The 288,358-nt window shown below is 38.4% G+C and overlaps 1 protein-coding gene and 5 long non-coding RNA genes across 15 annotated transcripts; 3 read left to right on the forward strand and 3 right to left on the reverse strand.

The window, feature by feature from the left end:
* Positions 1 to 1,375: 1,375 nt before the first annotated feature.
* On the reverse strand, positions 1,376 to 152,488 carry LOC149081348 (uncharacterized). Its single transcript, XR_016193443.1, has 3 exons — positions 152,341 to 152,488; positions 4,342 to 4,489; positions 1,376 to 1,452 (listed from the first exon to the last, which is right to left on the reverse strand). It is a non-coding gene; the product is annotated as an uncharacterized LOC149081348 (long non-coding RNA).
* On the reverse strand, positions 74,596 to 136,406 carry LOC149081349 (uncharacterized). 10 transcript variants are annotated; one of them, XR_016193438.1, is made up of 4 exons: positions 136,266 to 136,394; positions 90,312 to 91,006; positions 90,033 to 90,170; positions 74,596 to 76,396 (listed from the first exon to the last, which is right to left on the reverse strand). It is a non-coding gene; the product is annotated as an uncharacterized LOC149081349 (long non-coding RNA). The 10 variants fall into 10 exon arrangements; XR_016193437.1 differs by lacking the exon at positions 74,596 to 76,396 and adding an exon at positions 86,973 to 87,211; XR_016193441.1 differs by lacking the exons at positions 90,033 to 90,170; positions 90,312 to 91,006 and adding an exon at positions 81,006 to 81,084 and having other exon boundaries at positions 136,266 to 136,406.
* A 45,795-nt stretch (positions 152,489 to 198,283) lies between the features above and the next one.
* Positions 198,284 to 203,665, reverse strand: LOC149081350 (uncharacterized). Its single transcript, XM_089238324.1, has 2 exons — positions 200,505 to 203,665; positions 198,284 to 198,365 (listed from the first exon to the last, which is right to left on the reverse strand). Exons 1-2 carry the CDS (start codon positions 203,663 to 203,665, stop codon positions 198,284 to 198,286), a joined length of 3,243 nt encoding a protein of 1,080 aa, XP_089094450.1.
* Positions 203,666 to 224,421: 20,756 nt separating this feature from the next.
* Positions 224,422 to 227,610, forward strand: LOC149081351 (uncharacterized). The gene is made up of 3 exons (XR_016193444.1): positions 224,422 to 226,104; positions 227,316 to 227,336; positions 227,574 to 227,610. It is a non-coding gene; the product is annotated as an uncharacterized LOC149081351 (long non-coding RNA).
* A 3,779-nt stretch (positions 227,611 to 231,389) lies between these two features.
* LOC149081352 (uncharacterized) lies at positions 231,390 to 234,341 on the forward strand. Its single transcript, XR_016193445.1, has 2 exons — positions 231,390 to 233,822; positions 233,998 to 234,341. It is a non-coding gene; the product is annotated as an uncharacterized LOC149081352 (long non-coding RNA).
* Positions 234,342 to 237,503: 3,162 nt separating this feature from the next.
* On the forward strand, positions 237,504 to 239,182 carry LOC149081353 (uncharacterized). The gene is made up of 3 exons (XR_016193446.1): positions 237,504 to 237,518; positions 237,605 to 237,761; positions 239,036 to 239,182. It is a non-coding gene; the product is annotated as an uncharacterized LOC149081353 (long non-coding RNA).
* The last annotated feature ends 49,176 nt before the right edge of the window (positions 239,183 to 288,358 follow it).

Genomic DNA, 288,358 nt, shown 5'->3' on the forward strand with positions numbered 1-288,358 from the left:
ATTTATGTGATCCCACGCAGCAGCTGTTATAAAACCTAGAACCATTCACGGAGATCTTATTTCTCAATATGTTTGCTGTCACAATGACGATTAAGTTTACCAGATCGCGCTTAATTAGTCAAATTGTTCTACCAAAACAGCAATTCCGCAGTTGCAACCGCTCTACGGAAACATCGGATTCGAAACAAGAGGATTCGAAAAGGTCAAATGAATGTTAAAACCCTTCTTAATATGAAACCACAGGTTCGTCGGCTGTTCGTCCTGGAAGAGGAAGAAAGCCCGTTTCTATATACACCATACAGGATGTTTCGCTTCAGGTGGATGAGGACAGAGCTTCAAATTCTGGTGGTAGCACTAGTGTCAGGCGTGTAGCACAGGCCTTGAATAGGCCACGTTCAACTGTCCATACTATCATACGGTATTATCCATACAAACTTTCACTTGTGCAGTGGTTGCTTCCACATGATTATGACGCTCGACTCCGGTTCTCACTGCAGTTTCTAGTTCCCGTTGAGGTCGATTCAGAATGGCTCTGGAATATCCTCTTTACATACGAAGCGCATTTTCACAATCTTTATGCAAGACGGAGCTTCTCCACACATTGCAGTATGTGTTAAGAATGTTCTTAAAACAGATTTTACAGAATAACTTGTCATCAGCCGGCACTTCCCTAATCTATGGCCTCCCCGATGCCCGGACCTTAATCCATGTGATTTTTGGTTTTGGGGCATTCGAAACGTCTGGTGAAGTCGTGACAATCCAAGAATTTTACCTGACCTTAAAAGGCAGCATTTCACGGCACGTGCTGAACATTTCTCCGCACACACTTCGGTCAGTTGTGGAGCATGCCATCTTGCGATTTCACATGTTATCTGAAAATGCGGCCATGATCTAGAACATGTTTTGTTGCAGTAACAATCGTAAAAGTGTTTAACAATTGTTAAAATTGTAAATGTTTTCCTAAAGGTGTCATTTCTTAATAAATCGCCCTCTGGTGGCGACAATTTGTGCAACTCTAATTCCCCCCCCCCCCCGAAACAAATTCCCATCACAACTTCATGAATTCCTCCACAAAATTTCACAATTTTCTGATGACTGGTTTCGCTTGTAGTCTATTTTGATATCGGGTCTTTAAATTATGGACCCCTGTATATTCGTATATCTCTATAATATTCTGCATATCATCATCATCATCGACCATTTTGAATCTACTGCTGGATGAAGGTCTCTAAATTTTTACATTTTTATCTGTCTGATGCTTTTAGCCCTCCAGTTGACTCCAAATTCTGATCTCGTTGATCCATCTTGCGTGGGGACGCCTTTTCGGACGTTTACCAGTTAACTAGGTTTAAATTATTAACTAGGCGAAGACCCTTCAATTGCTTCAAGGAATCGACTAGGAGTAGAAGTCCAACCCCGCACTGTCCAGCGTGGAGGATTACGGCCAAAACCCTTTAAAAAGAAAGGAAAATAAATTCTGCATATATTCTTGTATATACATTATATGTCTATAATACTCTTCATAATATTCTAAGTTTCTTTTTCTTCGCTTATCTTCATTTATATGTGTAATATTCTCGTTCATCTAAATAACATCCTGCATAATATTATGGCATGACTTCATTAATTCCACGTAATATCCTCGCATGTTTTTTTTTTTTCTTTCTGCATAATATTCTCGTATCTGGTACAATATCACTCATAATAAATTCTCGCATATCTTGATAATATTCTGCGTAATATTCTTACGGATACTAGCGCATCAGAGCAAAATACATTGACTGATGAGTTATTAAAAAGTGAGTAATTTTTTTTTAAATTTTTCTGGAAATCAGTTCGTGAGTATTGCTTATCAATTCCTCTTACTTCCATTATCCACGCCGCTTTGATTTTGCTCTTAACATTTCTAGTTTGATAAGCTATTTTTTGTGATAATGCCAATTGAAACTCGTGCTATGATTCATGTTGAGAAGCAGTTTTACTAACAGCATTGTTTTTCCCCCGTGTATCCAGCATGTGAGTATATCGATTCCAGTAATCCATTCCAATATCGTTTTCAAAATCTTAAGAGAAAAAAAACTACCAATGAGCTTATCGGTTACACTCGCTCCTATCTAACCGAAACACTTATTGGCTGCATTTTTCAAGTTTTATGAAAGAACTCTTAGAAAAATTTTACAGTGTAATTAATCCCAGTCTTAGTGAAACTAAGTTATGTCAAAAGTGTGTGTGTCCTCATCTGACATCTTTTGTGTACAAGATTTAAAAACAAAATCCGAAATTTATCTGAATTTTTTAATTGTGTCGGATATACCCGATGTGTTCTGTACTTTGGTATATTAGAAAAAAACAAAATTACCGACAGAGATAGAGGACAACTCATGTAACGTAAAGATCGCACCCCGACAGACACCGCCAAATTTGCCGTTGAATGCTATACCAGCTCAGTCAGAGCTAACAACATCTACAGCAGAAGGCCTACGCGCGAAACTTGTTACGTCACTGAAGAAGTTCATCTTACCTATTATACTACAAAAAAGGGGTAAAGATGGCCTATGTGTCGGCTTGCTATATCCAATGGCTATTGGTGAGATGGCCTTCTTTCCTTCTTCAGTGACGTCACGAGTTTCGCGCGGAGGCCTTTGCGCTATAGAGCTCTCAGAACCCTCTTACCATACCAAACTCTAGGTTGAAAAGACTCTCTTTAAGCATGAATGAGTAAAATGAAGAATCCAATGCGGAATTTATTCCTCAAACCGCTCAGTTATCTAATATAGTGAGCACAGGCCAACAATCGTTTTTTTGACGATTTACACTGCAAAAAACATTTTAAATGTCTGAAAATGATGTCTAGATGGCGTGTGAAAAGGGTTTTATTCTTCTTTCCTTGCCCCCCCCCCCCACCCTTCCTTCCCAATATTATATCATCTTTCGCTATGTGCCGGGTTCAGAAAATTGGGCTTTTATGTTATGTAATGTGACTCAATATGTATTTTAATCTGAATATAACTTGCAATGGAAAAATCCCTCGCTGACATTTACTTTATGTAACTTCATTGCAGCACGTAAGTAGTATTAGGATTTTCTTATCTGCAAACTTGACAGAGATCGGAACGAATGGAGTTTTAATAGTGCAAGATTTTTTTAGGCCGAACCAGTGACAAAACAAAAAAAAGGCTGCCCTGCGATTTTTGTGTGTTATTCAAAGATAGAGCAGAAAAGTGAGTAGTCTGCAGGCAGACATAATACAAAATACCGTTTACTCAGTGTAATGTGCCATGTAATGAGTGTTTCTACTGTTAATGATATAACAAATCTTCATCTATCATCTGAAAATCTAGAAATTTTGATCTGAGGAATATCAAATATTCATCACTATTTTTCAAAATTTTATCCGGAAAATTTTTCAGTCCTGCAAAATTATGATAAGGAGCTTCCATTTCGTGAATCACGGTTGCATTTAGCTGCCATTGGCAGCAATATAGAAAAACATGTACTTGGGGCAATGTGAAAGCACAAACAATAGTGAATCCTTTCATCAACCGTATGGACTGATTAATAAAGTTGATGAAAGGATTCACTATTGTTTGTGCTTTCACATTGCCCCAAGTACAATTTAATGCACTGAAAGATGTCCGATTTTTTTCTATAACCTGTTTTGAAATGATTGCGTTTAACCGTTTCGCTTACAAGCGAATTGGCATGAAATTCGGATGGTCTCTATTTGACGAATCGGCAATAAACATAGCAAACTTGTGTCCTAACCTAACCGCACGGTAGAAAGAGGGAAGAAAAAAAAAATCACACAAAAAAAAGAGTAAGACAATATAGAAGATAAGGTGATAAGAATGTAGGTACAAAGTTAGATTTCTTTTCACCCTCACCCTACCTGTTCTCTTTCACTCTTATAAGAAAGATACATCATATGTGAGGGAAAAAATCACTTATCGGGGTGTACAAAAAAACAAAACGGGGGAAAAAAATTGTAAGGTTGCAACAAAGCTTCGGAATGATTAGGAGAAAGGAAAGAAAACAGAAAACAACAAACGCCTGTTTGAATTCATTTCTTTGGAGTTTGATCGCAATATTACGTCCTTTGATCGTAAAGTGGTTAATATGTGAGGAAATAATTCCTGGAGAGCAATTGAGAGCAATTGAGCAATGAGAGCAATTGAGCAATGGAGAGCAAACATTGAGAGCAATAGGTATGGGCCAGAAAATTGCCGAATTGATAGAACAAAATGCTTCTATGTAAATTTACAGATTTGCTCTTCCTGCGCTCTGAAACTGATGGAAAAATTGACATATTGATCCACACGTAAAATCAATTTCAATACTCACACACATTTATTTCTATTACAGTTGGTAAGTATACTCCAATTCAAATACGAAAACGTCTTGCATCTATTCAATCATGAAAATCAGGAATTCATAATTCATTCACACATTCATAAGTTCTTGGATTGAAATTCAATGTTGGTCACTCGTCCTATAAAAAGAGTTCATTGAAGAAAATAATTTCTATAATTTTTCATTTTAAAAAAATCAATAACACCACTTCTTTAAACCAGTGATAGAACTCAATCTGCTTCACTATCTAATTTGTGGCATCTATTTCAGAAAAAATGCTACAAATATAGATGTTTTTCCTGCTCAATTCAATTATATTAATAGGAAAATTAGATAATGACTATTTCGTAAAAATCAAAAATTTTAGATTGAATGTAATATTGGATACATTTTATTTATTAATGCATATCAATTTTTATTTATTAATTTATAGATTAATTATTTGTTAATGAATTAATAAAGAATGGATAACTAACTTCACAATAATTTATTATAAAATATTTATTAATGAATGGAATAATCACTAGCCATTCATTATGAAAAAATACTATTTATTACAATCACAAAAAAATACAACATAACTATATATTTTTTAAAATATAAATACTTCCAATATATAATATAATAAAGTTATTAAGACGATCGTTAAGTATGCATAGTAACGAGTTATAATATATGATAACCGATTTATCGTAATATATATATACATATATAACAATCGTCTTGGCAACTTTGATTATCACTTTTACCTATAAATATGCATAATAACCAAGTGTCAATCATAAATTTGATAAATACTTGAAAGTTACCGCCTTTATCTGTGATTATACATAATACTCAAGTGCAGTTGGTGATTTTGATATATATATATATATGGAAAAAATAATTCGAACGAGTCAAGTATGTGTAATGTATATAATCAGACCCCGATATAATGATAACAAAGTTTGCGATCGGAGCCTGATGTAATGATACAATACATGTATGAATTATCCTGTGCAGTATATCATATAGTACGATTTAACATGTATAATAACGGGGCGACGCTTGGGTATTATGCATAATCACCTGCACAAGTTAAATATTAATTTAGGGAAACATATCAAATTTTCCAACGACGATTCTGTAGTATGGGATAATCACCTGTAAAAAAGTCATAAATTTAGGAAAATTTATCAAACTTACCAAAATGCTTGGTAAGTATGCATAATAACTGTATTTATCACATTTACCGTGACGTATTTAGTCGTTGTAAATTTAGTTGTTTTTGAGATAGTTAACATTTTTTTTTTCTCAGCAGCCTCACAACAAAAATGTCAATAATCTCATTCACTAAATGTCAACTCATTACTCATTTCGTTAATTCCCTCGTGGAAGATGAAATACGGGACTCCAGGGATGCACGTTGAATATCATATAAAAATGAAACTCATTCCGGCATATGCATGATTACTGATTAGAAATTTATCGAGGAATGTTTAGGGGGGGAGTACATATACTATTATTAGCTCATCTAGTGTCTAGTTTTCGGGATATATATCTTTGAATATTTGAACAAATCCAGCTTCTAGACGTGCAGCAATATGTGAACATAACATCGAATACGTGAACGTAACATTTCGTAACATACGTGAACGTAACATTTCGTAACATACGTGAACGTAACATTTCGTAACATACGTGAACGTAACATTTCGTAACATACGTGAACGTAACATTTCGTAACATACGTGAACGTAACATTTCGTAACATACGTGAACGTAAGACATGAAATGATGAAATTTCGACAAACAAAATCCTTCAAGAAAAAAATGACCATCACTTCTTACAATATATGTATGCTCAATGAATGTGTGATGAATGCCCCTCAAAACATATTGATTGATTGCATTACTGATTCATTTTTCCAGACTTCTGGCATCGGAAACACTCTCGGCGGGATGGTGAGTTGCTAATTTTATAAACCATGAGTTCCAACTTTGTATCTATTGCCCCATGATCTGTATATAACATCAAAACAACCATTTTGATATTTAGCAAGGAGATAATGAGAAGGGACCTCTGAAAATAGCATCATAGTCTATATAGCAGGTGTGGTAAACCTTCTTCCGAGCCGTACCACAATCAAGATTATTTTCGATGCGCGTGCCACTCTTTGAATTTCAATAATTAGACCACACATCCCGTTTTTACGGGACGAGATTATTCTCTCCGTTCTTACAAAATATTGTCGACTGTTCTCTTATTCCCTTAAAAACATTTAGCTTGCCACTTTTTCGAGTTCTAAAGGCTCCTCCCCAATAAACTTTGTGAGAGGCTTAACCCCCCCCCCCCCAGGAATACATGGATATACAATGCAATTGTATTATACAAATTCATATCCCCCATTTGGACGATCTTGAATCTCGTACACATGGGACTATGTCCAAAGATGAAAAACCGAATAAAAACGCATTGAATAGAATGTCATCATGTAATTAATGTTTTGAGAGTGCCTACCATACCAAATATAGGTTTGGCAGCCTACAAAAACATCATTCATAAGAAAAGGATTGTTAGAAAGTTGGAAAGAATCTCTTAGATTGAAAAGTGGTGTAGAATTTCTTTAATATTTGAAAAGCGTTCACGTTCCATTCCTGATACCATGACGTGCCGCGAGCTGGCCACCCGTTATCTATTGATTATCGCGGCCATAATTAGACTATTGAGCTATTTTCAACGATCCCGCTTCTAACATAGCATACCGAAATGACCATTTCGATTATCTCTACCTTAAAAGTTCACTCGTACATTGGGGTGCCGTAGATGAGACTAACAGCTCATACCCCTTTTTTTTATTAGTCGACTCGTCTGCGCATGCCACAATGATGCGTATCATTTTACAAATGTTCTTGATTTTGTGTATTTTATCTCTGTATATTTATGCTATTTGGAATTCGAGAGAATGAATACAATTTTTTCGACACAACCACGCCCTCAGGGGCAACGTGCTTAAATTGCTCAGGCGGCAGAGCCTGGCCATGTTCGGTAAGAAAGTAAGTAAGCCCGTACCCTTCTTCTTCCTCGCTCTGCCAATTAAATACAGTAGTGCATTGAAGCCAGGATTGGTATAAGATAATAATGATGATGATAATTTAAGAATCGCGTCGTACCATGTCTAAGATGGCGGAAAATTTAGAAATGTGGCTGGAAATACATCTTTAGCCCGGGAGTTACCACCCATCTCAATAGGAAATAATGGATATCACATATTAATGATAATTGATGCTAACTAATTATACGTGACAATATGATTTATTATGAATAAATGATAATAAAGTAAGATGAGTAAGATGCTGAAGATGCAGCATCTTAATAGTGATGTCGCATATGAATATGATAATGAAGATATGTCAATAACGATGGATAATATTTTACTGGAGGTAAATAGGAAGTATGTGTGCTGTCATGAATTTACAGTGACGTATGTAGTGTATCAATTCTGGCAGTACCAGAATGGAGAGAATTGGCCACATAATACAGGTACATGCCAAAGACCCGGAGCATTGGGTCTGGACATCCCAAGAAAATTTTCAGGCTTTTTAAGTGTAAAAGTATATATCATAATTGGAGATTTCACGAAGATGTTCATAGTCAGAGTTGTGTAGAGAGAGAATCTCAAAGCAGTTTCTGGTGAGAATTTTGGCATAATCCATGATTATTACAATCTTGGTATTGCCTATTTCCGATGAACCAGAGGGACCTGGTGAAACTTCGAAGTGTTACGTTTCGGAAACGTTCAAGAGCAATAATATTACGATTTCTAGCATACATCCAGGCAGGAGTTTCGTAAAGTAATGTAGAGCATACGATCAAGTTATACAAAATTATCTCTACCCGAATCTGCAAAAGTCTGACTATGCAGTATGTATTTTGAAAAACAAAACAAAAACACTTGACACAAAATGATGTAAAGGTTGATAGAGAATTATGAATTATTGTATTTTAATCTTTAATTTAATTTAGGTATTAATTCAACTTGTGGGACTTGCTTTTCGCGTCCAGCTACAACCAGGGTATATTCCTCATAAGATTAGGCCCCCGGGAAAATATTAATTTTCGGCAGCCCTTTATGTAGAGGCGTACGCAGGGAAAAGAGGAGTATTCGGGCTGCACCTAAAGTACAAAAGGCAGCCATTTTTAAGCCTTGGACACGTGCTCATTTTCTCCCATGCGAGAAATAGGCCCTGGCTACATATTGTATTCTTGTCTCGTTTTTTTTTACCCCAATTTCCTCTTTATTTCTTTTTTTTCCGTAATATAAAATGAAATTATTAATTTCCAACTACTTCTATTCCTCAGGCTAGTAATATTGCTGATGGCGTCAAGCATCTCGTAAGTGGATGTTTCTTATCCGATGAACATGCGAATCTTGTCATGTCTTTGATATTATAAATTTGCAGTATTTTTCTGAACGGTAATGCCATGTGGGCAATTTTGACAAAAAAAAAAGTCCCAGTTAATGTAATTGTTGATATTTTTATTAACAATTGTAGGGAGTAAGTACAATGTATTTAATGACAAAAGTAATGTACTGTGAATGGTACATACTCTGCACACATTATTGCTTTCTTGGTTTCACTGTTTTCTTATACACGTTAAGCAACAACTATTCCCCTCTCCGCCTATAAAGGCAAAACGCTAACGTTGCGCGCGTACGGTGATAAAATACTAGGATTATAAATCGTCCAGGCTATATTATCATACGGGAAATTGATGAAAACATTCTTAGAAGTAAATTGAGTAAATTTGTCCCATCCAAAAATCGAGGTAATTTGTCTATGTAATCATCCCCATCACCCATGTTTACTCAGCAGACAAAAAAAACATACATTCCTATGTAAAAAATCCTTAACTAATAGGTATTTACCATTTGAACATTGATGTAAAGTTATGCAAGTCCCTATGTAAGTCACATATTTATCCACGTATCGTCCATCTGGGGGGGGGGGGGGTCGTGATTCACTGCACGCGAATCTAAGAATCAATCTCCATCTCGTGAGGATCTGATTCTCATGGCCGCAATTTCCATGCCGATTAACACCTTAAGCGGCACAGAAGAAGTCCTCCTTTTTACGCTTTCAGAAAACGGTGCCACAAATGTGGGGTTGCTTTTCCTCACTGTAGAAATGTTTTTTTCTTCTAAGCGCCGTTAAAAAGCCCTGACTTAATTAAAAGATTGTATACGTTTTGTGTTAGATAAATGGTAAATATGAACTTTTTGGAGGCTTTCATCAGAGGGCAGCACTTCAAGTTAAACTTTCAAGGGGTCTTAATAAGGATGGCTTTGAGGGCAAAATTCCTCCGGGAAAAGTTCGATTTATTAAATGGAATTTATCGATAAAATTCTGGAAAAAATTGTATGGGAAGATGAATATACCCTGCATCATCTTGGTTGGAAAAAATTTTAAGGAAGTGAATTATTCCTTGACAAAATAAAATAAATAAATAAAAATAAATAAATTGAAACTTTTTGGGAAAATAAAGATTTGCTGACATTTGGATGTTTTTAATGCAGTTTTTGGGCATCAAAAATGCAAAAAAACATTCTGAAAATTCCAAAAAATAAATGAATGCTCGGGATCTGAAAGCGATAAAATGTCATGTTATTTTTAATGAAGTATGGTTACCATCCGAATTTCAAAAGGTTCAAAGTATAAAAGGGTGTAGGGAAAATTATTCCTTTGGGAAACACACTGTCAATTCTAAAATAACAGGCTTTTTTTTAAGGAGGCGCGATATGCCATCAGTGACTATTGAAGGTTCAATCTCTACTGCAGGTTATATTCACTTCACAACTAACTACCTCAACACATGAAAACAGATTTATCAGACATCATCATCCACCAAACTTCATTAATAATTGCATTACAGTCCTAACATTTGTTACTGAGATGATCCAATTTATTGTCTTTGTTGTGTAGCCTGGTCTAAATTTTTGTTTCATATTTAGGAAGGAAATCTGAAGGGAGTTTGGAATGACGCGGTAAGTTTCTATCTAAATTTACTCGTACATGCATACATTTATTTCCCCTTTTAAAATAAATATTGCAGTCCATCTGAAAATTAATATCCATAATATCTTGATAATCTATCTTGATAATCTATCTTGATAATCTATCTTGATAACATTGATAATCTATCTTGATAATCTTGATAATCTATCTTGATAATCTTGATAATCTATCTTGATAATCTTGGCTTCTCATACTTTCCTACGGGAAAAATCTCCTTCCTTTAAGAAACATTAAAAATTTTTCTATTCACTCTTTAAGCACTCAATTTTTTTCCTCAAATACAATGGATATTTTTATACAATTTAACACTGGCATTTAGGATTGTGATTGTTGGTTTTTTTTTTATCGAATTTTTAATTTCAACAACACTTCAACTTTTACAAAAATTACCAAAAATACTTAAAATTTTGTTAGATAGTTTTAATTAAAAAAAAATCCTCGCGTTAAAGTATGTAACATCATAGTGTTGAGAGGCGCACACACAGTTTCAAGACATTTGAATGAGTGATGTTTGGAAAAATGCTCCTTATTTAACAAAAAGACTTAGTTTTGAGGAAAGAAAATTTTAGTGTGAAAAACATTAGCATGTGTGTAATACATGCCAGCAGTTTATATTTAAAAAAGAAAAATTTCAAAATATTTTAGTACAGGTAGAAGAAAAACTTGAAACACTGACGCAAAAAAATTTCATAGGCATTGAAAATCGAAAAATTTTAAAATGTGGTTTTTTTTTTTTGGAAAATTTTCGTGCACAAAATTTCCCGCTTAAGACACTGTACGTTTTCTTTTTTAAAACTGAAGACCATTTGCTGAGCAATCGTTTGAACTAACGCGTGTTGCCTAAAATTTAACTTTTAATAAATGACTGAAAATTACTTCATTTGGATGCAAATTAAATGTATTAAAAATTCTGTATCAATCCGTCAACTTCTCGTCAAAAATCGAAAGGGAATAGTATAAATAGTGTAAATATCATAGTGTAAATGTATAATAGGGGAAGAAAAAAATTTGTCCCTATACAAGGTGTTCTATTAATAGACGGACAAACTCAGAGGGTCGTTAGTAGGCATCAATAAGGAACAAAAATTGCAATGGAACATGGTGTCGCAAACCATGTTGAGAGGGTGAAAATCGCATGCAGGCTCTGAGTCCAGCGGAGACGAAGGATGTCAGTTGATCGCTGAATGCGTTCGTGGGGTCGCTCACAATATCTGACGTAAGGAGCGTCGCCAAACGCGTGCGCTGGGGTAGGATCACGCGCTGCGGACGACGTAAATTAGCGCTATTGCGGTAGTAAGCACGTGTAGTTTAGTTCTTTGTTTCAATGAATATTCGCGATGACTGACTACAAGATCGAGGAATACGCTGATATGCATCTGATTTACGGTCTAGCAGATGGCCGTCGGCAGTGCAGCGAGGCATGTGGCTCATGCACGATACCATCATGCATGGTGCCATTGCACATTTTTGCCCACATACATACCCAAGGAGGTGGATTGGACGCGTGGGACCCGTTGCTTGGCCCCCACGTTCGCCAGATCACAATCCGTGTGACTTTTTCCTATGGGGTCCTGGGTATCAGGCCACCTTAAATCACTCGTTTACGCGATGCCTGTGAACACACCGCGCTATGAGCACCGGAGGATCTCATAGCGCGGATTGTCGTCGCTGAAACTGGCATCAAAAGCATACCTGACATCTTCGAGTGCGTCCGGGAATCGTTTTTACGTCGCTGTAGACTGTGCATTGACGTCAGCGGCCGCCACTTTCAACAACTGTTGTAATAATTAATCAAATAAATCTTTTTGTAGTTATTATTGTACTTTCTGTCGTTCCAGCGCGACGTCGAAACCTGCATGCATCTTTGGCGATTTTCACCCTATCAACGTGGTTTACGACACCCGTGTTCCAATGCAATTTTTGTTCGTCTTGGTGCCTCCTAACAACCCTTTGAGTTTGTCGGTCCATTAACATACTACCCTGTATGTAAGAAATACAAAACAACTGTACTAAACGTTCTGAAATTCGCAGTGTATTTATTCAACACATATTAGTAAATTGAATCTGGAATGTGGATATCTGACCATTCGTGAGATTTCTTTTAATTTTTATTTCAAAAGTTCGACGGAAAAAAAGTAAATTGCAAAAATATATAAATTCAACATTTCTCTTTAAATGCCTCCCATTTGTCCATTACTAAATCGGTGATTCATTTCACTAACACATGCCGAATGAACATTCCTACAAAATATCAAAATTTTTGGAGCAATAGGGTTTGTTTTTTATCTTATTTGATAGGCAATTGAATGAAATACATATTAACGACTCTTTAGTCGTTTTCTTTTTACCAACATAATCGATATTTCGGAGCCTAAGAGGTCGTTAACGAGCCCCTTAACGTAGCATATACTTCAATATGCTCTTTCTATGCTCTTCGCTTATTGCCTTCACATACATATATGCCGAGGGTGCACAACCTACTGCCCTCCAAGGAGTTCCATCCGCCCCGCGAAAGTTGTTCCGGTATAAAAGTATGGATGTGAAATACAAATACCATATAAAGTGCCCGCAAACTGAAAGGTTGTGCATCCCTGATTTATATGCTGTTTAGTGTACATTGTACAATAATGTTTTCATTTCATTTATATCCTTATGCAGTTCGGAACTGACGGCGACAAAGAACAAGCAGTAAGTACAAGTATTTCTGAAAATCAATTTTTTTTTCACAAATATTCTTCATTTTATTGATCTTTTTGGAAGATAAAAACTAATACATCCACAACAGTGACGCCGTACGTCAACATAAATGCAAACAATCCGAGAGGCATACAGCATAACTAAATTCCATAAACCGTATTTCTTGGAATAAAGCACTGCAGGTTTCCAGGATGGAATTCATTCCCCCCCCCCTTCATGTATATGTTCCGGCAAATCGGATAAATTGGTTATTATTATGCATAATGTACATAATAACCGGTAATTATACATACTTACCGATCGTCTTGATAAGTTTGACGAATTTATCATTTTTACCGGAGATTATGCATAATACCAGGGTGAATTTGATAAATATGAGTAAAAAAAATCTAAATGAGTCTAGTATGTGTGATGAATATAGTCGGACCCCGATATAACGATAAAAAATTTTACGATCGCTACCCGATATAATGCTACAATACATGTATGAATTATCTTGTATAGTAGATTTATCTCATGTTCGTTATCATTTATCAACGACGTGACGTTTGGGTATTATGCATAATACGGGTTATTACGTAATGTTAAATTTAATTGAATTAATTGATATTTGAAAATTTGACGACGATGCTATTTTGTCAATTTGTTTGATACTGTGTGATGCAGTATAGTCAATGTTACGGTAAATGTGATAAATCGATTATTATGCATATTCGCCGTTTATCATGCGAAATCGCCAATCGTCTCGGTTAAGTATGATAAATTTATCTCTTTTACCGGTGATTATGAATAATATTCAGCGTAAATTGTGAATAAATATAAAAATACATTCCCCCAAATATGTCTAGTATGTTTGATAAATATAGCCAGACTCCGATATAACGAACTGAAATTGATTTAATATCATGATTTAACAATTAAAATCGTTATTTCATGATTAAAAATTCGTTAAATCGAAGAATTCTTTTTAAATAAGAGTTCGTTGAATCAAATATTTTTTGTTAAATAACTGCGTTATATCGGGGTACGGTTCTAAACTTAGGAATCATGGTGCTATCGAAAAATTTGTTAAACAGAAGTCCGTTATATCGAGGTCCGATTTCAGAGATGTTCGATGGAGGGAGTTGTTTCAGAGATGTTCAAAACATTCGTTAAATCAGATTCCGTTATATCCGGTTCAGACTCTGGCTCACAAGTACGGTTCATCTAAATCAGGGGCTTCAAACGTAGAGTTTCTCGCGGAAACCTTGATAATTATAATGCTGTTCAGTGGAACTGTTGATGATAATGAGGCTATTTCACGTAATTTAAACAAATTCCTAAGTATTTATCCAAAAAAAAAAGTTTTTTCCTACTGCCGTCTCAACAGCATCATAGCCCCAGGGCAAAAGGGAAGAGGTCTTCAGTACCACCTCTTAATCAGGGCCGTACGCACGATCGACCTTTGGGCAACCACCGATGTGGATGGAGTTTTCATTTCCCAGCCAACTTCACTGGTTGGAAATTGCTGTATGGCGATATATGACCGGAGTTGGTGTGCGGTAAAGTATTTCAGGGCCAGGATTGTCCTCATAATTTTTATTTTCCACACTGTAAGTGTTCACAATAGAGGGAGAGCCCGTTAGGGGTCTTACCTGGGAGCCCACTAAAGATATTAGCTTAGGGCCCTACTGCAAGATGGGAAGAGGGCTCCGTGCGATGCCCGATTGAGCTCATTGTTGGGACTCAAGAGATTGAAGCCACGTCATCCTATTAGAGGCATATTCACGAATAAAGAGTTTTTATTATAACGATCACATCAGAGCTCCTGTGCAGGAACTCTGGCATGTGCTTTAAATAATCATGAAAATGCTTGAAATGATCATGATGCTGATCATTGAATCATAGGGTGTTTATCTGAGTTGTCGGTTTTTTGCACTATAACTCAATATTGAGGAGTACACTCTAAAGATCTGAGTCTAGGGAGCCTGGATCTATGATGTTGGGTGGGGGTATGATCAGGGCCACAACTGGGGGTGGAGACCCGGGCTAGAGGGGGCGCAAATCACTCTTCAATTGACTCAATTCAATCACTATCTGATTGATCTCAATTCACTCTTTAACCTCTTCTTCAACATTATGGGGGGCGCAAAAATGCGTGCTTGCTCCGGCTGACCAAACATCTAGTTGCGGCCCAGGGTATGATGAGCACAGAGATGCTCGCGGGGAAAGGAAAAATTTTATTCCCACACGAAATGTGCCGTCTAATTTTTTTTTTTTTCCTGATGGGGGAATTGTCTTCTATTTCTGCACTGACCTGTTTCTCTGCGCATAGTTTCGATAACTACGCAGAATTTCAAAATAACATATGTGTTACCTTATACAGTATAAGGGAAGGAAAAAAAAATTCTTTCTGCATAGAAAAAATTCTCTACATATGTACACGGAAGTATAATTCTCGTTCATAACCATGCCCAGACTCTAAACGTCCATATTCTGTAAACTTATTAACCATGGAAGAAATGATGCCATTCTTAGCTACTTTTGTCCATAACCAACAAACGGGTAAAACTAAAATTTTATCAGCCACAAAATATGCCACAACAACTATACAACATAGAATGTATATTGATAAACATCATTAAAGTGAATGCCCTTCTGCCACCTATCAAATAAAAAACACAACTGGTTGAGGAATTCTTCAAGATAGAATTAATGAAAAATTAATTGCGCATAAATTGCAATGTATTATGATAATAATCTATATATTTTGAGCAATAATATTAATTGAAATTTCAAATTTACTTCAAAATTTTAGCAGTTGATGTTTGCATAAAGTAAATTGACATGAGTAACACTCAAAAAGTATGCCCTCCTTCGTTTCTTATAATTATAATCGATAAATTAATGAAGAACGAACTGTTTTTCGGTTATGATCGACAGACAGACAGAATTTAATTTTTCTCGTCGCTGCCCAGCCCAAAGGGGCTGCCTGGCGACTTACAGACTGCTCTTGCTAGCTATGAAGAGGGTTATAGACAAGTTTGTGCGTGTTTGTGTAGATGTGAAGTGCTTGTAAGTTAATAGAGAGAGAGAGAAAAAAAAACAAACACATACAGTCCGATAAATGCTACCATCAGAATAGTAAAATACACAAAGATCAGCCAAACTTCACCAAAATGCCACTCTATGCAATAGAGCAGATGATCAGTAAAATCAATAGTAGTAAAAAAAAATATATATATATATATATATATATATATATATATATATAAATATACACATATACACACATATATATACACATAAATATTATGCGATAAATGTATATTATAATGGACACAAAAATGAAATTACTTATGTACAATTCACCAAAACGCTACATAATGCACTAATGAGAAAATAATAATAAAAAATAAATCTAACATACAAAAGAAGTCATAGAAAAACAAGTGTGTTAGCCGAAATTATACAAATTGATGCAGTGCAAGATCAGTCATGTGCATCAAACCACAATGCCACTCTATGCAATACAGTTGATCGATTATTTCGATAGTAAATTAAAAGTACAAAAATATTATGATAGATCGACAAAGATTATACAGCTCGGTAGTTCAGACCCTAGCGCACCGACCATGGCACGTGCAGCACGTTTTGAGGTCTAAGAAATTTTAGTCTTTGACGTGGGTTGTAATCGACCAGCTCTCTCAGATGCTCGTATTCTGAGTTCCTCATCCTTTCAAAGTGATCCTCTGAGATTTGTTGGATGTAGCTGAGGATGGTTGGAATCTTCAGGTCTTTTCTAATGTCAGCTCCTCTGATGTACTTTGGTGCACGCACAAGAGTTCGCAGTATTTTATTCTGTTGACTTTGCAGACGCTGCATGTTGGTTTTTGAAACATGAGCCCATACTGGGGCGGCGTAGGTCATGATAGGTCTAATGATTGATTTAAACAATATGACTTTGTTTTTAAGAGTTAGTCTTGCACTTGGAAATGTAATGCGTGACATCATTCCCATGGTTTGGGTAGCCTTAGTTCTTACGTGATTTATTTGCGGAACGAAGGATAATGATTGGTTTAGAATACATCCCAAATATTTCACTTCCTTCACAGGTCTTATGGCTTCTCTGCCCAGGTAGATTGGTGCTCTAGTGAATTTGGTTCTTCTTGTTAACCAGATGAACTGACACTTGGCATGATTAAGCTCGACAGCATTATCCTCACACCAGTCTTCAACCTCCTCTAGAGTCTCCTGAAGATTTTCTCTGCATTTATCAGATTTTCTGTTGTTGGTGATAATAATTGCATCATCCGCAAAGAGACCCAGTATGCCCACTTGGGGGGCAGGGAAGTCATTGATGTAGATGGAGAAGAGCTGAGGTCCAAGAACTGATCCTTGGGGAACCGAGGCTCTTATTGGACGAACAGAAGAACAAGCATTTCCATTTTTTACCAGAAAATGTCTGTCTTTAAGATAGCTGTTGAAGAACAACACGTAGTGGTCAGGAAAACCGTATTCAACAAGCTTGGCCAACAGAGTTACGTGATTCGTTTTGTCAAACGCCTTGCTAATGTCCAAGCACATTGCGCAGGTGAAATCCTTGTGGTTGAAGGCTTGTATTGCGAATTCTACGACTCGATGCAGCTGTGTGACACAGGAATGGTTTCTTCTGAATCCATGCTGCTCAGGACGAAGAAAATTAGAAGATTCGAGATAGTTATTGAATCGTATAAGAAGAATACGTTCAAACAGCTTAGATATATTGCTCAGAAGGCTGATCGGTCGGAAATTTTTCGCTATGAGAGGGTTAGAGCCAGATTTGTGGATAGGTTTGATTACTGAAAGCTTCCATACCTTCGGGAAGTGACAAGTTTTTAACAAGCTATTAAAAATATTGGTGAGAGTCATTAGGGCAGATAGGGGCAGATTTTTGAGAGCGAGATTGGAGATTTCATCCAGTCCAGAGGCTTTCTTGATCGAGAGCTTGTTAATAAGTTCTCTAACCTCCTCCATAGTTGTTAGCTCTGAATCTTGAAACCCACTAAGACTCTGATGACGTGGTCTGTTGAGAAATTCCTCAATTTTATGCAAGTGTTGCCGCTGAGTGCCAATCGGTTGATTCGTGTTAGGTTTGAATTGACCCTCATAAGTTTCGGCAAGCACTTCCGCTATATCAGCATCAGTGAAAACCAGTTCACCTCGTTCGTTTTGAATTTTGGTAATTTTCTTGGTTTTCTTTTTACAGATCTTCCAAACTTTCCAAAGGGAACCTTCACTCGCAGTGGCCTCTTCAACGAAGTTCGAAAAGCGCTCGTTGACGAATCCTTTGATTTCTTTCCTGATTTCCTTTTCCAGTCGATTGAGTGCAACTTTATCCAAAGGGCGACGAAATCTTTGCCAGGATTTTCTTATTTTATTTTTGAGTCTAATTTTTTCCTTTAGCTCAAGAGAGATTCCAAATTTGTTTCCCGGATATTTGATTTTTCTAGTTGAATTGTGTAATGCGGCTTTAATACTGTCCGAAAAGATGACCGTTGCTGCATCAACTTCCTCCTTGTTTGCATGCCGAAGCTCGAGAACTTCGTCAACATCTAGCAGATCCCTGAATTTATTCCAGTCAGTGGCAAGGCAGAAAGGAACATCTTGAGGTCTTGTTAGATCAATCGTGAATATGATTGGATTATGTGTTGAGTTGAGGCCAGTGAACGATTCTAAGTCAACATTATTCCGAAAGTTTTTAGAAAGACCATAGTCAAGTACATCCGGTGAACCCCGCCCTCCAGGGTGATGGGTTGGTGTGGAACTGGAGTGTATTTGTAGGCATTTGTTTCTACACCATCTTTCCAGAATTCTACCACAGGAATTTGATCTGTTACTGCAGAAGGCAGGACTTTTGCAATTCCAGTCCCCAGCCAGTAGAATTGGATTGTTGGTGTTGATCAGAAAGTTAAGTAGATTCAGGTCAAGTCTGTTTCTAGGTGGCTTGTATATCGCACATAGAGATATCGGATGCCTGTTAATAAAGATGGTAACTGCCAGTTTTTCCATGGAGTCGGAGTCTGGTGTATCAAGTTCTTGAAATGGTATATCATTTTTGATGAAGACTGCTATTCCACCTCCTCTTTCGTTTAGTCTATCTTTTCTGAGGCAGGTGTAGTTAAATATGTTAGTGGAGTGTGAAGGCTTCAGCCATGTTTCGCATATGAGGGCTACATCAATTTCCATGTCGTAGAGTGCCTGCCCAAACTCTCTAAGGTCATTTCTCAGACTTGTGGCATTCCATGCCATAATACGCAGCGGTTTGCTGCTGGCAAGTCTTGGCGTGCTAATTGTTGGAGTGTGAGATTATAGTTATCAAAAATTGCAGTATGAATTCAATTTTGTCCCTGGATAGACCCAGTTCCCTCAAGAACGGTTCTAAGAGGTTCAGGAATTGTTCAATATTTTGAGCAGGGGAATGAGTTGCTGCTGTTGGATGGACTAAAACTTTATTTTGTGAGTTGTCATTATTTGGTAAGTCTCTGTCTATATTATCTTCTATACTTTCGACTATGATGTAGGTTTGATCACATTTGTTGTCATAATAGTTCCGGAAAAGTGAAGGCCGTAGAAGGGAGAGGTTTGTTGAAGACACACCCTTATCCTGATTCGTCACTTCCAACTCCAGTTCAAGTTTGTCCTGTACAGCATGATGGGTCATGAAATCTTCTAAGACTTCTTTATATCTCATTCCTGTTTCGCTGGCTTTGAATTTAGTAAGTTTTTCACGCTCTGCCTCTAAAAATTTGTTGTGCAGCTCCGCTGATAATTCTTCCATGGAAAGCTGTGGCTTGCCTTGCCCCAAAATGTGTAATCCTTTCCTCGTTATTTCCACAGGGGGTTCTTGGTCTTGAGTCGGCTGCTTGTCATTATTGTTAGCCCCTATGTTCCAAGGATTTATTCGAGGTCTAGACGGTAGCCCACTTGTGGACGAAGGACTGAAGATGTGAAGGGGTTGACTTGTTTCAGACTTGTTAGAACTTTTTTCGAAAGAGGGAAAGTTCATTAAGCTGGGAGGTAGCTTGGGAAGAAAAGTTCTTGCCCCGTCACTTCTACTGGAAGGTCTTTGTGACAGCCTGTGAAAGTTCCAGTGTGTGGACCACCACACATAATACATTTCATTTTAGATTGATTCCCTTTTGAGGGACAATCTCTGGTGCTGTGTCCAAGGGCACAAAAAGCACAGTTTGGTGAATTAAAACAGTAGTATGATGAATGTCCGAATAATAAACAATTTCTACATTGTAGAGGGAATTTATTACCTCTGTAACGGTCTATTTCAATTGGTACGTCTTGAATATCAACTAAGTTGGCAATTTCTTTGCTGCTGATAGGTACTTCTATCAAGAAGAGTGGTAGAATACGTCCAGTGGAATAATTTCTCATATTGGAGATTTTTTTGATCTCAAAACCCTTGTTTAGCAAATCTGATTTAATGTCCTCAAAGCTGGTGTTCGCCGGAAGGCCTCTGATGACGAATTTTAGAGATCTCTCACTGTCTAGTTGGTATGTGTGGTATTCCAGATTCTTTTCATTTAAATACTTAGTAGCCGTTCTATGATCTTTTTCAGAAAAGACATTTAATAATATATTTCTCGATGTTGGTTTGGCTACCGGAGGGAATTCGCACATTCCCCTAATTCTTTTGAAGTCATTAATCCAGTTTTCACCCCATTTGGTGATAACTATTTGGGGAATACCCGATTTCTTTCTTCTGTGGTTCACTTGCGTGAAGTAATCATTGTTGTGGTCACTGTCATGCTCTGATTCGTCAGAAAGTTCCCCATCCTCTTTAGCTACATCCGCAGGAACACCAGTATCCGTAGGGGGTCTTTGAGGACCAGGTTTGTTAATGAGCGCAGCCTTGGTAGCAAGCTGTGTTCTATCTTTGTCAAGCTGATGGGTCGCAGACACAACCTGTTTTTTGGAAGACTTAACCCGAGAGAGCTGGGTTGAGCTTGTCAGTTTATTCTTATTGTCATCTTTTTTATAATTTTTAAGTTCCATCTGTCCTTTCCTCTCTGCTGCTTTTAGCTCAGCTGTAGAAAGTCCACTAGTACCAGGGACCGCAGCATCATGAGTAAGGATCTTTTTCTTTTTATTCTTCCCTTTTTTCTTTTTATTTGCTTTGAATGTCGCATTATCACCAACAAGGTCAGCGTTTACATCTTCACTGTTCATAAAATCAATAACGGATTCATTATCTAGATTTTTATCACAATAATTATTTTTCGTTTTCTTCCTAGATTTCTTATTTTTTCTAGTTATACTCGTTTTATTTTTTAACACACTATTTTGCATCTCCGATAAGGAGTCAGATTTATACTCAACATCACTTATGATATTATTGACATTAGCATCAGAATTTTTTGGAGTGCCCATCATGTCATCATCGTTCTCTGTAGCATTCATGGGATCAGAAGTACTCAAAGGAGCATAAACATTAGAAATTCTAATACCATAGGTTAAACAGTCCAAACCACAATCACTGCTCAGGGAATCAGAAGCATTAAGGTCATTAGATACATTGAGAACGTCCATGACAGAGTGGTCACCCCTTTTCACAGAAGCTAACCTGTCATTAGCGCACGTATTCTCGCTCAAGAAACAGTTTGAAGTAGTAGACTCATTTGGGGCTTTGCTATAGCCACTAATTCCCGAGTCAGCTGACAGTTGTGTACTATCAACACGAGTTTTCCCTTCCAAAAGAACATTACATTCAGTCTGGGAGTTACAAACAATGTGAGAAAAAGTTTTATGAATTTTAGCATGATCAGCACCTCCTACGTTAGGAACGCAGTGCTTTAGAGCATTAGTGTGCGCAGTATCACGTTTATCATGTGCACAAGCATTACATTTCAACAAATATTTATTAGAAAGCACAGAATCATTAACAACATCAGTTTTATCGTGCAAAGTGATACCACCATTAAGAATAATTTCATTGGTTTGAGCATTACACTCTGAGAGACAATCATTAGTTGTGCAACTATACATATCAGTACCATTAGTAGTAAAGACACAATTTACATCCAAAATTTTTTTGTCATTCAGAGTGACACTATTATTAGGAACATCTTCTAAAGTTCGAGCATCACACATTAAATTGTAATCATTTGTGCCACTATATTTGTCAGAATTATCACCATTCGGAACACTATTTTCATCAAAAAATGTTGTGACATTTAAGGTGTTACCATCACTAATTACACCTTCTGATATATGAGCATTACACACTACATGACAATCCTTAGCATCACTATATTTATCGGTGTCATTAACAGAAGAATTATCATGTTTATCCAAAGATTTAGTATCCTCCACAGAGGTACAACCGTTAGTAAATACTGAGGTTTGAGCATGACATACCAAATGGCAACCATTAGTATCACTATTTGAATTTGGTACAAAGGAAACACTATTTTCATCTAAAAAATTTTGACCTTCCTTAATACATTTTGCCTTATGTGTAGGCCTAACATTTTTACTAATTACTGGCACTTTACCATCTATTTCAAAGCGAAAGCTTTTTTTGAAAGCACTAGCCAGTTTATGTATACAATCAAAACCATCCAAATTGTTAAAAAATCTGACAGCTTCAATTACTAGTTTACGGCATATATCTCCATTCGATGGCTCTACCAGATACTCGACATACACTGAAATTACGTCCAATAACTCTCTAATCACTTCACAGTCATCAACAAAACCATCATTGCCTGCATCGTATTGAGCTCGAATCCAGGGAAAGAAACTTCCCGCAAAGGTTTCGAGATCTCTCCCTTTGTCATCGTGAGCATTTTCCGCAAGCCTTCGAAGCCCCAAAATTTGGGCCCTGTCAACGGGATTTCTATAGATACAGCAGAGTGGCATGACGCAGTCGAAAAAGTCGAGAACTTACCCCTGACGAGCCACATCTATGGTCAGGGCCAGGTTTTTACCCTGGGCAAGACCGTACGACCAAAACAAACCACGGCAAAAAGTTTCGGAAACTTGGAAAACAATCGATGTCCGTTGAAATATCAAGACCGTTGATCCGTGTCGATAGGCAAAATCACACGTCATTATACTGACGATTCGAAATAACGCTATTTCAGAGAGCAAAAACCGTTGCGACTAGTCGATCCGATGGCCAACATAGATCTCGTCAAGTTTTTCAATGCCGCAGGACGTAATTTTACCGTCGATCGCAAAGATGTTTGTTTTACTAATCTTATTTTATTTCATTAAAACATCAACTAATAAACATTTTACAACAAGTTTGTTAATTTAATTTACATTATTATTTAGAAAGTAATTATCGATATCAAACCGTATTGGTTTTTGAAAAATACACATTATTACTCAACAATTTATTTTGAAGCATCATTTACGGTTGCAATTTTAGTTCATAGATGGCAGATAAAATTGATAAGTGATATATTTTGGCTGTTTTTCTTTTTACCCGTTTGTTGGCTATGAACTAAGAAATGTTATATTATGTTTTTGTTATGGTTAATCAGCACACAAAACATAGACATTTAGAGTCTCAGAAATGACTGAGAATGAAAGTACAGTTGAATCCCGTTATAATGAACTCCAAGAGACCGGGGAAATCACTTTCTTTCAAGAGAAAGGAATTTCAGGTTGTTTGCATTGTTCTTATGCAAACTTATTTGAGGGATTAGAAAAGTGTTCGTTAAAAGGAGATTTTCGCTATAACGGTATTCATTAAAACGAGATTCCACTGTACTTCCGTGTACACAGAGATTGTGCTTCGTAGAAAAAAAAGGACTGTGCAGGTGAAATTAAAGACCGACTACCTGGAGAATAAAAAGGACCCTTGGTCCCACCGAAATAAACAATTTTATTCAGCTCAGAAGGTTTTTTCCTCTTTTCAGCCCCATTTTCTCACGAAATTCGAGCAATTTACTACGACCACATAGTTTTAGGCCCTCTGATGTCCCCCCCCCCCAGATGAAGATTCAGCGTTTTGTGGCCCCGTGGGGTTCACAAATTTTGCCACAATCCATTCATCCATTCCGATCTATTTGTCTCTTGACATGACAATTCATTCCTCGAAACCAGCAGCCCCGGACTATAAGCCTTCTTTACCCCCACCTCCCATACCGTAAATGTCTGTGTGTCATTATCTTTCGGTTGTTCACATGCTTTCACACCCTCTAGATCGCAGTTTTCGTCCCTCGCTCAGCAGGTCACTGTTTTGGTCACTCCACATTCTCTTGGTTAGTCATCCAAGTGGTCTGGATTTTTTTAAACCCGACACTACCTCGTTAAAATTAAAAACAAAGATCGCTTTGCGAATATCAGCTACAAGAAAGTTTTCTTCTTCGACGGCTCGCCGGTATCCGAGATATTTAAGGATTCCGTGGTGTTTGATCATGCGAAAACCCAAAAAAACTTTCGCGGAACACCAGTTGGGAAACCCGTGATCTAAATAATAATAAATATTATCAAGGCAATGGGACTAATTGTCATATTTGCCAATTCGAAATGGTGATTATGCATAAAACCAACAACTGTTCTGAATTTAGTACGCTTTATCGTGTTTACCAACGATACTTGGGTATTATGTATAATATGTATAATCGCTAGTAAAAGCGATAAATATAGGTGATATTTATCAAGCTTACCAATATCGTTAGTGACTATACAAAATAACGATTCATCTCACATTTGCCGCTATATGAACCATATATATATTCTTTTTGGCCCTGCGGGTTCAGATGAGAAGTTTTTTCTTAAAAAGGGAACATTTCATTTTTTTTCAACGGTTTTTGAATCTTGGGTTGAGCTCCATTGCGTTAATGATTTATTCCAATGAAAATATTTTGGGTAAAAATTGCAATATAAAGTTAGTGGTTTTTCTACCAAAAGGGAGCATATCAAGCTCATTCATTCGTTTTGGTATTTTTTGGTAGAACCTCTGTATAATGGTCAGCCACGGGAACTAAAATTTTGTTCGCAAACGAAACAGTGTCCGTTGATTGATTGTAAAATGCATCGAGTCCCGTCGACATAACTAAAAAAAGTGTCCTTTAGTGGAGGTGTCCGTAAACGGGAGTGTCTGTTATCGGAGGTTCAACTATAGAATGATCGTGTTTCTTATATTAATGACGAGATGGCAGTAAGGGTACCTTCCTGGTCTAGGTAAAAACTTCTGGAATCAACGGGTGACATAGAAATTTCCAGTTTTTCCAGGTTTGACCAGCTCTAGTTTTAATCAAAAGGTAACATTTCCACTGAATTCCCTTCAAAACCGAGCATTTATAAAATTTAAATGCAGATAACTTTCTTGAATGTTCATAAAGAAACATAATATTTATATAGTATTCCACCATTCCTATATTCTGACTGTTGGACTATTTTCTACTTTTGTAAAGCAGTCCATTCTGGAAATTTTTTTTTTGAATTTCTTAATTCAAAAAAAGTTGATTAAGCTGAATTAATTGTAATCTGTTGTGTTAAGCTGAATTAATTCAGCAAAAGTGGAAACTTTCCCCCCCCTCTGAAAATATGCTCCCCAAATATACCCGATTAGTCACAAGATCCTTTGACGAAACAGAAATCTATTTTAAACAGTTTAAAATAGAATAAGAAAGTGTGGAAAGAAAATTACTCATGGGGACTTGTGTAATCCGAGTTCCTGCATTTGGCACGCCCATAATTGGAGCAAATTTATGCATACACCGCGTGCCATTGCTGCATATTTCAAATGAAGATGATGAAACCATTTATAAATCCCATACTCATTTCTCCCCACTCATAAATTTTACAGCCGCCTGTAAGTACAACAAAATTCTAACTTCACACACAAACAGAAAGATATATACGTTTAGGACGAAGCGATAGACATCGTGGCTGGGAAGAGACTAGGCCAGTGGTCTTCAACCTTTTTCTAGTCGCGAGCACTGCCTATACCCATCATCAAAAGAAGAGCACCCTTACGGCAACTTTGAAGTACGAATGCATGAAATCAGGATTATTTCAATCCTTCAGTGCAATTTGTGCAAGGTGTACACTTGGGACGTTGACGTTGGGACGCTCGCAAGCACGAAATCGGACATAAGCACCGAGCACTCTAAGTGCTTCAGGGAGCATCGTGGTGCTCACGAGTAACGGGGTGAAGATGCCTGGACTAGACCTTAATGACAAAAAAAGACTCTTCTCCGCTGACCAATCAGCCCATAACATTCAGGAAAAAGAGCTCCGCTAACCAATCAGCGGAGCTCTTTTTCTTGATTGTTATGGTAACCTTGTTTAAGATGGGCTACCATCTTTTCATCTAAATCAGTGGTTCCCAACATGGGCGTTAACGCCACCTTGGGGGCGATGGGATGATCCAGGGGACGGTAGAAGCTACGGGCATAGCATAGGATCCTATGGGTTAGATTGCGTTGGGGGCGATGGTAGAGAAATATTTCTGAAGAAGGGGACGATGGGACAAAAAAGGTTGGGAAACTATGATCTAAACCAGCGGTTCTCAATCTTTATTGACTCGCGGACCCCTTTTCAGTGTATAATTTCTATGGCGGAGCCCTGTTTAACTCGAGGAGCCCTTTTTAGTATATTATTTATATGGCGGTACCCTTTAGGCCTCTTTTTTTGTTTGTTTATAAAATTTATTGATTTATTTTATTTTCCTCGAGTGGCAGCGGAACCCCCGGGAAGTGCACACGGAGCACCAGTTGAGAAACGTTGATCTAAACCCTTGGAGATTCAAAACAATAGTTTGTTAACAATACTCCACCTAATCATATCATGGTCCACTGCTCTGTGTGAATGAAGAGCATGTGGTCGAAGAAGACCTGGGGCATGCTGTAAATGATTATGCGTGTATGTGTTGCGAACCTTAAGTGGAGTTTGTTTCTGTGTCATGCTTGTTATATTGTTGCCATCTGCGATCAAATTTTCCAACTATGAGTGAAGTGTAATGATTGAATATATGTACCATTTTAGGCCTGTTGTCATTTGTGGTTCGAACCCGGTGCCTCGTCACTATTAACATTCGACCATCACAGCGGCTGGCAACAATACTGATTTTTTCATTGTTGATTGGGCAAAATATTTCATTGATTCGCCAACCGGGCCAATCAACAATCACGCCAAAAAAACAGTAGCTTACAAAGACTCCCTTCTCTCCTTAAGGTCTTGAGCTAGGGAAGCACATTGAACCATGAACAAGGAGAAGAACATTTTCACCAAGGCTATTTACAATTCGTACTGTTAGTGGTCTTCCTACAATCCTCCCCCCACCAAATGAGACAACCCTATCCTCTGGTTTTCTCTTCTGAGACGACCTTCGGAGAATAGACGAGAAATGCCTGGGAACCGTTGTAGAGCGTTCGGACTGTTCAACAGAAACATTGACAATAACAGCAGAACCACCATCAGTAGGTTACGGGTACCGAGAATCCTCGCTGTAGGAGGCAGCAAGAACTGGAAGTCCACACAGCACTCGGATGATACCTCTCCAAAGAATGATATTTTCTCATTTGGTTCTGTGATGACGTTTCCATACTCCACGGTTCCTATGAGCTAAATTAAATACATCATTTAACCAAGATATTTGAGGATTTAATTTAAAGACTAATACACTTAGGACCAGTTGGATAGTTCTTACGAAACACTCTGCTGTTGATACAAAATCTGTTGGTAGTACTGTCTTGTGGGAGTGCAATGTTATTATCCTTTGTAGAGGATAATATAGATAAGTTTCTAAGCTGCGCCTGCCGTACAAGAGTTCATCAGGAGACACCAGGTTTGGGTGTTAACATGCATATTATGAAGTTCTTCTGACTTGACCGATCTCCCCGTTAAAAAGTCTCGCCACAGAGCAACAGGCCTACAACGATACATTTATTCGATCATCACACTTCAGAAAAATTGATAGCAGATGACAGCACTGTACACAACAAGCATAACAGAAGTAAACATTCACGTTAGGTTCACAACACGTACGCGCACATTCCAACATGTGCCAGTTCTTTAGAAGTTCCATAGAGGAATATGGGCGAGGTGCGTGTGTGTGTGGTTTACTAGTATTTTGAGGGGGGGGGGAAGCAAAGTGATAGAACAATAAATTAACCATGTTATTCCATAAAAATCAGTTATTTTCTAACATTTAGCGGGAGGGGGAGGGGGCTGAGCCTCCCCCTCTAGCTACGGTCTCAGTGGTGTGTGTGTGTCTAATGCCCTACTTATTTAATCTACAATGATCTAGATTTTAGAAGGTACCTTGACGTCGTGCATATTTCAAATAAAAATGAAGAAACTATTTACAAATCTTGTGCTAATTTTACTCATTCATGAATTTTATAGCCCGCTGTAAGTACAAGGAAATCTTGCTTTGATTTTAATCAAAGTTGTTTTATTAGTAGTTTTTAGAAAGTGTGTAAAGGGTAAAAATTTTGTGAATCAAACAATAAAAACATAGACCGCAAAATAATCATTGCAAACATTTCTATGTTAAAGCCTGTAAGTATAACCGAAGCTAAATAATTTGCATCAATAGTCCTTTAATAATTAAAGGGATTCTCAATCTCATATCGCCTTTGCTATCGGTTCATAAATTATCAAGCTTTATTTTAAAATTTACGCATATTGATTTGTAGAAATTTATGCATTAGGAGTTTTAAAAACTTTATTTAATGGTATTTTTTGTGTGTTATTTGAAACTTAAAATAACTTATTTGATGCAGTAACATTGAAATTCAAACTGATCCGATTTTAAGCTATCATTGATCGACTATTACATCTAAATTATCATCAACTATTTTTATTGATCTTCTCTCACTAATGAGTGAATGATTTTCATAGTTATTAACTGAAATGAATGCATATTTTCTATTCTGAAACGCAGCAAGTAAGTATTCCTGGCACATAAATGCAAATCGAGAGCATTTATGGCCGTATTCACCGACAGAGTTTAAACTACAATCGCTGGTTAAAGGCTTAGCGATCGACACGGATTGGTTGAAATCCTCAATTTAACCAATCCGTTTTGATCTTCAATCCTTTCACCTGCGATTGCAGTTAAAACTGTGTAGGTGAATACGGCGGTTAATCATCACATTCCTTGCGCACAGCGCATCGCAGTAGTAGCACGAGCATAACAGCTCGATCTAATTGTATCAAGATTTTAAAGTAGCGTAAATTAATTTCTAAATTTTTGCCTTCGTTCGTCTAGCATGTAAGTACGATGATGTTAGCAAATTTTGATAATTAAGAAGTCTCGTTGATTAAAAATACTTTCTTTCATAGAGATTACCCACGCTTTGTATTTTACAAATGAACTTGTTCCTAATATTTTGTTCAAAATTTAACGTATTCATGTGCAATCAATACTTAGTCCGAGTCGTTAGAGTTGAAATTTGTATCGTATGGATACATTTGTTAGTCTACGGTGAGTTTTACTACCTTCTCGCAAGTGTATGTAATGCATTTGCAACCAATCAAATCTATTTTCGAAAAAGAAAAGCACAGAAACTGTGTCAAAAAGTTTATTTGTACTTCGCACAGAAACTGCGTATGGAAATAATATGATCGTTTTTTGAAAATGCAGCAAGTAAGTGAGCTCTTTCGATTGGTTACACTTGATTTAATTTGAATCCATAAACCGTATTAATCGTTGTATTACCTTTAGTTTTGCATGCATATATTTAGTTAGCTTTGATCAATTTAAATCTCAATACATACAATTTTGTTTTTTTGTTTTTTTACTGTAAATGATTCTTAGGCCCAGGGACAATAAAAACATTTAATTTCATAATCTAATACCGTGTTACCCAAAAATGAGACCCGGTCTTACATTAATTTCTGCCCCAAAAGATGCATTAGGCTATATTTACAGGTCATGTCCTATTTTTTCCGATGCATAAAAATCTACATTAATTATCAACAAAGAACGAATTTCGGATTGAATTTCTTACGACTTCATTTGCTTCATATCCATTGGCTTTGATCGCTCATGTCCAGCGCAATAGAGTCCTTACTCATAAAATTTAAATTTCTTTTCCATGTAGCCTTCTCGTAGTGCATTGGCAATACAGCTGATAATGATTTTATCCCTGGGTAAGCTTCATGTCGGCGCTCTGCCTTGAATAGCTTGCTTTTTTACGCCTACAATATCCCGAATCTCGAGATAGGCGGTCATTCTTGTGAGAATGCTCACTCTAGAGACGTTTACCTCTCGTCTAACCTCTATGAACTTGAGCATTTAAAAGCATTTTAACCTTTAAAAAGAACGGAAATTGGGGTAGGCTGTGTCTTAGACACGGCCGCAAAGTTTGACGTGAATACTTATTTTGTGCCTTGAATCGCGTGGTTGGTACTGACAAATTTATATTGTGTCATTATCATCGGCTTTGTCTTTGGAATACCTAAAAAACAATAACAATGTCGTCCATTTTCATTGTGAACTGTTCGAGATATAGCGTAAAACAATTTGCTACGAATCAAGACAGCAGCCGTGGTGCGCAGAGACGGGAAAATATATTCAAACTGGAATGATTTCATTGGATTTGTCTTTGCAATGCGCATCTGACGATACCATTGCTTCTGACGTTCTGCTTTCTCTCTGCGGACAGACGTTCCGAAATGGGATCCCGGCTAGTATTCGGACCGTGAAGCTACTACTGCTACTAAACCATACAAGTATTTCGTCCATATTCCTCTGCGGAACCTCTAACGAATTGGTACATGTTGGAATGTGTACATGTAGTAAAACCTGACATGAATTTTTTTTTTGTGTGTAATGCTTATGTGTAGTGCTGCCATCTGCCATCAGTTTTTCTAACTATGAGTGAAGTGTAATGATTGAATAATTGTAACATTGCTTTCTGTGGCGAGACATTTCAATGGGGAGATCGGCTCTCATTTGCGCCTCTAAGTTGGGAACCACAGGAAACCACCTTCAGCCGACAACCACTGCGGCGACGGCGGGGTTCGAACCCGGATCCTCGCGATGCGAGTCCGTCACTATGGTCACTCGACCACACTATGACCAGCCGTGAATTTGGGAAACCGCAGAAAAAAACCTTTAGCCGGCGGCCACTGTGGTGGCTGAACACCAGCGTTAACCGCACGTGCGGAATTTTTGACGTGGACTTCCCAGGGATGAGGAATAAAAGAGTGGTCAGACGACCGCGGACGGCAAAAAATCGCGCAGCACTTGCCAGATATACGAGCGGTATATAAAACCGGTAAATGATGTATCATAAAACCGGTTCTCCTCGGGTAAAAGAAGTGCTTCTCCGAATACCAGTTGGACATTCTGTCAACTCTGGCGAAAAGCGATATATTAGCGCTCGTATGGCATCTGCCTAACTTCTGTAAATGAGTCGATAACGCTAGAAATCGCCTCTTTTAAGGTAACGGAAGTAAGGTGCTTTGTATCAGTCCGGGATTCTGAGCGGTTCTATCTATCTATCTATGCTAGAAATATGAGGAAAAAATACGTCACAATGTAAGGTACAGTCGGCGGATATCAGATTAAACGGATATCAAAGTTCCGGTGCACACACATTATTTGGTTAAGCGGAGGTATTCGATTATGCAAGTGAACAATTGAATTCGGGGTTTCACACTGTAAGTACAGGTTGTATATTGGAAAGTGATGAAGTGTTAATACTGATAGCGGTAGTGATAGGAACCGAGAGACGCGCAGGCTCAGTCACACTGAAGAGTTAATTCTAATAAAGCTTCTGAAATAAATCAAACACATTAAAATGAAATGAAAATTATTCAATTTTATTTTTAGAGATAAAAATAATGAACTTTAACTTTCATCAGCGCAAGCAGCTTGAGGTTTCAACAGTTTCTGTATTTCCATTTCCGTTTAAATTGGTGTAATCCAGAATCTAATTTTTGCGTTGTTTGAAGTTATTGTGAATCTTCCACTTGAATTTCTTCTAGTCTATAAAGAATAGTTTCTATATCCCAAGACCTCAGTTATACTCGGAGTTAGCATAATTCGAGATAAACGAGGCTGTTTCATCGCAATTGATTAACACTCACCAAGAACCATATAAGTGAACATTTATAAAAAATTATATCATTTACCGAACCCGATTGTCTGTGCAAGGTCTTGAATGTAAATTTTCTCTTTTGTGCTGATCTGTGGAAGTAACCATCTTGAAGCTGGAAAAAGCTTGTTTTCAGAATCTTTGGTGATTTCCTCTGTTTTTAGGCCTAATCATGGCGCCGTTTGATTACAGACTATTTGGTTCTTTGAGGATGAACCATGGAGTGTGGCCGACCCCACGCATCGAAATAGGATTTTTTCCTCCGTTTCCTGATGAAGGCTTCCCCCGATATCTTTCGCCAATCCTCTCGATTTTATAAGACTCAAATCATTTCGTTTCGCGTTTATTTGCTTTTCTAATTCCAAGGGGCGCTGTAGCCCAGGTCGATAAGATGCTCGTCTAAAGTACCGAACGATGTTTAAAGGTGTCGCGAGCTCGATACCCGGTTCGTCCTTGTCAGAAAACTTTCCTGACATAGGGGTACAACAGAAACGGCGACATGACCGCAGAAAAAATTGCTGCCACAGGGAGTTCCCCCCCCCCCAACCTCACGATGAGTATAAAAAAAAACCCGCAGTTCGAAATCAGCAATAAATTGTAGGTCCCGGTCTTATGTGCAGAAAATGACCGTTGTGCGACAAAAAAGATCAAATGATTGTAATTTCTTTCAATCCATCCTCTTTTGTGTAGATTTGTTTTAAATTCTTTTTTCTCACCAACCCCTTCGCTTATAAGCGAATGCGCAAGAAATTCGGATGCTCTCTATTTAACGAATCGACAATATAAATATAGTATACTTTTGTCCTAACCTAACCTCACGTTAGAAAAAGGGATGGAAAAAGCACAAAAAATTAAAGTCAGTATAAAATATAAGGTGATAAGAATGTGTGTGTGTACCTAAAAGTTAGATTTCTTTGCACCCACACCCTAACTTTTCTTTCACTTTTATAAGAAAAATACATCATATGTGAGGAAAAATCACAATCTGGGTATAGAAATTACACACAAAAAAAAAAAGCAAGGTTGCAACAAATCTTCGGGATGATCAGGAGAGGGGGGGGGGGCAAACCAGTAAACCCCCACACTCTTGTTTGATTTCGTTACGCTGGCGTTTGGGCGCAATATTACGTCCTTTGATTGTAAAGAGGTTAAGGAAACAGTACCCTTTGTGGGTTACACAGAAATTTGAATAAAATAATTTAATGTATTCATGAGACAGCTTAGACCAGTGTTTCCCAACTGCCGGTCTCTGACATCAGTCTAACCGGGCCCCGTCAGTGGTTCAGTTTCATTTTTAGCAGTTTATTTCTTATTAGTCGCGTGTATAACCTGCCCTTCCACTCCAAAAATAGAAATAAACCGGGGCGGGGGCTTCCAAAAGTAGAGAACCATTGTCTTAGGCAGTTTAAAGTCTCGAGACTAACCTCGAAGTCGAGATTTTTTGTCTTAAATTGCAAAATATTTAGCATAATTTTTAAATGATTTATCTAGCGAAAATGTTATGTACATAGTGGTTTATATATGAGGGGTGATTATAAAAAAACTATCCCGGCATATGGGCCCCTAACTATCATACCATTCACAGAAACTGAATGAAATTTTGGCATAAGGTATTTTGATGTATGCGCTCAAGAATGATATGGAAAACAACGGTGTCACTCGAACAGTTACGGTTACAGTGAGAAAATTTCGAAACTATCAAATGGGAACACCAAGCTTTTTGTATTAGAATGTGATCTCCATTGTGAAAACCCCTAAATAGCGTTTGAACGGCAACTGTAGCATGAAAATCACCGACGGTAGATAGGCTAAAAGTGAGGACAACCAATAAGGACAGAGAAGCAGCATAAAATAAAGCATTTTATTGTGTTTCACAAATTTTCCACATGACCTCCTTCACACACGATGACACTTTGCATGCGGCAGATGGTGGATAGCACTGCAGCACGTACCATGGCAATAGGAATCTCTTGAATCGCAGTTCTGATGGCATCTTTCAAATCAGATGCAGTTTGCGGACGAAACTGATACACTTTGGATTTCAGATATCCCCACATCCAGAAATCCATCGGTGTGAGATCAGGAGACCTTGGTGGCCACGGAAACGGGAAATGACGGGAGATAACTCTGTCACTATACTGTTGACTTAAGACACGTTTGACTGAAGACCCTACATGTGGAGGAGCGCCATCTTGCATCCACACAACTTCAGATAGAGCATTTTGCCGTTGCAATGCGGGAATCGCGTAACGAGTTAACATGTCCAGATAGCGAGCACTCGTTACTGTACATGTTTGCAGATCACCGGCAGCAACCTCTTCAAAAAAGTAAGGGCCGAGGATGAACGTACTCGTTATACCACACCACACAGTCACTTTTTCCTCGTGTAATGGACGTGCAAGCACATCATGTGGATTATTGTCTGCCCAGTGCACACAATTTTTCGAATTCACGTTACCAGTTAACGAGAAATGCGCCTCATCTGTCCACAGAATGCGTAAAGGCCAGTTGCTATCTTCATCGTACCGGATAAGGAATTGATTCGCAAAATCCAGCCGTAATTGATAGTCTCCCGCTTCCAACATCTGGACACGCTGGAATCGATACGGAAACATGTTTAGAACAGAGCGCAGAATTTTGCGGACAGTTGAATTCGGCAGATTCAGAACACGTGAAACACCGCGTGCACTTGCGGGACGAACTGTGCTTATCGTCTGATGAACTTCTGCAACAGCTTCCACGGGAACGGAAGGTCGTCCAGACCGAGGTCGATCGCATGTGCAACCAGTTTCTTCAAATTTATGAATCAAGTCCCGTACAGCTTTGACAGTGCACAGGCCTCGCCGTAATCCATGGTTTCTGCGGTAAATACGCAATGTCTTTGCGGCATTTTGTCCATTCAGGTAATAAATCTTTACGATTTCCCCACGTTCTTTCCCTGAAAGCAGAATCTTGTTCGGAATGGCAGAAAGCAACATGCGTGGCTCGCATTTCGCAGTGCCTTTTCTTTCACCTAGCGTGACGACGTCAGTCATGACTGTGTCTTACGTAGAACCCGAAACTTGCATTTCTTGGTTTCTTCTTCTCGTTTTGTGGAGGACTAATCAGGCTGGGATCTCGGCCGAAGAAACGGTGTGACGAATGAAACGAACATTAATGCACGGCAAAGTCCTTTTTACTTTTTCCTTGCCTAGCTCCGGGGATTTTCGTGCTACAGGTGCCATTCCAACGCTATTTAGTGTTTTTCAGTATGGAGATCGCATTCCAATACAAAAAACTTGGTGTTGCCATTTGATATTTTCGAAATTTTCTCGCTGTAACCGTAACTGTTTGAGTGACACTGTTGTTTTCCATATCATTCTTGAGCGCATACCTGAAAATACCTTATGCCAAAATTTCATTCAGTTTCTGTGAATGGTATGATAGTTAGGGGCCCATATGTCGGGATAGTTTTTTTATAATCACCCCGTATTTGTAGTTGTCGTGTGAATTCCAATGGTCGATAAAATGCAGTGTACGTACTTTAACATTGTCTCTATGGGTGATATTTTGGTTCCGGAGGATTTTATCCCAATTCGACCAAAAATGAGAAAAAAAAATATTTTTTTTGGTAAAACAAATAAATTTTTCAAACAGAAAATATCCAATCTTTTAATATCCAATAACTTTTATAACCAATTTCAGTTAATTCAAATGCTCTTAAAAAGGTGGTAACTCGAAATTTCTTAGGAAGAAAATCTTTGTGCCCCATCCAAAGGTCGATCCTGCGTACGCTCCCGATAAGCAGGGGTATCTGTTTACCAGATTAAGCTGAGCTGACTGTATATCCGATTGAATCGAGTAAATATATTTTTCTTGATAACTCACTCTCATGCTCTGGTATTCAGGTCAGTAAGTACCATTCTTTTTCGTAAGTAATTAGTCCTGGTCTGATATTTTCTTACTAATGCAATAAAATATTTAATGTACTGAATCTCAAAGGGAAATATATATATAACCTAGAATTAAGATACTTAAAATTAATAAATGATTCAAAAAATCATTTCGATCAATAGCGCTAAGAGATCGAAAATTCATGAGTTGGATAAATTAAAAAATCAGTATTATACAAAAACTACAAACACAAATAATATAACGATGGTCACTAGAGGAAAAGTTGTGGGGGCACCGACACCAAGGGCAGTCTGAGAATCAAACTCGACAATGTAGTTACCATACTAGGTTACGAAAAATGTTGAAAGGAAACATTAATTAAATTAATAAAAAAAATAGTACCACTGTTGCAATTCTAGAGCATTCTGTGTTGATTCATTGTTTGTGGCTGTTATTCTAAACCCGGACTCATAAGGCCGCCATGCGGTCCTGGATAATTTCAAAAGGACCACGGGTCCTTTAACTTAACCACCTGTCATGACCCCCCCCCCCTTTAAGGGCCCACAAAGATGTGTAAAAACTTCAGAAGCAAATAAAGCTTTTATCTACACTGGTGAAATAAATTAAGAGAATTTGCATATTTTATCGAATTTCATGAAAAGAACTGAACTGAATGTAAAACCATTGCTTCTAGACAAAAATGCAAATCTTGTACGTCAAGTACGTAAGCGTACACGTGTGTGTAGGCGGAGCCAGTAGAGAAACAGGCTTTATAAGCGCGCGTAAGTTAAGACGCATTTCGTTCGCTAGCACGCCTCGGCGAATTTCTTGGTGTTATTTTGCAGCAATCGGTTTAGATGATGGAATGGGGTGGCGAATTGTGGGGAGGCTAGAAGCAGGCCAATCTCAGGTCCAGATTTGTAGAGAGTTCAATTTAACGCCCAGCGTCGTGTGTAACTTATGGAAACAGTTCCAGGATACCGGATCCATCGAGAGAAAGCCTGGGCAAGGTCGTCCAAGAGCCACGACGGCCAGAGAAGATCACAATTTGTCGATTATAGCGAGGCGTAACAGGAGTGCTACAGCTTCACAGCTCTCTCGTGACTTGTATGCAGCCACAGGAACCCGTGTATCAAGGGTGACTGTTTCCAAAAGTTTTCATGAGAGAGGGTGTGAGCATGTCTGGCGTTCTGGGGAGGGCAATTGCAACTCGCAACCCCCCTCCGGGAATGAAAACAGCGTTGCTGAACGAGTGGGACCAATTGCCACAGGAAATGATAAACTGCCTTATTTCAAGTATGAAATCACGCTGCGAGACATGTATATCTGTAAGAGGGGACCATACCCCCTATTAACCCATTTTTTTGGTTATTCTGCAACCGCTGTTTCATACCTTCCGCCTCCAACGAGTGTTACGCACGATCATGCGTGTGTATTACAATTATTGAATGGTTATTTGTTTTGTATTGTATCAATGTATGTACATATCAAATTTCATTAAAATCGGTACAGTAGTTCTAGAAATGATCGACCAAGTCTGCAAATTCTCTTAATTTCTTACACCAGTGGAGGGAGTAAAATGTGGGGGGAAAACGTACGACGACTGTACTTTCACTGTCCAGTAGAACTTCCAGTTCTATCATAATGCGTGAATTCATCTAGGCATGGCCTAGGGGATTTATAGGAGTGCTACGTGTTGAGATCTGGTACGGTATCACTATCGAGTTTGTGAACATGTAAATTGTTGCACTTACAGATAAGTACTGGGCCCGAAAAAAACATCACTTTGCTCCGAGAGGGAGGGCATGATGTTGCGACAGCTCTACATACAAGAAGGAAGCTAACTGATAGATTAATTAAGCCATGGGTGTTTCGGAGATTTATCTCATCTAAGAAGTTTTTGTTCACTTGAAAAAATCATTCAAAAAAATAATAATAATTCAATAAAGGAGAAGAATAGCACTCCTGGATGAGGTAAAGGAGTCTGTGGATAATTCCTGGTTTAAAGGGGGACCATGGGCGAAATAAGGTCAAGAAACACTGCTCCATGGTACTCCATGCTTCATAGTACCATGGAGCAGTTTCACATAAGCCGGGCTCTGATGAAGCTACGTGTTATAATATTCGTAGTGACCAATTGTATAAATCAAAAACAACCATCATTGAATTTCATTATAGGATCTTTTTTTTTGCAGTCTACAGGTACCACAACAACGAGAAATAAATGCAGGCCGAAACACGAGCCTTGTGATACTCCTGATGACGATGATGGCTACAGGTTACCTGTTTGTGCGAAAAATGAAAAACGTGACGAAATTAAAGATGTTAGTTTCTGTACTGAAAGTCTCATTTTTTTTCTCTCTCAATCAAATATATTCATTCGCCCTGTTTCCTTTAATCTTTTTGGGGGAATTTATAATCAGGCTATTTTAAAAACGTTTTCGCATTAACCAGCAGAATGTTATTCTGCAGTCACATGGTCATGGAAAATTCGATTCGATGATGCTAAGAACGTTAATAATATTACGTAGTCAGAGGACGAATTGCTTACCCCTGCCCAGTGAATATGATTCGCCATACGGGGGTTCCCCGAAGGGAGCATTTATTTTCTCAATGTAAAAAGAATACATCCTACCCCAGGAGCATCATTAACATCTCGCGAGCAGCACTTTGTTGCCCCTGGGGCTTATACACTAGGTAGTTTACATTAAAAAACATTATGGCCATGATCAAGTAGGCCATGATCTGGTTAAAGAGATGTCTAATGAGCGTCCGTTAACTAGAAGTTGCACTTTAGTGAATCAGACGAGTAGGTGAATAATACAGCAAGGAATCTATCTCTGTGCTCCATCATGCAATTACATTGCTGCTGTGGGAAATTTAACTCTTACGTCTTGGATAATGATTAATTTTGTATCATCAGCACACCTCGTAGATAGCAAAACAGCGTTAATTCCAAGTATTTTTTGTTCAATGAAAAATATTCAATTGTGAAAGATGACTAAAGTATGTAAGTACCTGGTAAAACCTTTGGTGCTGGTTGTAACAGCGCGGAAACTTTGTTGCCATCATCCATCGATGCCAAATATGATCGTTTCCGATTTCACTTATCATTATTAAATACCAATTAAAGGCTTGATGGGGTCACATACCACTTAACATGGGGGAAAAGTTAAAATATCATTAAAAATACTATATAACCATTGATTTATTATAATTTTTTTTTTTACATATTTTTGATTGAATATGCTATTCTATGCTGGTATAAAATTTTACATATCTTTAGTACTTAAGTTTTTACAAAATTTTCAAAAAAAGTACATTAAAAACAGCTTGCGTGAATGATAAAATGACGTGACATCAATGTAACCGCATGATCTTGGAATTAAAATGAAGAAAACTGTTCATTTTATAAAATGAACTGAAATATTTCAGATCCATTCATAAATATTTGATTTATAAAAAAAATAAATTTATTTTTTTGAATTTTTTTTGAAAGTTAAAATTTTAAATAAGAATGAGTCAATGCAATTTCAATATTTTAGTTCATTTTATGAAAAATTAACCGTTTTCTTCATTTTAATTCCATGATTGTGTGGATACATTGATGCCATTTTATCATGCGCGCAAGCTGTTTTGAAAATGTACTTTTTTGAAAATGTAAAAAAAACTCAAGTGTTGAAGATATGTGAAATTTTATACCAGCATAGGATAGCATGTTTAATCAAAAATATGTAAAAAAAAAATCTAATAAATCAATGGTTAAATAGTATTTTTAATGATGTTTTAACTTTTCCTCATGTTAAGAGGTATGTGCCCTTTTAAGACGATATACCATATTGAAGACGGCTCAGGTATGTTTTCCCACCGTCACAGTAAGAGTCCGATAAGTGAGTATACAGGGTTGGGTTATTATGATTGAAGTTCCCGTGTACTCCGTGAGTAGTTTTTCTCAAAAAAATACTCTTATCCGAATACAGCCAAGTTTTTAGAATTTCTTCATGAGACCAGGGAAGCGAGATTTATGAATCGAAAAAAAGGGGAGTAGTTCTATTTTCGACCACCAGGTGAAAAAGTTGTGCTTTTTTACTGTTTTATATTTTCCCACAAGGTCCACATAGAATATATATAACAAGTTTCACACACACACACACAGTGGAGTACGTCGACCAGAACGCGCTATATAGGTCTGAGTAGTTTGAGCATACTCTGACCGGCTCCGACATATGTAGCGCCCGTTCTGGAGGACACATTCCATTGAATACGTATATGGAGCATAGGAAAATGTAAAATGCAATAAAAATACCCCTTTTTCACCTGGTGGTCAAAAACTGAAATATTTTTTTAACTTTGAACTATTTATTGAACTTTTTTTCAAAAATCTCTCTCATTATGATATCCTAAAAATTTGGCTGTATTCAAATAAGCAATTTTAGAGAAAAACTACTCAGAGTATGGAAACTTAAATTATAATCCTCCCGTATATCAAGCGTATTTCCACCTGCAACGAAACCCATTACTTTAATTATTTGAATAAGTAAGCAAATAGATGTAAGATAATCATTGTTATTCGCATCAGAGACGTTGCACGCATACTTACAATATACTGTGTATACACAGCCTTCATTGTAATTTTCCTAACGAAAATGCTGAAAGTATGTCTTTCATTAATTCTGGAATTGTCTTTAATTACTCTCATGAAGGGAATGCGACTCATGAAAGGAGCAAATCTAAATTAAATAGACGTAGAAATGAATCGTTCTGCCTGTTTTTGCTTCAAAAAATGCTTGATTAAAGCTGCAAAATTTATTAAATGTAATTTATATGGGCTCATAATTAATTTCAAAACATCCTAAACTATATGGATTGATGCAATCGGATAATATAAGACAATACGGAGACATTAATTCTCATTTAGTGCTTGAGAAGATATAAATAAAAAGCTGAAATTAATGTTATTGCATGGAAATCCTCCTCAAAAGTGGGTCTGGCTCATTATTTTATATTTAATTTTCTAGGCTTCGTATTTCTAAGCGCACTCGATGTTTCGAAAAGAAAAAATTCAATTCAATTTTTAAAATTGTTTATGTGGCCGAAAACCTTATTAAATTTCCGCATTTCTATGCTAAAACCGGCAATTTTAACATTGATCTCTATGGGGATCGGGTTCGTTTGGGATCGAGTCACGTGATCTTTCGATGGAGATGTTCTCAGCACTGCCAAGGCGGAGCCCGCTGACGTCATACTTCCTCCAGTAATATAAGCTCGATGGTTCAAAATCAAACTTGATTTAGAGTTCAGTTCTTTGGCCAGCAAAATAAGGAGGCCTCGAAAAAAACGAAAAAAAAAGGTTAACAAGGAAAATGTGTCAGATTTTATCGCTGACCATATTTGCTTGAGAGAAATACGGGAAAATTACGATCCCAGAGACGGAAAACCAGCATTCGGCGCCAAAACTCATTCCAAAGGTGAGCAAAATTGTGAATTATCTAGAAAATCTCTGAAAAGATGAAGCCGCGAGCGAATTGAGTGAACTTTCAATGTGTTGTGTGTCACCTGAATGATGTGGAACTGTACCTTGGTTCACTTAATCGATCTATAAATGTGAAGGGTGTCATTCAAGTTGTCTGGAAATGTGTCGCGTTCAGCGTAATTGCTTTCTAAAATAGTGACGTGGGTCACTCAGGTGATCTGGAAGTGTGCCGCGGGCCCCTTGAATGACGTGGAACTGTGGCACGAACCACTGAAGTGCTCTGCGAATGTGCCGCGTGTAACTTGAGTAATTAGTAAATGTGCCGCATTTCATTAAAAAAAACCTATGTTTCAATTCAATGACATGTAGTCGACTGTCTTTCGAAGAGGTCGTGTTGTCTCTTTGCTTGCCATAATTTCACCGATTATTTCCATTGCAGTAGTGAAAGAAACGTCTGCGGATCAAAAAACCGCAAACACGGCAAAACAGCCCGAAAAAGTTTTATATTACATAACTTAATTTATATTTCAGTCATTAAAAAAAACGTACGTACTCTATTCACTGAATTGATTGTTTTTTCATATAAAGCTCACAGACCCCCCCCCCCCCACCACTCCAAAGTTTCTCCAAGGATCCCTAGTTAAGAACCTACTTCACAACACGCCAACTCTGGCCATATCGCTATACTGCAATTTACTGTCGGTAACAAGTTGGGTTGGAAATGAAGGTGCCATCTATCGATGGTTGCCTCAAGCTTGTTAGAAAAAAAATATATCTTTTTAACTATATTTTTCCCCTGGCTCGAACCTGGGACCAACCTTCACGGTGGTAGACGAGTATCATACCAAAACCCAACTTGGGTGACCCTGGTTAAGAACCACTGCTTTTAAAACTGATCTTTTTATCTGCTTCAATTATGAATAGGGGGTTTCCTTGTTGAATATCAAGAATTACAAGTCACAGAGCAAAGAGAAGTAACAGGGAAATGTGGAGGTTCCCAGATGGCAAGATTAAAGGGTTGCAAAGCAGAGAATGTTGTTTTTATTGTGAGAAAATAAAAGAAAATCTTACTTTTTTACGGACTATGATGGTTTGGGGGAAAGATCCCTCTTTAACTTACAAAAATTCGAGTTGTGGGGGACACACACAGCAAGATTTCAGAGACTCTTTGCTGGGTATGGCCTATGTAGGCTGAGTTCTTTTTTGATAATGGCAGTAACGGATGAAACGGAATTTAACAGTAGAGAGTTAATACATGATCCAAAATTTAAGTTATAAATACAGTTATACACAATTATATTAGTTAAATATAGTTATATTAATGAATCATACGGACAATCACGAACTTGGACACTCATACGGTCACTCACTTGGTCACTCATGTGATCAATCACTCAGTCACTCACTTGATGACACATACGCTCACTTAACACTTATACGGTCAGTCACTAGGTCACTCATCTGACCAGTCACATAATTACTAGCTTGACCGATCATATGAATGACTATGAGTGAACATATGAATGATAATATGATGGTCACTACTGTGGTGAATCACTCGGTCAATCACCTGCTCACTCATACCGGCACTCAATCAATCACTCAATTTGAGACTCATATGGTCACTCACTCAGTAAATCACTTGGTCACTCATATGGTCAATCACTGAGTACCTCATGTGGTCAATCACTCAGTACCTCATGTGGTCAATCACTCAATACCTCATGTGGTCAATCACTCAGTCACTCACTTGATCACTCATATGGTCATTAATTTGTCACTCACTTAGTTAATCATATGAATGACTGTATGAGAAAACATATGAATGATAACATGATGGTCACTCATATCATCAATCACTCAGTCACTCACTTCGTCACGCTTATGGTCAATCACTCAGTCACTCACTTCGTCACGCTTATGGTCAATCACTCAGTCACTCACTTCGTCACGCTTATGGTCAATCGCTTTCTTGGTAACACATACAGGCAATCACTCGGTGACCTTCATTCCTCATTGAGACCACTCACTCTCTCCTCACTCGATCATCAGCATGCTCAAGCATTCAACTGCTCACCAGCTGAATCACTCACTTGCTCACTCGATTAGGCACCCATTGCCAACTAATGTGGCTTACTCATTTACTGAATCACTCGTTCACTCAGTTGTTCACTAACACGTTAGCTCACTTGCTCAGTACCGCGACCATCACAAACTTCCTCACTCGCTCACTCAGGGCATATTATAAGAAATTCAAACTGGTGGGACACTGGAAAAAAAAGGGTACTCGAAGCGGGGAATAAGCTCCAGTGTGATCGTACAAATGACATAGCAGACGAAAATTTCAAATTTTAATAAAAATATTAATTAATAAAAATATTAATCAATAAAAATAGTAATAGTAATTATGTCAGTTAATAGTAATTATAATAGTAATTATGTATTAATAAAAATATCGACTAACAAAATTATTAATCATTAAAATCATTAATTAATTATAACTCTCTCTGTATGTGGATTGTTGTGTTAAAGGTTGCTAATAGATTCAATTTCCTAAATTAATACTGTATTAATGTTATTAATTATTAAAATTATTAAGTAATCTAAATTACTAAATTTATTTCATGCTGATATCCAAAGAAACAAAAAAAAAAACTAAGCTCATGATTCACCATCGGTAGCAAGTAGAACAGAACAAACTAGGTTCAGTCACTACGGCTATATAAGCTCCATACCACAAGGGGTGTGGTCCAGTGCCGTCTTAAGGCATGGGCTTTCCCGAGCCCCCCCCCCCCTTTCTTGAGGACCCCGGGGGCCTCAGAGATGTACAAACTTGGAAAAAAAAGCATAGCAAGGAATCTATCAGAAGTTTATAGAGCGTGCTGCAATCGAAAATTATGCACACTGGGGGTAATAGCACATTGTGCTGGCATTGATTCAAGACAATATAAAAAACATATGCGAGGTAGAAAATTATTGCATGTACAAAATGAAGCAAGGTGAAATTGTACAGCATGTACAGAACGTTGCAGCGATTAGATCAACCCAGCAGCAGATTGACAGCTTTCATTGATGTGATAGTTACTGATTCAATGAAAATCCCTGAAGAGAATCAAATCAGATTTTATCAAGAATTATTCTCGATTATTATGAAGATTTCGTGATTTATAACCTGTGATTTATAATTGCGATTTTGTGATTTATTTACATGAATCACCATTTTTTCGATCATAAACTTTATACTTGTTTACTGGCGATGTGAGTAATGGCACCTGCCCATGTATGTAATACAATATATCTTTCTCAAGCTCCATAAACGGTTAGGTTCTCCGGAGGCACACGAGTCCCCAGGGACAATGTGCTTATATCACCGAGTGTGACAGACCTGGGTGTCTTTCTGTTCCTATCACTATCACGATATTGCAGTGCACCACAATAAGCAAAACAGCACAATTAGCAGTAAGCACATTATAAAAAGCAATACGGCACACGACGTACTACAATACGTAATGCACCACAATACGCAATACGTACTACATTATGATGAGCGATAAAGCACGCGATACACTACAACACGTAATGCATAACAATACGCAACACGCATCACAATAAGAAATACAGCTCAATACGCAATAGCGTATATAGCACTATACATCGCAATTAGCACTATACATCGCAATTAGAACTATAAATCGCAATTAGCACTACAATATGCCATAACCACTGAAATACGTTAAGAAAGCGATGCGCTATAATCAGCGATGCACAATTATTTGCAGTGCACCCACAATAAGCAATACAGCCCAATACGCAATGCACCACAATTCGCAATAAGCACTGCATTGCAATGAGAAATACAGCATGTGATGCATTATAATGGATAACAATACCCAACACCACAATACGCACTGCATTATAATAAGCAATACGGAGCACGCGATGCACCACAATAAGGGATGCATCACACAATAAGCAAAGCACCATAATATACGTAAAAAGCACTGCATTATTGCATTACAATAAGCAATACATCACATGATGCGTTGCAATGCGCAATGCTACACAATCAGCAATGCACTACACCAAGCAATACAGCATAATACGCAATGCACCACCATCGGCGATTCAGTACAATAAGCAATGCACCATCATAGGCAATACAGCACAATAAGTAGTGCACCCTTATATTCAGGGCACACCAAGAAAAGCAATGCACCCTTATATTCAGGGCACACCAAGAAAAGCAATGCACCCTTATATTCAGGGCACACCAAGAAAAGCAATGCACCCTTATATTCAGGGCACACCAAGAAAAGCAATGCACCACTATATTCAGGGCACCACATTCAGCAATACAGCACAATACTTAATGCACCACCACAGCACAATAATTAGTACACCACCATATTCAAACACCGCAATAAGCAATGCACCCTTATATTCAGGGCACACCAAGAAAAGCAATGCACAACTATATTCAGGGCACCACATTCAGCAATACAGCACAATACTTAATGCACCACCACAGCACAATAATTAGTACACCACCATATTCAAACACCGCAATAAGCAATGCACCACTATATTCAGTTCACCACAATGAGCAAGTATTGGCAAAGGCGGAAGGGTGAAGGTGAAAATTCACCCCTCCCGTCCACAATAAGCATTCCGGGGCTAACGAGAAAGCCCCGTACTCTCTTTCTCGTTAGCCCCGTACACACTCTTATTGATTCGCCCTCCCCACTTCTGTTCAAAGAATCTATATCCGCTTATGGCGCTACCCGTCAAGCAATACACCACTATCTGCAATACATCACAGTAACCAAAACAACACAATGCGTATTACCACGTCTGGTAATACACAACAATAAGAAATACATCGCCACCATAGGCATTACAGCACAATAAGCAATGCACCACAATATCCAGTGCACCGCAATACGCAATGAACCACAATACACCGTAAGAAATGCAGAATAAGCAATACGGCACGTGATAAAATAAAATATGTAATGCGTTAAAATATAATTCAATACGCGCAGATACAGAAAAATATTCACAGTGCACCACACAATAAGCAATGCAGCCGATTCCCTCATACCGAAATACAGCACAATACGCGAAGCATCGCAATAAGCAAAGCTCTATAGTACACAATGCATCACAATACGATGAATCGTCGATGTATACACGCACCTAAAAATGCAAAAATATGCATTAAAAAAATACCATGGAAAAAATAAGCAGACGTATTTCTAAAATGCATCTTTTCTATTTCTTCGTGCATATGCATTTCATTTACCAGAAAAATATCACCTAATATGTATATATATACCGCATATGCAAATAACTTCTGTGCATATTTTTTATTCAGGCATTTATTAATTTCTAGTTTGTTGTAGCTGCTCAACAACGAAAATACCAGTAACAAAATAATTTCGACACTATTTGTAAAAAAAATTTAACACTTTGATATATCTCTAGAAATAGCCTTACAATAAAACGGTTAATATTCGTAAAATACTTCATAAATATATATTAATTAAAAAAATTTCACTGCGGGAAAAAAAACCGATACTTTGGAAATATTATGAACAATATTTATTTGAAAAATTAAAAAAAAAAATTAAGTGAGCTTGAAAAAATAAACCTTCACAAATATGCACTTATAACTGAAAATTCTTTAATTTTATGCATTTAAATGCATTAAAGTTAAAAAAAGGACAAAATATGCAAATGCACCACAATAAGCAATACAGCCTAATACGCAATGTACCACAATAAGCAATACAGCCTAATACGCAATGTACCACAATAAGCAATACAGCCTAATACGCAATGTACCACAATAAGCAATACAGCCTAATACGCAATGTACCACAAAAAGCAATACAGCTTAATACGCAATGTACCACAATGCGCAATAAGCACTGCATTTTGCAATACTTATCTTTATATGCAATATCATAACCTGAGAGAAGTGTATTGGGCTTTTACCACGTTTTAGGTATTCATACAAAGTCGATTTGTTTTATTATATTTGTTACAGACAAGTAACTGTTCGCAGTGACATCTAACGAGTCTTTATATGCTATGACATCATTATGTACTGAGAAAAATGTATTGGGCTTTTACTACGTTTTAGGCATTGGTACAAAGTCGATCTGTTTAATTATATTTGTTACAGACAAGTAACTGTTTGCAGTGACATCTAATGAGTCTTTATATGCAATGGGATCATCATGAGCTGAGAGAAGTGTATTGGGCTTTTACCACGTTTTAGGCATTGGTACAAAGTTGATTTGTTTAATTATATGTGTTACAGACAGTTAACTGTTCGCAGTGACATCTAACGAGTAATGATGTCATAGATGTCTCAGCTAATGATGTCATAGATGCTATGACATCATTAGCTGAGAGAAGTATATTGGGCTTTCACTGTTAGTCGATCTGTTTAATTATATTTGTTACAGACAAGTAACTGTTCGCAGTGACATCTAACGAGTCTTTATATGCTATGCCATCATTATGTACTGAGAGAAGTGTATTGGGCTTTTACTACATTTTAGGCATTGGTACAAAGTTGATTTGTTTACTTATATTTGTTACAGACAAGTAACTGTTTGCAGTGACATCTAACGAGTCTTTATATGCTATGGCATCTATGGTAAGCTGAGAGAAGTGTATTGGGCTTTTATTACATTGTAGGCAATGGTGATAAGTCGATTTGTTTAATTATATTTGTTACAGACAAGTAACTGTTCGCAGTGACATCTAATGAGTCTCTATATAAGTCCTCAATATAAGCTGATGAATGTAAAATGTAAAATGAATACTAATGAAATTTGTGTCCGGGGCCTTCATGGGGATGCCCGATATGCCTCCGAGTCGGGTATCCCGTTTTATTTTAGGGGCCCAGGATGAATCTCATTCTTTTCTGGGTTGGGGTAATTTGTTGGGAGCCCCTGGTTTTTATTTTATTCGTTAGAAAATTAATACAAATGGAAATTTTTCGTGGCACTCCAGCGGGGGATGTCCGACAAGCTTCCAAGTCGAGGGCCCCCATGTGTAAATTGACAGTTTTCATTTTTGGGGCCCTGGATTAATCTCATTTTTTTTCTGTTGTTAACATTGTAGAATTTGCAGTCTGGGTCCCCCACTAAAAATCCGCGTATTGGGTCCCCGCTACTGGATGTGGGGCCCTGGATTTTATTCATCGTAAAAATAATAAAAATGAAAAATTTTCGTGGCTCCTCACAGGAGGGATGTCCGACAAGCCTCCAGCTCAGGGCCGCCCCATGAAAAATTTCAGATTCTAATTCGGGGGCCTCGGATGAATCTCATATATTTTTATTGTATAACATTGTAAAATTTGCAAAATGGGTAGCCCGAGATAAATAAAGTTTGGAGCTCCACTAAAAGTATGCGAATTGGGACCCAGGTAATTGTTTGGGACCCTGGATTTTTTTCGTTGGTAAAATGAATATAAATGAAAATTTTTCGTGGCACTCGCAGCGGGGGGACGTCGGACAAGCTTCCAAGTTGGGGGCCCCCATGTAGAAATTCACAGGTCTCATTTTGGGGCCCTGGATTAATTCTGTGGTTTTCTGTTGTTTAATTTGCAACAGCTGAAGTCCGGATAAATCCACTCCGGGTCCCCACTAAAAGACTGCGTATTGGGTCCCCGCTACTGGATGTGGGGCCCTGGATTTTATTCGTTGTAAAATTAATAAATGTGAAAAATTTTCGTGGCCCCTCTCAGGAGGGATGCCCGACAAGCCTCCAGGTCAGGGTCCCGTGAATAAGTTGACAGATTCCAATTCGGGGCCCCTGGATAATCTCATACATTTTTATTTTTTAACACTGTAAAATTTTCAACATCCAACATCGGTAGCTCGCGATAAAGCCAGTCTGGGGCCCCACTAAAAGTATGCCAATTGGAACCCAGGTTATTTGTTGGGGCCTTAGATTTTTCTGGTTGGTAAAATGAATACAAATAAAACTTTTTCTGGCACTCGCAGCGGGGGACGTCGAACAAACTTCTAAGCCGGGGAGCCCATGCAGAAATTGACAGGTTTCATTTTGGGGGCCCTGGATTAATTCCATTGTTTTCTGTTGCATAAAATTGTGGAATTTGCAACAGCTGAAGCCAGAGATAAATCCAGTCTGAGTCCCCACTAAAAATCTGCGTATTGGGTCCCCGCTACTGGATGTGGGGCCCAGGATTTTAATCGTTGTAAAATTAATAAAAATGAGAAATTTTTCTGGTCCATCACAGGGGGATGTCCGACAAGTGTGCGGGTCGGGACCCCCCCCCCCCATGAAAAATTTGAGATTCCATTTCGGGGCCCCTGGATGAATCTCATATATTTTTATTGTTCAACATTGTAAAATTTGCAACATCGGTACCCTGAGATAAAGCCAGTGTGGGGCCCCACTAAAAGTATGCGAATCGGGACCCAAGTAATTGGTTGACTTTATTCGTCGGTACAATGAATACAAATGAAAATGTTTCGCGGCACTCGCAGTGTGGGACGTCGGACAAGCTTCCAAGTAGGGGGCCTCCATGTGGAAATTGACTGGTTTCATTTTGTGGGCCCTGGATTAATCTCATTGTTTTCTGTTGTTTAAGAATGTGGAATTTGCAACAGCTGAAGCCCGGATAAATGCAATCTGGGTCTCCACTAAAATCTGCGTATTGGGTCCCGCTACTGGATGTGGGCCTTGGATTTTATTTGTTGTAAAATTAATAAAAATCAAAAATTTTCGTGGCCCCTCACAGTAGGGATGTTCGACAAGCCTCCAGGTCAGGGCCGCATGAAAAAGTTGGCAGGTTCCATATTTTGGGGGCCCCTGGATAAATCTCATCCATTTCTATTGTTTAACATTGTAAAATTTGCAACATTGGTAGCCCGAGATAAACTCAGTTTAAGGTCCCACTAAAATTCAGCGAAGAGTCTGGGGACCCTCATGGAGAAGTTTTCTGGAGGTACTTGATGAATCACATTTGTTTTTCGTTGCTTTATTATTTTAAAATTCGCTTCTTCAGTAAAGCTGGTACTTTCACGTGTCCCTTTCCATAGCACTCTGATAAATTGGGACGAAATAAACAAGATATGATGTGAAAAAAGGGGGGGGGGGTTGTCCGCCGAAGGCGGCAGTGGGAAGAGCCCACCTAGTTCTATCATATAAAATCACAAACTGAAAAAGGGAAAGAGAGATTGAATTTTCTGGATGTTGATGCGCCGAAACTGATATTTGGAAAGAAAAGTGTTTTGCCGCTTCCGGAAATCGAACCCGGTTGTCCTTGCATGCCGGGCAGGCAAGTGCGCTACTCAATACACCACAGGCACACTTTTCAATTCCTTTTAACACACATTAGTAGCGTGAAGCACTGAGTAGAGTCAGCAGCCTCCCTTAACTACAGCAATTTTCACCCCAAAAATGGGGTTTTTAAGATAGAAATTCAAAAAGGGGCCTGTTTCTGCGCAAGAAGTTGCACAGAAGTTTGGTGAAATTTTCATTTAACTATCGGGAACCGTTTGACCCATCAGAACCAAATTGTGCGGATGTACCGAGAGGCATTGTGGCGGAGTTTGATTTTAAAAGTGACTCGGCAGATTACGCGCGCCAAGAAACAGAAAAAAGAAAAAAATATACAGTGTATGAATTTGTTTAAATAAAATTAATGTTATTGTTGACAAGTCGTCTTATAATTAGAACGGAGTCAGATATGCTCTATCAAACCAACTCAGTCAACATCCCCAAGCATGTCCCCACATCCTGTAGCAGGGCCCCTACGCGCTGGGATAGTTGGCGGGACCCCCCCCCCCCCCTCTCTGGTCAATTTATACTGTGAAAAATCAAAATGTGGTAAAAATCTTTCCTCCTCATGGGAAAATTGACAAGTTTCATTTTGGGGCCCCTGGATGAATTGCAATCTAAAATCCTGTGAATTGGGACCCGGGTCCCTGATTGGGGGGGGGGGGGCCTTGAAATTTATTTGTTGGTAAATTGAATACAAGTGAAAATTCTTCGTGGCCCTCACAGAGGGGATATCCGACAAGCTTCCTGGTGGGTGGCCCCATGTGGAAGTTGTCAGGTTTCATTTAGGGGCCCTGGTTGAATCTCATTGTTCTTTGTTGTTTAACATTGTCAAATTTGCAACATCGGTAGCCCGAGATAAAGCCAGTCTCATACCCCACTAATATTACGTGGATTGGTTCCCGGGGAAATCGGTTCAGGGTCCTGGATTTTATTCGTTGTTAAAATGAATACAAATGAGCATTTTTCATGGCCCTCACAGAGGGGATGATCGACAAGGTTCCAGGTTGGTGGCCTCATGTGGTAGTTGACAGGTTTCATTTTGGTAGCCCAGAAAATATCGGGTTTTTGATTTTCACCCTATTCATATGTTTATGACTAGCATGACAGACAATTACAAAATACCATATTTAATTTCTTAATGTAAAAATCTTAAAATTATTTATTTATGTCTTTTGAGAAGCTCTTTAGGGTATACTATATATACTTAGGGTATACGAAGTATGTAGCAAAGTACATCAGGATGATAATATATATTATATTGCATCTCTTCTTCGACTGGATTTCATTCTTTCTTTTCCTCCCTGACCTCAAAACTAAGAACTTTATAACTGATGTAGTTGTTTGCGAAATGAGAATCCTGGAACAGATTTAAAAAAATTTAGAACTTCATATAGATCCGGATTGTCTCACGACTATGCTTTAGGAAAGGTGAGTTCGATACCCGGTTCGTACTTGTCAGAAAACATTCCTGGCACAGGGATACGACAGAAACGGCGACATGACCGCAAAAGAAACTGCTACCGCAGGGAGTCCCCCATCGCGGGGTTAGCGCACCAACCTCTCGATGAGTATAAAATTCCGTTCGTAATCGGCAATAAATTGTAGGCCCTGGTCTAATTAGCCCTCGTGTGCAGAAAATGACCGTGGTGCGACAGAAACGATCAATTTGGACACACGTTACAAGATCCACATATCGGTATAGAATAAAAAATCTATTCTCTGTAATATAAAATCACAAACTCGAAAAGGGCCTGTTTCTAAGCAACCGAAATTAGTGTCGATTTTATGTTACGGAAATCTGTTACGTTTTTGTGTTACGGAAGTCGGTTACGATTTTGGGTCGAGTTTTCATTTAACTCCTGAACACATCGGGAACCGCTTGATCTGTAGGGATCAACTTTTGTGCATGTACCCAGAGGTATGTATACATCACCAGTGCTCCCAACACACAGGGTACGGGTACCCAGGGCGGGGCATTGGACAGATCTCTTTATGGGGAAATTGACAGGTTTCATTTTGAGTCGATCACCAGTGCTCCCAACACACAGGGTACGCCCTGGGTACCCGTACCCTGTGTGTTGGGAGCACTGGTGATATGTATATATACCTCTGGGTACATGCACAAAACTTGATCCCATTGTGCTGTATTGCTTATTGCGGCACTGCAAAAATAATGGTGCATTACTGATTGCGGTGCATTGCATATTGTAGTGCACCGCGTGCTGTATTGCTCATTGTAATGCAGCGTTTAATGCGTATTGAGGTGCATTGCGTACTATAGTGCTTTTTATAGTGCTCTGCTTATTGCGATGTGTCGCATACTTGCTGCATTGATTATTTGTGGAGTACAATATTACTGATTACACACATTACTACACGTAATTATTACATTATTACACGTAAAGCATCACAATCAGTAATGTAGTAATGTATTACTGATTGTGATGCTTTACGTGTTGTAGTGCACTGAGTGATGTACTGCTCATTGTAATGCAATTATTGATTAATGATTATTGTGGCTCATTGCGTATTATGGTGCTTTGTTTAGTGCGATGCATCGCATATTATGCGGTATTGCGGTGCATGAGGTATTGTGCTGCATTGCTTATTGTGGTGCACTGTAAATATTGACCAATTGCGCATTGTTATGCATTACGTATTTTAGTGAATCACGTGCCATATTGCTTATTCTAATGCAGTGCTTATGGTGTATTGAGGTGCACTGTAAATATTGACCAATTGCGCATTGTTATGCATTACGTATTTTAGTGAATCACGTGCCATATTGCTTATTCTAATGCAGTGCTTATGGTGTATTGAGGTACATTGCTTATTGTGTTGTATTGCGTACAGTGGTGGTGTATTGGTTATTGTGCTGTATTGCCGATGTGGGTAAATTACGCATTGTGTTGTTTTGCTTATTCTGGTATATTGCGTATTGTGCTTAATGTGATGCACTGAATATAGTGGTGCATTGCTTATTGAGGTACTTTGAATATGTTGGTGCACAAATTGTTGTGCTGTATTGCCTGTGATGGCGCATTACTTATTGTGCTGTATTGCCTGTGATGGCGCATTACTTATTGTGCTGTATTGCCGATGGTGGTGCAAAAAGCACTGTGCTGTGTTGCCGATGGTAGTGCAAAAAGCACTGTGCTGTGTTGCCGATGGTAGTGCAAAAAGCACTGTGCTGTATTGCCGATGGAGGTGCATTAAGTATTGTGCTGTATTGCTTAATGTGGTGCCCTGATATAGTGGTGCATTGTTTTTTGTGGTGCCCTTAATATAAGGCTGCAATAAGGCTGCCTGATATAGTGGTGCATTGTTTTTTGTGGTGCCCTTAATATAAGGCTGCCTGATATAGTGGTGCATTGTTTTTGTGGTGCCCTTAATATAAGGCTGCACTACTTATTGTGCTGCATTGCCTAAAATGGTGCATTGCTTATTGCACCGAATCGCCGGTGGTGTAGCATTGCGTATTATGCTGTATTGCTTATTGTGGTGCATTGCGCATTGCAGCGCATCGCGTGATATATTGCTTACTATAATACAGTACTTTTTGCGTATATTATGGTGCTTCACTTATTGCGATACATCGCGTATTGTGATGCATTACGTTTTAAGCTGTATTGCGGGGCACTGTAAATAGTGGTGCATTGGTATTTTTGGTGCATTGCGTATTGCAATGCATCGCGTGCTGTATTGCTTATTGTGGTGCATTGCTAATTGTGGCGCGTTGCTAATTGTTATGCATTATAGTGTATCGCGTACTGTATTTCTCATTGCAATGCAGTGCTTATTTCGTATTGGACTGTATTGCTTATTGTGGTATACTGAAAATGGTTGTGCATTGCTGATTATAGTGTATCACTTGCTCATTATGTTTCAGTGGTTATGTCGTATTGTGGTGTATTGCGATGTAAAGTGCTTTATTGCGTATTGAGCTGTATTGCTTATTATGGTGAGTATTGCGTATTGAGCTGTATTGCTTATTATGGTGAGTATTGCGTATTGAGCTGTATTGCTTATTATGGTGTGTATTGCGTATTGAGCTGTATTGCTTATTATGGTGTGTATTGCGTATTGAGCTGTATTGCTTATTATGGTGTGTATTGCGTATTGAGCTGTATCGCTTATAATGGTGTGTATTGCGTATTGAGCTGTATCGCTTATTATGGTGTGTATTGCGTATTGAGCTGTATCGCTTATTATGGTGTGTATTGCGTATTGAGCTGTATTGCTTATTATGGTGTGTATTGCGTATTGAGCTGTATTGCTTATTATGGTGTGTATTGCGTATTGTTATGCATTACGTGTTGTAGTGCATCGCGTACTGTATTGCTTACTATAATGCAGTACGTATTGCGGATTGTGGTGTAATGCGTTTTGTGCTACATTGCGTGTTGTAATTGCTTAGTATAATGTCGTGCCTACTGCTTATTTTGGTGCACTGTAATATGGTGAATGTGGTGCATTGCGTATTGTTATGCATCAATGCAGTATGCGCATTGTATGGTACATTACGTATTGTGGTGCACCGCTGATTGTGTTGCATTGCCTATTGTGGTGCACCGCTGATTGTGGTGCATTGCGTAATGTATGCATTACGTAGTACATCGTGTTCCGTATTGCTTATTATAATGCCGTGTCTACTGCTTATAGTGCTGTAGGTCTTATTGTAGTGCACTGCAATATGATGCATTGCTGATTGTCGTGCATTGCGTATTGTTATGCAGTGCTTATTCCGTATTGTAGTACATTGTGTATTGTGCTGTATTGCTTATTTTAATACATTGCGTATTGTGGTGTATTGCTTGTTGTGGTGCACTGTATTGCGTGCTGTGCTGTATTGCTTATTGTGGTGCACTGCCAATACAATGCTGATTTTAGTGCATCGCATGCTGTATTGCTTATTATAATGCAGTCTGCATTGCATATTGTGGTAAATTGCATATTGCGATGTTTCGCTGCTTGCAGTGCATTGCTGATTTTGCTGGTTGTTGATTTGTACTGTTATGCATTACGTACTCTAGTGCATAACGTGCTGTATTGCTTATTGTAATGCAGTTTTTATTGCGTATTTGTTCTTATATGCTGATTTGGTGGTTGTTGATTTGTACTGTTATGCATTACGTACGTGCATAACGTGCTGCATTACTTATTGTAATGCAGTTCTTATTTCGTATTGAGGTGCATTGCGTATTATTCTGCTTTGCTTGATGCGATACATCACGTTTGCGTATTGTAGTGGATTGCATATTATACTGTATTGCTTATTGTGGTGCACTGCAAATGGTGGTGCATTACTGAATGTATTGCATTGCGTATTGTAGTGCATCGCGTGCAATAATATTTGACGGCGAAACGAAAACTGAGAAAATAAAAAAAATAATAAACAATGGAAAGTGAAAACGATAGCGTGAACCTGGTCTTGATACAGTCCTGGTTTAGTTAGACCTAGTCACTTGGGTCCCAGCACTGTTCCCGTGTTAGCTACCTCGCCTGTGACCAAAGGAGGTTACACTATGGTGGGCAAGAACAAAATGATGTCTGTGTTCTCCAGACTAATTTACTCATAAACAATTATTGTCTTTGGATTTTGGATAGATGCTAAGGCTTGAGTGTTACAACCGGTTTGTTGAAATTTGCGTTGAGGGGGGTCAGCGTTTTGCTGACTTTTGTTAACGGGGGGGGGGGGGGTCAAAAATGGCTAAAAATTTGCTTACGTAATACTTGAACGGCCCCTAACTGATTCGTTACGTTGTGTCCATTGGAATTTTTTGTTAAAATTTTCAAATGTTGATAAAGTCTTGCATGTTTTTTATGATGTGATTTACGACATATTTAATAAGTGTATTCCTAAGGTCAGGACTAAGAAAAGTAAATTGCACCATGATTTTTTCAGATTGATCAAAAGAAAGAATAGGTTGTTTAATCCATATCGGAATGGTCACTCTAAACCTATTGGTGTTTCCCTGCATGCAAAAAAATCACACATTTCTATGTGCAATATTCACTGAGATATTTGAATTCGAAAAACGAAGGAAATTTGAGGGAAAAATAACATCTCTAAATGTGGAAAAAATCTCTTCACCCGTTGTTTTTAACGCTGTTTCCCTCTCCCGAATTCCCTAAGATTTTTGAATTCAAACATCTCAGTGAATACTGCACTTAGAAAAGGGGAATTTTTTGTTGTTGACATCAGGAGAAACAGGGCAATAACTTTCTGATTGGGTTTTTGGGCAGACTGGGACCGTATATAAAGCTATTTTTTTTAATTTACTAATTATACAACCCCTTGAGACATGAATGACATATCATGACTTTTACCAAGGACTCATCGGAGTTTTTTGTTTGGTAAAAGTCCGAAATGTATACGTTTACAAGCGTTTTTCGAGCTTTTACCGGATAACATATATATATATATATGCCCGGGTAGTATCACTATACGCACTAACGAGGTTTGACTGTATATATATATATACATAGTCAAACCTCGTTAGTGCGTCACTCGGTTAACACGTCACTCCGCTTACCGGGTCACTTTTTGGAAGTCCCAATTGTCCTCGGGCAGGAATTGGCACAGATAGGGCTTACTCTGTTTAACGAGTCACTCCGCTCACTAAGTCATATTTTTGCTCTCCCAAGAGTGAATCATCAACGAGGTTTGACTATATATATATATATTATTAATAAATAAATATGCAAAACTATCGAAACAAGCTGCAGAGTAGACATGGTTATGACGAGATCGTCGTGATACAGTGCCATCTTGCGAGTTATTATATTTTTCTCCGGCACTTCGCATCTGAAACGTTTTGTCCTCGTTACATTTCGCCTGCTCTGCAAGTATGAGTGACTTTATGAGAAACTTACTGTTTGAGTGACCAAGTGAATAAGTAATTGTCTTCATGAGTGAGTGCGTGACCGTATAAATGACGAAGTGAGTAACTGAATGAGCGAATAACTGATTGGCTGAATGAGTGACCAAGTGAGTGATCATATGTGTTGAGTGTGCACTTGACTCTTTGAGTGAGTCTCCGTATGAATGCCCAAGAGAGTGACCTTATAAATTGTTAAGTGAGTGACCATATGCGTGAGTTTACACTTGACTGTATGGGTGCTTATGTGAGTGATCGTTTGAGTATCCTGGTGAGTGATCATAAGTGATCGAATTTGCACTTGACTGTATGAGTGAGTGTGAGAATATGACTGACCTTATAAATGCTTAAGTGAGTGACCGTATGAATGGCCAAGTTAGACACCAAGTGATTGTATAAATGAGTGATTGACCGTATCAGTGACCAAGTGAGTGTATAAATGAGTGATTGACCTTACCAGCGTCCAAGTGAATGTACATGTGAGTGATTGACCTTACCAGCGTCCAAGTGAGTGTACATGTGAGTGATTGACCTTAAAAATGATCAAGTGAGTGACCGAGGGATTTGCGTATGAGTGAACGAGTGCTTGACTACATGAGTGACCGAGTGATTGCCTGTATGAATGACAAATGAGTAGCTGAGTGATTGATCATATGCGTGATTGAAAGATTAACCGAGTGATTGCCTGTATGAGTTACCAAGTGAGTGATTGAGTGAGTGACCGAGTGATTGCCTGTATGAATTACCAAGTGAGTAATTAAAGTGGTTGACCGTATTAGCGGTCAATTTCTCCACTTGGTTATCCAGGCTTTCGTACTTGGTATGAACAGCGGAGAGAGTGACATCGTTTCTCTCTATAATTAGATTCGTCGCCCCGTCCTCCTGTGGTCTCTCTCTTCACTGCACTTTTTTCATGCGGATCACAAACAAAATTTTAATCCCTCGCGAATTCTATAAATTTTCGCTGCCAACAGTTGGTATGCAATGAACGAATTTATATTGCGTGCTGAAGTGACAAGTGATGACTCGCCGGCCTATTCATGGGCGACAAAAACATGCAAAGACATGCTTTCAGTGCATGCATAAAATATTCTGACCTCGAATGTCGCTCCAACGTGGTACGTATCTGTCTGCGTCTCGGCAGCCATGATAGGATAGATATCTCGTGAATACCACTTGAAGGGTTAAATGATTTTGGTTAAAAGTAATTTTTAAAAAATGGGCACTAAATTTCACGATTATTTAAAAAAGAATTTTAGATTTTTTCGACCCATTTATGATGGAGGACGTAATATTGCGTCGAAACGCTAGCGGAATAAGTTCGAATAAGTTCTCCCCGCCTTCTTTTCTCTGTCCTCATCATCGCGAAGCGTTATTGCAACCCTATGAAAGAAAAGTAGTTCTTCTCACCACCGTGATGTATCCATATACAGGTAAGAGCAAAAGATAACAGGTAAGTGTCTCTCATCTGCAATCCTTATCGATAAGAGAGAGAGAGAGAGAGAGAGTATAGTATATATATACAGTCGAATCCCATTATAACGAACACCAAGAGACCTGAGGGATCACTTCGTTAAAACGAAATTTCGTTATAAAATAATTCCAGGTTACCTAGCATTGTTCCTATGTAAACTTATCCGGGGGATTAGAAAAGTGTTCATTAAAACGAGATTTTCGCTCTAACGGTATTCGTTAAAACGGGATTCGAATGTACACTGCTGGCCACCGTAAATGCAACACCCTGAAGGAAGCATGCAAATAATATGAAATTTACAACATGCATTAGCGGAGGTGAGATATGCAAATGATTAGAATTTCAGCGCAGACGCACATCACGCGCGCCTGTGGCGCCACTTCAAAGCGCTATTTAAGGCTTGGAGATTTCGACGATTTGAAGTACGGCAATTGTGTTTTTCTTGTGGTTTTTTCAGAAAAAACGATCATCTTTTGATCAAGTATCCGAGTTCGACAGAGGAAGGATAGTGGACTACCGAGATTGTGGATTATCTTTCAGGGAAATCGGTAGTCGTGTTGGACGAAACCAAACAACTGTAATGCGGATATGTGATCGTTGGATGCAGGAGGGTACGACGGACCGACGCGTTCGATCGCATCCACCTCAGTGCACCACTTCACGTGATGACAGGCGTATTGTGCGTATGGCAGTGACGGATCGCTCAGCCACATCACGAACCATAGCACAGCACATTCAGTTTGTACCGCATCATCCAGTGTCTGCGCGTACCCTTCGACGCCGTTTACAGCAGAGTGGTCTGTCCGCCGCCAATGGTGCGATGAAAGAAGGATGTGGACGGCACAGAGGAATGAAATTGTCTTTACTGACGAGTCACGCTTCTGTCTGCAACACCACGATGGTCGGATTCGAGTCTGGAGACACCGTGGAGAGAGGATGCTGAACAGCTGCGTTATGCACCGCCACACTGGTCCTGCACCGGGTATTATGGTATGGGGCGGTATTGGATATCACTCTCGCACTCCTCTAGTACGCATTGCCGGTACTTTAAAAAGCCAGCGCTACATCTCCGAGGTGTTGGAGCCAGTTGTCCTTCCTTACCTTCAGGGCTTGCCCACAGCCATATTTCAACAGGATAATGCGCGACCACACGTGGCACGCATTGTCCAAAGGTTCTTCGTCAATCGCCAGATTGAATTGCTTCCCTGGCCAGCTCGCTCTCCGGATCTTTTGCTCAACGATTGACCCAGATTACATCCCCAGCTGCCACACCAGATCAACTTTGGCAACGCGTGGAAGCTGCTTGGTCTGCTGTACCCCAAGAACACATCCAAAGTCTCTTTGAATCAATGCCGAGGCGTGTGGCAGCGGTGATCTCCAACAATGGCGGCTACTCTGGCTACTGATTTTGGCAGGAACCACACTTCACAGAAGTCTATAAATTTAATCATTCGATGCTTGGTCAACATGTAATCCACAAAATAAATATTGTTGCGATATCTCTTGTCTTTCTTGGTGTTGCAATTTGGGTGGCCAGCAGTGTATATATATAATATAGATAAATATATCTCTCTTATTCTTGTCTATTTTGTAGTGTTTTCTTTTTTTATTTGTTTTTTTCTTACTTTCCTGTTTTTTTCCTCCGTTCTCCTTCCTTTTTCTAACATGCGGTTAGGTTAAGGTTACCATATTTATCACTCATTTATCGAATAGAGATCATCGAATTTCTTGCCAATCGCTTGTAAGCGAAGGGGTTAACATAAACTTATTACAAGTTACTTGTTCTTTTTGTTAATGGCAGTAACGGATGAAACGGAATTTAACAGTAGAAAGTTAATACATGATCCAAAATTTACGTTATAAATACAGTTATATCAGTTAAATATAGTTATATTAGTCACTCATACAGACAATCACTAACTGAACACTCATACAGTCACTCATATGGTCATTCATACAGTCGATCACTCAGTAACTCACTTGGTAACTCATGTCGTGAATCACGCAGTCACTCATATGGTCATTTATACAGTCGATCACTCAGTAACTCACTTGGTAACTCATGTCGTGAATCACGCAGTCACTCATATGATCAACAATCACTCAGTCGCTCACTTGATGACTCATACACTCATTCACTTGATCCCTCATACAATGAGTCACTTGATCACTCATATGATCATTCACTACGTCACTCATGTGGCCAATTACATAATCACTAGTTTGGCCAATCATGAATGGCTATGAGTGAACATATGAATGATAATATGATGGTCACTAATGTGGTGAATCACTCGGTCACTCATACCGGCAATCAGTCAATCACTCAATTGGACACTCGTACGGTTACTCACTTGCTCATTCATACGGTTGATCAGTAACTCTCTTGGTCATTCATACAGTTGATCACTCAGTAACTCACTTGGTCACTCATATCGTCAATCAATTGGTCACTCATATGGTCAGTCACTTAGTCACTCACTTGGTTAATCATATGAATGACTGTATGAGTGAACATACGAATGATACATGATGGTCACTCATATCGTCAATCACTCAGTCACTCACCATCAGCATGCTCAAGCATTCAACTTCTTACTCACCAGCTGACTCACTCACTTGCTCACTCGCCAGCAAACTCACTCACTTGCTCACTCGATTATTCACCCACTGGCCAACTAATGTGGCTCACTCACTTAATCACTCGGTTATTTGTTTGCTGACTAATTCACCCACTGACTTGCCGACCAAGTCATTCACTCACTTACTCAGTTGCTCACTAACATGTTAAATCACTTGCTCATTAACGCGATCATCACAAACTTCCTCACTCGCTTGCTTACTAAATGAGTCACTCACTCAGGGCATTTTATAAGAAATTTAAACTGGTGGGGCACTAGAAGAAAAAGGGCAAAAGAAGCGAAGAATAAGCTGCAGTGTGATCGTACAAATGATATAGTAGGCTAAAATTTCAAATTTAATTAAAATTATTAATTAATAAAAATACTAATAATCAATAAAAATAGTAATTAATAAATTATGTATTGATAAAAATATCAATAAAATAATTAAACTCATTAATTAATTATAACTCTCTCTGTGTGTTGATTGTTGAATGTTGCTAATTGATTCAAATTTTTAAATTAATACTCTATTAATGTTATTAAATATTAAAATTATTAAGTTATCTAATCTAAATTGCTACATTTTTATTTCATACTGATATCCAAAGAAACAAAAAAAACGACTTTCATGATTCAAGTAGAAAAGAACAAACTAGGTTCAGTCACTACGGCTATATAAGCTCCATGCCACAAGTGGTGTGGTCCAGTGCCGTCTTAAGGCACAGGCTCTCCAGGCACGGCCCGGGGGCTTCAAGACTAAAGGCGTTTCACGAAAATGATAACTGGTTAAAACTTTCGTCAAATTTCTGGGTATAGCTTCAGAAAAAGCAGGTAGAGCTGCAGTTGTTCCAGGGGCCCGCGATGCTCTTAAGACGGCCCGGGTGCGGCCAATTGAGTAATAAGTACCACTGACTTAAATATTGAGATGATATACTAGAGATAAAAAGAGAAGAAACATTGTGTGAGTGTGTGTGTGTCCGCATAACATAAGCAAACCATGGAAATGTACAAACATAAAAAAAAGCATAGCAAAAAATATATCAGAAGTTTACAGAGCGTGCTGCAATCAAAAATTATGCGCAGTGGGGGTAATAACACATTGTGCTAGCATTGATTCAAGACAATATAAAAAACATATGCGAGGTAGGAAATTGTTGCATGTACAAAATGAATCAAGGTGAAACTGTATAGCATGTGCAGAACAGGAGTGTATAAATATGTGCAAAAATATATACATGAAAGTACACTTGGAGAGGCAAAGAAAATTTCGGCATCACACACAAGGCGTTCAATTAGGCGTGCAAATTCTCGATGCTCTGGCCATCACAGCGGTAAAAAATTCAAAAAGCTCTGGAAATAACCATAGCTCTCCATTCAGTGTTCTAGCGTTTCGTCTGAGTTTTTTTAGGACGGTGAGGGTGGGGTTACGCTGCATTACAAAACGTGCAATTTTTCATTTGTATTATTATGAGAAACATCCATGCTTGTTTGGTTGGTTCAGCGTGTTGTAAACGTTGGGAACCTCTGGCCTAGAATAGGCAATTTGTAACAAAGGTCGACGCATAATAAGATGAAAAGTATTAAAATACGAATTCCCGAATACATTTTCTCAAATTAAAATAAATAATATTTTTTCTTCATTACGATCAAACTACAGAAATAAATATGTGCGATAATGCATGCAAATATGTGGTAAATTTCACTTTACAGGCGATCAGAGGCAGATTTAAGTGGGTGCATCGGGCGTGAGCTTAAATTGAAAGGACAAAGATGAAACGCAATACATACTGCATACAAATTCACATAAAATACAATATAATATACGTAATACATACAATATACGCAAAAAAGATACTCATACATACTACATTGATGCATATCAATACGCAATGCACCACAATCAGCAATTCACCATATTGCAGTGCATCACAATAAGCAAGACAGCACAATAAGCAGTAGGCACATTATAATAAGCAATACGCACACGACGTACTACAATACGTAATGCATAAGAATACGCAATGCACCGCATACATAATGCATCACAATAGGCAATAGCGTATATATAGCACTACACATCGCAATAAGCACTACAATACGCCATAACCACTGAAATACGATAAGAAAGAGATGCACTTTAATCAACGATGCACAACTATTTGCAGTGCACCACAATAAGCAATACAGCCCAATACGCAATACGCCATAATCACTGCATTGCAAAGAGAAGTACAGCACGCGATGCACTATGATGCATAATGTATAACAATACCCAACGCACCACAATACGCACTGCATTATAATAAGCAATACAGAGCACGCGATGCACCACAATAAGGGATGCATCACACAATAAGCAAAGCACCATAATAAGCAATGCATTAAAATAAACAAAGCAGCACACAATGCACTACAATACGCAATGCACCAAAAATAGCAATACACCACTATTTACAGGCCACCGCAGTACAGCATAAAACGTAATGCACGGCATTACGCGACGTATCGCAATAAGCGAAGCACCATAATATACGTAAAAAGCACTGCATTATTGCATTACAATAAGCAATACATCACATGATGCGTTGCAATGCGCAATACTACATAATCAGCAATGCACTACAACAATAAATACAGCATAATACGCAATGCACCATCATCGGTGATTCAGTACAATAAGCAATGCCCCATCATAGGCAATACAGCACAATAAGTAGTGCACCCTTATATTAAGGGCACAGCAAAAAAGCAATGCACCACTATATTCAGGGAATTGCATTCACCAACAGCACAGTACTTAATGCACCACCATCGCAGCACAATACTTAATGCACCTCCATCACAGGGCAATAATTAGTACATCACCATATTCAAACACCGTAATAAGCAATGCACCACTGTATTCAGTGCACCAAAATAAGCAATTATTGGCAAAGGCGAAAGGGTGAATGTGAAAATTCCCTCCCCCCTCCCGTTCACAATACACACTCCGGGGTAACGAGAAAGCCCACCCCACTTTCGTTCGAAGAATCTGCGTATCCGCTTAAGACGCTACCCGTCAAGCAACACACCACCATCTGCAATACATCACAGTAACCAAAACAACACAATGCGTATTACAACGTCTGGTAATACACAACAATAAGAAATACATCGCCACCATAGGCAATACAGCACAATAAGCAATGCACCACAATATGCAGTGCACCGCAATACGCAATGAACCACAATACACCGTAAGCAATGCAGAATAAGCAATACGGCACGTGATGCACTAAAATATGTAATGCGTTAAAATATAAGTCAATATGCGCAGATATAGCAAAATATTTACAGTGCACCACACAATAAGCAATGCAGCACGATTCCCTCATACCGAAATACAGCACAATACGCAATGCATCGCAATAAGCAAAGCACCATAATTCGCAATACGAGCCATAATATACCATAAGCACTGCATTACAGTAAGCAATACAGCACTCAGTGCACTACAGCACGTAAAGCATCACAATCAGTAATGTGTGGAATCAGTAATATAGTGCACAACAACAAGCAATGCAGCATACTACACAATACACAACAATTCGCAATACGGCACATTATGCGATGCACCGCAATAAGAAAAGCATCACAATACCCAATAACGCTGTAAGCAATACAGCACGCGATGCACCGTACAATCAGCAAAGCACCATCATTTTCAGTGCATCACAATAAGCAATGCGCAATGAAAGCAAGGATCCGAACCCTGTGAACACACCGGTGATGTATACCTCTGCAGATACCGCTTGGTACATGCTCAAAACTTGGTCCTTACAGGTCAAGCATTTCTCGATGTATTCAGGAGCGAAATGAAAACTTGTAACACGAAAAACTTGACTTCCGTAACACAAAAACGTAACTGATTTCCGTCACTCAAAAACACGTCACCGACTTCCGTTATAAAAAAAAATCTTCACTAATTTCCGTTGCATAGAAACGGGCCCTTTTTGAGTTTGTGATTTTATATTACAGAGTAGTTATTTTGTCATGGTTTTTTTTATATTCAACTACAATTTGCTCTTCATTTTCCTCGATTGTGACTTTTCTGTGATTTATTACAAGTTGGAGACTTTGTTCGCTGTTCATTGTTTGGCGATTATTGGCAATGTCCAGCATTTTTCCGTATTTCGAAGGAAAATTTCACGTATTTTATTCGAGTGAATATGGTCTGCCTACTTTTTAAGCAATAATGGCAGGTCAGAATTTTGACCACTGGTATTTGTAATAAACATTCATTTCGCAGCCACATCTGGTCAGTCTTTTACATGATCATAAATGATGCTGATCATTAGAGCACGGATTATATCCACTAAAAAAAGGGGCAAAATATGCTCTAAAAATATGCAAGTATGCACTTAAAAATATAAAAATATGGACTTCAAAATGCAAATTTATGCATCAAACACCCTAGAATATGCACTAAAAACCTGCAAAAGTAAAAAAATGAGAAAATATGCATTAAAAAAAATTACCATGCAAAAAAATAAAGACTTGTTTTTAAAATGCATCTTTTCTATTTCTTCGTGCATATGCATTTCATTTACCAGAAAAATATCACCTGATATGTATATATACCGCATACGCAAATAACTTCTGCACATTTTTTATTAATTTCTAGTTTGTTGTAGCTGCTCAACAACGAAAATACCAGTAACAAAATAATTTCGACACTATTTGTAAAAAAAAATTGACACTTTGACATATCTCTAGAAATTGCCTTACAATAAAATAGTCAATATTCGTAAAATACTTTATAAATATATATTAACTTAATTTCACCTGCGGGAAGAAAACCGATACTTTGAAAATGTTTAGAACAATATTTATTTCAAAAATTATAAAATAAATTGAATGAGCTTAAATAAACCTTCAAAAATATGCACTTATACTGAAATTCTTTAATTTTTTATGCGTTTAAATGCATTAAAGCTAAAAATGGCCAAAATATGCAAATGCATATGCACATATGCATTTGTTTATAATCCGAGCTCTACTGATTATAATAGAATAGTATTGGTATTTCACTACTTTTCAGGCATTGACACTTAGGTACATTTGTGACGGACAACTAACTGTTTGTAGTGACACCTAAAGGGTTTTTATATGCAATGATATCATGAGTTGAGAGAAGTATATTGGGCTTTTACTACGTTTCAGGTATTGGTACAAAGCCGATTTGTTTAATTATATTTGTTACAGACAAGTAACTGTTTGCAGTGACATCTAATGAGTCTTTATATGCAATGGGATCATCATGAGCTGAGAGAAGTATATTGGGCTTTTACAACATTCTAGGCGTTGGAAGAAAGTTGATTTGTTTACTTATATTTGTTACAGACAAGTAACTGTTCGCAGTGACATCTAATGAGCCTTTATACTCAATGATATCATAAGCTGAGAGAAGTGTATTGGGCTTTTCTATGTTGTAGGCGTTGGAACAAAGTCGATTTGTTTGCTTATATTTGTTGCAGACAAGTTACTGTTCGCTGTGACATCTAACGAGTCTTTATATGCTATGACATCATTACGAACTGAGAGAAGTGTATTGGGCTTTTACAATGTTCTAGGCTTTGGAACAAAGTCAATTTGTTTACTTATATTTGTTACAGACAAGTAACTGTTCGCAGTGACATCTAATGAGTCTTTATACGCAATGATATCATAAGCTGAGAGAAGTGTATTGGGCTTTTCTATGTTGTAGGCGTTGGTACAAACTCGATTTGTTTAACTATATTTGTTACAGACAAGTAACTGCAGTGACATCTAATGAGTCTTTATATACTAAGTCATCAACATGAGCTGATGAATGTGAAATTAATACTAATGTGAATAATTGTCGGGGCGGTCACGGGGGAGATGTCCGATAAGCTCCGAGTCGCGTACCCCGTTTATTTTAGGAGCCCAGGATGAATCTCTTTTCTGGGTTTGGGGTAATTTGTTGGGGGCCCCTAGATTTTATTCGTTAGTAAAATGAATACAAATGGAAGTTTTTCGTGGCACTCCAGTGGGGGATGCCCGACAAGCTTCCAAGTCGGGGGCCCCCATGTGTAAATTGACAAGTTTAATTGTGGGGGCCCTGGATGAATCTCTTTTTTTTTCTGTTGTTTAACATTGTAGAATTTGCAGTCTGGGTCCGCCACTAAAAATTTGCGTATTGGATGCGGGCCCTGGATTCTATTCGTTGTAAAATTAAAAACCAGCGGGGGACGTCGGACAAGCTTCCAAGTCGGGTCCCCCATGTAGAAATTGACAGGTTTCATTTTGGTTCCCTGGATTAATTCCATTGTCTGTTGTTTAAAATTGTGGAATTTGCAACAGCTAAAACCGGGATAAATCCAATCTGGGTCCGCACTAAAAATCTGCGTATTGGGTCCCCGCTAATGGATGTGGGGCCCATGATTTTATTCGTTGTAAAATTAATAAAAATGGGAAATTTTCGTGGTCCCTCACAGGGGGATGTCCGACAAGCTTCCGGGTCGGGAGCCCCCATGATAAATTTGAGATTCCACTTGGGGCCCCTGGATGAATCTCATATATTTTTATTGTTTAACATTGTAAAATTTGCAACATCGGTAGCCCGAGATAAAGCCAGTCTGATTCCCCACTAAAGGTATTCGAATTGGGATCCGGGTAATTGGTTGGGGCCCTGGATTTTATTCGTTGGTAAAATACATACAAATGAAAATTTTCGTGGCACTCGCAGCGGAGGACGTCGGACAAGCTTCCAAGTGGGGCCCCCATGTATAAATTGACAGGTTTCATTTTTGGGCCCGTGGATGAATCTCATAAATTTTTATTGTTTAACATTGTAAAATTTGCAACATCGGTAACCCGGCATAAATCCAGTCTGGGTCCACACTAAAAATTGACGTATTGGGTCCCCGCTACTGTATGTGGGCCCCTGGATGTTATTCGTTGTGAAATTAATAAAACTGAAACATTTTCGTGGCCCTTCACAGGAGGGATGTTCCACAAGCCTCCAGGTCAGGGCCCCCATTAAAAAGTTGAGAGGTTCCACTTCGGGGGCCCTGGATGAATGTCTTACATTTTTATTGTTTAACATTGTAAAATTTACAACATCGGTAGCCCGAGATGAAGCCAGTTTGTAGCCCGACTGAAAATTTGCGAATTGGGTCCCGGGTAATTGATTGAGGCCCTGGATATATTCGTTGGTAAAATGAATACAAATGAAAATTTTTTGTGGCATTCCAGCAGGGGACGTCGGACAAGCTTCCAAGTGGAGGCCCCATGTAGAAATTGACACAAAAATGCTCTCCCGCACCCCCGGTTGCGAACCACTGGTTTAGTATGTAGCATAAAATTGGCTCAATGATAAATATAGTGGTGTGCTGATGAATGTAGCAGCAACGCACAACTACAAAAAACCGACCGAATAGAGTGGCGCGTGTTGGAAATTATTCTTTCCTTCGAACTTCGACGCTTTCGTCCCTGAGAATTTAGATGAGCGCACCCTGTATAATAATATACATCTGCTTAGTTTTATCTGCTCGATCCAAATGCATCGGACTTCTCGGCTTTGTTTTCCCGTCCTTAATTTTGTTCAGGATTATAATCATGTTTGATATTCCTCCTCTAAATCCCCTCTTGTTTCACCTGTTGCCGTGTCCATATCCTCCTTTTTGTAGTTTCTGATTTGCTTTATATTTTCTTTCCACCGATGTTTCCTATTATTTACTTGTCTTTTGTACATCTTTATTCAGTGATGTATTCTCATCTGCTGAGTTGCACGTTTATTTTATTTTCATTTCCGTTTTGCTATTTCTAATCTCTGTATGCGATGATCTGCAGCTATCTTTACAAGCTTTGTATCTTTTATATTCGATCAAACTCTTTCAATTATCTTTTGCAATCAAGTATCTACACCAAGGCTGCTGCTCAACCTTTGCTAGAGTGGGAGACACTTCATTGGTTTGAAAATGACCTGGCCACTTGAGTGATCAATGAATGTTTCGCAGATTAACTAAATGCCGCGATCCACTTGAGTGATCGGGAACTGTGGCGCAGGTAACTGAAGTGACGTGGAACTACACTACTGCTTAAGTGCTCGGGAACTGAGCCGTAGGTCACTCGAGTGCGGCTGTGGTGGTCGGTTGTTCATAGTGACGGACTCGCATCGCGAGGTCCCGGGTTTGAACACCCACAGTGGTGGTCGGCTGAAGTTGGTTTTCTGTGGTTCCCAACTTCGAAGCAAGAATGCGAGTCGAATCGGATTGATTCGAGTACGATTCAGATACCTGAAGTAACAAAGATAACACGAGAGAAAGTGCAATTTTGTCTGAGTGTAAAACCGATCAAGAGATTCTTCAATTCCGTCCGAAGGTATCTTCGCACACATCAGTGCAATCGACGTACCGTCTTACTTCGGATGCCGATGCATCCAACCCGTTACAGTGTGGGCTATTTACACACACACACACACACACCAGCTCAGTGTCGGTGAGGTTACAGTCGCTCCCACGCAATTTACCAACAATCAATTCAGCGACTATAGCTAGTGTGAGTGGGATCATGAGCATGTCAGTGAGCACCAATTTGCCAACTGATTTGCTCATTCGTTCAATCACGTGTTCCCTTGCTTACTGATTTGATCATTCGATTTTCCTGCTCACTTGCTCATTCACTCATTTCTGTTCTCACTTACTCACTGATTTGTCATTAACCCATTCTTATGCTCACTTGCTCAGTAACTTGCTCATCCACTACTTCTGTGCTCACTTGCTAACATATTTGCTCAATTGCTCACTAACATGCTCATTCACTATTTCTGTGCTCACTTGCTCTTCGCTCACTTTCATGCTCAATTGATATTTCATATGTTCACATTCTCAACAATTTGCTCATATGCTCACTCCCATGCTCATTGCATCTTGCCTATGGTCAATTCGTCACTGATTTGTTCATTCACTCATTCCCACACTCACTCGCGCATTATTTTTGTTATTTGCTCGCTCGTGTGCTCACTTGCTCGCTGATATGGTCACTTAATGACTCACTTGAATGAGCAAATCAGTGAGCAGTGAGCAAGTAAGCGCAGAAGTAATGAATGGAGAGTGAGTAAGTGAGCACAGAATTAGTGAATGAACAATTTGGTGAGTAAGTGAGCACAGAAGTAGTGAATAAGCAAAAATTGGTGATCAAGTGAAAATAGGATATTGAGGAAATAATCGAAATAAATAAATTAAACCCAAAAACTCGAACATTTGAATCCCATGAAAATTTGAGCCTCGGGCGATCGGATTTGCTAAAAATTTTCTCGCAAATTAACCGCAACATGACGGCAATCAGACTGGCGAATCGGATTCCTCACTGCGCCTAAGTGGCCGTTCAAGTGTTACGTAAGCAAATTTTTAGGTAATTTTTGCCCCCCCCCCTTTGTTAGCAAAAAACCAGCCCCCCCCATTGTCGGCAAAATTTCGACATCAGCTTTGCCCCTTTGAATCTTAACGCATATTGGTGGGATCAGAGACACACACGGGCGGGCATAGGGGGGGATGAGCCCCCCGATCAAAAATTTATTTTTTTTAATGCAAAAAAAATACATTTTTTTAATTGAAATTTTTCGGAAGAAAATACCTTTATATGTTATTGTAATCAATTTCTGTTCATTTCAATGCCATTTGAAGGCTATGAACTCAAAATTTATCTTTAATAAATTCATTGCGACCCACCACCTAAGCCATGTAATGATGATTCGCATAAAAGCTCTTCGCCCGCGGACCAAATATGGCCCTGGGGGTTACCTGACGCTGCCTGCCTTCTTCAACCTTAATTTTGTAAAAATGAACTAAACGGCAGATTTACAAATCGCTTAAGTGTCCCGTGGCGTATTTTCAGATCATTTAAGCGTCCCGTGGCACATTTTCAGATACCTTAAATGATACGGAACACAGTTCCAGAACACTTAAGCGATCCGTGACACATTTATGGATTCCTTGAGTGACATTTGACGTAGTTTTAGAGCACTTAAGTTGCCTCCCCCCCTCCCCTCAGTGCGTTTCCGCATCACTCAAGTTACCCGCGGCACATTCTCAGATTATTTAAATGATGCGTGGCACAGTTCCAGAGCACTTAAGCGGCCCGGACACATTTCGAGATCACTTGGATCCACGAAACATTTAGAGATCAATAAAGTAGCTCTGTAGGGCACTTATCAATAGTGTGGGGGAACGTTACTTCAAGTGCCCACAAACTATCGGAAGGTTTTTTTTCGTTTTTGGCGCACTGAGTAAGATGCCATTAAAAATATTTCATACTTTCATTAAGGGTGGTTGATGACGTAAGCATCGTCCAAACCCCCCTTCCCCTTGCCATCAAATGTCAGCAAATCGGAACCCCCCCCCCCCCATCGATGATGACGTAATACTTGAACGGCCCCTAACGACGGTGAAGGTGGCAGAGGCAACGATAACATTTTTTTTTCTTTTCAACTGAGACGAGGCGGCAGTCTCGTGACGAACCGTCACGGACGTGTGCTAATAGACCTTAATAGAGAAAAAAGAAAAAATGAATTACCTGGTAAAAGGAATAAACCTGTGGTCATAGGACTTCAAGACATTCCTGAATTCCCTCGACAATCGTTTCATAAAATTTTGAATTGAAATTAATGACGGTATGTTTTTCTCAAAATTAATGGCTAATAATTGGATCACTTATAAAATATTGTTTCCTCAAGTGAACGCATTCCACCTGCTCTCCCACACATTATTAAAGTTTATTTGCTTGAAGACCACAGTAAGACAATAGTACATTCGGTAATGGTATTTAACCAGGGGCACTAGCGATCACTTCTATAAATATATTTTATAGACACGCACATACGTTGCATTGTTTCAGACAAAATAAAGACTTTTGGACGATTCTTAGTCATGCTGCCATGATGCATTTATTCAGCAGCCAGGTGATTGGTTTGGAACGATCAACGTCAATAGCATTGAAAAAGCGACTTTCACAAAAAAATATTAGTTTTTTCGGAAATTGGTTTTGAGAACCTATTATGAATAAACTTCCTATTGACGCAGGTTTTGACCGAATAATCATCAATAATTGTTTTATGACTATAAATACTCCGTACGGTCATGGGACTGTTCGCACAACGAAGCACCATATCCAAATTGAAGCAACATGCTGTCGAAAAGCACTTTGGTCTTTGGGTTGGTCTTTGTGACCGTATGTCTCATGGGTAGGTAACATTACCTATTACGTGATCTGCTTTAGGTTATGTGCAACGTCCCGTATTATTTAGCGTTAACAATAGTTTGTACTGGTTGAGGATATTAGATCTTTTATAGGCATTATATATTAGATAATAGTTTTATATCAATGCTAATACTTATATTTACATGATTAGTAACCTATACAGCGTGCATAGGTAACAATAGGGCAGCAACTAGATGCTTGGCCACCCGGGGCAAGCGCGCATTTTGACGCCCTCCTTGTAATGTTGAAGGAGAGGTTTCAAAATGAAATTTGCATCCCCTTGAGTCTAGCGGCCGTAGGTAACAGGGCGTGAGGCATTTCACTGGCGAACTGTTTTTCCTAGAGGCATACTTCCAATTAGAAAGAGTATACAAATAACGTGTGGTACTCAGATATGTCATATTGCAAAGGGTTCTCTGTATAGATATTGAAATGTTAACTTTTTATACTGACACCTGTATTGAAAACCCTAATCAGGAAGTTGTTGTTCTGTCTCTCTTGACGCCAACAAAAGAAATTTCACGGTTCTAAATGCGATATTCTTTGAGATATTTAATCTTAAAAAATAGATAAAAATTAAAGGGGAAAAAAAACCCCCACATTAAAAACGGGTAAAACGGTTTGTCCGCATTTAACACTTGTTTTTCCAATCTTTCCTTTGTTTTTCGAATTCGAATATCTTATAGAGAATATTACACTTAGGAACGTAGAGTTCATAAGACTGGCCAACAATTTTCTGATTCGGGTTCTGAGTGCATGGTGACCATATAAAAAAGTTAACATTTTTATATTAATATCCATGCAAAACACTTTGTAATATGAATGGCATATTCCAGTACTACATGTTATTTGGATACTTTCTCTACTTGGAAGTATGCCCGTGGAATCAACGGTTCGTCAATAAAATGCTACACGCTCTGTTACCTATGCACATCCTGCATATGTCACCGTCTATTCTTATTATATGCGTTGCCAATATTTATCACTTTGCAGTTTTTATCTGATAATCAGGGTTTATGCAATGAGAAATTATTATGTGGCCGTAAAAGAGAAGTGACCGCATCTGAGGGGTGTCCGTTAATCAGGGGTTTCTGCAAAGAGTAATTATTACCTGGCTTGTGTGTGAAAGAGGAGTGACCATCTGAAGGGGTGTCCACATCAGGGAGTTTATTCAATGAGAAATGATTATCTGGCGTAAAAGAGGATTGACCGAATCTGGAGGGTGTCCGTTAAACAGGGGGGGGGTGTCCGTTAATCAGGGGTTTCTGCAATAAGGAATTATTACCTGGCCATAAAAGAAGAGTGACCGCCTCTGAGGGGTGTCCGTTAAGAGGAATTTTATTGTATTATGTCTCATTTTTGGAAGCATGAAAGCATGTATAAAATGCATTCAGATAATTCAATGGCATTTCTTGAAATAATATGCACTGTATATTTGTATCCCTTTTTGCTTTCAGTACTATATTTCATATGTGTATGATATATGTATTATTTTCCTCTCTTACAGGAGCATACGCAGGTCAGTAGGAAAAATATGATGGCTATTCTTTCGACATAAGTGTAATTTCTAATCTATTTACGTAACGAGAGACCATTTGTAATGTTCGATAAATAAAAACAATGGCTAGAGTTAGGGTAGCTCATGTATATCATGTTTCCATGTCTACCAGTAGCACTAATTTCCTAAAGAATCGTGGAACTAAAATAACTTTTGACGTGGAATAAGTCATGCATTTTTAAACGTGTAATTTGTGTACAGTGGAACCTCCCCTAACGAACACTGCCCGTTAGCAGATACTTTTCTGATCCCTGGTCCTATGGAATAGGGCTTTATAAGGTGTTTCACTCTCCGTTAGCGGATAATCAAGATAGCGGGCAGTAAAATCAGACAAACTCTGATTCTTTTTTAAAAGTCTAATTTATTGATTTTGTCCCTCAATCGAGAATTTATCATATTCGACGGTGATTATGTATAATCTCAGGCCGGGTATTGGTAGAATATGATAATCCGGAAATCAATGATTTTATTAACGGAACATAACTATGGCCTGGGTGGTAATTCAAAATGGTAATGTTAGTTTTGGTTGCACGTGCTGATACATGAGAAGAAAGCCAACATTACGAGATTGATAATGTTGTTATGAATGTTTTTAACTTCTTCTCACACTTATTTTACATTGATTCACTTTTCATTGCAATTAATGTGCAGTGCACGTATTATGTGCGTGGGCAAAAATAATTAATTGGTTTAATGACGAGAGGAAAGGTTATAAATTTTTCCATTTTTATCACACACTTTTTATTTGGGAATTATGCATAATCGCAGGTGAAAGTTATAAATGTAGTCACACACACACGCATTTTAACATTAACATTTATGGGAACTAATTGCCACCAAACCAAAGTCGAATAAATGTGGAGGTCGTATATATAAGCAAGGTTCCGCTGTACCTCCCCATTAGCGGACAAACTTTTTGGTCCTATGGGTGTCCGTTATCGAGAGGTTATATTGTGCCAAGCTTTATTTGTCGGTCTCAAAAAAAAAAAAACTTAATAACTTGAAAACTATAAATGATATGTGAATGAATGATGCCGCATTCGATAGAGCATTGAGTAAAAAGCATGTTAAAAAACTGATTTTTCACTAACACATCAACTGATGCAACAGTGTTGTGAGTCATTTTGCACTAAAATCGAGATGCGCTGAGGATAGAAATTAGAATAGCTTTGGGTGGACTCTTGCGTGATATCACGTTGTGTAAAGTGTTGTTTGATTGGTGAGTTTTACAAACGGGTAGCAAATATTGGACATGTGTCAAAATCATGTTTCGGAAAAAGCTATTTTATTTCTTACTCGAAGTGTCGAGTAAAATGTGACAATTTGGTACGCGTATGGGGGCGGGGGGAAGAAGCTTAAACAGTACCAAAATGTACTCAAAGAGAGAGAACGTCTCATGAAAATTTCCAATAAGTCTGCATTAAATGTCAAATGATTCAATCGGGAGAATCTGAAATTCAAAGAGCCCGAAAGTCAAGAGGGGATTCCATAATTTCCATGCTACTGGAGTTAAAACAGGACACATTTAATGCCAATTGGTGTGGTCTGGAGTTGGAAAATGATTGTGGAGCTCAGGGTTGTAGATACTGACGAGAGACACCCCGGGCTCTATAACACAAGGGAGTTTCAGCACATTGTTGCATGGGAACCCGGGTGCGTCCAGAGATTTCTTGAAATTTGAAAATGACATCGCAGGCCGTCACTGGCAGCAAATGAACGTTTTCACAGATGAACAGTTGCAATTGTGGTGGACGTTGCCAGTGTATTCCAGCTACTGTAATCAAAATAAAATTTGTCAAATTAAACCAATCACATGTATAACATCCGAAATAAATTATACAAATGGGCAGTAAATGAATAATACTTGATACAGTGGAACCTCCGCTAACAAACACACCCGATTGAAAATAAAATCATTAACTATTCAGCTTTTAATCCGTTTTGATCGAATAATGTATAGGTAGAAAGAGGGAAATCTCGAGTTTCATGCAGTTGTCGACAGCTAGCGCTAACGCTCTTCCTTCGGACGCCACTTCAGTGTTTGTCAAGATGACGACTGCACAACAGAAATCGTTTTGTGTTCTAAGCTTCTGAAGTGTGAGTCCGTAACAACTGTTCATTGTGCTTTTTGTCGACAATACCTTGAACTTACTAACACTCAGAGTATTAGGCGATGGTATAAACAATTCCAACACACGAATTGTATGTGTGAAGGGAAATCCCTGGGCCGGCACCGCATGTCAGACGCAAATGCCGCAGACGCAAGAGCGCATCCGACAAATTTCGCGCGTAGTCCACAGAAATCCACTCGCAGTGGATGCAAACATGCTCGCAAGAGTTTCGGACGAATTTGACTACCGTATAGACAGACATATGCCATGCATCCCAAGGTGGACATATTTAGCACCTTTAATTTGGTTTATAAAAAACTTTATGATTAACCCTGTAATATAAAACTAAGTATCTATGTTCAATATTTTTCGTAATATACGCATTTCAAATCAGGTGATTCTTTCTGAAACACCCTGTATTTCACTCCTCGTTAACGGACACTCTCGATAGCAGGCAACCGCACTGGAGTGTGGTTCTACAGTGCTCCTAAACTGTGCCACATGTCACTCAAGGGGTCTCTAAATGTGCTAAGGATCGTTTAAGTGTTCTGCAACCATGTCGCGGGTTACTTAAGTGACCTTTGAATGAGAAAGTGATCTTTAGGGATCCGAAAATGTGCCACGGGCCACTAAAATGCTCTGGAATTGTGCCACGAGCCATTTAAGCGATCTGTAAATGTGCCGCTTAGTTCATTTTTACAAAATTGGGTTTGAGTGGGCAAGCTACATTAGATAACATTCAGGGCCGCATTTGGTCCGCGGGTCAAGGGTTTACCATATATGGCTTAAAGGGTGGGTCGCAATGAATTTCTTATTGAGAAATTTTGAGTTCTTACCCTTCAAATAGCATTCAAATTAACGGAAATCGATTATAATAGCATATAAAGGTATTTTCTTTTGAAAAAATTTTTCCAAAATGTTTTCCCATTAAAAATTTTTTTTTCGTCTGGGAGGGGGGAGCCGCACGAGCCCCGTATGCTCTCCTCCCACGTACGTTTCTGATCCCAATATGCGTTAGGAGGTAAGGGGCAGTGCTGACGAAATTTTCTACAGGGGGGGGGGGGGGTCAGACTTTTGCTGACGGATCAAAAATGGCTAAAAACTTGCTTACGTAATACTTGAACGGCCCCATACTTGCACAATGTTTTAGTCACTCACATACCTGCACATTGTTTTTGTCACTCACATACCTGCACATTGTTTTTGTCACTCACATATCTGCACACGCTCTAGGTCACTCTTTTGGTTGCTTACTGGTATGGTTCCTTGCTTCATGGGTCAATCTTTTAATCATTTACACGTTTACATATGCTCTAGGTCAGTTTCCCAACTTTTTTTTGTCCCATCGCCCCCTGCTTCAGAATTTTTTTTTCTCCTATCGCCCCCCAATGCAATCTAACCCATAGGATCTTATGTTAAGCCCGTAGAGAGAGGGAGAGAAACAGAGAGAGAGCTTCTACCGCCCCCTGGAACATTCGATCGCCCCCGAGGGGGCGTTAACACCCACGTTGGGAATCACTATGTCATAGTTTCTCAAACTTTTTGTTCAATCACCCCCTTCTTAAGAAATTGTTTCCCCTCATCGCCCTCCCCCCTCCCCAACTCAAGTGTATCCATAGGATCCTATGTTATACTCGTAGCTTCTATCGCCCCCTGGGCAATTCCATCTCCCACTTTGGGAGACACTGCTCTAGGTCATTGTTTTGGTGTTTCACTTGCTTGCTCACGCTCTAAACACTCACGTGCTTGCAAATTCTCTGAGTCGATTTTTTGGTCACCCACTGTTCTAGCCCTTGCTGTCTGGGCAGAGGCTGATTTATTGCGCGTTATACAAATTTTGCTGCCGCCTTCTCCCATTCAACTAATTTTCTTGGCCTCTTATTCCTCAAATTTTCCGCCGAACCGAACTCTCCGCCCCGGTCACTCTCCACAATTATTATTATTGAGAGCGGCGACCCTGATTCCATAATAATGGAGAACGGTGAGCTCCCTAGAAAACTCAAGGTTTCTATATTTGATTCAGATATTTTTGTGACGTTTGTTACCGACTGTGATTTGTGAAGTAGTCTACGGGGAAAAAGTCACACATTTTCCCAAGCTCTAATGCAATATAATGGCTTATGTTTTAAGTTTGAAAATAGTACTGGCAAGATATTTGATAGCGACAATCACACACAATACGCATTGTACACCTATAAAGACTAACGGTTAAACACTTAACATGTTATAATCATGGCTAGCAGCTTTCAGCTCTATGTATATTTTACTAAAACTGAATGAAAAAATTAAACATGAAAAACGGCATTTCTCAAGAACAAAGAGAAACAGTTACGAATGTTGTGTTATACAGGATGTCCTAAAGGAAAAAAGATCGGGATGCGGTAAAAATGCAACTTTTTGTTGCATTTCCTCCAAATTTAGTCAGACAGAATATTAAGAAAAGCTACAATTTTCTACAACAGACGCTGTAGAAGTTACAACGTTACAATCGTGTGTGTGTGGAACACTTTAAAATAACATATGAAGAGATTGATGTCCATGACAATTTAATTATCTTAAAAAAATTACTTATAATGAAAATTTATGTGTGAAAACAATAAAAGACACACTTCATCTATTTACAATATGCATATATCTATGATCTATATTTATAATATCTTAGAAGAAAATTCTCAAAAACCCCAAGCAAACGTCTTGAAAGGAGTGGCAGAATTCAGGCAGAGTTTTGAAATTGGTTATAAATTTCGTTAACAGATGGCAGTGCAGTCTGAAATGTAAAAATACGGTATTTCCCTTGGAAGAGGTTTTTTTTTTTCGAAATTCCGGCTAAGACGTTTGCAGGTCTTTTTGCGAACTTCGTTCTGAGATCACATGCCAGTGCTGCAAAGGGAGGATATTTTCAAACGGTCGTATTTCATTCTGTTCCAGACTTTTATTCTATTCAAGATTGTAGAATACAGAATGAACCGAACACTTCCAGGCTCTATCGCTACTGCAATTCAAGCACAGTGGTCATAAGATCGCGGACGTGCCGGGAAAAACCTACCAGTGTTCCGCACTGGCGAAGCCACCCCAGGGCGTCCCTCGCCAAATCTCTCGACACCATGCCTTCATCCCATTCCCAACCCAACAATAGCCCGGCATCGCCAGGATGTTCGTACCCCCAAATCCCAACTAAACATCCTCAGCCGAGTCCCACAACCGCCACCACCCAAAAACCCCACACCACGCCCCGCGACCGAACTCCCCCGCCCCATTCAAGACTGCAACGTCATCTCTTACAAATACTAAAGCTTGATTTGAAATAGTGACGCTGAAAATTTACTGTTTTCCTAAGCACAATGCAGCAAATGGTGAATTTATATCGTTTGCCATTCTTTTCTGTTCATTTTTTGAATCGGTCCGTCAATTTTGGGACAACCTGTTAAAACAATCATATTTAAAACAAAATTTACTGAATATAGTAATTAAATGGTTTGTGAATTTCAATGTTATCAATTATGCAATCAATATTCTTTACCTTTCCAGATGTAAGTGAAAATATTCAGTTGAACTCATGAAGTTATTAAGATAGTTTTTATGCTATTATTTTGCGGGATGAAGGGTCTATAGTCATGTGGTTTGCAGTTTAGCTTCTTAAACTTTCCAAGTTAGCATCATGAAATGATAATTACGCATCTTGGAAAATGGATCAAATACTCAAACCCGAGTCCAAAGGTTATTTGAGGGGTTCACAACCACAGTGGACCAAGTCCATTTATCTTTATTATGGATAATAACAACTTAAAAAGTCTTTGATAGATAATTAGTTCAGTTTAAGTGCTGTAAAGGAATTAAATGTGTCAAAGTTCAGTTAAAACTAGGACTGCGAATCGATTAAAATTTTTTACTGGTTAACAAAAAGTTTTAATCGATTAATCGAATTTTAATCGAATATTTTTTGTTTCCATATAATGTAAATAGATGCTTATAAATATGTATTTCTTGATTTCCCTCACCTATTCGGTAGATGCAAACAAATATAAGAATAGGTTAATTAATTGAGGCTGCCCGCTTCAAGCAGTTTAATATGCTGAGCATAATTGCCATAACCTGTAATTTTTTTAATTTCGATCTCGTCGTTTTGTTTTTAAAAAGTCAGTTATTTTTAGTTATTATTCATTAATTTGGAAATTACTTCGGATTATATTGTTGCTTGTTTTTTTAGAAACTTCTTCCAAATGGCACTTGTGAGGAGATGAAATAATGCTTCTAAGAATACAAAAAACTAACGTTCACAATGGAGTCTGGTCGTCTTCTAAAACTTCTATCAAACTCAATTTGAAATTGGAATCATCAGTTCTCTTTGAATCTAATTTGATCAAAATATTGATTAAACAATTTTCTGCATAAAACATGATTTATAAGATATCTAATCAATTTCTTCAAAAAAAAAAAATCAAGTCAATTTACAAACTGTTTCAATAACAATTTTAATCAAATTTTAATCGAATCGATCGATTCAATTAACTCAACTAAAATTTAACTGCGATGAGCATTTGATCGATTTACTGACTCAATTAATTGATTGATCGGACCAGCCTTAGTTAAAACTATCATTTTGGACTATCACATGGACTTGGTCTAATGGTTGTGAACCCTTCATTTATGTGGTCAAATACGTTATAATTTGACAAAATAAAAATCGTTCATATCCTGCATTTCGACGCCGTCTTCAGAGGATAATAATATAAAATGTGTTGAAATGCATTAGGGAACTTCGTATTTTTAGGCGTGTTTGCCTTTCCCATTTGTTCTTGTTTTGCGATTATACGTATCAGGCGAAATATTTTATTAACAGTTCTCGAATTCCAAGGTACAATGTGTCGAGGTTTATGCCGTTCCAACGTGCATGATCTTTCATGTACTCTTCCATTTCGATTTAATGGCATAAAGACATGCACATATAAATTTATTATCATGGTTGTAATGTACTGATATGTGTCGCTCACTTGTTACTCACTTGAACATTTCTACTTATGAAAGCTTAATGATTATTTACTCATTTACTGTTTTTCTGCTTTTAGGAGTTGGAAGTAGGTATTATGTTTTACATCAGTGTTTCTTACCCCATTTTTTCGCCCATGCTCCCCCTTTAAAACACATTTTTCCCTCCACACCGTCTTATCAATACCCCCCCCCCCTCCACCCAATCAAAGAATGAGACCCTTCTTACTTGCTGAACTGATTTGAAATTGACAATGAAGAACAATTCCAACAGAAGGTCTTAAGATTTTCTGGTTCGGTGAGGGTTTTCGTGCGGAATCGACAATGCCGTATCACCTCCATGGGCTCTGGGATTAAAAAAGAAAGTTGAGGATGCTCGCCCCCCCCCCCTTCTTTAACTGGAAACAACACCTTACTATCGTAAATCATGGGACTAGGTCTCATCATGTAGAACTCGTGTTGACATCAGGGACATGCTTAGAGGGACCCATGTTTTAATATGACCCTTGTTGTGTGCAAGGCCACTTTGACATCATTCCCCCCCCCCCCCACAATGGCTTGGAGTACCTGTATACAAATTCACGTATTATACTCGAAAAAATAAATAATATGGGGAATATCATTATCGTGGGGTCCAACGCACTCAAAGAACCTAGGCTAAGTGGGCGTATGTAGTAAGACGGCAATGGCGTTATTAGCAGATCGGCTTCATTCTGAAATAGTTACACTTTTTCCCACCATAATTCCACTTAAAGCTTCATTTCTTTATGCATTATCTGAATTTTTTTCACAGGGCTTTTGCCCCCCCCCCCCTTCTTAGTAGCCTCCCACGCATGGGTTCCATTTAACATCGTTTTCACCCGTGGCATGGGTTCCAATCCACCTTGTGTGAGCCATGACGTCAAGTGATGACCTCTTGGGATAGTCATCGGTCAGCTATACATATACCTAATATACCGTCCAATGCCTGAGAGAGACATGATATATGACGCATTGTGGAGAAACAAACATTTATAATTTTCCTCTGCTTTTCTAACATATGGGCTCCGTTCATCTGAAACCAAATTACTCACGTCTATCCAGTCAAACCAAACATCAGATGCAGGGAAACATCAATCTGTCAGATTAATTGTTTGCGTTTAAATGGAGTTAGTTGGATTTGGGGGGGGGGGGAAGGCTTTCGGATAATTTTGTTCTCAATGCTCAAAATATCCAAGTTTTACAGACTATGGCCTGTGAAATTAACTAACTATTAAAACTATGGAAAAATAGGCATTTATGGCAAGATAATTAGATAAAAGGCATTTTTAGCAAAAAAGATTGAAAATAGGCAAAAAAAAGCATTTTCAGCAAAAAGGTTTGAAAATAGGCAAAAAAAAGCCTGAACTTCCAGTCTTTATTCATCATGGTTTATATACGTCCGGCAGTAGTCCATATATCAATGTCAAGACCGCGCCCAACCGGGGCAACTGTCGCGATAGGCGGTCCAATTCGATGCCATGTCATTTGAAAACCATGACCAACGACAGACTTTGTATAATGTATAATGACCGCGCCCACTCTGGGCACCTGTCACGCCGTAAGCGGTCAGAAGGAAATGAGTTCTTTGTATATATTGTATATTTGCAACAATAAAACTTTTTCTGGGGATTTTTTGGATCGGCGTCCGGGGGGTGGTTGGGGACGGCGTCGGCGTCTACTGGGTTTGTGGGGTCCCCCTGTGCTTGCCCTGGATGGGGGGAGCTGCTGGCCGAGGTTGCTCCGGGCAATGGGGGTAAGGGGACCAGGCATCACGGCCTGCTTACGGCCCGGAGCACCAATCCTAGAGTCGAGGGCCGGAGGCGCCGGACCGGGGGGCTTGGATTCCAGGCCCTCCGGTCCGGCGTTGCTGGCCCTCTCCAGCGTGGTCCAACCCTCCCGGGTAAACGGCTTACATCCCACCAGGGACAGAGCCTGGACTACGACTGGCCTTTAAGTCTTTATTCATGATGAATAGGCTCACAGCATTAGAAAAATACGAAAACTTATTTTTCTACAACAACCTTTCTACCGATAATTTCATAGTTTCCATAATCACAGTCATATGAACGTGCAAGGAATTAACATGTATGTGCGTTACGGTAGACGTGATAAATCCGGTTATTTTACATAATTATCGGTTATTATGAATAAGCGCCGAACATTTAGGAAAGTTTGATAAATTTCCTTTTACCAATCGCTTTCAACGGTGATTATGCATAGTAGACAAGCGTCATTGGTAAATTTCATAAGTGCTAAACAGATTTTCACTTTTACCAACAATTACTCATAACACCCAAGCGTCATTCCAATGATGAATCGCATTGGATCATAAACTATTGATGATAATTCGTACATGAAGGTATATTGTATAATTATTTCGGAGTGCGATCGTAAGATTTGTTATCATTATATCGGGGTCGCACTACATATATACACATACTATACTCCTTTGGAATTTTTTTCGTATTTATCAAATTCACAAATTACACTAGGGCACTATGCATAATCACAGATGAGGCCGATAAATTTCAAATATTTATCAAATTTACCGACGGCATTTAGGTATTACGCATATTCACTGGCAATAGTGTCAAATTTGTCATACTTACCAAGAAGATTGCGTAATAACAGATTTGTCAGATTTACCGTAACATATATACTCCTTGTATTTCTCCATATTATAATCTGGCTCACACTTGAAATTTATCAAGAGTAAATGATTTTATCCTATTCCCGGTGATTTATTGTATTTTCGAATTTTTAGGAACCGAAAGAAGATGCAGGTGACGACAAAGAGGGAAAGGTGAGCTGTGGCATTTTGATGTCTATACACTGTTTGGTCATATTTATAAATGTAAGGTAGATGGTTCTCTTTCTATCAACATGAAAATCCGTAATGCAAATCCCACTTCTTTGAGGGGAGAAAAACATTCAATAATCCTCATATGTAAATATCAAACCTATCAAGATTTGGATTGAGTAGATAAGGAATATAAATATACAGGGTGCATATAGGGGGTATGACATTTCACTGGTGAATCGTTGATGATAGAAGTAAACTTCCAATTAGAAAAAAGCTTCCAAATAACGGATAGTACTCAGGTATGTCATTCATGGTTCAAGGGGGTTGTTTAGTTATTAAAACAAAAAAATTAACTTTTCATACAATCCCCATGTGCTCAGAAAACCAATTAGAAAGATGGTGCGCTGTCTCTCTTGATGCCAACAAAAGAAAAAATTCACGTTTCTATTCACCGAGATATTCGAATTTTTGAAAAAAAAAAAGGAAGAAAGTCGAGAGAAAACCAGCTGTAAATGAGTAAAAAAAACTATTTTAACCGCATTTAACGCTGTTTTTTACCCGAAATTTCCATCGTTTTTCCAATTCGAATATCTCCACGAATCACTAAGAAACTTGATATTTTTTTGGCATCAGGGCACAACCACTTTTTATTTGGGGTTTCGCTCACACGGGGACTGTGTAAAAAAAAAATTTTTTTGAATAATTATACATACAATCCCTTTCAAAATCAATGGCATATCTGAGTACTACATGTGATTTGGACGCTTTTTCTGATTGTAAGTATACTTCCAGGATCAACGTTTCGCCAGTAAAACGCGGCAAGGGGAATTACGGAGTCACCCTGTATACCATTTGTTACCTTCAGAAAACGATTTTTACAAAGTATTTGATTTAAACATTCATTTTCATTACGACTCCTCAAAAAAAAAAAAAAAGCAGCACAAAGATATTCTGATTTTGTTTTCTTCAACTTATAATCTGTGTATTGTACGCATGAAATCATAATAATTGGGATGCTTCTATCATTATCAGTACCGTTACTGTTACGGATTTTGTTCCTAACCATTAAGTGAATGAATACGTCAACTGATAAATTTTAAGCTAACTAACAACATGCAAGTTGCTTTAAATCAACGAACTCAATGATAGTGATTTCACAACTCCATATACAGTGAAACCTCGCTGTAACGATGCTCGATGAAACGATATAAATTCCTCTTCAATGATTTTTTTTTCCTTCAAATCTTGGAAAAGCTTTAACTTTCTTTTCAAGTTCTTTTCCAAATCAAATCATCAAATGTCTTTTTTCATCAAATGTTTGGAATTGCCTGTAATCTAATGTTAAACCACTCTCGATATAACGATATACATTTACTACGATAAATCCGATATTTTTTTAAATATGTGAAAACCCCTACAACGATATTTTTTGATAATTTTCTCAAAATCATTTTGAACTTGATTTCAACTTCGTCACTTGTTTTCGTTCTCCCGACTGCTTCTTACTACACCGGTATTTCGCACTACAGAGTCACCGAAAGCGCTGAGGAAGTTATTGGTGTTGCCACTTTCTAGCATATTTTCCAGTGTTACTAGCAATGCCGATTCAGAAAAGATGACAACGACAGCATAAATTTGATGGCATGATTTAATGATTATGGCGCATCTCGATAAAGCGATAATCCCTCTACGACGATATATTTTCTCTTGGTCCGGAGAATATCGTTATATCGAGGTTTCACTGTAACATAGAAATTATAAGTCAACTTAAAAACAGAGGAGAAAAAATTGTCTAAAGGTACCGTATTTAAGAGGAAGGAACCCATGACTGATACATAAAACTGGAAAAATTGGTATTACAATGGAACTCTAACGGACACTCCCGTTGACGGACACTTTTCTGATTCCCGATCCCGTGGAATAGGGCCTTCATGTACTTCACTCTCCATTAGCGGACAGTAAAATCAAATTTTGATTTTTTTTCAAAAAACTAATTTATTGATTTTGTCTCTTAATCGAGAATTCATCATATTCAACGGTGATTATGTATAATCCCAGCTGGGTATTGGTAAATATGGTAATCCGGCAATCGATTACTTATTAACGGAACATAACTATGGCCCAGGATGGTAATTCAAAATGGTAATGTTAGTTTTGTGTGCACATGTTGATACATATGAAGAAAGCCAACATTACGATATTGATAATGTTGTTATAAATGTTTAACTTCTTCGCAATTATTTTACATTAATTTACTTTTCATTGCAGTTAATGTGTAGTGCACGTATCATGCGAGGGAATAATAATTAATTGGTTTAATGAAGAGAGGAAAGGTTATAAAGTTTTCCATATTTATCACACGTTCCATTTTTATTTGGGAATTATGCATAATCGCAGGTGGAAGTGATAAATGCAGTGAAATTTCAAATCAAGCTTTCTTTATTCAGACAATTGGTGATTATTCATAACCACCGCACCGGTGTTCAATTTTACACATACACAGTAACATATGCATTTTAACATTAACATTTATAGGAACTAATTGCGACCGAAACCAAACGTCGTATAAATGTGTAGGTCGTATAAACGAGGTTCCGCTATACATCGCACCTCCCCATTAGCCGACAAAGATTTTGGTCCCATGGGTGTCCGTTATCGAGAGGTTCTACTGTAACAGCAAAGATAATGAATGTTGTTATAAAAATGACAAGAATGCCTCAAGATTTGACATAATTGACGATAAGACGTTACGTGTAAAATATATGACGGGACATAATACTATAAGATTTGCCAAAAAATAAATGTATTCAAAAAAGAATAGATGGATTATGAATTACGCATGTTACGGCAAATGTGATAAATGCGGTTATTATGCGTACTTACCAAGCATTTCGGTATGTTTGATGAATTTCCTTAAATTTTTTCACTTTTACGTGGTTATGCATAGTACCCAAGCATCGTTGGTAAATTTGATCGGATATTGTTCGCAATCGTGATTTCGTATTGGGAAATTTAATAAATCGTTCCCATTGCCGTTATAAAATTTAGATGACCGTAATAATGAGACAAAGTCTGAACCGAATGTAACGAACTCTGATTTAATGAAATTTTACCGAACGTCTCCGGAGTAATTCCTATCGACGATGATAGCGATCTCTCATTTCATAAATTTTACCATCTTGCCCGATATAACGAACTCTCATTCAACAAATTCTTTGATTTTACGATTTTTTTTGGAAGTTTATGTGCGTTTACAATCAGACACAAAAATAACAAACTCCTATTTGACGAATTCTGCAATCGCGGCTCGATATAACGAATTCCTATTTAACAAATTTTGCGATTGTACAGCGATATAATGAACTTAACTTTATTTAACAAATTTCATGATCTTACACTGATATAATAAAGTGTCATCCGACAAATTTCGCGAAGAAGAACCCCGATTAAAAAACTAATCGGAAAAAATCCGATATTTTTATTCCTTAAATCGATAAAAATAAAATCATGATATATCGGTTTGTAATATTTGTTATAGGAGTTCGTTATATCGGGGCCCGATTATATTTATCAAACTTACTAGGTCCATTTGGAAATTTTTTCATGTTTATCAGATTCAATAATTATATCGGTACATTATGCATAATCTCAGCCGCCTGGCAGTCGAGTGGTTAGGGAACTGGCTTCTCACTGTGCAGGTCTGGGTTCGAATCCCGGTTCGGGCATGGATGTTTACTAACACTAACAAATTCCCTGGACGGATCATACTGATCCCTTGGGAATACGTGTGGATCACGTTATAAATAATTTAAAGAAAAAAAAAAAAAAAAAAGGGGGGGGGCGGTAGCCCAGGTCGATAAGATGCTCGCGTAGAGTACCAAAGGATGTTTAGAGGTATCGCGAGTTCTATACCCGGTTCGTCCTTGTCAGAAAACTTTCCTGACACAGGGGTACAACAAAAAACGGCGACTTGACCGCAGCAAAAAATTGCTACCGCAGGGAGTCCCCCCCATCGAGGGGTTAGCGCACCAACCTCGCGATGAGTATGAAAAACAAGCCTGACGTTCGGAATCGGCAATAAATTGTAGGTCCCGGTCTAATTAGCCTTCGAGTGCAGAAAAATGACCGTGGTGCGACAAAAATGATCAAATGAGCATAATCTCTGGTATAAGTGATAAATTTTTTAGTATCCATCAAATTTACCAACAGCCATTTGGTACTATGCATAATCTTCCGTAAAAGTGATAAATTTATCAAACTTGTCAAGATGATTGATAAGTATGCATAATAACCGTTTTATCACACACACACATTTAACATATATATTTTAAAATAATTCATTTATCCAAATTGAGTTTTTTTTTAAAATTAAGTTCATCTTCCTATATTGCAGAAAGTAAGTGTTCATCTCTTTTTTTCATTTCGCAAATTCGTAATTTTTGTGTTGGGGGTCATTTAAGTATTACGTCAGCATCGATGGGGAAAGGGGGGGGTGTTCCGATTTGCTCAGTTTTGATGACAAAGGGGAGGGGGTTCGGATGATGCTTACGTCATCAACCACTCTTTATAAAAATATGAAATATGCTTAATAGTATCTTATTCGGTGCGTGTCGAAAGATAGAAAACCCTTTCCCTAGTTTGTGGGTACGTGAACTAACATTCTCCCTATTGACAAGTCCCCCTAAAGAGCCACTTTAGTGGCACGGATCCAACTCATCTGGAAATGTGTCCGGGCCACTTAAGTGCTCTGGAACTGATCCACGCATCTCTCAAGTGATTCGTAATTATGCCGCGGGTGACTTGAGTGATGTACAACTGTACTGGAGCCGCTTAAATGGTCTAAATCTGTGTCACTCTCAAGAGATCTCTAAATGTGCCACGGATCGCTCAAGTGTTCTGGATTTGTATCGCGGGTTACTTAAGTGATCTGAAAATGAGCGACGTGGCCGCTTAAATGCTCTGGAATTGTGCTAACGGTGACTTAGACGATCCGTAAATGCACCACTTAGTTCAGTTTTACAAAATTAGGTTTGGGAATCAGGCCCCATCAGATAACCCCCAAGGGCTACATTTGGTCTACGGGACAAGCGTTTACCATATTTAACTTGGGGGGGGGGGAGGGTCGAAATAAATTTCTTAAAAATAAATTTTGAGTTCTAAGCCTTCACATGGCATTGGAATTAACAGAAATTCATTATAATGACATATTTTTTGTATTTATATTTATATATATATATATAATATTTATATAAATATTTTTTTCATTAAAATTTGTTGTTGATCGTCTGGTAGGGGTACGAGCCTCCCTTTACTCCCTCCCCGCCGCGTACGTCTCTGATCCCGCAAATATTCGTTAAAAAGTATGGGGAGTGCTGACGAAAATTTGCTGACAAGGGAGGGAGGGAGGGAGGTCAGAGTTTTGTTGACAAGAGGGGGGGGGTCAAAAATGACTAAAAATTTCCTTACGTAATACTTGTACGATCCCTTACCTCATGTATAAAATAAGTTCAGTGATATCTCTGCTTTCGTCGGTAAAACGTCCGCAAACAATCCAAGACCGTCGAAAACTGAGGCAATCATTTCCTTATGAATCTCTCAATGTAAATTCAATTAATTCGTTCTAGACACTCCAAAATAATACCGGAAACACATTTTATAGAGAATAAAATATAGTGTTTAGTACTGAAAGCAATAAGAAATTGATACAAAATGAATACAAAAGACTAATGTAAAGGGCAAATGAACTTTTAATATGTGAATTTGTATACCTTTCTGAAGATTCTTCTTGGTGCATGCAAGACGGAGAGAAGTGCAGATATTATTGTTTGGAAGGGGGAATCCTTTTTCCATAAAGGACCTTAAGGCTCAATTACATTGGGCGAGTAAGTAGCCGGCGAGCGAACCGGTTTCATCTAGCGCAGCGGATTTCAATTACACAGGGCTAGTAAAATCGCTCACTAGATGAGCGAGCAAATCCTTTTCTTTCCCTTCCTTTTTGCGTATTGTCGTCTTTCTCTTTTGTTGCGAGCCAAAGTGAGAGGGAAAAAAAAGTAGTCACGCCCATATTGGACCCGAGAGATAACAAAAACGCCGGCGAGTAGCGAAAAAAGTAGCCTACCCTTCAACTTTTCTCGCACTAGCAGAGCGAGCGGCGATTTTACTGGCTAACGTTATTACATAGAGCGAGTTTAGTTGCAGCGAGTAAAACAGCAAGCGAGTAGCTAGTAAACTCGAACAATGTAATTGAGCTTTTAGGTATCAAAGCACTATCTGTGGTCACTTCCCTTCTTGGTCTTTTGGAACTAGGACCAGCTTCAGAATCGGTGGACTCATTTCGCACAAGAAGGCTGAATGAACGAAGAGCCAGAGCTTCGCCACGGTACTTATCCGTCAAACCGAAAGATACCCAGGCTACATCGCCATATGGCAATATCGGCTCATTGTCCTCACGGACTGGATACCTCTGGAAATTTATTCATAAAAAACATATATCACAAAATATACATTACAATCATAACAACTATAAAATCATAATCTAAATATAAAATAAATCTGAGTATAAAATCAGTTGCGAGATCACAATCTACGTATACAATCGGAAATCAACGGCACTTATCCCTGTTGCCGAAATCTCTTCCAGTCCAGCTTCGTGGTAGAGTCCCGAACACGTACAAGAAGGCTGTGCGAAGAGGTCTGTTTCTTGCCGACTCTTTTAAGATTTGCCCAAAATGGGTCATGGCCTTCTTCTTCGAAGAGCCGCTGGGTCGATCTGGAAATTCTCTTTGGTCCTGTCGAACTGTTTGGCTAGACCTGCGGGGTGACGCTCCCACAACGAGAAACAACGTCACATTGAGCAGGAGAACGGAAATTAGCAGTGATGTCACGTGGGCACACCGACGAAATCCGACGCAGTCGAAGAAAACCGAGAAATTTTTCGCGGAAAAAATCAACGAAAACCGAAACCGACGATAAACGAAGTTAACGAAAAAAAAACCGAGTTATTACTGTATAATATTTATATGTATAACATTTTTTAATCAATTGTTTTGAAACCTGTTTCTCATTTTCCGATGTAGGGAGTAGGTATCTTTTACATCACAAACTCGAGTTTCTTTTATATGAAATGCTTTCTCCACATGCATGTTGCTCTCATTTTTACGCGTATCAATTGAATTTCGATGGTTCGTACTGCACCGCAGAAAACTCTTTCATGTGCTTCAGTAATTCCAAATAGTAGAATGTCTAACGTAGTTTAAGTGATTGGTAATAAGTAGGGTTCGGAATCCTATTTTCTTGCATATTTCTCGATTTTTACGTGATGGAGCTCATTTTCACAATTTTAAGGCATATTTTACATATTTCATAATTTTCGATAAAAATTAAATTTTTTCTTTGGTTTTTTTTTTTTTTTTCAACTGGATTTTTGCGGTCCCAGCCTCTGACGAGAGCTCCTAGCGCTAGGATTTGTATGCATTTTCATTTCATTCCATGCACCGCCCAGGCTCTATCGAACATTGGGGATTTGTAGGCACTAAAAATGAAACGTCGTTGCCGATTGGTAAAAAAATCCTGGTATTTCAACCATGACATTGAACTTTTGGATCATAAAAATACTAGCCCTTCAACGACGCTGGTGTGTGGCTGTAAATAGATTAATCATCTGAATCGGTGGTGTGGTAACTCGTGGGGAAAAATTGGGTAAAAATGGGAGAATTTTTTTAGCGTTTGTGGGAAATTTTGGGAGTTTTTTTTTATCAAATAAAGAGAATAATTTATTTATTTTATTTTGTGCGTTGCTTTTCTAAAGCTAAATACCGTACTTGGCTAGGTATTTTTACCTATAGGTGGCAGCACATTAATTTTGAATTTGTAGGGAAAAACTTACTAAAAAGGGAAATTTTGCCTAGTTAATAAAACGAAGAATTTCTGTTGATACAATACGTAATGGTTCAAAATAGTTTCGACTACATCAACACTTCTCATTCTCATATTATTTTGCTAAAACTAATATTATTTCAGATAGGAATGAAAACTTTCTTAGGACAATATTTTTCGTTTTATAGGGTATATTTACAGTTTTTAACAGCATGAATGCATTTTTTATAGAGCATTTTTTAGAAGATTTTATAGCATAAAACGCCTAGCCCTAGTAATAAGCAATTTTAATAAATTATTATAGTAATCATTATAATAAACTATCCATACTTAGAAGACAACTATAAATATATTTTTTTGTGGCAGTGTATGACATTTAAAATTTTTTTTTTGATTTGTCTAACCCTGTGCTAATGATAAAAACAAATTTTACTGCATATGCAAAAACGTGACTACTTATATTGAATAGTAAATGATAAATTTATGAATTCTATACATATAATGGCAGTAAATACATTATATGCGTCAAGTCGGGATTACACTATTAAAAGTTTGGTAAAAGTTCTTTTAACTAAAGTGGTGCCGATGAGCTTAATGGTTGCATTTGTCATGTTTTTGTAAAATAATTTTATAACTTTTATTAATTAATATTTTTATAGTTTAATACCGGTTTTGCACTACATTTGGATTCATTCGAGAGGATGGTATTCTGGTACATTGAAATTTTACTTCCAAAATGTATAGCAATAATGTTGCTTTTTTCAAACTGCCACAGTTTGTAAGTATATTTAAATGTATTGTATGATATTCATACATCTTCGACCCACGGCCCAAATGTGGAACTGTATCGTACGTCTACACATATTCAGATGACTTAAATGACCCTAAGCATATTTCTAAATCACTTGAGCTACCCATGACACAACTCCATTTGACTCAAGTGCCTCTCGGTACATTTTCAGATTACTTAGGTAAGCTGACAGCACATTTCTAAATCACTTGAGCTACCCATGACACAACTCCATTTGACTCAAGTGCCTCTCGGTACATTTTCAGATTACTTAGGTAAGCTGACAGCACATTTCCAGATCACTTGAGTGGCTCACATCACACTTACAGATCGCTTAAGTGGTCCCCGGCAGTTTGATGGGTCAATGTTGTGACTCTTGACGCATTTCCAGATCACTTAAGTTATCCGCGGCACATTTCCAAATTGCCAACACAACATATTCAGATGAATTAAGTGACCCCAAGTACATTTTCAAGACACGCGGCACGCCACACAGTTTATTCAAGTGGCTCGTGGTACCATTACAGATTGCTTAAGTGGATCGCAGAACACTTACAGGTCGCATTTACACATCGCATCTTGTCTCATTTACAAATCAATTGAATTCTATTCGGCACATTTCCGGACCATGTGATTGGGCCGAGGTACATTCCCATGTAGCTCAAGTAACTCGCGACAAGTTTCCAAACCAATTATGTGACCCGCACTCTCAAACAGGTTGAGCATCGTTTGGCATAACTTACGTTTGGAGCTACTCTCGTAAAAAATTGATCTTCAGCTGTTTTCAAAGTAAAGAAAAAAAAAAAAAAAAAAATTAATAATTTCATTTCAAACTACAGATCGTAAGTAATCAATAGTTAATTTCGTTTTCTGAATATCGGTCAATTAAATTTCCTATCGAGTCGAAACCGTGATATTTGCATGTAATTACGGGGTTGAACTACCACTGATACAAATAGTAATGATAGTTTGTGTTTAAACGCAATTTATGTGTTAGAAAAAGTGACTGCACATGCCTTCAAATGGCAAATTTCACAAAAAAATTTTTTAAATAATTTCATTTATTTATTTAATTTATTAATTAATTTATTTTCATCCGTCCAATACCTATAAACAAAGTTAATGTGAATCAAGTAAAACGAACTTGATTTTTATGATTTTTTTTAAATCACACACACAAATACAAAGGTATGTAGATGTATACAAACGTGCATGTGCAATACACAAACATGCATGTGCAATACACAAACATACACAGGGTGCATAGCAAACAGGGGATATAGCATTTTACTGGCGAACCCTTGAATCTAGAGCAGGCATTTTCAACCTATTGCTCGCGAGCATCATGGTGCTCCCTGAAGCACCCAGAGTTTTGGATGCTCGTGCCAGATTTGGTGCTCGCGAGCACTTGATCAATGTTCCAATTAAACACCTTGCACAAGTTGCATTCAAGGATTGAAACCAATCTGAAGTTATGCATTTGTATGTTAATCATACAGTAAGGGTGCTCTTCTTTTTTTATGATGTGATGGGTACAGGCAGTGACTAGAAAAAGGTGAAGACCTCTGTCCTAGAGGTATACTTACAATGATAAAAGGTTTTCAAAATACTTGTAGTACTCAGATATGTCATTCATGTTTCAAGGGGTTGTATAGTTAATAAAATACTTTTTTATACAGCCCCCTCCCCGTGCGCCCCAAAACCAAATTAGAAAGTTTTTGCCCTGTTTCTCTTGATGCAAACAAAAAAATCTATGTTTCTAAGGGAAATATTCACTCAGATATTCGAATTTAAAAAACGGAGGAAAGGCGGGAAAAACCACCTCTATTTTTCAAAATCCATAAAACACTCCCCGTCCATTGCGAACAGCTCTAGCTGTACGGGAAAGAAAATAACACTTTGTTGCGGAAAATTGTCTTATCCACCAGTTTGTCACACATTTGATGTCCTCGTTCATGACATTGTCTTAAACATTGCTTTAAAAGATGAACTATTGAATGTTTCAATATTTATACATAAACACATGTACACGCAAGAGCACACACATTTTTCGAAATTCGGATACATATTTTGTATGGAGGATGTTTTTAGGCCTTAGATGTTTCAGAAACTCGCGAGCATCATAATTGGAGATCTCTCTCAGTTGTTAGTGAGAGAGACATTTGTTGTTTTTCGAAGTAGTTTCGAGATTGTTCCTTGATGTTGGAATACATGGACGACACCTTCAAATCTTTGTGCACATCGGTGAGGCGGAAAAATTTTGGTGCTCCAGAGTGAAGCGCCGGAGGACGCGATTCTGGAATCGTTGTAGTTTGTACATGTTGCTCTTACATGCGGAAGCCCAAGCTGTGACACAATATCTCAACACTGGACGAATGCTTTGTTCGTACATCAAAACTTTGTTCCTCAAACTGAGTTTGGACTTTGGATAGCAGAATCACAATAGATTCTCTAAGAGTAGTAGTAATAGATTTTTTAAGCAGTAGTTTTTTTCAGACAGACACAATTTAATTTTTCTCGTCGCTCCCCAGCCCGAAGGGACTGCCCTTGCTGTCTATGAAGGGGTTATAGACAAATTTGTGCGTATTTGTGTAGATGTGAAATGCTTGTAAGTTAATAGAAAGAGAAAAAACCACAAACATCCAGTCCGATAAATGCTAGCATCAGAATACTACAGTGCAAAAAGATCAGCAATGTATACTTCATCAAAATGTTACTCTATGCAATAGAGTTGATCAGTAAAATGAGTAATAAGAAAAGAAATATTATGCGATAAATGCGAGTGAAATAATGGACACAGAAATGAAATCACTTATTTGCAATTCAATCAAAATGTTACATAATGCATTAATGAGAAAATTAAAAATTAAATAATAATCATAATATATAAATCTAACATGCAAAAGAAGTAATATAAAAACAAGTGTGTTAGCCGCTAGATTATACTAATTGGTACAATGCAAGATCAGCCATGTACATTTAACCACAATGTCACTCTATGCAATAGAGTTGATCAATAAATTCCATACCAAGATAAAAGTACAAAAATATTATGATAAATAGACAAAGCTTTCAGTAATTCAGACTCTAACGTACTGACCATGTCACGTGCAGCACGTTTTAAGGTCTGAGAAATTTTAACGACCTTTTAAACAAAACGATCCCGAAGAGCTAGGCAGTCAACTTAATTTGTTTAAATTGAAAATTGAATAGTGATTTAATAATGTAATAGTGTAAAATAGTTTGATAGTGAGTATAATAGCGTTTATTATTTTTTTCAATAATTCCACACTATATATATTTACTTATATTTACAGCATGTGAGTATATAACCAGAACAATATAGAAGTTATGCATTAAATTATTTTTATTCGAATAAATCAGAAAACATTTTGATTAAAATTTATAGATTAATGTATACTCAAGTTACGTAAACAATTTGGTTTAGAACGTAAGTAAATATCATTTTAAGCCATTCATAATTTTTTACCGTGCTTGTCGTTATAATAGAACGGTGGCATTAATGCATGGTGTATAATATACGGAGTGCTCACTGTTATACTGTGGAACTCTAATTATTTGAACTTTTACGAACTCCTCTAGAGTTTTCTGTCTAATTTAATGTTAAAATTTCTTGTTGAATTCGAATTTTTTCGAACGTCTTCGGTAACTCGAAGTTGGAGGGGGGGGGGGGAAATCATAGTTTTTGTACGAACAAATATAGCTTGGAAAAATTCCACAAGTCAGGCTTTTCTTTTTTTTTACCAATTTGTTTAACAACAAATCTTTAAAGACAAATTAAAATTTTTGAAGAAAAATTCTGTTTTTCTATTATTTGTTTGATAATTCAATTCCCATTGTAATATTGTTCAGCTGGGGATAGAGATTGTGCACCTCTTGATACTGATTATGCTGTGCAACGTATGAGTCAAGGTGTACCATTCAAAATCCGAATCATTTCATCGTCACTAAAAGTATCGGAAAGTGCTAATTGTAATGCGTTAATGAAAGCATATTTCTTTGACAGCATAAGAACGATAAGCAAAATTCGGGAAGCCCTGTCTTAACTTATTATCTCGAACTTATTCCGCAAATCAGGCTTTGAGCATGGTCGAGAAATTCAGCAATGATGCTGACTCCAGAATAGAGGCAGCTATGATCAACGATTATTATAAATTATTAAAATTTAGGAAACAGTTTCGTAACTGATGACACAGTTTTAATAATTGATAAGATAATTACAACATTATTATTACGAAAGTTGATGATTAGGCTGCAATTTACAGTCATTTTACGGATCGAGGATAACTTAGTTGGATAATTCGAACCTCATTCCAGTGAGTTAATTAAGTTCGAGTGTATTTTTTCGTGATTGAAAAAAATACCTAAACGCATATTTCTGATTTTTGTGATGAGCCATCCAAAAAAATACAAATTGGAATGTATTAAAAAATAAATTATGTTCCAAAACCAATTGAAGCAGTTTACGGAATTGAAAAAAAAAAATGTTTTTATAGGAATATACATCAGTAATTTTACATACAGCTGCTCGTATACAAATTCATTTTACGCAACATTGCATTTCACAGTTGGTAAGTGAAGTAGAAAATAACATTTATGTGAATGATATAATGTAACTTCATTGCGAGTCTTCAAGGAGAATCATCGATGTGAATAATATATTTACTTCTGTACATTTTACACAGTGTGTACTGAAGAGTTATTTTTAATTTATTTTAATTTAATTTATTTTTTTTAAATATTTCTATTATACAATATACAATTTATTCCGATGAGCTCTTCTGATGCCTTTTTTTAGCTTTATTGAGCTTGAGCACTTTGTTTCTCTCTGTGGCCAAGCGCCAGGTCCTGAACCACGTTTTCCCTCATTGGCTTGTTGGCTCGGATGAGCCCTCCGCCGTGGCCAGGCCAGGTCCTGGACCACGCGTCTTTGCTTGTTGGCTCGGGTGAGCCCTCCGCTGTCGCCAGGCCAGGTCCTGGACCACGCGTCTACCCTCGATGGCTTGTTGACTCAGGTGAGCCTCCGCCGTGGCCAGGCCAGGTCCTGGACCACGCGTCTTTCTTTGTTGGCTTGTTGGCTCGGGTGAGCCCTCCTCCGTGGCCAGGCCAGGTCCTGGACCACGCGTCTTTCCTTGTAGGCTATATTATATATTATATGTATATTACCGCATCGTGACTGCGATATGATTTGTATCTTGTGGGAATATAAAGATAACCACGCGCTAAAATAAATATAATCAATATAGTGAGAGCTGTGGCCGATACCTACGGCCGTGGCCATACGGGGGCCCGTACCCCCGTCTCGTCACGTTCGCAGTTAGTGGACGACCCTCTAAATCCCTCTGACTAGTATTAATATACCGCAATTCATAAAAAAAAGAAAAACGAACACGAAAAAATTGATATATACGATGATAAAGCGTGATAATAAGCGGGGGTACTTATAGCCCCGATATTATATATTTTGTCGGGGAGGGTATTGAGCGCCCAAAGGTTCATTCATTATGACAGAAGAAATATACAGAAATGCTGAAACATATCTACTCCCCAAATAAAATTCAGAATTATTAATGAGAGAAATAATGCCAGAATTGATGTGAAAATCTGAACTAATGAAGGAAAATATATCCCAGAATTTTAATACAAATTCAGAGGAAAAAAAAATCTCAAAATTAAAATATATTTGACATATGTATGTGTATATTTTTTTCACTTCTACAAACGTAATTGATGGGGGACCTACAAACCACGAGATCTGGTGCGACCGGACCTGCCGCACACCCCCTAAAAACAGTACTGATTGTATGCTATATAATTTAAGTTCTTTGTTTTATGCAAGTATCATGCATATGTATGCCAATATATCTTCATCTATATACTTATATATATATATATATATATTTTTTTTTTTTTTTTTCAATTTAGACTTCAGGTATCGGAGGCACCCTTGGTGGCATGGTGTGTAATCATTTTTTTCATGTATATATTTATGAATATTATCGATTTGCTATAGCAATTTCAGAAAGTAACTATCTGCAATAGATATGGTTAGCGTTTGAAGATAGTTTTTGCGATATGTTCTGCTGTGAATATCTCATTCCCTACGAACATGTGAGGTAGAATTAACGTCTATACGTAGGTCATCTGCTCCGTATAGGCCATACATACTCAACCAATAGTCCGTGTACATAATGTGACCCTCGAGAATTCTGATGTGGCCTGTGACAAATAGCCAAACCACTCTAGTGGGCCCACGAAAAAAAAAAATCAAATCAGTCAGAGGCTCGCGACACATTTCCATATCGATTAAGATGCCAAAATCACATATCCAGATCACTTGGTTGACCTGCGGCACACCTAAAGGTCACTTGAGTGGCTCGCAGAACACCTACAGATCATTTAATCTGCCCGCAGCATTTTTATAGATCACTTAATTGGCTCTTGACACATTTCCAGATCATTTTAGTGATTTGAAGTGCGTTTCTACGCCACTTTAATTGCCCATGGCAAATTTTCAGATCACTCAAGTGGTCTGCGGCACACTTTTAGTTTACCCCAATTATTCTAGATAACTCAAGTGTCTGCGGCAAGTTTCGAAGCCAATAAAGTGGCCCGTATTCTTCAAAAGGATGAGCGTCCTTGATGTAAGCTATCAACAACCTTCTTAGAGGGTCACGCTGCAATGTTACAGCCAGAAATGGTCACTAAAAAATCATTTCACTTCGTCAAAGCCATGGATTGATGCTTGCACTTATTCTTTTGATCTTCGCAAAACTGTGCTCTTAAAATCCCGTTTGAATTTCTTGTCTAACATGTACAAGTCTTGCATCTTGTAGAAAAAAGAATAATAGAAAAGAAGAAAATAGCTTAATTTTGAAGAATAATGTTCTGTTACGACGCCATAGGTGTGTGTCGCATTAAACCTACCCAGTAAAGTCGTCGAATAAATTCACAAACTCATGAATAAAACACATAATCCAATAACTCGTGTTCGCTCATCGTCATTTATTGGCATCCATCCGCTTGACATTAAGTAATTGCATACGTCGTGTTACATTTACGTTTCGAGCGTGTGAAGATGGTGAGTGAGGAAGGAGGGAGAGGGGGGGAGAAAGCAACTTACGGCAGGTAGGTCTTTCTTCAAGAATCCCTAGAATCAGAATTTTAAGGTGATGCCTGGCCAACTAACACGGGCCATAAGTCACCATACAGGCTGAGGCCCCTTGGGGACCCCCGGTGAAGGGAAAGACACGAGAGTAATGCATGTGTAATAGTGAATGTGTGTATGGAGTTGAGGAAAGGGACAAACTCGGGAATATTTAAAGTTCAAATTGTATCTGGATTTACATTTAAATTTAGTTTTACGACTCGTAAAATGCCGCCACTGCCTCACGTTATTATTATTGAAGAAAGCCTTGTCGCGGGCAACGTCTTGATCTTGTTCCTGCATGTCTCGTATTGGCTGAGACGTGGTTCCCTATGAATGGGACGTGGTTCCGTGGTTCCTATTTGCCGTGGTTCCGTTGTTGTTGCCGGCTTCAACGAGAAATTTGTTGATTACGGCTCGCTTCTCTTTTCTTGTGTTCATTGTCATAATGTTCTCGAAGCATGTTTTCGCGATTTCAAACATCTCATATGTTAAGTTTATGCTAGCGTTAGTCAGCTGGCGGTCTGACCGATGATCCGTCCTCGGTGGCTGCGGATGCTGCCGGAGTTGTTTTGGCATTTGCTGTGGTCGCTTTGTCGGCGAGCGGACTGCTAGCTGCGAGTGGCTTCGACTAGAACCAGACTTGAGATTTTCGGACTGTTGTGGTCGCCGATTTTTCAGTTTTTTCGCAACTCGGTAGATTGGTCGCTTGATCGGAAGTCCGTAGACTTTGGCTCTGATGTCCCATTGCTCTTTTTGTTGCCGTTTGATTTGCCATTTCTTTTCGGTGTTTCGATGCGAATTTTCTGGTACTTGAGAAAATGTTCACGTACTCTTCTTGGAATGAAGGTCTCATCGATATTGGTATTTTTCGATTTTTCGAGTGAAATTGAATCCGGTGGTTGCTGGCGTCTTGAGTGCACCGTTGTGGGATTTTCGGCATTGAGCTTTTTGAGTTCGGTTACGGAAGCACTACATGTTTTGAATGACGCCGGATGGGATAAATTTCAGTTCATGCACTCTGGGGTGTCCATGCCTTCCAACATCAAGGCGCGAATGCGAGCCGATCTCCCCGTCTCGCATAAGAGTGAAAAAAGTCTCGCCACAGAGAGCAACAGGCCTACAACGTAACAAATATTCAATCATTACACTTCACTCACAATTTGAAGTATAGATGGCAGCACTGAAATATCAACCACAACACTAGCTGCATACTCAGACTGTTAGGTGCGCTCACTTTGTTCCAGACTCTGCCACAAAGCTGGGCTGGAAGAGATCTCGGCAATGGGATAAGTCCGGTGGCAGAGCCCCTGGTGTTCATTCATGGGGGATCCATGCCACGTACTTTGGGGCACCTTTGTCCTGGGTGGGAAGCCGTGCATTTGATGCACCTGCCCGGAAAATTGCACTCTGCTGTCTTGTGGGACCATCGTTGGCACCTCGTGCACCTAGATGGCGTTACTTGATTTGTTCGTCTACGAAAGAATTCGACGGCGATATCAACATGGCGAAGTGAGCGATGATCCAGAATTCTGCGGGAAATGTCGTTCTAAAGTCTTTCTTGTTGGTTGCCTTACTTCACAGTTCACACTGACGTTCTCCTGCTGAGAACCGGTTGCTGTACCCAGCATGTCACCAAGTACTTCTGTTTCTCGTCAACAGTATTCTGTAACACGCTGAGACTTGCGGTTCTGGCTCGAATGTCTGCGTGAATATCGAGTCCACATATTATCGCATCAGTTTCTCTAAAGTGCTCTTGCTCGTTCTACAACTTTCAGACATTTTCGGGCCAGGAGTATGCATAATCACTTAGGTAGAAGATGCAATGCACCCCAGGAAAAACAATAAAATTTAATTGAATGCGTGTGAAAATGAATTATTGGACAGTGGATTGCTCAACTGCAGTGTGTCAATCGGCCCTCACATACGTTTCCCGACGATCGAGGGCTATTGACGTCTTGCTATCTTCACTTTTTAGTTAGTCGACGTTATTGATTATTCCGTGATATGAATAAAACGTGCAAGTTAAAAATAATTGACTTTTTATTAAATTAACTTAAGAGTTAAATGTTACGTGCCTGATGATTACAACAACAAACATGCTCTGGAATATTATACAGGTACATAAGAATCTCGGACAGAAACGAGAGCGCGCGAGAAAACTTGACAAACAGAGAGGGCGCTTGCGTCAAAACAGCAATCTCGAGGAGTATTGCGTCCCCAAAACTTCGTAGTAGTGCAGTTGTCTAGTTTTGGTACACTCGAACGACATCAGCAGATTATTTCACAGATCGCTTAAGCCGGGGCCCACACTCGTGTTCAACCCGGCCGAATCCATCCCAAGTTTGGTCATTGGCGAATGGTTACTCGATTTATCATAGTGTGGTTACTCCATTATTGGCAATGACCCTCAAATGTTGGAAGCTGGAAGGTATTGAAAGGATGCTTGAAGAGAAAGGCCAGGAGCTTCGAGCCAAGTCACAGGAGTCTCTTTCCTTCCCGATCTTCTAATTAGCATGGCCACATAGAGGTCGAAAAACTCCTACACTTATAGCATGGAGAGTTCTGTGGAAGCAAATAGTCGTCAAGAAACATTGGACCAGGCTTGGCCAGTGTGTTGCCAGGGGTCTGAGGATGTAAACATTGGAAGCAAATAGTTTCGAATGAATTTTGGGTAGGGCTGAACACGAGTGGGGCCCTTCTTTGGTTTCAGATATACACACTGTGATGCTTAGTAGTGATGCTGTGATGCTGTAGCTGACAATGATTAGCTCTTCAAGTGTGATAAATAATGTTTTCAACCGCACTAAGCCAGCTCGTTTCTTATTTTATTAGCTACACAACTTCGTGAAAAATAGGAGTTGGTTACAAGAGTGGGACTCAAATACTTATTTTCTGATACGATGAAAGCAGCTTATGTGGGAGAATATTTTTAAGAATTGAATGGAATCGTAATGAACGAAATAAGAACTTACAAGTAACGAAGGATTTAATAAACAACTGTTAAGTTTAAAACTACATAGTATAGGCTGATCGGCCCAGCCGATGGAATGTGTCGACACAACAATAGCTTCTCGTATTTATACAAGACTAGCTGATACCCGTCGACGTTGCCCGCCCCGTAAAAAATTAATATATGTATAGCTTATTAATTATTTCTTAATCAAAAAAATTTCTGCATCAAGTAAGAAAAAATTACTTTAATTACTTTAATTAATTTTTAAATATTATAATTAAAAACTTCAGGCAATCGCTTGTGGATAATACACGATATGTTTTGTTTTTCCATCTGGTGTGTAGATACACAAATTTTTGGGATTTCCAACACGCGACGAAAAGCTGTCCGTGAAAAATTCAGGGCTCAAGTAGGTTGATACCTGCCACTGCTAACGACTGGCCTCGCGCTTTGTTGATTGTCATGGCAAAAGCTAAACGAATCGGGAACTGTAATCGCTTGAAAGTGAATGGCATTTCTTCAGTGATAATTGGGATACGTTGGATGAAGACGTCTTTTCCTTTGGCACATCCAGTTCGAATCGTTGCTTCGATGATGTAATTGTGCAATTTCTTCACGCAGTGTCTGGTGCCATTGCAGAGTATCGGTATCTCCAAATTTCTTAAAAGCATTATAGGTGCTCCGACTTTGAGGGTCAAATTGTGTGGTTGCACACCCGGAATATCCAAAGAGTTCAGAAATTCTGCAGGATATACAGAACTGTCTGCGCTGTGTCTGTGACAGTGTCAACCGATTTGTAAGATGTGGAGTCCCGGAATAATTTTTAGGATTTTTTCGATGATCTTGTTCACACTATCATTTTTCGATGCCGGAACGCCACTCACAAAGCCAGTCATGGTTTCGGTGATTTTGTTGAATGTTTGGAAAAACTTTGTCTGCAAGTTCTTGAACTGAATTTAACAACTGGCAAAATCAATTTGGGAAAGTAATCAGTCAAGTGCTTGGGTCTACGGGAATTCTTCCATTGCCAAGTTTGATCAACTGACGTAAAAATGATAGCAGTGCTGAGTCATTTTGCAGTTGAACTCGCATATTTTTGGGTGATAATAATTTTTTAACTTCGTGCCAGAGTGTTGATGATTTGAGGCAAGCATTGAGTTGATCAGCTGGTGTTGAACATTTTTATTCCCAGTTTTGTCGTCGTAGTTGTTGTTCTCTGTTGTTAGCAACGTCATACGTCCAGCTTGTGCAGCGAATATTATTCAAACGTCTTTAAAGCATTTTTTAAATTGAAACTATAACTTTACGATGGGCGGTTGATGAGATAAAGGCCGCATTAGCTTTTACAGGACACCCTGTATATAAGCTAGCAGAAATACTCGGCGCTTCCCGGGTTTTCTTCAATTACTGGGAGGATTGGAAAAGTGACAAACCATTATAAAGGAATAAACTGTTGTAATAACAGAATTAAAGGTGTGACAAACCATTGTAAAAGCATATATACACGTCTGAAACGCATTGTTTGAAACCACGGTAACCAAAGTAAACGTTCCGAAAGTAATTGTTGAGGCCCCAAAACCATTGTTGCCCGACAGTTTTTCACCCATTTCGGGCATTTGCCCAGCTCTGACGAACTTTTAAAGTAGCCTACGATTCAATCCCGGACCTGTTTTGTATATGTGCAAAATCTGGCGATGATCGGTCTAAAACTGTAGATTTGTATAAAGAACATACATACATACATACTTTCACATTTATATATAAGACTAGCTGATACCCGGCGACGTTGCCCGCCCCGTAAAAAATTAATATATGTATAGCTTATTAATTATTTCTTAATCAAAAAAATTTCTGCATCAAGTAAGAAAAAATTACTTTTATTTTTAAATATTGTAATTAAAAACTTCAGGCAATCGCTTGTGGATAATACACGATATGTTTTGTTTTTCCATCTGGTGTGTAGATGTACAAATTTTTTGGATTACCAACACGCGACGAAAAGCTATCCGTGAGAAATTCAGGGCTCAAGTAGGTTGATACCTGCCACTGCTAACGACTGGCCTCGCGCTTTGTTGATTGTCATGGCAAAAACTAAACGAATCGGGAACTGTAATCGCTTGAAAGTGAATGGCATTTCTTCAGTGATAATTGGGATACGTTGGATGAAGACGTCTTCTCCTTTGGCACATCCAGTTCGAATCGTTGCTTCGATGATGTAATTGTGCAATTTCTTCACGCAGTGTCTGGTGCCATTGCAGAGTCTCGGTGCCTCCAAATTTCTTAAAAGCATTATAGGTACTCCGACTTTGAGGGTCAAATTGTGTGGTGGCACACCGGGAATATCCAAAGAGTTCAGAAATTCGGCAGGATACAGAACTGTCTGCGCTGAGTCTGTGTCAACCGATTTGTAGGATGTGGAGTCCCGGAATAATTTTTAGGATTTTTTTCGATGATCTTGTTCACACTGTCATTTTTCGATGCCGGAACGCCACTCACAAAGCCAGTCATGGTTTCGGTGATTTTGTTGAATGTTTGGGAAGACTTTGTCTGCAAGTTCTTGAACTGAATTTAACAACTGGCAAAATCCATTTGGGAAAGTAATCAGTCTCTGTTGTTAGCGACGTCATACGTCCAACTTGTGCAGCGAATATTACAAACGCCTTTTAAGCATTTTTTAAATTCAAACTATATCTCTACGATGGGCGGTTGATGATATAAACGCCGCATTATCACTTACAGGACACCCTGTATACAGGCAAGCAAAAATACCCGGCGCTCTTCCCGGGTTTTCTTCAATTACTGGGAGGATTGGAAAAGTGGCAAACCGTTATAAAGGAATAAACTGTTACAATAACAGAATTAAAGGTGTGACAAACCATTGTAAAGGCATATATATACACGTCTGAAACGCATTGTTGGAAACCACGGTAACCAAAGTAAACGTTCCGAAAGTGATTGTTGAGGTCCCAAAACCATTGTTGCCACACAGTTTTTCGCCCATTTCGGGCATTTTCCCGGCTCTGACGAACTTTTAAAGTAGCCTACGGTTCAATCCCGATCCTGTTTGGTATATATACAAAATCTGGTGACGATCGGCCTAAAACTGTAGATTTGTATAAAGAGCATACATACATACATACTTTCACATTTATATATAAGATGATAGACATGCGCAATAACATATATAATTTACATACAGAATATAGTCCTGACGTCACGGATCATAACACTCCTTCCTCCTTTATCACACTATATCATCGATACCTAGGCGTCTTGGCTTGATTATTTTCACACTTGGCCTAGACGAAGCAATCGACGTTTCTACCGGAAGGTCTGGAACTCTATGTTTTGTAGGAGAAACCGGAACTGACGCCTTCTGTTGAACTGACACAGACTTGTCCAATGGTTTTAGAAGAGAGCTTTCGACAACTGGAACATTTTCGTCCTCGGTGATGAGGCTAGAGGGTTGAAGCGATACTGCTTCAGGAACTCGTTTCCTCATCTGGTCTATGTGGCATCTTCTCACATTACCAGACTCAGTTGTCACTTGATACGAGACAGGGCCCGATGGTTTCAAGACCATTGCGGGAACCCAGCTCGGACCTTGAGAATAATTCTTGACATAGAATGGTCATCAGTAGAGAATCGACGAAGTGTGCAATTATCCTTCTGGAAGGTCAGTTCCTGCTTTTCCCGTTGATCCTTCACGAAGTCTGGATGGAGTCTGTCCAGACACGTACGGAGCTTCCGACCCATTAGTAGCTCAGTTGGACTCAACCCCGTAGTTGTAGATGGCGTGATGTGCTGGTGTAGAAGATATTGAGCCATTCTCTTCTGCCATGGTCCATGCACAATTCTTTTCAGAGCATCTTTGACTGACTGGACAACACGTTCAGCCTGACCATTTCCTGCTGCTCTACGAGGAGAAACTAAAACGATACGAATAGCATTAGTGTCAAGAAATGTTTCATGCTCTGTTGAATTGAAAGGTGGACCATTATCTGATACCACACTGTCAGGAATGCCGTGTGTCGCGAAGACTTCTCGTAAAACATCTATCGTAGAGGAAGCATTCGTTGATGTCATCAACTTCACCTCGACCCATTTGGAGAAGGAATCGACCAATACGAGGAATTTACGTCCTTGGAAAGGTCCTGCGAAATCAATATGCAGTCTTGACCAGGGAACGGTCGTTACCTCCCACGGATGTACTGGTGCACGCGGAGGATCATGTCTACTTTCTTGACACTTCGAACAGGTGGACACAAATTTGTAAATGTCCGAATCCAATCCTGGCCACCACACATAAGAGCGAGCTAATGCTTTCATTCGCTCGATTCCTGGATGAGCAATATGCAGTTCTCGCAAAACGAGTGAACGGCCCGGCTCAGGTATTATTACTCTGCGTGGTTTTATAATCACCACAAAGCCTCACCTTACCAGATGGCTTCAATACGGGTACCACCGGGGTTGCCCACCTGGGATTTTTGATAGGCTCTATTACACCCTTTTCAAGAAGTTCCTTCAATTCCAGCTCAATTTTCGACCTCATAGCAAGTGGCACATTCCTAGCTTTACAACGGATAGGAAGAAACTTACGATCTATAGGCAATTTTAGCTCGGGACCAGCGTAGGCACCCAGGCCCTCTCTAAACACTTCCGAAAATTCTTCAAGAACATATTGGATTGGATCAGAAATCGAATTCACACCACTTAACGAAATTCACAACGGCTCGAACCATGAAAAACCGAGGATGTTGGTGCACTTAGATTTTGCAACCAAGAGTTCCGATTTCGGAGAAAAATCTTTGAATTCAACCTGGACCAAACACCTTCCTACAAGACCGACCTTGTTGTTTTGAAAATCAGAGAGTTCGAGAGTAGTAGGCAGTATTTTTAACTACATTGGATTTAGTAATTTTCTTAAGGTACCTAATGAAATAATAGAATAAAATGACCCCGAATCAACTTCCGTTTCAATATCACTTCCTTCAATTTTGACCGTTACCTGCTGTTTAAGAGAATTGCATTCTAAGGAATTCAAACAATAATCAGAATCAAAGAATTCACAAAGCCCAAATCACGCGAGGGGTACGAGGACTTTTTCTGATCACCTCGTTTTGAGCGACAAACCCTTTGAATGTGTCCTTTTTTCCCGCATAATCTACAAATAGCATTTTTGAATCTACAAGAGGACCGATCATGTTTTCCCCACACCCAAAGCATGAATTGAATCCAGTGAGCCCAATTTTCTCTTTAATTCAGGTTTTTGCTGCACAGTGGAATGAAATTTCTTATTTTTAATTTGATCAACTGCATCAGCACACGAGTTCTTATTTGGACACTGTGAATGCATTTCTTTACCTGAGAAACTGCGGATTCATTAGAAAGAGCCCTGGCTACGGCATCAACAAAAGTCAGATTTGCTTCTGCTAGCAATCGCCGTTGCACACTCTTGTCTCTCATCCCGCATACGAGCTGATCTCGCAGCCTCTATGACAAAGTTTCTCCGAATTCGCATGCCTCTGCTAGTCGTCTCAAATCAGTCACATACGCATTTATTCCCTCACTAGAATTGAGTCTGTGAAATTGAAAACGGGAATAAATCACAGACGATCGGGGATTGAAATGATTCCGGATCCGACATTCAATTACAAAAAATTAAAATTTTCACCTAAAACTTTTTTTTTTTTTTTAAAGACTAACTTAAACGAACATACCCGAGCTTCGGGAACGCCCCTCGCCAGCGAAAAAGGCTTCCCACGCAGTTCGAGAACTCGTCGCCAGTTTTAAGAATTGAATGGAATCGCAATGAACGAAATAAGAACTTACAAGTAACGAAGGATTTAATAAACAATTGTTAAGTTTAAAACTACATAGTATAGGCTGATCGGTCCAGCCGATGGAATGTGTCGACACAACAATAGCTTCTCGTATTTATACAAGATGATAGACATGCGCAATAACATATATAATTTACATACAGAATATAGTCCTGACGTCACGGATAATAACAAATACCGTCATTTTTTTCCTGTCAATTATAATTCCTCAAAATAATTTTGAAAAAAAAACCAAAACATGTGGCATGACATTAGTTTTCATTTTTTACATTTTGTTTCAGGCAGGAAATGTAGCTGACGGATTAAAGAATCTTGTAAGTATAATATTTCAGCACTCACTGATTTTTACCTCAAAATGTCACCGTAATAATTTCGGAATCCGTCAGTTTTTTTAAAGGGTATACAGTACTTCGAAGGTAAAAGCCAGACTTGTTACGTTGAGCTGATATCATTACATGCCTATGTCGTACACTTTTTTTGATGGAAATATATCTTCGACGGAATCAAAAAATAGTCCCTTCATTGATTAATGGCTTTATGTGTGTGCATGTGCAGCATTATGAAATGGAAGCCTGTGTCTAAAATGAAATAATATTTCAGTCTCGACATTCCGTTTGGTATAGGTTTCATGAACACAGGATTTGTGTTCGAACCCACAATCACCAACAAAAGAGAGAGCGGCAGGCAGAAACTCTATCACCACTCAACAATGACCATATTGACCATATAGTACAATCAAACCTGTTATAAAATATAGAAATAATAATAATATATGCATATGCCATCTATACGTAATTTTAAGAACTTCATGGCTAAAATTTTTTTTTGGCCAAAAATAAATCCAGATCATCCTGAGATGATGGTGCACGCTGTAGGTTAAACAGGTGTGCGTTATTTTTCATTGTATATGATTTATAATGCGATTATTAAACAAATGCAGGGCGTAAGTACGATGTTTTATCACATAAATAAAATTACTTGATTGTGATCATAACACCACTTGTCTACGCACGATTTCTTTTTGTCCCACCTTTGGCCGCAAAATTAGGGTTTTACTGCATCTAAATAAACGGTAGTACGGACACCCAATAAAGGTATAATTGACGACCAAGAAGACAAGCGTCAGCTGTTTTTATCGATTACAGGCGGGTGTGAATAAACTGTAGGTGGTGGCCATATGGACGACAAATGATATTTTATTCCGGCGTGATTACTGGAAATCAATGAGATTGATATAGTCTATATAGAGATTGGGCAAATTCAATTCCAGATTCTATCATATGCAAGATAAAGATTAATGCGTGATTATCAACACAAGGGCAATGGTACAATTACGGAGTGATTAACTGCGGACGACATATGATTACGATTTTAATTCCATATTTCTTACTATTTAAATGTTGGTATGAAGAAAACCGTTGTTATTTTCACATAAATGAATAAATTTCCGGATGCACCCATGCTTCTGGGGCGCTTCGATATTTCTCTGAGAAGGGAAGCGAAAGTATGTCAGGTTCTTCAATGTATCTATCAATAATATATTATATTGGTATTCAACAACTATTTTCACACTTATCGGTGACGTTCAGCTCATGCATAATTTATGTTTTAATTTGCAGGAAGGTAATCTGAAAGGCGTTTGGAATAACGCGGTGAGTTTAATTTTCTGCTCATTTAAAATTTCATGTTTGTATTATAGCGTATAGATATCATTAGAAAAAGATTGAAATTTATTATTAAAAATTTTTTAAAAAAATTACTCGTACAAAATAACCAATTAAAATATTACATTTCCACCATTTCATACAGAGTATTATGCTTTTGATAGAATCCATATTTTTCGGACTGTTATGCCGTTATCAAAGCTTTTTTACATACATAAGCTTCGTCCACTACTCGGTGGATATATAATCTTTTTTCACTACTATACAAATGCTACGGTGGCGCAGGCAGGGAGACGAAACGATCTCCTTGGAAGACTGTTGTTAACTACCGACGCTTTGACTGAAGGCGTGGAAGAGTCTATCTCGCCGTTGTAACGGACAGCAAGTGACGAGTCGATGTTGGTGCTTCTGAATGCGGGAGTGGGAATTGGATTCTTCAAATTTGAATGCTGGGATTGGAATTCGTAAGCGTTGGTTTCAGAAACCAACTCTTACGAATTACGATCCCTCATTCAAATTTCTCAAACAAACAAAGAAGAGGCACCACCTCTCGTAGGGGACGGACGCATAATTTTTTGCTCCCAAATGCTAGTTTAACATAGCTTCTACGGCCCGTACTCAGTCGGAGCCCTAACTCTTTCCCAAATATAAATTAAACTTAACTGTCCTTAAACTATAATTGCCTAGTAAGAATGTCTAATAGCAAATTAATTTTCCGATGCTTCCTCCACGATGTACTGATGGATCCAGGAAACTGGAGATGGTGCGAAATCGTCCAGCTGACCCGGGACGACAAGGCTGATGTCTCCACGCTAGCTGAAGCCGCAAGGAAACTGCTAAAGTTTTCCAAGCAGGAATTCGCCTCCTTTCAGAGGATGAAAAAAAGCTCAAACCTCCATAGATCGTGTCGTGGTGACGCGTTATTACGTGACATTTTCGCATACGACAAGAGAAAACTAATTGCTTCAAATCAAATCATCGTTGACGAGGTTCACTGAGAAATATTTGCGGAACTTCTGGACGTCAAAAAATGCGGGCTTGAAAATGTGAAATCTCAAATGAGCCCCGCTGATTCTAGACATATCCAAAATTTCGTTCAAGCACTTGCAAAAACGAAAAAAGTCGCAAGAAAAAAAGGAAAGTCCGGAAAACACAAGAGAAGAGCTTCAGACTTCTCACCAAAGCGTTGCACCTCAAAAGCAACCTGAAGCAGCGACCAATCACAAGCCGTGCGCGTAAGAGAAGCCCCGCCTACTTCTGAACCGAGACAGCCCCAACCATGTGGCCATGGGACGTGCAGGCCGGAGACCGCGGAACGAATACGGGGAAACCCAGGAAAGCCCCGCCCAGCCTCCTTCGAAAATTCAAACCGGCGAATCGCATCTCGACTGCCCTGACGAGGCCACTCCCGCCCAGGAGACGGATGGCAAAAATCCGGATCGACTTTCCATGGAAATCCGGAATGATGGCGGCTGGTTTCGGCTGGCCACCTCACTTGAATATGTATGCGAAAATGATTTTTCGGTGAAACATCATAAAGACAGCTCCAAAATTTTGCTGGAAACACTCACCGACCATCAGTCAACTATGTACTAAGAGGTCTCGAAGTGGACACCAAAACGCAGGACATATGGGATGAACTGTTAAAAGTGGGTTTTAACATTGTCAACATTTTCCAGCTAACATCCAAACGCCGTAAAGTGGCAAAACGACTCGCGATGTGAAAGATAACAGTACCGAACGGTGACAAAAACAAGAAACTTGCTTCTCTCCGTCGTCTTAGACACGTCATTATCGACATCGTGCCATTTAGAAAAAGGCCAAACAACATCGAACCAAAAGGGAAAATTCACCCGGCCTCGTACAGGAAATGTGTTGCCTTCAAAGATGCCGTCAAAAATCTACAAGCTGGAAATAAACGCCCGGCACCAAAGCGCAGTACACAAGTACAAAATGTTACTATCCTCTCCTTAACCGTGTCTAAATCGACAAAAAATTACGGCGACACATCTTTCCTCCCACGTGCAGTATGGGAAAAATTCTACGAGACGAGACGTCTACCATGCATCAGTGACAAGTCCGACAGCTCAGGTCCGCCGGAAAAGACTGCAAACTGCATTAAAACCACGAAAAACTTTGGTGAAATTCGTCCAAAAAAAGTCCAGCCCTACGGACTTCAGCGTACAGTCTACCGAGTTGCGCAAAAACTTCAGGAACAGCCGCCTCGAGTCCAACTCTACTGACTTCCGACCATCTACGGACTTGGGAGAAAACAATTTCTTCGAAGCAGACAACCACGAGCAGCCCGTTGACCGGAAAGGTTGCAGTACCAGAAGCCGAGCCACCCACGGCGTCATCCGCGGACAACACGGCGGAATCATCGGACGCTGATTCAGTGGCGAGCCATAATTCGACATACGAAATGTATGAATTTGCCAAGTCTTGCTTTGAGGACATTATGAAGCAAAGCTCCGGAAAAGATATCATCAACAGATTTCTCGACGAAGCGGGAAACATCTTGGTGAAGGACTGATGATAGCGAGCTCTCGCAAATTATTTTATTTCAGGATTTTTATTTTATTCGGATTTTCTAAACTTTTCTTCATTTCCTTTCACCCAACTTTTTCTATATAAAATTAAAAAAAAACCTTCTCCAAAAAAAAAAAAACATTTCTTAAAATATTCTTAAAAAAAAAACCAACTTTTTTTTGTTTTATTTTGACTTCTACTAATTTCTGAACTTTGAAAAATAACACCATAATTCTATCTCTTTTTTTCCCTTCTTGTTAACTAACTATATCGATTACAGGTCCAGCCAATCATGGAGCAGAACCGCACCGACCAATCCCGTGCGAGCAGCGGCGAAGCCAAAACCTTGTCGCATCCGAGCTTTCTTCACAGCGAAGCGTAATCGTAATAGTACTAACACAAGAAGGTTGCTGCCGGCATTTTGCCTGCAAAATTTAAATTTAAATTTAACTTCTAAATTTAAATGAGACTAAGAGACCATTTACCGATTTAGTTAAAAAAAAAACCTTTCCTTCCACATACACGCACTCTCATTCTTACCCATACATATACGATCTCGTCTTTCCCTTCATACGTAGCCCCCAAGGCTACAATTTGTAAGCTCGCAGATGGCCCTAATGAACCAGGCCCTGGAAGATAACTTTTATTCTGGTCTGGTCTGGTCATTCAAATTTCTTAGACTTCAATCCCACCCACCCAATCAGAAGCAGCCCAACGGCGAGGCCGACTGTTCCGCTTCTTCAACTAAAGCGTTTGTCATTGGACGGTCTTCCAATGAGATCGTTTCGTCTCCTTGCTTGCCACCACCTGCACTGATTATGTCCACTGCATTAATGACCGAAACGTCTGCCTGTTAAAAACTTCGAACAAGGCGTATGAGCCCAAAAACTATGGATTCTATTAAAAATCAAAGGTCGTAACAGCCTGCCTTCTTTTTTATTATTTTATTCATGAATATATACTTACATATTTCTCTTTTTTATACAGTTCGGAACAGATAATAATGATCAGGTAAGTGCAAATGATCCAAACTTGAGTTTTGTAAAATAAGAGAGGAAAATAGAGCTAATTAAACCAAATCAATATTTCTGTGCTTTTGAATTTTTCTCTTCGGGATTTTATGCATAGCTTTTTGCTCTTACATGCCATTCTCGTGTGCGACAGATAATATTAGTCACAAAATTGACTCAGAAACATGAATCGGGAGGGACGTGGTGGTGGGACGTCCTCCATTAAAGACGATCAAAAAGAGTAAATATATATTTTAATATATTTGTAAAATGATTAAGACATACATTTATATGCTGTCCTAATAAATTTCTGTTAATTCAAAATACTTTTTAAGATCGGTACACGAGAGAGAGTGAGTTCTCTGTGGAACAAATTCATTATGCCCCTCGCAAACCCGGCGGGCCACCTGTAAATGTCCATCCTGTGCACGCTCCTGGATTGAATGCGAATCAATCAAAAAATTCAAAAAGTTTATTTTTAAACAAAAAATAACTTATTTGTTTCTTTCAAAAATTGAATCGCAAATGCTAGGAAATTAGATGTAGAATGGCCATTAAAAAGCACTTGGTAAACTGCATATACAGGGCGCTGAAGTGGATAGACGAGAATAATGTATTGTCGGATAATCAGCATGGGTTCAGGAAGGGGAAGTCATGTGTAACTAACCTCCTTTGCTTCTATGATTACGTGACTAAGGCTTTGGGTAAGAGCAAAAATGTCGACGTTGTTTACCTTGATTTCCGGAAGGCATTCGATCGGGTACAACATGGCAAACTCTTGAAGCGTTTACACGAGATTGGAATAGGGGGCAACTTGCTGAATTGGATAGAATCGTGGTTAAGAGATAGGTCGCAACGAGTTATGGTGAACGGGGAATTCTCTGGTTGGACAGACGTCACAAGTGGAGTTCCTCAGGGAAGTGTCCTTGGCCCCATACTTTTTTCACTTTTTATCGACAAACTCGATCAGGGTATCGATGGAATTACTAGCAAATTCGCAGATGATGTGAAGCTAATGGGGGTAATCGGGAATGAAAGCGATAGGGAGTTGCTCCAGACCAACTTAGACAAGATTGCAGCATGGGCAAATGAATGGAGCATGACGTTTAGCGTAGATAAGTGCATGGTCGCTCATTTTGGTTCGAACAACCCACGGTTCTCTTACGAGTTGAATGGTGTCACTATCCCGGATGCAACTAGGGTCACCGATTTGGGAATTCTCATTGACGAGCGGCTTAGGTTTTCTGAACATTGTTCAGCGGTTGTCAAAAAATCGAATAGAATGCTTGGTCTCATTTTCAAAAAGGTCTCTTCGCGTTCTCCTAAAGTCATTCTTCCGCTTTTTCGAGGCTTAGTTCGTCCTGGACTGGAGTATGCGGTAAGGTTTTGGAGACCATACCTACAGAGGGACATAGACTTGATTGAAGGGGTGCAGAGAAGAGCTACACGTGTCCTTATTGGCACACAGGGCTTGAGTTATGAAGAGAGACTTCATTTTTTGAATATGTTTACATTGGATGAACGCAGGTGTCGAGGAGATATGATCGAAGTGTTCAAAATTTTCAATGGGATGGATAGGATGGACCATGAACTTTTAGTACACCGCCAATCAACTGCTTTTACAAGGGGACACCAGTATCGATTGGTGAGGGACAATGCAAGGTTATGGTGTCGCAGGGAATTTTTCTCTAATAGGGTTGTTAATAAATGGAATAGCTTACCCCCGGAGGTAGTAAATTGTAACACAATTGACACGTTTAAAAAGAAATACGATAAACATGTTGGGGTAAATCGAGAAGCTATCCATTCTTAGAATAAGACAACCATAAGTATTCTTTATGGGCATTGTATAATATTTTATCATGTGTATATATTGTTTATAATTTGTGTTAATTGCATTTTTAATGGGGTTGCTGTATTTTTGAAACATATGACATCCATATTTTTATGGGCATCTTTTTATCAGCCACCTCGTTGGGCATTTTGCCTGTTGTGGCGTTGTATTTGTATTTGTATTTGTACTTGGCTAGAAGTATCCATAAGTAATGGCTTATACTGAGCGTGGACCACACATATATGAAAATACTGTTTAACCTTTAAGCGATTTTTAATAATTTTTCCGATTCTCATTACAACTGTCAAAGTTGAAACTACTAAACCTTCTAGAAATTGCCACCTAGTTTCAAGAAGAATATTTTTCTTCTGATTGCGTGAGCTAATAAATACTTTCACCCCACCTGCAATACAAGATGCTAATAATAACAATAATAATAATAATAAACAAAGGGGAGGAAAAACTGTCGTTTGCTGTTATTCATGCTGTGCGCAATAATACTATTCTATCTCGAAAAAAAAAGATCGTTTCCCTCCCCTCTTCAGTTATCAGATTTTGAACAAAAGCTGACTCAGCCCACTGGAAGTTGATTGACAGGACGGGAAGGGGAAGAATAACATATTATCAGGGGAACTTTACAACGGTATCTGGACTCGTGTGCCAATGCCGAATGAGAGACCCAGATATTTCGGGATAGCCGAAACAAAGCTGATCAGTTAGACGAGATATCTCGGGATTTATATACCCTGTAGTTATTAAATCGATTTACATACCAAGGTCACCCATGCCCATAGTTGACAGATGCGTTGAGTCACAGCAGTTGACTGCCATCGTGGAGACCCACCCAGTGGTCGGGGATGGAGATCGTTTTGTGCGGTTTTTCAACTTCAAGGATGTGAATACGAGCCGATCTTCCATTCGGAATAATGTCTTTCAACAGATATTTATCAGGCCAGTAACATATCTGAAATTCAATCATAGTACGTGATACAGATAAAATAAACTGCTGAGCTGTTTGCTGCGGAAGATGGAGGTAGTACTTCTGAGAACGTGATAGGTACTCTACAGGAACAAACGCGACGATGATACGCTAAACATACACGACGCATTCCTACAAGCACCAAGTCATCAGAAGGGATTTTTCAGAGGAACATTTACGAAGCGCATGTGCGGTTAAGTAGAAGTAGTAGCATGTCGGCACTTTTTGGATACCTTTAACAAAGACATCTTGTGTTATGGCAGTTGCTTAGCCTGTGCATATGAATGAATATGAATCGCTCTGAAACAAAAATTTATTACATATATCGATATGTTATGGAATTATAGCCAGTGAGTATAAATCTTTTTTCACATATTAAAATCTCGATACATTATTGTGCTTCATAAATTATTTTGGTTTTATTTCAAGAAATTAAGAACCGATTCATAAATGTTCTAGCCAATTAAACAGGAAGTCAAGTCATCAACGTTTGATATTATTATTATTACAGCAACCAGTGAGTAAATAGTTTTCCCATATTTCTTGGAGATGTGCTTGAATGCTTCGCTAAATACTGTTATTTACATGGAAGTTATTTCTGTATAAGCGGATATAATTGAAAATATGCCAAAATATTAATAATGAATTGATTTAGAGGTACGAACATAGCGCACGCTTGTTTCCGATTCTGCAAGTCGACGCCATTAGAGATTGGTTAAAAAAAATCTTGAAGTTCAGATTTTTAACAAATCCGCATTAGCATATTTTTCATATGAATAACAGAAAAATAGATAATAATTTCATTTCCAAATAATGTTTCTTCCACAGCCTGTAAGCATATACCATATAAGTTGTTACTATCGCTATACAAAACTATCATGCGCGAATATCTGATTTTTAAATGTAAATAAAAAAAATTGAAATTCCCTTAACACCATTTTGTGAATTTCTCAGCCTGCGAGTGTATTTTCATTGCTAAATGGTGGTTTGTGATACTGTATATGGAGTAATTAAATTATATTACGTGTAATCATGAGGAGAGATGGAAATTATCAATCTTATATATGTATCTTTTTTTCCATCTCTGCAGCAAGTAAGCATAACCTTCAGTAATCTCTCACCATCATTAATTTACTTTCCGATATAAGAAACATGTCATTTTAGAATTTTGCGCTCATTATTATGCACGAATAATGATTTTTATTTGCGTCTTCTACCGCATACAGGGCCTAAAATCATATACACCCTCTGTGTGTTCTCAATCGTTGGTGATAAACATACTTTCAATTAAAAAAAAAACATCAAACGAGTCCATTTTAGATTTTTCATTCATTTTACTAGGGGGTGTACCGAGATAACGAAATATGTTTTTTGTATTGTACCTTGTCCCCTCTAATTTTCAATTAGAAAGTTTTGTTACGCTGACTCTCTTGAACCAAAGACCAAATTAAGAACTAATTTTTAGAGGGAAACATATACGTTTTCTTAATACAAGAAGTAAAAACCCTTTTCTCCCCTGGAATGGACTGCTTTACAAATGTAGAAAATAGTCACTTTGATCCCTTTCCTAACTGAAAGTATGTTTTACCACCAATGGTTAGGGATACCTAAATTTCATACATACGAAATAAATTCGAAATTCACGAAATAAATGCGAAAATTTGAATTTTTACTATTTTACACGAAATCTCGGTAATTTACACATTACACTGAGACGTCGCTAATTTTTACGCGTGCGCGCGCGCGTGTTCAAAGGCTATGATTGACACCTTAAACAAATAATAAATTTGTAGCGATACTATTGTATAGCAACCAATAATCCAGCAGATGGCGTTAGTCATCCATGATTGCTGCTGTGAATGCAACGAGTGTATACTTATATATGTATATGTGTACTAACAGAGAGAGTCGAGACTTCTGAATGTCCGGATGTGTTGGTACTCGACTGCGATGTAAATAAATGTATGTAAATAAAACGATGTAGTCATAAATTTATATAATAAAGTATCTTAAAATCAACATGTACAATATAGTGAATTCTTACAATATATTTAGGGTGACCCTTGTTTGAAAACGCACGAAGAAAATATTCTTCATGGAGTCTTCTATACTTAAAGGCTTCCATTGCTAACCGGAACGAAACCCGATACCTCCATCCAAACAGATGTAAAGAAAAAAAAAAAGCAGGGGACGAGCCACCCACGAAAAGAAGAATTTCCCCTGACCTTTCTCATGAAACAGCTCCTTCAGCAGAAAAAAGAAAAAGAAGAAAACCATGAAAGCTACAGCTGTAAAGATCCCGGCCTATAACAGTAATGATCCCATCCTTTGGTTTCATATGGTGGAGGCGAGTTTCAAACAGGGTGTGCCGAAGGAAATTACCAATTCCTCAACCAAATATAATTATGTTGTTTTCGCTCTGCCTCCAAGACTCGTTCGCGATGTCATTCTGAATCCAAACGACGAAAACCCATTTCAACATCTAAAAACCGAACTGATAAAAAGAGCAAGCGACAGTTCGACTCAAGAAATCAGGAAATTACTGGCAGGTGAAGAACTAGGTGACAGACGACAATCTGAGTTACTCCGCTCCATGAAACGCCTTGCGGAGCCGCACAACGTTCCAGATGAACTTTTAGATCCGTTGTTTGTGCAACGAATTCCTTCGCACGTACAATCCATCTTGGCTGCCGTTGTGCCACTCTCCTTGGATGAACGAGCCGAAGTAGCCGATCGTGTGATGGAAGTGAATCAGTACAATGTTGCACCAATAGCCAGTAGCATTCCCTCTGCATCCTCTCAAACGGTAAGTTCCTCGGAAAATTTTTTAATTGAAGAAATTAGGAAGTTATCGGATCGTATTGAAGCTCTAGGCCGAAGGCCTAATTTTCGATAAAGGGGCAGACGTAATTTTAGGTATACAAGTAGAAGTCGCAGTCGGGAAAACAATGAACTTTGTTTCCATCACAGAAAATCTGGCCAAAATGCCCGAAAATGTGAGCAACCGTGCACTTACAATAACTCGGGAAACGCGGAAAGCAAAGTGTAGAGGCGGAATTCACTTTGCTCACAAAATCCCGTCGCCTTTTTGTAACAGATAAAAAGACGAACATAAATTTTCTTATAGATACAGGATCTGACGTTTCGCTTATTCCGGCGAACTCTGTCGATCGCTGAATAACACTGGTTTCATGCAACCAGTGTTATTCACTTTACATGCGGCAAATGCATCTAACACATTAATGTATATCGACAAAAACTTCTCACAATTGATTTGAATTTACGAAGAAAATTCCAATGCCCATTTTTAGTAGCAAATGTGTCCACGCCAATAATAGGCGCAGATTTTCTTTTCAATTTCGGTCTTACTCCTGATCTAAAATTAAGAAAAATATTTGATTCGGTAACCAATTTATCATCTATAGCAAAAATTCAATCAGCATCAATTCACTCAATCAAGCTGATTACAGGCGACACTCACTATCATCAGTTACAGTTACTTAAAGAATTTCCTGAGATAAAACCACCACGTGCAAATGTAGAAATAAAGCATAACATTGTGCACCATATCGAAACAATCGGTCAACCGGTGTTTGCAAAACCACGATGACTGGCACCAGATCGTTTACGTGCCGCAAAAGATGAATTCCAGCAAATGATTAATTTAGGCCATATGCGCCCTTCGAAAAGTCCTTACGCTTCTCCACTACATCTTGTACCAAAAAAAGATTGCACAGACTGGAGACCAGTCGGCGATTATCGTGCACTAAATGCGCAAACAGTGAAAGACAGGTATAGTGTGCCTAATATTATGGATTTCACTGCAGAACTGCATGGAAAAAAAATATTTTCGCATGTTGACTTGATTAAAGCATATCATCAAATACCCATTCATTCAGATGATATTCATAAAACTGCCATAACAACTCCTTTTGGCCTGTACGAAAGCACAAGAATGCAATTTGGGCTATGCAATGCAGCCGCAACATTTCAACGATTCATTGATGAAGTTATTCGCGGTTTGCCTTTTGCCTATGCATTTCTGGATGATATTCTGATTGCTTCAGAATCAGAGGAAGAACATCTCAAACACCTGCGCGAACTTTTCGATAGGCTAAATCATTACGGTTTAAGTCTTAAATCATCGAAATCATCTTTGGTGTTTCTAACATTAATTTCTTAGGCTTTAACGTTTCAGAAAAGGGAATTAAACCACTTTCAGATCACGTTAAAGTAATACAAGATTTTCCTCGTCCAGAAACTGTAACACAATTACGCAGATTTTTAGGCCTATTTAATTTCTATAGGAGATTCGTGCCTAAAGCAGCGGAAATATTATCTCCATTAGTTAAATTTCTTCAAGGTCGACAAAATAGAAAGAAATCAAAACTAACAAAATCATGCAATCAAGCCGACAAACTACAGTGGAACCCTGAGGCTGAAACTGCTTTTCACGATGCAAAACAAGCATTAGCTCAAGCCACTTTGATACAGCATCCAAAGCCAGGTGCACAACTTTGTATCACAGTTGACGCCTCTGATAACGCTGTTGGTAGCACATTAATGCAATATACTGACCACACATGAGTACCAATAGCATTTCTTTCTCAAAAATTATCAGACACCCAAAAGAAATGGTCAACCTATGATAGAGAATTATTTGCAATTTATACTACCATAAGAAAATTTCGTTACATGCTAGAAGGCAGAAAATTTTCAATTTTTTACAGATCAAAAGCCATTAATTTTTGCTTTCAAACAAAAACCAGAAAAATGCTCTCTAAGACAATTTCGCCAACTTGATTTTATATCTCAGTTTTCAACTGATATGAGATATAAAAGGGGAACCGACAATGTTGTAGCTGATGCATTAAGTCGCATTGAGGTAGATTCAGTTTCATCAGCACCAGATTTAGATTTCAGAGAATTTGCTAAAATTCAATCAACTGATCCTGAAATCCAAAATTACCTAAAAGGAAGCACTTCTCTAAAATTAAAAATGATACCATTTCCTCTAGCTGATACAAATATTTATTGCGATATGTCAACAGGTATAGCTAGACCATTCGTGCCTGAATCTCAACGCGAAACAATTTTTAGGCATTTTCATAACCTTTCACATCCAGGAGCTTCAGCCACAAGTAAACTGATATCTGCCCGATATGTATGGCCCAATACGCAGAAATCTGTTAAGCTATTAGTGCAACAGTGTACGCAATGCCAAAGGTCCAAAATTCAACGCCACACAACAGCACAACTAGGAACCTTTGCAATTCCAGATACACGTTTCTCACACCTGCATATCGATATCATAGGAACCCTTCCTATGTCACAAGGAATGCAATATCGTCTCACCATCATAGACAGATACAGTCGATGGCCTGAAGTTGTCCCAATTCCCAACATCAACGCCGAAACAGTGTGCAAAGCACTATTTACGGGGTGGATTAGCAGATTTGGTTGTCCTTCTACGATCACTACGGACCAAGGAAGGCAATTTGAGTCAAATCTATTCAAGGAACTCAATCATTTTCTTGGCACAAATCGAATTCGCTCTTCAGCTTTTCACCCAAGATCCAATGGACTGATTGAGAGATTCCACCGTCATTTAAAATCGGCAATCAAAGCCCACGAGAATCAAAACTGGACTGATACACTACCCATAGTGCTATTAGGTATCAGAACAGCAATAAAACCAGACACTCGGAGCTAGTGCATCAGAACTTGTGTACGGTACTTCATTACGTCTACCAGCTGATATTCTCACAGACTCTTCAAGGCCATTAGCAACATATTCTCCGAATTTCGTGACGGAACTCAAAGAAAAGATGCGTACATTAAAGCCTGTGCTTACATCAGCACATGGTCAAACAGCGATGTATGTCCATCCATCTGTGAAAGATTGCACACACACGTATTCTTGGGAGTAGATACTGTGCGTCCACCACTATCGCAGCCTTACACGGGACCACACAAAGTGATCACCAGAGATGACAAGACAGTGACTATCGAACTTCCGAACCGAACAGTCAAAGTGTCAGTTGATCGCGTAAAACCTGCATTTGTGGAAAAGAAAAATTCAGATGTAACAACAAAACATTCTGAACCTGCAACATCATCAGAACAGTCTGAACCTGCAATAGCAGAACAGTCTGAACAATCAATTACAAAAAGTACAACTCGATATGGACGAAAAGTTCATTTTCCTAAAAGATATGTTGCCACATTTGCAACAGTTGCATCAATGGCAACTATATATAATCAATCTATGTATCAATTTTTTATTATGCATACAACAAAATTTCTTTGTTCTATCTTTATTTTTTTATGTATATGTAATTCTTAGTATATGTATAAATTTTTTTTAGCTTCATATAATGCAAATCATCTTTAGTAACCAATTCAAAAAAAAAAATACTGTATTTCATGTAAAATACTGTATTCTTACTCTCATATGCATATATATTTCGCAGTAATTTCATGTATCGTTCGCCCTGGGCGAACAAACCTTAAACAAATAATAAATTTGTAGCGATACTATTGTATAGCAACCAATAATCCAGCAGATGGCGTTAGTCATCCATGATTGCTGCTGTGAATGCAACGAGTGTATACTTACATATGTATATGTGTACTAACAGCAGAGAGAGTCGAGACTTCTGAATGTCCGGATGTGTTGGTACTCGACTGCGATGTAAATAGTTAAGTTTAACCCATAGTAATTTTAATAGTCATAAATTTATATAATAAAGTATCTTTTAAATCAACATCTACAATATAGTGAACTCTTACACTATAAATTGAATAATCTCAAGTAAAGAGCATAGTATCAGACTCCGCGCGTGATTATGATGAATTATTGCGAGATTGAATTTATTAAAAACAGCGTTTTGCACTACCAATGCTGGGCGCTTAAAGTGAAATTCGTGGGTGACGTATTCATTGCAGAGTTCAAAGAACTGAATTCCGATGTGCCCAAGACAAAAGACAACTCTTTTTTTTTTTTTGCTTTCAAGAAAAAACGAAAAGTGCGTATTCAAGCTGCAAAAATTAAAAGTTTCACAACTGCCAGCAAAACTCTTACAACTTCAAGGTTCAAATGCGAGCCGATCTCTTTCGCTGCAGAGAGCGACAAGCCTACGACGGTATACTATTCAATCATTAATGTTCACGCACAGTTAGAAAAATGGATGGAAGATGGCAGCTTTGCAAATAACAAGCATTACACTGAAACAAACTTCACGAAATGTTTACTACACGTACACACACACATTCCGACATGCACCAATTTGTTAGAATTTCCGCAGAGGAATATGGATGCTGTGCATGTCTGGTCTTAGTAGTAATAGTAGTAGTACCAATACTTTTCCCGTCGGGCCTGTAGAAACCAGGTAGAATTCATGGTTCAAAGCTGTCATTTTTCTGAGCGAACGTATTGTTGTTTTTTTCAATGAATATGAAGACGATAACTCGAACATAAGTTTCTTGAATAAAGTTTTGACAATGAAATTCTAGCTCGTAAAATATGAGTTCAAATGACTTTCGTTTCCGAGTTCTGTACGCAAATTATGAAACTTATCTACGATTTGGAAGAACCAAACTCTCCATTTGCGCACGTTTTGGGGAGTAATTTAGTAGATTTGAAAATTTCAAGAGCGTTTTTCCAAAAAAAGTCAAAAGAATTTTAGATTTTTTTTTTTCTTTGCGAATAGATGCGATGACCTGAATTTTTTTTCTGTGAAATTAACTTATATTTTTTTCCCAATGGTTCAAAACATAAATAGATAAAAGGGGAGTTTAAGAGCATGACTATACATCCTGCATATTTGGAGACGAATAAATACAAATTTTCTCTTCACATGATTTCGCACAGACAAAAATGATAGCATTATTGGTCCTGTATTTAAACTACTACATGTCATATTTAAAACATTATCTTCAATTAATTATCACGGATGTTCCTTGATTCAAAATGTTCCGAATATCTTCCTTTCGTAGCCTTTTCTTGGCTTTACTCGAGCTGAGCTCAGGAACACGTGAACTGCGATCTTGGTCCATTTTGACTGTAAGTTCGGGCAGGGAAGTCTAACGATTTTGATTCGAGTGAATCTCATTCGGGTAATGTTGAAGATAAACATTAATTCTCAGATATATATATATGTTATGGAATAAGATTTTTCCATGATGGAAGTTCTGAATCTATCTCAAAGTACCATTTGTTTGGAAATTCTTAAATGCTGATATAATGGAAAGGAACCGAAGATATCATATAATTTTTAAAATTATTTAACAATAAAAATGCCAAAAAAACGACAGCATAAAACATCATTTCGTATTCCAAATAATGTTTTTCACAGAGTGTAAGTATATAATAAAGTCATAATTAATTATTACCACTGATATGCATCTTCCAGTTCTGAGAGTTTATGTAGTGGGCGAAAATTGCTCACAATTTTCATATACGGGGGTGATTCAAAAATAATCATCGGATTTCAAAGTAATGTATTTCAAAATGTATTACAGGCGGCAAGATGGTTATTGCAGAGGCATTTCAAGTTTTTTCCCCCAGTACTTATAAGTATTCCATGTGCCCTCTTGCCGTCTCACGGCACACATATGCCCGGTAGTGCAATTGATTCCCGATACTTCATGTCAGTAGCTTATTGATGTCCAAAAAAGCGATGGTGATTCCGGTTTTGAGCTCAGCGTACTCAGCGATTTTAATGAAACATCAAAGGAAAAATGTCACAAACAGTAAAAAATCAGGAGACCTTAACTGTTTAAGCGACAATGACGAGATATCTCGGCTCCACAAAAGCCTCTTATTTTTAGCATGGACAAGCCCAGATATTTTGTAAAAAGGATTTCTCAATCGAGAAATACCCTTTAGCTTGCAAATGCTGAAAATCGCAAGAAAGCCCACTTCATTCAAGAAAAAAGCAGTTTCGGGGGGGGGGGGGGGTTATTGATTTCTAATTGCCGCTTAAAAGGTTAAAGGCTCGTCTAATGGAAATGTGCTCCATATTTTCTTCGGTACGCGCATTGCAATGACACAGGTGATGAAGATGTCGCGTATTAAAAAACGCAAAGCACTTTTGCAATATTGAATGTGTGGGAATAAAAATTTAAATTTTGATTCTTCATACCCCATTTGCTATGAAAAAGTACAATTTATATGTTTCAAGTTATATTTTGTTTGAAACCCGACGGTTATTTTTGAATCACCCTGTATGATTACCGATAACTTGAGCGATGATGATTACTGTATGATTACTGGAATTAATAATTTAGAATGTTTATCTTAATAAGCAACACAAATGTCAAATTAATTAACGTTTTGAGGAAACACCACTTAATTGTATCACTTGTGTGGGAACAAAATGCAGTCATTATTTGGATTTCAGGAAATTACGTAAATATACAGGATGAAAATAAAACGTCTTGTAAAACTGCATATATTGGGTTATAAGTTCGTATGTTGCTCGAAAGTTATGGTATATTTTGAATGCGGTTTCCGAAAAAATTTTCTCACGCAGGGGGAAATTTTTCGTGCAGAAAAAAATGTAATATTTCTCGACGGCATTGCACGAAATTAAATCACAGAATCTTGTACCTGGAATTCCGTTGAATCTCCTCTGCCGAAACGTTCGCAAAGCTTCAGCCGGCGATTCGTGACTGAGGTAAAACAACTCCGCCAATTGTGCTCCACCCACCAATGTGAAAACCTTATGTAAGCACCAGCTGTAGGAAAATTCGGAAATGAACTGTTAATCGTGTTCCCTGAATTTGATAGGACTCTGATTTAGTTCTTATTTCTTCCGATATTCCTACTTATTTATTTCCATAGTTCCAGCGATTCGGTTTCGTTCAGCGTCCATCTATCAACAAAAAACTAGAACTAACCCCCTCCCCCCCGCAACTAGTGAGAATAACTATTTCTCGCAAACCGCATTCAAACACGTCAATTTCTTCAACTTTAATCAGTTTTTAAACTATTTACGAATTTATGGGACATCTTGTAAATTTCGACCAAATTCTTTGATAAGTTCAGCATTACGGGGAAAAGAAATTTCACAGGTTAATTTATCTTTGATTAATAAGCGTTCAATTTTTAAAATAACTTTAATGAAAATTCTCATCCCGAATACAGTATCATATTTAAAAAAATTGTTGCTGTCACAATAAACATTAGAAATGTACATAATTCTTTTTATATCCATACCGGAGTATAAAAAAATTCTCGTCCAATCCGGAAGAATTCGAGCCTGGAACAAGTTAACATGCGAGAATATTTATATTCCTTTAAATTCACTTTGCACTGATTCATGATTAACCCTCACATATCTATATATATAAAATTGATTTTCTGTGTGTGTGTGTGTGTGTATGATCTCTATACAAATCTACAATTTTAGATCGATCGTCACCAAATTTTTCATATATACCAAATGGGACCCGACTTGAACGATAGGCTACTTTAAAATTTCGTCAGACCAGGGCAAATGCCCCAAATGGGCAAAAAACTGTCGGGCAACAATGGTTTTTGGGCCTCAACAATCACTTTCCGAACGTTTACTTTGGTTGCCGTGGTTCCCTAGCAATGCGTTTCAGACGTGTATATGCCTTTACAACGGTTTGTCACTTCTTTAATCCTGTTAGTATATGTATAATAGTTTATGCCTTTATAATGGTTTGCCACATTTTCAATATACTCTCAGTAATGAGGCTTTTTGAATAGACGTCATAATCATCATCAGCGTCGCTTTGAAAGTCAGGAAAAGGGTGATCCTCATAGAAATCAGTGCTAAAATTGTCGATTTTACTGTAGAAATGCGGAAATTAGTGGGATTTTCCGCCCCATCAATAATTTTAAAAATTGTATTCAATACTCGATTTTTGAAATATTGAGTTCGCTTAGAGATATACGAAGCCCAGGAGATTAAAAATGAAGTAATTAGCCGGACCTACTTTTGAGTTGGACATTCATGCAATAACATTGATTTCAACTTTTTATTTATATCTTCTCAAGCATGAAAATTAATGTCTCCGTATTGTGTCTTTTGATATTCAACTGCATAAATGGATATAGTTTAGGTTTTTTTGAAATGAATTATGGGCCCGTAAAGTACATCGAAGAAATTCCACAGCTTCAATTAAGCATTTTTGAAAGCTGAAACAGGCAGATGGATAAATTTAAGTTCGGGGGGAGGGGCGATAGAAATACCTAGCGCCCCTTAAAAAAAGGAAAAAAAAATATATTCGTTTCTATGTTTCTTTAAATCTAGATTTGTTTATTTCATGAAGTCGCTCAGGAAGTCGTCATATTGGTTAACTTAGACACGGTTTGCATGTCCCTCATAGAAAGAGGGAGATATCACGTGATCCAAACAGCCTCATGGAAGAAAACCCGGGCAGCGCCGGGTATTATAGCTAGTAAAAGATAAAGGTGATTATAGGGTGTTCAAGAACTTATTTTGGATAGAAAAAGAACCTTTTATGGGAACCCCCCGTCCGATATGCTATAAATAATTTTCAATACATGCACGTATGTTAGATAATTTATTGACGGAAATTATTTGAATTAAAAGTACTTAAAATAAAATAAAAAAATCTCAAGTGAATGATTATTTTTGTATAAATGCAGCAAAATACAGTAAGTAAAATTCTTTTCCTGTTATTTTTCTTTAAATTTGGCGATTGATTTTGAGATGTAAAGTAGGGGTTTTTGTGCACTGTACGTTATTGCTGAGATAATACTTATTAATAATGATCATATGCAGGTTGGTAAGTACTTCATGATGTGTTAACATCGATCCTCCGAGAAATTTGTGTATATTCATCAATTACTGTAGTTTACTATTCCACAAGGATTGTGATTTGATGAATTCGTGATTCGATTGATTCGTGAAGTTCAATGTTCAAATGTATGTAAATACGTATCTCAATAACTTATTGATCTCTTACAATCATTTTTGTTTCCCAGTCTACAGATATCACAAATGATGAGGACCCGCCGACACATGAGTGCCATGAAGCTCCAGGCGGTGGCAACAGGTTACGTGCGGATCATGAAATGTATGCAAAAATTAAAGAAATTTATGGTTTCCGCAATAAAGTCTCATTTTTCTCCATTGATATCTACAATTCAATCAATCGAATAAATTATACAAAATATTATCATCATACAGGGCCTTTATAATTGAAGTTCCACTTTGAAATGGCCATAAAAGGGAAGCTACCGGACAAAATGTTATCAAACTTGGTAATATCAAGGAAACATTTTATTTTCTGGATATTATGCTGAGGTGAACTCAGAAAGAAAACTCATCTTGTCTCCGCCAGGACTCGAACCCAGGCACTCTTACATACCGGGCAAGCATGCTACCATATACACCACTGGAGACACGACCCTGGCTTCTTTATTAGTCCCATCGGAGACGACTTCTTTCTGAGATCACCTCAGCATAATATCCATAAAATAAAATGTTTCCTTGATATCCTGGGCCGAGAAAAAGCCATCTATGTCTCTAAACTTGGCAATAGTTTACAGGAGGTCATGGGATTCAATATTCCGTAAAAATAAAAAGTTCAAAAACTCACCACCAGTGGAGAATGGTGCTGTATGCAATATTTTTAAATGAAATAAGACGTGAAGACATGGGTTTAAAATGCTTTTAATCGTTTCTAAAATGGGTTCGACTCGTTCGTCCGACAGTAGTTCTGAGAATATCAGGAGGAATGTTACGGACATGTCGGTGTGTATCGCATTTTTCCATTCCGCCAAAACCCCACAAACCGCTTCGTTTTAGAAATGCTTAAAAGCATTCAGAAGAGATGTCTTCATGTCTTATTTGGTTTAGCAATATTGCATACAGCACCATTCCCTGCTGGTGGTGAGTTTTTGCACTATTTTATTTTTTAACGGAAAATTGAATTTCATTAAGTAAACTATTACCAAGTTTCATAATATTTTGCCATGTAGTTTTATATGGCCATTTCAAAAGGGAACTTTAATTATGAAGACCATGTATATGGGACTTCGCTTCACAATTTGTTACATCACACGACCACTTGGAACTTAGGTGGACTTATCCGGCAGGCTGATTAAAGGTATTTATATCGAGAGGGTACGAACATAGTACACGGTAGTTTCCAATTCTGCAAACCACCGTTTTGCAGGTTTTCTGAAAGCATCATTACATACGATGCCATTGTTACGAGCAAACAAAGTGATGTTAGCACTCATCGATGGTGAACTTAGTTTTCACCCAATAATCTTTTTCTTCCTCCAGATGAGGCAACATTCCATGTGTCAAACAGTAATAAAAAGCACATTTGGGGCTAAGAAAATCTTCATATAACTTTTAAAACAGAAAGAAATAATGTTGAAATCAGACCATTTTATGGGAAATTGAAACTGGTGGGGCACTAGAGAAAAAAAGGGCACTCACGAAGCGGAGTAAGCTCCAGTGTGTTCGTACAAATGACATAGCAGGCGAAAATTTTAAGTTTTTATAAAATTATTAATAAATAAAATTATCAACTAATGAAATTATTAAAGTATTAACTGATGAAATTATTAATTAAAGTATTAACTGATGAAATTATTAATTAAAGTATTAACTGATGAAATTATTAATTAAAGTATTAACTGATGAAATTATTAATTAAAGTATTAACTGATGAAATTATTAATTAAAGTATTAACTGATGAAATTATTAAACTCATTGATTGATTATAACTTTCTCTCTCTGTGTTAATGCATAACATGCGAAACAGGGAGGGCGGAGATGTACAAACTTGGAAAAAAAAAAACATAGCAAGAAATCTATCAGAAGTTTACAGAGAGTGTTGCAATCAAAAATTATGCACAATGGGGGTAATGACATATTATGTTCGCATTGATTCAATAACAAAACAATATGAAAACATGCGAGGTAGAAAATTATTGCATATACAAAAGGATGCAAGGCGAAATTGTATAGCACATGCAGAACAGGAGTGTATAACATTTGCAAAAATAGAGACATGAAGATACGCAAAATCCTAAACATAGTAAACAGTTTGTCCATTTTAATAACTATAACTCCCATCCGCCCCCGTAATGCCTGGGACCCCTCAAGGACTGGTCTCCTCTCACCGTTATTTTTCTTCATCACTTTAGATCAATCACCTCCCAGAATCCCTCAACTGCACCACTAGATTATTTGCTGATGGCTAATTTACCGTATCATTCACCATGAATCTGATCAAGAATTTCTCCAACATAACCTGGCTTCCATCGCGGACTGGTGTTCTTTATGGCAAACGCCAATCAATATCTCAAAAACGGTTCACACATGAAAGTTACTCGTAAATTACTTCCTCTTGAATACTCGTACTCCATCAATAATTTAACGTTATCCCAAGTTGCTCAAATGGGGTTGCTCAAATACGGGTGTTGCATGGGGTAATAGAACCCTCAACGATATTCAAGTAGAAGACGTGGAGGTCCTAAATCTTCTAAGAAATGTATGTGCAAGCAAAGCACCAGGACCAGATGATATCTATCCCAGGGTTCTCAGGGAAGGTGCTAATGAATTGTTGGGGCCAGTCGCACAGATATACAGGAGTAGTGTTGCTGAGGGTATCGTCCCGAGAGATTGGAAACTGGCTAACGTTGTTCCGATATTTAAGAAGGGTAGTAGAGAAGTGGTGTCTAATTATCGTCCAGTGAGTTTGACGAGCTCCCTCTCGAAAATTTTGGAAATTATCATCAAAAGGCAGTTTGTGAAGTGGATAGACGAGAATAATGTATTGTCGGATAATCAGCATGGGTTCAGGAAGGGGAAGTCATGTGTAACTAACCTCCTTTGCTTCTATGATTACGTGACTAATGCTTTGGGTAAGAGCAAAAATGTCGACGTTGTTTACCTTGATTTCCAGAAGGCATTCGATCGGGTACAACATGGCAAACTCTTGAAGCGTTTACACGAGATTGGAATAGGGGGCAACTTGCTGAATTGGATAGAATCGTGGTTAAGAGATAGGTCGCAACGAGTTATGGTGAACGGGGAATTCTCTGGTTGGACAGACGTCACAAGTGGAGTTCCTCAGGGAAGTGTCCTTGGCCCCATACTTTTTTCACTTTTTATCGACAAACTCGATCAGGGTATCGATGGAATTACTAGCAAATTCGCAGATGATGTGAAGCTAATGGGGGTAATCGGGAATGAAAGCGATAGGGAGTTGCTCCAGACCAACTTAGACAAGATTGCAGCATGGGCAAATGAATGGAGCATGACGTTTAGCGTAGATAAGTGCATGGTCGCTCATTTTGGTTCGAACAACCCACGGTTCTCTTACGAGTTGAATGGTGTCACTATCCCGGATGCAACTAGAGTCACCGATTTGGGAATTCTCATTGACGAGCGACTTAAGTTTTCTGAACATTGTTCAGCGGTTGTCAAAAAAGCGAATAGAATGCTTGGTCTCATTTTCAAAAAGGTCTCTTCGCGGTCTCCTAAAGTCATTCTTCCGCTTTTTCGAGGCTTAGTTCGTCCTGGACTGGAGTATGCGGTAAGGTTTTGGAGACCATACCTACAGAGGGACATAGACTTGATTGAAGGGGTGCAGAGAAGAGCTACGCGTGTCCTTATTGGCACACAGGGCTTGAGTTATGAAGAGAGACTTCATTTTTTGAATATGTTTACATTGGATGAACGCAGGTGTCGAGGAGATATGATCGAAGTGTTCAAAATTTTCAATGGGATGGATAGGATGGACCATGAACTTTTAGTACACCGCCAATCAACCGCTTTTACAAGGGGACACCAGTATCGATTGGTGAGGGACAATGCAAGGTTATGGTGTCGCAGGGAATTTTTCTCTAATAGGGTTGTTAATAAATGGAATAGCTTACCCCCGGAGGTAGTAAATTGTAACACAATTGACACGTTTAAAAAGAAATACGATAAACATGTTGGGGTAAATCGAGAAGCTATCCATTCTTAGAATAAGACAACCATAAGTATTCTTTATGGGCATTGTATAATATTTTATCATGTATATATATATATTGTTTATAATTTGTGTTAATTGCATTTTTAATGGGGTTGCTGTATTTTTGAAACATATGACATCCATATTTTTATGGGCATCTTTTTATCAGCCACCTCGTTGGGCATTTTGCCTGTTGTGGCGTTGTATTTGTATTTGTATTTGTATAAATCAAATACCTCGGTGCCATAATCTCAGCCGACCTACGTTGGAACAAACATGGTGACTACATTTACAAGAAGTGTCTACACAAACTTTTCTCCCTCCGCCGCATCTTTAAAACACTCCACTCGGGATATCAGACTACTTTGTTACCAAACTTATATCTCCCCCGTTCTTTCCTACGCCGCTGAAATTTGGGACCCCTACACATCCAGTAATACAGACAAACTCGAATCAATCCAAACCACCCGATTTCCCCACGACTGCTGGTCATCTTTTGTTTCCGGTTCCGAACTCAAAAACGAACTTCATCTCTCCCTCTCTCTACTCTTCGTCTCATTTCTCGATAAATATTGTTATATAAAATTTTCCATGGTAGCTGGCTACGTGGAATCGGCTCTATTCTTGATTTCTGAAAAAAAGAAAAGCCTCCCTCCCATTCTCTCTTAAACGTAAAATGAAAATTTCGACAAAAATTCTCGATGTATGAAAGACTGAAACTTGTTAAAAAAATAAATATGCCTAGTTACGTTTGAAGACGGTTGCAAAAAAAATATAATAAAAATAAATCTGTAAATATAAACAGTATTAAATGCAGGGGTGCAGAGAAGAGCTACGCGTGTCCTTATTGGCACACAGGGCTTGAGTTATGAAGAGAGACTTCATTTTTTGAATATGTTTACATTGGATGAACGCAGGTGTCGAGGAGATATGATCGAAGTGTTCAAAATTTTCAATGGGATGGATAGGATGGACCATGAACTTTTAGTGCACCGCCAATCAACCGCTTTTACAAGGGGACACCAGTATCGATTGGTGAGGGACAATGCAAGGTTATGGTGTCGCAGGGAATTTTTCTCTAATAGGGTTGTTAATAAATGGAATAGCTTACCCCCGGAGGTAGTAAATTGTAACACAATTGACACGTTTAAAAAGAAATACGATAAACATGTTGGGGTAAATCGAGAAGCTATCCATTCTTAGAATAAGACAACCATAAGTATTCTTTATGGGCATTGTATAATATTTTATCATGTGTATATATTGTTTATAATTTGTGTTAATTTCATTTTTAATGGGGTTGCTGTATTTTTGAAACATATGACATCCATATTTTTATGGGCATCTTTTTATCAGCCACCTCGTTGGGCATTTTGCCTGTTGTGGCGTTGTATTTGTATTTGTATTTGTATAAATAGTTGATAAGGTTTTCGTGGCCATCATTTGATGAAAATTGTTTACTCGGGTTCGAAGACCGTCGTCCGTTTGAGTTACTTCTCAACGTTTCCCCAACACCAGTGGTTGGCATCATCAAGAGAATTGGTAAAACTGGATCAAAAGTCAATTTCGTGCAAGCGAATTGGCAAGAAATTCTGATGCTCTCTATTTGGCGAATCGGCAATAAATATAGTATAATCGTGTGTCCTAACCTAACCGCTGTTGGAAAAAGGGAAGGGAAAAAAAAAGACACACACACAACTAAAAGAATAAGATAGTATAAAAGATAAGGTGATAGGAAATAATGTAGGTGCAAAGTTTTTTATATTTCTTTTCACCCTCACCCTACCTGTTCTCTTTCACTCTTATAACAAGCATACATCATATGTGAGGGAAAATAATTACTGTCAGGGTACACAAAAAGCCAAAAAGGAGAAAAAAATTGTAAGGTTGCTACAAAACTTCAGGATGATCAGTAGAGAGGAAAGAAAACAGAGTGAACTTGTTTGAATTCATTCCACTGGCGTTTGAACGCAATATTACGTCCTTTGATCGTAAAATAGTTAAAGTCACAAAACACGGAATTAGTCTGACATTACAAGCCGCTTTGTCAAAAATCCAGAATGAAAGGTACATGAACAAGGGTTTATTGCAAAAATAAGTCAAAGATACTGAATAGATGCTGTTGTAAGAAGTTTCGTTAAAGAAAAATAATTTATGCTGATTTTTTTTCCTATTGCTGTCAAAATAACCACAACCGTCGTTCTACGCAGTTCGTACTTTCGTAGGTAGTTTGAAATTCTCGTCGTTCTAATAACTGTTATGTCCGCGGAAAATCGATTACCACATTTTTTAGGATTCTCAAGACATTGTCTACATAGACTACTTCCAGAAGGGTCAGGAAATAATTAAAAAAAAAAAAAAAACATTATGCCATACTTGTGGGAAATTCGGAAGAACAGCTGCTGATGAAACAGCCAATATTTGCGCACAAAGAGAAAGGTCTTATCTCAATAAGTCAACACTCCATCTCACAGATACACAATTGAAATGGCAAATTGCATGAATTAGGCTTTGAACCTATCTCTAATCCGCCAAATTCTATAGATTCGTTCCCACAGGACTTTTTCCTGCTTCTGATAATCAGAGTTTGTTTTTAAGAGAATTTTTTCATCAGAAAGGAAACGCCGATATTGCAGCTGTAACTAATTTTTTTTTAACAGAAAAAATTTAATTTTCTGACGAGATGAAGAACCTTTGAAACCAACGCCATTGAAAATACAATGCGTGGAACCTGAAGGAGACTCTGTTGAAAAGTAAAATATAATCTAATAAAAAGGAACAGGTAAACACTGTTGTTTTTTTACCCTTACTGAACTAAACACATGACCGTCGTATTACAACTAAAAATGGGCAATTGGGTCTGATAGGCAATTGCTTCCTCAAGTCTGGATTTTAGCGGATTACAAAATTTAGAAAATTTTCAAATATCAGTAAAATTACTTATTGTTATTATCAGTAAAAAATTTATTATTAAAAATAATTTATTATTCCATATATATATATATGTGTGTGTGTGTGAAAAAGCACAGATATATAAGAAAATTTGACAGATTTTTTCGATCCAGTCCACACGGAAAAATCAAATAAATTACCTGATAAATGGAATAAAACTGTTCATAGGACGTTAAGACATTTCTGAATTCCCCTCCTCAACCGTTTTCATACAACATAGTATTGAATTTCATTGCTTGAGATGTTTTTCTCTGATAATTAATGACTGATAAATAAATGGATAGATTACTTAAAATGTCTTTCTAAAGTAAACGCATTACCCCTTGAAAACAAACACTTTATTTTCTTGAAAACCCATAAAGTTAGGCAATCGTACATGATAATAATATTTTCCCAGGGGCTTGGCGGTCAATTCTTCAAAAACATTTTATAGACACACAAATACATTGAATTTTTTTCCCTGAAGAGATAAAAGCCGTTTGGATAATTCTTAGGCACGCTGCTATGATTGCGTTTACTCAGCCGTCGGGTGATTAGTTTAGAATGATCAAAAACAACAACATGGAGGGAGCAACTTCCACGAAAATATTAGCTTTTGGAAAATTTGGTTTTGAACGTATTACGAATGAACGTTCTTATTGACACAGATCTGGCTGAATAATCAACAATAATTTTTCTATGGCATTATAAATACTCCGTGTGATCATGGGACTGCTCGCACAACGAAGCACCATATCCAAATTGAAGCAACATGCTGTCGAAAAGCACTTTGGTCTTTGGGTTGGTCTTCGTGACCGTATGCCTCATGGGTAGGTAACATTACCTATTACGTGATCTGTGTAATAGTAATTTCCACTGGTTTGAAAATCTAAATCACATAAAACGACATTATTGCATAATAGGTGAAGTCGGTACTAATATTGAAGCATATTTAACATCATTATATGTGAACATTTGTTCTTCATTATATGCGTTGCTAATATCTATCACTATACTTTTTTTCTTTGATATATTGCTGAATTTATTTGCTTAGATGGACAATTGATTTTTGAGTGTAATAACTACTGAGACGTTGTGCATATATCTGTTACTTTTCTCCCATTTTTATTAAGTAAAATAATTCGAATTCTTCGACCTGATAGTAAAATATCATAATTAATATAATAAGATCCTGGATGGCGATGACACTTGCATTTGTTTTGAATTTTTTCACGCTTTTTCTTTTTTAAAGGAATTTTTCTTAGTTTTAGGGCATTCTTGGGGCATTTTTTCGATGGTATTTTTTTTTTTTTCAGAATGAAAAAGGTTAATAAAACTGTATGTATGTCGATTGCATTGAGTTGTTATGAAAACTATGCTGCAATTTAATTAATTTTTGTTTTCTTTAACAAAAAATATACATAATTTCTTTATAACTTAATTTTTATCTTTCTTTATACAGGCAAATCTCAGTACTATAATTACAAGTAAATTTAGCCTTTATTTAAAATTCCAAGAGTTGGTCACTTCACGAAACCGTAAATGAAACTAAATTCTAGTAATTCTGGTCCTGTATAGGAATTTGAGTGAAAACACGTCTTTTTCCGGCTTCGTAAAATGGTTGATTGGGGATATATTAAAAATACTTGCATCGATAATTTCAAATCTTCAAATTCATGTTTGATGATCTCGATTCGTAAGATTTTATTTACATGCATTACGATTTTGCAAGTTTCGTTTACCCAGGGGAATATTAAAGGGCAGATGGAGAACCCAATTTTTGTGAGCGTTTCCACCTATTAATCCTTGCGGAAAGGAAATATGGAGGCTATAAAGGCGGTGAAGTTCTTCAAAGTAAAGTGTGCTAAAGGGATGGGAGTAGTCCAATTTGCTACTAAAGTAGAACCTCTCGATAACGGACACCCTTGGGCCCAAAAAATTTTGTCCGCTAACTGGGAGTGTCCATTAATGGGGAGGCACGGTATACAGTGGAACCTCGTTTATACGCCGTTTGGCTTCGGTCGCAATTGGTTTCTATGTATTTTAATGTTAAAACGTATATGTTCCTGCGTGTGTAAAACTGATACACCGGTAGTTATGCATAGTCATCAATCTTCTCGATAAAGAAAGTTTGATTAAATTTCACTACATTTTATCAGTTCTATATGCGGTTATGCATAGTTCCCAAATAAATACAATATGTGAAAATTTATAACCTTTCATCTCTCCATTAAAGCAATTAATTAGCACTAATTAATTATTTTTACCCGTGCATGATGCGTGCACTGCACATATATATTTTACAGTGAAAATTGAACTAAATTAAAATAAGTGTAAAGACGACAAAAACATTCATAACATTCTCAATCTTGTGATGTTGGCTTTATTCATACACATCAACAAACAAAACCAACACATTACCATTCGAATTCCCCACCTTGGACCATAGTTATATTCCGCTAATTAAATAATTAATTGACGATTTACCATATTCATCTACGAGAGCTTTGGATTAAACATAATCTTGTTTGAATATGATATTTTCATCAGATATTTTTCCCTGAAATTATCCCCATTAATATTTGTAGATTGTTCAGAGACGTTTATCCCAGTATAAAACTTCATACGCAGAAAGCTACATTTTTTCTTTCAGATTTCATAAAATCAAAATTAATTCAAAGTAATTTATTTTTTAATTCATAAATTAAAAACTGTTTATTTAGAAAATTCCATTTGCCAACTTTTGGTGAAATATAATGTTGATAATAAATTTACATGTACTTTTTTTAATGCTATAGAATTTTCTCCCTTCACTTTCAAAAACAATCATTTTTTTTTAAAATAAAATTTTAATTTTAGGACTTTTTTATCCCGTTTTCGTGCCATTTCGCAAGTCTACGGGCCTTAATAATAATAGTTAATTATAGTAAATGGTTCTCTCAAGGATGACAGAATATTGAATTTTGAAATATAAATTTCTTCTGCGTAAAGTGTCAATAATGGCTCGAACTATAAATGTTGAAATAATAGAATATTGGTAATTTTCTGAAATGCAGGGTGTCATGTAAGTGCTGATGCAGCCTTTTTATGTCATCAACCGTCCGCCGTATAGGTATGATGCCAATTCCAAGAAAAAAGAAAATATTTAAAAGACGTTCAAAAATTACCTAGTGCCAGTTTTGAGAGTGAAAATACAGTTAAACACAAAATGAAAAAAAAAATCTAAATTTTTATACCATCTCGCTGTCTTCTAATTTCCGATTCGAAACTGGTAGCGCTATCTCTTCTCAGCTCAACAATGAAAATATTTGAATTGAAAAATCTATTGAAAACTAACGGATCCCTCACACGAATAAAAGTACTAATAAAAAGCGACAACGGGCAAAATAATGGCCAACGAAGTTGCTGAGAAAAAGTTGCCAATAACAAATATGGATGCCATATATTTCAAAATTACAGCAACCCAAATAAAAAGGCAATCGCAAAAACTAGAAATAATATCTATACATGATAAAATATTATACAATGCCCATAAGAATACTTATGGTTGTCTTGTTGTAAGTATGGATAGCTTTGCGATTTACCCCAACATGTTTATCGTATCTCTTTTCAAACGTGTCAATTGTGTTACAATTTACTACCTCCGGGGGTAAGCTATTCCATTTATTAACAAAGCTGTTAGAGAAAAATTCCCTGCGACACCATAACCTTGCATTGCACCTTGGCTGATCTGCCTCCACTAAGATATATCGTGGAGTACGAAGCTAAAATAGGGACACTTCGGAACAAATGCAATACCCAGCTACAAGATTCAACTTACATCAGTCACACTCATTTTCAGAGGAAAATCACCGGATGGACGAGACACCCGGCAGAATATCCTGATGGTAGTCAAATATCTACAGACCCGGCCGACACGGAACTATGTAAATAATCCTATTTCAACATCTTTACCGATGGTTCAAATACCGAAGATGGAGTTGCGGCGGATTTTACTATCCTTCAGAAAGATGACATCTACAGATGGCCTTTTAAATTGAATATCAATAACACGGTATTCCAAGTCGAATATTTTGCTTTACTTATGGCTATTAAGAAATCGGAGTGCTCAGGAAGAGAACATCTATCTTCACAGACTTTCACTCAATTTCACTTTCACTTAATTCACTTTCACTATTCACTCAATTCAATCGGTGATCCTCGCTTTTCTCTGCAACCCTTCAACCAAGTCTATGTCCATCTGTAGGTATGGTCTTCAAAACCTTACAGCATACTCAAGTCCAGGACAAACTAAGCTCGGAAAAGCGGAGGAATGACTTTAGGAGAACGCGGAGACCTTTTTGAAAATGAAATCGAGCATTCTATACGCTTTTTTGACCACCGCTGAATAATGTTCAGACACCTAAGCCGCTCGTCAATGAGAATTCCCAAATCGGTGACCCTAGTTGCATCCGGGATACTACTACTACTAAACCACACATGCACCTCGTCCATATTCCTCTGCGGAACCTTTAACGAATTGGCACATGCGAAAATGTGCGTGTACGTGTAGTGAAACCTGACGTGAAGTTTGTTTCTGTGTAATGCTTGTTATGTGTGTAGTGCTGCCATCTGCCACCATTTTTTCTAACTATGAGTGAACTGTAATGATTGAATAACTTATCGTTGTAGGCCTTTTGCTCTCTGTGGCGAGACTTTTTTAATGAGGAGATCGGCTCGCATTTTCGCCTGCATCCCGGATAGTGACACCATTCAACTCGTAAGAGAAACGTGGGTTGTTCGAACGAAAATGAGTGACTATGCACTTGTCAACACTAAACTTCTAGCTGTGACACACTGTAGTTCCACTCTCAAAACTTGTACATAGTAATTTTTGAACGCCTTTTGAGCATTATAAAAGCTGAAGCTGTATCTCTACGGGGGACGGTTCATTAGATAAAGACATTAGATAAATAAAGTTGCATTAGCATTTACAGAGCACCCTGTATATTCTCGTGGTTGCCATGTGTTGTTATTATTATTATTTTTCTTTACTAGTATGCAACATGAGTTTTTCTGAATACACTTTATATGCTTTCATATAAAGTGTATTCAGATACGTCTACTACTTTTGTTGAAAATAATATGCAATTCACCCATTTTTTTGTGTTTTCAATATTATATTTCCTACATGCAAATGTGTGTGAAAGATCTTTATTATTATTTCTTTTTTCATTTCTTACAGGAGCATACGCAGGTCAGTAGGATAAATATTATTGCCATTTTTCGACATTAATTGTGACTCTTGATCTGTATCGTTAATGGAAGGCAGTTTATAATGTTCGGAAAACAATTGAAACAATGGCCAAATGTAGGGTTGCTTCGTGCAGGCTTACATCCACCAATAGCACTAGTTTCTAAAACAGTGGTTCCCAACTTTTTTTTCCTTCCCGCACCCCCCAGAGCAATGTACCCGTTTTATGAATTGGTTTTATAATAGAAAACTTCCAGATTACACATTTATAATTCAAAATTTTTGCAGAATGAGAAGGCTTCATCCATGTTTCACAGATCAGAGCTATGTCGATTTCTAGGTCAATTACTAATTGTTTAAATTTTTGGAAATCAGGTTTCAAACTAGTGGCATTCCACTGTAGAATTTTGAGTGGCTTGCATCTTGTGCTAATCTGGTGGTAATTATTCGGCGTTGCTTGAAGGATGGCAATCAAAAGTTGAATTATATTACTAATTTTTTCTTCAGGGATGCCCATGCTGCCTAGAACTGTGTCAAAATGTTCACCAAGTTATCCATAGGCAAAGTATTATTTACATGATACACTGGATGAACTCCAATTTTGGGTTTTGATGATCCTATTTCTTCTTCAATTATATACGTGTCACCACATATCTCCGCATTGTCAGTAATTAGAGAGGGTTTCAACAGTTGAACCTCAACTATGTTCGTAAATCCATCTTGCACAATTTCGGTCTCTACTAGTTGCATCTGATGTTCGTGAATTTCTCGGATTACTGCGTTGTATCTCCTTCCCACATCACAATTTTGGAATTCAGTACTTATTATTATTTCAGTCATTATTATTATTTCGGCTTCACAGTTGAGTCTATTTAGTTCGTTTAATAATTCATGCTTGGAGAGCTGTACTTTTCCTGTGTTCATATATTTATGATCTATATATTCATAATATCTTAGAAGAAAATTCTCAAAAACGCAAGCAAATGTCTCAGATGAAGGTGGCAGATTTCAGACAGAGTTTTGAAATTGGTTATAAATTTCGTTAACAGATGGCAATGCAGTCTGTAATGCGAAAATACGGTATTTTCTTTTCAAGAGGTTTTTTTTCCACAATCCCGGCTAAGACGTTTGCAGGTGTTTTTGCGAATTTTGTTCTAAGATCACATGTGTCAGTTCTGCAAATGGAGGATATTTTCAAACGGTCGTATTCCATTCTGTTCCAGACGAGTTTTATTTTATTCAAGAGACTGCAGCGTAATCTCTTACAAATATTAAAGCTTAATTTGAAATAGTGACACTGAAAATTTACTTTTTTTCCTAAGCGCAATGCAGCAAACGGTGAATTTATATCGTTTGCTTTTTTTTCCTGTTCATTTTTTAAATCGGCCCGTCAATTCCATGACAACCTGTTAAAACAGTCATATTTAAAACAAAGTTTACTAAATATATTGATTAAATGGTTTGTGAATTTCAATGTTATCAATCACGCAATCAATATTCTTTACCTTTCCAGATGTAAGTGAAAAATATTCAGTTGAACTAATGAAGTGTTATTAAGTATTATTAAGTGTTATAGTTTTGAGGCTATTATTTTGCGGGATGAAGGGTCTATAGTCATGGTTTTTAGTTTAGCTTCTTAAACTTTCCAAGTTAGCATCATGAAATGATAATTACGCATCTTGGAAAATGGATCAAATACTCAAACCCGAGTCCAAAGGTTATTTGAATGGTTCACAACCATAGTAGATCAAGTCCTTTTATAAACTTTTAACAACTTAAAGTCTTTGATAGGTAATTTATTCAGTTCATGTGCTATAAAGGAATTAAATATTTCAAAGTTCAGTTAATATTTTAATCGGATATTTTTTGTTCCCTTATAATGTTAATAGATGCTGTGTAAATAATATGTATTTCTTCATTTCACTCCCCTATTCGGTAGATATGAACAAATATAGGAATAGGTTAAGAAATTGAGGCTGGCCGCTTCAAGCAATTAAATATGCTGAGAATAATTGCCATAACCTGTAATTTTTTAATTTCTTTTTCCATCATGTTTTCTTTTTAAATCGGTTATTTTTAGTCATTATTCACCGATTTCGAAATTACTTTTGATTACACTGTTGCTTGCTTTTTATAAACTTCTTCCGAATGGTACTTGTGAAGAGATGAACAAAGAATGCAAAAGAATGCCTCTGAGAATGCAAAAAACTAATGTTCACAATGGAGACAATGAATTTTTGTTCAATTGCAATTTACAAACTTTCAATAACAATTTTAATCAAATTTTAATCGAATCGATCGACTCGATTAACTCAACTAAAATTTAACTGCGATTAGCATTTGATCGATTAACCGACCCGATTAATCGTACCAGCCCTAGTTAGAACTGTCTTTTTTACGTCCGGCTTTTATAAAAACTTCAAGATGTTATTAACCATAATACAGATAAATAGACTTGGTCTACTACGGCTGTGAACCCTTCATTTATATGGTCAAAAACGTTACAATTTGGCAAAATAAAAATCGTTCATATCCGCATGTTTCATATATTATTTCATTACATATCGATTGAATATAAAAATCCTAATTGATTTATGACCAATACTTATGGAAATAGTGGACCGAATATAATTATCGAATTCACTTTCACTTTCCAATTGAAACGCAGTTATGAATGTAAATTTCCCTCATATCAAGGGAGCGTCAAATCGATAAGAATTAATCACACACAAAACACGAACAACAAAAAAGACGAATGCGCCGAAATATACTGAATTCCTAATGCATTCCGACGCCGTCTTCAGAGGATAATACATAGTATAAAATGTATCGAAATGCATTAGTGAGGATTTCGTATTTTTCTTTGTATTTGCCTTTCCCGCTGTTGCTTTTTTGTGATTATACGTATCAGGCAAAAGTATTAAAAGTTAGAAATCCAAGGTACGATGTGTCAAGCTTTATGCTGTTCCAACGTGCATGATCTTTCTTGTACTGTTCCATTTCGATTTAATGTCATAAAGACATGCAACACATAAATTTATTATCGTGATTGTAATGTACTGATACGCTGCTCACTTGTTACTCAGTTGAACTTCTACTCATGAAAACTGAATGATTATTGATTATTTAGACTTGGTTATTTACTCATTTGCACTTTTTCTGCTTTTAGGAGGCGGAAGTAGGTATTAAGTTCTACATTAGCGTTTCAAACCACTTTTTAGCTCAAGCCCCCTTTATACCATGTTTTTTTTTTTTTGCGCCCCCTCCCTTAAGAGGATTTATCAACCCTGTTTATCAACCTCCGTCCGCCCTTAAGAGTGAGAGCCTTCTTACGTGTTGAACTGCTTTTTTGGGAAAATTGACAATGAAGAACAATTTCAACACAAGGCCTAATATTTTCTGATTCGAGACATAATATGTAAAGCGTGTGGAGAGAAACAAAAGTTTATAATTTTCCTCTACTTTTTTAACATCGGTTAATCTGAAACCAAATCACTCACGTCTAACACTATCCAGTCAAACCAAATTTAACGATTGGCAACACCAAGCTCTGAGATCAATTATTTGCGTTAAAATTAGGCTAGATCGTTGGGGGGGGGGGGGCTTTCTGATGATTTTTTTTTCTCAATGCTCAAAATATCCAAGTTTTACAGATTATGGCCACTTAAATTCACTAACTATTCAAACTATAGTAAAATAGCCATTGTTTGCAAAGAAATTTGAAAATAGGAAAGAAAAAGCATTTTTAGCAAAAAAGTTTGAAAATATTCAAAAAAAGGTCATTTGCCTCAACTTCCAGTCTCTACTCATGATGAATAGGCCCACAACATAATACAATAACTCTTCTAATCTTACCGGTAATTTCATAGTTTCCATAAACGCAATTATATGAACGTGCAAGGAATTAACATGTATGTGCGTTACGGTAGACGTGATAAATCCGGTTATTTTACATAATTATCAGTTATTATGAATAAACGCTATGCATTTAGGACAGTTTGATAAATTCCCCTTTATTAATCACTTTTAACGGTGATTATGCATAGTAGTCGAACGTCATTGGTTTTACCAACAATTATGCATAACACCCAAGCGTCGTTTCAATGGCAAACATGATGAATCGCATTGGATCATAAACTATAGATGATAATTCATTCATGAAGGGCTGTTGTATAATCATATCGGAGTACGATCGTGAAATTTTTTATCATTATATCGGGGTCCGGCCTATATTCATACACATACTAGACTCATTTGGAATTTTTTTCGTATTTATCAGATTCACAAATTACAGTAGGGTATTATGCATAATCACAGATAAAGCCGATAAGTTTCAAATATTTATCAAATTTACCAACTGCACTTGGTAAATATGCATAGTCACCGATTACCGTGATGATGTTTTTCGGTACTTATCGAATTTATCAGCGACACTCGGGTATTACGCATAATTTCTGCTAAAAGTTATAATATTGTTGCGTCGCGCCGCCGGGTCACTCGTCGAACCTCTTCTCACCAGACCCGTCCCGTCGCGCGGATCTCTCCAGGGTTCTTCGCCGAGGACTTGAACATGGCTAGACAATCACACGAACGAGGATTCGAGAACAAATACTTGCTTTTATTTACATGAGCTGCTAAAACTACTGCTAAACTAGAGCAGCCTTCCGAACGTCTTCTCCCTTCGCGTTCTACTTTTCGAGTTCATTTAGAATCTCGTTCTTCTATTATCACAATCGCATGCCACGCGAACCTTGCATGCGTTAACCAAGCCTCTTCAAATTCTACCCTTCGTAACATTGCCCCCCCCTCCTCGAAAGTTGCACGTCCCGGGCAATTCAGTCCTGAAATCGGTGAATTTCACTTATTCACTGTGATAATAAGCTAGCCTGTTCATATGGACCACCTTGAACTTCGACGATGGTGTCCCTTGAATCCGCACCACGACGTTATTCAGTATCTTCACGACACGATAAGGCCCCTCCCACGAAGTCTGGAGTTTCGGGCACATCCCTTTCCGGCGCCTCGGATTCCAAAGCCAGACGAGGTCTCCTTCCTTAAAGTCACGAGAAGTGGCCTTCGCATCGTAGCGCTCCTTCATCTTCTCGGAGCCGATGTTAATCCTGTCTCTGGCGATTCGATGCACATGTTCAAGGTGCTCTTGTCCAACGTAATCTTCTATATGAAGAGGAGCATCAGGCGGTCGCCCAAACAGCAGGTCACTCGGCAGCCGAAGATCCCTTCCCATGAGCATCTGTGACGGTGAAAATCCGGTGCTCTCGTGGACGGCACTCCTATAGGCGAGCAAGAAAAGTGGTAACTTCGAGTCCCAATCCTGTTGATTCTTTGACACGAACAGCGAAAGGTGATTCAGGATGGTTCTGTTGAATCTCTCCACCATCCCATCGGATTCCGGATGAAGCGGAGTAGTTCGTGTCTTTTTGATTCCCAGAAGTTCGCACATGCCGATGAACACAGCTGACGTAAAGTTTCTTCCTTGATCGGAATGGATTATCATTGGGACTCCGAATCGAGACACCCAATTCTGTACCAAAACTTCGGTCAGCGTCTCGGCTTCCTAATCGGGAACGGGATACGCTTCCGGCCACTTGGTGAAATAGTCCATCACCACAAGTATGTACTTGTTACCATTATGGGTCTTAGGCAACGGTCCTAGGATGTCCAAGGCGATTCTCTCGAACGGTGCACCAACGTTGTAGCGTTGAAGTCGGGCACGAGTCCGCTTCGGAGGTCCTTTTCGGGCTGCACAGGTGTTGCAGGCCTTGCACCATTTCTCCACATCCGCCCTGGACTTGTCCCAATAGAATCGCTCCCGAACTTTCTGCAACGTCTTGGTTATGCCGAAATGTCCACCCGTCGGGCTTCCGTGCAACTCTTCCAAAACTTCTCCCACACGGCCTTTAGGTAGAATGAGTTACAATCGGAAAGTCTTTCCGTCCTCTGACTCCCAACGGCGGTAGAGCACGCCATCTCTAAGGAGTCCCATAGGGCCCAATATCTCTTAGTGGTCGGACTGGAAGAAGCGACGTCTTGCCATGCTGGTCGGTTTCCCGCGGATTCTTTCAAGTGTACAATCACTCGTATGTCGGCATCTTCCATCTGTGCCTTTCGGGTGTTCTCATCACTCCAAGGATCGTCACTTGAGACTTGAGATGTTAGCTGTCTCACTATTGGGTCTTCAGGCCCGTATTTCTCTTCTGCCTTGAGGCAATGACGGCAGTTCAGTGGGCATGGTCTCCTCGACAATGCGTCGGCATTTCCATGCGAGGCTCCCATACGATGCTGGATCTCCATATCATATTCTTGCAGCCGCTGTATCCATCGAGCCACTTGACCCTCGGGGTTCCTAAAGTTCAACAGCCACCTCAATGACGCGTGGTCAGTGCGAAGAAGAAATTTCCGACCGTAGATGTAGTGATGGTAATGTTCGACAGCTTTGACGATTGCAAGCAGCTCCTTCCTCGTGACGCAATAATTCCTCTCGGGCTTAGACAGACTTTTGCTGAAATAGGCAATGACGTGTTCTTTGCCGTCCACTTCTTGTGACAGAACAGCCCCGATACCGTTGTTGCTCGCGTCTGTGTCGAGAATAAATTCCTTCTCTGCTTGTGGGAACGCCAAAATGGGAGCCGATGTTAGCATTTGTTTCAGGGACGTGAAGGCCTTCTCGCACTCATCAGTCCACAAAAACTTCTGTTTGACTTCAGTGAGTCGGTGGAGTGGTCTCGCTATCTTAGAGAAGCCTTGGACGAATTTCCTGTAATAGGTGCACAATCCTAGGAAGCTCCGAAGCTCGTGCACACTCTTTGGTTGCTTCCAGCATCCCACAGCTTTGGTCTTCTCGGGATCCGTCCGTATTCCTTCTCGAGAGATTATATGCCCTAGATAGGTGACTTCACGTCTGAACAGACTGCACTTCGTCGGACTCAGCTTCAGGTTGGCATCTTTCAATTTCTGCAACACTTTGTTCAAATTCTCCAGGTGTTCTGAGAATGTCTTTCCCCCGATGATGATGTCGTCCAAATACACAAGACACGATTCATAGGACAGTCCGTGCAAAACGGTCTCCATCAGTCGTTTGAAAGTAGCGGGTGCATTGCACAACCCGAAAGGCATCACTTTGAACTGCCACAGTCCCTGTCCGGTCGTGAAGGCCGTCTTCTCTCGATCGTCCGGGTGTATTTCTACTTGCCAATATCCACTCTTCAGATCCAGGGTCGAGAACCACTGATGTCCGGAAAGCGTGTCCAGAGTGTCGTCGATTCTTGGCAGCGGATAGCTGTCCTTCTTGGCAACGTCATTCAGCCTTCTGTAGTCGACACAGAAGCGGGTGGAACCATCCTTCTTTCTCACCAGTACGATCGGCGAGGCCCATGGGCTCGTTGACGGTTCTATGACGTCATTGGAGTGCATATCCCTCAGGAGGTTACTGACTTCTTCTCCCTTGGCAAACGGGAGTCGTCTAGGATGTTGCTTGATCGGTGGATGGTTCCCGGTGTCGATACGATGTTGTGTCAAGCTGGTGCGCCCAACATCAGCTGATGACGTAGAGAAGACGTGTCGGAATCTCTCGATAATTGACTGAGCACGTAGTCTTTGATCCGGATTCAGTTGTGTGTCTCCAATCAGACTCTCGAATAGTTCACCAGAACCTTCTGACTGGTTCCCCGTGGAATCCCGAACCACACACGTGACTGGAACACACGTAGCGATCTCCTCGCTTTTCCGAACCTCCCTCGGCTTGTCACTGATGTTGACCAATCTAACAGGGACAACATCCTTCGACGAATCTATCAGAGCAGCAGCAATCAATAAGCCTTTCTTATTGTCATCAGGAAAGTCCACTAATCCCAGTCGAAAGTCCTTGGTCTTCCCAGCTGTTCCGTGAATGATGCATTCCGTTCTTGGCGGGATCACGAAGTCCCGAATGGCCAATATCTTCCGTGGGAGAATCACCTCATTATCGCATCCGAACAGGGTGACGTGCTCTTTTGGCGTGTACAAATGATTACTTTTCAAGTCAAGAGATATCCCGTATCTTCTGAGAAAATCTAGTCCTATAATGCACGGGTCTTGGACATCAGCCACGAAAACAGTATGGCAATAGGTGACCACAGCGAACTTCACTGATACCTCCATCTTCCCATGCACCTTCACCTTCTCCCCGGTAACGGTCTGTAGGGACAATGACGGTGCTACCTCCAAAAGCCTTTGCTGTGATTTTTGAGCCAAATCGGTCAGGACGATGCTCACGTTGGCGCCAGTGTCGATGACCATGCGGCAAGGAAGTCCACCAATCTCACCTTCCACATATATTCCGTGGTCTCCGCCACTCAGCTGTGAGATCTGATAGACAATGGGTGGGGCATCTACACTTCGCAGCGATCTCTGCCCCGCGAGATGGCCGCACTTCAGTTTAACTGCTCGGAGCTTCGAGGGCTGACCCTCCTTTTGGAAACTGTGTGGGGGCATAACCGCCTTGGATGGCCTTCTTCATTGCATCCCCAGCAGGTCAAAGGCTTGGCTTTCCAGTTCCCACGGTCATCCTTGATACTTTTCAATAGTTCCTTCAGTTCCTTGATGATGTCCGAAGCAGAGTCTTCCACGACGGCACCGCGGACCACCCGTCGCTCTCTCCTCGAAGCCTGATTAGCTGCCTCGAACTTCATGGCGTAGACCAGGGCACTTTTCACATCCTGGTATTCCCCCAGACGCAATGCCTGCTGGATGTCCGGATCCCTGACAGAGTCAACGAAGCACTGCAAGGTCAGTCCATTCCTGATGTCTGGTGGGCAATCGGAGTAGGCCAACAGCGAGAGTCTTTCTATGTCCATTGCCAGCTCCTGCAATGTTTCTCCGGTCTTCTGTTGCCTAGTCTTCAGCTGCAGCCGGTGAAAGTCCTTGAGATAATTCTCGCCGAACCTCAATTCGAGGGTGTTAGACAGGACTTCGTAGCTGGACCGGTCTGCTACAGCGAGGGTCTGTAGCACCTCAGCCGCTTCTCCTCGGAGTGCAGCGGCTAGATGGAAGTTCTTGAGTACAGAGTCCCATCCGTTCGCTGAGGCGACCATCTCGAACTGCGTCTTATAAACCGTCCACGAGGTTCTTCCGTCGTACGTCGAGGGCTTGATGTTGACGTTACCTGCAGCCGGTAGAACGTGGTGAGGCTCCCCACAAGGTGCATGCACTTCGATCTTCTTTTCAAGCTCCAGTATCTTCTGTGAGAGCTTCTCGTCGACTGCAGTAACAGTTCCCTCCATAACATTCATCCTCCCGACCATCCCGTCCACTGTACTTTGAAGGGTGGCCATGTCTTCCTTCACACCGGCGAGAGCCGTGGAGATGTCTTGCTTCACACCCTTGACGATATCCTCCTTGACAGCAGCGATGGATGTGTTGACGGCGGCGATATTGGTCTCCATGCTAACTTTCATCTGGGCCATCATCTCCATCAGCTGCTTGAACTGTTCTCCCGTCTCGTTCTTCTCCATACTTCTCGTCTTGACCATTCAAGTCCTTGCAGCGTCGCTCTTCTGACACCAGTTTTGTTGCGTCGCGCCGCCGGGTCACTCGTCGAACCTCTTCTCACCAGACCCGTCCCGTCGCGCGGATCTCTCCAGGGTTCTTCGCCGAGGACTTGAACATGGCTAGACAATCACACGAACGAGGATTCGAGAACAAATACTTGCTTTTATTTACATGAGCTGCTAAAACTACTGCTAAACTAGAGCAGCCTTCCGAACGTCTTCTCCCTTCGCGTTCTACTTTTCGAGTTCATTTAGAATCTCGTTCTTCTATTATCACAATCGCATGCCACGCGAACCTTGCATGCGTTAACCAAGCCTCTTCAAATTCTACCCTTCGTAACATTATGTATATATTAGTGTTCATCAGGTTTACCAACGACATTTAGGTATTATGATGCATATTCGCCGGTAAAAGTGTTAAATTTATCATATTTACCAAGATTTTTAGGTATGCATAACAACAGATTTGTCAGATTTACCGTAACACATGTATTGCTTGTTTTTCTTCCTATTATAATCTGGCTCACACTTGAAATTTATCAAGAGTAAATGATTTTATTCTATTCCTGGTAATTTATTGTATTTACTTTTTCGAATTTTCAGGAGGGGGGTGACGACAAAGAGCCAAAGGTAAGTTTATGTCTATACCATTTGGTCACACTTATAAATGCAATGTAGATGGTTCTCTTTTATCAGCATGCCGTAATATCCTGCCTATAAAATCCGCAATGCAAATCCCATTTTTTTGGGGTGGGGAGAAAAATCCAGATGAGGATTTCTGGATTTTTCTCCCCACCCACCCCAAAAAAATGGGATTTTCATTGCGGATTTTATAGGTAGGATATTACGGCATGCTGATAAAAGAGAACCATCTACATTGCATTTATATTAAATCCTCATATACGCAAATATCAAACCTATCAAGATTTGCATTGAGTAGATAAGGAATATATACAGGGCGCATATAGCAAACAGGGGGTGTGGCATTTTACTGGTGACTCGTTTATCCTAGAGGTGTAAACTTCCAATTAGAAAAAGTTTCTAAATAACGTGTAGTGTTAACGAGTGGTACTTTATTTTTTTTATTGTTAACGGGCAGTACTTTCATTATTGTTTCATTTCACCGACTTACAAAGGTCTTGGTTACCCTACTGCCACATTGAAATCTAATCATCCAACTAATGTAAACATCCCAAATGCCGTGATCGAATTAATTCATAAACTTACTAATTTTATGCTTCATTGTACTAATGCGCTAAGTCAATAACCACAGGCCCGTGTAAATGACAAGTCCAAGGAAACAAGGATAAAACAGTTAATTATTCTTTAATTATTAGGCTACGATAAATAAGGGCATTAAATATACGATTTACAAATAGAAGCTAGGATAGTGCATTACATATTTTCAATTTACATGGAGAGTGATAAATGGTTCGTAAAGTCGGAAGTGTGACTTACCCCTAATCCGGTGAAGATCAACTTCACTCCTTCGTGAGTGCCCATCTCACACTTATCGTGTGGACTTCCACAACCTCACACTTATCGTGTGGACTTCCACAACCTCACACTCTCTGTCTCTCTCTATCTCACTCTCTTAGTCTCTCTCTAACTCTCTGTATCTCCCTCTGTCCCTCTCTATCTCTCAAACTTCATATATATATCTTTTCTTTGGCTATCCGCCTACTCCTACCTATATTCCATAAACTTCCTCTCATTCGCTAATTCCGATTTTCTTTCCTAAATTTTCTTTACCGAACTTCTCTTCACTTTAAATTATTGGATAACATTTTCCTATGGACATGCGTTTCATTGGCTACTGCTATCCCTTTGGTTCGGTTGACGTTCCTGTGGGAACTATTCCCGGAATTCGCAAAACTCCTTTCACCTAAAACCATCTGCTCTAACCCTGGACTTTCTCACGCTTTTACGTGTATACAAAATTCTGACCAGCTGCAAATATCATTGAAATATGAGCGCGGCCGCTGAATTTTATTACCATATTCTTCTTATACAACTTATACCGATTTCTTTCATATTGTCCTGCACCCTTTATACGATTCATTTCAGTCCCCATATTTATAGATCTGTTTATCGCTACTTTTTATACTACTTCTTCGATTCTGTATTCCTTACGTGCTACGCGCCAAATTTATAGGTTTCTTTCATGATCCATATTCTTTGGAACTCTAACTCCTAACACCTGGATAACACCTGGCTGGTATGGCTTTGAAATACATAATTTGAAAGTCCATCCTTTCATACCATTATTCCTCGAACGATACTATTATTTAACTTTGCTAATTCCTTTACAGTATAACAGTAGTACTCAGGTATGTCATTCGTGTCTCAAGGGGTTGTATAATTATTAAAATAAAAAACTTTTCATACAATCCCCGTGTGCTCAGAAATCCAATTAGAAAGATGTTGCGCTGCCTCTCTTGATGCCAACGAAAGAAAAAATTCACGTTTCCAGGTGAATTCGAATATCTCAACGAATATTGCACTTGAAATTATTTATTTTATTTATTCATATTTTTTTTGGCATCAGGAGAAACAGGGCAACTACTTTTTATTTGGGTTTTCGCTGACACGGGACTGCATAAAAAGTTTTTTTTTTTGGATAATTATACAATCCCTTGCAAAACGAATGACATATCAGAGCACTACACGTGAATTGAATGCTTTTTTCTGATTGTAAATACACCTCTAGGATCAATGTTCCGCAGTAAAATGTGGCAAGGGAATTACGGAATCACGCTGTATACCATTCGTTACCTTCTGAAAAAGATTTTTACAAGTTATTTGATTTAAGCATTCATTTTCATTGACTCCTCAAAACAAAAACAAAATAAAACAGCTCCAGAAAACACGCTGTCGTGTATATTCCGCACAAAGATATTCTGATTTTGTTTTGTTTTTTTTCAAATTATAATATGTGTATTGTACGCATGAAATCATGATATTTGCTCCTATCATTATCAGTACCGTTATTATTACGGATTTTGTTCTTAAACGTTAAGTGAATGAATACGTTAGCTGATACGTTTGAAAAGCTAACTTTCATGCAAGTTGCTTAAAATCAACGAACTCAATGGTAAGAAATGATAGCGATTTGGCAGCTCCTTATACAGTGAAACCTCGCTGTAACGATGCTCGATAAAACGATAAATTCCTCTACAACGATTCTTTTTTTGAAATCTTGGAAGCTTGGGTTTCTTTTGAAGTTCTTTGTCAAATCTTGTTTGGTATTGCCGGTACACTGATGTTATATCACTTTCGATGTAACGATATACTTTTACTACGATAAATCCGTCTATAATATATATTTGAAAACACCTCCATCGATATGTTTTGATAATTTTCTCAAAATCATTTTGAATTTGATTTCAACTTCGCCACTTGTTTTCGTTCTCCTGAATGCGTCTTATTACACCGATATTTCGCAACACAGAGTCACCGAAAGCGCTGAGGAACTAATGGTGTTGCCACTTTCTCTGAATGTCACAAAAGTGCAACGCAGTAAACAACTTTACGGGAGAAGCGATGCATGCAACTGAATTTTAATAATCAACTAATCCATTGTTTCCCAAAGTGGGCGATGGAATGGTCCGGGGGGCGATAAAAGCTACAGGTTTAACATAGGATCCTATGGGTTCGCTTGAGTAAGGGGGCGATGAGAGAGAAAAAATTCTAAAGAAGGGGGCGATGGAACGAAATAGTTTGGAAACTATGAACTAATCCATTAAAATGCTTGCGGTGAATTAATTAATAAAAACGCATTTTCTAGTGTTAATTGCAATATCGATTCAGAAAATTTGACAACGACAGCATAAAGTTAATGGCATGATTTAATGATAATGATGCCTCTCGATATAGCGCGAATCTCTACACGACGATATTTTTTCCTTGGTTCGGAGAATATCGTTATAACGAGGTTTCACTGTAATATGGAAATTAAAAGTCGACTGGAAAAGAAAAGAGAAAAATTTGTCAAAATTTGAAAAAATTTAAGAGGAAGGAACACATGACTAATATATAAAGCTAGAAAAATTAGTATTTCCGTGAAACCTCCCCCTAACGGACACTCTCCGTTGACGGGCACCTCCCGTTAGCGGACATACCGATGCATTATAGTATAAAATATAATTTGATTAGCATCCATCAAATTTACCAACATCCATTAGGTATTATTTAACAAACTTACCAAGATGATTGATAAGTATGCATAATAACCGATTGATCACACATTTACCCATATAACATATATATTTTTAAAATAATTCATTTGTGCAAATTGAGTTTTTTTTAAACTATATTCATCTCCCTACATTGCAGAAAGTAAGTACTCATCTCTATTTATCATTTCGCAAACTCGTCATTTTGCATGCTACGGGTCATTCAAGTATTACTCAGCATCGATGGGGGGGGGGGGGGAGGGTTTTTTTCCGATTTGCTCAGTTTTGATGACAAGGGGGTGGGGTTTGGACTGATGCTTGCGTCATAAACCATCCTTTATAAAAATACGAAATATTCTTAATGGCATCTTACTCGGTGCGTCAAAAAGTAGAGAAGAGAAACCTTTCCCTAGTTTGTGGGCACATGAACTAACATTCTCCCTATTGACAAGTCCCCCACAGAGCCACTTTAGTGATCTCTAAATGTTTCGCGACATGCAAGACAGGCGAGAAGGAGGAGAAAGAAATGCAGATATTATTGTTTGGAAGGGGAATCCTTTTTTCCATAAAGGACCTTAGGTATCAAAGCACTATATTTGTGGTCACTTTCCTTCTTGGTCTTTTGGCGCTAGGACCATCTTCATAGTCAGTGGACCCATGCCGCACAAGAAGGCTGAATGAACAAATAGACAGAGCTTTGCCACTTGACTTATTCCGTTGCCGAGGTCTCTTTCAGCCCACCTTCCTAGCAGAGTCCGGATAACGCACACGAAGGCTGTGCGAGGAGGTCTGTTTCCGTCGCCTCTTTAAGATTTGCCCAAAATGGGGTATGGCCTTCTTCTTCGAAGGGCCGCTGGCTCCGGCAACTCTCTTTGATCCCGTGGAACTGTTTGGCTAGAAGTGTGCGGGGTGATGCTCACACAACGGGAAACAACGCCACATTAAGCAGGAGAACGGAAATTAGCCGTGATGTCACGTGGGCACGACGAGATCCAAGGCAATCGACGAAAACCGAGAAATTTTTCGCGGAAAAAAATTCGACGGAAACCAGAATCGACGTTAACCGAAGTTAACGAAAACCGAGTTGTTCCTGTATATTTATATGTTTAACATTTTTAATCAATTGTTTTATAACCTGTTTCTCATTTTCCGATGTAGGGAGTAGGTATATTTTACATCACAAACTCGAGTTTCTTTTATATGAAATGCTTTCTCCACATGCATGTTGCTCTCATTTTTACGCGTATCAATTGAATTTCGATGGTTCGTACTGCACCGCAGAAAACTCTTTCATGTGCTTCAGTAATTCCAAATAGTAGTATTTCTAATGTAGTTTAAGCGATTGGTAGTAAGTAGGGTTCGGAATCCTATGTCCTTGCATATATATAGCAAACTTTACAAAATGAATATTGTGAAAATTTGAAATTTGCCGAAACTCATCAATGCTAGCTTTTGTCAAAGTTATTAAGATACTTTTGACAAAGTTTTAGAACTTCTCAAAACAGATAAAATTAAATCCATTGAGACATTTGATTTTGAAAATATTTTCACTAGCATTCCACATAATGAGATTCTTAATATCTGTGAATTTCTCTACAACAACTTTGAACAAACACAAAAATGGTAAAACATGAATGATTGAATATTGCAAAATTTTGTATTTTTGAGAACTATCTTTTTAATGGTATTTGCTTGTATAAACAAACCACAGGGATTCCTATGGGGAGTTGTTTTTCAAGTGCGTTCGCAAAGTGCGTTAAGCCGATGTCAGGGTGCTTCCCCCCACCCCGATGAGAGCACTAGACATTGGTTATAACTTTTTTTTCATTTTTTAAATTCTTTTTTCAATTTCTCATTTTTGAATTCTTCTATATTTTTCCTTTTGAAATTTTCATGGTTTGCTTTCTAGTTGTTTTCCTTTTTCATACGTAAAATGTGATAGTTTTCAATATATTATATTGTACGTGTGATGGAGCATATTTTCACAATTTTAGACATATTTTACATATTTTATAATTTTCGATAAAATAAAATTTTTTCTTCGCTATTCCAATCCCGCTTCGCACTGGTTTTTTGCGGTTCCAGCCTCTGACGAGAGCTCCTAGGGCTAGGATTTCTATGTACTAAAAATGAAACGTCGTTGCTGATTGGTAAAAAGATCCTGAAATTAAGGCATTTCAACCATGACATTGAATTTTTAGAGCATAAAAATACTAGGCCTTCAATGACAGTGGTGTGTGGCTGTAAATAGATTAATCATCTAAATCGGTCATGGTAACTCGTAGGAAAAATTGGCTGACATTGGTAAATGGGAGAATTTTTTTAGCATTTGTGGGAAATTTTAAGAAGTAAGTAATGGTTCAAAATATAGTTTCGACTGCATCATTATCATATTATTTTGCTAAAACTAATGTTATTTGAGATAGGAATGAAAAAAAAAAATAATTAGGACAAATTTTTCGTTTTATGGGGCATATTTACAGTGTTTTTAGCAGTATAAATGCACTTTTTATAGAGCATTTTTTAGAAGTTTTCAGAGCATAGAAAGCCTAGCCTTAGTAATAAACAATTTTAATAAATCAATATTATAAATCATTATAATACACTATCCATACTTAGATAAGACAACTATACATATATTTTTTGTGCCTGCCTATTACATTTAAGAAACTCGTTCTGGTGCCTAGATTTTTTGTGATTTGTCCGACCCTGGGCTAATGATAAAATGATGAAAACAAATTTTTCTGCATGTGCAAAATCATGACTACTTATATTGAATAGTAAATCATAAGTTTATGAATTTCATACATACAGTGGCAGTAAATGCATTATATGCGTCAAGCTGGGATGACACTATAAAAGTTTGATAAAAGTTCTTTGAACCAAAGTTCTTTGGAATTAATGAGCTTAATGGTTGTATTTGTGATGTTTTTGTGAAATATTTTTTTTTTTTTTACCTTTTTATAGTTTAATACCGGCTTTACACTACATTTAGATTCATTCGAGAGGACGATGCTCTGGTACATTGAAATTTTACTTCCAAAATGAATGGCAATAATGTTGTTTTTTTCAAACTGCCACAGTTTGTAAGTATATTTAAATGTATTGTATGATATACATACATGTTCGACCTATGGGCCAAATGTAAAAATGACGTCTGCACATATTCAGATGACTTAAATGACCCTAAGCATATTTCTAAATCACTTGAGCTACCCACGACACAACTCCAGTTGACTGACTCAAGTGCCTCTCAGTACATTTTCAGACTACTTAGGTAGCTGACAGCACATTTCCAGATCACTGGAGTGACCCACGGCCAGAATGCAGATCACTTGAGTGGCTCAAAACACACTTATAGATCGCTTAAGTGGCCCCCCAGCATTTTTATAGATACATTTTGCGGCTCTTGGCACATTTCCAGATCACTTAAGATGCCCGCGGCACATTTCCAAGTTGCCAACAGAACATATCCAGATGAATTAAACGACCCCAAGTACATTTTCAAGACACGCGGCACGCCACACAGTTTATTGAAGTGGCTCGTGGTAGCATTGCACATTGCTTAAGTGGATTGCAGAAAACTTGCAGGTCACTGCCGGCGTTTCTATAGATTGATTTAATGGTTCTTGCCGCATTTCGAGATCACTTGAATTCCCTTCGGCACATTTCCGGATCACCTGATTAGGCCGAGGCACATCCCCCATGTAACTCAAGTAACTCGCGACACGTTTCCAAACCAATGAAGTGACCCGCACTCAAACAGGTTGAGCATCCTTTGGCATAATTACGTTTGGAGCTACTCTCGTAAAAGAATGATCTTCAGCTATTTTCAAAGTAGACAAAAAATTATAATAACTTCATTTTTCACACTTCAGATCGTAAGTAATCAATAATTCATTTCGTTTTCTTAATTATCGGTCAATGAAATTTCCTATCGAGTCGAAACCGTGATATTTGCATGTAATTACGGGGTTGAATTACCACTGATACAAAAAATAATAATAGTTTGTGTTTAACTGTAATTTAATTGTTAGATAAAGTGACTGCATGCCTTCAAATAGCGAATTTCACAAAAAAATTTTTAAATCATTTCATGTATTCATTTGGAAGTTATTCCAGAATCTCCAGAACTGTTTCATTTTCATCCGTCCAATATCTAGAAGCAAAGTTAATGCGAATTAAGTAAAACGAACTTGATTTTTGTAATTTTTTTAATTACACACACACAAATACAAAGGTATGTAGGTGTATACAAACATGCATGTGCAATACACAAACATATACAGGGTGCATAGCAACCAGGGGATATGACATTTTACTGGCGAACCCTTGAAGAACTTGCGCTCCTAATCTACAATTAGTTCACCGTTGTAGATCGTGTATCTGGACCTGCTGCACTCTTCTGTTGCTGGATTTGTGACTCGCCTGCAATGCGTTATTTCCTGTAGTGGTCATGTGGAACTCATGCTGCCGTAACAAACGATTTGGGGGCATTCTGTTCGTTATTTGCGTATCATTTCTTTGAATTGTGTACGTCATCGCCTCCTGTCGGCTGTTTTTTGAGTTAATTTTTTTTATGAATTTTCATGAATTTTCAAAGTTTTTACAGACTTTTCGTTCACCCTGGTTTAAAGTTAGCAATATATATTTGACAAAACATTTATGAAATAACATTCATTTTCTAAATTTTATATCACATCCGAATCAAAACAACTTGCGTTTTATCCAAATTAACTAAAAAAAACGATCGCGAGAAGGTACGCAGTCACCTTAATTTGTTTAAATTGAAAATTAAAAGTGATATTTTATTATTTTTTACAATAATTCCACACTGTTCATTTATATTTACAGCATGTGAGTATAACCACAACAATATAGAAGTTATGCATTAGATTATTTTTATTCGACATTATATTTATTCGAGTAAATCATGAAACAATTTGATTAAAATCTATGGACTGATTCATACTTACGTTACGTAAACAATTTGGTTTAGAACGTAAGTAAAGCTTTATTATCTTCTCTACAGGATCTTGAAATACCCGGCTGAACTATGCGCGAGCTTTTAGGAGAAGTGTGAAGTCACAGTATCATTAGTTACCAGTATTACTTATCATAGTTACCATGACCTTATGCTGCTGGTCGTTATAATAGAACGGTGACAATAACGCATAGCGTATAATGCAAGATGTGCCGACTGTTGCACTATAGAACTTGGGTATTTTGAACGTGTGGTTAGTTCAAATTGTTTAATTATTAGAACCTCTTTCCCAACTTCTCTAGGGTTTTCTGTTTAATTTTGAAGTTAAAACTCTTCTTGTTAAATTCGAAATTTTTTCGATATTTCGAAGTTGGAGGGAGAAAAATCACGAGTTTTGTACGAGCAAATGTAGTTTGGAAAAATTCCACAAGAATTCAGGCTTTGCTTTTCTCTACAAATTTGTTTAACAACAAATCTTTAAAGACAAATTAAAAGTTTTGAAAAAATTCTGTTTTTCTCTACTATTTCTTTGATAATTCGATTCCCATTGTACCATTGTTCAGCTGGGGAAAGAGATTCTGCCCCCTCTTGATACTGATTATGTTGTTCCACGTATGAATCAAGGTGCACCATTCAAAATCCGAATCATTTTATCGTCACTAAGAGTATGGAAAGTATCGGAAAGTGCAAATTTTGTAATACGTTAATGAAAATATATTGTTTTGACAGCGTAAGAATGATAAGCAAAATTTGGGAAACGCTATCTTAACTTATCATCCTGAACTTATTCCGCAAAGCAGACTTTGAGCATAGTCAAGAAATTCGGCAGTGATGCTGACTCCAGAACAGAGGGATAATGTGGCAGCTATGATCAATGATTATTATAAATTATAAATTATTAACATTTGGGAAACAGTTTCGTAACTGATGATACAGTTTTAATAATTGATAATTACTATCCTATGCGAATGTTGATGATTAGGCTGCGATTTACAGTCATTTTACGTATCCAGGATAAATTAATTGGATAATTTGAATATTTTGGGTAATTCGAACTTCATTCCAGTGACTTTGGACTTCGAGTTAATCAAGTTCGAGTGTATTTTTTCATAATAATAATCAAATGCTATGAACTTTTGATTATTATTGTGAACGCTTTGAATTTTACGAATTGTTTTGTAATTCAAAACATTCCTAAAAGCATATTTTTGTTTTTCGCAATGAGCCGTCAAAAAAAATACGCATCGGAATGCATTAGAAAATAAATTAAGTTCCAAAACCAATTCAGGCAATCCACGAAATTGAAAAAAAAAACAAACAAAAAATAACATGTTTTTATAGGAATATACAGCTGTAACTTTTTACAACAGCTAATCGTACACAAATTCATTTTACGCACCATTTTGTTTCACAGTTGGTAAGTGAACTAGTAAATAACGTTAATGTGAATGATATAATGTAACTACATTACGGATCTTCAAGGAGAATCATCGATGTATATTATATTTACATCTATACATTTTCAAATCCAACTTCTTTGAAAAATGTCAAAAACCCAATAAACAGAATTTGAACAAATTCTCACCATCTAACCGACATCCCGATGTCACTTTCTTTAAGGGGTGTCACATCCCCTGCAGTAGATTTTTCAAAATTATTTAGAGCGCTGTAGCCAAGGTTGATAAGATACTCGCTTGTAGTATGAAAGGATGCGTATATAGAGGTGTCGCGAGTTCGATACCCGGTTCGTTGTTGTCAGGAATTTTTCTTGATTTCTTGTCAGGCACAGGGGTACAACAGAAACAGCGGCATGACCGCAGAAAAAGATTGCTACCGCAGGGAGTGCCCCGGAACGTGGGGTTAGCGTACCAACCACTCAGAGAGTATTAAAAAAGAAGGCTGCCGTTCGGAACCAACAATAAATTATAGGTCCCGGTCTAATTAGCCCTCACTTTCAGGAAATATTCGTGGTGTGACAAAAAATTACATTTCATTCGATTGCAAATCAAATGCAAAACAAATTTAGTGTCAATCCATCAATTTTTTCTCCTCAAATCGAAAAGAAATAAAAAATCCATAATGTAAATATTTTTGTTACTGCACAAACCCCAAGTGCGGATATAGACAAAGTTTTCCGCTGTCAAATTCTAAGAAAAAAAAAATTACCGCATCGTGACTGCAATATGATTTGTATCTGGTGTAAATAAAGACAATCTTACTAAAATAAATATAGGGTGGGCAAAAAGTCCGTAGAAACTTTAAAAATTCATAAAAACCGGAAAAATAACCGAGATTAAAAACTGTTTGCAGGGTTAGCATCGCTAGAATTTTTTTGATACAGGAGAAAAAACCCTCAGAAACAGCTGATAGGTGGAGCTGACGTGCACAAGCCAAAGAAAAGTGCACCGATCCGGTTTATCTAATCTGTCGGAACTGAAAAATGCTATCCGCCGAGAGGTGTCATGTATACATCCGGACCTGCTGCACTCTGCCGTTCCGTAGAAGTTCCGTAGAGGAATATGGACGAGGTGCATGTCTGGTTTAGTAGTAGCCATTATGTGGTGTGGCTCGTGAATTGATCGCAGACGGCAGCACTGTACATACCAAGCATTACACAGACACAAACTTCACGTCAGACTTACTACACGTACACGCGTACATGCTAACATGTATCAATTCATTAGAAGTGCAGCAGAGGAATATGGACGATGTGCATTTATGGTTTAGTTGTAGTACCCATTATGGGGTGCTAGAATGGAACTATCTAATATATGTTTCACGAACTACAATATTTATTTTAATCAACGGTAGACTCCATAGTCTCCTTTAGAAATTCTTTCGGCCAAGTAACTGTGAACCTTGCCAACAGAAAGTAACTGACCATAATTGAAGGGAAGGCCTTTTATATATTTTTCACATTGCACTTGTATCTATTATATAGGTAGGTCATTACAAAAGTAACTTTATGCGTGCAATGGATTGTAGCGGCTACTGCTGTTCGAATAGGGCATTGTGAACTGAGTACGGAAATGTTTATGAACACGGGACAAGATATACCTGCTTACCTCTTACACAGACTTGCGGACTGATAATGATGATAATTCAATAAGATGGTTCAAAGACTGATAATGATAACTTACGTGGGGCCGGGGAATAAGTCTGTTTTCACCTCAGCCTCAAAGAGAAGAAAACAAGATGCTTTTGACGAAAAAAAAAATGATATCAAAAATTGAACAAACAATAACAAACTGAATTCCCGATAACTAAAACTATTTTTTGCTCACCACTACCAGATCAACCTTGACTCCCCATAGGGGACATAAGCTGGTATGTCACAAGGGCATGGGTCAAGGTGGAAAAATGCTAGCCGTGCCCGACGAGGAAAAATCGAACCATCGTACCCAAAATGGGTGGATGTACATAAGGCAGGTGCACAAATGCACATCCCCAGCAGGCTACGAGTTGGGCCGACGGGAAAAAAAACACAAAAAAGTACAAAATAACAAAAAATAAAATGTGCAAAATAGGTGAAAATGTTATTCTTCTCCGCCGCGAGCTATCGTCTCCCACTTGGCCTTCTGCCAGTCAGTGGTCTGCCGAATATCACAATGAGTCTTTGGAGCCAGCCGTACCCGTTGTGATAATTATATATTATCGGGGCTACTTAGCCCGATATTATATATTTTGTGGGGAAGGGAATCGGGTGTCCAAAGATTCATGGATTATGACAGAATATACAGAAATGCTGAAAAATATTCACTCGTCGAATAAAATTCAGAACCAATGAAAGAAAAAAATCACAAAATTTAAAATATATTTGATGTATATGTTGTGATGTACGCGTATATTTTTGTCACTTCTACTAACGTAATTGAGGAACCATCCCCTACAAACCACGAGGTCTGGTATGACCGCACCTGTCGCACACCCCTAAAAACTGTACTAATTGTATACTATGTAATTAAATTCTTTGTTTATGCAAGTAGCATGCACATCTATGCTAATATATATTCATCTACTTATCATATATATTTTTTTCAATTTAGACCTCAGGTGTCGGAGGGACCCTTGGTAATATGGTGCGTAATCATTTTTTTCATGTATATATATTTATGAATTTTATCGATCTGCTATAGCAAGAAAATGAATGAAAATGTTGCTTGCTTTTCAGAAAGCAACTATCTACAATAGGTATAGTTAGCGCTAGAAGATAGATTACGATGTGTTCTGCTGTGAATATCCGTTCCCTACGAACATGCGCGGTAGAATTAACTTCTATACGAAGGCCATCTATTTCATGTACGTCATACATACTCAACAAATAGTCCGTGCACATAATGTGGCCCTCGAGAATTCTGATGTGGCCTATGACAAATAGCCAAACCAGTCGAGTGGGCCCACGAAAGAAAATCAAATCAGTTCAGTGGCCCGTGACACATTTTCAGAACATTTCCAAAGGCACATATTCAGATTATTCAAGAGACTACTAAGCACATTTCCAAAACACTTGATTGACCTGCGGCACACCTCCAGATCACTTGAGTGGCTCGCAGAACATTTACAGATCATTCAAGCTGGCCGCAGCATTTTTATAGATCACTTAATTGGCTCTTGGCACATTTCCAGATTATTTTCGCGACTCAAAGTGCGTTTCCACGCCCCTTTAATTGCCCGTGGCAAATTTTCAGATCACTCAAGCGGTCTGCGGTAAACTTTGTATTACCCCAATGATTCGCGGCACATTTCTAGATAACTCAAGTGGCTGCGGCAAGTTTCGAAACCAATAAAGTGGCCCGTACTCTTCAAAAGGTTGAGCATCCTTGACAGCTATCCACAACCTTCTTAGAGGACCACGCTGCAATGTTACAGCCAGAAATGGTCACTGAAAAACCATATCCTTACGTCAAAGCCATGGATTGACAGTTGAACTTGCACTTTTGATCTTCGCCAAATTGTGCTCTTAAAATCACGTTTCAATTTCTTGTCTAACATCTACAAGTCAACAGTTCAATTTTGAAGAATAAAAGTTCTGTTACGACGCCATAGGTGTGTGTCGCATCAAACCTCCCAGTAAAGTCGAATAAATTCACAAACTCATGAATAAAACACATAATTCAATAACTCGTGTTCGCTCATCTTCATTTAATGTCACCCATCCGCTTGAAATTAAATGATTGCATACGTCGTGTTACATTTACATTTCGATGATATGGAAGTGGTGAGTGAAAAAGGAGGAGTGTTAAGAAAGCAACTTCTCAGGGCAGGAAGGCTTTTCTTGTTGGTTGCCTTACTTCACACCAAACCTGCAATTAAGAGTTTCTTTCAAGCAACTTTCAAGTGGCTTTGCTTCACACTGACCAGTGATGGTAACCTCGTCAAGCAAAATTTCCCTTTTGACTAACTATTTTCCCACACATCTCGAATTTGTGCTGTCATCTATTGGTGGAAAAATAGTCAAGTATTTTACACTAGGAAAGCACATTGTTCTGCATTTATATATTTTTTCAATAAAAATTCTTTTGTTTGATGAACTCTTTAAAGTTCCCCACAAATGCCAAGAAATTTCCCCATGTGGCCCAATTTTGGCAATTTTTCCCACGAATTACCATCACTGACACAGACGTTCTCGTGCTGAGAACCAGTCGCTGTTCCCAGCATGTCCCTAAGTACTTGTGTTTCTCGCCAACAGCATTCCATATCACGCCGAGTTATGCGGTTCTGGCGCGAATGTCCTTAGCGTGATTATCGAGTCCTCATGTTACCGCATCAGTTTTTCTAAAGTGCTCTTGCTCATTCTACAACTTTCAGACATTTTAGAGCCAAGGAGTATGCGTAATCACTTAGGTAGAAACTCCAATGCACCGCAGGAAAAACAATAGAATTTTATTGATAGAAGGCATGCAAAAATGAATTAAACATAAAGACTGAAAGGGGCTTCCAGAAGTCAAACCAAGGAGCTACTAGACAAAACTCTGGTCCATTTGGACAGTGGATTATTCAACCGCAGTTTGTCAATCGGCCCTCACACATGTTTTCCGACGATCGATGGCATATCTTGCTATCTTCACTTTTTAGTTAGTCTAGGTCATTGATTACTCCGTGATATAAATAAAACGTGCAAGTTAACAAATAATTAGCATTTTATTAAATTAACTTGAGAGTTAAATGGTACGTGACCAGTTATTATAACAACAGCAAACAGGCTATGGAATAGCAGGTACATAAAAATCTCGGACAGAAACGTGAGCGTTCGAGAAGACTCGAGAGTCAGAGAGGCGCGTTCGTCACAATAGCAATCTCGAGGAGTATATTGCGTCGCCACAACTTCGTAATACACTGGTGAAATCAATTAAGAGAATTTGCTTATTTTATCGAATTTAATGACAGAAACTGAACTGAATGTAAAACCACTGCTTCGAGACAAAAATGCAAATCTTGTACGTCAAATACGTAAGCGTACACGTGTGTGTAGGCGGAGCCAGTAGAGAAACAGGCTTTATAAGCGTGCGTAAGTTAAGACGCATTTCGTTCGCTAGCACACCTCGGCGAATTTATTGATGTTATTTTGCAGCAATCGGTTAATTTCAAATTGTAACAGTAAAAATGAGTAACCACCAACGTTTAGATGATGGAATGAGGTGGCGAATTGTGGGGAGGATAGAAGCAGGCCAATCTCAAGTCCATATTTGTAGAGAGTTCAATTTAACGCCCAGCGTCGTGTGTAACTTATGGAAACAGTTCCAGGATACCGGATCCACCGAGAGAAAGCCTGGGCAAGAGCCACGAAGGCCAGAGAAGATCGCCATTTGTCGATTATAGCTAGGCGTAACAGGAGTGTCTCAGCTCTCTCGTGACTTGTATGCAGCCACAGGAACCCGTGTATAAAGGGTGACTGTTTCCAAAAGACTTCATGAGAGAGGGTTGTTTGTAAGAAGACCTGCTGTTTGCGTCCCGCTCACTTCTACGGACAGGAGAATCCGTTTATCATGGTGCAGAGAGTATAGAGATTGGAGTATGGATCAATGGGCTATCGTTCTCTTCACTGATGAGTCCCGGTTCAGCCTAAGCACCGATTCTCGCCGTACGTTCATATGGAGAGAACCAGGGACCCGCTACCTATCCTCCAATGTCCGCGAAATCGACCATTATGGCGGAGGAGGTTTTAATGGTCTGGGCAGCCATCATGTTGGATGGCCGCACACCTCTCCATGTCTTTGAAAGAGTCACTGTGACTGGTGTAAGGTATAGGGATGAGGTCTTGGAGCCCTATGTTCGCCTTTTCAGGGGTGCAGTAGGCCCTGAGTTCATTTTTAATGGACGATAACGCGAGGCCACATAGAGCTCTTCTGCTCGACGATTTTCTAGAGAGTGAGGATATTCGCCGGATGGATTGGCAGCCAGATCCCCAGACCTTAACCCTATAGAGCATGTCTGGGACGCTCTGGGGAGGGCAATTGCAACTCGCAACCCCCCCTCCGGGAACCATTCAGGGAATGAAAACAGCGTTGCTGAACGAGTGGGACCAATTGCCGCATGAAATGATAAACTGCCTTATTTCAAGTATGAAATCACGCTGCGAGACCTGTATATCTGTAAGAGGGGACCATACCCCCATTAACCCATCTATTAATCCATTTTTTTGTTTATTCTGCAACCGCTGTTTCATACCTTCCGACTCCAACGAGTGTTACGCACGATTATGCGTGTGTATTACAATTATTGAATGGTTTTTTGTTTTGTATTGTATCAATGTATGTACATATCAAATTTCATTAAAATCGGTACAGTAGTTCTAGAGATAATCGACCAAGTCTGCAAATTCTCTTAATTTCTTACACCAGTGTATTTGTCCAAAAATAAAAAATTGTCATATTGCTGTGAAGAAATTAGGCATGGAATGAGAAATGCATAGTCCCATCAGATATAATGTCTAATGGCAACGTATAAACATAAGTCTGACATAAAGATTTCATGAAGCCTTCATGATGATTATTATGTGATTTATAACCAGTGATTTACAATTGTGATTTATTTACATGAATCACCATTTTTCGATTACAAATTTTATACTTGTTTACTGGCGAGGTGCGTAATGGCACATGCCAATGTATGTAATATATCTTTCTCAAGATCAATAAATGGTTAGGTTTCCCCGGAGGCACCTGAGTCCCCAGGGACAATGTGCCAGGGACAGTGTGCGAATTATCTTAATTTCTTACATCAGTGTAGTTGTCCAGTTCCGGTGCACTTGAACGACATCAGCGTCCGATTACTTCACAGATCGCTTAAGCCGGGGGGGGGGGGCCCACATTCGTGTCCAACCGGGTCCAATGCGTCTCAAGTTTGGTCATTGGCGAGTAGTGTGGTTACTCCAACATTGGCAATGATCCTCAAATGTTGGAAGCTGGAAGGTATTGAAAAGCTGCTTGAAGAGAACGACCAGGATCTTCGAGCCCAAGTCACGGGAGCCTCTATTCTTCCCGATGTTCTAATTAGTCTGGCCACACAGTGGTCTAAAACTCTAACACTCGTAGCATGGAGAGTTCTGTGGAAACAAATATTCGCCAAGAAACATTGGACCAGCGTGTGCCAGTGTGTAGCCAGGGGTCTGGGGGATGTAAACATTGGAAGCAAATATTTTCGAATGAATCTTGGGTCGTGCTGAATACGAATGGGACCCATCTTTGGTCTCAGATATAGCCACTGTGGTGGTCGAGTGGTCATAGTGACGACCTCGCGTCTCGAGGTGCCGGGTTCGAACCTCACCACAGTGGTGGTCGGCTGAAGTTGATTTTCTGTGGTTCCCAACTGTAAGTCGCGAATGCGAGCCGATCTCCCCCTTTAAAAAGTCTCGCCACAGGGAGCAACAGCACAAATGTAATTCAATCATAACACACCACTCACTTCACTTCTGAAATATAGATGGCGACACTCGAAAATCAAACACAAGACCACATACGCACTCAGACCGTTAGGTGTACACACACAGTTACACTTCCGGCACAACTAAGTAGGTACTAAATCGCCCGTAGATGGTGATAGACCAGAGTTGTGCTCGGTTTGAAAGAAAGGTTTCAGATAAACACACTGTGATGATTAGCTTTTCAAGTGTGATAAATAATGTTTTCAACCGCACTAAGCCAGCTCGTTTCTTATTTTATTAGCTACACAGTGCGAGAAAAATAGGAGGTGGTCACAAGAGTGGGACACAAATACAGTCAAACCTCGTTAATGAGTCACTCTTGGGAGAGCAAAAATATGACTTAGTAAGCGGAGTGACTCGTTAAACGGAGTAAGCCATAGCTGTGACAATTCCAGCCTGAGGACAAATGGGATTTCCAAAAAGTGACCCGGTAAGCGGAGTGACGTGTTAAGCGGGTGACGCACTAAAGAGGTTTGACTGTACTTATTTTCTGATACGATGAAAGGAGCTTATATGGGAGGGATATTGTCATTTTTTTCCTGTCAATTATAATTCTTCAAAATAATTTTGAACAAAAAACTAAAACATGTGAGATTACGTTAGTTTTCATTGTTTACATTTTGTTTCAGGCAGGAAATGTAGCTGACGGAGTCAAGAATCTTGTAAGTATAATATTTCAGCACTCGCAGATTTTTACCTCAAAATGTCACCGTAATAATTTCGGAATCCTTCAGTTTTTTTTAAAGGGTATACAGTACTTTAAAGGTAAAAGCCAGACTTGTTACGTTGAGCAGATATCATTATAAGTGTGTGTGTGCGTGCGCGCACCATTACAAAATGGAAACCTGCGTCTAAAATGTAATATGATTTCAGTCTGTTGACGTTCCGTTTGGTACAGGTTTCATAAACACAGGATCTGGATTCGAACCCGCAACCACCAACAAAAGAGCGATGGCCGACAGGCAGAAATTCTATCACCACTCAACAATGTACAATTGACCAAATAGTACAATCAAACCTGTTATAAAATATAGAAATAATAATGATATATTCATATTCCATCTATACGAAATTTTAGGAACTCCAATCAAAATTTTCTTTAAAAAAAAATCTAGATCATCCTGAGATGATGATGCTCGCTGTAGGTGAAAGAGGTGTGGATTGTTTTCCATTTTATATGATTTATAATGCGATCATTAAACAAATACAGGGCGTAAGTACGATGTTTTATCACATAAATAAATTTACTTGTGATTGTGATCATAACACCACTTGTCTACGCACGATTTCTTCTTGTCCCACCCTTTGCCGCAAGATAAGGGTTTTACTGTATCTAAATAAACGGTAGTACGAACACCCAATAAAGGTATAATTTACGGCAAAGAAGACAAGCGTCAGCTATTTTTATCGATTATAGGCGGGCGTGAATGAAATTTAGGTGGTGGCCATATGGACGACAAATTATAACTTATTCCGGCGTGATTACTGGAAATCAATGAGATTGATATATTCTATATATAGATTGAATCTGGAATTGAATTTGCCCAATCATATGCAAGATAAAGATTATTGCGTGATTATCAACACAAGGGCAATGGTACAATTACGGACTGATTAACTGCGGACGATGTATGATTACGATTTTAATTCCATATTTTTTATTGTTTAAATGTTTGTATGAAGAAAACTGTTGTTATTTTCACATAAATGAATAAATTTCCGGATGCACCCATACTTCGGGGACGCTTCGATATTTCTCTGAGAAGGGAAGCGGAGGTATGTCAGGTTCTTCAATGTTCAATGTATCTATCAATAACATGTTATATTCGTATTCAACAACTATTTTCACTTACCGGTGACGTTCAGCTCATGCACAATTTATGTTTTAATTTGCAGGAAGGTGATCTAAAAGGCGTTTGGAATGACGCGGTGAGTTTAATTTTCTACTCATTCAAAGTTTCATGGTTGTATTATAGCGTATAATTTTAGATATCATAAGAAATAGATTGAAATTTACTATTAAGATTTATAAAAAAATTACTCGTACAAAATAACCAATAAAAAATAACGAATTAAAATATTACATTTCCACCATTTCATACAGAATATTATGCTTTTGATAGAATCCATACTTTTCGGGCTGGTTATGCCGTTATCAAAGCTTTTTGCAAGCAGAAGCTTCGTCCACACTCTACTCGGTGGATATATAATCTTTTTTCACTACTATACTAATGCTACGAAATAGTGCAGGTGGCGGCAAGCAAAGAGACGAAACGATCTCCTTGGAAGAGTGTTACCAACCGAAGTTTTGGCTGAAGGCGTGGAAGAGGGGGGGGGGGCCTCGCCTTTGTGACGGGGAGCAAGTGACAAGTCGATGTTGGTGCTTCTGATTGCGGCAGTGGGTATTGGATTCTTTAAATTTGAATGTAGGGATCGGAATTCGAAAGAGTGTTGGTTTCTTAACCGTCTTGATCTTGGTCTTTCTTGAAACCAACTCTTTCGAATTCCGATCCCCTCATTAAAATTTGAAGACTCCAATTCCACCCATCCAATCAGTAGCTGCCACGTTACACCAGCATCGGCACGTCACTTGCTCCACGTCCCAACGGCGAGGTCGGGCTATATCAAAGCCGCTTGAAAGGTCTTAATGTAGTGTTCCGGATAATTTTCCACAATACTTCGAGATTGCAAAACAAGAAGCGGTTCGACGGAGAAACACAGATTTATTTACAGAACAGCAATTTACACGTATTTACAGGCTAATCAGAGAGCTAACAACTTTCTCTCAACGTTCAAACACATCTGACTGAGCGCCACCGTACGGAGGGGTTGAACCAATGTCTGGAGGGGAGGGACTTTCTGGATTTTTCTCTACACGCCCTACCAGTTCTCCACCAATGATGCATTTGCGCGCTTAACCGAAACCGGTATCATCCCCGTTGCCAACGGAAGGTTGCGATATCTATCGCCCATAGTTCGTAACAGTAGCTTTGGGCTATATACATGTATATAGGAGGTAGTGGGTCGGGTCGATTGTTCCGCGTGTTCAGGCAAAGCGTTTGTCATTGGACGGTCATCCAAGGCGATCGTTTCGTCTCCTCGCTTGCCACCACCTGCACCGATTATGTCCACTGCATTAAGGACCGAAACGTCTGTCTGTTAAAAACTTCGAACACAGCGTAAGAGCCCAAAAACTATGGATTCTATTAAAACTCCAAGGTCGTAACAGTCTGCCTTCTTTTATATAATCTTTTATTCATAAATATATACTTACATATTTTTCTTTTTTATACAGTTCGGAACAGATAATAATGATCAGGTAAGTGCAAATGATCCAGACTTGAGTTTTGTAAAATAAGAGAGCAAGAGAGAGCTAATTAAACCAAATCAACATTTCTGTGCTTTTGCATTTTTCTCTTCGGGATTTTATGCATAGCTTTTTTGCTCTTACGTGCCATTCTCGTGCACGATAGATAATAATAGTCATAATATTGAATCAGACATGAATCGGGAGGAGCGTGGTGGTGGGACATCCTCCAGTAAAAACGATCAAAAAGAGTAAATATATATTTTAATATATTTGTAAAATGATTAAGACATCAAAAGAAAATACATTTATATGCTATCCTAATCAATTTCTGTTAATACAAAATACTTTTTAAGATCGGTACACGAGAGAGAGAGAGAGAGAGAGAGTGAGTCCTGTGTGGAACAAATTCATTATGACCCTCCCAAACCCGACGGATTGAATGCGAATCAATCACAAAATTCAAAAAGGTTATTTTTTAACAAAAAATAACTCTTATTCGTTTCTTTCAAAAATTGAATCGCAAATGCTATGAAATTCGATGTAGAGTGACCATTAAAAAGTACTTAGTAAACTTCATATGCAGGGTGCCTTGGCTAGAGGAATCCATAAACACTGGCGTATACAGAGAGGACCACACATATATAAAAGTACTGCTTAACCTTTAAGCGATTTTTAATAATTTTCCCGATTCTCATTATAACTGTCAAAATGTAAATCACTGAACCTTCTTGAAATTGCCACCTATTTTCAAGAAGACTATATTTTCTCCTGCTTGCTTGAGCCAATAAATGCTTTCACCCCACCCACAATACAAGTTGATAATAATAACAATAATAATAAACCAAGGGAAGGAAAAACTATCGTTTTCTGTAACTCATGCTGTGCGCTATAATACTATACTACTTCGAAGAGGAAAAGAAAAAGATACTTTCTCTCCCTCTTTTGTTATCAGACTTTGAACAAAGGCTGACTCCGCGCACTGGGAGTTGATTGACAGGACGGAAAAGGGAAGGAAAACATATTATCAGGGGATCTTTACAACGGTATCTGGACTCGTGAGTCAATGCCGAAATTAGAGACCCCAGATATTTCGGGATAGCCAAAACAAAGCTGATCATTTAGACGAGATGTCTCGGGATTTACCCTGTAAGGGTAAATTCGATAGGGATTCCCCCCCCCTAGTTTTTATTCCGATATATATACCAAGGTCACCCATGCGCACAGTTGACAGCTGTGTTGAGTCACAACAGTTGACTGGAAAAACTGGAGAAACCGCGAGACACCCAGGCTCTGTCGCAAGAAGCAACGTAAGCTCTTCGCCCCCCCCCCCAGAAGGGGGGAGGTCCAGGGCATCTCCGGCAAAACTATTATTTATTGATACGTGAAAGATTACATATAGTGAAAGGAAATTAAGAATTATGTAAAAAGGAGAATCAAATTAATCAAATTAAAGTCAAAGGGCAACGGGCACGGATAATAAATAATCATGGGAAGTAGTATAAAATCATATGGCAAAGGCGCAATCAGAAATTTGATTAAATTAAATAAATAAATAAATTGAAATTAAATAAATAAATAAATTGAAATTAAATAAATAAATAAATTGAAATTAAATAAATAAATAAATCGAAATTAAATAAATAAATAAATCGAAATTAAATAAATAAATAAATTTGATTGATCGAGGATCGTTTGACAAAAAGGCAGAGCACCCCATTGCGCTCGAGCAGTTCAGTACACTCTGTCCAATTCACTTTTGATCACAGTTGAAGGTCTTTGAAATATCTCCGAGACACTTGATTATAGATTTAAGATTCATCCTATTCCCCGCCTTCAAACAGTGCCACCAGCGCACTGTCAGGGTGAAGACGCGGCGATCTCCTTAACGGAGGTGCTGGTACCGGAGTTGCAGGAGCTGGAGGAGACGGATCCCTTATCTTCCCTGGATGTTGTTCCTCAAGGAATTTCACCATTTTTCTTATCTTTTCCCTTGATTCCTCTCGACGTAGTATGCCAAGCATCCATGGTCTGGGTCTGTGTAGATGGGCAGCCGGGGCGAACAGACGTGATAGGGTGTCGTTTCTGGACAGCATGTGGCGTAGTGCAGGGGCGTGCCAGGCTCAAGACAAGAACATTTGTCACTGGCAATCACTTTAAAGCGATGTAAGTTTGCCGGGAAAGGTCCATGACCGGTGACAAATAAGGTGAGCTCGCCCCTGCTTCTAGTATTTACTTTTTTTATAACTTCGTGAGTTGATCTTCCTGATGCCTCCGGTATATCCCAATCCAGTTGCCACTTTGCTATCATGACTCTCCAGAGGAGAGACTTGGCGTACGAAGCTGGATATAAGAGTTCCTCGCAAAAGTCTCCCGTATTGGTCGCTTCTTTAGCCGCCGCATCCGCTAGCTCGTTTCCCCACTGGCCGTTGTGGGCTTTTACCCAGGAGATGCGTATTGAAGATTGAGATACAAGTATACTCCTGATACAGCAGTTGACTGCCATCGTGGGGACCCACTCAATGGTCGGATGGAGATCGTTTTCTGCATTTTCTAAACTTCCAGGGGGCGAATACGAGCCGATCTTCCATTCGGAAAAATGTCTTTCAACAGATATTTATCAGGCCAGTAATATCTAAAATTCAATCATGGTACGTGATACAGATAAAATAAACTGCCGAGTTGTTTGCTGCGGAAGATGGTGGTAGTACTTCTGAGAACGTGATAGGTATTCTACAGGTTAAGTAGAAGTAATAGTAGCATGTCGGCACTTTTTAGATACCTTCAGCAAAGACATCCCGTGCTGTGTCTGATACCCAGTTGCTTAGCCTGTGCATATGAATAAATATGAATCGCTCTCAAACAAAAATTTAATACATATATGAATATGTTATCGAATTATAGCCAGTGAGTATAAATCTTTTTTCACATATTAAAATCTCGAGGTATTATTGTGCCTCATAACGAGTCGAAACTGCACTGATAACACTAAACACATCATAACTATGAATATCACCCCGTTAACTCTTCTTCCCCCTCATGCTATTTGGTTTAGAATGTAGCGACCTCTACTTGAACTTTCACCGATTGCGGAAAAATAATAACGTCGCACTTCGCAATTTTCTGGTGCGAATATTTTGTTACCTAGCAACGCAAGTTGTGATATAAAATCGAATGTTTTTCTTCGCAGTCGGCAAGCAACCATTGTTATGTGATGTCCTTCATTTTTATGTGTCCGTACCAAATTAAACATGTACTATTTAAAAACCTTCTGATTGTTATTATATTTAATAATGGAGCTCAGCAACCGGTCCTACAGATAGGCGCCTACACACCGGTGCCCTGCATCGGTCCCTAAACTGGGTACCTAAACTGGCGACTGGTGATTTCGAACAGCGCCATGATTTCGAACAGCGCCGTGATTTCGAACAGCAAGCTTCTCAAGGTAAGCGAGTAATCGTTTCCTCCGTTCCAAATGGACAATCCGCCGAATGTCGATCGCGTCGCTATAAAGCCGCTTCCATTTTGGAGAAACAATCCAAACTTGTGGTTTATCCAACTAGAAGCACAATTCTCGATCGCAGCGATAACTGCCGATGAAACGAAGTTCAACCATACTATCGCTGGTATCGATGCCGATATTTTATCGACAGTCCAAGATTTAGTTCTAGAACCTCCCCAGCAGAATAAATACGACGCGCTGAAGACACGGTTGATTCAGGTTTACGCGGAGAGCGAATCATCGAAAATCCGTACGCTATTGCAAGGTTTAGAACTAGGAGATCAAAAACCATCGCATCTGCTTGCCCGAATGCGTGAGCTTGCCGGACGTAACTTTAGTGATGACTTGCTGAAATCGTTGTGGTTAGCGCGACTCCCCGCTAACGTCCAAGCTATACTAGCTGCTTCGAGCGAAGGGCTTCCACAACTGGCTTCGATGGCAGATAAAATCGCCGAGTTGGCCATTCCAAATATCTGTTCAGCATCCGGTCGACCTGAGAACGCAATCAGCCAATCACTGGAGCAACAAGTCGCAGCTCTGACCAAAGAGTTGAGTGAGCTGAAGGCCGCTATTCAAACTTCACAGCGACAGCCTAGATCTCGATTCCGTCATCGCGAACGGTATTCTCGCTCGCGATCCTACAGCCGAGCCCAATACAAACAAGCTGAAAATGGCTTCTGCTTCTATCACACCAATTTCGGAGCTCAGGCTAAGAAATGTCAACAGCCCTGCTCCTTCAAAACCTCACCGGGAAACTAATAAGGCAGTCGTCCACCGGCCAAGGCCACGGCTGCCAATTCGTCGACAGAGTCATACTGGCCGATCCTTCCACCAACTGGACTTTTTTGATCGACACGGGCGCTGATGTGTCAGTCGTCCCGCGAACTGTCGTCAATACCCACAAGAAACCCGAGAAGTTGATTCTTACAGCCGCCAATGGTTCCTCTATCTCAACTTACGGTACCAAACTTCTAACATTGAATTTGAACCTCCGAAGGACATTTGCTTGGCCGTTCATCATAGCCGACGTAACCCGACCAATTATTGGTGTGGATTTTCTATCGCATTTCAACCTGTTAGTTGACAGCAAACATCATCGCCTCATCGATGGAACGACACTGCTATCCACCACTTGTTCCATTGCAAGAAATATCGCAGCTCCATCTTTTTGCTTGAACGGTATCGATCTATTATCATCGCCATATCGGGATATAGTCAAAGAGTTTCCTGATATTCTCCGTCCACACATCCAAAATAAGAAAATTAAAGAGCACAATATCAAGCACTTCATTGAGACTACAGGTCCACCAGTTTTTGCCCGACCTCGACGGCTTTCCACGGAAAAGTTGAAAGTTGCGCGAAAAGAGTTCGAGTTCATGATGCAACAAGGACTTTGTCAGCCTTCGAAGAGCAGTTGGTCTAGTCCACTCCATCTAGTGCCAAAGAAATCTGGCGACTGGAGACCGTGTGGAGACTATAGAGCACTAAACAAAATCACAGTTCCTGATCGTTACCCGATTCCTTTCCTCACAGATTGCTCGCACATTCTCCACGGAACGACAATATATTCCTCAATCGACCTGATTAGAGCGTATCAACAAATTCCAGTGCACGAGCCGGATATTCCAAAAACAGCAATTACTACACCGTTTGGACTCTTCGAATTTCCGTATATGACCTTTGGATTACGCAATGCAGCGCAGACCTTCCAGAGATTCATGAATACGATCCTACAAGGATTGGAATTCGTATTCTGTTATTTAGACGATATCCTGGTAGCTTCTCCAGACGAGCAAACTCATCTCCAACACTTACGTGAAGTATTCAGTCGACTTGACGAATACGGACTGTGCATAAATGTGCCAAAATGCATATTTGGCGTCCCGACCATCAAATTCTTGGGATATGAAATTAGCAAGAATGGACTCAAACCGTTATCCGCCAAAGTAGATGTCATCAAGAACTTTATGCAACCCACTTCCGCCACTTCCTTGCGCCGATTTCTGGGCATGTTGAATTTTTACCACCGGTTCATACCTAAGTGTGCAGACCTGCAGCGACCACTCACCGCTATGTTAGCAGGTCATGCGAAAAACAGCCGGAAACCACTCAATTGGACTCAACAAGCTTCACAAGCCTTCACCGATGTCAAGGAAGCGCTATGCAATGCCACTTTGCTCGTTCATCCAAAGCCAAACGCGCACATTTCTCTCGTAACAGATGCATCGGACAATGCCATCGGTGCAGTGTTACAGCAAGAGCATGAAGGTGTGATCCAACCCCTCAGTTTTTTCTCTCGCACACTCTCCCAGTCTCAAGTAAAATACAGTGCGTATGACAGAGAACTTCTAGCTATTTATAGCGCAGTTAAACATTTCAAATGCCATCTAGAAGGACGTCATTTTACCATTTATAGTGACCATCGTCCATTGATGTATGCCTTCAAACAAGACCCGAACAAAGCTTCGCCTCGACAACTACGGCAATTAAATTATATCGCAGAATTTACTACTGATATCAGGTATATTCCCGGACCAAACAATGTAGTTGCTGACACTTTGTCACGCATCGCAACTATTGCTTCTCCATCACCAATCGACTACGATGCGATTGCCGACTCTCAATGTGACGATGAATTACGTGAACTCCAACAAAGCTCATCATTGAAAATCGTCAAACTGCTTTTGCCGGACAGTAATATAACGAAGCACTTGTTTTGTGACATTTCTACGGGACACATCCGTCCTTATATTCCAGAATCACACAGAAGACAAGCTTTTGAATCACTCCATACGCTTTCCCATTCAGGTATCAAAGCAACTACCAAGTTGGTTTCTCAACGCTTCATCTGGCGCAACCTCAAAAAAGATTGTCAGGCGTGGACTAGAGCATGCATTGCATGCCAACGTTCTAAAGTTCACCGACACACTCGTTCCGCTCTGGCCGAATTCAAAGTACCAAACAATAGATTTCAACACATCAATCTAGACATAGTTGGCCCATTGCCATTATGCCAAGGCTCACGGTACCTCCTAACGATAATAGACAGATATTCCAGATGGATCGAAGCCGCACCTATGCCAGACCAAACTGCCGAAACAGTCGCCAAAGCCCTAATTGCGACCTGGTTTGCCAGATTTGGCATACCACAGAAGATTACCACAGACCAAGGAAGACAGTTTGAGAGTCATCTTTTCCAAACCTTAAGCAGATACCTCGGATTCCAACATCACAAGACGAACGCATATCATCCTCAGGCGAATGGACTCATCGAGAGACAACACCGATCTCTGAAAGCTGCCCTAAGATGCCGAATCCAATCCCATGCAGCTTGGGTTGACGCTCTTCCATTAGCACTACTAGGCCTGAGATCAGCAGTGAAAGAAGATTTAGGATGCTCCTCCGCCGAAATCCTCTACGGATCACCATTGCAACTGCCTGGCGAGTACTTCTCCGCAATACCAGACATCAAACAATCCGATTTCGTCCATCAACTTCAAAAACTAATGCGTTCAATGAAACCCATACCTACAACAACTCACGGATCTACGCCAACATATGTTCCTACATGTCTACAATCCGCATCTCACGTCTTCCTGCGTAACGATGCACCACACTCTGCATTGCAACCAACGTATCAAGGCCCATTTCTGGTCAAAGATCGACGAGATAAATTCTTCGACATCGACTTCAACGGGACATCCAGGAGAATCTCCATCGATCGGTTGATCCCAGCCTTCTTAAGTGACCAGCATACCCAAGTGCCTTCGACGTCACCCGTCCGTCCAAGTACAGTACCAGCAACTGTGACTCGTTCCGGTCGTCATGTCCACTTCCCCGACAGATACTCGACCACGACATTTCGTTGACACTAGGGGGGGAGTGTGTAGCGACCTCTACTTGAACTTTCACCGATTGCGGAAAAATAATAACGTCGCACTTCGCAATTTTCTGGTGCGAATATTTTGTTACCTAGCAACGCAAGTTGTGATATAAAATCGAATGTTTTTCTTCGCAGTCGGCAAGCAACCATTGTTATGTGATGTCCTTCATTTTTATGTGTCCGTACCAAATTAAACATGTACTATTTAAAAACCTTCTGATTGTTATTATATTTAATAATGGAGCTCAGCAACCGGTCCTACAGATAGGCGCCTACACATCGGTGCCCTGCATCGGTCCCTAAACTGGGTACCTAAAAGAACATGAATGAATATCGTGTTGTTCGCACAGTTACAACAATGTGAATGGCTTGCTGCTGTAACGAATTAAGGAGATGACATGTTTACCACGCCAAGATAAGATAATTTATTTATTTACAATAATAACCCCCAGAAGGCATGAAATGCACTTATACTGGAAGAAGAAAAAAAAAATAATAGCCAGAACGGGAAGCACTTCGCATACGGAGTCAGTTCGAAATCCTCAATAGCGGAAGCAAATCTTGCGTAGCAGGCACATACAAGTTCTGATGGAAGACTGTTCCATATTCTCGCCACACGGCATCTATATCCGTGGAATAATGTGCTCCGATAAGGTGTTTCGATAAGTTAACAAAGTTTGCCACACCACGGAGATAAGGTGTTTGTCCATCAAGATGATGCCTTCGTGTCACGCTACACTACCAATGAATGCATAAATCATTTTGGTTTTATTTCATGAAATTAAGAACCCATTGATAAATGTTGTAGCCAATTAAACAGGAAGTTTACACGTTGATAATATTATTATTGCAGCAACAAGTGAGTAAATAGGTTTCCCATATTTCTTGTGGATGTGCTTGAATGCTTCATTAAATACTATTATTTACATGTAAGTCATTTCTGTATAAGCGGATATAATTGAGAATATGCCAAAAGATTAATAACCAATAGATTTAGGGTACGGACATAGCACGCGCTTTTTTCCGATTTTGCGAGTTGGCACCATTACAGATTAGTTGAAAATTTTCGAAGTTCAGATTTTTTTAACAAATCCGTATTAGCGCCGACTCTCAGAATCGGAAACCGGCGTGTCCTATAGGTCCGTAAACATAGATATCATGGTATTTTTATCTTCATATGAATAACAGACAGCGAGATAATAATTTCATTTTCAAATAATGTTTCTTTCACAGCCTGTAAGCATATATAAGTTGTTACTATCGCTATCCGAAACTATCATGCTCGAATATCTGATTATTTTTCCATTTTTCTGATTATTTATATTCCATTTTTTGAATTTCACAGCCTGTGAGTGTAATTTCATTGCTAAATGGTGGTTTGTAATACTGTATATGGAGTAATTAAATTATATTACGTGTAATAACTGAGGAGAGATGGAAATTATCAATCTTACATATATGCATTTTTTTTCCATATATGCAGCAAGTAAGCATAACCTTCAGTAATCTCTCACCATCATTAATTTACTTTCCGAAATAAGAAAGATGTCAGTTTAGAATTTTGTGCTTATTATGGATTAATGCACAAATAATGATTTGTATTTGCGTCTTCTACCGCATACACCCTTTGTGTTCCCAATCGTTTGGTGATAGGGAAACATACTTTCAATTCGAAAAAACATCAAACTAACTAGTCCATTTTAGATTTTTCATTCATTTCACTGGGGGTCTTACATGCCCCAATATACGAAATTTGATTTTTTTGTATTGTCGCCCGTCCCCTCTAACTTTCAATTAGAAAGTTGTTACGCCGACTCTTCTGAGCCAAACACCAAATTAAGAACTAATTTTTAAAAGGGAAAATTTCCCCTCTCGCTAAGTTTACATTAGAAGTAAAAGTCTTTGTTTCCCTGGGATGCACTGCTTTACAAATGTAGAAAATAGCCCAACAGTTAGCAAGCATAAGGGAGTAGTGAGTGGTATAAACATATTTAAATATTATGTTTCTTGATCAATATTTAAGATATTTATCTACATTCAAATTTTGGAAATGCTCCGTTTTGGAAAGAAAATTAGTGGAAATGTTACCTTTTTTGATAAAAATTGGAGCCGGTTAAGTATGGAAAATTAGAATTTTCTACGCCACCTGTTGATTCCAAAAGGCTTCATCTAGCCAAGTAAGGCACACTTACTTCTCTCTCGTGAATTATATAAAAAAAAAACGATCACTCTACAGTGCTGCCTCCCATAACGGACACTTCCGTTAGTGGCGACCTCCACCAACGGGCACATTTTGAATTACGTCGATGATACTCAATGTATTTTACTATGCTCAGAAAGTGAAAGCACATCATATATTGAGACAAATTCGAAAAAAAAATGCAGAACATTCGTTTGGAATTGCAGTTTGTTTACTCCTTCAACTTCTGAGATGCCCCCTCATTTTCTACCGAGCAATATCTCAGCGAACATTGCACTTTGGAACATGGATTTTTTTTTCTATATTAAGCTCATTATAATAAGGACAAAATTTTCTGACTGGAAATTAGAGGACAGTGGGCCCACATATATAATCGAATTTTGTTTCTCTTCATATGAGATAGGATAGGAAATACCGGCCAAGTAACAGGATCACAAGCTCTCGTTTCTTTTGATATGAGTACAGTATTTGACAGCGTTGTCCACCGAATTCGACTCTTCAAATTGGCGTTCATTTTTTTCCATATAAAGTTGAATGGTCTGCCGCTGAATATAGAGGATGTCCCATAAATTCGTTAATAGTATAAAAATTCATAAAACTTGATGTAATTCGTACGTTTGAGTGAGATTTGGGAAAAATTTATTCTCACGAAGAAGGATTTTATTTGATGCAGAAATGTTTTTTTTTCATATTTTCGTCGATAGAGAGCGCTGCATGAAATTTCGACAGTAGTGATGTGACCTGAACCTTTCTTCAATCTTTCTTGTGTTGGAAACGTTCGTAAAGATGCAGCTGGTGATTCGTGTCTGAGGGAAAATAATTCATGGATAATTCCTCATCCACCAAAATCACAATGAAAACGTTATGGAATCGCCAGTGAAAGGAAAATTCAGAAATGACCTGTTAATCGCACACAACTACTACTACTAAACCACATATGCACCTCAACCATATTCTTCTGCGGAACTTCTAACGAATTGGCGCATGTTCGAATGTGCGTGTCCACGTTGTGTACCTAACGTAGACTATTTCTCTGTGCGAAGCTTGTTATGTGTAGTGCTGCCACCTGCCATCAACTTTTCTAACTATGAGTGAAATGCAATGTTTGAAGATTTTACCATCTGTAGGCCTAATCATACACACTGCATTTTATAGAATTTTGATGATTTACTTTCTATCGACAAAAATTTAACATTTCTTCTCACGTCGCTAATTCTTCGTGTGCTTCAAGGGCTATATGATCGACACCTTAAACGAATAATAAATTGAATAATCTCAAGTAAAGAGCCTGATATATATCAAACTCCGCGCGTGATTATGATGAATTACTGAGAGATTGAACTTATTAAAAACAACGTTTTGCACTACCAATGCTGGGCGCTTAAAGTGAAACTCGTGGGTGACGTATTCATTGCAGAGTTCAAAGAACTGAATTCCGATGTGACCAAGAGAAATTGCAACTTTTTTTTTTTTTTGCTTTCAAGAAAAAATGAAAAGTGCGTATTTAAGCTGCAAAAATGCAAAAGTTTCACAACTGCCAGCAAAACTCTTACAAGTTCAAGGCGCAAACGCGAGCCGCGATCTCTTAAATAAGTCCGGGTGCGTAGAGCGAGAAGCCTACAACGCTATATTATTCAATCATTGAAGTTTATGTACAGTTAGAAAAATGGATAGAAGATGGCAGTACTGCAAATAACAAGCATTACATAGAAAGAAATTTCACGGAAGGTTCACTACACGTACATATACATTCCAACATGCACCAATTCGTTAGAATTTCCGCCAAGTTTGGAATATGGACGCGGTGCATGTCTGTGCGTGGTTTAGTAGTAATATCAAAACTCATCCCGTCGGGCCTGTAAGAACAGGTAGAATTCGTGGTTCAAAGCTGTCATTTATCTGAGCGAATATACGAAACGTATTGTTGCTTTCCACAATGAATATGAAGACAATAACTCGAACATATAAGTTTCTCGAAAAACGTTTTGACAATGAAGTTCTAGCTCGTAAAATACGAGTTCAACTGACTTTCGTTTCCGGGTTCTGTAGGCAAATTATGAAACTGATCGACGATTTGGAAGGATTAAACTCTCCATTTGCGCACGTTTTGTGGAGTAATTGAGTAAACTTGCAAATTTCAAAAGCGTTTTTGCAAAAAAAAAATAGAAAATACAAAAAATTATACAAAAAATAAAATACAAAAATAGAAATACAAACATTTTTTTTTTGTATTTTTGTGAAGAAATTTGGAAGAAGTTCTGGTTTGATTTTTCTTTTCTTTGCGAATAGATGCGATGACCTGATATTTTCTGCGAAATTAACGTATTTCTCCCAATGGTTCAAAACATAAATAGATGAAACGGGTCTATAAGGATATGACTATACATCCTGCATATGTGGAGACGAATAAATACAAATTCTCTCTTCACATGATTTCGCACAGACAAAAATGATAATATCACTGGTCCCGTATTTAAACTTCCACGTCTTATTTTAAGCATTATCTTCAATTATCATGGATGTTCCTTGAGTCAAAATGTTCTAAGAATCTTTCTTTCTTAGCCTCTCTTTACCTTTACTCGAGCTGAGCTCAGAAACACGTGAACTGTCATCTTGGTCGGTTTTGACTGTGTGTTCGGACAGGAAAGTCTAACGATTTTGATTCGAGTGAATCTCATGCGGATAATGTTGAAGATAAACATTAGTTATCAGATAGTACGGAATAAGATTTTTCGAAAGATGGAAGTTCTGAATCTATCCCAAAATATCATTTTTTAGAAGTTCTTAAATGAAGATATAATTGAAAAGTACCAAATATATCATAATATTTAAAAGTATTTAACAATAGAAATGTTAAAAAAAGACAGCATAAAACATCATTTCGTATTCAAAATAATGTTTTTCTCAGAGTGTAAGTATATACGTCATAATTAATTATTACTACTGATAAGCATCTTGAAGTTCTGAGAGTTTATGTAGTGGGCCAAATTGCCCACAATTTTCATATACGGGGTGATTCAAAAATAATCATCGGATTTCAAAGTAATGTATTTCAAAATGTATTTATTATATGCAGCAAGTTGGTTATTTCAGATGCATTTCAAGTTTTTCCCCCATGCGCCCCCTTGCCATCTCACGGAACACATATGCCGGTAGTGAATGCTACCGATATGTGTATATACCGCATATATCGGTAGTGTAATTCATTCTCGATACATGTCAGCAGCTTATTGATGTCCGAAAAAGCAATGGTGATTCCGTTCTTGAGCTCTTTCAAACTGGCTCGCTGTGGATGCACGTACTCAGCGTCTTTAATGAAACCTCAAAGGAAAAATGTCACATACTGAAAAATAAAGGAAGAAGACTTTAACCCTTTCAGCGGCAATGACGAGATATCTCGGCTCCACAAAAATCTCTTATTTTTAGCATTGACAAGCCCAGATATTTTGTAAAAATGATTTCTCAATCGAAAACCTTTCCCTATACCCCTTAGCTTGGAAATGCTGAAAATCGCAAGAAAGCCTACTTCATTCAAGAAAATATGGCAGTTTCGGGGGAGGGGTGGAGGGGGGTGTTTAGTGATTTCTAATTGCCGCTTAAAACGTTGAAGGCTTGTCTGATGGGAATGTGCTCCATATTTTCTTCGGTACGCGCATTGCAATGAAACAGGTGATGAAGATGTCGCATATTAAAAATCGCAAAGCACTTTTGCAATATTGAATGTGTGGGAATAAAAATTTAAATTTTGTTTCTCCATACCCCATTTACTATTAAAAAGTACAATGTATATGTTTTAAGTTATATTTTGTTTAAAACCCGACGATTATTTTTGAATCACCCTGTATGATTACTGATAACTTGAGCGATCATGATTACTGTATGATTACTGGAATATTTAGCGTAAATTTATAATGTTTATCTCAACTGGTTACACAAATGTCAAATTAATCAACGTTTTGATGAAACACCACTTAATGGTATTACTTGGGTGGGAACAAAATTTAGTAATTATTTGGATTTCAGGAAATTATGTAAATATACAGGACAAAAATAAAGCGTCTTGTAAAACTGCATATACCAGGAGTAACATAAACTTGTATATTGTTTTAAAGTTTATAAAAATTGAAGGGATTGGTATATTTGAATGCTGTTTCCAAAAAACTTTTCTTACGAAGGGGTAATTTCTTCGTACAGAAAAATAATGTAATAGTTCAAATCTTTTTCGACGGCATTGCACAAAATTTAATTGCAAAATTTTGTACCTGGAATTCCGTTCAATCTCCTCTGCCGCAAAGCTTCAGCCTGCGATTCGTGTGACCGAGGTAAAACAACTTCACCTATTGCGCTTCATCCACCAATGTCAAAACCTTATGTAAGCACCAGCTACAGGAAAATTCGGAAATGAGCGTTTCCTGAATTCGATAGGGAGGAAATAAGAACTCGAATATGGGAGGAAATAAGAACTAATTCTTATTTCCTCCCATATTCCTACTTATTTATTTTCATAGTTCCAGTGATTCGCTTTCGTTCAGCGTCATCTATCAACAAAAACTAGAACTATCTCCCCCTCCCCTCCCAACTGGTATAAGAATTACTATTTCTCGCAAACCGCATTCAAATATATCAATTTCTTCAGCTTTAATCAGTTTTTATACTATTTACGAATTTATGGGACATCTTGTAAATTTCGACTACATTCTTTGATAAGTTCAGCATTACGGGGAAAAAAAATTCGCATGTTAATTTATCTTTGATTAATAAGCGTTCTCAATTCACATCTGGTTAACCCACATACATAAAAGCTAAAAGTGATTATAAGCCCCGTTTACATGTGTAAGATTAGGGGGGGGGTCGCTTTGGTGATAATTACCGGCATGGCACGTGGATTGGTGGTCGACACCAACCTTCTCTCTCCCATAATCCCTTGCGAAGCGAAAACTACTGTAAAGCCGAATTTTCCTAGGAGCAGGTTACGTGCACCGTGTGCAGCGTGAAAACCCTGATTGGTTAACAAACGTGAATTTCAGGTTTTTAACCTATCAGCGATTTCACGCTTCACGCACCGTAGAAAACCTTTTCCTAGGAAAACCCGGCTTAAGCTCCTTCGTCAGCCATATTGAATCAACCACTTTCGTTCAGCCCACGTAACCAGTGACGACTTCCGGAAAGAAGAGGGCGATTACCGGCATAAACTAAAACGTCATGTGAATGGTGTGTAGCGAAAATTCCCGGGATGTTTTATTGCACATGTGAACGGGGATATAGGGTGTTCAAGAACTTATTTTGGATAGAAAAAGAACCTTTTATGGGAACCCCCCGTCCGATATGCTATAAATAATTTTCAATACATGCACGTATGTTAGATAATTTATTGACGAAAATTATTTGAATTAAAAGTACTTAAAATAAAATAAAAAAATCTCAAGTGAATGATTATTTTTGTATAAATGCAGCAAAATACAGTAAGTAAAATTCTTTTCCTGTTATTTTTCCTTAAATATGGCGAATGATTTTGAGATGTAAAGTAGGTTTTTGTGCACTGTACGTTATTGCTGAGATAATACTTATTAATAATGATCATATGCAGGTTGGTAAGTACTTCACAATGTGCTAACATCGATTTTCCGAGAAATTTTGTGTATATTCACGAATTACTGTAGTTTTGAGATACTATTCCACAAGGACGATAAAGAACAAATTCGTGATTCGATTGTTTCGTGAAGTTTTTAATGATAAAAAATGCATGTAAATACGTATCTCAATAACTTATTAATCTCTTTGCAATCCTTTTTCTTTCACAGTCTACAGATATCACAAATGATGAGGACACGTCGACACATCAGTGCCACGAAGCTCCAGGCGGTGGCAACAGGTTACGTGCGGATCATGAAATGTATGCAAAAATTAAAGAAATTTATGGTTTCTGCAATAAAGTCTCATTTTTCTTCATTGATATCTACAATTCAATCAATCGAATAAATTATACAGGGCCTTTATAATTGATGTTCCACTTTCAAATGCCCATAAAAGGGAAACTACTGGACAAACTGTTATCGAACTTGGTAATAGTTTACAGGAAAGTCATTTGATTCAATATTCCGTAAAAACAAAAAATTCAAAAAACCACCACCAGCGGAGAATGGTGCTGTATGCAATATTTTTAAATGAAATAAGATATGAAAAAATCGGTTTGAAACCTTTTTAATCGTTTCTAAAACGTGTTCAATGTGGCGTCCACCATTTTCTGAAAGCAAGTTGAATCGCATTACTGCGTTCTCCACAGTAGCTCTTAGAATATCAGGAGGAATGTTTACGAACATGTCGGTATATCGCATTTTTCCATTCCGCCAAAACCCCACAAACAGCTTCGTTTCAGAAATAATTTATTTACATATCTCAACAGGCTGAGCCCAATCACAGAGACGGGAAACACACGGACATAAGAATACCAAAAATGCAAGTAATGTAAATTAATAGAAAAGCAAATAATAATAATTCATCGAATTTACACGTTCAACAAACATAAAATACAAAAATATATACGCGCAACGGAAACACATTGAGAATTCAATATGAGGAAGACAAATGAGAAAACAAGAAAATATATACAAATTCATATAGCACCTAGTAGAACATAGAATCCTTGAGAAAAATATCTGGGAATTCACCCGTATTATAATTTTTGCATGCTCTCAAAATTGGTGAAGCATTTCAAATATCGTGCGTGCACGGGGTAAATAGAAAACATTTCGGGAACTATGAGCACGTCGCTCGCGCGATGGCACGAATATATAAATTAGGCTCGTCAGATAATAATCATCGATTCTGCCGTGAAGAACTTTGTGAAGGAATGATAGATCTCGCTTTGTACGTCTGCTATCGAGAGATGTCATCTTGAAAAAAAGAGAGAGGATCCGAAGTAGGCGCATCTGGGACGTAATAGTATATAATTAAAAACATTTAGAACCGATGTCTTCGCGTCTTATACATACAGCGCCATTCCCCGCTGGTCGTGAGATTTTGCACATTTTTTGCGGAAAATGGAATCCCATGACCTCCTGTAAACTGTTACCAAGTCTGATAATATTTTGTCTTGTAGTTTTCCCTTTTATATGGTCATTTCAAAGTGGAACTTTAATTATAAAGACCCTCTATATGGAACTTCATTTCACAATTTGTTATATCACACGGCCACTTAGAACTCAGGTGGAACAATCCGACAGGCTGATTAAAGGTCTTCATGTCGAGCGATACGATCATAGTGCACGCTAGTTTCCAAATCTGAAAACCGCCGCTGTTTCGTATTGGTAAAGAAATCGGTTTTTAACCAATCAACATCAGTGACGAATTGCATAATCGGAGACCAATCACTGCTATGTTCGTATTCTTATGCTATTCGTAAAGGCGCCGCAAGTCGGCTCCTTCACGGATTGGTTGAAAAACTTGAAACTCAGGTTTTTTAATCAATCCGTAACTGCGCCGATTTACAGAATCAGAAACCAGCGTGTAGTATGTTCGTACCCTAGTGAAGGCTGGTTTCCGATTCTGCAAGTCGGTGCCGTTACGGATTGGTTTAAAAAAACCTGAAATTCGATAGTTCAGGTTTGTGGTTTCGATGCTGCTTGCGTTTATTGTTTCCAGCAGTATTTTATTTTGCATCAGCTGAGGCACCGTTGAAAATGTATAATTTCATTCTAAATTCGCACATTCTATCATCAATGCTGTTGATTTCTTCACAAATGTTTTTTGCCTGGAGTATTTTTCCTTTTCCTCTCAAATCCTCATCATCACCACCACTGTTTCTGGGTTTTTTCTCTCACGCAATCATTACTAACTTCTGAAAAGTATTCTCTTCGGGGAACCTGTGTCTTTTTCCAATTCTACAGAAATCATAAGAGCTTGAATATTGAGGTCGTGGTTAAAGAAAGCATTCATCAACGATTAAAATTCACGAACATTTATTCGATCAAAAACATCCGTACGTAACAGATCATCACCACAATATATCGTTATCCCGTCTTCGGGAAAGGACAAGATATAATAAACATAAAAGAGCATGTCGCCATCTGATGCAACGTTTCATTTATGTTCATTATGTTCCAACTTCAGTCACCACCCATCGCCGACACCTTGGCTTCACTCAGAAGAAAAAGTCCCACATGATAAGTTGGTGGACGCAAGAGCTGGCTATTGAGAGGAGGAAGATAAGAGCTTTGGAACGCAAGTTTTTGAAAGCACGGGGGAATACCAAAGGTGCAGCGAGAACCTCATATAAAAAAGCCAAGGCTAAGTATACGCGGCTGGTGAAAAAGACAAGGGATACTTATTGGGCGAACTTTTGTGCCGAGCAGAATCGCCCCTTTGGACCAGCGTATCGCTCGGTCTTCAAGTGTCGTCGAATCACGCCGCAAATTACCATGCGTCAAAGTGGTTCAAACGCTACAATCTTGGAAGCCGCTGAACTCCAGCTTAACGGACCCCACAGACGATATAATCTTGGTACCGCGATCCAGTAATACTTTGAGTGGCGACCTCCCAATCTCGACATCTGAAATGCTGCACATCGTGGAGAAATTAATTAAACAATCGCAGGGCTCCTGGATTTGACAACATAAGTATCCCTATACTGAAGTCACTCTTCAAGAGATACACTACAGAGATTACACTGATCTTCAACAAGCTACTAGAGGTGTCGGTGTTCCCGCATCATTTCAAAATAGGTAAACTTCTTCTGTTCTTGAATAAAGATCGGGACCCGGATTCCTTAAGGTCATACCGCCCGATATGCCTGCTGCCTACTCTGGGAAAGGTTTATGAGAAAGTGCTAGTGCATAGAATTGTATTTCACTTGGAGAAGGTCAATTGGCCTACAATTACTTTAAATAAGTCGTTAACAGTCCTACGACCCCTTCAATGGGTGACAAACAAAAATATTTTTTTCGAATTCTCTTTCAAGTACTTAGCAATTACAAGTAGCACATCGGTATTTTTCGTCGACTTGGATGGAAAAATCTTTCACAATCTTTTTATATCAATTTATGACTATGCTCTCAACATTGTCTGACATGTCCTGTACTCTTCGAGACATCGCATAATTTGACATAATTAAACTCATTATAAGAGCAAGCATGCATCTGACAGAATCTTTGATGCACGGTGAAATTAAATTTTCACCAATGGTGTGATTATTTTCGTCGTTTCGCAATACGATAGCTAATGTAGTAGGAGGCTTGGGTAGCTTTGACAGAATCACTTTGGGCAGATGGAAGACGATCCTTCCATCGGACGCAACCCCTCTGTTACAGAAGCTTTTATTGATAGGGAGGTCAATATATTACAACTGACAATATTAGTCAACTACAAATTATACAACTACATTTTAAAATTCTTTTTAATCTTTTATAATTCTTTTGTTCATTTTTTTAGATGGGTGGCCGCCATTACCATTTTCTCTCCGCGTACCCTCCTAACGACCTTTCACGTACCCCCCAGTTGGGAACCGCTGGCTTAGTGGGTGGGGAGCAATGGACTTCTTAAAGAGAAATGTTGAGTTCTTAGCCTTCAAATAGCATTGAAATTAACTAAATTTATTACAATAACATGTACATATAAAGGTATTTTCTTCTCATATTTTAATTTTTTTTTAAATATTAAACAATATTACAAAAATCAAAAAAATACATTTTTTGATTGACAGGGATGGGTTGAGGGCATATGTCCTTCCCCGCGTACATCTCTGATCCCAATGTGCATTAGGAAGTGGGGGGGGGGGAAGAGCTTAAGAAATTTTGCTGACAAAGATGTACCCGGGGGGGGGGGTAAAAAATTCCTTAAAATCTGCTGACGTAGTACTTGAATGTCCCCATTTCCGATTGTGAGAGAGAAATGTTGCCCCGTTATACCAAATTCATTGACAACACATTCCTCATTCCTCCGCATTCTGGGCTATAGCCCGTTTACTGCCCTCCTACCTCCAGTGTAAATACGTTTCTGAACTTTGTATAACGTTGAGGTCGGGTTCAATTTGTGCTATCGCTGTAATGTTATTCAAAAATATTCATCCACAGCTTAGTGTAGAAGAGATATACAGTTACTATAGTTAGAAAAAAAAAATTAAATTACCTGTTTTCTGTCAAACACAGCATTTCATCACGAATCTACACACAACCATACAGAATTAAATATACAGTCAATAAATATTATTTTAATGTAGGCCTACTTGCATAGAATACATAATTTCTGGGATAAACTAGACATATTTTTAGACTATGCAGTAGAACCTTGTTTATACGACGTTCGAGAGGCCGAATCATAACTTCGTAACAGATGTGTTACCCAAAAAAAACTGAGGCTTTCTACAAAAAAAACTTTTCCCTTCCCATTGACATACAAAGTATTACAAAATTAAATGTGCTTAAGTGTATCTACAACTCTGTGTTGTAGAAAAAATATCATTTCAATTATAACATGAGAGGAAAAAATGAAATCGCATTTCAAATCACTCGGAGAAATAAAATTTATCAGAAATTGAGACACGATATTGGGTAAAGGATTGCAACAAAATCTTCTTGACTCTCGGGAAAATTTTTCCCTTTGGACTTTGGTCTTCGATTTTGTTTCGTTTGCATTATAATCATTTTCAAAGTCGACACAGGGATTGGATGTTCAGGTGTTTTGCAACGTCAACTTTCGTCGTTAATTTACAATATTTATCAAATTGTTCAAGATTTTCCAGTTTTTGTTTTTCTTCAGAGAGCCCTTGACATTTTTAAGAACGGCGGATTTTACACAGCCAGCACGCAACGAAAGAAAATTAGAGGATACCGGGTGATTCAGAAAAGAGATGGGAAAAACTTGAAATTGTGATAGCACACAGCAATACAAACAATCGCCATCGAATATTGAATGGTGTAACATGAAACGCAAACGCATTAGAGCGTTTCGAAACGGCCGCTCCGCAAACGTTAAAACGACACTACTGTTGACGAGAGAAAAACACTCTGCATACAAATGTAACCTGAGGAAGAAGAAGAAACTGTATGCAAATCTGTGTCACAGTGCATGAATGGCGCGGACGCCAGCACTTGTGAAGTTATTCCAGCGTGCAACCGCGCGTTCACCGCGGTAACAGTTGTAACGTACGAGATAATGGCGCACTTTAGTAATACTGAAAAAGCAGACATGTATTTCACCGGGTGTGAAATGCATGCCTGCTTACAGTTTCTTCTTTTTTCTCAGGTTACATTTGAATGCATGGTGTTCATTTTCTGCCGATAAATTCCAACAGGAAAGCCGTTTTAACGATTGCGGAGCGGCCGTTACGAAACGCGCCAGCGCGTATAGACCATACATTAGACCGTACATTCTTTGATGCATGGTTTACTGGCTATTTTCGTACACGTCAGGAATTACCCTATAAAACTTATGGTTTTTGTGGTGACAATATGCAGGAAAAAACTCGTGCAGCAATGCGTTTTAACTGCATACAAAAACTGTGCTCATTCGATGGATATAAGGCCGGGATTAGACTATGAAAGTCTGATAAAAGATCTTTTACAAAAAAAACCCATGAGCCGGTTACATTCGAGCGAATATAACCGATGCTGTTATTGGTTGCATTTATGAAGTTTTATAAAATCAATTTTATCAAACTTTTAATGTAATATCATCCCAAATGGCTTTTTTTTCTCTCAAACATTCGGAGTTCGTGTCGAAGTAAAAACGTCGTATAAATGAATTATTTCAACATTAAAATGTAAAGGAACCAATTGCGACCGAAGCTAAACGTCGTAAAAGGTATCTTAACACACATCAGTGCAGTCGACGTACCGTCTTGGCTCAGATGCCGAGGCATGCGACCCGTGACAGTGTGCGCTCCAGTTCAGTGTCAGCTTCCAGTCACCTCCACGCAATTTATCAACAAGCAATTCAGTGACTATGGCTGTAGTGAGTGGGATCATGAGCAAGTCTGTTGGCACTAATTTGGCAACTGATTTGCTGAATCGCTCACTCACGTGTTCCCTTGCTCACGGATTTGCTCATTAACTCACTATTATTCTTACTTGCTCATTGACTCATTTCTGTTCACACTTGCTCACTGATTTGTCATACACTCATCAGCATGCTGATCTGCTCACTAACTTGCTCATTCAATACTTCTGTGCTCACATCCTCACTGATTTGCTCGCTCACTCACTTCAATGCTCATTTGCTCACATATTTGTCATACGCTCATTTCTTTGCGCACTAATTTGTTATACAAGCATTCCTATGCTCATCTGCTCACTAACGTGCTCATTAACTACTTATATGCACACTTGCTCACTTTATTTGCTCAATCGCCACTCCTATGCTCACTTGTTCACTGATTTTTTCATTCACTCATTCTCATACTATCTCGTTCATTATTTTTCTCATTTACTAGCTCCTATACTCATCTGCTCACTGATTTGGTCACTTAATGACTCACTTGAATCAGCAAATCAGTGAGAAAGTAAGCACAAAAGTACAGAATTATTAAACGAGCAAGTTAGTGAGCAAGTGAGCGCGGAATACAAATGCAACGCCACAACAGGCGGAATGCCCAACGAGGTGGCACGGAATAGTTGGTGAGCAAGTGACCGTAGGAGTGAGAAAGTATAGGAGTTAGAAATAATCAAAAAATAAATAAATTTAACTCAAAATTCGGAAAACGGAGCGCCAGGCGGTCGTGCGATATTTGTCAAAAATTTCCTCGCAAATTAACCGAAACACGACGGCATTCAGACGACTGATGGGTCGGATCTGCGCCTGATGTGCGTGAATCAAGAGGCTGGCTGAGGTATATAACGGGAACATTTTTCTTGTTTTTCTTTGACTTGTCTCGTGGCTGCGACGAGCCGTCGCGGATGTATGTGAATAGACCTTTTAAACGTCAAAATATGGTATGACTGACCGACGTATAAACGAGGTTACATTGTATTTCCTAATGACATCTATATGAGAAGCAAATACAGGCTTCGAAAAGTCGCTTGTTCAAAACAGCTATTAAAATGATTTGATATTTGTCCAGCAGGTTTCTCTCAGTCGAACTGTCCAGCGGCAAATTTTCTAATAGCTTCCTTCCTCTCAGTCTTAGATAAAAAGTGCGACGAAAATGACGTCGACGAAAAGCATCTTGTTACTCTGTGTTGTCGTAATCACAGTATTCATCAGCATCAAAGGTAATTACCTTTATTTCCAATATTTAGTGATTAATGATTTTCCTTACGTTCGACTGTCTTCATCGAAACTTGAAATAATAATAATAATAATTTAGTGCATAAATTTGTGTTTCCGATATGATAATTTATTTATATCGTATATTTCTACAGGCAGTTATGCGGATGGTAAGTTCGAAAATGTTTTTTTTGTAATCATTTTTATGATGCTGGACACTCTCCAGTGGAGAATATAGGAGCGAAACACGCTATAAGACATTTATGTATTTGAACGGGCCCCCATTAGAAAGCGAAAGTCCCTAGAATTTGCTCTTTTTTTCTATAATGCCGGAAAAAATTTCTTCTGTGTCGTTTGGATGAAAATTCGCCGAAATGTAAAACGTACAAAATTGTAACTTTTTTTTCCAATTTCCATAATCACATGTATACAGGGTGATAACTATCGACCGCCCAATAATTACACACGTGATTCCTTGTGAAAAACTAATGTAGAGTGTGGGTAAAACGTCCGTAGAAACATTAAAAATGAATGAAAACCAGAAAAAAAAACGAAGTAAAAAACGGTTTGCAGAGTAAGTATCGCTAGGTCACGGGGATTTTTTTTTAACACAGGGGGGGAAAAATCAAAAAACAGCCGATAGGTTGCGCTGACGCTCGTTCCAGCATCACCTATCAACTGTTTTATTAGTTATTTTTTTCCCCGTCTTAAAAAAATTCCTGTGACCTAGCGATGCTAACCCTGCAAATCGTATACGGAGTTTCTGCCCACACACTATAGAAAAGTATTTTCCGTTTTTGGATCGGACGAATGTTAATTGAGTTATAAGCTTTTGAAATTTTGTGGCATGTCATTTTTCTAACGGTCAGTTATGTGCCAAACTCCGAATGAAAGTACATTTTTCCGCCGGTAGCGGGTTGTCATTTCTTGAAAATTTACTGAAATATTCAATCTCATTAGAAGCAAAGTTCTGCATTCTTCCTTCACGATTGGCGGTTTCTCTCTCCATGCGTGACATTATAAACTTGTTATTGCGTATAACTTACGTATTAGCTTCGTCCCCTATGCTGGCAAATTTATCAACCGATTTGTAAAGTGTTAGCCAAACGAAATCTGTTTGAAATTTTTTTCAACCAAATCAATACTTTTTATGCCAAAATGTCTTTTTTTTTTGTTTACTTTCACTATGAAGTAACATTTTTTGAAGGAAAGTGAATACAGTCAGCACCTCCTACAGGTAGAAGGCCTTTGCACGGTTTGCCATAAACGTCATTCAGACTACCTAGCAAGTTTGCCACATTTTGAAACACAGCATAATATTTCGTTCCTTCTTATTTTGGCGTAGAATCTTCCTTATTGGCCGCACACAAATACCGCGTAGTGATTGGATGTGGGACATAGAAATCGCCAATTCTGAGCCTGATCATATTTTTTCCTCACAACGATGATACTGGCATTTTTTTCCCTGAATATTTCCGAGGGAAAATGGACTAATTACTGACGTCACAAGCTGACTGCGGAGGCCTTCTATCTCTAGAAGGTGCTGATACAGTGCGTACGTGTCTAGTCACCACCTCCTAGAAATGGAAGGCCTCCGCAGTCAGCTTGTGACGTCAGTAAGTAGTCCATTTTCCCTCGGAAATATTCAGGGAAAAAATGCCAGTATCATCGTTGTGAGGAAAAGAAATGATCGGGCTGAGAATTGGCGATTTCTATGCCCCACATTCAATCACTATGCGGTATTTGTGAGCCAATCAGGAAGATTATACGTCAAAACAAGAAGAAACGAAATAGGATGCCGTGTTTCAAAATGTGGCAAACTTGCTAGGTAGTTAAATGACGTTTAGGTAGTCTGAATGACGTTTAGGTAGTCTGAATGACGTTTGTGGCAAATAGTGCAGAGGCCTTCTATCTCTAGGAGGTGCTGGTTTACTGGGCGATCGTTATTTTACTTTGTCGTTTTAATCAGATTACATGTTGATTAATAAAACGGCAATATTTCTTTGGATTTTTTTGAACTTTCATCGAAACTGTTACGATTAAAAATGGCTTCAATAAAAAATATGATGTAAAAATGGTAGGTTGATGAAAGTGTGACTGGTGGAAACAGTAAAATAATAACAACGATTCAATCGGAAACTTTTAATCAAACTTATTGTGTTATGAATTGACGCATCTAAAATACATAACACTGATTTTGTTCTCAAAGGTATCACAGTGATTTTAGGGTGGGTTTGGGCACTGATTCAGAATCTGACATTGATTTGCTCAGATCGGCTCTAGTTTTTGGGATGAAGTGAAAGTTGAATTTTCATAGTAATACCATAAGCCAGGTGAGGATCTATGGGGGGGGGGGGTTGATCGGTGTGATCATCACCCCCTTAACAAAATGTTATAATTCATGAAATTTTCAGAATTTATGTATGATAATATTGCGTTCAATCAATCCGTTGAATATTACCTGTATCAACGTTTTTGATTAAATTACAAATTCAAGAAAACTTTGATCGAAAAATAGGAAAACCCAGTTCTCTTTTTCAAAACATTTGGGATGGAGACAAAACAGAAAAAAATGGGGCTATTCAGGGAAATCCGGGACAAAATGAAGGGCATATAGTCACCTTATTCACAGTGTACAACTAATTTAATTTATTTCTTATTATTATATTGTAAAATCACCCCTTCCAATAGCGAGCTCCAGATCCTCTCATGCCTCAAGCAGCATACAAATTATATTGAAACTGCGCGAAATGCGTACGAATCATTAATAAACTAAATATCAATACAGAAAGATCACTGATGTCCGGACAAAATAATAATATAAATGCAATAATGTGTTAAATAAAATAGAAAAGTAAATAAGAAAGTGTAAAAGAAAAATTTCCACGCAAATATTAGTGATTGCAAACCACATTGAAATATTGATATTATACATTATCTCAAAAACTAGTGCCAATTCGACGAAACCAACACCAGTTTTGAAATCAGCTGCCCCAATTTACCCTAAAACCATGAAAATTTCTTTCGGGAACCTGAAAATCTATTTTTCTTCTGGCCTAAAATTTGGCGATTTTAATCTACTCACAAAGGTTTGGTTTTACGGTGGTTATTAGAGCCAGTGATTCGAAAAAATAATTGCATGCTGAATGACATATTAAATTAGAAATTATAGACAAAGACAAAATAGACGCAATCATTTCTGTGTGTGTGGAGAATAAAACAAAAAACGACTACTTATCTACAAAGCTGGCGTTGCGAGGTGTAAAGAACATCATAGCCTGATTGACTTGTAAAACAAGTTTTCCCTCTTTCCTGAAAAAGTGTGGGGGGAAAAAACAGGTTTTCATATATCTTTTTTTCCTTTTCTGGATTTCTGTGTGGGGTGGTTAATATATTTTTTACATTTCCAAAAACGCCAAGTTATACGTTTGGTATACGATTGATGAATTTAACAGTGTTCAAGTGACGTCATCAACTTTTAAAGCGTCATAACTCATTAATTATGGGTCACATTAAAAAACTAAAAACACTTTTCCATATTAGTTTTTCGCAAGGAATCACGTGTGTAATTATTGGAAGGTCGATAGCTACCAGCTTGTATATAGGCCTATACATATATACTGTCAATCCCGCTTATAACGTTCTCATTTAGAAAGTTTTTCCGTTTAGAACGACACTCATATTCGTCGTCTCAACTCTAACTAATTTTCATAAAAAACGGAATTCCCGTTTTTACAGCGTTTTCCCCACTTATATGTTTTTTCCCATGACGGTTTTTCTGAAAAACGGTAGAAGCAGGATCCACTGTATAGTTTGAAAAAAACAAAATTCCATGACTGAAACACATTTAAAAAATCCAATTTAACCATTAGATTTTGTGAATATCATTGACTGTATTTGTAAGTTAACATATTTTTCATCATAATATATTATTTCCTTTTATGTACAGATGTGAGTTTTTTGCTTTTTATTATGTTGTTTATAGATGTTATACGTCCGACATTAACGTCTTTCAAATTCAAATTTTATCAATTTGTAGCCACTAAATTTGGAAAAGAAAATATTTCAGTCAATAACAACTGCATTTAGCTATCATTTCATTCCCTGACAGATTTTTAGCAACAAACGCTCGTAATGACAACTGTTTTTTCGTGGACTGTATGTTTGTTTTCAGTAGCTAACTAGTTCTCACCAGAGACAGAGAATCGAGTCACATAAGTTCGCAACACTATGGAGTAACAATAATAACTAATTTAATTGCTTAAACAGCTTAGAAACAATCATTAAGATGGGCGAACGGAGGCCCCGTAAAGTACGTGCGTGTCTCTCAAGTAGAGAACCCAAACTTAAACTTATTGAGGAGCGCGCTGTAAGAGAGAGAGAAGAAAAGACCGACCCTCCCCGGAGAGGTCGATCCCCCTACTCTCTCCCAAAGCGCCTCCCTACGGCGAATCACAAATACATGGATACGCACGGGCTTTAACATACCGCCCGGCCTTGAAATATTTATATTTCAACACATTCAAATTACGTATCACATTACTCTACACTTGAACTGTACAGCATACTAATGATTTATCCTACTAAACAAACTAATGATTTATCATACTAAAATACTAACATAATGATTTGCACTCTATACATACTAATGATTTGCACTCCATACATACTAACGATTTACAAACGACATAAGTTGCAGATGAATTCAAATTATGTAAATACAAATACAAATACAAATACAACGCCACAACAGGCAAAATGCCCAACGAGGTGGCTGATAAAAAGATGCCCATAAAAATATGGATGTCATATGTTTCAAAAATACAGCAACCCCATTAAAAATGCAATTAACACAAATTATAAACAATATATACACATGATAAAATATTATACAATGCCCATAAAGAATACTTATGGTTGTCTTATTCTAAGAATGGATAGCTTCTCGATTTACCCCAACATGTTTATCGTATTTCTTTTTAAACGTGTCAATTGTGTTACAATTTACTACCTCCGGGGGTAAGCTATTCCATTTATTAACAACCCTATTGGAGAAAAATTCCCTGCGACACCATAACCTTGCATTGTCCCTCACCAATCGATACTGGTGTCCCCTTGTAAAAGCAGTCGATTGGCGGTGTACTAAAAGTTCATGGTCCATCCTATCCATCCCATTGAAAATTTTGAACACTTCGATCATATCTCCTCGACACCTGCGTTCATCCAATGTAAACATATTCAAAAAATGAAGTCTTTCTTCATAACTCAAGCCCTGTGTGCCAATAAGGACACGCGTAGCTCTTCTCTGCACCCCTTCAACCAAGTCTATGTCCCTCTGTAGGTATGGTCTCCAAAACATATGACATAAACATATGACATGTGCAATTTAAAGGTAAATACGAATCAATGTGAAGTACACAATAGAGTAAATAAATTGTTTGCAATATGTACGCAAGTAATTCCAATTGGTCACTGTCTAACAATTTTTCCTTGTTGACAATGGTCAGTGTGGTGCCCGTAATCGGTTTTAGTTCCTTCAAGTACGAAGCATCTGTAACAGTGTCTTCACAATCTTGGAGAGGAACATCAATGTATTGCATCAAAAATTCAGGTCCATTCCACCACAGTGAATTATCAAGCAATTCTTTAGGGCTGACGCCTCGAGATACAAGATCTGCAGGATTCTGAGACGAAGAGACGTGACCCCAATGATATTCCTTGGTCAGCTCCTGTATGCTGGATACTCGATTCGCAACGAAGTTCTTCAGCTGGTGTGCGGAAGTGCCGATCCAGGCCAAAGCAATAGTGGAATCTGACCACAACATAACTCTTCCGAAGGACGTTCGTAATGCTACTGTAGATTTACGAATCAATTGGGACAATCGCAGTGCTGCGCATAGCTCTAATCTTGGTATTGTAAGCGATTTCAGGGGTGCAACCCTAGACTTACTACACAACAGCCTGACGGTTATGTCACCTGAACGAGAAATGCATCTGATGTAAACAGCTGCGCCATAAGCGTTTTGAGATGCATCTGCGATCCCATGCCACTCAACCGTATTTTCAGGATTTATGCCACCGAATCTGGAAATTCGAGAGGTCTCTATTTCGTGCAACTCCGAAACGAATTTATGCCACTCTCTAGCATGGGGGCGAGGCAAATGCTCATTCCAATCAAGTTTAAGTAGCCATAGTTTTTGCATGAATATTTTTCCCTTAGCAACGACCGGGCCGATAAGGCCAAGTGGGTCAATTATAGTAGCTATTCCTGATAATACAGCCCGCCTTGTGTACTGAGAAGATTTAGGGGTTACCTTGAATGAGAAGTAGTCCTCGGTGGTGTTCCAACAGAGTCCCAAGGTCTTCACAGTAGACGCGGCTCCATCTGGCACTGGATAAACCTGAGCAGTGGGTTTTGATGATGCCGGCATCAAGTCTTTCACATTCATACACCACTTGCGCAAGTTCATTTGTGCACACTGGGGTAGTTCTATCAGCTCCGATTGTAATCTTTTTAGATTTGGAACTTTTTCCAAGCGTCTCCAACGGGAGTCTAGACTTCTCTCTACTGTCATCTTTGAATGACCAAGATGTGGATGCTGGTCTACCTTCAGCGGCATCTTGACAATGCTTCCACCATCGTCGTTGCGGGCGCAAAAATGCAAGAAGTCTTCCTCGCATTGGATGGCTTCGGGACTAAGGCGAGGGGAGAGGTCATTTACCTCTTCTATTTCCCAGAATTTCTTTAAGTTTTCCTCTAAGGATTCTGTCAGTAAGTGACACGTGGAAATATGATTCCCATCTTGTGGGACTCTGCCAGTGGCGATCCAGCCGAAAACCGTCTCTTGAAGTAACAGCCCGGAATTTAAATTTATTCTTCCCTCCTTTAGCCATTGGAAGAAGTTTTCCGCTCCGAGCAATACATCAATCTTGCCAGGAGAGTGAAAATTGGCATCCGCATACTTGATGTGGTTTGGAAGACGGAGGGAGGCAACGTTGACGGGCTTCATTGGAGTTAAACCAGTGATCTTTGGAACCAAGAGAAGCTCCATCTCCTTAGCAATGGTTCTCTCCTCGTTAACAATCGTAGCTCGTATTTTCCTGCTGATGATGTTTGTTGCTCCGTTCAACCCGGACACAGATATATGTGTTCTTTCTTCTTTCAGCCCCAGCGATCTTGCACATGAGATGGTAATAAAATTCGATTGTGAGGCAGAATCGAGAAGTGCTCTGCAGGGTCTCCTTTCCCCGTTGATATCCATGATGCTTATCACCACCGTGGACAATAGCGTTTGCTTGCAGCTATCCGAAACAAAACACCCCGATGTTGAACTTGGAGGGTCGAGCTCAGCTGAAGGGGTCATCTTTTTCTCTTCGCTGTCCTGTTTCTCCTCCCGACCTCTTTCACTTTCTTTTTCCTCTTTTGACGTATTGTCGCTTACTTCTTGCCTATGGAGAAGGGTGTGATGTTTTCTGTCACAACGGCTGCAACTTCTTGCTTGGCAACCGGCTATGCGATGTGAATTCGAGAGGCAATTGAAACATAGACCTTTCCCTCTCACTAAATGAAAGCGTTCCCCCGTTGGCATGTTCAGAAATTTCCGGCATTTGTAAATTGCATGCTTTCCGGAGCAAACTGGGCAAGATTCGCGCTCTTTTGTCTCCAACACCAAATTTTTTACTCCTCCGGCATATTTTGGTGCTTTCACTCTTACCGAAGAAGAATCGATGTTTGATCTTTCGATGTTCTCTAGCACAGCGCAACGTTTTTGGAGAAATTCTAGAAAGTCCTTCCACTCAGGCACTTCATTGGAAGATAAGGACATTTCGTAACTCTTTCTTGTTTCCTTGTCAACCCTTTGAAGCACGATGTTTATCAGAAGCGACTCTGAGAGCTTGTCGGTCCCCAATCCGACGAGCTTCAGTGCTCTAAGATGTTTGCAAAGTTCATCCACTAGCTTTCTGAGATCCCTCGAGGATTCTCTTTCTAGCCTCTGGAAACATATAATGGCATTGATGTGGCTGTTCACTATGAATCGCTTGTTTTCATATCTCATTTCCAAGGCCTTCATCAGTGATGCGTAGGTATCATCTGGCGTTTCCACATGTTTTGCCTCTCCTTCTAGCGATGATCGTAGGTAAAGCAGTTTCTGTCCATCCGAAAGTCCACCGTTGTTGCCGATGACCGCAGTAAAATGGCACTTGAATGTGTTCCACTCTTCGAATGAACCAGAAAATTTGGCTAACTGGATCTCAGGGAGTTTCATTTGTAGCCCTCGCCTGCCTTGAACCTTCCCAGATGATTCTGTTTCTGAGCCTATGCTCACTTCATCTAAGAGAAGTCTATCTAGTCGAACCTTGATTCCTTCTATCCTGTCCTCAAGACAAAGGAGTTCTTCTTCCTCTTTTTCTATATCCTCGTCCTTGAGCACTTCAAAGAAGTCGTTTCGTAGATTTCTGGTGTCAGCCGCGATTTCAGTGACACTGCTCAATTTGTTGCGAATTTGAACGATGTCCATCAGTTCAGCATCATCAGTTAGCTGTCCTTCAAGACGTGAGACTTTCGCCTTGATAGTCCCTCTTTTCCTATTTAGGACGGTGATGCGCTCCATAGTGGTTTGAATGGCGTCTTTCCACTACCTCCGGTGCTCCGACGGACCAATGTTTTTTCGTGGACTGTATGTTTGTTTTCAGTAGCTAACTAGTTCTCACCAGAGACAGAGAATCGAGTCACATAAGTTCGCAACACTATGGAGTAACAATAATAACTAATTTAATTGCTTAAACAGCTTAGAAACAATCATTAAGATGGGCGAACGGAGGCCCCGTAAAGTACGTGCGTGTCTCTCAAGTAGAGAACCCAAACTTAAACTTATTGAGGAGCGCGCTGTAAGAGAGAGAGAAGAAAAGACCGACCCTCCCCGGAGAGGTCGATCCCCCTACTCTCTCCCAAAGCGCCTCCCTACGGCGAATCACAAATACATGGATACGCACGGGCTTTAACAACAACCATTCGTTATCGCGGCGGTTCCATCGCAAAGACTAATACGAACGGTCCGCGTTATTGCGGCCGTTCCATCATAAGAACTAGTACTAGAGAGACAGAATGGTCCCAATTTTTTTCCGATTCCCGCCATGTTATTTTTCATACAATGCAACTCAATCAACTACAACGTCCGAACTCAGTTCTGTCTCGTCTACTTTTTGCAACGAAATGAACAGAATCTTAGAATAGAATCTTTGCCTTCCGTTTTCCACTATTGTGTTTGACTTTGACCATTGATACTGGAGAATTCGGTACATAAGTGTATGCGCGCAATTAATTATTATTAATTATTGCAATATTATTACTATATTCTAACATGGTGCATTTTCACTGCAACTGCTTACATTATAAAGAGAAAAAGGAAAAAAAATATTCTGTTTAAATATTTCCCTCTTAAGCAATTTCTTTTGAACGTTCGATACATCGACCTCCCAATATAGAGTCCATTTTCAGTGCAACGAAGGGTTCGTTGCAATAAACGTCGACTGTATTACTTTGTTGTCGAAGGAAAAAAAAAAGTGATCGAAATTGAATGTTCTTCTGACACCAGCAATCATTCTTAACCGTCTCTCCGGTATTGACGAGATATCTCGCCTTTATAAAAGGACTTTCATTTAGCGATGGCAAGCCCAGACATTATTCAACCACTTTACGATCAATGACGTTATATTGCGTTCAAAACGCCAGTAGAATGAATTCAAACAAATTCGCTCTGTTTTCTTTTCTCTCTCCCATGTTCCCGAAGCTTTGTTGTAACCCTATAATTTTTTTTTATCGTCGGTTCTTCTATACCCTGATAGTGATTTTTTCCCCAAATATGGTGTATCTTTCTACTATATACATGTTGGGGTGAAGGAGAACAGGCAGAGTGAGGGTGGAAAGAGAAACCTACTTTAGACCTAGTCTTTTATCTTCTTATCTATTATACTGTTTTGCACATTCATTTGTTTTTTCCCCCTTTACTCTTCTACTTCTTTTCCCTTTCTCTAACGTTTGGTTAGGTTGGGAAACGGTTACCACATTTATCACCGCTTCATTAAATAGGGATCGTTTGAATTTGTTCCCACTCACTTGTAAGCGAAGGGGTTAAAGCTGATTTCTCAATGAAACACATATTCTATCCCCTTAAATAGAAGTAAAACCTACTTCATAACAAAAAATATAAAAATGAAAATAAAAATGTCACTTTAAAACGAGTCTAGTGATTCCCTGTTACGGCGGGGGGGGGGGGGGTAATCAAAGGGTCCAAATCAAATAGGGTTAATCAAAGCATCTTATCTGGTTTGTGGTATTCTTGTGTCAAACCACCCTCCCGTATTGTTTTCAACAGTAAAAGCTACTAATATGGAGGAATAAAACTAAGGTTAGAGTAAATTCATTATTATAATATAAGTAATAGAAATTAGCATCAGGTAGTTTTGTTGATTTTCTAGTTTCACAGAACGATAAGTTTTGCATAAAGTCTGAGAATGTTGGCCAATGTATGGATTGAAGTATTAATTATGAAGGAGTAGAACAGACCTGAAAAGTTAACGTGAATTCAACTGCAGCGTAACCACATTCACCTGTAAATAATTATCATTAACTAATCACTCTATTTATTTAAAGTTCATCTGGTCTGGAGCATATTAATTAATTACTGCGAACAGTAAAAGCCCGGTTTTATTGAATCAATATACCAGAGTGAATTTATTAGTTTCTGACGCTTAAGAAATAAGAGTTATAATTAACCTATAACTGTTATGAATAATTGATTAAATGATTATAATTATTAAAGGACTACAATGGATTAATGGTTAGCTGGTTAATTGATCAACCATCATGAACATTTTTGTTTTTTATAATGGTAATTGAGTAGGTGCGGCATCATGATGCACTTTCTGCGTGAGTTAATTATAATTATCAATTGGCTTTTCGTTAAATAGTTAAAATTATTGATTGATTATGTGATAGGAACTAACGCCGTGAACCAGTAAGTTTACGTTAAGTAATTAATTATTTTTTTTCTATTTATTAAATGATAATTAATAAATAGAAATTGAATGATTATAATTACTATTTAATCAATAAGCGTCAAGACAGAAAAACTTCTCCCCAGCCCAACCCACACGCGTAAAGGGCGGAAGTCTCGGAAGGGACATGACCTGGGCCTCATCTGGCCTGACACAGGAAAGAATTTGTTCATGATGGTTAATTATTGATTCATTAAAAACGGGCTTTGCTTTGGTAAATATCCGAAATGAAACCGTTAGCAAACGTATTTTGGGCTTTTGCCAGCTAGGCTTCGTAAAACTCCTCAGGCTTTCGGGCTTTCACCGTAACATATACATTAAAAACATTCAGAATATTTCAATACATAGATCCTTTCGTTATTCAACTATTAATCTTTCATTTCCAGTGCTATGCTACTTGAAATTAATTATGCGAGATATTAGTAACATTTCCTTGATAATTTACAAAAAAAAAAGTATCCGGTGTTATATTATGATAGAAATATGATATTAGCATTAAATGAGAGAAATTCCTCGTATTCGAATAGAATATGAGATTATGTTGGAGAAAAATTGCAGTTTCCAGATATTATATTACATACTTTTTTTTGTTTGGCTTTTTCAGGATGTGAGTATGTGAATGAGGAATCTATATGTATAAAATTGATTTTCTGTCTGTGTGTGTGTGTGTATGTTCTCTATACAAATCTACAATTTTAGATCGATCGTCGCCAAATTTTGCATATATACCAAATGGGACCCGACTTGAACGATAGGCTACTTTAAAATTTCGTCAGACGAGGGCAAATGCCCCAAATGGGCAAAAAACTGTCGGGCAACAATGGTTTCTAGGCCTCAACAATCACTTTCGGAACGTTTACTTTGGTTACCGTGGTTCCCTAGCAATGCGTTTCAGACATGACTGTATATGCCTTTACAATGGTTTGTCACTTCTTTAATGCTCTGCCAGTATATATTTACAATAGTTTATGCCTTTACAATGGTTTGCCACTTTTTCAATAGTCGTCAGAATCATCATCAGCATCACTTTGAGGCATCACTCAAGGCAAAGGATGATCACCATAGAAATCAGTGTTAAAATTACCGATTTTACTGTAGAAATGCGGGAAATTATTGGGGTTTTCCTGCCTTAAGACATGTATATGCCTTTACAATGGTTTGTCACTTCTCTGATGCTGCTAGTATTCATTCCTTTTTAAAGGTTTGTCACTCTATCAATCCTCCCAGCAATTAAAGAAAACCCAGGCAGCGCCGGCCATTTTCGCTAGTTGTAAATATAGAAAATGTTTTTTTGATTGTAAAAATTAGAAATGTGAGAACGTTCTAAGGATGAAGAATTCCATTAAAATTTTTGCAATAATCATGATTAAGGCAACGGTATCTATGATTTGGAATACATTTTATGCATTTTGCACACCTCGCTATTTTTACGCGATAGAAAAAAATGTTTTCACGATTTTCAGTAGTTTTACTTCATTTTTCTTTAATGTTTTTCAATCATGTTAGGGGTATTTTTCATGATTTTCAACAATTTAGAGCATTTTTCATGATTTTAAACAATTTTAGACTTTAGAGCATTTTTCATGATCATTAGATTACTGTTTATGCTTGCGTGTATTATGTCTCATACGCCCATCGTTAATTTTTTTTTTTTTTTTCAGACTACACCTGAAGCGGTTTGTGCACACAATATAAATATTTAATATTTAGAATACAGTAGACTCGCGCTAATCCGGTATCCACATATCAGACCAAGGTGTGCCAGATTACTGAAAGTTAGTTGAAAAAGCCCATTTGAATACAACAGTCACTTATCAGAATCGCGGATATTAACATGCAAGCGGATGTCGTTATGACTTTCGCGAAGTACAAAACAGACTAATATTATGACACGGATAAAAATTACTTTAATATTTATCAGAATTTCGGTTTATGTTATCATTTTTCTTTTACGTCAAAAGTTTGTGTTGTGCATTTTGACGATAATGTTGAACCAGACATTCCCCCACCTCGATAAATTAGCATAACAGAACAGAGGTATTCAACTTTCTTCTAGTCGCGAGCACTGCTTGTAGCCATCATCAAATGAAGAGCACCCTTACGAGAGACAAGTTTGACGTAAGAAAGCATGAAATCAGGATGATTTTAATCCTTGAATACCATTTGTACAAGGTGTTTAATCAAGACGTTGATTAAGTGCTCGCGAACACGAAATCGTTCACGCGCGTGGAACACTATGGGTGCTTAAGAGGGCACGGCGGTGCTCGCGAGCAACGGGTCGAAGATGCCTCATGTAGAAGAACAGAAGGTTCAACCTTTTTGTTTGTCGATTATCGTTTCCATACTCGATTCACAATGCCCTCTATTTGGACAGCAGTAACAGCTATAATTCATGTACGTATGAAGTCACTTTTGCAATGGCTCACCTATAGTGGAGACGAATGAAATGTAAAAAACACACGCAAAAACCCTTCCTTTCAGTTCTTGGTCAGTTTCTTTTAGTTTCACAGTTACTCAGTCGGAAGGCTTTCTTAGGTTATCTATGGAACGCGTATATATCTATTCTATAATATAAAATCACAAACAAATTCGAAAAGGGCCTGTTGCTAAGCAACCGAGTGACGGAAGTGGGTGAAGTTTTTGAGTGACGGAAGTCGGTTACGATTTTGGGGCGAGTTTTCATTTAACACCTGAGGACATCGGGAACCGCTTGACCTGTAGGGATCAAGTTTTGTGCATGTACCCAGAGGTATGTATACATCACCAGTGCTCCCAACACACAGGGTCCGGGTACCCAGGGCGGGGCATTATACAGATCTCTTTAAGGGGGAATTGAGAGGTTTCATTTTGAGTCGAGGATGAATACTTGCGCATTATGCTGCATTGCTTATTCTGGCACTGCAAAAATAATGGTGCATTACTGATTGCGGGGCATTGCATATTGTAGTGCATCGCGTGCTGTATTGTGGTGCATTGCGTACTATAGTGCTTTGCTTATTGCGATGCATCGCATACTATGCTGCATTGCTCATTGTGGTGCATTGCGTATTATGCTGTAGTGCTTATTGTGGTGCATTGCGTATTATGCTGTATTGCTCATTGTGGTGCATTGCGTATTATGCTGTATTTCTTATTGTGGTGCATTGCGCATTATGCTGTACTGCTTATTGTGGTGCATTGCACATTGCAGCGCATCGCGTGATATATTGCTTACTGTAATACAGTACTTTTTGCGTATATTATGGTGCTTCGTTTATTGCGATACATCGCGTATTGTGGTGCATTACGTTTTATGCTGTATTGCAAGGCACTGTAAATAGTGGTGCATTGCGTATTGTAATGCATCGCATGCTGTATCGCTTATTCTAATGCATTGCTTATGTGATGCATCGCGTATTGTACTGTATTGTGCATATAGTTATATGTATTGTGGTGCATCGCGTATTGTACTGTATTGTGCATATAGTTATATGTATTGTGGTGCATCGCGTGCTGTATTGTTTATTGTGGTGCGTTGCTAATTGCATTATAGTGTATCGCGTACTGTATTTATCATTGCAATGCAATTCTTAATGCATATTGGGGCTGTATTGCTTATTGTGGCGCATTGCGTATTGGACTGTATTGCTTATTGTGGCGCATTGCGTATTGGACTGTATTGCTTATTGTGGCGCATTGCGTATTGGGCTGTATTGCTTATTGTGGCGCATTGCGTTTTGGGCTGTATTGCTTATTGTGGCGCATTGCGTATTGGGTTGTATTGCTTATTCTGGCGCATTGCGTATTGGGCTGTATTGCTTATTGTGGCTCATTGCGTATTGGGCTGTATTGCTGATTGTGGCGCCTTGCGGTTTGGGCTGTATTGCTTATTGTGGCGCATTGCGTTTTGGGCTGTATTACTTGTGTGGTGCATTGCGTTTTGGGCTGTATTGCTTATTGTGGCGCATTGCGTTTTGGGCTGTATTGCTTATTGTGGCGCATTGCGTATTGGGTTGTATTGCTTATTCTGGCGCATTGCGTATTGGGCTGTATTGCTTATTGTGGCTCATTGCGTATTGGGCTGTATTGCTTATTCTGGCGCATTGCGTTTTGGGCTGTATTGCTTATTGTGGCGCATTGCGTTTTGGGCTGTATTGCTTATTGTGGCGCATTGCGTATTGGGCTGTATTGCTTATTGTGGCGCCTTGCGTTTTGGGCTGTATTGCTTATTGTGGCGCATTGCGTTTTGGGCTGTATTGCTTATTGGGCTGTATTGCTTATTGTGGCGCATTGCGTATTGGGCTGTATTGCTTATTGTGGCGCATTGCGTATTGGGCTGTATTGCTTATTGTGGCGCATTGCGTTTTGGGCTGTATTACTTGTTGTGGTGCATTGCGTTTTGGGCTGTATTGCTTATTGTGGCGCATTTCGTTTTGGGCTGTATTGCTTATTGTGGCGCATTGCGTATTGGGTTGTATTGCTTATTCTGGCGCATTGCGCATTGGGCTGTATTGCTTATTCTGGCGCATTGCGTATTGGGCTGTATTACTTATTGTGGCGCATTGCGTATTGGACTGTATTGCTTATTGTGGCGCATTGCGTATTGGACTGTATTGCTTATTGTGGCGCATTGCGTTTTGGGCTGTATTGCTTATTGTGGCGCATTGCGTTTTGGGCTGTATTGCTTATTGTGGCGCATTGCGTTTTGGGCTGTATTGCTTATTGTGGCGCATTGCGTTTTGGGCTGTATTGCTTATTGTGGCGCATTGCGTTTTGGGCTGTATTGCTTATTGGGCTGTATTGCGTATTGGACTGTATTACTTATTGTGGCGCATTGCGTTTTGGGCTGTATTGCTTATTGGGCTGTATTGCGTATTGGACTGTATTACTTATTGTGGCGCATTGCGTTTTGGGCTGTATTGCTTATTGTGGCGCATTGCGTTTTGGGCTGTATTGCTTATTGTGGCGCATTGCGTATTGGGCTGTATTGCTTATTGTGGCGCCTTGCGTTTTGGGCTGTATTGCTTATTGTGGCGCATTGCGTTTTGGGCTGTATTGCTTATTGGGCTGTATTGCTTATTGTGGCGCATTGCGTATTGGGCTGTATTGCTGATTGTGGCGCCTTGCGGTTTGGGCTGTATTGCTTATTGTGGCGCATTGCGTTTTGGGCTGTATTACTTGTGTGGTGCATTGCGTTTTGGGCTGTATTGCTTATTGTGGCGCATTGCGTTTTGGGCTGTATTGCTTATTGTGGCGCATTGCGTATTGGGTTGTATTGCTTATTCTGGCGCATTGCGTATTGGGCTGTATTGCTTATTGTGGCTCATTGCGTATTGGGCTGTATTGCTTATTCTGGCGCATTGCGTATTGGGCTGTATTACTTATTGTGGCGCATTGCGTATTGGGCTGTATTACTTATTCTGGCGCATTGCGTTTTGGGCTGTATTGCTTATTGTGGCGCATTGCGTTTTGGGCTGTATTGCTTATTGTGGCGCATTGCGTATTGGGCTGTATTGCTTATTGTGGCGCCTTGCGTTTTGGGCTGTATTGCTTATTGTGGCGCATTGCGTTTTGGGCTGTATTGCTTATTGGGCTGTATTGCTTATTGTGGCGCATTGCGTATTGGGCTGTATTGCTTATTGTGGCGCATTGCGTATTGGGCTGTATTGCTTATTGTGGCGCATTGCGTTTTGGGCTGTATTGCTTATTGTGGCGCATTTCGTTTTGGGCTGTATTGCTTATTGTGGCGCATTGCGTATTGGGTTGTATTGCTTATTCTGGCGCATTGCGCATTGGGCTGTATTGCTTATTCTGGCGCATTGCGTATTGGGCTGTATTACTTATTGTGGCGCATTGCGTATTGGACTGTATTGCTTATTGTGGCGCATTGCGTATTGGACTGTATTGCTTATTGTGGCGCATTGCGTTTTGGGCTGTATTGCTTATTGTGGCGCATTGCGTTTTGGGCTGTATTGCTTATTGTGGCGCATTGCGTTTTGGGCTGTATTGCTTATTGTGGCGCATTGCGTTTTGGGCTGTATTGCTTATTGTGGCGCATTGCGTTTTGGGCTGTATTGCTTATTGGGCTGTATTGCGTATTGGACTGTATTACTTATTGTGGCGCATTGCGTTTTGGGCTGTATTGCTTATTGTGGCGCATTGCGTTTTGGGCTGTATTGCTTATTGTGGCGCATTGCGTATTGGGCTGTATTGCTTATTGTGGCGCCTTGCGTTTTGGGCTGTATTGCTTATTGTGGCGCATTGCGTTTTGGGCTGTATTGCTTATTGGGCTGTATTGCTTATTGTGGCGCATTGCGTATTGGGCTGTATTGCTTATTGTGGCGCATTGCGTATTGGGCTGTATTAGTTATTGTGGTGCCTTGCGTTTTGGGCTGTATTGCTTATTGTGGCGCATTGCGTTTTGGGCTGTATTACTTGTTGTGGTGCATTGCGTTTTGGGCTGTATTGCTTATTGTGGCGCATTGCGTTTTGGGCTGTATTGCTTATTGTGGCGCATTGCGTATTGGGTTGTATTGCTTATTCTGGCGCATTGCGTATTGGGCTGTATTGCTTATTCTGGCGCATTGCGTATTGGGCTGTATTACTTATTGTGGCGCATTGCGTATTGGACTGTATTGCTTATTGTGGCGCATTGCGTTTTGGGCTGTATTGCTTATTGGGGCGCATTGCGTATTGAGCTGTATTGCTTATTGTGGCGCATTGCGTATTGGGCTCTATTGCTTATTGTGGCGCATTGCGTATTGGGCTGTATTACTTATTGTGGCGCATTGGGCGTATTGCTTATTGCGTATTGTGGCACATTTTGTATTAGGCTGTACTGCTTATTGTGGCGCATTGCGTATTAGGCTGTATTGCTTATGGTGGCGCATTGCGTATTGGGCTGTATTGCTTATTGTGGCGCATTGCGTATTGGGCTGTATTGCTTATTCTGGCGCATTGCGTATTGGGCTGTATTGCTTATTGTGGGGCATTGCGTTTTGGGCTGTATTGCTTATTGCTTAGTGGCGCATTGCGTATTGGGCTGTATTGCTTATTTTGGTGTACTGCAAATAGTTGTGCATCGCTGATTACAGTGTATCGCTTGCTTATTGTGTTTCAGTGGTTTTATGGCGCATTGCGGTGCTTATTGCGATGTATAGTGCTTTACTGCGTATTGAGCTGTATTGCTTATTATGGTGTATTGCTTATAGTGTGTATTGCGTATTGTTATGCATTACGTGTTGTAGTGCATCGCGTACTGTATTGCTTATTATGGTGTGTATTGCGTATTGTTATGCATTACGTGTTGCAGTGCATCGCGTACTGTATTGCTTATTATAATGCAGTACGTATTGCGTATTTTGGTGTATTGCGTTTTGTGGTGCATTGCGTATTGTATGCATTACGTAGTACATCGTGTTCCTGCACTCCAATATATGCTGTATTGCTTATTGTGGTGCACTATTGCGTATTGTGCTGTATTGCTTATTGTGGTGCACTATTGTGTATTGTGCTGTATTGCTTATTGTGGTGCACTATTGCGTATTGTGATGTATTGCTTATTGTGGTGCACTATTGCGTATTGTGCTGTATTGCTTATTGTAATGCAGTGGGTATTGTTATTGGGCTGTATTACTTATTGTGGTGCACTGCCAATACAATGATGAGTTTAGTGCATCGTATTGCTTATTGTGGTGCACTATTGCGTATTGTGCTGTATTGCTTATTGTAATGCAGTGGGTATTGTTATTGGGCTGTATTACTTATTGTGGTGCACTGCCAATACAATGATGAGTTTAGTGCATCGCATGCTGTTTTGCTTATTATAATGCAGTTCGATGCAGTCTGTATTACGTATTGTCGTATATTGCTTACTGCGATGTATCGCTGATTGCAGTGCATTGCGGATTTTGCTGGTTGTTGATTTTTACCGTTATTCATTACGTACTGTAGTGCATAACGTGCTGTATTGCTTATTGTAATGCAGTTCTTATTGCGTATTATTCTGCTTTGCTTGATGCGATGCATCGCGTTTGCGTATTGTGGTGGATTGCATATTATACTGTATTGCTTATTTTAATGAGTGCTTATTGCATATTGGGATGTATTGCTTATTGCGGCATACTGCAAATAGTGGTGCATTCCATATTGTAGTGCATCGCGCATCGCATGCTGTAATGCTTATTGCAACGCAGAGTGCTTATTGCGTATTATTGTGTTTTGTTGAATGCGATACATTGCGTACTGTGGTGCATTGCATATTGTGCTATATTGCTTATTGTAATATAGCTTACGGTGCTTACGGTGTATTGTGGTACATATTATGGTACTTTGCCTATTGCGATGCATCGCGTATTGTGGTGCATTCCTTATCATGGTACATTACTTATTTTGCAGTATTGCTGATGTTGGTACATTGCGTTTTGTGTTGTATTGTGGTGCACTGCATATAGTGGTGGATTGAGTATTGTTCTTTATTGCCGATACTGGTGCTTTGCGTGTTGTGATACACCGTATATAGTGAATCGCTACTTAATTTGCTGTATTGCTGATATGGTGGTGCATTGCATATAGTGGTGCATTACTTATTGTGCTGTATTGCCTATCATGGTGTATGTATCACGTATGTATTGCGGTGCATCGAGTATTCTGTTGTATTTATGATGGCAGTGCATTGCTTATCGAAATCAGAATGGGAACTGACTATTTCGCTGGCATTTGGAGTGCCTGAGGAATATTTTCCTTTATAATTAAAAAATATGTGACGAGTAATTAGCTCCATTGGAGGAGTTGGGAGAGGGGGGTTGGACGCCGTAGGCGTTAGGGGGGCTTTGCCCCCCTAGTATATATATATATATCGTACATTAAAAAAAACTATCATAATTCCAAAAATCAATTAATAATTATCCAATGCGATGATTTCATTCAGACTCTTCATAATGGCTGAATAATAATAAGCGCAGGATTTTATCTTAAAGCAAAAATATCCTGTTTTACAACAACATCGCAAAATAAAACGGCAAAATTGGATATTTCGTAACCAGTTTCATGGAAAACAAAAAAACTCGAGTCTCTTTCGTTAAACTGGAGGTATGGCGATTGTATTTGCTTTTGGTCGGATATAGTTATCATTCGGTTATTGTTGTATGCATCACCGAATCCCGATGTTATCACTTAAAGCGGCGTGCCCTGTGTAAACTTCTACGTACAGAACATGCAGTGACAGGTTTTCCTCTTGTGTGGCTAGAAGAAAAAAGCGCCGGATTACTGGACACAGGCCGAATTAGCGCATGGCCGGATTATCGAGAGTCTACTATATTTCAATATAGATCTATGTTATTAAATTGTTAACCCTGCATCTCCATATTGTGTTTCCTGGAATTACGTGAGATTTTAATTACAGTAATTTTCAATTTATATAGAAATAAAATGCGGTGTCATATATGATACAAATGGCATTACCAAATTTTAAAGGGTTCGCGGAAAATTCGCCAACAATTCCCTGCAATTCACCGAGAACGGTTCAACACGAGTCACTGAGCCAGAAAGTGAGCGAGTAATGACCGAGTGAGGGAATCAGTTAATGATACAGTAGTTGGTGCATAAGTGACAGAGGGTTAGTGTTGGTGAATGAGCAAACTAGTAAATGAGCGAGTGACAGAGTGAGCGACCTAGAGATAGCGTAGGTAACCTAGTGAGTGAATGGACGACCTAGTGAATGAGTGTCATGAGTCATGATGAGAGACTCAGTGATGAACTGACAAAAAAAAACGTGGTAGACTAAGGAATCTAGTGAGTGAGTGAGCGAGTGACAGGATGAGTGACCTAATGAGTAAGTGCGTGCCCTGGTGATTCCGTGCATGTGATCGAGTGAGCAACCTATTAATCAGTGAGTAAGCGAGTGAGAGTGAGCCACTTAATGAGTGAGTGAGTGACCTGGTGAGTTAGTAATAGAATGAGCGACCTAGTCGAAGAGCAACAGAGTGAGTTACCTGGTGAGTTAGTGAGAGAATAAGCGACCTAGTCTGGGGGCAGCAGAGTGAGCGACCCAGTTAATGAGTGAGTGGCCTAAGGAGCGAGTGATATAATAAGCGACCTAGTGAACGAGTAACATAAAGAGCGGCATGGGTGAGTGAGTGACAGAGGGAGCGACACCATGAGTTAGTGATAGAATGAGCTACCTAGGGATCGGCTGAGTTATATACCTTGTGAGTGAGTAAGCGAGAGCGAACTAGCTCTCTGGTGACAGGCCGGTTTCACTCATTCACTCATAGCTCACTCGAGATCATTCATTCCCTCGTTCATTCACACATGTCGAACTGATGTCGGTGGGTTTTCCCAGCGATTAATTTTCCATTCGGTGAATTGTCGGTCGGTGAATTTTCCGGACACACCATTAAATGGTAGGCATTTCCCGTATTCGAATAAAGTAACAAATTCTGTTGGAAAAATTGCATCATTTAAAGCAGTGTTTCCCAAAGTGGGCAATGTCACCCCATGGTGGGAGACAGAATGCTCCGGAGGAGCGATAGAAGCTACGAGTACCCCATGGGCTCGCTTGAGTAGGGGGGAGGGATGATGAGAGCAAAAGAATTTCTGAAAAGGGGCGATAAAACGAAAAGTTTGAGAAACTGTGATTTAGATCAATTAATTATTTTTATTATTATTGTCATTCCAGGATGTAAGTATGTGAATGGGTTATAGCAGACGTGACAATAGTTCAGAGATCAGTGTTCTTCCACCGCTTGTCGGCGGACTAGTGCCGGTCCGCGAAATATTTCGCCAAATTCACGTAGCCAATGCATAATTTACATTTAATTTTTTAAGGGAATGGGGGGGGGGAAGGGGCTCAAGACGTTTAAATGAAAATTCCTTATTACTCTGTATTTTTTGCTAAAAATGCTTTAATGACATTTTAGAATCAATGTAATATTAGTTTCAGGTCTCTTTGTTTAAAAAACATGTGTTTCAACAATCTTGGCGCCTTATTTATACACCAGAAGGCACCAAACTGGAACGGCCAATTTTCGTCCCCTGTGTCTCAAATTTCATTTAAAAGAATATATTTTTTTTATTTTGCTCAGTAGGCATATATCAATGAACTGTAGCATTCATTTTACCGTGTGGTTTTATTTTCATGATGATTTTGGCAACAGAGATGGAAATTATGAAAAATTTGCAAATTTGTGCCATAAAAACATGTTTGTACGTTTTAATTCATTAATGGCTACTCATAATACAAATGCATGCTACAATTCATTGATATATGCGTACTGAGCAAAAAAACAAAACAAAAAAAACAAAAAAAATGGTGCTTTTCAATGAAGTTTGAGACGCAGGGGGCAAAAAAAAAATGGCTGTTCCAATTTGGTGTCTTTTGGTGTATAAATAAGGCACCAAGCTTGTTGAAATACGTATTTTTCAAACCAAGAGACCTGAAATTAATATTATATTGATACTGAAATGCATTAAAACATTTTTAGCAAGAAATATAGAGTAATAAGTTCAATTTTCATTTGAACGCCATGTGTCCCCTTATATATTACGTATCCATATACAGTGGAACGTCCCCTAACGGACAACCCCTCCCCATCCTCCCGTTGACACTTCACTGATCCCCGGTCTCGTGGAATAGGAGTGCAATGTATTTCATTCCCAACAACGACATTAGACGATTCTGGTATATCTGACGTACATCGCCATGTTCAAGAGCGAGTTTCGCTAGCTTGCTCAAGGCTCAAGAAATCGCTAGGGGCCTGACCAGGAGCGGGCAGACCTTCATGTTTACGCCTGTGTAAGATCGTAAGCCACAACACTGAAAGAATTCAGTGAATGAGAATATTGAGAAAGTTTAGAAATTAAGATTGGCCTATCCTGGTGGCCGAAATAGAATATAGGAAAGAGATCAGAAAGTCGAATCTGTTCAAGACTGTTTATTCACACAAGTCCACGCCGGAGATACGTGCAACTTCGAAAAGTTCCGTCAGACGACGACCCATAAACGGGAGCAGCCAAGAAGTGAGAAAAAGTAATGAGTTGCAGGTGAAAGTAATCAAGTTTAACTTAACCTATTATTATATACAAATATAGGTTTCACAGATAGCTACTGCTATGAAGAAAGTACTGAAAGTTATTAGAAGGACATTGAATTAGGAAACGGTGATAGATAGAAAAATATAAAAGTGCCAAGTTTGATGAAAAGTCTTAAATTTTTAAATTTTGAAAAACATCGGTTCGTAAAATTAGTTGTAATACTAGCTAACAGATAGCACTACAACCGTTTTATTTCACCTCTCTCTGTTATTGGGCCATTTGAAGGTCATTCCATTACAGCCAAAGTCCTCAAACGCTGTAATCAGCTTGATGGTTCATCTGCGAAGCATATGCATCCATTGCACTAGAGACATTGTAGAGAAGAGTCAGACCTTTGGAACGATACCCTAACGTTTAGAGCTACCATATGCACACGCACAGCACGTTCTTGCGTGTATCAATTCATTAGAAATTCTCAGAGGAATATCATTGCTAAGCAAACCGACCGCTTCGAATCCCATCGCAATGGGATTTGATCTCAGTTTATGGAGTTCTAGTGTTATCCGGAAATATAATTTGAAGAGTATAATTTCACTCTTCTCTGAAACTTTAAGGGTCGTAAAACGGTCGTTATAAATTAATTCTATCAGTGAGAAATAACTCTGTTAAGATTACCTAAATATGGAGATCTACCTAAAATTTGGAGGATTTTTTCACTCCTCAACGAAATTTCGAAGAGTACAATGCAATTTAGACGCGTGAATTGAATCACGCATCTAGATGTGTATTGACTAACACTGCAGAGGGCAATATCAACCCCCTGATATTGAAGGTTAGATATAGTATTTAACCCAACGATATGCCATTGAAACATTACACCGAGACGGCGGTGTCGACCATTAGCCAAAGTTGCAACTAATTTCACAAGCCGGTGTTTTTTTCCAAAATTTCAAGCTTCGAAAATGAACTACGTGCTTTATCTCTTTTTCTGCAATCACAATATATATTCTCAAGTTATTCCATTTCAAACTTGTGGAGTCCTTTCTGGAACAACCTGTATATGAGCTGTAGAGAGGAAATCGCTCACAGTACCTCTCGAGAAGTCGTTATAACACGCAGTTCAAGATGATATGTCACAAAAAATGGAAAAAAAAAATTCATGTTTGCACAGTTCGTGAGTAGTGATTACTTAAAATTCCAACTTGATTTATTTCTCAAATATATATATATATATATATATATGTGTACAGTGCCGTAACTACGCAGGCGTAACAGGTGCTTCGCACGGGACCCACTTGGAAGAGACGCCCAGAATGGGTAGTTACGGCACTGTAGATATGTAAATGCAAGGTTGGCGAAAAGTCCGTACAAACTTTAAAAATGAATAAAAACACGGTTAGCATTGCTAGGTCACGGGAATTTTTTTAAGACGGGGAGGAGGGACTCAAAAACAGCCGATGGGAGATGCTGGTGCGAGCGACTTCTGTGGGAAATATGCAAATGAGACGGTGGGAAAAGAACTTGCTCGCCTAATAGAGAAACAGTTCACCGTTGTAAACCGTGTATGTAGACCTGCTGCAATCTGCCGTTGCTGGATTTGTGACTCGCTCGCAATGTGTTATCCCCTGTGGTGGTCATGTGGAGCACATACTGCTTGTAATAAACAATTTGGAGGCATTCTGTTCGTTATTTGCGTATTTCTTTGACTTGTGTACATCAGCGCCATCTATCAACTTTTTTTCAGTTATTTTTCCCCTGTCAAAAAAATTCCCCTGACTTAGCAAAGTCGTTTTTTTATTTCTGTTGTTTTTATGAATTTTTAAATTTTCTACGGACTTTTTGCCCACCCTGTATATGCGTGTGTTTTAGCCTAATTGTTTTCACATTTTTCTTGCGCATCTAATTTAAGAATTTTCATATACTGTGTGAGATGTTTCATCCATATATGTTTTATTTGGTTTCCATTCAATACAGAAAGTAAGCGTGTTTATTCAAATGTGATTCGATTCATATTCTATATCTCCGTATAATCATTGTACGCCACTTCGTTTCGGTAGTATTTCTTACAATAGACATCACAGAATGTGTTGAAAATCGTGTTTTTTTTGTGAGTAATGATCCATTATTTCTGTTTCAACAATCAAGAAAGTGAGTAATGTACTAGTGAATGAACAGACACGCAGAGATGAATTATCCTTACATTTATTTCCTTACTTTGCATGCTTAAATATTATTGGGTTAGTTGATTCAGTGATAAATGTCCCCGAACATGCATTTTTCTGAGAATCCAACATACACACACACCAACCTTATTGAGTTTCTAATGTAAACATATACTTTACAAACACATCAATGACACTCACATATAAAAAAATTATTACAAGTACAAATGCAAGGTCACAACACGCAAAATGCCCAACGAGGTGGCTGAGAAAAAATTGCCCATAATATGATCAAACTTAGCTGTTATATGCGTGGATCTAGTAACCTGAAAATTGCTCGGCGATCATCCCCTTGTATAACATTTGAACCCCTCATGATCCCCTGGGGGGTGAATTTTGAGAAATCGAGTCTTAGTGAGTCTCTATATTATAAAAATATAATACTGACTAAATTTATTATCTACTAGCTTACCCTCGCGCGTTGCTGAGATGAAAGGAAAAAAAACTATGCCAGAAACCTTCGCAGAGTGTACTCAAGAACTTCCCAAAGTTTCATGGCGATCGGATGAATGGTGTAGTAATGCATAAAGGACAAACAGACAGACATACATTCGTTTATATATATACACTCATTGCCATAAAAATTTGCACACCAAGAAATAATTGTGGGATCGAAACGAAAGTTCGCCTGAAGGTACATGTCGGGCAGATATGCAAATGATTAGAAAACAGCGTGATTGCGCATTGCGTAATGCCACTAGAGGGCGTTGAACTTCGTTCTCCTTGAAGTATAAAACATGTAAGCAGAGCTTGCTGGAGTGTATTTAATCGTTTGCAAAGGAAATGCTGAGGTAGACATGCCGTTACGCTAATGGCGTCGAAGACCATATGAGCAGTTGTCAGAGATCGATAGGGGAAGAATCATCGGGATGATGGAAGCTGGGTGGTCAGCTCGGCGAGTAGCTCGTCAACTAGGCCGTTCGGATTTTACTGCGAGGAGGTGTTGGGACCAATGGACAGAAGAGACGTCATTTACACGGTGACCAGGTTCAGGACGCCCTCGACAGACCAGTCGTCGAGAAGACCGTCACATCATCCGAAACGCACGCGTAGAGCCAACTGCCTCATTCGCCGCCATCCAGACACAGGCAGTAGCTTCACTACGGGCCCCTGTGTCTTCCCGAACCATCGCAAGGCGCCTGGCTGAAGGACATCTGGTATCGCGGCGCCCATTACGTGTGCTGCCAATGACACCCACCCACCAACGCCTCCGTTTGGAGTGGTGTCGAGCACGACGGGATTGGACTGCAACGGAATGGAACCAGGTCGTCTTCAGCGACGAATCGAGATTCAACTTGAGCAGTGATGACAATCGTGTTCGTGAGTGGAGGCCCCGTGGTGAAAGCTCCAATCCTGCCTTCGCTTTACAGCGACACACCGCTCCCACAGCTGGTGTCATGGTACGGGGTGCTATTGCTTACGATATACGGTCACCCCTAATATTGATCCATGTCACAATGACAGCCCAGCGGTACGTCCATAACATCCTTCAGCCACGTGTGTTGCCACTCATGGCAGGGCTCCCAGGAGCCACTTTTCAACAAGACAATGCTAGGCCACACACAGCAAGGATGCCACAAGACTGTCTCCGCCACATTACCACCCTTCCCTGGCCTGCTCTATCCTCAGATTTGTCACCAATCGAGCATTTTTGGGATAATTTGGGACGGCAAGTTGGACACCCTACGAGGTTGGTCGAACTAGAGGCGCATTTACAGCAACTGTGGAACGAGATGTCTCAGGACATCATACGGAACTTGTATGCCTCAATACCCGCTCGTATCGCATCGTGCATTCGCGCTAGAGGGGGTCCAACAGAGTACTAAAACTTCCGTTTATCTGTACTTTTTCCTGCAATAAATGATCCTTTTTCTTGGATTTTCTAATCACTTACTTATATCAACGTAGTACTTACATGTGTAAAATTTCGTTTCATTTTGACGACTTCTTCTGGGTGCTCAAATTTTTATGGCAATGAGTGTATATAAAGTCGAATCCCGTTTTAACGAATACCATTATAGCGAAAATCTCGTTTTAACGAACACTTTTCTAATCCCCCAAATAAGTTTACATAGGAACAATGCTAGGTAACCTGGAATTCATTTATAACGAAATTTTGATATAGCGAAGTGATTCCTCCGGTCTCTTGACGTTCGTTATAACGGGATTCGACTATAGATTACTTCAGGGTTGTGATCAGCGATGATTGCCCCAAATACCATTTGAACCTTTCCCCCCTTACGACCGACTTAGCGGTCGAGGTTTGAAAAAACAAACCTTCTTAGACAGGATATGTTTTAGTGTGTGTGCCCCAAAAGTTTTACAGTCGAATCCCGTTATAACGAACTCCCAGAGACCACAGAAATCATTTCGTTATAAACAAATTCCCGGTTTTTGCATTGTTCTTATGTAAACTTGTTTTAACGAAGAATGTTCGTTAAAACAAGATTTCGCTATAACGGTATTCGTTAAAACGGGATTCAACTATAGTTGGAAAATTGAGTATTGTTGTCACACCAATACCAGCGCCATAGGCAGCTGAAATATGTAGCGTAGTACATATACATCGTAGTTAATACTTATTACAACTTATGTTTTAATGAGGTTGATATCAAAATTAATGATGAGCAATATGAATAAGCAAAGAAAAAAAAACTGATAGCAATGTATTCATATTATAAACTGAAGAGTCAAAAAAATTGGTACAAGCATGCGTATGCAAATAAAGAGATATGGAACCAATCAGAGTACGGCGCGACCCTACATGTCAACAGAGGACTGTTCAAGCTGGTGGAGGCTCTGTGATGGTATGGGGCGTGTGCAGTTGGCGTGATATGGGACCCCTGATACGTCTAGATACGACTCTGACAGGTGACAGGTACGTAAGCATCCTGTCTGATCACCTGCACCCATTCGTGTCCATTGTGCATTCCGACGGACTTGGAAAATTTCAGCAGGACAATGCGACACCCCACACGTCCAGAATTGCTACAAAGTGGCTCCAGGAATATTCTTCTGACTTTAGACACTTCCGCTGGCCACCTAAATCCCCAGACATGAACATTATTGAACATATCTGGGATGCCTTGCAACGTGCTGTTCAGAAGAGATCTCCACCCCCTCTTACTCCTACGGATTTATGGACAGCCCTGCCGGATTCATGGTGTCAATTACCTCCAGCACTACTTCAGACATTAGTCGAGTCCATGCCACATCGTGTTGCGGCACTTCTGCGGGCTCGCGGGGGCCCTACACGATATTAGGCAGGTTTACCAGTTTTTTTGGCTGTTCAGTGTACCATCATTCATTTTGATATCAACTTCATTAAAAAGCAAATTACAGTAAATAGTAACTATAATATATATACTTTGCATATAGATATTGAGATTGGTTTATCATCATGTTCTCACGATATCTGCTTTAAAATATTTTTTTAAAGAATGTAAGTATTTTGTATTCCTATTGAACTATTTAAACTACTAATTACAACGTTTGTTTTAAATACAGTGTAAATCCGACCTCTTCTGCCAAACGAAAGAGGGTAATGGACGAGCCCAAGTGGGTCATGAACCACACCACCAACCCTGTCCGTTTTCGAGTTACGATTATGGAAAAAAAAATGTACCAAGCCTGGAAAAACCAGCATTTCAGAAGTTTGTAAAATACCTATAAGCAAACTAAGCACTCATTCAAAAAGAACATAAAAAATTCTATAAGGCGATACCAATTTCATCGAACATCTGGTTTCAATGGATGGTAAGCTACAAACGCTGAAAGATTGGCAAAGTTCAAAATCGAATTGTCGCCAAAATTTTTAATCGTCAATTTTACAAACACCCTTCTAACAAAAAATCTGTCAAATTTCGCCAAAAACTTTGCCCATTCCACCAGCTTCCGAAAGAGTTTGCAACAAATCATATCGGTTTAATCAGGAGAAAGTTAGTCTTTTGTTTCCAATATACGTCACTGAAATCAGCGTTTGTCGTAGTAGATATTCGGCGAAAATTCGGAATTTTGACGGCAATTTGATTGTACACAAAAATTTCAGTGATGAAAAAAAAAAAAAAAAATTGCGAACAAAAACCTAAATTTCCCCTGAACCAGAAAACCGATATGATTTATTGTAAGCTCTTTCTCTGGAAGCTGGTGGAATGAACAATTGAACCGTGTGGAAAATTTGACCGATTGTTGTTTGGAAGGTGTTTGCGGAAGTGGCGATTAAAATTTTGGTGGCAATTCGATTTTGAACTTGCTGCTCTTTTAGCGCTTGTAGCTCGCCATTAAAACCAGATATTTCGTTGAAGTTGGTGTCGCCTCCTAAAGAATATTTCCTGTTCTTTCCAATAGATGATTGGTTTGCGTACGGGTCTCTCAGAAACTTCACAAATTCTGGTTATTTCAGACGACGCATTTTTTTTCCCATAATCGAACCATAACTCGAAAATGGTTTGAATATAGGACAGGGTAGGTGGTGTGTTTCATGATCCGCTTGGACTCATCTATAACAAAAACCTGCTAGATATACTTTGCGTAGCAGTTTATTCTAGATATACTACTACGTAGTATCTATGACGCTTTGCTATAACTCCCCCCATTCCTTTCGTTTGGCCGAATAGGTCAGATTCACACTGTAGACTGAAAACTCGAACCTGCCAATCGTTTCGGAACACTATGGGTTCCGTTGTCGAAGGATAAATTAAAATTGCCTTGGATGGAAAGGGCCAAAATGCTCTCTGTTCCGACAAATGGCAACGATTGGACAATTTGGTTTTTGTTTCCATTATTTCCGGAGATAACGTCATGTTCACTGGTCGCAATTACGAAACATCTTCAAGCATCCATTATATTTCCTTTATGTCTTCATGTTAAGAGCTTGTCAAAAGATAGTCCATTGCTCTTTGTACTTGGGGAAGAAATAAATAATCAATCTGTTGAACGGAATTTTTTTTTTTCCTCATCGTCACCTGATGGTAATTTTATATACAATCCTTTCTATGGCGCATTAAGGGACGTCACCACTTCTAAAGTTGATTTTTCAGAAATGACTTTGAAGAATAATGCATTTTGACGCAAATAAAATGCGAAAAATTTCATATTAATTCGTCTTTGTTTTTCTTCTAAAATCAATAAGAAAAGAAATCAATTACAGTGCAGACCTCAGATACGTCATTCATGTTGGAAGGGGGTTGTTTAAGCATGATAATAATAAAAAAATTAACTTTTTATTTGCTCACCCTGTCCTAAGAAACCCAATTATAAATTTATTGCCCGGTCGCTCCTAAGGACAAAAATAATCATATTTCTAAGTGCAATATTCGCTGCGATATTCGACTTCAAAAAGTCGCTAAAAATGAAATATAATAAGTTTATGCGGAGGGAAATATTTTCCCTCATTTTCAGCGATTTTTTCATTCAATTATCTCAACGAATATTGAATTTAGAAACGTGGGAGATTTTTCGTTGACCTCAGGAGAGACCGGGCAGCAACTTTCTATTTACGGTTTTTTGGAACAAGATGGCCATATAAAAAGTTTATTATATATTTTTTATTTTAATAACTATACAATCCCTTGAAATATGAATGACGTATCTGAGGGCTATACTGTAATTTGGATACTTTTCCTGAATTTGATGTTTGCGTTTAGGATCAACGGTCCGCCAGTAATTTGCTGCCAAGAGACAAGTAATCACCTTGTATACAAGGGAAAAGGAAACGCTTCAAACGTGATTTTTCCAGTTTGCAGTTTTTCAGCTTTTCCGTAAGATTCAAAAATAGTATAAAATTTTATAGGAATCGTTGTACGAAATTTGTTAGCGAAATGTACTTTGAATATGGACATCATACCATTGTTTAAAATATTATGAATTTGGTTTTAGTTTTTCCAATTTTAAAAGTTATAAAAAAATATGAATTTGACACTTAAAAAAAATACTTTTCGTCTGTCATTTGCTAAAGCGGGAGATCCTTTTCACGTATCGAATAAACGTTCCTACAAAATTTCAGAATTTATGATGCCATAGTGTTTTGTTTTAACCTTAAGGATAGGCTGCTAAAACTTCACTGAGAATCTTCAATCTGAGAACAACTTGTTCAAAATTTGTTTCTCTTCAGTACTTTCACACTGTCATTTATAATTTATAACCTCTTTTATTTAGAAAGGACAAGCTAACCGATTGACACGAACTTTTTCGCATTTGATTTGCAATGGAATGACATATTTTCTTTTTTTTTAAATGTCGTTTCTGAAAAATTGGCATTTGAAGCCTCACAGGTCAGGACAACCACCACCTTGTTCAGTAATGGGCGAGAAGAACAGATTTTCTAACCACTTTGAGGCACTTAAGGAATCTCTTAGGCAGAATTCATACTGGCCCTATACTGAAAGCGATGCAGCATGGGACTCTACGCGAATTGGTTTAAAAAAAACCCTGAAATTCCTGTTTTCAATCAATCTGTGTCGAGTTCCATGCTGCATCGCTGCAGTGTGCACCACTGCCTTATTCTTCTCAACAGCACTTAAATTTCAAAAGGAACCATGAAGTTTGCCGTCAGGCTCAGAGGTGCGATCCTGGGAAAGAACATAAATAACAAGTTATTTTCCATAACGAGCCTGGGGTGGCCAACCCGACTACTGATAGATGACACCTCCATTTCCAATCTAATTCATTCGGTAGTAAATTACTCTATGGAGATATGATCGGTGTGTGGTAAAGTAGTTAATCTCTGGGTGCGTAACACTTCGCATTTTAAACTATAGAAGTTCTTTAGGGGAAAGATATATAAAACCACTCTTCAAACAACATAAATATATTGCGAGGAATCAAGATCACACACACTAACTAGTTCTTCTGACCTCAGCTTGCCAAATGAAATACAGTATAATATCAATTTTGCAACGCTTACATGCGGCAATACACATAATCAAACCAACATCTAATACGTATTGTATCATTTTCCTTTGTTCTTCAGATGGATGAACTAGGTGACATAGTAAGTCAACCCCTTCGTGTTCTGTATTTTTATAGATGAAATTGTTGTATATTCAGTAATGACTATTTCAGTGCTGCTTATTGCATAACCATAGTAAAATAAAAAATCTCCTTGACGAAGTGAATGAATGGCTAATGAACGAACATTTATCCGCACGTGTAATGCTAATTGAAATAAACTGTTTTCAATCATTCGGTTTTACTCTTCATGAATGTTTCATTTCTTGCATTTCTGCAGATCGGTCATGTATCGGACGCTTTCAAGAACGCTGTACGTATCATAATTAATATATTTTTCTCTCTATTTTTCTTACATTGAACGAAATATGTATAGAAAAAATCGCAACAATTGTTTTTTAGTAGTAATTAAATAATATTTTTAACGCGTACTTAAAATATTTTCAAATAAAAAATTATATTTATTTAAATTATGATTTCATAAACACGCAATCCGCAATTTCAAACTTCACCGAAACTTTTTATAAAAACAGTATCTATTCAGTCTCTTTGACTAATTTCTGCAATAAAACCATTGTTCGTATACCACTTTTTTTTTTTTTTTTGAAATTTCCGACAAAAGGGCTTGTTACGACAAAAACTAATCCCGTGTTTTGTTACTTTAAGCAGAGGTTTAACTGTGATTTTTAAGGGTCTTGTGATTCGTGGCTTCATTTTAATTTGGCAGTTCACTGACAAGGTTTGAAGTATAATACGCTTGAGAAAGTCATGAAGAGATTGCATGTGCGAAATGAAAAAACCGTGAATAGCAGCGAAATCCTGAGCAATATAAAATACTATAAATAAGGCATCTTTTCGATGCGCCAGGTGCACCGAATGAATTCATTTTGTTCAAAACTTATCTTCGACACTTATTTCTAGGGTAGTAAAAATTCATAATCCCTGACAGAAATTTCCTTTCACTGCGATTTCATTTTTGAGAGACGTAGATTGTCTCTGGTTTTACCGTTAGAATGATTTTTTTGCCCAGTCGGAAGCATGATATGTTGTAAAATAATGGATCTCCACCTCATCTAGCAGAACTCCCAGGGTTGGATCTATGGTGGGGGGCCACCGGAATCCTTCTACATTGAAATTACAGTGTGGAGAAACAAGAAATGATAAGAATCGTCTTGGCATCGGGGCTAAACACCCTGTCCATGGCTAAAATAGTGAAAAATAAAAGTTATTTTCATCGTGCGAACATTGTAGCAGCGAATGCAATGCAGCTAAAACGCAAAGATTAATAAAAACGATAAAGCCGGGTTTCCTAGGAGTCGAATTTCTGTGCCGTGTGCAGCGTGAAAATGCTAATTGGTTAAAAACCTGAAATTCAAGATTTCTGACCAATTAGCATTTTCACGTTGCTCACGGCGCAGAAACTCTATTCCTAGGAAAACCCGGCTTAAATGAATTGAATTACGTACGACGTTGAGCTTTTTTAAAAGTGTACCTTCGAATGGTACAAAATGGGTGCTAGAGAAAAGCAAACACCATGATAGAACACCAGTTCTCCCAATATTAATGTTTGTATAAGAAGACTGTTCATTTCAGCTTGTTTTGCGATCATTTGAAATAAATACATCTATAGTGGTCAAAATGACAGCGGTCATTTTGACCACTACCTTCGTTCTATAGGTAGAATTTCATTCTAACAGTGAACTAATAAATCTAGAATATTCATACTTTATAAATTTAAGAGCCTTTAGAAGATGAGAAAAATCATCAAATTTCAAATACCTGAGATGAACCGCTCGGGTGTAATCGCATGTCAAATTAGGTTTGTGGTCAAAATGCCCGTTTCCGTCGTTTTTAGTTCGTAATGCAATTTTTTTACTGAACGGGAAGAGTGATAAGAACGATCGCCTCCCCCTCTTGTATCAGCCGATGATTGGCACGTAATGAATTTATTAGATTTTTCATAAATGCATATGATTTTTTTTAATGATTTAATTTTTTTATATTAATATATTCTGATCGATTCGTGACTTTAATCTAGGGCGTAAGTAAACATTGAAAAAAATATATATACAATAATATAAATATAACATGTTATAGCCTATAAATATTTTTTTTTTTCAGAGGGAATTCACGATTCAATTTATTAATATATTAAAATAAATTTTATAACAATACATTTTTTAATGATAAAAACCACCAAGGAGACACCAAGGTCCAGTACTGGTTGTTACAACGCAGTTCATTTGCAACATTTCAATCGCTATACAATATAAAATACGATTTCACACAATTTAGTAATTTTTGAGAATAAACAAAAAGAAAAAAAATCGAAATAGGAAAGAAAGGGATTGTGGGGGGAAAACGTAACTACACAAAATCATATAATGCATAAAATAATTTACAGGGTGGGCGAAAAGTCCGTAGAAACTTTCAAAATGAATAAAAACTCGAAAAATAACCGAAATAAAAACACGGTTTGCAGGATTAGCATTGCTAGGAAACGAAGTTTTTGTTTAAAACGGAAAAAAACTCCTCAAAAACAGCCGATAGGTGGTGCCGGTGAGAGCGACTTCGGTGTAAATATGCAAATGAGACGGTTATAAGTATATGTCTTATTATTAGGAATACGTAAATTTCGCAAAAAAAATTTTTTTTAATCAGAAATTTTGCATTTATTCACAATAACGAATTCCAAATGAAAAAAATTCCACTTTCGTTCGCACACACACACACACGAAAAACAATTCGAATAAATGAAACGGTTTAAATCAAAAATTTCGCATTTAAAAAAAAGTATTTCTATTTTCTATTAATTTAACCTTATTTTTCAAATGCTTTTTATAGCATCATTTTCCGAAATTCAAAAAAGTTGCATATACAATCGCATACACCCGTGGATAAAAAATGCGGTTGTGAAATCCTTAAAATTTGGCCCATTCATGTCTATACATTTTTATCTCTGTTATGTCTTGCTTAAAACATACGCTGTGGGTATAACAAACCAAAAAAATGGGCTTAACCATAAAAAATAATCCAGTTATAATATTGGAAAAAAAAACCCAGGAAAATAGTCAAAAACAGCCTTTTATGGACAACATTCCTCATACACGGGTGATATCTCAGACCTAAATTTTTTCAATAAACGCGAAAATACATCGATGGAATAGTTAACTTCCTAATCAACAGATAGCACTAAATATTATAATTGACAAACTTTAGCGCCACTTGTGTGTCGATAATAGATGTAACCATTTTGGCAGTAAAACATTTTTGACATTTAATAAAATCCTGTCTTCCAGTGCAGAACTGTATCGTCTATGCTTTTCGAATTATGGAATTTTTACTTGTTTTTATAACTTTGTGATATTTTTATTGGCGGTCTCAATTCAAGTTGAAATCGGTGGAGTACTGGTGGCTAATTCTCAAGTGTATTATTGATTGGTGAATTCATGAACATCAGTGGAATTATTTTTTCTATATTTTTTAATTGTACAATACTGTCAACTTCAAAGGGAAAAACTATTAGCATAAACTCAAAAAAATCTCTCTCTCTCATTAATATTTCAAAAAATATCTGCATGTTGTATATTTTATCTCGTTTACTAAATAAATTTCCAGATACCAATCAAAAACTATATATTCATGCTACATTAATTATGTGAGGCATAAGCTTATTTTTTCCACGACAATCTCAATAATGCATATACGTCATTGCTACGTAGTCTAATTTCAACACCTCCCTATAACATACACGTCGGTTATTACATACACTTCTCGAATCACCTAGGGCTATGTTATAACCGAACTCGACTGTATTTACATCTAACAACGCCAAAGGGGAAAAAGTGATGCTTGTGATTTCCCTTTCAAGCTCGCTCACAAGTATGTACTGAGCAAAATTACGACTTTCTACTTGAAAAAGTGTAAATTACCTAGATTTCGCGAAAAAAAGTAGTAAAAAAATCAATTTCAGCATTTATATCGTAAATTTCGCATTTATCGCGGTTATTTCGTAAATACGAAATTTACGTATCCCTACTTATTATATGTAATAAATAAGACATATACTTACCATATATGTCTTATAAAAGACAATGTTTAACTTAAAAACCGATAAATCGTTAAATCAACTTTAAAAAATCGATGTTTATCTGAAGAAAAGGCTCTTTTCTAGGAGGGATGTAATTGCTTGCAAAAATTTGAAGAACTTCTTTTGTGAAGAAATAATCGGAGCAAAATATTGGTTACATAATTACTTCCCCAGAGTGACAGGCCATAAAGTAAGTGTGACGGGAGCATTGACAAATATTAGGTTAATCAGAAAGATATTTATATAGAAATGTCCTCTTCACTTGTTAATACAAGATTCCTTGAAAGACTGGTTATGTTTTTTGTAGATGATAATTACAAGGAAAAAACTCTGCCTCGAACCCCGGTCTCTCGTTTGTCGGACGAATGCTCTACCAACTAAGATTGGAAACAGATAGATTCTGATATATTCCTCTCTAGAAGCGTGTATATATGTTGAAAGGATTCGATGGCAAAGGGAAATTCGAAAGGGACGATGGCAACTAATATCTCGTGCATGATTGCTGACCAGATCCTTTCAACATATATATACGCTGAAAGGGATAAATATTCTATCTGTTTCCAATCTTAGTTGGTAGAGCACTCGTCCGGCCATCGGGAGACCGGGATTCGAGTCCCCCGTGGAGGCAGAGATGATTTTTCTTCCTTGTAATCATCATCTCCAAAAAATATAACCAGTCTTTCGAGCAATCTTGTAAGAAAGACGTCGAGTGGTTTTGCGCAAGTGTGTATGGCCGCGAACAAAAACGATCCTTTTAACTTGGCATGGTCCATTTCCGACATACTTGCAGCGCTTTGGACGATCATCTCACAATGCTTGTAAGTGTGGTGCTACGGGCTCGCTATGGCATTACGTCTGCCAATGTCCACACACATCAGCGTTTCATTTTGGTCAGATGTCGCAAAGTCAGATGACGGCATTCAAGAGAAGAATACCAAAAAGTCCAATGAACTTCTCGCGCATTCAAAATTTGATTCAATTTTTAGACCGTAATCTATATTTGCCGCACAACAAGAAGGGTGGACTACGGAAGAAGCAGGATGAATTTCAGCCTTCCAGACCAGTAAAACTGATACCAGGGAGAGTCTACAACTTGCGGCCACGTAGGGGTACTGGAAATTCACGAAACTGATACGTCGTTGAACGACGAATTTTATTGGAGAAACTATAAACACTTATCTGTAAACGTGGTAAATCAATGCCACCCGTAATCCAGCTAGCTAGCCAGCCGATGTAGCTTCGGGAATGATGAAAATCTCCTAATTGCCCAGGAAAATTAAGATGTAGGATACTTATGGCACAGGAATGTGAGCCTAGAATGAGCTAAAACACCAGGGTGTCCGAACATTGGCTGCCTTGGACCAGGACTCCATGAGACATCGATTCGTCGTTGTACGGCATACGCGACTATAACTTGTGACATCCAATGAACGCGGACGGACCGCCACCAACGGAACTTGATTATCGAGTCCAGACGTGCCAGGGACGCTATAATATCAATTTAGATTTCGATTGATTCCGTTGATTTATACTCCTGTTATTGGACTTGTTATTCTGTTATACAAATTTATATAGATATATATATACATACATATACATATTTAATAAAATTCCGGATGCACCCATCTTTCGGGAACGCTTCGATATCTCCTTGAGATGGGAAGCGGGATGTGTCCGGTCCTTCAATGTTCAATGCAAGAAAGATGATTCGAAAATATTTTATTGCCATGGTAGAAGGAACAAGAAGAAAAAGAACAAAGAAACTACATGGGATGGATGCTGCGACTCGTCAGAACATAGATTAACAGTCGTATTCACCAACACAGTTTAAACTACAATCGCAGGTTAAACGATTAGCGATCGACACGGACTGGTTGAAATCCTCAATTTAACCAATCCGTTTCGATCTTCAATCCTTTCACCTGCAATTGCAGTTTAAATTGTGTTGGTGAATACGATCGTGAGATCTTAAGAATCATGAATATAGACTATGATGAGTTAAGACAAAAATATGCATTGCTTATGGATAGGTAGTTTTAAAAAACTGGAGTTATATACAGACACTTTTTCAAATATTAGTGCAATAGATTGAATTATGTATGATGTGATAATGGTTCTTCTGCCCTGGAAAAGGTACTCAGCTACATTTCTCTAAACAAGAGGTACTTTCTTTGATAATAGATACAATACTGTACTTGGAGTTTTGTATAATTCTACCTTAATCTCGATGTTACGCTCTTTTTCCCAACAACATGCTCAAAAATGAATAACATCAGTAACATACTGACTTAACATGACTTAATCAGTGCCCTGATTAAATATACTACAATCTAAAAAAAATCACAACACTATAGAAGAACTTCAGGAACTTTCACCAAATCTAACCTAGTAAATGTCTCTTTTCAGAACATGGATTTTAAGAAAGTCCTGCAGGATATCGTAAGTATTCATTGCAATTAGTAGAAAATGATCATCCACACATTCATTGTATTTCATTAAATTGTTAAAATGTTCATCTGATGAGTCACAAAAATTCTTTTTTTACATATTTCATTGTAGAAGAAGAGTGAGTGCACTTGAATAATATATTTATTCTTATTTCTATATTAATTAGTGAGACTAGATGTATTGAAAACCGGATGAATAAGAATCCCTGAATTACATAGACTTTTCTATATTTGCAAGAGCTAAAATGTAGTCTTATGAAAACCATTATTCAATCATCTTTCACACTGACTCTAAAAATGTATCCATTAATTCCATTGCAGTCAATAAGGATGATGATTAAGAGAGATCTTTGAGATAATGAGTACCGTGGTTCTCAAGTGATCGGATGTCTACAACGTCTCTTTCATCGATTATTGTATCACACGATGCGAGTTGCATTGGCTAACGAACGATTAATGTAAAAAGAAATAAACAAAATAAAAATATTTGAATAAAAAGTCGTTTGTGTAACTCTGTCTTCTTATGCATTGATTTTGCTGAACGATGTGATGTATTTCGCACACATATCGGTCAGGAGTGTGCCAATTAATGCAGAGAAATATTTGAACAGAAAAGTCGTTTATATTGTCTGTCTTCTTACGTATTTATTTTGCTGAGTTGATATGTGTGTGTCATACTTACATACTCGGACAGATCTTCATTTTAAGTCCAATGTGGACCATCCGCAGTATAGCACGACTTGTACATGAGCTCAATCATAGCCTCGTCATAAGATACGGCGGTTATGCTTTGGTACGTATATGAGTTTAACAGAGAAAGCGTTGCTGTTAAACGAGATTATTTGCAGTTTGTCCTTAGATCCCCATATCGCGAATGAAATTAAGCTATATGATGCGGGTATAAACAGGGCTGTCTTAAGAAGAAATCTCCACCCGTGCCGGATCTGTTATTGGCGCCGCGGACCAACTCGGATTTAACGCCCTTCTCAGAACGGTTCCCCGTTTGACCTTACTCCCCAAGAGCTGCTTCGATATAAAATCGACGTACTCGAGTAGTTTGTGGAAAAGTGAAGGACAGTGGTAAGGATTGTGCGCACTATACACGCACAATGCCGCCAATATAACGTCAGGATACATGCGGACGACTTTTTCGATTGGGACAGCAAGAATCGTGCCTTAACCACTTCACGTGCAAACTTTTGGCAACGAATTTGAATTATATCTATAGCCCCGCTCACATGTGCAAGATTGGGGGTCACTTTCGTGATTATTATCGGCGTGGCAACTTTTTTCCCTCGTAGGGAAAAAAAGATGGGAGAGAAGCTCATCAGAAAAGCCCATCTTTTTTGGGGTGGATTGGTGGTCGACACCGGCATTCTCTCCCATAACCCTTTGCGCCCCGAAAACTAGAAAGTTTAGAAAGTCTCGCCACAGAGAGCAACGGACCTACGAACAGTACAAATATTCAATCATTAGATTTTAATCGTAGTTAGAAAAATTGATGGCAGATGGCAGCACACTACACATAGCAAGCATTGCACAGAAACACACTTCACCTTAGGTTCACAACACGTTCATGCACATTTCCAACATGCACCAATTCGTTAGAAGTTCTGCAGTGAATTATAGACGAGGTGCATATGTGGTTTAGTACTATAGTAGTAGTAGCACACACGTGGAGAGAAGTGATGTGTTCCCAACCATTCCTTCCGGGTATGTCTAGAATTAGCTTATCAATTGTTTGGTACTACCACCTATCTCTCAACATCGCATTTTCCCAATGTGTTCTTTTATTAGAGACTGACGTATGCCATATTATTGGCTCCACTACCACTACTAAACCAGACATGCACTGCGTCCATATTCCCCAGCGGAAATTCTAACGAATTGATACATGTTGGAATGCGTGTATCTGTGTTGCGAACATAACGTGAAATCTGTTTCTGCGTAATGTTTGTTATGTGTAGTGCTGCCAGCTGCCTTTTCTAACATGAGCGAAGTGTGATGATTGAAGATTTTATCGTTGTGGACTTGTTGTTCGCGGTGGCGAGCGATACTTTTTAACTGGGAGATTGACTCTTATTAGCGCCTCGAAGTTGCGAACCACAGAAAATCAACTTCAGCAGATCATCACTATGGCGACGGTGTGGTTTGAACCCATATGGAAAAAGCGGATTTTTGATTTATATTTTAGTAGTTTTAAATCTCGATCGATGGCGAAAACAATGACGTTGATTGTTGAATAAAAATACTGAAAATATATACATTAAATATTTGGATATAACATTAGTAATAAAACAATATCTGTAAAGGCCCGTTTGCACGCGTTAAGTGATTAAGTTGGAAACTAAATTTTAAGTTAACCGATTGTTCAAAAAGTTCCACACGATAAGTGATTTAGTAAATGCTTATTGGATAATTTTTAAGGAGGCGAGCGCAATTGGCGCATGCGCGCTACATTCGACTCGAATCAACCTAGGTAGAGAGACGCAACGCGCGGGAGAATAATTGTAATTTTTTATTTATATATCTCTCTCTGGCATTCAGAGAGGTGCTTTTTTTGAAGCTCGTAGCTTTCGTAACAATGGATGAAGGTGATCCGGTAAAACTAATATACTGTGATCAGAGCCACACATTATATATATATATTTTTTAAGGAACAAATAAATTTATTCACTTTCATTTATACAAGGGGGGGGGGAATACACAACATATTGACGTAAATACCGATTATATAATCGAAGTTAAAGAGGAGGTAAATTATGAATTAATTACGTAAGCCGAAAAGATTATCGGAGAAGATTCTTGGCGTTTGTAGGAAATTCTAAGGGTTAAAAATTAAAACGTAAAAGTTATTTGAAATTTTAATTTTTTAATTGATTATGTATTTTTACAATAGATGGCAGCAAATTCGTTTCTGGATGAGGGAAATATTCCAACCCCCCCCCCCCCCGTCCAGTTTTTAATATACAATAAATCCTCCACAACAGCACCCGATATATTTTTGAATCTTCATTTTTTTTTCAACTCCTGGGAGCAGCACGTCGACCAAATATTCCATAGCTTCCACTGTTTCCAACATCGAATAATTTTTAGCAGGTTTGTTAAGGTAGTTTTCATTTCTATAGTTCAACAAACATTCATGGCGAAGATATTCTTCAACAAACTTGAAGGTTGTGTCCTGTGGCCATTTCACTATCCTATATTTTCGCGAAATTCTAGCGAAACGGTAGGAGACGACGAAGCAAGCATAAACAGCTCCACCTTTGAGATCAAAATTAACCCCCCCCCCCCCCCCACGAAAAGAGAGCGGAAAAAACCCTCCAATAGCGGCAAACTACGCCCGCTGGAGCATGCGCATAGGTCTACTTAACTGGAAAAAATACAACCGTCTTTATTTCACTAAATTACTAAATCACTTATGCACTTACTACTTACCAACTAAACCCGTGTAAACGGCCCTTGCATACATTTTAACGTACTTGACAACTTAAAATTTAGTTATACCAACTTAATCACCAACATAAACGTGCCTTTACATTGAATTAACAATGCAACAGGGTGATGTTGAAACCCGTTCAGTTCATCAAAAAATGCTATTATGGGCCCAATAAGGGATTGTTCGCTCAGTGACTAATTCTAAATATTTACTTTTTGGGTCGCCGTAGCCAAAAGATTGTTATATACGGTGATTTTCGTGTTTTTATTGCTGCATTATGATCCATTTAAATGGTTGGTTTCCGTTTGATCAGTGTATTTATATTTGTTTTCTAGACATCATTGAGAAAGAAGCCGCATAAATATCCCAGCTAACACTATTTTGGCTCTTTGGATCCCTGAAAAACACCGCGTGGTTCATAAATAAAGATGCTTTCGAAAAATCCATCGCTGGGCTTTGCGGTACTTGTGGTTGTGGCTACTTGTATTATAGGTAAATTACCATTATATATTTTGTTTTTCTTTTCATATTCATATCACTTCAGCAGTCGTATGTAAATACACTAATGAGAGAGTGCTCGAGTAATTTTTTTCCCTGGACTTTCGATATAAGATATGATTTAATTTGGAGTTGGTGCAATGAATAGACTGCGTCATGATGTAGGCTACTTGCGGAGAACGAACGATAATGAGAAAAAAAATTCTTTATCACCCAAAATGCAGTCGTCGAACTCGGTTATGACGACCTTGGTTTTAAGGATACCTCGGATATAACGTCAACGATTTGTAGTTTAGGCTGATATCCATAGACAGTAATGTTAATTAAAGAAGGTGCCTAAACTGTCGATGAAAACACAAAATGACCTCGGTTATAACTTCAAATTTTTTTTCTCTTATTGCGCTTTATTTATAGTAATTTTGATGAAAATCACATCCTATTTAATGTAACATGACACGCTATATGGGACATTTCGTGATATTTTGCACTCAACATCTTCAAGACAAAATGTTCGTCCTTTCAAAGAAGCTTACATTAAATAATAATCTTTAAAATCGGTGATAATGATAATTTGCATAAGGGGTCATTCAAGTATTACGTCAGCATCGGGGGGGAGGGGGTGTTTCGGATTTGCTGACTTTTGATGACAAGGGGGGAGTGGTTTTGAAGGTTGTTTACGTCATCAACCACCCCTTGTTACGTCATCAACTTCGGACTAGTTATAACACTGGATTTCACGTGAAGAGGTATGCATTTATAAGGAATATTTGGCAGCAATTTTCTTTTAGTGAGAAATGCCGACGCCCCATATTTATGATCCTGATTTCCCGTATTTATCTCGATGAAATTTATCACCACCGATCATAATAGAATAACAAAATGTGTGTAAAAAATTTGAAATAAATCAATGGTTATATATACTATTTTTAATAATATTTCTACTAGAGTATAGTTTTTCACCATGCTAAAAGGGCTTTATTTATAGTAATGAACCCCTATAGTATGAGAACCCCTAACAATTTAAATTTGGATTCACTTTTTAAAACTTTTTAACACTCATTTAAGTTAATCTCAGTACAAATTTGTTACTTTATTCAATTTCTTAACCCTAGTAGGGACGATTAACTTTACTGGATTCTCTGATACACAACTGGAGACATTTTTAAACAACGCATTGAAGGAATCTCGAGAATTTCATTAAATTTTAAATAAAAAATTTTTATTCATTTTCTCTCCTTATCTAATTGGTATTATTATTTATTTTGCAGGTACTCAAACAGATGATGGTCAGTAAATTTATGTGAATTATAAAAAGAAAAAAATATTGAATCGATTGTGAAATAGAGTTTTGAATATATACCAAAATAAACATGTTGGAACTAATTGTTACATGCGTTTTTCAATAGAGGATGAGCAGGTAAGTGATATATACCTTTCTTACTGAAAATGCTCTAACGCGGTGATTACCAACGTAGGGGGGGGGGGGGGTCTACGCCCCACAAGGGGGGGGGATTTTGTTTTTAAGGGGGCAGGGGGCAATTCGAGTTTTTTCCCATGAAGGCTTTGAACCTCCTTTCATTTTTCCGTATCAGTTCAAATTTTTAGTCTTTAAACAATATCTTCATGACTTCTTTATTTTAATTTTCTCTTTCAGTGGCGGGGAGGGGGTTGAATAAGGATTCTTAATGTTTTGTGTTCCACGAAAAATTCGTGCCAGTAGGACCAAGCTATACGCCCGAGTGGCGTGGTGGTAAGATGCTCGTCTACCACCGAGAAGATTGTTGTCACGGTCCCGGGTTCGAACCCAAGGAGGGTATAGATAAGATATCTTCCCTAACGAACTTGAGTCGACCACCGATAGACAGCGCCTTCGTTTCCAACCCGTCTCATTAATGGCAGTATATTGCAATATAGCCAGAGTTGGTGAAGTAGTAGGACAAAGTCCATTGACCTGCCTATAAAATGAAGAAAAATTAAAGCCACGAACTTTGTTAAGAAATAATATCCCGTGTATAGATCAATGAGTTAATTGTTTTCTCATCCAAGCTCGCTGATCCCCTGAAGTCTCTTCGATGACCCTTCGACTCTGATTAAGTACCACTGCTTTTGACTAAGGAAAAGTGGACAGAAACGAGGGGTGAGGGCAAAGACCCAATATGGCTTTAAAATTTGAGGAGGCAAAGCAAAAAATATATGGTTCTTATATTTGGAGGAAGAAGAAAATGCTCAAGTTACTTAAGAAGATTTGTCGGCGGGGACTGGGAAAAAGTACGGGAGACATCGGGATTTCAGAGGTGGTTTGGTGGGGCATGACCTAAAAACAATTGGGAACTTTAGACTAATGTCATTTATCTTCTATAGCAAGGCTTCACCAACTGTGCAAATAGTCAACAATGCTCAAATATTCTGGAATTTAGTTGTGCGTATCTCAATATTTAAAAAGTCTGGAGTTTTAGCAAATTTTAGAATCTCGAAGGAATGGTATAATATCGGCTTCGAGCTGATTGCTTTTTTTACCAATTTATTTCATCCGAATACATTTTAATACGAATGATTCGAAATAAATTTCAAGACTCAATTATTACAAACACTGTCACGTGGAAAAAAAATTGAAACAACCTGTATTGTATAAAGGGTGACTCTAAATTCATGCAACAAAATTTAAAAGGTGATATAAGACACCTGAACAAGTATTTTTGGTTACAGAGTGAGTGGCCGAATCGTATTAGAGCAAAACCCACAGAAGGTGTTGCCAAAAACAAAAAATTCGTATTTTTCCAGATAAGAAGTACGATAACGTAGTGGTATAAATCAAGAAGCTATTCATACTTGAATCAACACAACCTTAATCTTTTTTATGTGCATAGTATTACATTGTCTTAATTATTCGTTTTTTCTTTCGTGATACTTATATGCTTTAAGATTGGGTAGCTTTATTTTGGTTATATTTATCATCCATACTTTTTCTATACACCTTTTTTCAGCAACTTCGTTGGGCAATTTGTGGCCTTTCTATATTTGTGGGCGTCACCAATGTCTTTTATTACCGTCATTGTACTTTGCACATTGCCTTTTGATATTCGACTATACATTCCATGACGAAAATGCTTGTTCAGAAGCATTCTATCGCTCCTTGAAGTTTGTTCTACAAATTTTGAATCACTCTGTATAAAGTAATACAGTTAAACTTCTCTTTTACGAACATCGGCTGGACAAAAAATTTCGTCCGTAAGAGAAGCGTGACCTTTAATCTCAGGGGTTTGAAATGGGTACTTTTATTATACAATGGCAAATTACTATTCGGCCGCAAAAAGAGGAGTGACCGCATTTGAGTGGGTGTCCGTTAAGATAGGCTTTATTTTGTGTATTGAGAAATATACACATTTCGTTTTTTTTTTACCATGTATTTCTCGAATTAGCGAATTATGCATCTGAAGTTCTCATTTATTTGCATTTCCAGATAAAAAAGGTTTGTGATCGTATTCAATACGTTTTTTCTTTTAATGCTCTACTTGCTTTTATGGATGTTTGGTATATATGTTCTGCCAAAGCCCGATGTGCGGCCGATTCACGACGCGACCGGCCACTTCGCGAATTGGTCAAGACTTTTGGCCAAAGTCCGAATCGCACGAATGATTCACACTTTGGCCGGCCATTTCGTGAAGTGCCCGGAAATACTTGGTCAAAGCTCGATGTGCTGAAGTAAGACGGCCCGGTAGGGGCCGAATACATTTTTTTCTATCACCAACGTATGATACATGTCTATATACAGTAGCTGCTTTGGATTATTTCCATGTGACGAGACAAAAAACTATAAAAAATAATTATATAAACATAGTTTTTTATATGCCAAATTTTGGAGAGAAACAAAAATGATTACCGCATTGCGACTGCTGTTTGATGAGTTGCCATAACTAACGTGGACATAATTATCATGAAAAAATACGTCAACTTCACGATGATCATGTCTTTGGTTATCGGACTTTGGCAAGGGATCACTTCACGAACTGGCCGGGGGCATTGGCCGGGCCAATATTTAACGAAATTAGACGATTCGCGTAGTGGCCTGCCCCGTCACGAATTGGCCAATTTCAGGCTTTGGCAGTAACAAATACATGCATATATATTTTTTAAATATTCAGTTTTATCCCATCTTTCTCACCTGGTCAAGAGTTAGCACTGATTTATATAAGCACTTACTTTATATATACGCACCTAATAAACGTTAGGATTATTTCTTGACGGCAATGCTTCCGGCGCACCCCTGGCACCATCCCTTAGGGTATACAGGTTAGGTTCTGGGGATCTGACGCCGCTATCCCACTCAGTACAAATCAGTACATTAAGCGGAGTCAAGTTCGGGGGGTGCCCCTTCTCTATATGTCCTTCGTAGGGTTTTTGCTAACGATGCAAATCGATAGCCTTCTGCCACCAGGGCTTAGCACCGCATAACGACAATGCAAAGCTGAAGTTCTACCCAACAGTAGCTGAAGTTCTACCCGACGGTAGGGCAAAACTAATCTGTCTCACGACGGTCTCCTGTTGCCGGCAATCATAAAGACATGAAGGAACAACGGTACTCATTCGGATGTGTTAGTTCAGTTGTACATTAACGTGGCCACCAAAAGACGCTATGCTTCCACACTATTACGTGATCTTTCTGCTATAGTGATGTTTATTACCATACCTGGTTATCAGACCCATTGAGTAAATACTAGAACAACGGGAATTCCGAAACACCTGGAAAGACTGATAACGGAAATCTGGGCCGTAGTAGGATAAATAGGAAAAATTCAAAATAAATTATTTTCCTTTACTCAAACTTCTTAAAAACTATAAAAATAGCTCGTCTTTAGGTCATAAAAAAAACCAAGCCCTACTAATCAGTCTTTTTAATGATTTCCGCCTTTGTTCATGTACCTTTTTTTTTTTCCTTTTTGGAATTTTCGATATATGAACTTGTTGTGACAATACTCTCGTGTGACTAATCCTGTGTCTTGTAGCTTTAACATTGTAATTACCAGAATTCTTATCTCCAAAAATTACCGAGTGGTTAAAATTATCGCTATTGTGAAAAATATATGATGCAGCTGTAAATGCGGATTTATTTTTGGATTAACATCCTCACGATCACGGACGTAATATTACGTCCAAACAGGAAGTTTAATTAATTCGAACAAGTTCTCTGTGTTTTCTTCCCTCTATCTTTACCATCGCGAAGCTTTAATGCAAGCCTATTATCTACGGTAGTTGCCTTTCCCCCCCCCCTATATCTATAATGGATCTTTCTATTGTATACATGTAAGAGTTAATTTTATGTTTTTTTCTTTCCCCTTCTTCCTTTCTCTAACGTGTGGTTAAGTTGGAAAAAGGTTTATCATATTTATCGCCGATTCGTGTAATAGAGATGAACCAAATTTCTTCCCAAAACCTGGTACGTGAAGTGGTTAAAACAAACACCATAAGAAATAGCGTTGTCTTGAAATATTGCCGTATGTGGGTTTTCTGCGACGCGGGTGGCCCGAGGGCCTAATGCCGAAAAAAATATTATGTTTATATTTTTCAAATTTATATTGCATATTATTGGTTGGTTTGAGATTTTCAGAATGTAGATTGCTCCACGACTTACAAATGACACTTTTCCCCCCTCTGCTCAGGAATTCCGATAAGACGAACAGTTGAGCTTTACTAGGGATGCCATGCATCTCGCATATAAGAGATTCAACAAATCATGCGGGATGGGGACGGGTACGTGCAGTGCTTTGCATGTTCGTGATTTATTGAGAACGTGCTACACAAAAATCCTTGTGGGCTCAGGTGACCGAATCCAATAGGTCCCGCTACCTGTGCTTCAACCCCCCCCCCACACTCCACTCCTATCCCAGCTGGGACAGTCAAGAACTTGAAGCTCAATGAAACTAAACTTCTGAAGGAATGGAGCAATTATTTTATATTACTGAATACCTGGCACAGCTCCAGAGAGTATGATCCAGCCCAAATAGAGAAAATAATGGTTCTGTCCGATAAAATACATGATACTAAGGATCTGAGGTCAATTCACAACTTTTACTCTCACTTAGTTCACCCTTTGATACAACGACCTGGGACTGCGGCTGCATAATGATAAATCAAAAATAAGATAATGTGATTCACCTCCTTGTCTATACCCTTTCAGTTGTTTGATGTTTGTGTGTAAGAGACGGTCATTTGTGCGTACCCCTTTTAAAGACAACTGTTTACTTTGACATATTAAGTCTATTCCGATTAAATATAGAAATATTTATACTATATACGCAAACTAGGGAGAGAGTATAAGGGGCCGTTCAAGTATTACATAAGCAAATTTTTAGTCATTTTTGACCCCTCCCCCCTTTTGTCAGAAAAATTTCGTCATCAGCTCTGCCCCTCTGAATCCTAACTCATATTTTCATAAAGGGTGGTTGATGACGTAAGCATTATCCAAACCCCCCTCCCTCCCTTGTCATCAAAAGTCAGCAAATCGGAAACCCCCTCCCCCTCTCCCATCGATGATGACGTAATACTTGAACGGCCCCTAACTGGGTGTTTCTCCAGCTCTCTCTAGGTACTCTTTCTCTCTCTGCCAGTCTACTTTTGGCGACCTTCATGTTATTGGCGACTGCCACACCCTCAAGGGCACACTGTGCCACTTTTCTATTCTATTTTCCACCAAGTATTTATAATACAAAAATATATATATATTATTTCCATGCTTTTTTTACTACCCTTTTAAAATTAGCCCACCATTTCTGAAACACCGTGTGTTTGTTTACGCCTAAAATATAACCGAAAATGAACGCTTCTATACGGTAGATTTAGAAGAGAAAATGACCGATTGTATATCCTAACAAATAAATATATTTATACAAAAATTGCCACGTTTTTAAAACAAATAAATTCAATTGGTCGAATGGTCGACCAATGGGTGTGTAGAAAACAAAATTTGTTACAACTTTTGTATTTATAATTTCTTTTCTAACAGCTATAGTTATCAAACTACAGAGCTGTGAAAATGCTGTAATTTTTGCAAAGTCACGAAATATTCACATATTGGAGAAATATTGATGCGGAACTTTATTGAAAAAATTGGTGATTAAATACTATTAATTTATTACACATTAATTAAATATTAATAAATTTCCAAACTAAACACAAAATTCAAAAGCAGGTAAATACAATCAAGTATATTAAACGTTATTGCATAAAGATTTAATAATGGCCTGTTAAAAAAAAGTAAAAATTTTCACTACTATACAACCTCACTTCACAAAAATTTTGATTCATTGCAGTTGTATAATTTAGCTCGCATTGACGGTTCTGGTAATGAGTAATCCTCGTCGTCACACATTATGTTCACTGTAATGGGAGTGAGCGGAGAATTGGTGGCAACCCCCTCAGTTTGTTCAAGAACACGCAGAGCCTCATCTTCATCAATGTCGCTGTCTTTCAAAATAGGAGTAGGGGCGTTTTGGCATGACTCGCCACAAAAAAAAATGCAGAGACCTAAACACTTTAACCTGTTTTTTGACAGGTATAAGCCCCAAGTCACTGTTTCTTGCAACTATATGATGCAAATTTTAGTAAGGATCGGGGTGCAGGATCCTTACTAGCGTGAATTGGTGCGAGCCCTTGATCTGTGCGCATCCAACCCCCATACGGTAGGTTGTCTTTCGAACCCCAACTACTTCTGGACTGTGTGATATGTTCGGAAGAAATGGTATCTGGCAGTTATGTGTCGGCGGCAGTCGTGCAAGACTTAATTTGCTTGTCTTTGCAGCAGCCTTGATGAAATGCAGTTAACTGAGGTGAAATGCAGTTCTTTTAGCTGAGGATTATTTTTTTTTTAAGTATAGAGCAACATTTGATATTTCTTGGCCAAAAATGGCAGATGTGATGTCACATCCATTGACGGCATGCAACAATGTGTACCTACACAAGAGTGGATGGAATGAGTCTACTGGTTTACTGTACTATATGTAGTTCCTCCTTCAAATATGGTTCATCGAGCCACTCACCAGAACAGGTATTGTCCTTTTCCTACGACGAGGATTACTCATTACCAGGACCGTCAAAGCGAGCTAAATTATAGAACTGAAATGAATCAAAATTTTTGTGAAGTGAGATTGTATATAGTAGCGAAAAATTTCACTTTTTTAACAGCCGATTATTATGGTAATAACATCATACCAATTACATCATTATGGTAATAACGCTTAATATTTGATTGTATTTGTATTTACCTACTTTTGAATTTTGAGTTTACTTTCAAAATTTATTAATATTTAATGGTTAACTAATTGTGTAATAAATTAATAGTATTTAATCACCAATATTCAATAAAATTCTGCATCAATATTTCTCCAATATGTGCATATTTGGTAACTTTGAAAAAATTATAGCCTTTTCGCTGCTATGTAGTTCGATAGTGTTCGTAGAAAACAATTATAAATACAAAAGTTGTAGAAATTTTTGTTTTCTACAATATTGTAGTTTACACTTTTCTCTCTGATGCATAGAAATCGAAATATGAAGCTTGTTGAAGGGCCTTGTGAAAGCGTTGAAGAGCTTTCGTTTCTGCAATCTTGGTTTTTTATCAGTGGCCTTGGTCCCTACAATATATCCAGAAATTAGAGATACTCGACCTTTTGAGAGGAAATAGAGTTTTTTTGGTACATGTTAACTGGGCTTCTAGCCATATTTGTAATTCCTAAAAGAGCTGCAAACATAATAGGTATAGGAAAGTGTCTCTCAACCACAGACATAGGATTAAATAAGGACTAAAAATATACCGATTAAATTATATTCTATGTCTACGCCCTCAACCAAGGATCGGTGAGACATGGTAAAGGGATAATATTAAGTACACTTTTAATGAGCGTCTCAAGTGAGAATGCAATAGGTGCAGCCAACCGAGAAGCCGCTTAGGCTATTATGTTTCGATACACAAATTTCTAAAATTTTGGAACAATAAAAATTCACAAAACACCCCGTACTGTCATTCTTTCGGGACATACCTCAACAATGAAGATGCTAAGAATATTTGAGGGAAAAGGCAGTGTTTGGGGTCGTTACCACAAACAAGAATGGAGTCCATCACACAGGGCAAGTGTGCATTTTGATGTTCCCCCCCCTCCTACCCAGTAATTCTTCAGGAGCGGTCAAATAAAGGCAAACAACTAATTCTGGTTCTCAGCGTTAGTTCTCACTGTTCCAGGGCTTAGAGCACCAGCACCACCTCGTCCACCCCTATTTTCTGGTCTAGAGTGGGTATTTTGGCGTAAACAAGGTTCAGTTCTATATATGTTGAAGATTTGAGAGTAATTACAAATTTCATCCCGAAGGAGAAGAAAAATATGATTCTTTATCAATAGTAGCTGTAATGTAGAAAAGTTATCCGGCATAATTAAGAACGGTGAAATAACCCTGAATAAAAAAATAAGACAAAAGTTCATGCGATACATAGAGTAGTATTATATGCAGTTGCATCAAAAATACCAACAACCGTTTTTACTGACAGTCTCTCAGCTCTTACAGACGTGCGAAGTCGTCACGGCACAATTAGGCAAATTCGGTACCTGTTGCTGGAGCATGTCGATATTGGGATACAATGGGTTAAAATTCATGTTGGACAACAAGGTAACAAGGCAGCAGACAGGCTCGCCAAGGAAGCAATACAACAGCCGGCATGGACTTCACTGGCATGACCACACAGTCGTGTGGAAGACGACAAACGAAGAACTACAGCAGAACTTCGGTCAACGAGCGGTTCGGTTAGCAAGCAATTCGCACAACGAGCAAAATTTTGAAAAAAAAAATTGATTCGATTCACATGCAATGATTCGCATAACGAACAAAAAATTTGGGGGGGGGGTTGATTCGATTAACGAGCGATGTTTCGCATTACGAGCAAAATTTTGCGCTTTGTTTATTTATTGTCACGTTTTCACACAAAGCTGATTTTTCTCTTTCGTGCACACACGTACTGTGGAATTGTTGGTTATATTCTCCCCTACAGTGTCCGGTCAGCTTGCCTCACTGGTAAAATTGAGTGTGACTATTATACGAAACTAGATGTCGCATTCTAATCGCGCGTATGTGAGCTTGTTTTTTATATAAATTCTGCTTGGCCAGGAGTTGACCATAGACGAACTGATGGACCTCCATTGCATGCAACTGCAATAGCTTATATTGAAGGTATCTTTTTCTGATTAAGAGAGAAGTGAGATGTCCCTCACTTTTCAAATGTGATTAGAGAGATGTGTAAAATGTGGGAATACGTGCAATATTCTGTAGTAAAGTACCAATGAAATAGAAGCACAGTAAAGCAAGTAATAAATCTGTCCAACGACAATCCAATTTCCCATCTCCGATAAATCCTAAAAAGGAGGCAAAAAGCAAGCTTTTTTACACTCACACAAAAAATAATAAGAATGCAAAAAACAGCGAGTCCGTAAATCGCCTAACACGAGATAGCCCTCTTCTCTCTCGTTGTTTAGAGTAAATTCATTTGTATACATCAACGTATCGTATATATTTGTTTATGGCGTTATTACATTATGTATACTGTATGGATTTCACTTGAAAGCTCTAATTCTTCACCTCTCTTTTTGTGTGTGTGGTCCCCTTTCTAGCTATGGCCCTTCTTTTAGAGCAGTGGTTCTCAACCTTTTTTTGCCCATGGCCCCCTTTCAACCATTTCCCATTCATTCCTGTGGCCCCCTTGCTACCATGATCGATTTCCTACCCCTCCCCCTCCCCGTTTCCCCGTTAAAAGAAAATTGTTCAAATATTGTTTGAAGTATAAATATGTGTTTGAATTTAATTTATGAAAATAACGAAAAAGCAAAATAAACATAATACAACTCAGTAAAAAATATATATAATAAATTATTTCCAATCAAAATGTAAACATTGCGCTTGAAGACGGCATAATGTCATCAAGTTACTGTACAGGATGAAGTTTGAATTATTTACAAATTAGTTTTTCTTGGGTAAATTTGAATTTGGGTGAATCAGAATTTCAAACAAATTAGAAATCATAAATAATCAGATTTCAAATAAGAAAATTATCGGTTTATTGATTATAATTTCGATATGGTGAGATTTACATTCATCGTGAAAATCTGATCTCTCGCTGAATGACAAGCTGTCTCCAAGTGGCTTTTTGGTTCATAATGTGACCTCTCTCCCACAGGCGAACGAAGCAGCGTGTGAGTTGGGTTAAACTCAGCACAATATTTCACATAACAGACACTACTATGTGTAATGTACAGGGTGCATAGGTAACAAGACGTATGGTATTTTACTGGCAAACCACGTTCAACCTGCAGGAATACTTTCAATTAGAAAAATTATCCAAATAACGTGTAGTACTCAGATATGTCATTCATGTTGCAAGGAAATGTATAGTTATTTTAATAAAAATGTTACATTTTTATACGGGCACCTTGTGCTCAAAAACCCAATTACAAAGTTGTTGCCCCGTCTCTTCTGATACCAACAAAACCGTTTTATCCGCATTTAACGTTGTTTTTTGGTTGGTTGTCTTCAAATAAATGTTACTTTCAGTCACTGTCAATAAAATGACACTGTATGCATATATACATTCATCTCGAAACCTTATAATTATTCATAACACAAGCTTATTACAAGGGCTCTGATTTTTATGACCTAAAGAAGAAACGTAGTAGCTAATAACTTATCAGCATCGACGTTTCATCTTTAGGTAAAAATCAGAGCCCTACTTATGAGAAATTGGTAACACACACGCGAAAAAATCATTGTGCTTGTTTTCGTGAGGTTTTTAAAATTTTTGATATTTCAAGTGCTAAATTTCATCTTTTTCAACTACTCAAATCCTTACGTTCCGTATTGAAATATCCTGCCAGCCAATCAAAAATCAATCAAATTTTTTATGTTAATGTTACGTAAATAGGGGAAAAATTATGAAAAAAAAATATTCTATGCATTTTGTTTGAAATTAAATTTTTTGGTCACTCTTTTAATAAATTTCTTCATGACCCCCTCATCAGCAGCCATGGCTCTTCTTTTGCGATATTTTTCTCCATGGCCTCCCTGGAATATCCTGGGGCCCCCTTTGGGCCATATGGCCCCCGGTTGAGAACCCATGTTTTAAAGCATTCCAGGGACACAAACAGGCCACATGATATGAGGTTGCGAACTACTGCAGTACTGGAAGAGTTGATCAACTTTGCCCAAGAATATCAAGAAGACACCAACGAATAAGGCAAATACACGAATTATGAATCGTGTATTTGCCTTATTCGTTGGTGGTTTCTTAATACTGTAGTATTAATACACGCAAAGAAAAATCATGTCACTGGAAGTTTTGATGTCATCTATCGAGGAAAACTGTTATGAATTTCCGATTAATGTTGCTGACTGTCTTCTGAACAACATAATAAAAAAATAAAGAAAAATATAGTATCATATTAATCTTATTTTAAAAATCAATAATGTAAAAAAAAATGATTGAATTTTTAAAAAAATTTAATCAGTTAATATTTTTATGCAGTAATGAATTATTTGTAAATTTTGTCAAGTGATACCGTCTTTTAATTCATGTGATGTAAACTAAACTATGCACATGACCAAAGCTGGGTTAATTGATGGACGTCTCTACTTTACAAATTTACTTATGTTATTATACTTTATGAAAATAACAACCGTTAAAATTTCAAAGTGAATTTGATGAATCAATAAATATTATTATTCACAAAAATATTTATCATACTACATTATAATTTTTTTTCAATATAATTCATCAGTCAAAAAACTTTTGCCAATGTCAGTTGAAAAATCATATTAATTTTATTCGGTAGGTGGCAGCAGATATATCAACTCGATGATTTATGTTATTTTAGCGTGTTAGATTGCGTTAGATATTTCTTAACATGGTGTCATATGTCCCTCTAGTGTCTCTGGGATATTCTGGGGGAGGTGGAGGAACACACGTGAAAAATCAGATGAAGGGGAACCACGACAATTGCTGAACAGGGTCCTCAGAGAGAGAGAGGCGACAGATTTCAAGTGAATTATGGTGGGAGAGGAAATGCTAATATATATATACTTTCTGAACACAGCATGGAACCAGGACCACCTAAATCCGCGGGCAATATGGGTAGGGCCCGGGCTTTCATATCCATGGGGGGGGGCACATGATCATGATGAGATTTGGTACTGCAATTTCTGGATGTAATTAATATGTAAGCTATTACTTCTCATCCCCAAGTTCGGGTGACCCCAGAACACTGTCAGTGCCGTCTTAATACGTGCGCCCACCCTAGAACGGCCCAAGGACCTCAAGTTTGAAAGGGGTGCTCATGATAACGATATTTGGTCGAAATTTTCGAGAGCTTCAATATGTGAATAGTGTACTAGACAGGAATTTCTATCCAAGTACGTGTGCTTAGAAAAATTACTGTATCCGGGGGGGGGGGGAGGAGAAGCCGATGGGGCTCTTAAGACGACCCTGCACTTTTCCTGAGGACCCATGATGTTGAGACGCCCTCCCTGCGAGAGGGAAGTTCACTGATTTCTAGCCGAGGATAGGCGCGGGCCGATGTCAATATATCTGAAAATTCATTGGCTCGTCCAATATATGTATTTATATTATATATAATCTTATTATTATTGTAAATGTCGTTCTTATTAGTCATTTTTATGTGAATGAGTAATTGTGTGGAACGAATTATATCCGTGTTTCCATCGTTTCCTATGGGGATGTTTGCTTCGAATAACGAGCACGTTCGCAGGAATGAATTAAGCTCGTTAACCGAAGTTCCACTATATATGATTGATGTATGGCAGGCCAGATGGAATACCCTCAAAGGTAAGAATGCTCACTACTTCCAGGAGAGAGTCGGGCCGAGAATAGGGGTTTGGCATAGATCGTGGGTGATCCTCTACCAGCATACCTTTATCGATTTAAGCGCTCGTCAAATTATGAATGTGCATGCGGGTTCTGCATTATGTGACGCATTGCCCTAGGACAAAGCAGTGTCATTATAGCAACGTTTTCTAACAATCGCTTGCCATTTGTAAGAAAAGAATTCTTCACAGCCCAATGAACTCTAAAAGAATTTCGAATCGCCTGACATTTCTAGAAGCCAATTTATTATTGCTGCTACTACTACTACTACTAAACCAGACATGCACCTCGTCCATATTCCTCTGCGGAACCTCTAACGAATTGGTACGTGTTGGAATGTGGGTGTATGTGTAGTGAACCTTTCGTGAAGTTTGTTTCTGTGTAATGCTTGTTATACCACCTGCAATCATTTTTTTTTAAACTATGATTTTTTTCCTCAACTCATAAAGCGTGAAGTGTAATGAATGAATAATTATAACGTTGTAGGCCTGTTGCTCTCTGCGGCGAGACTTTTTAACGGGGAGATCGGCTCGCATTTACGCCTCGAAGTAGGGAACCGCAGAAAACCAACTTCAGCCGATCACCACTGCGGCGATAAGATTTCATATACATCCGTCCGTTGACGGTTTTTACCTACTTTTTACCGGTTACCTCCGTAATATGCATTACATACGTCGTTGGGTGTGGGTATTTTGAATTATAAAGGCAGTATAACTACTTAGGGGCCGTTCAAGAATTACATAAGGAAAATTTTTAGCCATTTTTGACCCTCCCCCCCGTCAGCAAAGTTTCGTCATCAGCTCTGCCCCTCTGAATCCTAACGTATACTGGTGGGATCAGAAACGTATACAGGGGGGGGGGGCATAGGGGCCCCCCCTCTGATCAGATGATCAAAAATTAATTTTTTTAATGGAAAATAAAATATTTTTTTTAAATTGAAATTTCGGGAGAAAATACTTTTATATGATATTATAATCAGTTTCTGTTAATTTCAATGTTATTTGAAGGCTATGAGCTCAAAATTGCGCCCCACACTCTAAGCTGTATAATGATAAATCGCATAAACGCCCTTTGCCCGCGGACCAAATAAGCTAAGCAACACATTTACAGATCGCTTAAGTGTCCCGAGGCACATTTTCAGGTCACTTAAATGACCCGGGACCCGGTTCCAGGACCCTTAAGCGATCCGTGACACATTTAGAGATGACTTGAGTGATATGTGACGTAGTTTTAGAGCACTTAAGTGGCCCCCAGTGCGGTTCTACATCACTCAAGTTACCCACGGACGTTTGGACGCAATATTATATCCTTGATCGTAAAGTGGTTAAGCAAAATAAGCACTTGCTTAGGGTATCAGGAGAAATGGGGCGCCACAAAAAGTTATCAGATCATATTTTACTTTTAATGTCCGATTTTTTTTTTTTCACAGCATCAAACATTCGGTGCAACATTATAAAAGATTACATTGGAAATGAAGGCATCATGTTTAGACCTTGAATCTTGATTGGTGCGAGCCGGGGTTCCACTGAGTAATAATAACAGGGCAACCCCCCCCCTCCCCGGTCAAATAACTCTGCCGATTGCAGGAGCAGTAGTGCGTGTACGCCATGATTGAAACAAGGTCATAGGAGTGTGGCGAAACCTTTGCCCAGACCGTTCTTCTTCCCCTAAAATATTTTCACATTCGAGTGATCTTCACCATGATGAGAGCACAATGAAAAAAGTGGTAATATACTTCCACTTATTAACCACTTCGCTTACAAGCGACTGGCAAGAAATTCTAATGATCTCTGTTTGACGAACCGGCGATGAATATGGTAAACTTGTCCTAACCTAAACGCATGTTAGGAAAAAGGAAGGAAAGAAAAAGTAGAAAAGTAAGAAAAAAAAGCAAATGAAGGGAAAACAGTATAATACATAAGTATAAGAAATTCCTCTTTGAGACCTCGGTATTGTTCCAGAGTAAAGATCCTTCAACGAGGCTGGCCACATATTTTGATGAACCCCGAGGACGACTTGACTATACCAAACATATTCCATCAAAGAACTCGGCCGGATGAACTCTGCTCAAGAGCACATTATTATTTTCAGGGACTCTAGAAGGGCCAAAAAAAATTTAAAATTGAAACAATATATACCAAATAACAATGTAACAATGTGAACACAATAACTTAGTTATTGCTTTCTACTCCAAGCTTGCTAAAACCCCGGAAAAAGTCTTCAAAGACCTCCCAAGGAGTCCGTGGGTCCCTTGTTAATGAACTAACTAGCATGGGAAAAGAGAAAACTCGTTGAAAATCCAAATTTTTCACAATAGTCATACTTGTAATTTTAATCTCGATTTCCAATAGCTCCAGCCAGGGCGGCGCTGGACGGAAGGGGGTGCTGAATGCACCTTTTAACTGCTGCTTCTACATTACATGTGGGTGCCAAAATGCGTTCTTGCCCCGCCTGAAAAAGTATTTAGTTGCGGCCCTGGCTCTCTAGCACATATTAAAAGCTGTTTTTTCATCTTCGTGAACAAGCAAAAAATATACGTTTCTGATATTTCACTTCGAATAAGAACATGTTTATTATTAAAAATATGCTTAAAAAATTATTAATTCACGTATTTGAATACATATGTTGCAAAGTTATTTATTTATTTATGTTTTTTAAATAGGAGGATGCTGTAAGAAATTTATGCTTTCTATGGAATACGTTGGGTATAGATGTTTAACATGCGGAGTGAAATTTCAAAATTGTTCTTAATCGAATTTTATATTTATTAATAAAATTGTATATATATTATCATAATTTTATCTTCAATATATTCAAAATTTCATCTTTATTATCTTAACTTTATCTTTATTTTTATCTTAACTTTATCTTTTTATTATGTTAACTTTATCTTTTTATTATCTTAACTTTATCTTTTTATTATGTTAACTTTATCTTTTTATTATCTTAACTTTATCTTTTTATTATCTTAACTTTATCTTTTTATTATCTTAATTTTATCTCTATTATCCTAACTTTATCTTTATTATCTTAACTTTATCTTTGCTACCTTCATGATTTTATCTTTATTATCTTCTTAATTTGATCTTCGTTGTTATAATAATTTCATCTTTGTATCTTCATAATTTATCTTCATTAAAATAAATATAAATTATGTGATACAATGTAACTTTGTACCTTTGCAATTTTATCATAATTACCTTCATAGTTTGATATTTTTTTACTTTTATACTTTTATCTTTATTGTCTTTATAATTTCATTGCCATAAGGTTTATAATTTTATACTTAATTATCTCAATGAATTCATATTTAGTATTTTAATAATTTCATCTTTAATATTTTAATAATTTCATCTTTAATATTTTAATAATTTCATCGTTAATATTTTAATAATTTCATCTTTATTACCTTTATAGTTTTATCTTCATTACATCTCATTTTAAAATGTTCTCTCATAATACCAGTTCATAAATATGATCATGTTCCAAGCATATAATGGAAGATTTTATTTTATAAATTTTTCAAAATAAAAGCAGTGTATAGTTTTGAATAGAGAAAGATTAGTATTTTCCACAGGGAATTTTATCATTTCCCTAACAATAATAACTTGATATTCACTATTATTACAAGCATAAAACCGAATAAAAGTGCCATATTTCTTGCTTAGTGTCCAAAGTGCCATATATGCTATGCTCATAATAAAAAAGCGACGAGATAATGTACATCACGGAAAACAAACGACTTACAAAAAACATGACTAATCTCGAATGCTAACAATTCGAAGGTGTCCAATTCCCTTCCATAGTGTTTAGCTCCATCAAAGTTTCAGATATGGCACAACAAGGGAATTTACTAAAATAAATCGAGTCCAAAATCATTTTGTAGAGACTGTAAGCATCTGACCATATTTTACGGGAATAAGTGCGGAAACCCGGATCGTAAATTAAAAGTGAAAGTGCTGTCGCAAAATATTGCCAAAGTTTGTTTCAAAACCTGCCGAAATCTGCTGAATGCAATCAGTAGGGCTATGATTTCCATGATTGCGTATTTTTTTTTTTTTTTTAATTAATTTCGCATATTTTATTATTTAAACGGGGGGATAGAGCAGTTTTTCATGTTTCTTCAACAATTTAAGGCATTTTGATGATCTCCCCTCAAATTTTAAGGGAAATTTTTATATTTCGGAGCGTTAGGGTACGAACATAGTGCAAGCTGGGTGCCCGATTCTACGTGTAGGCGCCGTTACTGATTTGTTGAAACATTATTCAAACAATCAAGCAAATTAAATCAAGTATAATTTTGGATTGATCAGAAGACTGTTGATATGCTGAAAAAAGTGTTCGCTCAATTTCTTTCTTTTCCCCTATTTCTCAGCAAACTGTCCGTGTAAGTACCTTGAAAATGCTTTTTCACTTACGACATTTATTCTATATTTTACGTGAATTTAATATGATCATCTTCCTGTATAAGTATCTACTTTGCGATGAATATATAAATAACTGAAAATTCATTCTGATTTATTTTAAAATAATCCAATATTTAGAACGTGCTGAATGTAAGTACATACATATTTGGGATCGGATTTCTATGTCTTTTCATATTTATTTATTTATTTTTTGCATATTTCGCTATTTTTACGCGATAGAGCATATTTTCAAACTACAAGCTTCTATTAAGGCATATTCTGCATATTTCATGATTGGCGATACACAAAGTAAATTTTTCCCCCGCTATTCCAATCCCGCTTCAGACTGGCTTTTTGCGGTTCCCGCCTCTGACTAGAGCTCGAATGGAACGTCGTTGCTGACTGGTAAAAAAAATACAGAAATTCAGGTATTTCAACCAATAAGCAATGGCACTGAATTGTCAGAGCATAAAAATACTAGCCCTTCAACGACACTGGTGTGTGCGGCGGTAAGTGGATTTATCATCTGAATCGGTGTCTCGTGGGAAAAATTGTCTAAAATAGGTAAATGTGGGGATTTTTATAGCGTTTGTGGAAAATTTTGAAGCTTTTTATAAAAATAATTATTTATTTACTTTTTATTATTATTATTATTTAATTTTGTCCTTTTCTAAAGCTAAATACCCTACTCGGCAAGGTAATTTAAAAGATTCATTGAAAGACTGGTTATTTGTGGATATGATGTCTATACGCATGCAACCATCTGGTGGCCTATGTCATTCACGAGCTATTAGTTGATTGCTGCCGCCGTTCCATGCACGGAGCCTTTCAACACATATATACTTTACGATCCAAGGTTAAATTATTCTATCTATAACCAGTGTTTAACACACATCACCAGTCTTTAAACAAATAACCAGTCTTTCAATGAATCTTGTATCATCAACAAGTGGAGAGGACATTTCTATACGTAGGTAATTTTACCTATTGATGGCCGCACATTAATTCTGAATTTGCAGGTAAAAACTTGCTCAAAAAAGGGAAATCGATGAAGTTAGTAAAACGAATAATTTTTCTTCATATACAAATAAGTAATGGTTCGAAGTAGTTTAAACTGCATCAACACTTCTCATTATCATATACAGTCGAATCCCGTTAAGAACGAACTCCAAGAGACCGAAGGAATCACTTCGTTATAACGAAATTTCGTTATAAAGGAATTCCAGGTATATGCATTGTTGCTATGTAAACGTATCTGGGGGTTTAGAAAAGTGTTCGTTAAAACGAGATTTTCGTTATAACGGTATTCGTTATGACGGGATTCGACTGTACTAATGTTATTTGAGATAGGAATGAAAAAACTTTTTGAGACATTTTTTTTTCATTTTATAGAGGGCATATTTAGTTTTGTGGGCCTGGGGCTTACAATAGGTGTTTTTCATTGAAGAAAAACATTAGCATATTGTTATGAATGAATTATGTATGTAGTTATGAATTATGTGTTTTTTCCATTATTTGCTTGGTATTAGCGGATTATTTGTTTTTCATTAGTGCGTGAATGGTGATGCTTTCATTCTTAAAATTGATGTCTTCTCTGCGTTTCTTCCAAGCTTCGCATTTATATATTAGATGTTTAACATCACTGAGATCACTTTCTGACAAAAGATGCATTTGGGATACCTTTTGTGAAATCTTTTTTGGTATACACTAAAGCCGATAGTGGTCATAGTGACGAGTTCGCATCGTGAGGACCTGGATTCGAGCCCCACCGTTGTCATAGTGGTGGTCGGCTGAAATTGGTTGTCTGTGGTTCCAACTAGGGCGAATACAAAGCGATCTTCCCGTTAAAAGTCTCGCCGCGAAGAGCAACAGGCCTACACAACGGTGCAATTATTCAATCATTAAACTTCACTGATAGTCGGAAAAAATGACGACAGATGGCAGCACTACACATAACAAGCCATTACGCAGAAGCTGACTCCACGCTAAGTTCACAACACAAACATGCACAGCTTCCAGCATGGCGCAGGTCTCTTCTTTGGCCACCCTGCTAAAATATTTTCATTGAGAAAGAGAGCGGCGGGCCATGATCTATTTAGGAAGTATACACCGAAGGCGCCATGTTGTGCCAGAACTGGATTGAAGTGGTAATCCCCCTGCGTCGTGTTCAGCGACACTTTTGGAAATAATCCATGTGTGAATCTTCCGTTGGTGAACAGTCTCAATGTTGCTGCCAAGCATACAGTCAATCCGCGATAAGTCGAAATCCGATTGCTCCAATATCTGTTCAAATCGAAGTTTCCACTCGGTCCCCCAGAACGTTTTCCGTATTCTGGTGTTATAATTTTCCCTTAACTCGAAGTTTTCTTACTATAAGTCAAAGTTTTGAAAAATTAAATGAAATTAAAAAATATATATATAAACTGAAGAGCCAAAAAAACTGGTGCAGGCATGCGTATGCAAATAAAGAGATATGGAACCAATCAGAGTACGGCGCTGTGGTCGGCAACGCCTATATAACACAACAAGTCTCTGGCATAGTTGTTAGATCGGTTACTGCTGCTACAGTGGCAGGTTATCGAGATTTAAGTGAGTTTGAACGTGGTGTTATAGTCGGCGCACGAGAGATGGGACATAGCATCTCCGCGCGAGGTAGCGATGAAATTTGGATTTTCACGTACGACCATTTCACGAGTGTACCGTGAATATCGGGAATCCGGCAAAAAATTAAATCTACGACGTCGCTGCGGCCGGAAAAAGATCATGCAAGAACGGGACTGACGAGAGTCATTAAACGGGACAGACGTGCAACCCTTCCGCAAATTGCTGCAGATTTCAATGCTGGGCCATAAACAAGTGTCAGCGTAAGAACCATTCAACGAAACATCATCGATATGAGCTTTCGGAGCCGAAGGCCCACTCGTGTACCCTTGATGACTGCACGACACAAAGCTTTACGCCTCGCCTGGGCCCGACAACACCGACATTGGACTGTTGAGGACTGGAAACACGTTGCCTGGTCTGACGAGTCTCGATTCCAATTACTTCGAGCTGATGGACGTGTACGAGTATGGAGACAACCTCATGAATCCATGGACCCTACATGTCAACAGGGTACTGTTCAAGCTGGTGGAGGCTCTGTGATGGTATTGGGCGTGTGCAGTTGGCGTGATATGGGACCACTGATACGTCTAGATACGACTCTGACGGGTGACAGGTACGTAAGCATCCTGTCTGATCACCTGCACCCATTCATGTCCATTGTGCATTCCCACGGACTTGGACAATTTCAGCAGGACAATGCGACACCCCACACGTCCAGAATTGCTACAAAGTGGCTCCAGGAACACTCTTCTGACTTTAGACACTTCCGCTGGCCACCTAAATCCCCAGACATGAACATTATTGAACATATCTGGGATGCCTTGCAACGTGCTGTTCAGAAGAGATCTCCACCCCCCTCTTACTCCTACGGATTTATAGACAGCCCTGCACGATTCATGGTGTGAATTACCTCCAGCACTACTTCAGACATTAGTCGAGTCCATGCCACGTCGTGTTGCGGCACTTCTGCGGGCTCGCGGGAGCCCTACACGATATTAGGCCGGTTACCAGTTTTTTTGGCTCTTCAGTGTATTTTAGAAATGGAGTTAAGCATTTAGCAATATAATTCAGTATTTAGCAGAGTAATTTAGCATTTAGCAATATAATTCAGTATTTAGCAGAGTAATTTAGCATTTAGCAGAGTAATTTAGCATTTAGCAATATAATTCAGTATTTAGAAGAGTAATTTAGCATTTAGCAATATAGTTCAGTATTTAGCAGAGTAATTTAGCATTTAGCAATATAATTCAGTATTTAGCATTTAGAAATATTATTTACCATTAAATAATATAATTCAGCATTTAGCAATGTAACTTTGCATTTAGAAGTGCGATTTTGCATAAATCAATAGAATTCAGCACTTAGGAATGTAATTTAGCACCCTCTCATTTAGTGCATTCATTTGCCTGCTTGCAAAAAGGGAATGACTTTATCACGAAAGGACAAAAAAAAAAAAAAAAAAGAGTTAAAAATATGCAAATGAGACGGTTACAAGAACTTGCGCTCCTAATTCACAACCAGTTTGACGTTGTAAACCGTTTATGTGGACCTGCTGCACTCTGCCGTTGCTGGATTTGTGATTCGCTTGCAATGTGTTATCCCCTAGTGGTGGTCATGTCGAACACATACTGCTGTGATAAACGATTTAGAGGCATTCTGTTCGTCATTTGCGTATCTTTCCTTTGACTTGTGTACGTAAGCGCCACCTATCGGCTTTTTTTAGTTGTTTTTTTAAACCGTTTTTTATTTCACACTCTCATTATCATTGTTACCTACATGCTCACCATTTTTTTTTTATTCGTTACAAATTACTATAACCATATTATTATGAAGAACGCTGTGCATTATGTGCATTGATAAGGGATGCGCCCGTTTTAATACCGTACATTCCTTAGGGTTTTGGATTTGCTGTAAGTAAAAAGAAAAATTTAAAACTCATTGTTTTTTGATTTCCATTTCTTTTTTTACATTGATTTATACAGATGATTAATTAATTGAAATGTCTTCATATGAATAACAAAAAAATAATGGAGAGGATGTTGCCGTTTTTGTGATGGAGTGGAAACGTATAATGATAGGGGACGTGGACCCTCTTGGTCACAGGATCTTTATCAATTGCATTAGGTAGATGATATTTGATATCTTTAAGGCAACTGACCACGTGTGGGACACTTATTTTTAAGCCAGTGAGGCTCTCTTACAAAACGTGTTAGGTTCAAACCATAATGATGTATAAGACAAGAAAAACCAGTGAAATTTCAGAGATATTTTATATTAAATTATCCAAATTAGCTTATCTTTAGCACTTAGTGGCCAGTTCAAGTATTATGTCAGAAAAATTTTAACCATTTTTGAACCTCTCCTCCTCCTTCCCCCCCCCCCGCACTTACAGCAAAATTTCGTCAGCACTGCCCCCTACCTCTTAACACATATTGGTGGGATTAAAAGCGTACGCGAGAGGGGGCACAGGGGCTGGTGCACCCCCCCCCCCCAGACGAAAAAGAAAAATATTTTTTTTTACTGTAAAAAACATTTTTAAAATAAAAGTTAAATTTCGAATGAAAAATACCTTTATATATGATTATAATCGATTTCTGTTAATTTCAATGAAAAGGTAAGTACTCAGAATTTCTCTTTAAGAAATTCATTGCGACCCACCCTTCCAGCGATATATGTAAACCCTTGACTCGCGGACAAAATGTGGCCATGAAGGTTATCTGATGTGGCTTGCACCCCCTCAAACCTAATTTTGTAAAAATGAACTAAGCGGCACATTTACAAATCGCTAAAATGACCCGTGGTACAATTCCAGAGCATTTAAGTTTCCCGTTGCACATTTTCAGATCACTGATGTGGGACTCAAAGGTCACTTTCACATTTAAAGAGATCACTTAAGTAACCAACGACACAGTTCCAGAACAGTTAAACGATCCGTGGCACATTTAGATATCCCTTGAGTGACATGTGGCACAGTTTTAGAGCACTTAATCGGCCCCCAGTGCAGTTCTACATCACTCAAGTTACCCGCGGCACATTTCCAGAGTACTTAAGTGATCCGTGGCATAATTACGGATCAGTATGATCAGTCTTGAGTGATGCGTGGCACAGTTCCAGAGCACTTGAAGTATCCGTGAAACATTTAGAGATCACTAAAGTGGCTCTGTAGGGGACTTATCAATAGGGAAAATGTTAGTTCAGGTGCCTAATAACTTTCAAAAGGTTTTTTTTTTTTTTTTTTCCATTTTTGGAGCACCGAGTAAGATGCCATTAAGCATACTTCACATTTTCATAAAAGGTGGTTGATGGCATAAGCATCATCTAAACCCCCCCCCCCCCCCATCAAAAGTCAGCAAATGGGAACCCCCACTCGATGCTGACGTAATACTTGAATGACCCCTTACGACAAAGGTCTTTTGGTCTCTATTGGTGTAATGTAATGTAAATCCTTGTAATTTGTCACTGCTAATTAATAATATTTTAACCCTTTTTCCTCATTTCCCAACAATGCATTTAAATTTCTGTCCGAAATTGGCCAATTCGCGACGGGGCCGGCCACTTAACAAATTGGCCCCAATTTCGTTAGATATTGACCCTGCCAGTTCGTGAAGTGGCCGATGATAACTGACCAAAGTCCGATAAAAAAAGACACGATCATCGTCAAGTTGGAGTATTTTTTTCGTGATAATTATGTCCACACGTTAGTTATGGCAACCCATAACTAACGTGTATAGTATTTTTTCTCAAATTTCATTGCTTTCTCTCTCTCGTCACGTGCAGCTAATCCAATATAGCTGCTATATATAGACATGTATCACACGTTAGCCGTAAATACAAAAAATATATATATTTGGTTCCTACCAAGCCGTCCTAAATCAGCACATCGAGCTTTCGCCGCGAAATGGTCGAATAAAATCAGAATCACTTCTGAAATTTGGACTTTGGCTAATTAGCGAATTCGCCACACATCTGACTTGGCAGTAACATATATAAATCATTGCTGCAAATGAATTAAATCACTCATAATTTTCTTTTAACTTATTGCATGCATAAGAATAAAGCAGTTTTGCATTCCGTGTAAAAAATTCTTTGAATTGAATTTTTTTTAAAACCATTTTCGACGATTCAAAAAAACAAAATTCGTGATTTGTGTAAACGTAGTCAGTTGCCTTAATTAATTTCCCAATAATTTGCTAAAAATTGAAGGAAGCAGGAAGAACCGCTTATATGATAATTTATCATATCAATTTGAAACACAACCGCTTTATTTTTCACAAATATTTTATTTCACGTATAATTCTGTTAGAAAATAACGAATACGCGTATCCATATAAATCTGTGCTATTTGGTCAAAACATGATGTCTCCAAAATATGGCTTTTTGATCTAAAAGGAAAGTCTTGCTAATTATAACTAATTAGAAGTGAGATAAATGCACAAATACGTGCGTTCGGCTAAACAACATGTTGATGCATGATATTTCCATTTGTATTTGTGTGTATGCTTTATTTTTGATTTTTAAATGACAATGGAAATGCTTATATCTCAAAAATGTGATTTGGAGTTATCATGTTCCGACCAAACACCACAGAAATATTCATTGACCAATGTGCTACCTTTATTTGTAGAAATTGTTTAATGGCGTAAGTATATAGAAGCACGTCGTACTGATTGTTTTTTTTGAGATTCTCATGGTGTATTTTTTTCGTCAGCACCAAACCTGCCCAGAATACAATTTTACTTTCGCGTATTTACAATTTATTTCACTAACAAACATATTATTTGCGATGAAAAATACTTGATAAATGTAGAATATGTAAAACCCACCTTTTGAATAGTTGAAATGAAGTTTATTTAGTTGGTATTTGGGTGTTACCATAATGCTCATGATGAATTTCTTCAAGACATTGGAAAATGATAACGAATTAATTAATTCTTCATAATGAAGTTTTTCAACCGAAATTTGATGTTTGTAATGTGAGAAATTATGTTCATAAAAACAGAAGCGCACAATGGCGGATTCGCCAAGACATACGGTTTCAAATGCTCATTTGAATGTTTCTAAGATGAAGATGGAAAGGTGCAATATAATTTTTTCACCCATAACAATCCAACAACCGAAAAAATACGATCACATCAAAAATCTAGATATATCTGTGATCGTCACTCTCAATTTCGCTAGATAGGTGGGAGCTCTCTAACCACATACTAATAGACACACAATGCGATCTTGAGTATATGTACCTCGAGTAACGTTTCAACATGGATATACGGTGGAACTTCGGTTAACGAGCGGTTCAGTTAGCGAGCAATTCGCATAACGAGAAAAAAATTTGAAAAAAATAATAATTCTATTAACGAGCGATGATTCGCATTACGAGCAAAAATTTTGCGCTTTGTTAATTTAATGTTGAATGTTCATTTATTTTTGTCATGTTTTAACAACTAAGCTGATGATTTTTCATGCACACACGTACTGTGGAATTGTACTAGGTAATATTCTCCCCTACAGTGTCCGGTCAGCGTGCCTCACTGCAAAAATTGAGTGGGGGCTATTATACGAAACTAGATATCGCATTGTAATCGCGCGTATGTGCGTTTGTTTTTTATATAAATTCTGCATGGCCAGGAGTTCACCATAGACGAACTGATGGACCTCCATTGCATGCAACAGCAAGAGCTTATATTGAAGGTATCTTTTTCTGAGGAAGAAAGAGAAGAAATTTCACATTTGAAAAGTGAGAACTCTACAGAGTCACTGTTTTCAGAATAAAAATTTATTACGATGACACATAATAATTATCTTGGTTAATAAAAAAAGGAAGACAGACATAGAAATTTTGAACCTCACGTTTTCGTGTGTAATGACTCTCTGCTGTTGTTTTGGTCGTCTGCGAGACCACAAGTCCCTCAGTTTTCAAATGTGATTAGAGAGATGTGTAAAGTGTGGGAATCCGTCAAAATTCTGTAGAAAAGTACCAATGAAATAGAAGCACAGTAAAGCAAGCAATAAATCTGTCCAACGACAATACAATTTCCCATCTCCGAGAAATCCTAAAAAGGAGGCAAAACGCAAATGTCATTGGATACGTTCGTTTTAAAATCACACTAAAAGAATAAGAATGCAAATAACAGCGAGTCCGTAAATCGTCCAACACGGTATAGTGCTCTTCTCTCTCGTTGTTTATAGTAAGTTAATTTGTATACATTATCGTATCGCAGGTTTGTTTACGGCGTTATTACATTAAATATACTGTACATATTTCACTTGAAATCTCTAATTCTTCACCTCTCTTTCTGTGTGTGTGGCTCCCTTCATCACTTGTCGTGGCCCCCTCTTAGAGTATCCCAGGGCCACAATCGGGCCATATGGCATGTGGCTGTGAAGCACTGTAGTATTATATAACATGCGAAGAGAGAGAAAAATCATTTCACTGGAACTTTTGCTGCCACCTATGGAATAATTTTTCAACTGTAATAATTTTTCAATTGACGTTGCTGACCGGCTTCTGAATAGCGTAATAAAGTGATAAAAAATATTGTGTCATATTGATAATATCTAAAAAACAATAATATATATAAAATTTATAAATTTACTGAAAAACTTCTATCAGTTGATATTTGTGTACAGTAATATAATATTGATAAATTACGTCAAGCAAGGCCGTCCCCGTAAAATTCTGGTTTGCCGTCTTTCCAGATAACAAAAACGTGAGCTGAGCTGAGCTGAATGGAACTTGATTCGCCGGTCCCGCGGCACAATTTTTGATGGCCGTTCTACCGGTCTTAGCAGTGGGCACAAGAAGTACTTGGCCTATTTTGTTGTGTAAAAGTGTGTGTGACGAATAGTGTGTGTAGCTGTATGTGTAGAAATTTAAGTCAAAATCGGGACTCTAAGCTCGTTTAACAGATTACTTCAGGCAAAATGCCACATCCACAACTGAAAGAGAATTATCATGAGTCACTATAATTATGTACTATAAATGGTCATGCTTTTCCTCAGAGAAGGTAGGTGTCAGCGCCATTTGTTGGGCTGATTTGTGGGGAGAGGGTTTTTTTTATTTTTTTATTATAGTTTCGTGAGGTGGTCTCGGTCCAGGCACATTTTATTCTTGCGTTGACACAGTTTTTCAACGCAGCCAGCACAGTTCATGTGTGTTTGTTATCAGATATTGAGCGTTAGCACGTTTGTCCATTTTTCCCCATGGGGAACGGTTCCTGTGCCTGCCTTTGTGCATTTTAGTTTCTTCGCTGGGAGGTTTCTATGCCGCCTCCCTAGCGGTACTCGAAAGATATTTGTTCTCTTTCAGTTCTCAGAGAATATTTGTTCTTTTTTCGCATTTCAGATCAGTGTCATTTCATTGACGCTGATTTTATTTCACTTCCTTTTCCTCACAATAAGGAGCCCGGCAATGACGCAATCTCCATTGACCAAGTGCAAGGCTCTACTTGATTGCGGTACTCAGTATCAGTAGGAATTTTGACTCCACAACGCTTAGGCCTCCACCAGGCGATGGCAAGTCTTCCTATATTTCATTTTCCAGTTGATTGTATTGTTTTTCAACAGTAATTTCACGGTTGTTTTTGGCAGTTGGCACTTGAACATGTTCTGTGGTTTCCGTAGACGCTTCACCAAATGAGCCGGGAGCGAGATCCGGTGGACAGGGTCAGTATGGCCAGTTTGGGGGCCAGTTTCCTCACCATGAAGGGGTAGTATGTTTCTTCGCCATGGTTTTTATATTAAATGCAGTTTAAAACGAAAAAATTGGAAGGAGTAATAAATGAATAATGAAACGTGTATTTACACTATTTACAATATATACAATTTATACATTTACCACGGGCGAAAGAGAACATTCTGCGGCCGTCCATACCTGAGGATGACCGCTGGATTATAATCCACAATTTCAGATAGATGTCGATACTCTGAATTTCTGATGATTTCATATTGAGACTCAGCGAGTTTCCTTACGTGATCAAGATACGTATTCGTGCATAGATCCCTTCTCAAATCTGCGTTCCTCATGAACCAACGGGCTCTTGTAAATTTTCGATAGCTTTTGTTTTCGAAGATTTGAAGTGTGTGAACATTTTTCTTTGTGGCGAATGCCCAAACTGGGGCAGCATAGGTGATAATAGGCCTAATTACTAATTTGTACAAGTACATTTTGTTTTTCAGTGAGAGGCCGCTCTTGGGAAAAAAGATTTTATTGAGCATGCCTAGGTTCTTTGTTGCTTTCATACGGACATACTCAGTGTGTGCTTTAAAATTCAGTTTTCTATCAAAGAATACCCCAAGATATTTGATCTGGGGCTTCGGTGCAAGTCTGGCGTTTCCTAGGAAAATAAGGTGATTAGGTCCCGTTGGTGGGTTGTGTCTCTTGTGAAAACATATGAAGTTGCATTTTTCATGGTTGAGGGCAATATCGGAGTCTATGCAATATTTCTCTATCTCGTCCACTGTCTCTTGAAGATTTTCAAAAGCTTTTTGAGGGTCTCTGCAGTTAGTTGAAATTAGCACATCGTCGGCGTACTGACTGATGATGCCCCGTTGAGGCGAGGGGAAATCATTCACGTACAGAGAGAAGAGTTGGGCGCCCAGAGCGCTTCCCTGCGGGACAGACGCTCGAACTGGTCTTAAAGTAGATAATGCATCCCCAATCTGGACTCTGAAGTGACGTTCATTAAGGTAATTTTTGATGAAATAGAAAAATTTTGGTGGGAAATTCATATTGATTAGTTTGAACAGAAGCGTGCTGTGATTGGTCCGATCAAACGCCCGCGAGAAATCGAGAGCCAATGAACAGACGTATTCTTTGTAGTTTACGGAATCCATTAGAAATTCTGTCGTACGTAGGAGCTGCGTAATACAAGAGTGTTCCTTTCGAAATCCATGCTGCTCCGCACGAATCACTGAATTATTGTTGCAGAAATTATTTAATCTTTTAATGTAAATTCTTTCAAATAATTTGCTCAGGTTCGAAAGAAGGCTGATCGGGCGAAAATTTTGGGGGAAAAGGGGATCAGAGTTAGGTTTGTGAATTGCTTTTATTATTGTTGTTTTCCAGCAGCTTGGGAAGTAGTTAATTTTGATCATGGCATTGAAGATGTTGACCAATGAATTTCTGATTGAAACGGGGAGAGCTTTTATTGCAAGATTAGAAATTTTATCGTGCCCTGGGGCTTTTTTTGTTTTCAGGAGTTTTATGATCTCGTTTAATTCGGTGATTGACGTGAGCGGAACATCATGTCTCAGAAAGGGGAGGGGGATTATTTCTCATGAATTCATCAATTGTATCACGAATGTTTTCTTGTGTTTCGTCGTCTTGTAGTCCGTTTGGAGCAAACTGTTGCTCGAATGTGTCCGCAAAGGATTCTGCAATTTCCGGGGGGGTGAAAACAATTCTCCCATTTTGCCCGTGAATACGGTTGATAATATTTCCCCTTGGTTTGCAAATTTTTAGGGCCTTCCACACGGACCCGTCTGCTATGTTCACTTCCTCCATGAAGTAATTGAACCTTTCGTGGTTGTATGCTCTTATTTCTGCCCTGATTTCTCTTTCCATCTGGGTCAATCTGATTTTATCGTCTCTCTGTCTGAATCGCTGCCACTTTTTTCTGACTTTGTTTTTTTCCCTAATTTTAGTGAGCAACTCTCTGGAGAGGCCGTACTGGTGTTCGCTTACCTTTATTTTGTTCGTACAGCGATAGATGGCGTTGTTGACTGTTTCTGTGATAAGCGAGATGCTCTCATCGATGATGGCTACTGACGGATCATTAATCGATATTTCAGGAAACTCTGTGAGTTCATTAGAAAAATTAACCCAATCAGTTTTGTAAATAAAAGGGATTTTTCTTGAGATAAGGAAATCTATCTTAATTAGTATAGGGTTATGAGAAGAGTCGACAAGCTCAGGGGAGGAAATAGAGATGGCAGAATCGATGTTTTTTGCAAGAGCAAAATCGATGACAGAGGAAAGATGCAAAGAAAAGGAAGGAAAGTGGGTGGGTTTTTTAGTAGCAATGATATCAACAACATTATTTTGGCAGAAGTGGTAGAGTGCAGTGCCTTTAGTTTGATTATATCTGCAGTTCCATGCCTTATGATGCAGATTCCAGTCACCAGCAATTATTGTGGGAGTGTTTGTATTAAATATGTGGGAGAGGAGATTAAGATCAAGATTGTTATTCGGAGGCTTGTAAATGGAAACGAGGTTAATATTAGTGTTATTAACATGAATAGTTATCCCTACCGCTTCCATAGAATTAAGAGTCAATAAGATCCAGGGGATTAAATAGTATACTATTGCGGATGAACGCAGCCACGCCCCCTCCACGATTGTGCAATCGGTCACGCCTTATGCATTGATAACCAGGAATTTTTATCTTTGTGCTTGGGATCAACCAGGTCTCTTGGCAGAGAAAAACATCCACATTATGTTCAAAGAGGGCTTCTGTTAGTTCTCCAATACTTGGTTTTAAGCTGGTTGCGTTCCAAGAAAAAATTGTTAAAGGTCTTGGAGGCGTAAGATCCGTGTTTCGGTTTTGATTACTAATTGTTGTTATTTTTTGATAGGAAGTCTAGCACTTCAGTTAGGCTTCGGAAGATTTCCGAAAGTTTGTTTTCTACCTCTATGGGAGGTTTGACAAGATTAGTGATTTTTTGTGTTGAGAGAAGTATTGATTTGATTTCATAATTTACATTTGTTTCGTGTGGGACAAATTCAAGAGACGGGATTGGTTCCGCGACTTCTGGCTCGGTAAAGGAGGGCGGAGCCAGGTTAGTGTTTACATTATGTAGGTTGGGTTCTTCCCTCACGAGATTTTTCTCTACCTTGGCTATTACTTCATGTAGTACCTTTTCCACTTCCTTTTTGTTTTGTTTTTCGATAGATTTTTCAAGTTCAGTTGCGTACTCATGCTGTTTTAGGGAGTATCCCTTGAAGAGAGGGTGTGGTCCTTTCTTGGTGTAATAATTGGAGATTTTTGTGAAAGCAAGAGAGTTGGGCCTTTCAGTAAGGGGCGTGAACGAGTTGCGTCTTGCTAGTGTAAGGGGAGGGGAGACCTCCATGGGGGCGTTTCCCTCTTCCTCATTTGTTTGGGTTTGCTGGCATGGGGGTGTGCGTCTGATTATGTCGGCGAATGTTCGTAAGTTTGTGTTTCTTTGTATTTCTGGATCATTTCTTATTATCGCTGGCAGCGAAGGGATAATTAGTCTTCCTGATTCTTGCGACTGTCTTTTCAGTTTAACTGGACAGGCTCCATATGTTGAGCAATGCCTCCCATTGCACAAAAAACATTTTTTGAGATTTATGTTGCCTTTGTTTGGGCAGTCACGACCGCTGTGTAGCTGAGCGCAGAAGGCACAGCGGGGGCGTTCTCGGCAGGATATAGAGCTGTGTCCGAGGCGAAGACAATTACGACATTGCAATGTATTGCGGTTGCCTTTGTACCGCTCTATTTGAACAGGAATGCTTGCTATCTCTGTGATATTAAATATGCCCTTATCTTTAAGGGCAAACTCGACGAGATAGAGCGGGTAATCGAAACCTGTACGGTAGTTCTTCATACGGGAAACCTTGATTACTTCATGCCCTTGCGATAGTATGTCATCCGCAATGTCGTCCGGGGGAACATTCACGGGGAGACCCCTGATAATTACCTTTAGATTTTTGTCGTTTTCTAGTTGATAGGTATAGAACCTAAAATTCTTTTCATTGCAGAATCTAGTCACCTTTCTGTAGTCACTTTCGGAGTAGAGTTTGATCGATACCGTTGTTGGTGTTGTTTTTGCGTCTGGGGGGAATTCGCATAGTTTTCTATGCGAATTCCGGCGTAATCTTTAAGCCATCTGGGTCCCCATTCTGAGAGTACTATCGGGGGAATGTTTCTATTTTTCTTTTTGTAGGAAACCGTAGAGAAACCTTCTAAATCGTCATCTTCGATGTCTCCAGCAGTGGGCGTTTCGTCAATGTTTACATTTCTGATATTGTTTACATTATTGGAGGGGGAGGGGCCCTCGTCAGTCGATCTGCGCTCTGATTGGCTGGTTGGGTCTAATGTTGGTGCTGATGGTTGTTGTTGACTTTGAGCATCAGAGGGCATTGTGGGAACGTTGTCTGTGTCAGGGAAGAGCTCGCTAGGCATTATGGGAGCCTGGTGGATGCAAGGTATTATGGGTAGGTTACTTTGTGTAAAAGATGTGGCAACGGTTTTCACAAGAGACACGAGAGGATTAGGGTTATCTCCATGGGACTGGGAGCCATCTTGCTCATAGATGGAGTCCTGAGAACTGTCGAGAAAAGCAAAGGGGAATGCGATTGATTTCTTGTCGGGAGATGGGCTCATCTCATGGGGTCTTTTCCTTTTCCTGGATTTTTCCAGTCTTTTGGCAATACTTTCGGGAGATTTGTCAATTTGAGGCGATTTACGAAAATACAAGGCCATAATATGGCAACAAGGGTCTTCTTTGATCTTCTCAAAAAACTCGCACAGTCCCGATACGAAGGGAGCTGCTGTCTCGGTCTTGAAATCCTCATCACTATTCGCATAGTCACTATATTTTGCAAGAAGGGTATCGAAAAATTCGGACGTATTACATGCTGCCTCCTCGAGGGCTCCTAGATCCGTTTGTTTATCGAAAAAATATCCCAGCCAGGGTTCGACTAATTCTAAAAAAATCATTAATATCCCCCTCAAAAAGTTCGGTAAAATTAGCACGAATATGCACAAATTTATCAACTATATTTCCGCCTTCAGCGGGGCGGATTGCGGGACAAAACCTAACCATTATGAAAAGCGCATAATTTTATGTGACTCACCCGAGATAAAAAGCATCAGCCGGAAATGTATCGTCAGAGCATCTAGCGTAGACGGAGAGAGCTTCGTCGAATGTTGAGAACGATCACGCGTGAGCCAGGAACACTTGACACGTGCGGTCGGGAAGGGGAAAACGTCAACTTGACAATTTTGCTGAATGAAACGTGAACTAGGACGTTGCGAATTATCGATATTATTTTACCTTATTAAAATATTAACCAATAAAATTTTGAAGTAAATTTTATAATTTGATAATATTTGATAATTTTTTTTTTATTCAAAAAAATATTTTATTATACGATGTCATATCACTTCTCTTATATAAGTCACCAATTGGAAACCTTCTACCAATGTCGATTGAAAAATCATATTTGTTTAATTCGGTAGATGGCAGCAGATATTTGAGATAAATGTGATTTATGCTATTAACATGTTAGATTGCAGTGATACTTAACATGGTACCATGTGGCCCTCTAGCGTCTATGGAATATTCTGGGGGGGGGGGGGAAACACACGTGAAAATCAGATGAAAGGGAACCACGACAGGTGCTGGACAGGGGCCCCCCTCAGAAAGAGAGGTGATAGATTTCAAGTGAGTTATGGTGGGAGAAAATGTTAATACTTTCTGAATCCAGCACAGCATTTAACCAGGACCATCTAAATCCGCGGGCCATATGAAAAGGGCCCGGGCCCTCATATCCATAGAGGGGGCATATGATGAGATCTCGTACTACAATTTCTGGATGTAATTAATATATAAGCTTACTTCTCTCCAGTCAAGTACGGGTGAGCCCAGAACACTTTGTCAGTGCCATCTTAATAAGTGGACCCACCCTGGAACTGCCCGAGGGCCTCAAGTTTGAAAGGGGTGCTCCTGATAATGATATTTGGTCAACATTTTCGAGAGCTTCAATATGTGAATAGCATACTAGACAGGCATTTCTATCCAAGTACGGGGCTTTAGAAAAGTTAGTATCCGGGGGGGGGGAGCCGATGGGGCTCTTAAGACGACCCTGCACTTTTCCTGAGGACCCATGATGTTGAGACGCCCTCCCTACAAGAGGGGAGTTCACTGATTTCTAGTCCAGGATACGCGGGTCCAAAATCAATATCTCTGAAAATTCATTGGCTTGCTCAATATATGTATTTTATTGTATTATATATATTATTATTATTGCATTGTATTATTGATTAAATGCCGTTCTTATTAGTGATTTTTCTGTGAATGAATAATTGTGGAGCGAATTATCCGTGTTTCCATTACTTCTATGCGGGTGTTTGATTCGAATAACGAACGATTCGTATAGCGAGCACGTTGGCGGAACGAGTTAAGCTCGTTAACCGAAGTTCCACTGCAATAGAATAGAAACATCTTTCAATGTGCAACTTATAATGAATGAATACATGTTTCAGATGTGTGCCTGAATGCCTGTAAATTATTTTTATGTTCAATATCAATCATAATTTAAATTTAAGTTTATCATAATTAAATTATTTCCAGTGTTCAAATATATACTATGCCAATTACCGTACTTGCCATAATTTTTTATGCAGGCCGTGAGTATACATGTTTTTAAAAGCGTGCGCAAATATGCTCTGCGTACATGGGGTTTTACACTGTTGAATATCCTAATGGGTGCATCTCTTCGGTTTTGTTGATTGTGCTTCTAAAATAAAAATCAAAGTTAATTGATTAACTAGATAGTTCTGATCGATCATAGTCTAGAGCAGGGTCTCTCAACACCACCATGGGGTATGTAAAACCACCATGGGTGGTTATATGACCGTGGTACTAGGATATTTTAAGAGGGGGGGGGGCACGAAGAAAATGAAGTGTGAAGGGAGCCATGGTAGATGGTTTAGGAGGCCACAGGGGGCTCGGGGAAAAAAATAGGTGTGGGGGGGGGAATGAAGCTTTTATGTGAAATATAAGTGTGGAGGGGGAGAATGTGACTACGTTCAGGGTCCATGAAGCTTAACCCATGGGCCTCATCCCGAAGGTCTCATGCCCACTAGAGGCCTACATGACGAGATCTGGTATTATAAGTTTCGAGAGTAAGCATGCAAATAAGTTGTTACTGCCAGCAATGCACTAGGCTTCAGAACATCACTTTTTCCTGGTATGATACCCGGGATCAACATGAATCAATCTGGCCGATTAATCGTGTATATTCATTGGATCATCCCGGCAGACCTATATTTTTCCATAGAATGCTATAATATGTTCTTTTTTTTTTTTTTTTTTTTTTTTTTTTTTTTGGGGGGGGGGGTTTGATCACTTCCATTGCGCCTCCCCTCCCCCCCCCCCGAATCCTCGCCCAGCACATGGGTTGACCTTATTTATAAAATTTCTCTTGATTATAAATTTAGTTTTGAACTAAATTCAATTTAGTAACAATGGTTTCTCTCGATGAGGGCGGAGGCCCTGGGTAAGACAAGAGGGAACCACGAGAATAAAATATGATCTAAAGGGGACCATGGGTTAAAAAAGGTTAAGAAACACAAAAGGTTACGTCTAGAAAAACAAATAATTCAACGAAACATTTTAATAAGTATGGATGCTATTCCCAGGTTGTAAGTATTTTCTGTTTTCTGTATTTTCATTTCAGTTTTTGACGTGAATACGTCTTTTGTGAATCATATATCAATACTGACTAACTAACCGTGTGATGGCTCGGTCCATATCCTACGGGATTTAATCTGCAAATATCGGATGCATCAACAAAAAGTTGAATAACAAAAATGCTTTAAACGCTCATATCTCAAGGATTATCCATAACATGTCCATGTTTTTGATATCTATATATACACTGGCTTAAGTACCCGCTTCCGCGTGGATACCAGGCTTGCTTACCACATTCGTAACTAAATTGTCCTCCGCAATATCTCGAGATGTTGACGACGCAAATTAAACCCAATGGTTTCTTCTGATATATTGGCACTTGATAAGTCAATACCGACCACGCGATTGCACCAGCACCAAGAACATATTCACGTATTCACGTTACTTGCGGCCTTGCGTATGAAACAGCTTACCTCAATTTATTTTTGTGAATTGTTATAATTAAATTAATAACTCACCGAATCGAAATCATTTGCAATTTCAGTATTTAATGTTTTGATATGGAAAAACTATTCTCATTCTTACAGGATTTCATGAATAAAGTGAGTATGTTTCTTCCGGACGAATCAGTCCATACCATAGAAGCGCTCGATTAATATGGAAAGAGATGCTTGGTGAATATTTCACGGCATGGCTTGGCATTTCCAAATAATTTATTCAACAGTCGATTGCATGTATATTCAACTGCGCATGAGATTATAAGAATTTTATTATACATTTAGAGCACCCACCCGAATGAAAAATTACACTGTACACCATTTAATCTCATATTATCTCATTTTAGACATTTTTTTAAAAATCTTAAACATCGCTAATTTTTTTTTCAACTTTAATAACTTTACTAAAAATCATAACATAAGACAAATTGTGTGTAACTAGCCGTTGTGTTGCCGTTTTTTAATTTTATTTTCGAGTCTGTATATTTGAATATTCCGTAATTTTCCACGGGCTGTAGCCATAATGGAATCGTCCAGTACTTCTTTCCTTTACTTCAACCTGTTGTTGATATCTTGTGTTTCTGCCTAAAACAGTTTAGGTTTTTTATCCGCGCGTACGTTGCGAGCTATGACACTAACATCCGGGGGCCATTCAAGTATTACGTCAGCAATTTTTCAGCCATTTTTGACCCCCTCCCCTATAATACCTAAATACCTAATTATACGTTGTTATAATCAATTTCTGTTAATTTCAATGCTATTCCAAGGCTAAGAACACAAAATTTCCTTTTAAGAAATTCATTGTGACCCACCTTCTAGGTCATGTAACGATAAATCCTCTTGGCCCCAAGGATGCAAATGTGTCCCGGGGGATATCTGATGTGGCCCAATTTTGTAAAAATGAACTAAGCGTTTTAGGCGTTCCAAAGCATTTAGGCGGTCCATGGCACATTTTTCAGATAACACAAGTAGACCTGTGGTACATTCACTTAAGTGACCCGCGACACAGTTCCAGAACACTTGAGCGATCCGTGGTACAATCGTCCGCAAATTAGTTCTCCTATTTTAGGTATTTGCGTTCTGAGTACCCTCAAATTAGTTCTCCTATGTGCTGTATTTTTTTCTGCTCGTCCGCAAATTATTTTTCCTATTTACGGTATTTGCTTTCTGTAGGCCCGCAAAAATTAGTTCTCCTATTTTAGGTATTTGATTTCTGAGTACCCTCAAATTAGTTCTCCTATGTGCTGTATTTGTTTTCTGCTCGTCCGCAAATTATTTTTCCTATTTGCGGTATTTGTTTTCTAATCGTCCGCAAATTAGTTCTCCTATTTACGGTATTTGCTTTCTGTAGGCCCGCAAAAATTAGTTCTCCTATTTTAGGTATTTGATTTCTGAGTACCCTCGAATTAGTTCTCCTATGTGCTGTATTTTTTTCTGCTCGTCCGCAAATTATTTTTCCTATTTACGGTACTTGCTTTCTGTAGGCCCGCAAAAATTAGTTCTCCTATTTTAGGTATTTGCTTTCTGAGTACCCTCAAATTAGTTCTCCTATGTGCTGTATTTTTGTCTGCTCGTCCGCAAATTATTTTTCCTATTTACGGTACTTGCTTTCTGTAGGCCCGCAAAAATTAGTTCTCCTATCTTAGGTATTTGCTTTCTGAGTACCCTCAAATTAGTTCTCCTATGTGCTGTATTTTTTTCTGCTCGTCCGCAAATTATTTTTCCTATTTACGGTATTTGCTTCCTGTAGGCCCGCAAAAATTAGTTCTCCTATTTTAGGTATTTGCTTTCTGAGTACCCTCAAATTAGTTCTCCTATGTGCTGTATTTTTTTCGGCTCGTCCGCAAATTATTTTTCCTATTTACGGTATTTGCTTTCTGTAGGCCCGCAAAAATTAGTTCTTCTATTTTAGGTATTTACTTTCTGAGTACCCTCAAATTATTTTTCGTATTTACGGTATTTGCTTTCTGTAGGCCCGCAAAAATTAGTTCTCCTATTTTAGGTATTTGCTTTCTGTAGGCCCGCAAAAATTAGTTCTCCTATTTTAGGTATTTGCTTTCTGAGTACCCTCAAATTAGTTCGCCTATGTGCTGTATTTTTTTCTGCTCGTCCGCAAATTATTTTTCCTATTTACGGTACTTGCTTTCTGTAGGCCCGCAAAAATTAGTTCTCCTATTTTAGGTATTTGCTTTCTGAGTACCCTCAAATTAGTTCTCCTATGTGCTGTATTTTTTTCTGCTCGTCCGAAAATTATTTTTCCTATTTACGGTACTTGCTTTCTGTAGGCCCGCAAAAATTAGTTCTCCTAGTTTAGGTATTTGCTTTCTGAGTACCCTCAAATTAGTTCTCCTATGTGCTGTATTTTTTTCTGCTCGTCCGCAAATTATTTTTCCTATTTACGGTATTTGCTTTCTGTAGGCCCGCAAAAATTAGTTCTCCTATTTTAGGTATTTACTTTCTGACTACCCTCAAATTATTTTTCGTATTTACGGTATTTGCTTTCTGTAGGCCCGCAAAAATTAGTTCTCCTATTTTAGGTATTTGCTTTCTGTAGGCCCGCAAAAATTAGTTCTCCTATTTTAGGTATTTGCTTTCTGAGTACCCTCAAATTAGTTCTCCTATGTGCTGTATTTGTTTTCTGCTCGTACGCAAATTATTTTTCCTATTTGCGGTATTTGTTTTCTAATCGTCCGCAAATTAGTTCCCCTATTTTAGATATTTGTTTTCTGAGTACCCTTGAATTACTTCTGCTATGTGCTGTATTTTTTTCTGCTCGTCTGCAAATTATTTTTCCTATTTACGGTATTTGCTTTCTAATCGTCCGCAAATTAGGTCTCCTATTTTAGGTATTTGCTTTCTGAATACCCTCAAATTAGTTCTCCTATGTGCTGTATTTTTTTCTGCTCGTAAACAAATTATTTTTCCTATTTACGGTATTTGCTTTCTGTAGGCCCGCAAAAATTAGTTCTCCTATTTTAGGTATTTGCTTTCTGAGAACCCTCAAATTAGTTATACAATACAAATACAACGCCACAACAGGCAAATTGCCCAACGAGGTGGCTGACTTAAGAACATCATGGATCCCCGAGCCATTTTTTGGAGGCACTACCACTACTGCTACTGCTACACCATACATGCACCCCACCCACACACCCACCTCCCCCCCGCGGAACCCCCAACGAATCGGTACATGCGGGAATGTGCGTGTACGTGTAGTTAAACCTGACGTGAAGTTTTTTGTTTCTCTGTAATGCTTGTTATGTGTAGTGCTGCCATCTGCCACCAGTTTTTCAAACTATGAGTGAAGTGTTATGATTGAATGATTTATCGTTGTAGGACAGTTGCTCTCTGTGGCGAGATTTTTCAACGGGGAGATCGGCTCGCATTTGCGCCTTGAAGTTGGGAACCACAGAAAACCAACTTCAGCCAACCACCACTGTGGGGTTCGAACCCGGATCCTCGCATCGCGAGTCCGTCACTATAACCACTCGACCACCACAGCGGCGATCTCCTATGTGCTGTATTTGTTTTCTGCTCGTCCGCAAATTATTTTTCCTATTTGCGGTATTTGTTTTCTAATCGTCCGCAAATTAGTTCTCCTATTTTAGGTATTTGATTTCTGTGTACTCTCAAATTAGTTCTCCTATGTGCTGTATTTTTTTCTGCTCGTCCGCAAATTATTTTTCCTATTTGCGGTATTTGTTTTCTAATCGTCCGCAAATTAGTTCTCCTATTTACGGTATTTGCTTTCTGTAGGCCCGCAAAAATTAGTTCTCCTATTTTAGGTATTTGCTTTCTGAGTACCCTCAAATTAGTTCTCCTATGTGCTGTATTTTTTTCTGCTCGTCCGCAAATTATTTTTCCTATTTGCGGTATTTGCTTTCTAATCGTCCGCAAATTAGTTCTCCTATTTTAGGTATTTGCTTTCTGAATACCCTCAAATTAGTTCTTCTATGTGCTGTATTTTTTTCTGCTCGTCCGCAAATTATTTTTCCTATTTACGGTATTTGCTTTCTGTAGGCCCGCAAAAATTAGTTCTCCTATTTTAGGTATTTGCTTTCTGAGAACCCTCAAATTAGTTCTCCTATGTGCTGTATTTGTTTTCTGCTCTTCCGCAAATTATTTTTCCTATTTGCGGTATTTGTTTTCTAATCGTCCGCAAATTAGTTCTCCTATTTACGGTATTTGCTTTCTGTAGGCCCGCAAAAATTAGTTCTCCTATTTTAGGTATTTGCTTTCTGAGTACCCTCAAATTAGTTCTCCTATGTGCTGTATTTGTTTTCTGCTCGTCCGCAAATTATTTTTCCTATTTGCGGCATTTGTTTTCTAATCGTCCGCAAATTAGTTCTCCTATTTTAGGTATTTGCTTTCTGAGTACCCTCAAATTAGTTCTCCTATGTGCTGTATTTTTTTCTGCTCGTCTGCAAATTATTTTTCCTATTTGCGGTATTTGCTTTCTAATCGTCGCAAATTAGTTTTCCTATTTTAGGTATTTGCTTTCTGAATACCCTCAAATTAGTTCTCCTATGTACTGTATTTTTTTCTGCTCGTCCGCAAATTATTTTTCCTATTTACGGTATTTGTTTTCTAATCGTCCGCAAATTAGTTCTCCTATTTTAGGTATTTGATTTCTGTGTACTCTCAAATTAGTTCTCCTATGTGCTGTATTTTTTTCTGCTCGTCCGCAAATTATTTTTCCTATTTGCGGTATTTGTTTTCTAATCGTCCGCAAATTAGTTCTCCTATTTTAGGTATTTGCTTTCTGAGTACCCTCAAATTAGTTCTCCTATGTGCTGTATTTTTTTCTGCTCGTCCGCAAATTATTTTTCCTATTTACGGTATTTGCTTTCTAATCGTCCGCAAATTAGTTCTCCTATTTTAGGTATTTGCGTTCTGAGTACCCTCAAATTAGTTCTCCTATGTGCTGTATTTTTTCTGCTCGTCCGCAAATTATTTTTCCTATTTGCGGTATTTGTTTTCTAATCGTCCGCAAATTAGTTCTCCTATTTACGGTATTTGCTTTCTGTAGGCCCGCAAAAATTAGTTCTCCTATTTTAGGTATTTGATTTCTGAGTACCCTCAAATTAGTTCTCCTATGTGCTGTATTTGTTTTCTGCTCGTCCGCAAATTATTTTTCCTATTTGCGGCATTTGTTTTCTAATCGTCCGCAAATTAGTTCTCCTATTTTAGGTATTTGCTTTCTGAGTACCCTCAAATTAGTTCTCCTATGTGCTGTATTTTTTTCTGCTCGTCCGCAAATTATTTTTCCTATTTGCGGTATTTGTTTTCTAATCGTCCGCAAATTAGTTCTCCTATTTTAGGTATTTGCTTTCTGAGTACCCTCAAATTAGTTCTACTATGTGCTGTATTTTTTTCTGCTCGTCCGCAAATTATTTTTCCTATTTACGGTATTTGCTTTCTGTAGGCCCGCAAAAATTAGTTCTCCTATTTTAGGTATTTGCTTTCTGAGTACCCTCAAATTAGTTCTCCTATGTGCTGTATTTTTTTCTGCTCGTCCGCAAATTATTTTTCCTATTTACGGTACTTGCTTTCTGTAGGCCCGCAAAAATTAGTTCTCCTATTTTAGGTATTTGCTTTCTGAGTACCCTCAAATTAGTTCTCCTATGTGCTGTATTTTTTTCTGCTCGTCCGAAAATTATTTTTCCTATTTACGGTACTTGCTTTCTGTAGGCCCGCAAAAATTAGTTCTCCTAGTTTAGGTATTTGCTTTCTGAGTACCCTCAAATTAGTTCTCCTATGTGCTGTATTTTTTTCTGCTCGTCCGCAAATTATTTTTCCTATTTACGGTATTTGCTTTCTGTAGGCCCGCAAAAATTAGTTCTCCTATTTTAGGTATTTACTTTCTGACTACCCTCAAATTATTTTTCGTATTTACGGTATTTCCTTTCTGTAGGCCCGCAAAAATTAGTTCTCCTATTTTAGGTATTTGCTTTCTGTAGGCCCGCAAAAATTAGTTCTCCTATTTTAGGTATTTGCTTTCTGAGTACCCTCAAATTAGTTCTCCTATGTGCTGTATTTGTTTTCTGCTCGTACGCAAATTATTTTTCCTATTTGCGGTATTTGTTTTCTAATCGTCCGCAAATTAGTTCCCCTATTTTAGATATTTGTTTTCTGAGTACCCTTGAATTACTTCTGCTATGTGCTGTATTTTTTTCTGCTCGTCTGCAAATTATTTTTCCTATTTACGGTATTTGCTTTCTAATCGTCCGCAAATTAGTTCTCCTATTTTAGGTATTTGCTTTCTGAGTACCCTCAAATTAGTTCTCCTATGTGCTGTATTTTTTTCTGCTCGTCCGCAAATTATTTTTCCTATTTGCGGTATTTGTATCTCTGTAGGCCCGCAAAAATTAGTTCTCCTATTTTAGGTATTTGCTTTCTGAGTACCCTTCAATTAGTTCTCATATGTGCTGTATTTTTTTCTGGTCGTCCGCAAATTATTCTTCCTATTTACGGTATTTGCTTTCTAATCGTCCGCAAATTAGGTCTCCTATTTTAGGTATTTGCTTTCTGAATACCCTCAAATTAGTTCTCCTATGTGCTGTATTTTTTCTGCTCGTAAACAAATTATTTTTCCTATTTACGGTATTTGCTTTCTGTAGGCCCGCAAAAATTAGTTCTCCTATTTTAGGTATTTGCTTTCTGAGAACCCTCAAATTAGTTATACAATACAAATACAAATACAACGCCACAACAGGCAAATTGCCCAACGAGGTGGCTGACTTAAGAACATCATGGATCCCCGAGCCATTTTTTGGAGGCACTACCACTACTGCTACTGCTACACCATACATGCACCCCACCCACACACCCACCTCCCCCCCGCGGAACCCCCAACGAATCGGTACATGCGGGAATGTGCGTGTACGTGTAGTTAAACCTGACGTGAAGTTTTTTGTTTCTCTGTAATGCTTGTTATGTGTAGTGCTGCCATCTGCCACCAGTTTTTCAAACTATGAGTGAAGTGTTATGATTGAATGATTTATCGTTGTAGGACAGTTGCTCTCTGTGGCGAGATTTTTCAACGGGGAGATCGGCTCGCATTTGCGCCTTGAAGTTTGGAACCACAGAAAACCAACTTCAGCCAACCACCACTGTGGGGTTCGAACCCGGATCCTCGCATCGCGAGTCCGTCACTATAACCACTCGACCACCACAGCGGCGATCTCCTATGTGCTGTATTTGTTTTCTGCTCGTCCGCAAATTATTTTTCCTATTTGCGGTATTTGTTTTCTAATCGTCCGCAAATTAGTTCTCCTATTTTAGGTACTTGATTTCTGTGTACTCTCAAATTAGTTCTCCTATGTGCTGTATTTTTTTCTGCTCGTCCGCAAATTATTTTTCCTATTTGCGGTATTTGTTTTCTAATCGTCCGCAAATTAGTTCTCCTATTTACGGTATTTGCTTTCTGTAGGCCCGCAAAAATTAGTTCTCCTATTTTAGGTATTTGCTTTCTGAGTACCCTCAAATTAGTTCTCCTATGTGCTGTATTTTTTTCTGCTCGTCCGCAAATTATTTTTCCTATTTGCGGTATTTGCTTTCTAATCGTCCGCAAATTAGTTCTCCTATTTTAGGTATTTGCTTTCTGAATACCCTCAAATTAGTTCTTCTATGTGCTGTATTTTTTTCTGCTCGTCCGCAAATTATTTTTCCTATTTACGGTATTTGCTTTCTGTAGGCCCGCAAAAATTAGTTCTCCTATTTTAGGTATTTGCTTTCTGAGAACCCTCAAATTAGTTCTCCTATGTGCTGTATTTGTTTTCTGCTCGTCCGCAAATTATTTTTCCTATTTGCGGCATTTGTTTTCTAATCGTCCGCAAATTAGTTCTCCTATTTTAGGTATTTGCTTTCTGAGTACCCTCAAATTAGTTCTCCTATGTGCTGTATTTTTTTCTGCTCGTCCGCAAATTATTTTTCCTATTTGCGGTATTTGCTTTCTAATCGTCGCAAATTAGTTTTCCTATTTTAGGTATTTGCTTTCTGAATACCCTCAAATTAGTTCTCCTATGTACTGTATTTTTTTCTGCTCGTCCGCAAATTATTTTTCCTATTTACGGTATTTGTTTTCTAATCGTCCGCAAATTAGTTCTCCTATTTTAGGTATTTGATTTCTGTGTACTCTCAAATTAGTTCTCCTATGTGCTGTATTTTTTTCTGCTCGTCCGCAAATTATTTTTCCTATTTGCGGTATTTGTTTTCTAATCGTCCGCAAATTAGTTCTCCTATTTTAGGTATTTGCTTTCTGAGTACCCTCAAATTAGTTCTCCTATGTGCTGTATTTTTTTCTGCTCGTCCGCAAATTATTTTTCCTATTTACGGTATTTGCTTTCTAATCGTCCGCAAATTAGTTCTCCTATTTTAGGTATTTGCGTTCTGAGTACCCTCAAATTAGTTCTCCTATGTGCTGTATTTTTTCTGCTCGTCCGCAAATTATTTTTCCTATTTGCGGTATTTGTTTTCTAATCGTCCGCAAATTAGTTCTCCTATTTACGGTATTTGCTTTCTGTAGGCCCGCAAAAATTAGTTCTCCTATTTTAGGTATTTGATTTCTGAGTACCCTCAAATTAGTTCTCCTATGTGCTGTATTTGTTTTCTGCTCGTCCGCAAATTATTTTTCCTATTTGCGGCATTTGTTTTCTAATCGTCCGCAAATTAGTTCTCCTATTTTAGGTATTTGCTTTCTGAGTACCCTCAAATTAGTTCTCCTATGTGCTGTATTTTTTTCTGCTCGTCCGCAAATTATTTTTCCTATTTGCGGTATTTGTTTTCTAATCGTCCGCAAATTAGTTCTCCTATTTTAGGTATTTGCTTTCTGAGTACCCTCAAATTAGTTCTCCTATGTGCTGTATTTTTTTCTGCTCGTCCGCAAATTATTTTTCCTATTTACGGTATTTGCTTTCTGTAGGCCCGCAAAAATTAGTTCTCCTATTTTAGGTATTTGCTTTCTGAGAACCCTCAAATTAGTTCTCCTATGTGCTGTATTTGTTTTCTGCTCTTCCGCAAATTATTTTTCCTATTTGCGGTATTTGTTTTCTAATCGTCCGCAAATTAGTTCTCCTATTTACGGTATTTGCTTTCTGTAGGCCCGCAAAAATTAGTTCTCCTATTTTAGGTATTTGCTTTCTGAGTACCCTCAAATTAGTTCTCCTATGTGCTGTATTTGTTTTCTGCTCGTCCGCAAATTATTTTTCCTATTTGCGGCATTTGTTTTCTAATCGTCCGCAAATTAGTTCTCCTATTTTAGGTATTTGCTTTCTGAGTACCCTCAAATTAGTTCTCCTATGTGCTGTATTTTTTTCTGCTCGTCCGCAAATTATTTTTCCTATTTGCGGTATTTGCTTTCTAATCGTCGCAAATTAGTTTTCCTATTTTAGGTATTTGCTTTCTGAATACCCTCAAATTAGTTCTCCTATGTACTGTATTTTTTTCTGCTCGTCCGCAAATTATTTTTCCTATTTACGGTATTTGTTTTCTAATCGTCCGCAAATTAGTTCTCCTATTTTAGGTATTTGATTTCTGTGTACTCTCAAATTAGTTCTCCTATGTGCTGTATTTTTTTCTGCTCGTCCTCAAATTATTTTTCCTATTTGCGGTATTTGTTTTCTAATCGTCCGCAAATTAGTTCTCCTATTTTAGGTATTTGCTTTCTGAGTACCCTCAAATTAGTTCTCCTATGTGCTGTATTTTTTTCTGCTCGTCCGCAAATTATTTTTCCTATTTACGGTATTTGCTTTCTAATCGTCCGCAAATTAGTTCTCCTATTTTAGGTATTTGCGTTCTGAGTACCCTCAAATTAGTTCTCCTATGTGCTGTATTTTTTCTGCTCGTCCGCAAATTATTTTTCCTATTTGCGGTATTTGTTTTCTAATCGTCCGCAAATTAGTTCTCCTATTTACGGTATTTGCTTTCTGTAGGCCCGCAAAAATTAGTTCTCCTATTTTAGGTATTTGATTTCTGAGTACCCTCAAATTAGTTCTCCTATGTGCTGTATTTGTTTTCTGCTCGTCCGCAAATTATTTTTCCTATTTGCGGCATTTGTTTTCTAATCGTCCGCAAATTAGTTCTCCTATTTTAGGTATTTGCTTTCTGAGTACCCTCAAATTAGTTCTCCTATGTGCTGTATTTTTTTCTGCTCGTCCGCAAATTATTTTTCCTATTTGCGGTATTTGTTTTCTAATCGTCCGCAAATTAGTTCTCCTATTTTAGGTATTTGCTTTCTGAGTACCCTCAAATTAGTTCTACTATGTGCTGTATTTTTTTCTGCTCGTCCGCAAATTATTTTTCCTATTTACGGTATTTGCTTTCTAATCGTCCGCAAATTAGTTCTCCTATTTTAGGTATTTGCGTTCTGAGTACCCTCAAATTAGTTCTCCTATGTGCTGTATTTGTTATCTGCTCGTCCGCAAATTATTTTTCCTATTTGCGGTATTTGTTTTCTAATCGTCCGCAAATTAGTTCTCCTATTTACGGTATTTGCTTTCTGTAGGCCCGCAAAAATTAGTTCTCCTATTTTAGGTATTTGCTTTCTGAGTACCCTCAAATTAGTTCTCCTATGTGCTGTATTTTTTTCTGCTCGTCCGCAAATTATTTTTCCTATTTACGGTACTTGCTTTCTGTAGGCCCGCAAAAATTAGTTCTCCTAGTTTAGGTATTTGCTTTCTGAGTACCCTCAAATTAGTTCTCCTATGTGCTGTATTTTTTTCTGCTCGTCCGCAAATTATTTTTCCTATTTACGGTATTTGCTTTCTGTAGGCCCGCAAAAATTAGTTCTCCTATTTTAGGTATTTGCTTTCTGTAGGCCCGCAAAAATTAGTTCTCCTATTTTAGGTATTTGCTTTCTGAGTACCCTCAAATTAGTTCTCCTATGTGCTGTATTTGTTTTCTGCTCGTACGCAAATTATTTTTCCTATTTGCGGTATTTGTTTTCTAATCGTCCGCAAATTAGTTCCCCTATTTTAGATATTTGTTTTCTGAGTACCCTTGAATTACTTCTGCTATGTGCTGTATTTTTTTCTGCTCGTCTGCAAATTATTTTTCCTATTTACGGTATTTGCTTTCTAATCGTCCGCAAATTAGTTCTCCTATTTTAGGTATTTGCTTTCTGAGTACCCTCAAATTAGTTCTCCTATGTGCTGTATTTTTTTCTGCTCGTCCGCAAATTATTTTTCCTATTTGCGGTATTTGTATCTCTGTAGGCCCGCAAAAATTAGTTCTCCTATTTTAGGTATTTGCTTTCTGAGTACCCTTCAATTAGTTCTCATATGTGCTGTATTTTTTTCTGGTCGTCCGCAAATTATTCTTCCTATTTACGGTATTTGCTTTCTAATCGTCCGCAAATTAGGTCTCCTATTTTAGGTATTTGCTTTCTGAATACCCTCAAATTAGTTCTCCTATGTGCTGTATTTTTTTCTGCTCGTAAACAAATTATTTTTCCTATTTACGGTATTTGCTTTCTGTAGGCCCGCAAAAATTAGTTCTCCTATTTTAGGTATTTGCTTTCTGAGAACCCTCAAATTAGTTATACAATACAAATACAAATACAACGCCACAACAGGCAAATTGCCCAACGAGGTGGCTGACTTAAGAACATCATGGATCCCCGAGCCATTTTTTGGAGGCACTACCACTACTGCTACTGCTACACCATACATGCACCCCACCCACACACCCACCTCCCCCCCGCGGAACCCCCAACGAATCGGTACATGCGGGAATGTGCGTGTACGTGTAGTTAAACCTGACGTGAAGTTTTTTGTTTCTCTGTAATGCTTGTTATGTGTAGTGCTGCCATCTGCCACCAGTTTTTCAAACTATGAGTGAAGTGTTATGATTGAATGATTTATCGTTGTAGGACAGTTGCTCTCTGTGGCGAGATTTTTCAACGGGGAGATCGGCTCGCATTTGCGCCTTGAAGTTTGGAACCACAGAAAACCAACTTCAGCCAACCACCACTGTGGGGTTCGAACCCGGATCCTCGCATCGCGAGTCCGTCACTATAACCACTCGACCACCACAGCGGCGATCTCCTATGTGCTGTATTTGTTTTCTGCTCGTCCGCAAATTATTTTTCCTATTTGCGGTATTTGTTTTCTAATCGTCCGCAAATTAGTTCTCCTATTTTAGGTACTTGATTTCTGTGTACTCTCAAATTAGTTCTCCTATGTGCTGTATTTTTTTCTGCTCGTCCGCAAATTATTTTTCCTATTTGCGGTATTTGTTTTCTAATCGTCCGCAAATTAGTTCTCCTATTTACGGTATTTGCTTTCTGTAGGCCCGCAAAAATTAGTTCTCCTATTTTAGGTATTTGCTTTCTGAGTACCCTCAAATTAGTTCTCCTATGTGCTGTATTTTTTTCTGCTCGTCCGCAAATTATTTTTCCTATTTGCGGTATTTGCTTTCTAATCGTCCGCAAATTAGTTCTCCTATTTTAGGTATTTGCTTTCTGAATACCCTCAAATTAGTTCTTCTATGTGCTGTATTTTTTTCTGCTCGTCCGCAAATTATTTTTCCTATTTACGGTATTTGCTTTCTGTAGGCCCGCAAAAATTAGTTCTCCTATTTTAGGTATTTGCTTTCTGAGAACCCTCAAATTAGTTCTCCTATGTGCTGTATTTGTTTTCTGCTCGTCCGCAAATTATTTTTCCTATTTGCGGCATTTGTTTTCTAATCGTCCGCAAATTAGTTCTCCTATTTTAGGTATTTGCTTTCTGAGTACCCTCAAATTAGTTCTCCTATGTGCTGTATTTTTTTCTGCTCGTCCGCAAATTATTTTTCCTATTTGCGGTATTTGCTTTCTAATCGTCGCAAATTAGTTTTCCTATTTTAGGTATTTGCTTTCTGAATACCCTCAAATTAGTTCTCCTATGTACTGTATTTTTTTCTGCTCGTCCGCAAATTATTTTTCCTATTTACGGTATTTGTTTTCTAATCGTCCGCAAATTAGTTCTCCTATTTTAGGTATTTGATTTCTGTGTACTCTCAAATTAGTTCTCCTATGTGCTGTATTTTTTTCTGCTCGTCCGCAAATTATTTTTCCTATTTGCGGTATTTGTTTTCTAATCGTCCGCAAATTAGTTCTCCTATTTTAGGTATTTGCTTTCTGAGTACCCTCAAATTAGTTCTCCTATGTGCTGTATTTTTTTCTGCTCGTCCGCAAATTATTTTTCCTATTTACGGTATTTGCTTTCTAATCGTCCGCAAATTAGTTCTCCTATTTTAGGTATTTGCGTTCTGAGTACCCTCAAATTAGTTCTCCTATGTGCTGTATTTTTTCTGCTCGTCCGCAAATTATTTTTCCTATTTGCGGTATTTGTTTTCTAATCGTCCGCAAATTAGTTCTCCTATTTACGGTATTTGCTTTCTGTAGGCCCGCAAAAATTAGTTCTCCTATTTTAGGTATTTGATTTCTGAGTACCCTCAAATTAGTTCTCCTATGTGCTGTATTTGTTTTCTGCTCGTCCGCAAATTATTTTTCCTATTTGCGGCATTTGTTTTCTAATCGTCCGCAAATTAGTTCTCCTATTTTAGGTATTTGCTTTCTGAGTACCCTCAAATTAGTTCTCCTATGTGCTGTATTTTTTTCTGCTCGTCCGCAAATTATTTTTCCTATTTGCGGTATTTGTTTTCTAATCGTCCGCAAATTAGTTCTCCTATTTTAGGTATTTGCTTTCTGAGTACCCTCAAATTAGTTCTCCTATGTGCTGTATTTTTTTCTGCTCGTCCGCAAATTATTTTTCCTATTTGCGGTATTTGTTTTCTAATCGTCCGCAAATTAGTTCT

This window comes from Pholcus phalangioides, unplaced genomic scaffold, assembly GCF_987345545.1.
Source record: "Pholcus phalangioides strain wild (caught in Gottingen) unplaced genomic scaffold, Ppha-v1.0 ptg000010l_1, whole genome shotgun sequence".
NCBI lineage: Eukaryota > Metazoa > Arthropoda > Arachnida > Araneae > Pholcidae > Pholcus > Pholcus phalangioides.

Excerpts from the sequence above, each read along its gene's own strand:
- LOC149081350 (XM_089238324.1), bottom strand. The coding sequence starts at position 203,665 with ATGGAGCGCATCACCGTCCTAAATAGGAAAAGAGGGACTATCAAGGCG. Across the intron at positions 198,366-200,504 it reads GACCAATTGGAATTACTTGC|GAAAGAGGGAAAACTTGTTT; the intron begins GTACATATTGCA and ends ACACTTTTTCAG.